This window comes from Myotis daubentonii, chromosome 6 (assembly GCF_963259705.1).
Source record: "Myotis daubentonii chromosome 6, mMyoDau2.1, whole genome shotgun sequence".
Lineage (NCBI taxonomy): Eukaryota > Metazoa > Chordata > Mammalia > Chiroptera > Vespertilionidae > Myotis > Myotis daubentonii.
Window position 1 is genome coordinate 26,335,650 of NC_081845.1, and position 287,414 is coordinate 26,623,063.

Here is a 287,414-nt window from a genome sequence, read left to right on the forward strand (position 1 = left end):
AGTATTAATATATATTTAAAACAGCAATAGATGAACTAACCAATGGAAAATCCCAGAAACAGTATTATATCTACACACACACATGCGGGCATGCACACACACACACACACAAGAATTTTATATATGAAAAAATTGATATTTTAAATCAGTTCGAAGAGAATGAATTATTAAATAATTGGTGATGAGATAACTGACTAAATATTTTTTAAAGTTAGGTCCTTATCTCATAATTTGTAGTTAAATAGATTCCAGGTGAATAAAAAAGAAATAAAAATATTGGAAGAAAATGAAAAATGTGTGTCAATATAATTGTGGGGTTAGAGAAAGATTTTCTCTGCATTACACCAAAGATAGAAATCATAAGGTTTTAATACATGTGATTGATGTAGTGCATACCTCGATATGTGGTCCCCACCGAAAGGGAGCCTACTTAATTCATGAGCCAACAACCCTGCCCCTGCCCCATCCATAAAACTGCATTCTCAGCAGCTATGTTGGAACCACATGATCTTGCCCCACTGGCTCAAATAGGCCAGATCAGCATGAGACACCTGACCCAAGCTTAAGCGATCGCATTTACTTTTCAGGGAATTTGGACTTGGTTACTTCCCACCCGCCCCATAATTGTAAAATAAAGAAAGCTAGACTGCCAGGAGCTGGGAATGAAGCGAACATACAGAGAAAAGCAGATCAGGAGACAGTACTTAATGGGAGTTTGAGTTCTTTTTTTTTTTTTTTTTTAATTTTGCAATATTGGGGGACCAGGCGGCAAGTCCCGAAGGACTTCCCCCATGCTCAGGCCGCTCCAATCTTTTATTGATCTGGAGTAGCCCTTAGGGTAAGGAGGTTTCAATGACACACAGATCAGCAGACAATTTCCAGGAATAGACAAAGTATCTGATTAGCTCATCAATAGATTTCAGGGAGTAGGCAGAATTATTAACAATAATCAACAAGGATCTACATAAGTATCTAAGGGATTAAGTGAACTAAGGTGGGGATGCTTCAACTATTATTACCTAAATTAACTGGGTGGTACCTAGATTAACTGGGTGGTGCGCAGCCCTGACCTTTGCTAGGACTTTCAAGCCCTGACCTTTACTAGGACTTTCAAGGGCTACTAGCTTTTGGGGGGTCTCTGTCTAAACTCAGCTAGTGAAGACAATGAATGGACTCCAGCATCTCCCCCTTATTTTTTCTTTAAAAAATAATCAAGTCCCAATTGGGAGTTTGAGTTCTTGACTCCAGATACTTTTGGTACCGGCTGCACTGTTACCCTTGAGTCTCATGAGCTATCCCAATATACGCACTGGAAGCCTTTTGCGTACATCTCCTGTCCTCACCTCTCACTGTGATTCCACATAGGCCCCGACCCTTTTTCTCTGACCAGCATCTCACTCAAGAGTGGGCCGCACACACCTGCTTCCTGCTCAGGGCTTCTCTGGTGCTGTGGTGAAGGGCAACGTAACACCACACTCCTCATTTCGTCCCTTTGACAGAAGTTTGCAGGTCTCAGAAGTAACAAGCACTAGTCTCCTAATAAGGCAAGAGTTAAATGCTTTTTAATGCGGCATCTCAATAAAACAGCATCAGAAGATCAATAGATGTGCTGTCTGCCTAAATTAAAGTAGGCACCCAAAAATGTCCCCTCAGATCAACAGCAAAAAATGATCAAAATTGAATTTTCCCCCATTTTTAATAGAATCACCCATGGAAAAGTCAAAACATTTGATGATTAAATGATATCTATTTTATATTTTACTAGAAGCCCGGTGCACAAAAATTTGTGCACTGGCGGGGGGGTGGGGAGGGGGAGTCCCTCAGCCTGACCTGTGCCCTCTCACAGTCTGGGACCCCTCGGGAGATAACCACCTGCTGGCTTAGGCCCGCTCCCCCGGTGGCAGATGGCAGGCCCAATCCTGCGGTGCCTGCCCCGGCACCCCGTGCTGCACCCCGGATGGTGGCGGGGCGGGTGGCGGCTCGCACTGTCCCGCCCCACCGCCATCCGCCCCACCTGCAGCATGCAAATTTAACGGCCATCTTTGTTGGGTTAATTTGCATACTCTTCTGATCGGCTGATGGGCATAGCGAAGGTATGGTCAATTAGCATCCGTGTCTTTTATTAGTGTAGATTATACAAAATAACATTTAAAATTATATATATATTTTATTAACCCTCACCCAAGGATATTTTTTTCCATTTATTTTTAGAGAGAGTAGAAGGCAGGGAGGGAGGGAGGGAGAGAGAGAGAGAGAGAGAAACATCATTGAGAGAGACACATATTGATTGGTTGCCACCTGCACCTGCCCTGACCAGGCCTGGGGATCGAACCTGCAACCCAGGTACATGCCCTTGACCGAAAATTGAACCTGTGATCCTTCAGTTGGAGGGCTGACACTCCACCCACTGAGTCACACTGGCCAGGGCAACACAGAAATGTGTTTAAGTAGAAGGGGCTCCTTTTCCCCCAACAACGTGGCTACTTGATTTAAATAATAATGCTGCAGATCAGGTCCTCATAGCTGCATCGCGTGTACTCCTTCATTTCACTCTCACTGCTGTATAATATAAAAGTTACAATGTGCGGCACAGCAAGGGGATTACTGCTTATTTTGCAATATCCAGGTACTTTTGAAATACGCTGTTCCAAAAAAAAATCACTGTAATATTTTCAATACAGTAGTTCACCTCCCGATTATTAATTTCAGATTTTATTGTTTAAGTATGTATAATATTTATGGTAAAAAAAAGAAAAAAAGAAATTCTAACTGTACCAAAGGTCAAGAGCGAGCAGCCAGTTTCCCTACATCCTACCGTCAAGCCACACCAGCAGAGGTTCACCTCCCCGAGGACCACGGCTCTGTCCCCAGGCCCTTGCAGAGCACCCAGACGGCAGCACTTCATAGACACGCTCTGGACCGTGCTTTGTCTCTCTCCTCCCAGCTTTTAGAAATTGCTGGTGCCACTGTTCAGACACACTTTGTTTTGGATTCAGAAAGTGTGAGAAACCTAAGAGAGTTTTGGTTTTTTAATTGGCTTCTTTTAGCTTCAGATTCATGGGGAATGAGTGTGGTTAGAAAAGTTTAATTTAAAAAGAAATGGAATAATATCATATATATGTGTGGCAGATGGAAGAGGAAACCAAACCACCACCACCATCACCAACAAATCAGAAGAAAACTAGTGACCCAAGATGTAGCCAATGATGGTGGGAAAGACACCTGGCACTGGAGGGAAAACCCTTGAGAGGAAAAATGCAAGAGGCAGCCGACCTAGTAGTGAAGAAGAGTCTGCTGGTTGGCTTGGGTTTGAATCAGCACACCACAATTTACTGATCCGGAATGAGTTATCTTCTTTGTGACTCACTTTCCTCATCTACGAAATGGGGCTAAATAGCTTAAGAAGATGTAAGATGACTGTTAGGTAACAAAATATATGTGAAGTTTAAGGTGGTACCGGGTATAATTGCGAGTGCTTGATGTTTGCCCGTGGACTAGAGCAGTGGTCTTCACAGTGGGCTCTGGCCTAACGGGCTCTAGGTACCTGCCACCCCTCCCACAGCCCCCACCCCAACCCCACCCCCACCCCCACCAATGCTGTTTCTAAATAGTCAGGAGTCCTGCATCAAGGCGTTAGTTCCCCCTTAGGCATCCCCCTGCCCCCCATGCCTCCGATGCTCCGCCCCAGATGTCTGCATGGCTCACTCACTCATGGGCTTGCACAGGGGTTCTTCATGACCACCCAAGAGCTCCCCACTTCCCCCACTCATTCTCTGCTTTTTCTCCATAACAGATCTCACCTTCTCTTACAGGTCATATTTTCCTGTGTGTGTGTGTGTGTGTGTTTCCTTCTCTTCTCCTCACCCCACATTCCCTCTTAGTAAAATGTAAGCTCTGTGAAAGCAGGTATTTTTGTTGTTTACTGTTGTATCTCTGATACCCAGAATAGCACTGCCACTGCAGGTACTCAGTAAATTTTTATTGAATCTGTGCGTTAAGCACATCTTTAATTTACTATATATGTTGCCAATCAACTCTCCCAAGTGGTACTTATGCATCTTCCCACCTGCACTGCACGCGACTCCTGTTTCACATTCTTGACACTACTCGATATTGCCAGACTTTTAGTTTTCTGCCAATCTGAATAGAAAATGCTATTTTACTTTAGTTTTAATTTATATCCACATAATTTTAGGGAATTTGAACTTTTCATGTGTTTATTGGTCATTTTAATTTTCTCCTCAGTGAATTACATATTCTTTTCTTTGGCCCACACTTTAAATTATATTCTGAGTACCAGTCTTTTGTCAATTATATGTGTCGCATCTAACGTTTCCAGTCTGTAGTGTCTTTTAACTTTTCCAAAATGATCTTTGATGCACAGAAGTTGGCACTCCATTTCTTAAAAGCAAATTATCCTATATTAATAACTTCTTAAAAGTACTTAGAATTTCCATCTGGCTGACATGGCTCAGTGGTTTGAGTGTCAACCCATGAACCAGTGGGTCACGGTTTGATTGCCTGGGTTTTGGGCTGGATCCTCAGCGGAGGGTGCACACGAGGCAACCAATCAATGACTCTCTCTCATCATTGATGTTTCTATCTCTGTCTCTCTCTTCCTTCCTCTCTCTGAAATAAATAAAAACACATTAAAAATTTTTTAAGTACTTAGAATTTTTCTTATATATGTAGATTTAAAATTACATTTTTGAAAAAAGTTTTCCACTGCCATCTATTTTCCATAAGATCTATTACTGTCTTATAAATCCCAAGTGTTTCATGGTACAGTTTTGGGGAGATGCTCCTCTAAGTAGAGAGGGACAGGAGGCTCTTGAGCAAGATAGAAGCATGATGGGAACAGAGCACAGGAGCAGAGAACAAGACCAACTGTCCCCTTATTGTTGGGTGGGAAGGCCTGCCTCTGCCCTCTTAAGCTCACAGAGTTATTCAAAAAGCCTCGAGTGACTTATACAATGGCTAAATTTATCATTCCACCAAAAGGCCTTGTCTCATCAAGACATTTAGCCAAGCTGACATCATCCTGCAAGCCTCTCTGCCCAGGAGCTAGCAGAGGCCTGGGAACCTTCTTTCCTGAACACAGCACTGGGAATGCTGTATGCCTACCTTCACAGATGCAATATTCTGGCTGTTTAAAGGTTTGAACATTCCAGAATGGAAGCGAGGGGATTCAGTCCGGTGTGTTCATTGTAGTGTACCTAAATGACTAAGGATTATCAATTGATCACTAAATGCCTAAACTCTAGCATGGCAGAGGAGGCTTTGAGCCCAAACTTCCTTTCCTCAGATAGTCAAGGAAACATTTCAGAGTCCTTGTCAAGTTTCATCCTTTACAGATAGAAACAGGAAGAGGCTCCTTCGTGTAACTCAATTCTGATCCTCTTTCCTTCTGTCAATTACAGTCTCAGGTGGCCGACGTTGATCATTTAAGTGATTTTTACTTGTCTCATTGTTTTCCACCTACTGTTCTTTTGACTTCTATTCATCTTAACACAATTCTAAATTCTAGATTAATGGAGTTAATAGTAAGGTTTTCTAGGCATTGTCAGCTCAATGATAAATATAACATTCATAGCAATAAAAAAGTTACTAAAGCATAAACTAATTTAATTTAGAGATTATCTTTTCACATATCATAATTATTAAAAATGTTTCAATGAAAGGAATTATTGAATAATTAAACCAAATATCAAACAATTAAGAGAAAAATACTAAGTAATCAGACCAACACAATTAATAAGACAAATTACTAAGGACATGAGATAAAACCAAGGCATAATTTTAAAGCTTCAAAGTAAATGCCTATAGCTTCACATGTACATAAAGAAAAAAATAATTCAAAAATAAATTAACTAATAAATAAGAGCAGTGATTTGGCTTGTTTCACTATAACATACTTATTTTAATATTTTATCACCACCTTGTAAGCCCCTTTTTCTTTTCTTTTCTTTTATTATTATTACTAGAGGCCCGGTGCGTGAAATTTGTGCACTCAATGGGGATGCGGTCTCTCAGCCCGGCCTACACCCTCTTACAGTCTGGGGGCTCAGGGGATGTCCGACTGATGGCTTAGGCCCGCTCCCTGGGGCCGGCAGTCAGACATCCCTCTTGCAGTCTGGGCCTAAGCTGGCAGTCGGACATCCTTAGCGCTGCCGTGGAGGCAGCTCACCAGCTGTGAGCCTGGCTCAGGTTTTCTGGCTGAGTGGCGCTCCCCTTATGCTCCCCTTGTGGGAGCACACTGACCACCAGGGGGCAGCCGCTGCCCCCTGGTGGTCAGTGTGCGTCATAGCGACCAGTCATTCCGCCATTCGGACGATCTACATATTAGCCTTTTATTATATAGGATTATTATTAGTAATCCTCAGCTGAGGATATTTTTCCATTGACTTTTATTTTTTTTTTTTTTTTTTTTTGGAGAATATGCAGCATTTATTACAAAGCCAGGAGATGAAAATGTCCCAGGGTAGGAGGAGGGTACAGTCATAGCACCTCAGACAACGGACCAGGTGCAAACACAGACAAACCCACTGGGGGGACCCAACCCAGACACCTAGGTTGTGACAGAGTCTTGCCTCCTCCCCGATCTGACCTATGTACATTGGAAGAAAACAGGTAGGCAGGGAGCTCCCGGGGCCTGCCCCTCAGGGGTGGTCCACTGACCTCTCAGGATGGAGCTGAGGACAGAGCTTACACGTGTCTGTCTTGTGCTTTCAGATGCCCCCGAGGCTCTTTCCTGACTGGGCCTCAACTGGGGGTGGGGAGAGGACTGGAGGGCTGTTCGCCTTTAGCGAAATCTGGGGTCTGTGCTTGTCTGAGGTTCACCCCACTCCACCTCTCCACTCCAGGTCCCCAAGTGAGATTCTACCACCAGGCTGGCTGGTGTGGGTGCCTGGGTGGGGGTGGGGGACCCGGGGCTGAAGTGGTTCACAATGCTAGAGCCACAGTGGGATTTCAAGGGCGGAGGCCTCCCATGGCCCGAATTTTCTCTTCCACAAGGAAAACGGTGCAAAGGCCACACGCACACACACAGGGAAAAAAACAAAAAAGGGCAGAACTAGCTACGCTTTGCACAAAGTTTCCACCGCATGAGGAGGAGGTAAGGGAGATACCATCTCCACCACCCACTCGTTCCCCAAAACCAGGGGATAAACTGCATTTGTAAAAGGCACTGTCTTAGCAAGTCTCTGGACATTCAACATGAGGGGGTGGGGGGCCGGTTGGGTCGGGTCACGACAGCAGCCAAGATGGAGAGAGAAAGAGAGGGTGGACCCACACACAGCCCGTTAAGAGTTGTGCCTAAAGCTATGGGGGCTGGTGGGCCCTGCAACTCCCCATCTGCCTTGGGAAACAGGAGGATGGGGCAAAGCTTTACTGAGCTTCAAGTGGCCCCTCCAGTCCACTTTCAGGTACCCCCCAAAATAGAGTAGAGCAAATTACACAAGACCCCTTCAAAATGAACACCCATCCCCTACACATACACACACACATAAAGTTTGTTTCCTGTGGCATTTAAATTAATCTGGTTGGTCCATAGAAAATAAGTATGTATATTTGGTTTTTCCTATGTACATATATATAGAGAGAGAGATTTATTTATAAAACCCACCCCCCACCCCTAAGGTGGGAGGAGCTGGGGAAAGTAGAAGAGGTGGAAACAGGAGCCCAGAAAAAGTGGAGGGGTGGAGAGGCCTGGCTGGAAAAGGAGGGAAAGGTCCCTTTCCTCAAGTTAAGGGGGGCACAGGAGCTCCATTGACAGTCATCTTGCGCCCCCTGCTGGTGGAGGATGGTGTCTGCAGGCAGTTCGAGGCGCCCCCGTTGGTAGCTGTGCTGACCCCACTGGCTGCTGAAGGGGGAGTGGGGGAGGTAGGATGGGTGGCTGGGGGCCCATGGGAGCTGGGAGAGCCATGGGAGGGGGTGGCTGGGCTAGGCAGGGAGGAGGAGGTGGCCGGCAGGGTGGCAGGGCTGGGAGCCTTGTCGCTGACTGACTCACACTCTGATGCCCCACTGGTGTTGGTGCCCTCGGAGGGGGTGGGAGCTGTAGGCAAGGTGAGCCGCTTGCAGGCTGGCTGGACCCGGTACTTGAGGGGGAGAGGGCCGTTCCGCCGCCAGGGGTAGATGTAGGCGATGTCCATGAGGGTGTAGTATTCCTTCAGAGGCTCGTCCTCGTAAAGAACCTCCACCTTGTACTTGCTGGGCACATCCATCTTGTTGCGGAGAAACTTGGCGAGATGCATGACGGTCATGGCTGCTGGACATCGCAGGAAGCGCACCCCTGTCTTCTCCTTGTCCCCATCTCCATTCTCCAAGGGGCCCTTCTTCTCCTCCCGGTCCCTGACGGTTTCGTAGAACTCGATAGAGAGGCTGACAATCTCATCATCACTCAGAGCCCCCTTCTCCTGCTCCAGCACCTCACCACGGTCCTCATTGGAGCCGTTGGGGACTTCCGTCAGGGGGTACGCTGCATAGAAATCTCGCCGCCGTTTCATCTCATCTTTAAAAAGCCCAGGGACCAATTTGTAGACTATGTCTTGGAGGGTCTTGTCAGCTCTGATGCTCAGCAGCGGCCGGGTTTTATGCACCTGCACGTCACACATGGGGCAGTACTTGTTGGTCTCCAGGTAGCGCACGATGCAGGTTTTGCAGAAGGAATGCAAGCACTCCACGATGGTAGTGGCATCGATGAAGTACCCCCCACAGAGGGCGCACATGAGGTGAGGGTTCAGCTCCGTGATTTTGATCCGTGTGGTCCGATGCATGATGCCGGGGAGGGGGCTGGGGGGCTGGGGAGCGTCACCCTGGGTGCGGGGTCTGTGGGTCTCGGGGAGGGGGGATGGGAGGGAGGGAAGGGAGGGGAGGGGGACCCCAGCCGTGCCGCTCGCTCCGGCGGCGGGAGGGGAGAACTCCATTGACTTTTAGAGAGAGTGGAAGAGAGTGAAAGAGAAATACCGATGTGAGAGAAACACATCACTTGGTTGCCTCCTACACCAACCCTGACCAGGACTTGGGCCAGGGAGAAGCCTGCAACCGAGGTACATGCCCTTGACTGCAATCGAACCTGGGACCTTTTGGTCCACAGGTCGACACTCTATCCACTGAGCCAAACTGACTAGGGCTTTCTTTTATTTTCTAAAACATATGTTTCATTTATTTGAGAGAGAAAGGAATAGAGATGGATAGAGAGACAGAAACATCGATGAGAGAAAAACATAGTTTGCCTCCTGCACACCCACCACCAGGGACCTATCCACAACCCCAGTATGTACCCTGACTAGAATCAAACTCAACCACTGAGACATGCCAGCCAGGTTCTTTTATTCTTCATTTTTGCACAATCCCTCCTCTTCTCCCAACACCCTCCCCACCAAAAAACACACACAATAACACTGTCTACCTGATCTCTGAAAGGTTCGGAATGGGCCAGGGTCGCACACCTATGACTTGAGGCCACAATGTATCAAAAGACTTTTATTCCAGGCACCTGGGTGCAGGTGGGTTGAGTCAGAAAAAGGATATTTTTCCATTGATTTTTTTTTTGAAAGTAAGAGGAGGGAGGAGGGAAGGGAGAGAGAGAAACATCAATGTGAGAGACACGTCAATTGGTTGCCTCCTGTTCGAACCCTGACCAGGGCCCAGGGTCCAGCTTGCAACCCAGGTACATGCTCTTGTCCGGGAATTGAACCTGTGGCCCAAGGATCCTCCAGTCTTTGGGCTGACGCTCTGATCACTGAGAAAACCAGCTAGGCTACATTTCTAAAATTAACTCTAAAAAAGGAAGCTATATGTATACAAGGGGATATAGCCATTGTTTGTCGGTATTTTTAATATTCTCCTTTTCTATTTTTTCTGTCTCAATTTTCTAATTTTGCTGGTTCCTTGTCTTTCTCTAGGGCTTTTTTTTTTTTTTAAATATATTTTATTGATTTTTTACAGAGAGGAAGGGAGAGGGATAGAGAGTTAGAAACATCGATGAGAGAGAAACATCGATCAGCTGCCTCCTGCACATCTCCCACTGGGGATATGCCCGCAACCCAGGTACATGTAGGGCTCAGTTCTTAACAGTGTTTTCTCTGCATTCTCTTGGTGACCTCATCATGCCTCATGGATTTAAATATCAACTATGTGTTGAACAAATGTATATGTCCAGGCTAGAGCAGAGCTCCAGACTTCAACATATAACTGTTTACTCAATATCGCCACTCGGACATCTAAACGTCATCTCAAGCATAACATCCCAAAGTGAACTTCCGGCAACCCCCCTCCAACACACAAGTCCTCCCATCTTAGTCTATGGAAAAGCCTTCCTTGCAGTTGCTCGGGCTCAAAACGTGGGAGTCATTCTTGACTCATCGTCTCACATCCCACATCTCAGGAAACCTTGCTGGTTTTACCTTCAAAATGGATCTAGGTTTTCACTACTTCTCATCACCTTCACAGCTGCCACCTGGTCTGGCACCACCGTGTCTCGCCCAGATCACCCAATGGTCTCCAAACTGGTCTCCTCTCCTCTGCTTTACCGCCTATGGTCTACTCCCAACAGCAGCCTGAGGCAGTGCTCCATCACACTGCAGGCCCAATCATGCCACATTTCCACTCAAAACTCTTCAGATGCTTCCATTTCTCAAAGGGAAAAAGCTTAGACCCTTCAAGTAGCCTACAAAGCCCTAAAAAATTCATCCATCCCTTCCTCCCCTCCCACAGTCTTACCGCTTCCTGCTCTTTCTCACACTGGTCCCTCTCAAGCCAGCCTGGCCTCCTTCTTGGGCTCTACCCTCCAGGCATGCTCCCACCTTAAGCCATTGTGCTGGTCCTTCCTCTGCTCTGACCCCAGACAGTCTCACAATTCATCTCCTCCCTCCCTTAAACTCTTAGCTTAAAACTTACCTGCTCAAGTAGATCTCCTACTGTCCTATCTAAAATTGCAACTGCTCACCCGTAATCCAATTCTTCTTTCCCAACACTATTTTTTTCCCTATAATACTTATCCCTGTCTATTCTGTAGAAATGTTTTGATTATTGTAGTTATTTTTTTTAATATATCTTTATTGATTTCAAAGAGGAATGAAGAGGGAGAGAGAGATGAAAACATCCATGATGAGAGAGAATCACTGATGGGCCATCTCCTGTATGCCCCTGACTGGGGATTGAGCCCGAAACCCAGGCACCTGCCCAGACTGGGAATGGAACTGTGGCCTCCTGGTTCATAGGTGGATGCTCAACCACTGAGCCGCGCTCAACCACTGGGCATTGTAGTTATTTTTTAAAATAATCTGCCATGCTCACATTAGAATACAATCTATTCTAATCTGCCATGAGAACGGATTTTTTTCTGCATTGTTCAGTTCCAAAACATGTGGCATATAGCAGATGCTCAATAAATATATGTTAAATGAATAAGCTTGTATTATCATGTAATAAAGAATAATTTTGAAATGAAAGTCACTATATGAATGAATGCTACAGTATCTATTTATTTGTAAATTGAAGGTTTTTTGGAACATTTACCCATGGTATGTTTTGCTTTAAAAAACCTTCTATTTTTGTTTCCTTAGGAAAAAATATTTCTGAGCTTTACTTAGTTTCTCCTCCCTATTTATCAGGACTGGAGTAGCAAAGGCTTTTTAAAATTTTCATTCTGGAAAAAAGTGTACACCATTTCATTCAGAGACTGCATTTTCTCCTGTAGGCAGCAATGCAGAGGGAAGATCAACCGCGCTAGGGCTAAACGATCGGGGCGCCTATGTCCACCACGATATTAGCCCTTACGTGCTTTCAAACAAGTACCTTCACCCCCTGAGCCTCATTTCCCACACCCATAAAATGGGAATGTACCTCACAGGGTTGTGAAGATTAAGTGGAATCACAGTTAATATTTGCCAGGTGCTGACATCACGAGGTGGATAATATCATCTCTGTTTTCACAGCTTAGGAAACAGGGGCCAAAGGTTAGAGAACTAATTAGGTAGCAGGGTCAGGACTCTGCTCCCCAAACATTAAGTCCAGAATTCTTTTCCCTCCACCCTCACTACCTCTTCTCTCTGTGGGAGAAGATAAAGGGTGGACAGAGTGTCTAAAGACAACTAACTGGGGATTGGGATTTGACGCCTCCTTTGGCACGAGAGAGACGATCTCCTTGAGCCGGGCCTTTGGGAAGTCCGCTATTGCCACCACTGGGTGGTACCTGAACCACCTTGGGTTCTCGAGAATCTGAGCAAGTTAAATAGGAGTAATAATATCCCTCCCTCTTCTCCTTTCCTATTCATGTAGATAATTATGGAAAGCCAAACTGTCCGCTCTTTGATTTTTCTTCTTAGGTATCGGCTCAGTTATTCCCACTCCAGAAATCTCTTTCTCATACCCCACTGCCATCTCTTTAATCCATTGCCATCTTTCATTAATTCTTATCCAGTTACATCTGGATAAATCTTTCTCCCTCTTTCTGAAATCCTTTGTTCCACTTACAAACTCCAAAATAGTTCCATTCTGATCAGGAAGCACAAAAGTAGTATTCATAATACAGCTAAATTAAGGGAAAGACCAACCATCCACTTTGAACTCTTCTAGGTTCAGTGTACTACCGTGGACAGTGAGCAGCTGTCCCTTCAGAATCTTCTCAGACCGTTCACTTCCCTCTTTATTCTAAACGAGGGTGACTGTGGGATACAGTGGTTAATGCAGCTGTGGGCTGGCTCAGAGCCCAGCTCTCCCACTTAGAAGCTGTATGACTATGGGCAGCCATTTGACTTTTGTCCCAGTTTTCTCATCTGTCAGGTGGGATCATAACAGAATCTACCTCCCAGGGTTATAATGAGGATTAAAAGGGTTAATTCACTTAAAGTGCTGAGAATGGTTTCTGGCACAGACAGAGCAAGAGCAAAATACACACGGGTATTGATATGTCTTCAAACCTGAATATTCAATATTCAAAATTTTTTACTCTTTAAAATACTACTATTAAAATAACCTTTAAAAAAATAACCATTTTTGACTACAAATAAAGTGGTTCAGTCATATGATCATTTAAATACACTCTCACCAGGAAACCTGAAGATCCGATTACCATTCATAATATTGTTTCTATGAAAAGCTTATTTTGAATTCAGAAATATTTACAGCCCGGCCGGTGGTTCAGTGGCTGTGTGTAGACCTATGAACCAGGAGGGCATAGCTGGTTCCTGGTCAGGGCACATGACTGGGTTTCAGGTGGGGGTTGTGCAGGAGGGGGCATGCAGGAGGCAGCCGGTAAGTGATTCTCTCTCATCATTGATGTTTCTATTTCTCTTTCCCTCTCCCTTCTTCTCTGACATCAATAAAAATATATATTAAAAATATTTACAAAGGAAATTTTGAAGTGCATTTTATTTGAAAGATAGGGAATGCTTCTATTAAAATGCAAATATATGTCACATAAAACTGTGACATATGATTTACCAGAAAATTCTTTTTGAAATAGGACTTACATCATAAGCAATTTGTCTATTTCCATTGGCATAGCTGGTATGGATCAGGTCCCTCTGAGAAGTGTAAATCAGAGGTGAAGGGTCTGGGATCTCCTTCCTTATTCACAGAGCGGGGCTTTCGCAAGCAGATTACAAGTGCTATAAAACAGTGCTTGCATGGAGGGGCTGCGTTAGGCTGCAACAATGGCACTGGCCAGGGTGGTCAGTTTCCTGCAGATGAATGACTTCACTAAGGAGCTCTACGCTGCAGGGGGAAAGTACCGAGAGTGTCAAAGTCAGACTCAGGAGGAAGAAGCTGACCCCACCAGCTGTTTCCCTTTTCTCTCTCCCGGCTTGGTAAAGTTCTGTTTATTTTGGAATTAGCAACACCAAAGTATTTGTCAGTAAGATTGCCAGATTTAGGTTAAAAAACAAACAGATACTAGTTAAATTTGCTTTTTCAGATACACAAGAAATACTTTTTTGGTATAAGTCTGTCCCAAATATTATATGAGACATATAAATAAAGTATCTTTTGTGTGTCTGAAATTCTAATTTAACTGACCATCTTGTATTTACTCTAGTCATCCTAAATGTTGGGAGATGGTTTACTTTTAGACGTTTTACTTCTTTCTTTTGCTCTCTCTCTCACACGTTTTCATACCCTGAAAAAGTACATGTGTTTTGTAAACAAAGTACACCAATTTGTATTTACCTTTAAGCTTGGAAATTACTAGAATAAGAGAACTACCAGTAGCTTTCATTTGTGTTTAGGTTGGGGAGGAAATCCATAATATCATGTAATTATATTTTATTTCTTAGTTGGCTCTGCACAATTACAGAAATAAGCTACAGAATTGTTTTTAATTCATACTTGTTCTCAAAAGTTAAATGGAATCTGGTCTTGAACCAATTTAACATGAGATAATACTGCCACCTAAAGATCAGAGGCAGGCATGACTAAGAATCCACCTAATTTCTAACTCCTGAATAAAACATCTGAGTTATGGTGACATTTGATCTAATTAATAATGCCATTCTGCCACTTGCCATCATATAGGTCTAATTGTCCCTCACTTATTCATTCATTTAATGAACATCTTCTACATTTCTACTGTGTTCCAGACACTATGCTAGACTTTGAAAAATTAAAGATGTTTAAAACCTAGTTCCCTTAAGTAGCTAAAAACTACTGGGAAATACAAGCAGATTATCAGATGTCATCCCAGGTACCCTAGTCCAGTGGTCGGCAAACTCCAGCTCGCGAGCCACATGCGGCTCTTTGGCCCCTTGAGTGTGGCTCTTCCACAAAATACCGACTTCTGCGCATGGGCCACGAAGTTTCAACCGCACTGTACGTGCGCGCCTGTACAGTGGTATTTTGTGGAAGAGCCACACTTGAGGGGCGAAAGAGCCGCATGTGGCTTGCCAGCCGCAGTTTGCCAACCACACTGCCCTAGTCCTTTAAGAGTAAGTGAAATTAAATATAATCCCAATATCCATATGGTAGAAAGCTCATCTCTCTTGCTCTTTTTAAGATTGTACTCTAGCCTGCCATTTGTAAGCTCCACATTTACCTTGGTCTGTAAGCTCTGACTTCATCCGACATAGTGCCTTTGATGGATACTTCATTGTTATACACATATTGCCCTTGTTTGCCACTCAGTCTCCTACACATGTAGAATTTGATATTTTCCCCTTGGTTTCCATGATTAATTCACACAAAACTTTGAGTTTGGGGGAATTTATCTTGATGTTTGGAAGCATGGAGGCTGTGTGTGTGTGTGTGTGTGTGTAGAGCAACATTAATGATTATAAGTTGAATAATAGACTTCATTGCTCTTTTCAAAGACCTTCCCACCATTTGACTCTCCTTTCTCCTTTGCTCCCTTTCTTGCTCTTTTCCCCCAACCCCCACACTCTACCAGTGACATTCTTCCCACTTCGTTATATACACTGAGTGGCCAGATTATTATGACCACCTGATGTTTGTAGGCAAATTAGCCGTACACTGCATCATATGGGATATGGAAGCTGAGGGCCTGTTCGAACACCTTTGCTGTCTGCAGTTACCAAGGTAAAACATCTCCAATTCACACAGGAACACAAGAATTGGATAGTCGAGCATTGGAAAACAGTCATGTGGTCCGATGAATCACGTTTCCAGTTGCATCATGCAGATGGCAGAGTGAGAATTTGGCGGAAACAGCATGAAAGCATGCACCCCCACATGCATGAGTACAACCCTTCAAGCTGGTGGGGGCAGTGTTATGGTTTGGGGCATGTTTTCCTGGCATGATTTGGGCCCTTTAATTCGTGTGGAACAATGTCTGAATAGCACAACATACCTAAGTATCGTTGCTGATCAGATTCATCCTATCATGTTGATGGCATATCCCAATGGAGATGGCTTCTTCCAACAAGACAATGCGCTATGCCATGGTGCTCGTATTGTGCAGGAGTGGTTTCAAGAACATGAGGGAGACTTTACCTTGCTTAGATGGCCCCACAATCACCAGATCTCAATCCAATTGAGCATTTGTGGGACGAAGTTAAAAGAGCCATCAGGCAGCTGGTTCCACAACCATCAAATCTCAAAGAACTGGACAGTGCTATTCATCAGGCATGGTGTCAGATACCTCGCATCGCCTTTCAACATCTCGTGGAGTCAATTCCAAGAATTGCCGCAATATTGAAGGCAAAAGGTGGCCCACGAAGTACTGATGGGGTGGTCATAATAATCTGGCCACTCAGTGTAAAACAATTCAAGATTCTCAATCTCACGTTCCCAAACTCAGGCTCCTGCCTATGTGTGCACAGACAACTCTCACTGTTGTATTATGGCACACAATTGGCCATCTACCTGGGCCCGAGTCTCATCCCTTTTCCTGCCCCTATATAAAGATTTATGTCTTCACTGACAGGAATTATGGCAACCCCTTAAGAGACAGAGTGATAACACTTTAAGTTTTTAATGACGTTTTAAAATTTCCTCTTTAAATAGAGATATAAACAAAGCCTCATGGGAGTCCTTCTTACTCCTCCATCCCTTTCTTCCTTCTATTTTCTCTGCCATATTATTAGAGCTATTCGTATGGGTATTTCTTAGCAGTCTGTAACAGTCCATGGTAATACTGCTGAACTTGAACTAAAATTCAAGAAAAGGAGAGAAAACTGATGGAAGGGTTGTATAGCTAATTTGCCGGTCCATGGTACACATTCTTTTCTGGTTAAACTTATAACACAAGGCTTCTTTCAAAAGCTGGATATGACAAGAGCTTGGAGAAAGGATATTAGTAAGATGAATCATCCTCACGTCTTGCTGATCATCATTCTCTAATCCTGTTAACTACTCTTGGCCTTAAAAAGGAAGTGTAATGTGAAATTGGACTAAAATGTTAATTTTGTAGTCATAAATTGAAACTATCCCAATATTAAGTTTAACAAGAATAACTCAATTACAGTTGGCATTCAATATTATTATTATTATTATTATTTTTAGTTTCAGGTGTACAGCGTAGTGGTTAGATAATCATAAACTTTACAAAGTGATCCCACGATATTTCAAGTATCCACCTGACACCATAGGGTTATTACAATATTACCTACTATGTTCCTTATGTTATAACTTACATCCCTGTGACTGTTTTGTAACTACCAATTTATACTGCTTAATCCAGCGGTTCTCAACCTGTGGGTCGCGACCCCTTTGGGGGTCGAACAACCCTTTCACAGGGGTCGCCTAAGACCATCGGAAAACACATATATAATTATATATTGTTTTTGTGATTAATCACTATGCTTTAATTATGTTCAATTTGTAACAATGAAAATGCATCCTGCATATCAGATATTTACATTACGATTCATAACAGTAGCAAAATTACAGTTATGAAGTAGCAACGAAAATAATTTTATGGTTGGGGGTCACCACAACATGAGAACTGTATTAAAGGGTCACGGCATTAAGAAAATAATTTTATGGTTGGGGGTCACCACAACATGAGGAACTGTATTAAAGGGTCGCAGCATTAAACCAGTGGCTTAATCCCTTCATCTTTTCCACCGAGCCTCCCAAGAACCCACCTCTCTGTTAATCAATAGTCCATTCTCTGTGTCTATGAGTCTGTTTCTAATTAAAAAAATTTTAAAAGAATCACTCAGTCAACAATTTTCCTAAACTTTTGGATTAATTCTCCATTAGAGCCCTTTGGTATGTTTGGTATGAAGGCTGATGTACCAAAACATAAAGCAGCATTTGCCTGGGCATTAGTGATGCCATCTGACTGGCAATGTGACTGGGCCTATATCATTGGACTCTGGGATATAAAGAGGGATTGCATGAATCACTTCACTATCAGAAATAAAACCAGAGGACTCTGATATACTCTTTCTCTCCTACTTTTTGGGAGGCACCCTAATTTTTGGAGGCCTTGTTGCAACAAGTTGAAAAAATAAATTAATAAAGCCTGTGGATCTGTTATGTTTGCATCACCATCACTACCAATTCACACCAACACTCCTCCTTGTCTACCTATGCTATAGAGTGTATTAGTGTTGGGGTGGGGGTCTTGTTGATCCTCTAAATATCATCCTTGGGAAGAAAGTGTCTGATTAGAGCTATGCATTTAACAATCAATCCAAAGGAGGGATTTTGCAGTTAAAGGAAAATCTAGTAAATCTCAAAGAATAAAATTTCTTTCAGGAAGAACTCTAGATATCAAGAAATCACACTCAAAAGTGTGCCTCTGTGACTCATGTCACTGTGACCCTAAATCAGTACAACCCAGCAACACCAAGCCCGTGCTTCCTCAAACATGCCAAGCTCATTTGTGCCTAAAGACCTATGGTTTAATGAACAACATAAACTGATGAACAAAAATAGAGCCAGAGTCATAGAAGCACCGAACAGACCATCCAACCTATGAGGGAAGGCGGAAACTGGGGGGGTGGGGGGGTGGGAAGGGTAAGAGATCAACCAAAGGACTTGTATGCATGCATAATTAGCATAACCAATGGACACAGACAGTAGGGGGGTGAGGGCATGTGCTGGGTGGGGGCGGGGGTGGGATGGGAGCAGCTGGGGAGAAGTCAATGGGGAGAAAAGGAGACTTATGTAATACTTTAAACAATAAAGAATTTAAATTTTAAAAAAGACCTACTGTTTAGCCATACGTTTTGCCCAAGAATGTTCTTCCCCCAGACCATTCTATGGCTGGCTCCTGTCTTTCATTGATATCTCAATCCCCAAAGTTGCCTTCTCAGTAAGGCCTTCCCTGACACTCCCTCTTCAGTACTCGACCCCTAAAAACAACTCCCTACGACCTTAAGCTATTATTTCACATAGGCACTTATCACTAAATGAAACTGTTTTGTTTACTAATTTATTGTTCATCTCCTTATCAGGAATGTAAGATTTCTAACTTTAAGGTTCTTATCCATCTTGTTCACGGATGTCCCCTGACATCCTATGAGAGAGAGAGAGTGTCTGGCCAAAAGAGGGACTCAATACAGAACTTTAAATACCCGAAATATGTAAATTTTGAAGGTCACCTCCTTGTGTCCCTATTTTATATTGAGGGTTGCAGATTCAAATACCACAGGACTCAGATGGGCACTAAAGGCGGAGGGACTGAGAGAGAAACTAGAGCTCACTTGAGCTGACCCAAAGGAGGCAGCTGCTCATCAGCTTGAACTGTTGTTTCTGGGCTGCAGTGCAGATGTAGTGTGGTCAGAACTTCCCATGATTATTGGGATGCCAAACGGATGGGATGACATCATTTTTTTAGTCTTCCAATTTTAATTGTTAGCAACCAATGTGAAAAAAATAAAATAGCATGTAGATCACCAGTTTGCCAGCTCTGCTCATGCAGATAAGACAATTCAGAAATTAGTTAAGAGCCAAGATTAGTTTTGAGGAAAGATACTGAGAAGATTGTACCCTCCTGCACTGTTTGTAATGGTGAAAAATGGGAAACAACCTAAATATTTTTTTTGATGTTTTTTTTTTTTATTGCTTAAAGTATTACAAAGGGTATTACATATGTATCCATTTTATCCCCCCGCCCTAGACAGTCCCCTAGCCTCCCCTATCACCCAGTGTCTTATGTCCATTGGTTATGCTTATATGCATGCATACAAGTCCTTTAGTTGATCTCTTACCCCCCTACCTCCTGCCCCCCAACCCTCCCCGGCCTTCCCGCTGCAGTTTGACAATCTGTTTGAGGCAGCTCTGCCTCTGTATCTATTATTGTTCAAAAGTTTATAATGGTCTCTATTGTCCATGAATGAGTGAGATCATGTGGTATTTTTCCTTTATTGACTGGCTTATTTCACTTAGCATAATGCTCTCCAGTTCCATCCATGACGTTGCAAATGGTAAGAGTTCCTTCCTTTTTACAGCAGCATAGTATTCCATCGTGTAGATGTACCACAGTTTTCTAATCCATTCATCTACTGATGGGCACTTAGGCTGTTTCCAGATCTTAGCTATGGTGAATTGTGCTGCTATGAACATAGGGGTGCATATATCCTTTCTGATTGGTGTTTCTGGTTTCTTGGGATATATTCCTAGAAGTGGGATCACAGGGTCAAATGGGAGTTCCATTTTCAGTTTTTTAAGGAAACTCCATACTGTCTTCCATAGTGGCTGCACCAGTCTGCATTCCCACCAGCAGTGCACAAGTGTTCCTTTTTCTCCACATCCTCTCCAGCACTTGTCGTTTGAACAACCTAAATATTGATCACTATGGAAATTCACAAGTAATTCGTGGCAAAGTTATTTAATTGAATACTATCTAGTTAAAAATTTGAAGTCTAGCCATATGTATCAATGTGGGTAGTTCGCCAAGACACAGAATCGGGTGAAAAGGTTAAGTTTTAGATCAATATACAAAATATAACAGCATTCCTATAAAACTTCAAAAGCCCCAAGTCATTCTATTGTTTACAAATACATAGTAATAGTGAAAGTATACAAAACCTAGATTAGCAAGATGCATATCAAATTTAAGATCGCGGTTGCCTTTCGAAAGGGAAGTAGAATGGCACCGGGAATAGGTGGCTCCTGCTTTACCGGGCATGTTCCACTTATTTCATTAAAAAACTTAAGACAACAAAACGTAACATCCATTCATTCTGGAGAGAGGGCACATGAATGTTTACTCTGTTTTTCTTTGTAAAACACTTCAGAATTTGTAAATATGGGCAATCAGGGCCGTCCGTGCTCTGCTTCCCTGGCACTGATACACCCTCTAGGCTCGGTTTCCCATTTCCTCACCAGCAGATGCGGGGGAAATGTGTGGTGCTCTCCTGCGTCTCTTCAATCAAACGGTCCGAGTCTAAAACCTCCCCACCCCCATCCCCGCGCGGGAAGGATGTGAATGAGCCATGATGCTGCCCTTCAGTTAGACTAGTGCCATCCCTTTCAATCCGCAATTCGTTCTCCAGAGGCACGATGTGTAGTGGATTTATCAATCCTTCTGAGCGTTAGAGCCCTCTTTTCTGAAAAGAGTTAGCGAAGTTTAGAGAAAACGTCTGTCTGGTGCCTGAACAGAGTAGCTATTAACAGTAATAGAGTCGCATTTAGGTTCTAATGGGGCTCAGCATCACGGTTTTTCACGTTGCCTTTCAAATTCAAGTTGATCTACCTTGCCAAATTCGGGCAATGTATCGGAAACAAGCCAGGAGTGGTTGCTAAGGCGACACTCTGGCTCCGCCCCGGGTTTACCAAATAGCATGCTGGGAAATGTAGTGCGTAAAAGAGGACACTCGCAGAGGGGCGGGGCAACTTCCGGAAAGGGTGCCTCCACCGCCACCCTACCTTTCTCTGCTTTTGGGCCACAAAACCCTCAATGAACACCAAGATATGGGTTCTCCTTTACACGCCCGCAGAAGGCATGGCTGGAGGCAGGCCAAGTGAAGGAACACGATTCCCAAGAGCGGAGACCCGCGCGGGACCGGTGCCGCCGGAAGAGGCGAGGCTCCGGCTGGGGCACGGAGGCTCCACCCCCTGACGTCACTTCCATCAACAAAGGGCGCAGTGGCGGCGCGGGGTCTGGGATGTGACCCCTGCCGAAGGTGCTGCAGCTGCGGCGGTGGCTTCCGAGGCTTGGGGTGTGTGCAGGTTGAGGACGAGGACAGATCCCCGCTTTCCTCAGGTATGAAGTGTAAGCACAGGCACCCCCGCAATGGCCCCTTTAGGCCCCTCCCACCACCCACTCAGGCCACTGCTGGTCCGCGCGGTGAAGGGTCGGCTGGTGGGGAGGCGAATGGGGCGAAGTCGGGAGGGACGCCTAGTGGTCCCGCTTGGAGGCTGTGGGTTCCTGATCTCAAACCAGTGAGTAAACCACGAGCTGTTTATAAAGGCCTTTTCTGAATGGTCCCTCGCTTCTTGGTACACAGGAAGGATTTCAGTGCTCTTGCGACAGAGGTCTTACCTTCCTTAACGGGTACTTTTCGAGCCCCTCGGAACATCTTGGTTTAGACTTCTATTGGTCTATTTGCATGCTTTGATTCCTAAGTTTTTCTTCATTTTCGAGTATCACCAAATGTGTATTAGCATTAAATTCAAAGGCCAGTGTGTTTATATGTATTATAATTTTATACAGATCTTGCCACTTTGGAGAACTTATATCCCATTGTCTCTATTCAGTTGTGTGTGTGTGTGTATGTATTGATTTCAGAGAGAGGAAGGGAGAGGGGGAGAGAGAAAAGAGAAACATCAGTGATGAGAGAGAATCATTCATGGGCTGCCTCCTGCACGCCCCCTACTGGGGATCGAGCCTGCAGCCCGGGCGTGTGTCCTGATGGAAATGTGAGCTCCTGCTCATGGATCAGTGCTCAACCCCTGAGCACACCAGCCGAGCACCATTCAGTTTTTTTGTTTGTTTTTTTAGAGTTCCATTCCATTTCATTTCATTTGTGCTGCATGCTGAAACAACGCCAAAATGGCTGTTCTGTTACTAAAAATGCTTCCTTCAAAGGAAAATTGTTAGCCACGATTTCAGGGGATTTTCACTGAGTATCTGGGATTAGAGACTGGGCATTGGAGCCTTTCCTTTAAAACCTCCCCTTTGGATGTGTTATAGCTCCAGTTATGATTGATTAGAGTCAGCCTAAGCCAACTGAGCTCATGGGTTTAAATTCCAGTGCTAGGCGCACCAATTTCAGACAGTGGCAAAACATCTGTTTTTATTATAATGCTGAATTAATTATTTAAGTGACATCAGTGGATCTGAATCTTTCTGAACATCATAGCATGATTAAATCCAGCTCAACATACAAAAAAAGGCCTAATGCTCCTAAGGCACTTTAGGATCTGGTGAGGTAAATAACCATATACATTTCTCATGACACATGAAGCAATATAATTAAGAGTAACTTAATATTATGCATAAATAAAAAGGAAATGTAGGGGATATTTTTAGATGGATGACTTAGGAAAATAAAGCTGGTTAATATGTAAAGTAAGGGGAAAGTATTGAATAAACACAAGACCTTACATTTATACTCTATGGAAGGGCCAGCTGTGACTTCATAGTGTAACCTTTTTGATATTAGCAAAACTAAACATATATAGTAAAGTTCCATGTTTCTGTGGCAGTAGCTAGAGAAAGTATATTAAAAATAGTTACGGAATAAATTTAATTTTACATAACTTCACTCTTGGTCAAGGAACTGTAATCAGTATTATCCTTAGGCAGACACTGAGTTTTTGCTTGGTGGTTGAAATAAGGTTTCTAGTTACTAGTTAAAATGCAGATACCCCTGTCAAGTATACATCTGTTTGAATCTAGTTGGTTCTTCTAAGAATACATATATACATATTAATTATATTTTTATTAATTTCAGAGAGGAAGGGAGAGGGAGAGAGAGATAGAAACATCAGTGATGAGAGAGAATCATTGATTGGCTGCCTCCTGCTCGCCCTGTACTGGGGATCAAGCCCGCAACCCAAGCATGTGCCCTTGACCAGAATCGAACTTGAGACCCTTCAGTCTGCAGGCTGGTGCTCTGTCCACTGAGCCAAACCAGCTAGGGCTAAGAATATATTTTTGAAGGGAGACCTAAAGGCCACTTGAAGCTTGAGTCAGGCTGGGAATATGAAGTGGCTGTTTTGTTTATTTTTTTATGTATTGTTCCCCTTCAATAATGTAGGTTTTGGAGGGCAGGGACTTTGCCATCTCCCCAATGCTCAGAATAGTGCCAGGAAACTGGAAGAGAGTTAATATTTATGGGATGAGTGAATAAAGTGGTGAAAAAAAATTTGTCACTTTGGCTTAGGGCTTCTGTGTAAAAATACGGTAGATTAAATGTAAGGCACCCTGTTCTAACTTTCTTTAACAATCTCTGAATTTCTTGATCATCTTTAGTCTATGAAGTGGGTATCGAACTTTTTTCATTTTGGCATATTACAGCATACATGTGTATAATTTTGCCCTATTTCCTTAGGTCATAAGAAGCTGGCCTTGGTGCAATAAGGAACTTACTGCAATGGAGGAGCGGAAAGTGAAGAGGAGAAGTCCTAAGTCTTTTAGTGCCCACTCTACTCAGGTTGTTAATGCCAAAAAAAATGCCATTCCAGTTAGTAAAAGCACAGGGTTTTCAAATCCTGCATCACAGTCAACTTCACAGCGACCAAAGTTAAAAAGGTGAATGTTTTTTCTTTCATATTATCACAGCAAAATGCTATGGAAGTAAATACTAAATCCTTTATTTCTTATAATATTTTTTCTCTTGACTTTTAAACCGTTGAGGCACATATAATATGTGTTTTAGGAACACATTATGAAGTTTAAAGGGCATGTATAGAGATTAGACAGTGCAAAATGAATGATGGGTTTGAAGGTTCTTACTTTGTCTCAGATTAAAATAAACAGAGCACGAAAACTTGTAGAAAAAGTTGGTGAGCTAGCCAGAAATGAGATAAAGGACATACGGGATTTTTTTGTTTGTTTGTTTTTTAACTAAGATGAGTGTTTGTGCTTTGGTAGTTTTTATGTTTTAGAAAGTGTGGTTTCATTGTTTTTGTAGAAATGGTTTGTATGGATTGTAAAAATTCAAACACAGGAAGAATTCAAAGCAGAAATTTAAAGCACTAAAATTTCATCACCTAGAAGTAATCATTACTGTTTGGTGAACACCCTTCGTCTTCAGGCTCTAAAGGAAACAGGAATGGTGTTTAAATGTGTTACGTATTACTGTTGTAAATGTGTGAATATTTTGTAGTATTAAATATTTGGAAAGCAAGATAACATTTCTTGAGAGAAAAAAGCATTTCATAATCTCAGTTGTTTCTCTAGTTAGGATTAAAGAAACTTACTTCCAATTGCAAGCACCTGGCGGAGAGTCGGTTGAGGAAGTAATGCGTGTAGTACTCTGTGGCCATTGGGTTTCCATGAAGAAAAGGTTCTTGCCTTGATGATGGTCTCTCACTCTGAGGAAACAAAAGGAACATTCCAATAGGAATTAAATGATAAACAACAAGAGTTATGAGGGTTTCATAAATTATCACATTGGAAAGGGGTTTTCCTTCTGGAGGAGTTTGACTTAGAGTCAAATTTTGAATATGGTTATGGTTGGTGGAAAAAGAAAACTAGGAGACTTTAAAGGCAATCACTCCTCTTCCTAAATTCTTACAGCAGTTTGTTTATATCTCATGGTCAGTTTCTACCTTGTACTTTTATTTCCTACCTTCCCGAGGACAGGGAAATTTTGATAATCCTTATGTGTCAGACAGTACTTACAATGTGGCTTTGCACCTAGTATGATCTCAATGAGTGATTTTTTTTTATTGAATTATTTTAATATAAAATGAGACAGTGTAACAGATCAAAAACATTGAAGTGGAAATAAAACAAAGCTACTGAAGGGTTTGAATTAAGTAAATTTATATGATCTGATTTTACTTTTTTAAAAATAAATTTTCAATATGAAAGAAAAGATAAGCATTTGATATACTAAAACCTTATAGTCAAAAGTAGTTTATCTCAGATTTAAAAAAAATATATTTTTTTATTGAATTTAGAGAGGAAGGGAGAGGAAGAGAGTGATAGAATCATCAATGATGAGAGAGATTGGCTGCCTCCTGCACGCCCCCCATTGGGGATCAAACCCGCAACCCAGGTATGCGCCCCTGACTGGAATCAAACCTGGGACCCTTCAGTCCGCAGTCCGACACTCCATCCACTGAGCCAAACCAGCTAAGGCTATCTCAGATTTTAGTGTGAAAATGGATCTCTTGGGAATTTTTTTACAATGCAGATTCCAAATCAATTAGTTTGGGGTAGGGCCCCAGATAAGCATTTCTAATAAGCTCACAGGTGAAGTTGATGCCAAGGTCCTAAATAACGATATTAAACCTAATATGTATATAAGACACAGGTCTTGCTTTGTGACGAGCTGTTGCTAACCTGCTGTCTGCAGCTTATTTGTTCTAAGTTGATTTCTTGTAAAGAGTATTAGTTTCTTTCTTGCTACCCCCTCTGCCTCACCCACCATCTTCATTTTATCCTTATTGTGGTGAGTGCAGTTGTGGAAAAGATGTCTTCATGCAACATTACAAAGAAACTAATTGAGTACTGAATATGTGTGCATGTTAGGATTATAGTATGTAGTGGGGTTCACAGATAATATACAACCCTTCTTCCTTTTTTGCCTGGTGAACTCCTACTTATTCTTTTTTTTTTTTTTAAAATATATTTTATTGATTTTTCACAGAGAGGAAGAGAGAGGAATAGAGAGCTAGAAACATCGATGAGAGAGAAACATCGACCAGCCGCCTCCTGCACACCTCCCACTGGGGATGTGCCCGCAACCAAGGCACATGCCCCTGGCCGGAATCGAACCCGGGACCCTTCAGTCCGCAGGCCGACGCTCTATCCACTGAGCCAAACCGGCTAGGGCTCCTACTTATTCTTTACGGCTTCACTCACATGTCACCCTTAGGAAGTTTTCCCTGGCTGTCCCTTGGTTGAGTGAACTGCTCTGTCTCTGTCCCCGTATCACGGTGTGCATAGCACCATCACTCAAGTGTTGGAGAGCCCGGTATACGCTAGATACATGTAGTAAGAACTAATCTAGTCTAGGAGTTCTAAAACGGCCTTCCTGAGGAAGTTGCATTTGAACTGAGATAAAGATGGCAGTGAGGAGAAGGATGCTACTGCAGACAGAGGGTTAGCATGTAGTTAGATAAGAGAATAGAATTATAGGAAGCAAACGGTATTCAGAATGTCCAGAGCAGCGGTTCTCAACCTATGGGTTGCGACCCCTTTGGGGGTCGAACGACCCTTTCACAGGGGTTGCCTAAGACCATCGGAAAACACATATATAATTATATATTGTTTTTGTGATTAATCACTATGCTTTAATTATGTTCAATTTGTAACAATGAAAATACATCCTACATATCAGATATTTACATTACGATTCATAACAGTAGCAAAATTACAGTTATGAAGTAGCAATGAAAATAATTTTATGGTTGGAGGGGTCACCACAACATGAGGAACTGTATCAAAGGGTCGCTGCATTCGGAAGGTTGAGAAACACTGGTCTAGAGCATACATAGACAGGAAAGGATAGGGCTTCTTAAGGATATTGGGCTTTATTCAGCAGACGGTGCAAAGCTACTGAAGGGTTTGAATTAAGTAAATTTATATGATCTGATTTTACTTTTTAAAAAATTGACCTGGCTGCTCTGTAGGGAGGCTTCATAAGGGGCTCAGAGACAACACATAGAGACAGGAAGACCAGTTGGGAAGTGTTAGAGGGTTCAGTCAAGAGATAGGGTAGTGGCAGTGGAGAGAGAGAACTAGAAAGATTAGAGAGATAACTATGATTATAATCAATAGGACTTCATGACTGCATGTTGGGGCCTTAGAAGTTGGAGGAGTCAAGGTTAATAACAGGCTTTTAGCACTCCATCATATGGTGATTTGTAATTTATCTGACTTCCTTTCTCCGTAGACTGGGCACTCTTCCGTGCAATGATTGATGTCGTGTGCATCTTTATATATCCAGTATCCGGCATAGTGTCAGCTATAGAGTAGGGACTCCATAACCCCTCGTTGAACGACTGATAGATAGTTCAAGAAACAAATAGGGTAAAGTTTAAAAGGGAAAGGTGTATGTTTTACTGAGAAATAAAATATGAAACATGGCCTTGGCTGGTGTGGCTCAGTTGATTGGAGCGTTCTGCACACCAAAAAGTTGCAGGTTTGATCCATGGTCGGGATGAGTAGGGGAGGTAACCGATCTATGTGTCTCTCTCATACTGATGTTTCTGTCTCTCCCTCCCTCTCTAAAAAACAAATCTATTAAAAATATATGAAACATAGGATAGTAAAAATACTAATTTTCTTTTCAGTTTTTTGTAGTCCAAAGAATGAGCACAATATATAAATGTATTAACGAAACTTTTTATCTACCTTAGTAGTTATGTTTTATACATTTGTTTGAGATTTTTCACAACTTGTTCTTTTAGCTTCTAGCTTGGTTTTATTTAATACTGAATGTGTTCTGATTTCTTGTTTTTAAGGGAAAATTTAATTCAGAAATTTTGCTTAACCGAGAACAGTCTGAAACTAACCATCTCTTTTTAAAGACAGGTATATGCAACCAGCTTTTAATTGTACCTTGTTTGCAGAGTGGTGAAGGACAAGACAAAGCCTCAGGGAGGGGAGGGGAGGGGGGCCCAGCCAACCCCGACCCAGCACTCCTTTCTCACTGATGTCTCGGACGTTCAGGAGATGGAGAAGGGGCTTCTCAGCCTTTTGAATGATTTCCACTCCGGGAAGCTTCAAGCCTTTGGTGAGCAATAGATGTGTGTATCGGCCACTTTTCCTTTCAGCATGTTTACAGCCTAGAAAATGTATGTATTTTGTTATTCCTGTTGACGGTGTCATTTTCTTTTGTTTTTTTTTTTTTTTTTTAAAAAGAGTCCAGAGGCATAAAATGCAGTCCTCTTAGATTTCATTTATCAGTTAAGTTGTACTACTGTGTGTACAATTGAAAGTATTGCATGGTGTGCTTCATAACGTTCTACATGCTTCATGAATATTTTCATATATTTTTCTTAAAGGAGGAATACCTAATTGGTGGACAAAGGATTTGTAGTTGAAGTATTAATATGACTCTTAATTTCATCCAGATTATTATAAAATGTTGGATCACTTGATTCAAATGAGAGTTGTCAAATTGGAGATAATTATACCTGAGGGATAGTTTGTTGTTTTTTTTAATCTTTCCTATCTGATTTGTTTAGTGCTTAGTGCTCATGGTCATTTCTTAGGTTGTCATGGTTTATCCAGTCAGAAATTTGACTTACTATGTCCAGAAAATACTCAATCACTAACAAAACAATTTATAAAAGAAAATGATAATCAGTTTTTTTTGCAGCACCCAGAGTTTAAGAGTGTTTCCTCCATCTTAATCTTCATTAATGTTTTGGAACGTTCCCCCAGGAAATGAATGTTCCATTGAACAGATGGAACATGTTCGGGGAATGCAGGAGAAATTAGCTCGCTTGAATCTGGAGCTGTATGGGGAGTTAGAGGAACTTCCTGAGGATAAGAGGAAGACAGCTAGTGACTCTAATCTCGATAGGCTTCTTTCTGACGTGAGTATCGTTCTCTTTATTCTTTTTTTTTTTTTTTTTTAAAGATTTTTATTGATTTCAGAGAGGAAGGGAGAGGAAAAGAGAGATAGAAACATCAATGAAGAGAGAGAATCATTGATCAGCTGCCTCCTGCACACCCCACACTGGGAATCAAGCCCACAACCCAGGCATGTGCCCTGACTGGGAATCAAACCGTGACCTCCGGGTTCATCCTCTGAGCCACGCCAGCTGGGCTCTCTTTGTTCTTAATAAATATTTTTGTTGAGATAAAATTTACTATTTTAACTATTTTAAAGTATAAAATGCAGTGATTTTTAGTATATTCACAATGTTGTGCAGACATCACCACCAATTTCAGAACATCTTCATCACTCCAAAAAGAAACCCTATAACTCTCTGTTCTCCCCTTCCCCACCCCCTAGCAACCATGAATCTACTTTCTGTCTCTATGAATTTGCCTATTCTGGACATCTTTCTGTAATAATAAAAGCGTAACATGCTAATTAGATTGGACATCCTTCCGGATGACCATCCGGACAAAGTCGGGCTGCGAGGGAAGCCCGGGTCTTGGGTGCCAGAGGGAAGCCGGTAACGGCAGCCAGGGGAAGGAAGGCCTACTCTTGCATGAATTTTGTGCCTCAGGCCTCTAGTATATATGTAACAGCCTATACTGTTATGACAAAATGACCAGAATGACTGGTTGACCAGTTGCTATGATGCATACTGAACACCAGGGGGCAGACACTCAATGCAGGAGCTTCCCCCTGATGATCAGTGCGCTCCCACAGCCAACCTCCCAAGGCCAGCCAACCTGCCCGGTCCTCCCCCCGCCCCCCTCCCGTCCGGCAGGCCCCAGGCCGGTGGCCGGTAGGCCCCCAAGTTCCGGCCCGCAGCTGGCATACCCCGGCTGGCCCAGCCCCGATTGGGACTGGGCGAGATGGCCCCGATAGGCCCTGATCACTGGCCAGGCCTATGGACTCCACCCGTGCACGAATTTCATGCATCGGGCCTTTAATTTCATATAAGTAGAATCATACAACATGTGGTTTTTTGTTGGGATTCTTTCACTTAGTTCAGTGATGGTGAACCTATGACATGCGTGTCAGAGGTGACACGCGAACTCATTTTTTTGGTTGATTTTTCTTTGTTAAATGGCATTTAAATATATAAAATAAATATCAAAAATATAAGTCTTTGTTTTATTATGGTTGCAAATATCAAAAAATTTCTATATGTGACACGGCACCAGAGTTAAGTTAGGGTTTTTCAAAATGCTGACACGCCGAGCTCAAAAGGTTGGCCATCACTGACTTAGTGTAATGTTTTCAGGTTTCATCCATGCTGTACTTTACTCTTTTTTTTTTTTAAAGAAACATAATCCAAAGAAACTATGCATATATTCTGAGAATGTTGGCTAACCTTCAAGGAAAATATTACCTTCTGTGCATATATGATAATATCTTAAGATATAGAAGGGGTAGTATGTCAAAAAATCCCAACATGATTAATATATATTGCCTTATTTATTCAGGGTAGTTACTTATTTTTAAATATAGAACTACGTTTGGTAATTATAGTAGCTTAACACATTTCCATGTGTACTAGCTTGCTAGAGTTGCCATAACGAAGTGCTGGGTGGCTTAAACCACAGAAATATATTTTCTCGTAGTTCCGGAGGCTAAGAATTGAAGATAAGGTTTTGGCAGGGTGGTTTCCTCAGAGGCCTCTTTCCTTGGCTTGTAGATGGCCACCTTCAAGTTCCCCTTCTCTGCATGGTGCCTGTGTGCACATTTCCTCCTCTGGTCACTTTGGATTAGGGCCCAACCTAACAACCTCACTTTAACTTAATTACCTCTTTAAAGATCCTATCTCCAAATACCGTCACATTCTGAGGTTTTTGAGTATAGGACTCAAAAATGGATTTTGGGAGGACATAAGTCAGCCCCGTAACACCAACTATGATTCTTACACTGAGAAGTGTGAACTAAATTTGCCTCTTTAAATCTTTTTTTGAACAAAAATAAATAAAAATTGAATTCGATGTACTTTAGTTTCAGAATAGTTTCCTAGTCACCAATGACATTTTATTGCTTTTCTCTATTTTTTGAATAAGTAAAAGTGAGGAAAATTATATACCCATACTTTAAAAATTTCATGCTTATACTTTTTATTTCAAGCCTACTATCTTCAGTGTTGCAACTATTTCCTTTTACAAATATAAGCTTAACGTATAATACATTTAGGAGAGTGACTGTGGTATGCTGAAAACAACATTGATTTAAAACCAGAAAGCCTTTGTTTAGTCCAGGGTCTGCATTTGTAACTCTGAGCAATTTAACATTTCTGTAACTCAGATTTTTCCTTGTAGGGATGATTAATTAATTCTACCTCATACTGAAAACTGAATGTCATGTGCAATCTTTTTGTAGTCCATAAAGGTTTTAAAGATTTTGATTATTAAAATGGCAACTTTTGTCTTTTAAAAATTATTGTTAGAGAAGACTATAATTATGCATGATTTTAAGCATAGTTAGGAAACTCCAATTGTATCATCTGATTTAATTCCCTCCACATATTCTTATTTAACAAATGCTAAAGCTACTTTATAAGTGAATTTCCCAGCCTGGAAATTTTAGTATTTTGCTTTTTCATTTAAAGAAAGCTTACATGAAAAAGAATTTATTTAAAAATGCATGGTTGTGATATTTATTATGTTTATATTATAAAAATTAAAATTAAATGTGTTTCTTTATGTTACAGTTAGAAGAATTGAATTCTTCCATGTATCCTTTGTCTAATGTCAACAGTGAAAAGTCTACAAATTATAATTTCTGGTGAATAATCCCAATCGTGTTTTAGAAAGATGTGATTTCTAGATGTATTGAACAAAGATACCTATTATTTACTAGGGCCATCTCTCTTCCCCTTTGTTTTCCAAATGGAATTTTCTAGTTGTTTTGTTTGTTTTTGGTTTGTTCTGCTTTACTGTATATTGTTTTGTATTTTTAAAACAAATTAAAAATACTTTTTCATCAAGAGAATTGAGGATTAGGCTAGTTGTCATATAAATTATTTTGACTCTTATATTCTGAGGCTAAATGGCAGTTGGATATCCCGATATACTGTGCTTAATTTAATATTATTACATATAATATTGTAAATGCATAAAATTGAGAATCGGACATTTAAGGGATACTTCCATAGCTTGTGAAGTGACATTTTCATAATTAAGTGTACAACGTGTATTATAAGATTGCTTAAAGGAAAGCACCAAGGTACATGTAAAATATTCAGGTTTTGACATTTTAATTCAGAGCAGCTATTTCAGGAACTTAAAAAAATTTTTTAAACATAGTGATAGGCGCAATGTGAGGTACATAAGAACACTAAGAAATGATTCTACCTACAAAATAATTTCATTTGAGAGGTAAGACATCCCCTTTGAACCAAAAATGAGATATTAGAAAGGTTATTATAGAGTCAAGAGATTTAATTTTTGAAATTTGGTTCCACATTTTGGTAATGTAACCTTGGTCAAATTGTTTAACATCTCAGTGTCCTCTGTAATATGTGGTGATTGCTACACATAATAATGTGTATGTGAAATTTTCCAAACCACATTATATATATGTAAAATGTATAAATATATATATTTATATATGTATGTAAATTACTCTTATTACTGTAACACATACTGTTATTAATTGCTGAATTTTAGTCTTGAGTCTGATTTTTTCTTGAAAGTCTTCAAATTCTAGGTATAGTTATAATTACTTCACTACATTTAAAAATTGTCTTACCACTTCTAAGCTTCTCAAAAGCACATAGGCACTTTCCCTTTAGACATATTTCTTTTTTTTAATTCCCCTGTCTCTTAGCTCCCGAATGTAATTTTCAGAAATTTAAAATAATTACTTATTGTAGAATGAAAATCTTAACTCATGAATTCAGACAAAAACTGCATTTGACAGATGCACAAGACGTTCCAAATACTTCTACCAGCTAAAATGAAATGCAGTTGCTTTCTTGTGGTTTGAAGAAAAGCAGCATTATTTACTTTTCCAGCTGAATCCAGCAGCAGAATCATCTCCCACAATAAGGAATTAAAGTAATTAAAGCGCAACTGTAATGATTTTCTCATAACTGCTTGTGGTAAACTTGACTTGCTGTAATTCACCATAACTGGAGGTTAGGCCTTGTGGAAGGCTTAATCAGGAAACATGGTACACAGGCTGTGCTGCTATGCTTATTATTGTTGCCTTCTGGGTTATACTTGAAATGCATTGTGCTAAATGTTGTGGATAGGGCCGAGGGATTATCCTTCCTGAGCTCACCAAACTTACTCCACTGTTGATCTAAGTTGATGATGCCCAGGCTTTTTGTGGCAGCCCAGCTTCAGTTTACGTCAGACAATCATACACACACTGGTGTGTTTGCCAATGGCCAGTGGTAACAAAATGTGAAATGAGTATTTGTGAAATTTGCTATTTTTAATAAAGTGATTGTTTTAAATTTGTCTCTGTTGTCTGTTTGGAAGAAACCTGTAGTCTTCAATCTGGGAATATAAGGTTCAATTCTCAAAAGTAAACTGTTCTTATAAAATTTGAGGTTCTGTAATTTCCTTGCAAATTTTGCACCTTGTGCCCATTTACATGTGGATGTAATGAAAAGAGTATGGGCTTTAAAGTCAGACCTTGATTTGAATCCCCATTCTGCTCCTTGTCTGTGGTGAAGGCAACTGAGCTATATGAATCGATAAACAAAATGTGACATATCTGTATTATGGAATATGATTTGGCTGTGAAAGGAGATGAAGTACTGATACATGCTACCACATGAATGAACTCTAAAATCATTACACTAAGAGAATCCAGTCACAAAAAAACAGGTATTGTATGACTCCATTTGTAGAGGATGTCCTGAACAGGCAAATTCATAGAGACAGAAAGTAGATTACATGTTTCATGAACATGTATTCAGTTTATCTGAGTTTAATGTTTGTTTTTATCGAGAAAAAGAGGTTAATAACCATCTCCCAGAGGTGTTAGGAGGAAGTAAAAGTGTGCACTAAGATGCTGAGCACAGTGGCCGACGCCAGTAACGTCAGCCAGCAGCCTCAGGACCCTTTTTAAAACAATTTGATTGAAATAACCCACACATATATACCGTAAAATTTACCATTTTGGGGTGTATAATTCAGTGGTTTTTAGTACATTCAGAGAGTTGTGCACCCACCACTATAATCTAATTCATCACCCCAAAAAGCCCATTAGCAGTCACCCCCCAGCCTCCAACCCCCCAGCACTTGGTAACCAGTAATCTACTTTCTGTCTCTATGAATTTGCCTGTTCAGGACATCATCCTCTACAAATGGAGTCATACAATACCTGTTTTTTTGTGACTGGATTCTCTTAGTGTAATGTTTTTAGAGTTCATTCATGTATCAGTACTTCATCTCCTTTCACAGCCAAATCATATTCCATAATACAGATATGTCACATTTTGTTTATCGATTCATATAGCTCAGTTGCCTTCACCATAGACAAGAGACCTCCATGATTCTGCCTCCTTATTTTCAGGCCACAGAAACAAGCACCTAATTAGGGGTGGGGAGAGTGGAACCCATTCAATGACCATTTTTATAAGTGATGGTTTTAGCAATTTGGGGGATTCTGAGTTAAAAGAATTTTGATCAATTTATCAGTCTCTTGAATATCCCTTTTAAAAATGAGGAAATCACTAGAACATCAACTACAATCCAGGAAATGTTTCTGTTGGGTGGAAAGAATAGGGATTTGGGGGGAGAACTAGCACTCTAGGGTCTGACAATAAAAGGAAGCTGGCATGAGACATGTTTTTCCTGGATGGGTGCTGCCACGGGAGAGCTGAAGCTGCTTCCTGTGGGTCAGTGACAGAGCAGCGTTTGGCCTTGTTTACCCATTTGTCCTTCCATCAAGGGACCCCACGTCCCAGCTAACAACATTTTAGCTTATCTAATAATTTGTATCTGTTTACACAACTTTTACATGTTAAAGGCAACCGGGAAAATAATGAGGTGCCTGGCTTAGAATAAAATGTATAGATGTTGCATATTCCTTGTGTATAAATTTTAATTAAAGTGGCTTTTAAAAAATTCTACCAGAGCACACCAACTTCCAGACATCTTATAAATATTCATTTATAAATATTTGAGAGCTTGTTTGGAGGTTCTAGCAGGGGAGCGCAGCTACTCGTATACCCTTGACCGAAGACCGGTCCTCTGGGGGGGGCGGGGGAGGGGGAAGGTCGTCCTCTTCGACCGAGCGCGCAGCTTCGGGAGGGACGCACATGGATCGGTGAGGGAGGAGGGGGACACCCGCCTAGCCAGCCAGATCAGCCGAATCAACCCTGGCGATCAATGGGGTGACAGATGTCGCAGCCAGATCGCCCTCACATCCGTCATTTATAAATATTTAATCATACTATTTATATGGTTTTCTAACCTGCTTCTCATATTATGGATCTCTTTCCATGGTTACAACTATTCATCTCCATAGAAAAGAAAAAAACTTGCAGGCTTCACAATAACTATTTAAAGACATTTTGACCAGAATCATTAGAAATCGATTAGGAAGGGTGCGTTTTGGTTTTGGTACCTTATGTATCATTCTAAAATTGACAATAATAAGTATTAGAATATTCTGAGGATTTACTGAAGATAAGAAACTCCGCCTTTCCCACGCGTGGCCTTAAAATTGCTAGCTTTCTTTGGGACCAAGCAAACGCCGGCTTGGGCATCCAGGTCTCCTCCCGGAGCTCGGCCTCCGGGCGGCTCACCCCTGCTCCTGGGCACTCAGGCCGGGCGTGCCCAGCCAGCGGTTATGCGGGTCTCGCTGCAGCCCTGGCCCTGGTGCTGGCGCTGGGGAACTGCGACCTTCCCTCCGGGTGGGAAGGGGGCGGAGCAGGTCGCTCCCCTGCTGTCAGGTCTCTATGGAGACAGCAGAGACAGCGTGGGGCCATCTTTTCCACCCTCCGCCCAGGCTGCAGCGGAGGTCTTGCTCCAGATTTTCACTACAAGATCCCAAAGGAGGCAGCCGCTGGGCGCCGTCTCTCGGCCACCTTCCCGAGGTAAAGCCCTTGGCTGTGGCCGCGTCTTCTGCTTGGGGACATCATGGGCACTGCGCCCGGGCTGGGTTAGTTCCCCCTGCAGCCTAGGACGATCCCACGCAGCGCTGAGATAACCTTGGAGAACCTTGGAACTCTCCAAGATTGAGGTGGCGCTGGGGAGAAGCTACCCGGTCTCTGAGCAGGGGCGGGTCTGAGTTGCGCTGTGGCAAGTAAGCGCTAACCTCCCCCGCAGCACTCACTGGGGATGGAAATAAAGTCAAGTTATGGGGCCCCATGGAAAACAGATTTTCTTAGGACTCCAAAGTGGTTACACCGTCAAACTCCCTCCATCTGCCAGTTCTCACTCTCTTTCCTACCATGGAGTCCAAAATGTGGGGGGTGGGGCGGCAGGGAGGGGATCCCCGCCCCCCATCCCAAATGAGTACCCTGGGGGAGGTGAGCGTTCACTTGTCACAGCCCAGTCCTAACCTGGTCCAGTGCAGAGATTGTTTTGTTTCTCCTGGAGCCACTTCAGTCTTTTGGAAAATGATGAAGCTGCTCAGGTTCTCCGAGGTCATGGGTGGGGAGCCCAGTGCCCTGCCTGGGAGGGTAGTGAAGGAGAAATAGACTCTACAGCGAATACGGTGAGTGGGTATAATTGTATAGCTCTGAGTTCATATGCTAAGGTTTGAGGAATAGGACACATAATTAAACCGTGGTAGAAATATTTATCTTTTTAAAGCACTTACCCCGTGCTTATTAACAAATCTCGCCGTAAGCATCAGAACAGAATCTCCAGACCTCATCTGTATTAGAGTTAGCAAGACCCATCTTGGTTTCAGGCCCATCCCGATATTTGTGCACCCCAGGAACCTCAAAAATCACACTCTAAAAACTATTTCAGTGAGAGAGAGTAGGGTTAGAAATTTGAAAGTTTTAGAGCAACATAATTGGTTACTCTTCCTGAATGAATCTAGATAGGACAGTTGCTTCTCGTTATAGCTTTAATTTTACAGCTTTAAATTGAGCAAATCAACATTTGATTATGTCCAGTTTGAGCTTACAGGCACGCCATTTCCTATCTCCTCCTGTGCTACCCAAAAACAAAAATTTCCTCAAAACGTGCTATTGCTTTCATTACGTGTGTGCATTTAATAAAAATGATATACTGGTTTATGCTCAAAATAAGCCATGCCTTGAATAGGACATTTTACTTAACTGGAATAGTCTTTAATTTCTGTTTTTTACTAATCACATGCACTTTTCTTTCACTCTGTTTTTCCCCCCCTGCGATCTTTAGAACCAGATTACTTCTTGGGGAGCATATTTAAGGGATTAATTTTTTCTCCACCCCTAGTAGTTTATTTCTTCTTCATGCTTCAGGAGGAAGACTTGCTAATAGATTTTTCTCCAATGCATAGAATCTAAAAGTTTCTTAAGGAAGAAATGCCAGGTACATATTTCTAAAGGTATTAGAAGATATTGACTACTACCATGTAGTAAGCATAATTCAGTCAGTGTTCTTGCCCCAGAGTGAATTCTTATCTCAAGTACCCTCAAATACTTCCCTTTCTTCCAATTCACTAAAGTCATGAAAGAATAATCTGTCAGACCTACCTAATACTTCAATTCTAACCTGATTTTACCATATAACTCATTTAACATAATGATGAAAATTTTACTAATAAGAAGATCACATAAGTTGATAAATTGCCACCGTGGCGACATAGTTGTCAAATCCTAATAATCAGTGAAGGAATTTTTCTTAGCCAGTAACTTGCTTTTCAGTCCTGGAATTTGGAAAATTGATAAAATGTGAATAATTATTCAATTACTCATCAGATACTCATCAAATGCCTACTCATGGGCAGGTGTTATGTGGGAGGCAGCTTCTAAATGACTCCCAGTGGCCTTAGCTGGTTTTGCTCAGTGGATAGAGGATTGGCCTGTGGACTGAAGGGTCCTGGGTTTGATTCCAGTCAAGGGCACATGCCTGAGTTGCGGGCTTGATCCTCAGTATGGGACGTGCAGGAGGCAGCCGATCAATGATTCTCTCTCATCGTTGATGTTTCTAACTATCCCTCTCCCTTCCTCTCTAAAATCAATAAAAACATTAATCCTATATAATAAAAGGTTAATATGCAAATCTACCAAACGGTGGAACGACCAGTCGCTATGATGCATACAGAGAGCAGACGCTCAATGCTCAGTCAGAACCCCTGAGCCAGGCTCACGACTGGGGAGGGCAGCAGCCATGGTGGGAGTCTTTCCCGCCTTCACAGCAGCACTAAGAATGTCCGACTGCTGTGGGGAGCGGACCTAAGGCATCATTCGGACATCCCCCGAGGGCATGAATTTTGTGCACCAGGCCTCTAGTATAAAATAAAGTAAAATGACTCCCAATGATCCCAAATTCCTGGTGTCCATGCCCTTGTGAGTCCTTCCCTTGTGGGTCGGACCTGCTTCTAGTGCAGGAGAGCCAAAGTTTTCTGTAAAGGGCCAGGTAGCATATATTTTTGGCTTTGTGGGCCATATGGTCTCTCTTCCAATCACTCAACTATGCTGGTGTAGTTATATTAGCTGTGTTCCAATAAAACTTTATTTACAAAAATGAGTGGCAGGCAATTATGGCCTGCTGACCACATTTGCTGATCTCTGTTCTGACTAATCAAAAGTGATGTAATCACTTCTGAGACTATGCTACACAAAGACTCTGGCTTCCATCTTGCCTACCCTCTCTTGCTCTTTCACTTGCTCACTTGGCCAGATACCATTTGTGAGCTACCCTATGGAGAAGCCTCCATGGGAGGGGAGCCTCCAGCCAATAGCCAGCAAGGAACTGAGGTCCTTGTTCCAAAAACCACTTTCATGAGCCTGGAAGTAGATCATCCTCCCATCTGGCTTTGGGATGACTTCAGCCCCAGCTGACACTTGGAGCATGAGAGATCCTGGCCAGGGGATCCAGTTAAGCCATGCCTGACTCCTGACAAAACTGAGATAATAATGTGTGTTTTTTGAAGCCACTAAGTATTGGAACAATTTGTTACACAGCATTAGATTTGTTACACACAAGATAACCAATGCCATTTTCTCCTCTTGGAAATATTAAATATTAAAGTTTCCAAAATATCCTACAAAATGAGACATGTTTAATTTTGTTCAATCAAGTCTTTCTCAAGCATATTGAACCATGGATCCTGTTTTTCCTGGGAAACACCTATTAATATTTTATGGAGCTGTTTGGAGAAATAGAAAATGCTTGAATATGAAAAGAAATCATTCCATTTAAAGAAGTAGTGATTGTCAGCATTCCATTTCTCCATGGGTTAAGAGTCAGCAAAGTTGATATCTTAGAGAATAAACATAATCCTGTGGGAATTTATCTCTGTCCATATCTACATTAATAATATCTATATCTATATCTATATCTATATCTATATCTATATCTATATCTATATCTATCTATATCTATCTATCTATATATATATGATGTAGTGTACACCAGCAATGTTTGGCTCAGTAAGCCGTTAACATGAGGATAATAACTCTGAGAACTGCCTACATAAAATTCCCTTGTTTGGGCTCTTGGAGGGATTTCACAGAACAACAGCTGGGCATCTGATGAAGCTGTTTGTTTTGATTTAATGTTGATTCAGAAGTAGGTATTCCCACATTGCCATGAGGTTTTCCTCTGAACCTCACATTATTACACTATAGTTCAACAAAACACATCACTGCCTTGATTTACACATGAGGAAACGGAGGCTCAGAGACTAAATTACTTGTAAAGCTTCAACTGGGGGAGGAGTTAGAGCAGGGACACAAATTTGGTGCTGTCATACTGCTCTTATAATATTTCTAAAATTGTTCCTAATACGGTATATGCATTTCCAATATATTCATTTTCAAAATGTGCTTCTATCTTATAGAAACGTAGTAAGAGTAGAGGCACTGCAAATGTTTGTCTTATGCTTGAAATCTTCTGGCTCTCCAATAAAATGTTCTCAGCTACTCCAGGCCCCATTGTTCTCTGCTTCTTGGAATTTATAGCAACAGATGGTTGCTTAGAAACATAGACATTTCTGATGCTCGAATCCCAGCTAGAATTTCACTGACAAGTGGTCAGTGAATTTGTGTTTTAATATCTTCAGTAATGGACATAACCTCCTGAGACAGCTAAAGCTGCTGAAGTGGTTGTTTTCCCACTTAGATTGATCCAAAATCTGTTTCTCTGACATCATCCATTGTTTCTAATTTTGTCTTCTGGGGATTTACAAACCATATGAAATTGATTATATATATAAAAAAGCCTTCAGATAATTGGTGTGTGTGTGTGTGTGTGTGTGTGTGTGAGAGAGAGAGAGAGAGAGAGAGAGAGAGAGAGAGAGAGAGAGAGAGAGAGAGAAAGGGGTCCTTTTAAAAAAAAAAAACACAAAAAAACCCAGATACTCTGTTTTCTATAAATGTAAGAATCCATCTCTTCCTCTTTGATTTATCATCTTACCAGTGTCTGTCTCCGTACTAATACCATGTCATCCTATCTAGCTTTACATTGAGTCTTGATATCTGGAAACACATCTCCCTCCCTTGTTCTTCCAGACTGTCTTGATTATTTTTGGCCCTTTAAACTTCATAAATATTTTAGAATCAGCTTTTCACTCACACCCCCCCCCCCACAATATTTCTTGGGATTTTAAAAATCAAGGTTGCATTGAATCTGTAGATCATTTTGAAGAGAATTAAACTCTTCATTCTCCCGAGTCTCTAATTCATGAATAAAATATCCCTCTCCAGTTATTTAGGTCTTTGAAAATGTTTTTCAATAAAGTGTTATAATTTTCTTCGTAAAGTTTGTGCTTTTATTTTTTTAGTTACTTCATAATGTTTAATGGTATCATTTCTAAAACACCTTGGTTGAAAGAGAAGACATAGAAAAATATGCAACTCATAAGTGTAGAACTCAATGAAGGCCAAATGACTGACATGGGCTCCCCACCACCAGATTGGTACCAGCACCTCAGAATCTCCTTTCGCGTCCCTCCCTGTCTTTACCCTCTTTTTCCTCCCCAAAGGTAACCGCCATCCTGACTTCTAACACTATAGTGTAGAACTCTGTATAAATTAAACCATAGAAAATGTGCTATTTTGTTTTCAGCTTGTTTTGTTTAATGTCTTCCGTATGTCAGCCCTACATATTTTTGTGTGTAGCAGCATCCTGTTACATGAATATATGACAACATGGTTATCCATTCAACTGTAGCTGGGTGCCTGGGCTTTTTCCAGCTTGGAGCTCTCTGACACAGCTGGGAATATTGTGGATATAACTGGTCCACATGTTCATGTTTTTCTGTTGGGTCAAATGTATGCACATGTTCAACTTTAGGAAACAATGCCAAGCAGTTTTTCAAAGTGCTGATATCACACTAGCTGTATGTGAGAGTCCTGGCTGCACACCAGCACATGGCTTCGTCAGTCTGTGCTGGATAACAAACCACCCTGACATTTAGTAGCTTGAAACAGGAACCTAAGAAGAGGTAATGAAAGTTAAATGAGGTTGTAAGGTGGGACCTTAATCCAACAGGACTTTTAAAGAGAAGAAGAGACAATAGGTCTCTGTCTCTGTCTGTCTGTCTGTCTCTCCCATCCCCTTCCCTGTGTGTGCACAGAAGAAAGGCCTTATGAGACTACAGTGAGGAGATGGCCATTTGCAAGCCAGGAAGAGAGGTCTCACCAGAAACCAGCCCTGATAGCACCTTGATCTTGGACGTCTAGCTTTCAGAACGGAAAAAAAATAAAGCCACGCAGTCTATGGTATTTGTTATGGCAGCCCTAGTAGACTAAGACAGTATTCCACTAAGCTGTGCCTAGACTCCTGACCCATAGAAACATTGAGTTTTAGGTAATTTGTTATATAACAATGGAAAACTAATACGTTAGCCTATTTTCCCCTCTACATTCTGTTTGACTTGTGTCCTCAAAAGATAGGCAAGTGGAGTGCTGTCTTTGTGGCCTTCTTGCTTTCCAGGGTGGGGGTAGGGTGTGTGTGTGATGGGGGAGTCAAATCCACATCCCTCTCTGATACAGAATCACTCCAATTTCGGAGTCATTTCCCAGCAAAGGGGAAAACAACTGGCTTAGATTCACATTTGGGTGAAATCAGAGGAGGACAGAATAAATTACAATCACTTGGAGTACATGAACTTCCTGTGTATATTTGTATGGATTCTCTTCCATGGATATATATGTCCATGCATTGCTGTAATTATGTAATTCCTATAAGGACAATATTAATATACTGGATGTTTCTAGGTGATCTTAATGAAACATCTTTTGAAAGGAACCTATAGTTTCTAGGACTGGAAGAAAAGAATTTTCTGGAATGTCAGCTGGGGATTCTTCCAGGAAAACCCTGGAAATGGAGAGCTTCCACACGCGATTCAGTGCCTGGACACCATGTAGCAACAAGGCATTGAACAGACAGGTGAGTTACACACTCTAGAATAGAACAAGTTTAATTTGTAAGGCTCATTTTCTATGACGTTTTGGGTCTCATGTTGCCATATATTTTCTAAAAATACCCCTAAAGGATTTAGTTTTTGAGTCACTTTGAATAAAAATCAACCTACATTTGTCTCACCCTAGTCCCCAACTCCTACCTTATGGAAGGCTCCAGATCTGTTTCCCTTTGCTCTGTACCTCCAGGGACAAAACAGAAACCTCCAGAACACACACTGTTTACAGTGACAGGAAAGAGAAAAGCGAGGTGCTTTTGGTGTGGAGTGTTAACATTCCAGGGTGGGCAAAAGTTTACAGCCCTGGTCAGGTGGCTCAGTTGGTTGGAGCATCTTCCCGTGCACCAGAAAGGCTGTGGGTCCAGTTCCCGTCAGGGCACATACTTAGGTTGCAGGTTGGATTCCCAGTTGGGGTATGTATGGGAGGCAACTGATTGATGTTTCTCTCTTACGTGGGTGTTTCTCTTTCTCAAATCAATAGAAACATATCCTTGGGTGAGGATTTAAAAAAAAGTGGGTTTACAATTGTGAGTATGTTAAACAGAGTTTATTCTTGTATTATTTATTTGTATTATTAATATTAGTTATTTCATATCCTTATTTATGATTTATCTTTTAGGTAATAATGACTGGCAATTTAAGCCGCCCTTGGATATTTCTCTGTGTATTTCTTTAATCTGCTCTTCCCTCCTGTGCCAGCTGTGTGGTCCGATGGCCTGGGGATGTCCCCTCTGACAGGTAGCGCAGGAAGTAGTCCTTGACCGGCTCTGTCAGACCTTGATGCGGAAGGCTGGCTGGGCCTTTAGAGCTCGTGCGTGGTTCAGGCCCGCTCACAAGGGAGGGAGACCACACGAGCTGGGACCAAGGCCTGACTGAGTAATACATCAGCGAGTGTGTCTATGCCATCTGAGCAAAGCTGGGCTGACACCCAGGTTTGGGGGGATGCTGGTTCTTGGTGAATGTCCTCCTGGAGACACGTCTAACAATGGCTACTTAGCAATATTTATTAACTTTCATTTTGGTGGGTGCCATGAAGCTATAGGACTGTGGGTTAGTAAAAATCATACCTACTTCAAATGGCCTCGTTTTCACAGTTCAACAAGGGTAGGTAGCCTGCTTGTGCTTTCAAGATGAAATATTTGGAATCTGTTTCCCCAGGCTATATCAGCCAAGATAGAAACAAGAGCCAGGATTCCTTACCTCTCTGTGTTGAAAGAGGCCTCCGTGGGCCCCTCTGTAATTATATCTCCCACCAGCGCACCCAGCAAGCCTGGGCTTGTCTATGCCCGGGATACAAGCAGGTGAAGCTGGAGGGAGAGACCTCCACTACGCATGTGCTCTGTGAACTGTAAACTGCTGTGCAAATATGAGCTGTGAGGTGGTTAACTTGCTTAGCAACTAAGAATATATTAAACTACACAGAAAAATGTCATTCCCCCTCCCCTTACAGCTCTTTCAGGAAAGAGTTGCTCTTATAAGTCATTGGTTTGACCTCTGGACTACCAAGCAACGTCAAGAATTCTTATTCACGATACTTTTACGCTGCACTAAATCACAACTAAGGTAAATGTAGCTGATTGATGTAGTTATTATTGGTTCTTAATGAAAACAAAATGTTTATATAACTTTTAAGGGTATTTTCCCCTAGAAAAAAAAAAACAAAGCCATTGGTATTTTGACGTTTGAAGGTTTATAAACACGCTTCTGCTGCTGATTCCTTGAGAGCGACACGGAACCTCTGGGGCTTTAACATCTTCATATCACGGGGGGATGTTTAGTTTTTGCAAAAACTTGTCAATAGCCTCAGCCGGTGAACGTTTAACAACCCCGTCGTGTATTAAGTCCCCTTGGGAACTATTAGATGATGAGATACATCAAGTAGATACCTGGTACATAGGTAGACACTCCATAAATATTTGTTACCTGAATGGTTGTATCTGAAACACAGCTGAGCAGTAACCATGGCAGCAACACATAGGAACATGGGCAAGACTTGCACAGCAGTGGTCACTGATGACCTGTGTGTCCTTGTTCTCGTTTGTACCCTTCTCTCCTACTATGTCTACTATCTCCTTTGAAATCCTGCAGCAAAGACGGTGTGCTATTTGAAGGTGTTAGTTGAAATACCAGGGGTTGCTCATTTTCTGATCAGAAATTAATACTCTGGAGGTAGTTAGCTAACTTTGTACTGGAAGGGTCACCATCTCAGTCATTACCACATGTCTTACTAATTAACGTAGCAAATATCTGGCATTAGTTATTATCAGAGCAACTAGCAGCTGGTTAACTTGCCAGATGAGTGTTAGGAATGGAGTGTCTCTGGTGAAATTGAAGATGTGGGACAGACCGGAATATTCTAGAGAGCCCTGCAGTGTGCTTGGACATGGTTGAAGAATCCAGCCCCGCTGGTAGCTGGTAGAGAAAGGATGGTTTCTCGGGTTTCATCCCCAAACGAATAGCCTTATCAGTCTGGGAGTCTGAGGTCAACCACGAGGGTGATGACAGACTTGTTTCTGGAATGTGAACTGCTTCTCGTCCTTTCTCATTTGAGTGAACCTTTCACCCAAAGGACAGAGCGCTGGGACTTCAGCCTACAGAAGAGGCCGGCTGGGGCTTATTCACCCAGGTTTGCTTCGTAAACCTCTAAGTATGGCATCACTCCGTGTGAGTGGCTTTCCCTACAACCTGGTGGGAAGGTTGGGGGGACTTTGAACCCCTTAGGTAGCCACTGAAAAGTACTGGAGACTTGTGCAAGACCAAATTGGCTTTTCCAGTTTGCAATACCCGCCTCCCACTTTTTCTCGCACTTTTTCCTGCCCATCTATTATGCTCAGCCATTTCCTCTCTCCTACCCACTCGCTCACCTTCTCCGTTGCCAGCTTTCTCCTGCATCCTGGGCACATAGTGGATTGTTAATCGACTGTCCCTTATGAAGCCACTGAGTCACTGGAGGGAGACAGACACCTTCTTGGTTGTGTTTAAAGAAGCTGCAAAAACAAGCCACAGAGAAACAGCTCTCCAGTCAGTGCTGAAAAGTCAGGGAAGGGAACTTTTTATGGCAGTCATTGGCCAGGTTTGCTTCTACTCCAGCTTGACAGCTTTCAAGATAAGAGAATTATAGGCCAAACCCCATATCCATATTGCTTTGTGGTGTAGTCTCATGTATCATAGACCAAGCAATTTTACTTGTAACCACTAGAGGTCACTAGAGACCTTCTGGTATATTTTGAGGCTTATTAACATTCGGGCTGACATTTTGTCACTGGAAATTGCATCCTTTGTCTAGTACCTGAATTCTTTCTATGGGACAAAGGTATGGGACTAATCTATTCAGGAAGATTACTTTTCTTTGTTTCCTAACAGCTGTGTTTCTGCAGGGTGCTGTTTGTATTTCATCATTCCACAAATCTGTTATTACATCCTCTGGGCTGCTGATTTTAGGGGAAGCTGTATGTCAATTTCTGGTCTCTATATTTGGCATCCTGAATCCATCTTTAATTGGTAGTGGTGGTCTTTCTTGTTTAACATCAATCAGTTCACTCCCCAAAGTCTGGATTCAGTCTTTCTCGTACCACTTCCTCCCCATTTCTTTCAGCTAGCCATTCCTTCTCTCCTACCAGCATCTGCAGATCCCATGGGTTCATAGTGTTATCCAATCTGAGTGGTGCTAAATTTTAATTAAATCTTAAAAGCCCAACTCATTTTATTTTTTAGATTAAAGGAAGAGCAATCACCTTTCTTTGAAACATCTTTATTGAGAGATAATTCACATACAACAAAATGTATCTACTTAAAGAGTATAGGCCAACGGTTTTAGTAAGTTCGGAGTTGTGCAACCATTACCACAACTGAAGTTTAGAACGTTTCCATCACCCCAAAAAGAAACCCCATACCCATTAGCAGTCACTCCTTATCCCTACCTCCCAGCACTGGGAAACCACTAATCTACTTTCTGTTTCTATAAATTTGTCTTTTCTGGGCTTTTCATATAAATGGGATCATACACTTTGTGACTGCTACTTTCAAGTATTACAATATTCTTACCATTCACCCATCTTGTAGCATATATCAGCACTTCTTTCCTTTTTATTGCCAAATAATATTCCATTGTATTGATATGCTATATTTTATTTACCCACTCATCAGCTGATGGACATTTGGGTTGTTTATGCATTTTGGCTACTGTGAATAATGCTGCTATAAACATTAGTGTACAAGTTTTTCTATATGGATGTGTTTATTTCTTTGAGGTATATACCTAGGAATGGAATTGCTGGGTCAAATGGTGGCAGGACAATTGACTTTTAACTATTAAACATTTCTTTTGAATCACATTTATTCCTATAGTCCTTGTTCCTTGGTAACTGTGAATAAGCCTGTGAATAAACAGGAGAATTTAGCATTTTTTATAAATAAGCCAAGCTATAGTTATTCAAATTACCTTGTTATCAAGGCAGAGAAGCCAAGCGTTAGGTGTTTTGCAATTCCTGAATAAGATTTTTTAATTATTGACAGTATTACAGATGTTCCCCATTTCCCTCCCGCCTTTTGCCTCCCTTCACTCAGCCCCACCCCATCCCAGACCTTCCCCACACTATTGTCTGTGTCCGTAGGCTATGCATAATATTGTTTTTAATTCAGGCAGTTACAGCTATAACGCTTAAACAAGATATGCAGTATTGGTCAGAAACATGCTATCACCTTTAAAAGTTTCCTTTAAAAGCTTCTTCTTAATCTCTATGAGATGTAGTCAAACATCTAATATTTTTTTTCCTAATAAATATTCCGTATTGTTATGATTTAAGAAGATTTCTTAAATGGAGTTTTATGATAGTTAAGACATTTTTCAAAGGTTCAGCTTCTGAAATTACCCCCTTGGCAGAGATTCTCCCTCTCACCTTGACTTAAATGTCACCTCTCCCGGGAAGCCTTCCCTGCTCGTTTTTCACCACCAGCAATTTTTACAAACCTCTACCACGGCATTTCCCCAATACATGATGCTTATATGGCCACGTGTCTAATGGTTTCCAGTGGTGTCGTCTCCCTGCCGCTTGGCTGGGCTGACCCCTCCTGCCACTCCTTAAAGGAAACGGGGCTGCTATGGCTGTCACACTCGGAGAAACCTAGGAGAAGTTTGCTTCGGTCTCCTAGCCACACTGGTGAGACCGGTTCCAAATTGCCTCTGCTCAGTACTAGGGAACGCCCCACGCGAAGGCCTCTCTGGAGCTGCTCAAACTTGTCGCTTTCCCTGGTGGGTGCGGCCACATGCATGCAAATTCATTCCCCAGAGATGGATGGAATTTCTGTGGGTGTGTGTGTCTCAGGGGAGAGAGGGATAATGATCAGTGACGGGCTCTAATTATTGGTCTCCCTCGGAGCCACTGGAAATGGGGTTGCAGGGCAGAACACCCACCAACCAACATACAGATGAGAGAGCACCCCCCCCCCCGCATCACCTCTCACTTCAGTACACCTGCCCCTCTTCCAAGCACCCCTGGGAGGGCTCAATGCAGGATGCATAACTCAGTTGTGAGGGAGTCTTGTATATAAATTTTTCAGAGACAATATACTTCTAGGTTAATTTTGAATACAGAACAGCTACATCACTGTGAGTTACTGCACACCCGTTAGAATATTTCTGTGAGGAGGCAGTGGAGAGGAGAGGAGAGTATTAAGAGACACAATGGGTTTCTGACTATCTAACACAGAAATTAGAGTCATCTTGACTCTTCCCTCCCCTCAGCTCGTAGTCTGGACATGTTCCTGTTCTTTCATATAGACCAGATGGTCATAGGCAATTGTATGAAATACTGTATGTCAAGCATGTCAAACTCACGGCCTGTGGGCCGCATGCCTCGTTTATTTGGCCCATGTTAGCCTTTGAGTTTGACATGCTTGCTGTATGGATTAACATTCATTGTTGGGGTGGTTTTTAGGGGTGGGTGAAGTTAAGAAAGAAAACCCCTGAGTTTAAAAGAAAAAAAGGAGAAACCCAATTAAAAACCCTAAGCTGTTTAATTGGGTGGGAATGGGGACAGAAGGAGAGCAGATGGCAAACCTGTGCATTGACGTTCTCACTTCCTATTGGGTAAATGATGTCTCTACTTATTAATGTTTCACTTATCTTTGTAGACTAAGCACCACCTGGCATTATGCTATATACAGTGCTTGTTGGTTTATTTCCTGTCTACATGTCCATGGAATGTAAGGACTTCTTCTGGTGACTCTTTCTGTCCCTAGCACTTAGAGCAATACCAGCTACAGAGCAGCCACTCAATAAATGCTTATCGAATGAATGAAGATGTTTAAAACACTCCCATTACAACAACAATCAAAAGGTGATCAGAAAAAAAATATTTTTCATTTGATAATTTGTAGGAGGAAAACATTTTTTAAGATATGCCAAGTTTTTGAATAGAGGCGATTACTAATACTTTGCTTCATTCAAAACTTTTCATTATTTAATTAATTCCAGACCTCCATAGAGCAATCCAAAGGAATTGTGCACAACAATACGACCTAAGGGGCTCCTGCCACACAACTCCACGGGCTGCTACTCCACACTGTCATCTGTGTGAATGGCACCTCTCGAAGTTCATTGCACAGCTTTCCAAACGCAGCAGCCCAGATAGTACGACCAGCCATTTATGAAGTACATGATATTAGCTTTCAGCTCCACCAAGTGTCCTCTTAACCTCTGTGCAAGAGGAGTCAAATTCACAGATAATCAGGGGAAATGGAAACAAGGTTTTAAGAGACTATTTGTGCTCTGTATTTAAGAATCTCTTTAAGAAATGTCCAGGAGGGTCGCAGCAGAATCAGGTTAGAAGTGGCCTAGCAAGTCTCAGAAGCAGAAGTAGCCTGCCATGGCGCACAGTGAACGTTCAGTGACATATGCCATCACTCCTCCTACTCTCTCCATTATTCTTTTAAAAATATATATTTCATTGATTTTTTACAGAGAGGAAGGGAGAGGGACAGAGAGTTAGAAACATCAATGAGAGAGAAACATTGATCAGCTGCCTCCTGCACACTCCCTACTGGGGATGTGCCCACAACCAAGGTACATGCCCTTGACCGGAATCAAACCTGGGACCCTTGAGTCCACAGGCTGATGCTTTATCCACTGAGCCAAAATGGCCAGGGCTCTATTCTTTTATTTCATGGTCAGAATGCTTCAAGTGCAAACAGCAGAAATGGATTCAAACCAGCTTAAAAATAAATGTGAATTTATTGACTTAAGATTGGTCTAGCTGCCTGGCCCAGTGGTTGAGTATTGACCCATGAACCAGGAGGTTTGATTTCCGGTCAGGGCACAGGCCCAGGTTTCAGGCTCGATCCCCAGTAGGGGGTGTGCAGGAGGCAGCTGATCGATGATTCTCTCTCATTATTGATGTTTCTATCACTCTCTCCCTCTCCTTCCTCTCTCTGAAATCAATTTAAGAAAAAAAAAGGTTGGTCTAGCTTTGGGCTGGGCTAGATCCTTGGAATCAAATGATGTTACTAGATCTCTTTCTCTCTGTGCGACTGATTTTCCTTCCGCCCCCCCCTTCCTCTCCTCCTTCTTTCTCTCCCTTCTCCCTGCTCTGCTTCCCTATCTGTGTTGTATACAACTAAAAAGATAAGTGCAAGACCATTAATCAGGAAATTATAAATTAGTAGTAAAGGGTAATAAGAAATAATCCTGGATACTATGTTTAAAGATGCCAATTTTCTCTAAGTTAATCTTCAAGTTTAATTAAATCTCAGTAAAAAATCCCCCAATAGAATTTCCTTATGAACCTTGAGAAACTTATTCTAAAACTGATCCAGAAAAGAAATGGACAATAGTTAAGAAAAATTTGAATATAAAAAAATGAGCAAGAATTGTACTGCCAGATAATAAAAGCACTTTTATCCATTTAATAAATACTCCTTACAACCCAGCAATTTCACTTCTGGGTATTTATCTGAATAAAAACAAAAACACTGGTTTGAAAAGATATACACACCCCTATATTCAATGCAGAATTATTTAAAATTCTCTAATTTTTTTAAAAATAAGATATGGATGCAACCTATTTGTCCATCAATAGATGAATAGATAAATAAAGCAGTGGTACATATATACAATGGAGTATTACTCAGCAATATAAAGGAATGAAATACTGCCATTTGCAACAACATGGATGAACCTAGAGAGTATTAAGCTAATTGAAATAAGTCAGACAGAGAAAGACAAATACTATATGATTTCATTTATATGTGGAATCTAAAACAAATAAAACCAACAAACAGAAACAGACTAAGATACAAAGAACAAACTTATGGTTGCTCTCTTAATCACTGAAGACTTTAGCACTTGGTTCTTCATTTCCTTTGTACCCCAATCCCAGTCATTATTCTATGTATCACTGGAATGCACACGGAAACCCATCTCATACACACCCTTACCATGCCATAGAGCAGTGATGGCGAACCTTTTGAGCTCGGCGTGTCAGCATTTTGAAAAACCCTAACTTAACTCTGGTGCCGTGTCACATATAGAAATTTTTTGGTATTTGCAACCATAGTAAAACAAAGATTTATATTTTTGATATTTATTTTATATATTTAAATGCCATTTAACAAAGAAAAGTCAACAAAAAAAATGAGTTCGCGTGTCACCTCTGACACACGTGCCATAGGTTCGCCATCACTGCCATAGAGTGTTTGTAAAGCCACCAGACAAGACTCAAGACGTGCTACCTTGGCAACTAGGAAACGGATACCTCTACCAAACCCACTTGCCCCTCTCTAGGCCACCTCCCCAAGCTCTTCCCCAGTCACTTTCATCACAATTTTGACAGCTTCTTTCCACTTCCTATCAGAAACTTAAGAGCAGAGAATTCAATTCAAGTCCCATATTACTAAGCCTTGTTATTTTTGCAAAGTACACATTGTACATTCAGTAGCACACTGCAAAACATTAGCATGAATTATTTAAAAGAAGCTTTCCTTGTCACAATAAATGAGCAAAGCACATTTTGTTCATTGTCTCCTTACGTGTTGTTATTTCTCTTCACAGATTTATTCCTTTGCAACACTAACTAAAATGCAACCAGCCACGGTGTCATTACTGCAAACTCGCCCGTTCTGCTGCTCATGCACTGATTTCTTAAATGTGACTGAAGCATTTTCTTTCCTTCTTGCTTAGGATTCATTCATTCATTATGCTTTAATGTGTCCTTGTTGGCACATCTATAAAACATGTATAATTGGGGTTTTTCTTTAAAAAGTAATTCAATTCTTCCCTTTTGCTCTGCTGGTATGAATCAGTAGAAGCTGTGTGGTGCGAAGGGGATGGGAATAAAAACTCCAGAGATACTGAATCCCCTCTTTGAAAAGGAGGCTGAAGACATTCCTGCTTTGCACCTTATTTTATTGATGTGTTTTGTAATTCCAAATGAGAGCAAATTGTCTGTCAAAAGCCAGTGAAATGACTGAGAAGCCTGCCTCAGACAGTGATGAGTTAGATCAGTGATCCATTGGGGTTAACTGTTCTTGGTGCCAGTGAAATGACTGAGAAGCCTGCCTCAGACAGTGATGAGTTAGATCAGTGATCCATTGGGGTTAACTGTTCTTGGTGTTGGCATAGTCTCATTCAACTTGAATGTTAATCTCTATCAATACTGAGAAGAGCCCTAACCGGTTTGGCTCAGTGGATAGAACGTAGGCCTGCGGACTCAAGGGTCCCAGGTTTGATTCCGGCCAAGGGCATGTAACTTGGTTGCGGGCACATATCCAGTAGGGAGTGTGCAGGAGGCAGCTGATGTTTTTCTCTCTCATCAATGTTTCTAACTCTCTATCCCTCTCCCTTCCTCTCTGTAAATAATCAATAAAATATATTTTTAAAAATACTGAGAAGATTCCCCAAGGGACATTTCTGTCTGCAGACACTATATGCTGCAGGACATGCACCACTCCATTCTTTGCCCTCCTGCTTACATCATGCGTACATGCATACACGAGCACACAGGCACACATGTGCGCGCGTACACACACACACACACACACACACCCGTGCTTTCCCCAGACTGATATACCAGCAGGTTCATTTTAAAGCCACTTTGTTTTGTCTGAGGTTGTGACAAAGCTGCATGGGCAGGAATCAAGAGAGCTGGGCCTTAAGATAGAGCCAGGGGAGTAGAAACACACACAATAATAGGCAATCATTACACCTTGGAACTAAAACAGGCAGCCTCTTTTCTTTTTTTTAAAAAGTCCTTTTTGTTTTGCAATAACTTTAAACTTACAGAAAAGTTGCAAAAACGGTATAAATAATTTATTTACACTGTCCATCTGGATTCCTCAATTGTTAACATTTTTTGCCAAATCATTTGAGAGTAGATTGTAAACATGTTGCCCCACTAACCCTATGCCTTTCAGTAAGTCCTAAAAAAACAAGGACAGTCGGCTGAAAAACCAAGTACATCCTCTAATACCAGGACATCAGCATTTATTGAGCACTACGATCCAACTCACAGACTCCGTTCAATATTCCTGATTTTTCCAACAATGTCCCTTATAAATCATCCTTTCCTTCTCATTCCAGAATCCAATCCACAGTCACCGATTGTATTTAATTTTTATGTCTCTATAGCCACTTTCAATTGCTCAGTGTTTCCTTGTTTTCTCTTGACACTTGAAGAGCACAGATGTGCTACTTTGTTGAATGACCTTCAGTCTGTGGTTGGCTGACATTTCCTCAAGATCACATCCAGGTATTACATTCTGGGCAGGAAGAACACAGAAGCGATGCTGTGTTCTCAGTGGATCACAGCGGGGGCCAGCCGTGTCCATGTGTCCCATTGATCGTGATGTTGACTTTACTGCTTGGTTAAGATGACTAAATATTGCCCTGACCGTTTTGGCTCAGTGGATAGAGCATCAGCCTGCGGACTCAAGGGTCCCAGGTTCGGTTCTGGTCAAGGGCATGTATCGTGGTTGCGGGCACATCCCCAGTAGGGAGTGTGCAGGAGGCAGCTGATTGATGTTTCTCTCTCATCAATGTTTCTAGCTCCCTATCCCACTCTCTTCCTCTCTGTAAAAAAATCAAAATATATTAAAAAAAGATGACTAATTATGAAGTATTTTGTACTAATTCATTAATAACTAAAAAGTATTGGAGTGATTACTTTGAAATGAATTAAAAATATTTGAATTCATGCAAATATCCTGTTTCTCATCAAACTTGTTTGCTGCATCCATTGGTGATTCTTATCTGAAGCATTTATTACTATGATAGCTACCAAGTGGTGATTTTTCTAATCTAATTCCTCTACATGTGTGAGCTGGTGTTCTGTTGCAAGGTAGAATTTGCCCTCCTCTCACGACTTGTAGATGAGGCTCTAGCTAAGCCAGCAGTTTGGGTAAATTCCTGGTCAAGACTCTCTCTGACTCTAGTGGATGTTCAGCAACTTGTTCATGAATGTAGCTAAGGTCTTTTTGTCCCTAACTGGAGGTGCCATTTTCATTTCACTTGGAAACTTTCTGAGGCTTGACCCACTCTATGGGAATGTAGGTCAAAGAAGACCCATGGGAGAATGAGATCTGTTCAGAATCATGACTTTTCTTGCAGTGAATTCATCTGTCCTTTAGGATCCAGTAACAGGGCAGCAGTAGCCCCTTAGAAGAGAGAAAAAGTTCTAGTCTCAATGGCTTGAGGTAAATGATTTCTGGTAGATTCTTATTGTCAAAGTTTCCAATCATCTGTGAGACTGGTCACAAATGCCTGTAATTCCATGAAGTTTGGAGGAGATGAGAAGTTCCAGAGAAGAGTTTGATTTACTGGTACCTGGATTGCTCCCAAACTTTCTTATTCTAGAGATTCTTATTCAAGATGACTATCCTCTATTAGCTTGGGACTGTGGCAGATGTTTATGCTAATATCCAAAAAGGACAGTCATTTTTGTTATTGTTTGTTTTTATACAGTTGGTGGCTGCAGGGCCAGCAATGCATCTTTCATGGGCTGTTGAATGTCTCTTTGGCCTCTATAGCCCCAAGATGATCACTTTAATAGGGCCTTAGCTTTTGTCTTTATTCAAGAGCTGTGCTGAGGCAGCTTGAAATGCAGTGTAAGAAGTTTTCTTGATGGATGTCATATAAAAAAGTTTTCTTTATAGATGTCACATTAAGAAATTATTGAATTTCTTTAGGTATGATGATAGTATTAGATAATATATTTTTTAATGTTCTCATTGTTTAGTATGCACACTGAAATGTTTACAGATAAAATATGATGTCTTGGAGTTATTTTAAAATAACATGGAAGTGGGGAAATGAGGAGGAGGAGGAGGAGGAGGAGGAGGAGGAGGAGGAGGAGGAGGAGGAGGAGGAGGAGGAGGAGGAGGAGGAGGAAGAAGAAGAAGAATTTTAAAAACCTGTGTATCTGTCTCATTGTGAATACCTTAGAGTAGGGGAGCGCCATAACTGACACAGCTCTATTTGAGAGGTGTCTGTTGCCCACATTAGGATTAATTACACAATTGGATCATGATCATATGTAGTCTCTTAAAGTGCCCTAGAAATTTTCAGTGGTTTACATGAAGTGGCCCTGGGTGTTTGGACTATATCAAAGTTGTACATATTTCCAAACATTTTTAAATGAAAAGGCTCTCGTGTTCTCCTCACTCCGTGCACTTTGCAGTTGATGTGAGAAGACATTTAAAGATGTTTCTGGCATTTTCTTTTTTTTTTAATCTGTAAGATGGTGTTAACTATTTGGTTATTGGCTAGAAGTTCTGAGTTATCTATATCTATAGTTTGTAAAAAGAACAAAACAACCGAGACGAGCTCTTGGTGCTTTTTGCTTGGCGTCGAGGCTGTGGGCAAGGTGCCGTGAAGAGTGGACCAGGGACACTGCAGTGGGCATCCATTTAGCTTCAGGTTGTCCTGTTTTTGTTCATAGTGACACAACACTCTGCTATTCTTAGCTCTGGAAAAGGGGGGTCAGCTGGCGTGAGAAGAGTTTGGGTCTTTTTTGGTTAAGTGTGGTAGTTTTAAACTGTTTGTTCTTAAACTGTATAATTCTTTATTTTCAGCAAAGTGAAGACTCACTGCATCAATGAAAGTTCAAGAACCTTCTGTACTAAACACAATTTGGAATTTTTTTTTTTAACTTTTATATACTTAGAATACCGAAATATTTTTTGAAGTTAAATGAACAGTATTACATTAAAAAAATATTAGAAAAAATAGCAAATTTTACCCAAAGCAAGTAAAAGGAAAACAATAATGAATAGTAAAAATAAATAAAATAGGAAATGAACAATTTAAAAAATCTATGAAAACAAAAGCTGTTTTTTTAAAAAAATTAACAAAGTTTACAAACTGAGTAACAAAGAAATAAAGAGAGAAAACATAAATTATCCAATGTCAGGACTAAAAAAGGGGGTATTGCTATAAATCCTACAAACATTAAAAGGGTATTATAAGAAAAGTTTCAATAATTTTATACTTATAAGTTCAACAATTTAAATAGATGCTTTGTTTTGTACAGTTCATGGATATTAGTGTTCTGAACTAAATTTCTGTGTCTTTCTTCTTAGGTTTGTCCATGACCAGTTTTCAGAAAGGATGGAAGTGTCCAACGTGGATTTCTCCACAGTGTTACCACGCTTCATTTCTCTCTACATCTTTTCCTTTCTGAGTCCAAAAGATTTGTGTGCAGCTGCACAAGTCAGCTGGCCCTGGAAGTTTTTAACTGAACAGGTTTACTACTTGTTACTTCCTACCTCGGGTTCAAATACAATAGTCATCTGTAATGAGGCTACTGGGGTAACTTTCTTCCCAGAGATAAACAGGGGTATCTGAACCATACCTAACTTATCCTTAAGGAAAAAAATAGGGATAAGTACATTACTTTATTTTGTAAGTAACAGATATACATTATTCTAATAATTCATGTAATTATAATATTTTTAAGTACTCAATTATTTAGAAAATATTTTACCTTGGCTAAAAATGTCCATTCTTTCCTAAAAATTATTTAAGCTTTGGTTTTTATATAATACTAGAGGCCTGATGCACAGAATTTGTGCAGGGAGGGGGGCTCCCTCAGCCAGGCCTGAACACTTTTCATTCCAGGACCCCTCAGGGAGTGTCCGATGGCCAGTTTGGGCCAGATCCCACAGAGATCGGGCCTAAACCAGCTGTATGACATCCCTCTCACAATCTGGGACCACTGGCTCCAAACTGCTCACCTGCCTGTCTGCCTGGTTGCCCCTAACTGCCCTCCTCTGCTGGCCTGGTCACCCCTAACTGCCCTCTCTTGCCGGCCTGGTCGCCCCTAACTGCCTCTGCCTCGGCCCTCGCCACCGTGGCTTTGTCCGGAAGGATGTCTGGGAGGCTGTCCGGTCTAATTAGCAAATTAACCTTTTATTAGTATAGACTAGAGGCCTGATGCATGAAATTCGTGCATGGGGGGTGGTGCTCCCTTAGCCCAGCCTGCGCCCTCTCGCAGTCCGGGAGCCTCATGATTGATCTCCCTGCAAAGGGAGGCCCCACCCACCCGCCTCAGTGCCACCCACCAGGTAGCCTGGGCCTCCCTCTTTGGGGTGATCGATTGTGGGGTTCCACAGTGGGCCCCCAAAGAGGGAGGTCCTGCCCACCTGGCAGGGGCTCCGCAATGGATCACACCCCGCAGAGGGAGGCCCCACCCACCTGCCACAGCCCGCTGGTTGGTGGCCTGGGCCTCCCTCTTTGGGGCAATTGCGGAGCCCCTCGATTGATCGCCCTGCCAGCCGGTGGTCTGGGCCTCCCTCTACAGCAGTAGTTCTCAACCTTCTGGCCCTTTAAATACAGTTCCTCATGTTGTGACCCAACCATAAAATTATTTTCGTTGCTACTTCATAACTGTAATGTTGCTACTGTTATGAATTGTAATGTAAATATCTGATATGCAGGATGGTCTTAGGTGCCCCCTGTAAAAGGGTCATTCGACTGCCAAAGGGGTCGCGACCCACAGGTTGAGAACCACTGCTCTACGGGGTGATCATGGGGTGATGGCAGGGCCCCCCAACCAATTGCATCATACCCGCCTTGGCTGGCCTGGCGTCAGTGGGTATCATAGCGTGGTCAGTCCAGGCGGTCGTTCTGCTATTTGGCCGTTCGGTCAATTTGCATATTACAGTATTATTATTATAGACTAGAGGCCTGGTGCACGAATTCATGCACCAGTGGGGTCCCTCGGCCTGACCTGCAGGATTGGGCTTAAACCGGCTCTCCAACATCCCCTGAGGGGTCCCGGATTGCAAGAGGGTGCAGGCCAGGCCAAGGGACCCCTCTGGTGCACGTTCGGGGCTGGCAAGAGATGCGAGAGGTTGGCCAGCCAGGGAGAGACAGTAGGAGGGCTCCAGGGCATATCTGGCCCATCTCACTCAGTCCTGATCGGCTGGACCCCAGCAGCAAGCTAACCTACCAGTTGGAGCATCTGCCCCCTGGTGGTCAGTGCACATCATAGTGAGCGGTTGAGTGGCCTTAGCATATCATTAGCATGGTATGCTTTGATTGGTTGAGTGGCTGACCGAACAACCGGACACTTAGCATATTAGACTTTTATTATATAGGATTATTTTATCCATGGTAATTCACAATTTCAACTGAGCTCTCTTTGACTAATATCTGTAAAGAAGATAAGCCTGCCTCTGACATATTTGTCCCTTCATTTCTTTTTAAAAGGCTTAATAAAATGTGATGGGGACATACTTTAAAAACAAGTCAATAACTTACTTCTAGAACCTGTACACACTTACCAGGGTGGCTTATGGTAGCTTCTGATCCCAGAGGACACCTCACTGACTGTGATGGGGCCACATGCAAGAGCCAACTATGGACTTTTTTATTGCTACAAAAAAGTCCAGGCTTAGTGTTTGCATGGTGTATTGTTCTCTTTCTATTTTCAACCTTTCTATGTCCTTATGTTTAAAAAATATGTCATATAAACAGAATATGGTGGTGGTGGTTGTTTTTTAACATTTAGCAGTCTTTGACTTTTATCTGGGGTAATTTGGTCTGTTTACATTTATGTTAATACTGATATATTTGGGCCCAACTCTACCATTTTACTATTTATTTTTTGTTTGTTCCATGTGTTTTGTATTTCATTTTTCTCCTTGTCTTCTTTTGGAGTACTTAAATATTTATTTATTTTTATTGTTAATTATGAATTCTTCAGAAGTTCTTTCATGGCTACCCTAGCGATTACAGTGTGCATGCTAGGATTATTATTTCACTTATGAGATAAGGCAAAGAGCTTAGAATCCTTTAACTCCATCCCTCTCGTCCCCCTTGATTTCTATGCTTTGTTGTCAGATATTCTAATGCCATCTATAATCTACAGTATAAAAGACAAAGATGTTAATTGACCATACCTTCGCTATGCCCTAAGCCACGCCCACAAGCTAATCAGAGCAACTATATGCAAATTAACCCAGCCAAGATGGTGGTTTGCAGCTACAGAGCTGGAGCAAGCAGGAGGCTTGGTTGCTCAGGCGATGGAGGAAGCCAAGCTTCCCGCCTGCCATGAGCCAGCTGTGGCCTCCACTCATGGCAACAAAGTTTCAATTATAGAAGATAAATAAACCCCAGATACCTGCTTCCAGCCAGCCTCCACTGGGAGCTTGTGTGGCTGGGGGCTGTGGCCAGCCTGCAAACAGCCATCAACCCCTCACCCAGAATGGCCACACCCTCATGGGGTGAGGGTCCCCACTGGGGGGCTTAGCCAGCCTGAAAACAGCCCTCAGCCCCTCACCCAGACTGGCCAGGCACCCCAGGGGAGACCCCCACCCTGAAGTGGCTGTGGCCAGCCTGCAAACAGCCATCAGCCAAACAGCCAACATATGTAAAAGACAAACACTTAAATATAAATGTTAACCTCACATGACTTTATTACAATTATTTTTTAATTATTATTTTTCAATTACAGTTACATTCAATATTATTCAGTATCAGTTACAGGTGTATAGCATAGTGGTTAGATAATCATGCACTTTACAGAGTGGCCCCCCTGTAATTCTAGTATCCACCTGGCACCATGCAAAGTTATTATTGACTATATTCCTTATGCTGTAATTTACATCTCTGTGTCTATTCTGTAACTACCAATTTGTACTTCTTAATCTCTTAACCTTTTTCACCAACCCCTAACCCCCTTAGTAGTATTATTTTATACAGTCAATATATATTTTTTATATAGTCAATATTTATAAGTAACAACATATTTACTTTTTTTGTGGTTGCTCTTCATACCTTCCTACATCTGAGTTTCCATTTGGGATCATTTTCCTTCTGAATTCTCTTTAATATTGCGTTTCATGCAACATGCTGATGACAAATTCTTTTAGTTTTTATTTTTAAAATGTCTTTTTTCACCTTCATAACTAAAGGCTAGTGTCACTGGAAATTTGAACTCTAGGTTGGCAGTTAATTGTTTATAGTATTTGATATTTTTCCATTGTTCTCTGGCGTCTACAACTATTTTTTGAGGAGTAGGAAGTTTTATAGTTGTTCCTTTAAAGGTAATATTTCTATTTTCTCTAGTTGCTATATGTTTTTTCTCTCTTTTGTTTTGTGTAATTTTATCATAATGTACCTAGAGTTTGTATATGTGTGCATGTGTGTGTGTTTGTACATTTATCCTGTTTTGTGTTTTGCAGTGATTTTTGAATCTGAGATTTAATGTCCTTTATCTATTTTGCAAAGTTCTCAGATGCTATCTCTTTAGATATTGCTTCTGCCCCATTTTCTCTCTTTTCCTTGTGGGATTCCAATACTTATCTTAGACTGACTCACCATATCCCATAAGTTTCACATTTTTTCATATGTCTTTTCCTTCCATTTGGCTGTCATTGTTTCAGTCTGGACTTTTCTTCTGGCCTGTCATTTAGTTGACTAATTACCTCTTGAACTGGATTCTAATTTGCTCTTAAACTGGTCCATTGAGTTCTAAATTTTAGTTATATTTTTCAGTTCTAGAATGTTGATTTGATTATCTTGCCAAAATTTTCCACCTAGCCATTTCATTTCTTAGACATATTAAGTATAGGTGTTTTTTTTTAAAGTTTATATCTAATAATTACAACATCTGGATCTCCTGAGGGTCTCTTTCTATTTACTCAAAGACAAAAGAAGAAATGAATAATTGTCTTTTTGGCGGCCTGCTATTTTTGATTGAATACCACATACTGAGTATAAGTAGTTAATGTGATCATTTGAGTCTCTGGATGATGTTATCTTCCTCCAGAAAGAATTTGCTTTTGGCTCTGGCATTTGGTTTGGTTAGGAATAGATCCCTGAAATCCAATCAGAGAATGAGCCTTTTCAAACTAGCTTCAGTCCTGGTGATAGTGTTCCCAATTCCTCATCGTCCTTGCTGAAAAGGATCTCAACTGAAAGCCTGGTGTGGTTATCAGGGTTCCTCCCCTTAATGAGCCCTAAATTTAAATTTGTTTCCTCTCCTCCCTGTGAAAATGCCTAGAAGTCTTCACAGCTTCTAAGTCTTCACTTGTGGCTTTCTGCTCAGCTTGTCAGCCTGAACTTCACTTTGGAGCTGTCCGACTCCCTGCTGTGAGAGTGATGCCCAGGATCAGGCTTCTCTGGATTCCCTGCTCCCTGGGTCCGGGCTGCACAGTCCTTATTGCCCTGGTAGCTCTACAATGACTTCAAATAATCGTTGTATAATATTTTGTCAAGATATTTAATTAGATTCAACCACATGAAATCCACTGTTTTTACATATCAAAACTGGTTGCATATTGGCAATATCATATGGTTCAATCAAAGTTGTTCTCTCTGGGAGGATTGGTCTGAAACAAACAACTACATCATTGTAGAAGCAGAAGTCCCAGAATCTAGGCTTAAAGTAACCAAATGCTATGGGGCACTGGATGTATAGACCGAAATGACTAATACATATATTCATACATAATCAAAGGGTAGTTTTGCTATGGAGAAATGAATGTTATTTCTCGGCATCAAGATTAGATGGCAAATCAACTGCACTAGAAATCTGAAAGCATTAAAAAATATTATTTGTGTACCTAAAAGCATTATAACTAGGAAACTGACCTTTAAAAAACTCACAACTCATCTTTCTCCGAAGGACTGCATATGGATGCCCAAATGCATCAAGCTGGGATGGTTTCTGCCCTATACGCCAACGGATCATGAGTACGGTGCTTGGAAGCACCATTACATCGCGTGTGTGTGCAACTTAGACTGGCTGACACCCAGGGAAGCCGCTGCTGTTTATGGGACCCTGAATGAACCCAAAACAGACGGCGAGGAGCTGCAGGAGAGACACAGAGAAAAGTGCCTACGGAAACTAATTTGGGGGGAAATTGCACTGCGTAAGAGTGAGTGGCATTTAAAAACTTCACATCCTAACCAAGTGCTGTAGAAACCAATGGGTTTACATACAACTTCCCAGAGGAACAGCATGTGGATGGCATCCTCTGAAGTATGTTCAGAACAAGCTCTTTTTTTCTTCACTGTCTATTTCAACATAATGGATAAGCAAAAGGGATTTCAGGTGAATTATATAAGGTCAATTGTCAGTACCTCCATTGCTGTCCTAGTTTTTCTTTTACTTACAAGACCAAAGATAAGGAGGAGAGAGAAGTACAAACACGGGCAAAAGCAAATAAATAGGTTCAGAACAGTGCAGAAGAATTGGGATTGGTGAAAAGGGAGGAGAAATGAAAGGGAATGAAAATAGGAAGAATGGCTTCTTCTTTTTTTTTTTTTTTTAAGTGGAAAGGGAGCTGGGACAAGACACATGTTCAGCTAAGCCTTCTGATTTGTGTGTAAAGTGAATTGACAAGGCTGACTTGAGTTCTCCCATTTTGTTTTTGTCTTTTTACTGAATCGCCCTCTGTGAGATTGTAACAAACGGGAAATTACTTGAAGCCCAGAAGAAGGACAGAAATGGATGGGAAGCCTATAAATTAACTGGCTTCCACAAGAAAAGAGTTGCTTGTTCTCTGAGCTTTGTTTCTTGACCTCAAATGACTGGGAACTTGCAGCCACAGTGCTGACAGGATAAGAAATCCAAACAGAGTCCACGAAAGTGGCTATAATGATTGCCGCTTGGAGTACTGCCCTGGGACAGCTTTATTTTTGATGCCTTTGTCTATGGAGCCTTGGCTGGGAGAAGCGTGCAGTCAACAGCCAAGCCGGCTGCTGTTTGTTTTTCAGAGGAGTTATTCCGAGCCCGACCCCCCTGGGTGAGCGGAACACACTGCTCTAGATTGTTCAAATCCCGATGCCAACCACGTCTCCCCCAGACTGTGAGGGACCGAGTGGGATTACATGAAGCTTTGAAGAAACAGCTTGTTTTGGCTTCCTTAGAAGCTCTGCCCAAGCGGTAAGCAAACCTCCATCTACTGAAGGCTCAGGACCACCCCCTGATACCAGTTCTAGAATAATCAGCTAACATGCAGGATCTCTCGCCATTATACGGCTCTTAACCTTTGATACAGCAAGAACAGTTGTCTTTTTTGTTGTTGTTAATCCTCACCTCAGGATATTTTCCTATTGATTTTTAGAGAGAGTGGAAGGGAGGGGGAGAGAGACACAGAGAGAAACATTGATACTAGAGAAACACATCAATTGATAGCCTCCAGCACACGCCCTGATGGGGGCCGGGGATGGAACCTGCAACTCAGGTACATGCCTTTGACTGGATTTGAACCCAGGACCATTCAGTCCCAGGGCCGACACTCTATTCACTGAGCCAAATCGGCTGGGACAGTGGTCGGCAAACCACGGCTCGCGAGCCACATGTGGCTCTTTGGCCCCTTGAGTGTGGCTCTTCCACAAAATACCACGTGCGGGCATGCACGTACAGTGTGATTGAAACTTCGTGGCCCATGCGCAGAAGTCGGTTTTCGGCCTGGGAGAGTCTATTTTGAAGAAGTGGCGTTAGAAGAAGTGGGGGGTGTCGGTCGGGCCACGGGATATGCAGCGCGGGGGAGGCATGCGCGATTCATGCACAAGTTGAGTGAGCCAGACAGTCAGCAGTCTCATGTGCAGTGGTTAGTGCCAGTCGTGTCCGCAAATCACGCATTTGTGACAAAAGTACATACTCAAAGCATAAAGTTACCTGTATTTTTCCAACCAGCTGCAAATCCTGCAGGTATTTGGCTCTCAAAAGAAATTTCAATCGTTGTACTGTTGATATTTGGCTCTGTTGACTAATGAGTTTTCTGACCATTGGGCTGGGGCTGTGGTTGGCAAACCGCGGCTCGCAAGCCACATGCGGCTCTTTGGCCCCTTGAGTGTGGCTCTTCCACAAAATACCACGCGCGGGTGCACACGTACAGTGCAATTGAAACTTCGTGGCCCATGCGCAGAAGTCGGTATTTTGTGGAAGAGCCACACTCAAGGGGCCAAAGAGCCTCATGTGGCTCGTGAGCTGCGGTTTGCCAAGCCGCAGTTTGCCGACCACTGGGCTAGGGTAACAGTGGTCTTTAGCATGCTTTCTGAAGAGAGTAATATATAACAATGGTCTTTAGCAAGCTTTCTATGAAGAGGCTGTATGGTGGATATAGTATATTTTCCATATAAAGTTATTGAGCAAAAATATCCTTTTTTTGCAGAAATTTGTTGTAGGGCTTAAGCATATCCCAGTGGTAATGTGGGGGTGGGAGTGAGTGGAGAGAATGGAGATGTCACTCGGAAAACCATGAGGCCTGGATGACCGAGGAAATATAAAATCTCCCTGCTGTCCCTTTTCAAAATGTCGTCTTGAACCCCTAAGTAAGCCACTACCTTCATGTTCAGAGCCCCACGAAAGCTAAGCTGCAAGAGAACTTTCTGGCATCCCACAGATGGAGGGAGGGAGGCCTAGAGAGCAGCTTTGGCCCCAACCTGCCCAGGAGACCCATTTGCTTCTGTCCCCAAACTACAGGGAGAAACGGAAGTGCTGAGGCCACTTGCCTTGTGTACAATATCACTGATGACCACAGAGGACATATTATCAAAATCAAATGAAGAGAACATGAGCCCGGCCAGGGTGGCTCAGTTGGTTGGAGCGTCATTCCCACACCAAGGGATGGCTGGTCTGATTCCCTGGCGGGGCACATACCTAGGCTTGCGGACTCAACCCCGGACAGGCGCATGCGATGTTTCTCTCTTTCCCTTCCTCTCTCTAGAAATCAATAAACATTTTTTAAAAATATTTTTAAAAAGTGAGAGAAAATGAGAACCTCACTTATTTCCCCTTCCCCCCTACAGAAGTCATGTTTTTGGAAGACATTCCTACCCTTCATTATCAAAGAAAAGTTGGCGTGGAGTTTTAAAAAATGATGACAGCCCTTCACATGCTTTCCAGACACACTTCATATTAATATCATCTCGGATTCCTGCGCATGAGGTATAGGGCTAGAAGGCCAAGCCTTTCCGGAATCAAGTTTTTTCACTGACATTAGAAATTGTACGGCAATCTTTTGGCCACCGTGTGTGTGAAAATGGTTCATCTAAAAGAAAATTGGTCTGATCTAAGTGGAAATTTACAGACCCAAAACAGTTTTAAAAATGAGAAGCAGTAAAGATAACCATAAATTAAAATTATTTTTTTAAAGGCCTAACCTGCCTTGTATTAGTAGGTATCCAATAAAGTCTTACTGAATTGAATTTGTTGCACTTAAACCACAAAAGAGCAAGGTTATTACAGATTATTTTAAAACTTCTTTGGAATACCAAGGAATTTAATAATATGTACCCACCATCTCTCAAAAAAATAATGTCAGAAATCCTATTTTGCGATCTATTTAATGAGGGTGTCATTAAATTAAATATGCTCTTTCTATAATGAAGTTATATATTTTGATTTTAATATGAATAAGACAAATAAAGGAAGTATACATATACATTAATACACACACAGGATATATGTAAGCGATAACATTTAGTAGGTTATATCCATTGGCCTACTTAAAGTTTTTCAATAAAATTTCTATTTACAACAAAATGTTTATTTTCAAGATATGAAATCACATCTATCTCTGGGCATCTAGGAGTTGACCTTGGTCATTCACAGTGGCTCGCTTAGCATGTCCACATGGAAGCAAGGTCAGAGTTTTGATCTCCACATGGGCCACAGATAGTTTCCCTAATTGTTTAGAAGTGCGTCATGCTGCGTGTGCAGAGGATAATTGGTGACAGGGTATGGGTGAATAAGCAGGTATGAAGTAAGTCCATCCTCCTATTTGTCTTCTTTATAAAAGACTGTCATAATTACTTATTTGATTATCAATATAAAGGGGGTTAGGTAAAAAATAGAGTGTAACCATGTGGTAATTCTCTATTCTGTTGAACTGTGACCTCCAGAAAGTGGCATGAGGTTTGAGAAAGAAAAATCAATGACTTCAATGACTTTTTGACCTGTCTGCTCCTAATAAAACTTAATCACAATGAAAAGTTTATTCGTTAGTTGAATTCAAGGAACAGTGTTTTAAATTTTTGTTTAAATAGAAAATATTTATAATTCAAAAATTCAGCCTGGCCAGTGTGGCCCAGTGGTTGAATGTTGACCTAGGAACAAAGAGGTCACATGCCCAGGTTACTTGCTTGATCCCCAGTAGGGGGCATGCAGGAGCAGTTGATCAATAATTCTTACTCATTGATGTTTCTATCTCTCTATCTCTCTCCCTTCCTCTCTATTTAAAAAAAAATTCACAACTTAGAAGAAAACAAAACCTAAGAGGTCTGTTGCAAAATTGAACGATCTCAATTTTATTATTTTTTAAAAGTTGTTGTATATATGTCTCTGTGTCTGAGTGGGAGAAAATAACTTTTAATAGAATTTATCTCTGAGTGCTGGAGCTACAAATGTATATAATTTTCTCCTCTTATAATTAGAAAAGAAATATTTTTTTAAAATTCCAGTGAAGAAGAAAGCTTATCGTTCTCTTTCCATAATTTCTGAAAAAAAGTCTTTACAAATCACAGATTACAAATTCATTAAATTCCTTTCATTAGTGATAGTCTAAAGTAATGGGCTTTGGTTTCTACAGCTTCGGTTTTATTTTCTAGATGGTGGTGGACAGTGTTAAGGCAGGCGTCATTTCTGTGGTGTACGAACACAGTGGCATGACCTTGGAGAGCCTGCTGTATCTCACAGATAGAGCCCTGGGTGGGCAAAAGGCACAGAGCATGGGAATATTCAGCGATGGAAATAGCAGGGAAATCAACTTACTCCAAGGTAATGTGGGGTTGGAAAGAACAACCCACTTTACACGGGTGTGGTATTTGTCCCAGTCAGTGTATGACCTTTAGAGTACCATTGAAATTCCAGTTTGTTAAGAAGGTTGATAACCCAGCTCAGAGAAATCAGGCAGGAGTTCTATTCAGGCCTTCCACTGATTTAATGAGGCCCACCCACACTAGGGAATCTGTTTTACTCGGTCTATCTATTCAGATGTTAATGTCACCCCAAATCACCCTCACAAACACACCCAGATTAATGCTGGACCAAATTTCTGGGGAAAGTGACAGGTTAAATTAACCATTACACCATTAAACAACAACTCCCTTTCCCCCCTCCCCTGAGCCTCTAGGCATTACTCTCCAACTTCCTGTTCCTGTGTGACTATTTTAGACATCTCATATAACTAGAATCATACAGTTACTTTTTGTGACTGGCTATTTCATTTAACATAATGTCTTCAAGGTTCACCCCTATTATAGCATGTAACACAAGTTTCTTCCTTTTTATTTTGTAAGGCTGAATAATATTCTACTGTACCCATAACCACATGTGGTTTATTCATTCATTGATGAACGCTTGGGTTGCTTCCCCCTCTTGGCTATAGTGAATAGTGCTGTTAAGAATATAAATACGGCCCTAACCAGTTTGGCTCAGTGCATAGAGCGTCGGCCTGCAGACTGAAGGGTCCCAGGTTCGATTCTGGTCAAGGGCATGTACCTTGGTTGCAGGCACATCCCCAGTGGGGAGTGTGCAGGAGGCAGCCTGTCGATGTTTCTAATTCTCTATCCCTCTCCCTTCCTCCCTGTAGAAAATCAATAAAATATATTAAAAAAAAAAAAAAAAGCCCTGACCGGTCTGGCTCACTGGATAGAGCGTCGGCCTGCGGACTCAAAGGTCCCAGGTTTGATTCCAGTCAAGGGCATGTACCTTGGTTGCGGGCACATCCCCAGTAGGGGGTGTGCAGAAGGCAGCTGATCGATGTTTCTCTCTCATCGATGTTTCTAACTCTCTATCCCTCTCCCTTCCTCTCTGTAAAAAAATCAATAAAATATATTTTTAAAAAAGAATATAAGTACACAAATATATCTTAGAGATCCTGTTTTTAATTCCTTTATATATACCCAGAAGTGAAATTGGTGGATATATGGTAGTTCAATTTTTAATTTTTTGAAAAAACATTATGCTGTTTTTCATAGTGCCTACACCACTTTACAATCCCATCAACAGTGCACAAGGGTTTGAATTTCTTTACATCCTTACCAACACTTGTTATTTTCTGTGTTTGTTTGTTTTTTTTCATAGTAGCCATCCTAATGGGTATGAGATAATATCTATTGTGGCTTTGATTTGCATTTCTCTGATGATGTTGAGCATCTTTTCATATGCTTGTTGGTCATTTGTATAAGTTCTTTAGAGAAATGTCTATTTAAGCCTTTGCCCATTTTTTAATTTGGTTCTTTGATTTTTTGTTATTGAGTTGTAGGCATTCTTAAATAGTCTGAATATTAACCCCTTATCAGATATATAACTTGCAAATATTTTCTTCCATTTTTTAAGGTACCTTTTACTCTGTTGATTATATCACTTGAACAAAATTTTTCAGTTTGATGAAAGTTAAGCAATTTTAATAATAGCAAATAACCAAGACCTATACATTGGTGTGCACTCACAGCATTCATTATACTTCCAATGGCTATGCCACAAAGGAAGGGATTGGCTGATAGCATTAACTTGTTATGAGCCATCTTTTAAAAACTTTAATAGTTACCTTTTTTTGGGGGGGAAGGAGATGATAAATGTTTTAGAAATAAACTTTTAGTTTCTATTCTTTCTCATACTATAACTCGCATCTTTCCTTGCTTATACCTAAAATAGAATTGTTTTAAGTTTTGCTAACTTGGAATCTTCCATCTCTGTGGGATGAGGGAAGGAGATGGCCAAGGATCCAGCTGGCAGGGATCTCACTAGATGGCAGAGTGAGTCCCTGAATCACCCATCAAACTGCCATCTCTGCGCTGGAACTCAACAACTTGGAATAGTTTCACTGAATTGTATTATTAGCAAAAACTAACTGCTTTTGGATCAGTTTCACCTTATTTTTGGCTTTTCTTATTTAGTTTACCTGTGCCTGAAGCAAGTTGTGTTCCACATTAAACTTTTATGCCCCCAACAGTAGAGCACAGATGCTATTTGGCGTTTAAATTTATGATTAATTACATGGTGGCTTCTCTCTAAATCAGGGGTGGGCAAACTTTTTGACTCGAGGGCCACAATGGGTTCTTAAACTGGACCGGAGGACCGGAACCAAAGCATGGATGGAGTGTTTGTGTGAACTAATATAAATTCAAAGTAAACATCATTACATAAAAGGGTACAGTCTTTTTTTTTTTTTAGTTTTATTCATTTCAAACGGGCCGGACCTGGCCCGCGGGCTGTAGTTTGCCCACGGCTGCTCTAAATGGTGGAGAAGCAGCAAGTGCAAGTTTACACTGTGGTAGTTGGTTCACCTCCTAGGGAGCATAAGAGCCTGGTGGGGTTTCCTGATCTCAGCTTTGTTTGTTCTCCAGGTGAGAAAAGTTTCCAAACTCTGCTTTTCTTTGTTTTCTCTTATTAAAGGAATAGTAACAATAACAAAAATACCTCAGAAAACTAAAGTTTCCTTTTATATAATTGTGATGTTTTCTCAAAAGCTTTTGCCTTAAAAACAATAGAATGACATCTCTTAGTCCAGTCACCTGAAGAGGACCTTTCCTTACGTATTTAGACGTCAGGATTCCCGTGACTGACTTGATTTGCATTATGTTTCCGGGGTTCGGGAATGCAGAGTCTCCAGAACTGGTTCAGAAATGGGTCCAGACACACTCAGTTTAGCTGAGTCATCACACAGATTCCTAGGGAGGGGGCTCCATCTCCTGGAGCATTACTTCTGCTTGGAACAATTTTTTTTTTAAATTATCTTTTTAAATCCTCACCTGAGGATATTTTTCCATTGATTTTTAGAAAGAGTGGAAAAGAGAGGGAAAGACAGAGAGAAATATAGATGTGAGAGAAACACATAGATTGGTTGCCTCCTGCAGGCGTCCCAACCAGAGTCTGGGCCAGGGAGGAGCCTGCAACCAAAGTACGTGCCCTAGACTGAAATTGAACTCAGGACCCTTCGGTCTGCAGGCCAATGCTCTATTCTTTGAGCCAAACTGGGTAGGGCTGAACAATTTATTTTTTGATTGACAACTGTGGGAAACATTTCTACTTTGGAACTTGGTTGTAAAATCCCAGGACTTGACTGGCCATCCATTCTCAACCCTGTTGTGAGCCTGGTAACTCACACCGCTACACAGTGGAGGCAGAAACAACATCCTAAACACAGTGCACAGTGTCCAATAAATCCAGAATGTGAAGGAGACCGAGGCCACGCTGAAGTCCAGCGGTACCTTTGGGGGCCTTAGCATGGCATGGCGTTGAAGCAGAGGTGCCATACGGATCTTGGTCTTAGGAGCAGAGGTTGGCTTTTTCAATTGTGGTTCCGTTTTCACAAACTGCTGAGAGTTTCTTTCTGTTCACGATAGTGTTACAAATTGATGTGACTTTTCGATTTTTTCCTCAGGCTATAAAATTGGTATTAAAAATGTATTGAGGCCTGATGTGAGAGACTTCTGGGAGAAATTAGGAAGCTTCGTGGCCCCTAAAGAAGGAGGGGGTCACGTGGACCTCTTTGTACCACTGGGAGCATCCGGTCAGTTTTGAAAGGTCGTGGTCATGCCTACTTTATGATGATATTTGTTCAAATGATTCTGTCACACTTACTCTTTATTTCTTTTTTGCTTTATACATCATATACTTGGGGACTTAGGGGAAATGGGCATTGGGGTGAGCAGTCAGAGTAACCTGTTCCTGTAGAAATAAAGCCACTAGTGACAAGAGCCAGCCAGGAACATTATTTCTATTTCTTCTGGAAAACACAGTAAAATCAGCCTGCACAACACAGAGGAAAGGGCCTGACCAGCACGGAAATCTGAGAGAGCTTTCCCTGCTGTTTCTGAACCCGGGATGCGTAAGCCTGAACTTGGTGAGAAGGACCTGGACTGGAACCCCACTCAGCCCACTTCAGCTGTGTGGCCTTAGGCAAGTTTGTGAACCTCCATTTCCTCCTATGAGTGTTAGGGTAGTAGCACCTTACCTTATAGGACTTGTGAATACCCAAATAACAGAAACTTCAATTACACAAATACATAATAATATAAATACCTAATATTAGAATACTAGAAACAGTGAAGTGCTTTGTGAAGGTGAGCATGGTTGCTGATATAAGTTTAAGTGCGTACTTATCTAGTATCAAAGTGGATTTCAGTACTTGAAGGGAAATTTTGAAACATTAAATTAAATTCACTTTTGGGTTATCTGTTAAATAAAAGCTCTGCATTCATGGGCACTGGGTTTGTTTGTTTGTTTACTAAGCAGAACAGGGGAGAGGGAGTGTGAAATTAAATTTTCTCATACTGTTTCTTATTACCCATTCTTTAGAGAATTGTGTGTTTTTAAAGTTCTTAATTTTCAAGTTTCACTGTCAAGCTTCAACCAGGGGAAAGGATAAAAACCAAAGGAGGTGAAGGGGTTTAAAAGAAAATGAAATACAAGTTATTGTACAAAATTTTTTTACAGTTATTACAATTATATAATCTCAACTATGCATAGAAAAATCTATGCAGAAATATAGCAAAATATTAACAGAATCTATACATTTTCTTTTATCTTATTTGCCTCTATTTTCTGTAATAAACTAGTATTACCTTCTTTTATAATGAGAACAAAGCCAATTTTCTCGTTGGAGTAGAAGGAGAAAAAAAGGATGCAGGAAAGTATAATATTGAAAGGCAGACAACAAAGGCAAAAGAGGAAAAGAACAATAGTTTTGTGACATAAAAACTGTCTCAAGTGAAATTTAATGGCACTCAAACACTAGATTTTCCACCACTATTCTGGGCCCTAAAGCCATCCCTAAATTTCTTGTCAAATGTAATTTCCACTTGGATGAACCCTTAAGACCAATGGTTCTCAACCTTGGCTGCACATTAGAATCACCTGGGAATCTTTTATAAATTCTGATTTCTGGGCCTCATCCTCCGGAAATTCTGTTTCTTTGGTATGGGGTGGGGCCACAACATTAGTAACAAAGAAACAGAATTTCCGGAGGATGAGGCCCAGAAATCAGGATTTTAAAAAGATCCCCAGGTGATTCTAATGTGCAGCCAAGGTTGAAAACCACTGCTTAAGACCCTGGTTCAGTCAGAAGACCCTGGCTTCTCTTTGAGAACCATTGTTCTGTGCTGACTGCCTCTACCTTCCTCACCTGTCATTCGCTCCTCAAGCTCCTACAAGTCGTCTATCCCTGGCTTCTCAGCCCAAAAAACCTCTTTCCCTCACCTCAGGCATCATTCTTGAGCTTGTCATCCCTGGTAGCGGTGTCACCTGTAATATCTTGGATTTCAAGCATATGTCTCTCTGAGTCCCACTTCCAAATCATGTACCAAGTATTCCCATTCTTTATCGATTTTTTGCCTGAAGACCTCCAATCCATACTCCCACATTTTCAGTCTCCATCATTATGCTTCTGTGCTTGGTTTCTTCCTTGTTAAACTTGGATTTAATGGCTTATTATTACAGTACTATCTTGCAAAGACTCTGAACCTCTTTGTCTTTTTCCTGGCAAAATCCCCACCATTTGGCTAAATCCCAGTGCTGGTTAAAACACAGCCATCTGCAAAATCTATGCCTGCCTGCACGGAGACAGCTGAAGACTGCTGGAAAAAGGAACACACCTGTTTGTATAGATCTAACTTTATTTAATGGCATAAATATCACAATCCTACCACATTTCCTGGTAAATTCATTCTTCTACTCTTTGAAATGACTATTTATTACATCCCTTCTCCTCCCTAGTCAAGCTTTCCAACAACACTCTCTCAGCTGTTGACCTCACCTTCGACTTCCCTAAGAAAGCGCCCTAATTTCCCTCCCAACTCCAAATCCACCACCTACTTGCCTCTTACCTTCATTCTCTGTCTTCCCTTCTGTTGACGACGGAAGAAGCACCCCTGTTCATATCAAAGTTTGACTACTCCACTTAGACACTGTATCCCACCGCCTTTCACCTTCTGACTTCACTTCCATGCTTCAGTCTTCTTGTGTAGCCTCAATCCTCTGTCTTTATTGGATCATTCATATTAAATCAGGAACACCTGTAGTAACTCTGTCCTAAAAAAAGGGAGGAGAGATCATAAACTTTTCCTCACCACATTTTGAATCGACTATACCAGTGGTTCTCACACTTTAGTGTGTTTTTTAACCATTTAAAGGTCTTGTTAAAATACACATTGCTGGGCCCCACCCTAGCGTGTCTGATTCAGTAAGTCTGGGATGGGGCCTGAGAATTTTCATTTCTAACACGTTCCCAGGTGCTGCTGCTGCTGCTGATCTAAGGGCCACACTTTGAGAACCATTGTTCTATGCTGACTGCCTCTACCTTCCTCACCTGTCATTCGCTCCTCAAGCTCCTACAAGTCGTCTATCTCTACTGAAATTGCTTTCGAAAGAAAATAACTTCCATGTGCCCAAATCCAGTGGTCCCTTCTCTATCCTCTTTGCTTTGACTTCTCAGCAGCACTTGATGCAGATGGACACTCCTGAAACTCTCCTTCTTCTCTCGATTTCCCTAATACCACGCTCTCCTTGTTGTCCCCCTGCCTCAGCCGCAGCTCCTTCTCATTCTCCTCTGTTGGCTTCTCCTCCTCAGCAAGACCTTTAAATGTGCCCAGGGCTAGATCTGGGCTCTCCTTCTCCATGACTACACCTGTTTCCTAGGCAGTCTCATCTATTCCTAAGACTCTAAATTCAGTATATATGCTGGACACTCCCAAATTTATGCTTCCAGCTCTGATATCTCTGAGCTGCAGACTCATATCTAGCTCCCACTTGCTATCTTCATAGTGTGCATTTCTGCTAGCTCCTAAAGTTAACACAAACTCCTGGTTGCCTCTTCAGCACCAGACCTCCTCCTCCCCAGGATTCCTCATTTAAGATGTTGTCACTCTCCCAGTTACTTCATAAGCCAAACACCTAAAATTCATCTTTTGGGAGCATTGTTAAAATTTTAAAACAGCTTTATTAAGGTATAATTGACTTACAATATTTATATGTACAATTAGATAAATTTTGACATGTGTAATATACCCTGTAAAACCATAAAGCAATAAAGATAATGAGCATACTTCCATCTACACAGGTTACTGAAGGAGTGAAATTAATGCCATGCTAAACTTTGACCATTGTATCCATTCTGTGTTTAACAGGTTTAAATCTGCCCCTTTACAATGAGACTTCTCCCTGGTGTCACGCTATTTTAGAAAATACATGCAGGCTTTCTGTCTGTGGCCTGAGTATTCCAGCTTGAAAATAAGCCCCAGGTCAGACCTCATGCCCTCTTTTCCACCCTGTTGTGCAGTCCTCATAAATGAAGTGTTTGGACTTCCGCTCTCAGGGGTGAACTGTAACATGCTGATAAACTATTCCACGAGGGATCTGAATTGAGAACAAGAACTGCTATGGCTTTTCCTGGCCAGCTCATTAGTGCTCTTCAGTAACACTTAACTGTTCCCTGGCAAAACCTGTGAGTAAACTAATGAAAGTGTTTTTGTGCAGAGGCAGGAATAGAAGTTCTTTCCCAGCTGTCTCAACTAACCGGCACGCTCTTTACTGCCCCCGCTGGGATTGCAACTGGCTCTTACCAACACAGTAAGTGTCTATGGGGCTGACCATCGTGCCCACGCACTAACTCGGGGATCACCAAAGATGAAGCGCCGCTGAAGGATACTGGTTCTGGCTGATGCCAACAACTGTCTTGCATTCCTTCTCTGAAACTGTCATTTCCCAGCACTCAGTCATTTGCTTAGAAGGGGATTATTTTTTGCAAATATTTGCTTCAAGCCATCATTTGTAAAACTCAGTTGAAAACATCATCTTTAACAGTTAAACAAACATGTTTAGTTGCTGATCTAGAGACATAATAAGTACAAAGAATAGTTTTTTAGTAAATATAATTAATATGGTTTCATTTGGAAAAATGAACAAAGAGATGATTAAGAAGAGGCTTGCTCAGGTTCCATTGGTGTAACATTATCTGAGAGGAAAAACAGTCAATGATATTATACACACAAAAATGTGTGTGTAATATCCCGTTAGATATGAAAGCTGAAGATATTGGATCAAAACGTAACATTGGCTGACCAACAGGAGAACCAAATTTCTTTGTTTGCTCATCATTCTCCCCTTTAAAACTCCCAGCCTCTTATCAAAGAAGGTTTGGGGTGATGCAGAAACTATATAAAGCATTTGTTCTCTGGTCTCAAATGCCAGGGGCCTTTGAAGACGGGAAAGCTGCCATGATTGGGGAACTTGTACGGGAAATGATGTAACAGAGAGCACATTGACTTAATAGAGTTTTATAACAGAAGTCACTTGTTAGCTGTAGTTTATATTATGATAACATATTTGGCCCCGTGGAGAGAGGAATCCCCCTAGCAGAGCAGAGCAGGGTGCAGACACTGTCGTTTACAGAACAAGTTTTCTTCTTTTCTGCTCCTCTGTCTCCTTTTCCTCCTGTTCATCCTCTTTCCCCTACTCTTCCTATTCCCATCTAGAAGAACTGTTATATAGATTTTTCACATGTTTAGCAATAAACATAATGGGAGGAGAGCCAAACAAGTCTATTCAGGAAAGAAAATCAAATTTAACACGGCACTGTGTCTTTCAGTAACTGGTTTTCAAGGAGAGAAACTTGCATAAGCACCCACTAGAGTCGTGGAGAGATATATAGAGAGATAGCAGCTTGTAAGAAAGATACAGGGTTGGCTATGACACGGAGGACTTTGGATGGCATGATGGGGAAGCCAGGCAGAGTGGATTTCCCTGTATTTTCATTTTGAGGATATAAATATAAAACAGTATGTTCTTATTCAGATGCCTACTTCACTTCTCGATGCACAAATCCAGCAGCTATTTAATTTTTAATGTCAAACATAATGACAACCTTATCTATCAATGAATAGATAGGCATTTGCTATTATTCATTGTAGTCTTTTTGAGTTTCTAATTTTATCTCTGAAAGCAGACTATCTTAGTTTTGTAATGAGAAAGGATAATAAGCTTGATATAAATACAGTTATAAACAAGAAGTAGAATTGTTTCACCCAAGCTTATGTCTGCAATAATAAAAGGAGAAAATAATGTCAGTTCTTAGTGACTGGCTGGGACAACAGCAGGAAAGGGCGCCCCCCTCCATCTACTTCAGTGAATCAAAGCTGCAAACGTGGTCCAGCCTCATGGACTTCCTGGAAGACACCTTGATATCAGTGCGGAAACAGTTCAGACCTCTCTTCAAGGAGCTGCAGAAGAACGCCAGTGGCAGGATAATAGGTGAGGGCTCTTGCTACTCCTGTTGCAGATGTCTAGTTGACTCCTAAACATCTTCAGTACTACTTTATTCTGTTTGTTTTTCATATCTTCCTTCAAATATAACAAATATACACTAAGAATAAATATTAAATATTATTTAGTAAGTATTAAATAGTATTAAATAAACATTAAGTATTATTTAACAAACATTAAATATTCTCTAATAAACATTAAACTTTACTTAATAAATATTAAATATAAAGATGAATAGTTACAGTCATCTTCAAAACACTGAAGCTAGTTCCTGGTTTCAGATTTTACCATCTTATTAATCCTGTGTCAGTCAATTATTTACCTAGACAAAATTCACTATTTGCTCAGCCATTGAACTCTGTCCTTTTCTCATTGCAATTTGCTCTCAAAGCTAAGCAACTCTTAAATCACAGCACCCATTGCTTAAATTGTTCTGCAATTGTGTTCTATTTATTTTTTTACTTAAAACGTATAACTGGGTGATGGATTCCACGGCCTTCTGTGGAACCTGTTGGGCATTATTAAAGCTCTCATTTATGTCCCATATCCATGATCAAATTATCACAATAGAGGCTTTGGAAACAATGTCCTATGTCAACTGCATCTTCACCTAAATCAGAGGTTCTCAACCTGTGGGTCGCGACCCCTTTGGCGGTTGAACGACCCTTTCACAGGGGTCGCCTAAGACCATCCTGTATATCAGATATTTACATTATGATTCATAACAGTAGCAACATTACAGTTATGAAATAGCAACGAAAATAATTTTATGGTTGGGTCACAACATGAGGAACTGTATTTAAAGGCCAGAAGGTTGAGAACCACTGACCTAAAGCAATCCATTCTTTAAATAACTTAAAAAATTTTTTTCTTATTGATTTCAGGGAGGAAGGGAGAGGGAGAGAGAGAAACATCAATGATGAGAATCATGTATCGGCTGCTGCCTGCACACCCTCTAACTAGGGGATCGAGCCCACAACCTGGGCATGTGCCCTGACCAGGAATTGAACCGTGATCTCCTGGTTCATAGGTCGATGCTCAACCACTGAGAACACTGGCCAGGCAAAATCAGTCCATTGTCTAAAGTACTTTTTTATCATATGGGTAAATGAATTTTCCCTCCATCTTTACCTGTTTGGCTTTCCCCTAACTCTTCCCATCTAACTAAATAAACCACCCTATAAATCAAGTCTTTAGATATCTATATCCTTATTTTTTTCCTTACCTTCCCCAGCACTCCTTCTTATTTAACATCTATTTATACAGTCACTGTCTATGCAAGAGCAGGAAACACAAGTAAGTATGCAGATATTTTCTGTCAATATATAACATATTGTCAGTATATATCTTTACATAAATGCCTCTAAAACAGGGATTTGTCTTCTTGGTTTTAACTCTACCACATTTAGTAGATGTTCAACCAGTATTTTCAAATAGTTATTAGATAATAAATAGGGAGAAATTATTTTTCCTGGTATTTCCTTGATATAAAAACTATACATAAAAGTAGAAAGATGATCTCTTTAAAGATAGAAGTATTTTTTGATGATATATGTAAGCATAAGAAGTAGAATAGAAGATAATTCTTTTCATATAAATTCAAGTTGTCTAAAACATTTTTAAATGTAAAAGATATCTGTGTATGTATGTTACTATATTATTTTCTGTGTGCTTGAAATCTTATGTATTTGAGTGCACAGATAAAGGGGAGTGTGGAGGAATCTTTGGTGGGATTGCGATTCTACAATTTAAACTTATTCCTGGCTGGTGTGGCTCAGTGGTTGAGTGTTGACTTATGAATCAGGAGGACACAGTTCAATTTCAGGTCAGGGCACATGCCTGGGTTGCAGGCTTGTTCCCCGGTGGGGTGCCCGTGGAAGGCAGGCAATCAATGATTGCCTCTCTCTCACATTGATATTTCTATCTCTCTCTTCCTCTTCCTTTCTCTCTGAAATCAATAAAAAAATTTTTTAAACTTAAAAGTTTCATTTTCATGTGTTCTCTCCTTACTGTTCAATTTATAGATTTTATTCAAGACCAGCTCTGTCAGGGTGGGTACTTTTTATGTGCTGCACATTTAGTTGCTATTACTTGTTTTATATTTTATCATGGAAGATAATCCTCATGGCATAATAGAATTTTAATTTTTATTCTTTGCATTTTTATCCACTAAAAAGCAACTGTGAGGACTGAGCTGTGTTCTTCTTGACCACATCTCTTACATAAATTAATTACAGCGCATATGGCTTTATATTTACAGGACAGTTTATGTCTGACACCATGAGTGTGACTAACATTCTGAATAACCAAGAAATTGCACAAGCTCTGGCAGATGGATTGGCGGCGCTTTCAAAAGAAAATCCTGTAAGTATTTTTTAAAAAGAAAGCACACTACAAAAACCCTAACACTTAAATAAATTTGTAGTTTGTGTTTATTTATTGTTTAATTTGTATATCCATCCAGGGGCGCAATTCCTTAGAGAAATTACATCCGTTTGTAAAAACAGCTACTGAGAGATTCTGGGCCCAAGATCTATTAGGTACACAAAATAGGCAAATAGTAAAATCTAGGTTATTTAAAAGTTGACTCCGTGGTGCACTGTTTTCTGTCTTGTGATTAATTTCAGTCAGAAGTGACTTATTTAAACACATGAGTGGCTTTATATTTCACGTAAACATTATTCAATAGTTAAAACAATTAAGCGTATGAAAGGGTAAAAAGGCTAGATGAGAAGAAGGAAAGCGAACACAAAAGAACAGATCTTCCGAGCAACTGGAAGTGCAGTAAGCAGCCTGGCGGGGGAAGTGGAGAACAGGACGGGGACTAGGATTGACATTAACACGCCGGATGCTCTTTCAATGTGTAACATATTGTCAGGTCTTTTCAAAGGAGAGATTCTCAAATCCTTCTCTTCCACTGAGGTGATTCAACTTTGTGGGTAGACTTAACGTTGTCTTTGCATATGTTTTCCTTATCTCTCATGTGTGTTTTGGTTTCACCTTGGCTTCCTGGGTGGCCACCAGGTGTCCCCAGGGTTAGCTGTCCAGTGTGGAGTCGGAGAGGCTGCAGGTGGCCATGATTTGCCTCTGCAGTCTCAGCTCCCAACACTAGCCAACCCAGGGGCAGCCCAGTGCTGAAGGCCCTGGTGAGCTTTGCCAGTAAAATGATCAGGGAAATTCACAGGGATAACCCCGAGGCTGTGAGAGATCCTGCACTGTCTCCCGAAATATCAACGATTTACTAAATGCTTTTGGTGTAGGTTCAGTGTACTTACTGCCACCTCATCATTTAAAAGTAACCTGGTATGATATACTTTCGATGGTGCTCAAACGATAGCCTGAGAGGGAACCAAATTTGAGTGTTTTTCCCAGTAATTCAGCTGCTATAGCCTCTCTCAAGCCTTCTTTCTCCTGAAAGACAAGATCCCTCCTGTCCCCTTCCTCATCTGGCCAAGAGGCCGATAGGGCCACTTTGGTTCTGACGATATTGAGACCCATACCATGAGGCCTTGGCGACCTAACTGAATGGTGACAATCGGTTGAGAACCAACAGTATACATGGTAATTGGAATATGTGATGAAGTCAGAAGTCCCATTTACTGACTACGTGAACAGTCGTTACTTTGTTTTCTGGACTTATACATAAAAAAAACTGAAAACTCTACCAGAAAAAAATCTGTCCTCTTTTCTACTGCACTTTTGTTGACCTATATTTCCAATGAATGCTTTAAATATTAATTTTTGGGGTTGGGGGTGTGGATTTTTCAGGACAAACCTCTGGAATTTTTGTCATATTTTCTGTTGAAGAAATGTAGTGAAAAGAGCAAAGATTTGGAAGAAAATGTTATTCTGACAAAATCTGACCCAAAGGCAACATTCAATTTATACATGAAGGTAAAGTTACTGCTGCATTTTTATGCCATTGCTTCGCTGTAGAGTTAGACACATGTGCTTGAGAAATTCATAGACAATAATGATAATTATTGTCTTCCAACTGGTCACTTCCTCTAAGAACTTTATTTTCTTGAAAAGGTATTTGTAGGATCATGAGTGACATTAAAGCCACTTACAGGCATCAGCTGCACCACATTGACTAGAACAGTGGTCGGCAAACTGCGGCTCACGAGCCACATGTGGTTCTTTGGCCCCTTGAGTGTGGCTCTTCCACAAAATACCACGTGCGGGCTCGCATGTACAGTGCAATTGAAACTTTGTGGCCCATGCGCAGAAGTTGGTATTTTGTGGAAGAGCCACACTCAAGAGGCCCAAGAGCCGCCTGTGGCTCGCGAGCCGCAGTTTGCTGACCACTGGACTAGAATATACTCTGGGTCATGGAGGAAAAGTTGGACATTTGCATTTTGCTCTTTTTCAGTTGAGTCCCGAGATAACATAAAGTTTTTTGTTTGTTTTTTTGTTTTTTTTTCATTTGCAGCCCAGGACAGTTTGTGTGTGTGTGTGTGCATGTGTGTGTGTGTGTGTGTGTGTGTGTGTGTGTGTGTGAAACTAAGAATTATTTTTCTTTTCTTAGTTGAGATTCAATTTCATAACAGAAAAGTGGGTTTGAAGCTAGTACTTCAGGCAAAAAGTAATATTCTGCCAGTACTGTATTCAGGACCCATACTTTCTTAAGTGAAATCATCAGGATTCAGAAAACACGGGAAATTGCATTGTCAGAGAGCCGATTTCTATAAAAATGTCATTTTAGAACCATTTTATGTCCATAGAAAGTCATCTACCTGTCTTGCATGATCACAGGCTTGGGTACCAGCCCCAACACAACCCCCCTACCCCCCCCCCCCCCCCCCATGGAGCCTGGTAATGGGTGTAGACTTCTGGAATCTTAATAAAAGTCAGGTACCCTGTGTGCCTCTGACAGACAGGAGCAGAGCTGAGGCAGAGGCCTACCTGGACCATGTGGGACCCCCTGCCTGTGAGGAGCTTCTGAGCAGCAGACTCACTCCCCCAGCTCCCGGGGAAAAGGGAGCTGCCCGGAATTTACTTTCTCAAGCGTAATGCAATGCAAAGGAAGCTAAAGGGTTTTTTATTTTTCACATAACATTTGTTTTAAAAGAGGCATCGATTTTGTCCAGCGCTGATTCACTGACTCAGAACACCGTAGTTAGGGCTGAAGGCAGGGCCACAGAGCCTCCTGTGGGCACAGCACCAACTCCGTGTAATCAAGTCTGCATTGAATCCTCAGGAAAGAAATGTTCTGGAAGACAATCCTCAGGACACAAAACCAAGTCTTGGCAAAGATGATCCAAATGCTGAGGTGCTGGTTCAGCTGGTAAGCCAATTATTACGTAATAAAAATTTTCCGCTTGTTTTTCTCCTGAGGCCCACTCCCCTCTGCCCCCCCCCCCCAAATCCAAACAAACCCCTACAACAACAACACCCAACCACTTTCGCCTTTATTCTGGTTCTTTTTTTTCTTGAAAGTTTCAAGAACAAAGTAAAAATATTTAAAGGGAGGAAAAACTCCCAAATGTAATTGGGGGAATCCAGTCAGTAGCTTTTTCTTTTCTTTTATTTGTTTGTTAGTGAGAGAGAAACATTGATGTGAGAGATACACATTGATTGGTTGCCTCCCACACAGGACTGGGGATCGAGTCTGCAACTGAGGTATGTGCCCTTACCCGGAATCGAACCTGGGACCCTTCAGACCCAGGGCCAATGCTCTATCCATTGAGCCAAACCAGTTAGGGCAGTAGCTTTTTCTTTTGAATATTTCCTGGTCTGAAAGGAAGTTGAGTTGAGGACATGGAGGTATCACATCCTGGGAGCAAAAGCCACCTCTGCTACTCCATGCTTTTCTAGCTAACATGGCACGAGCACGGCAGGCACAAGGGAACGGTGCAGGCACAAAGTTTTACAGTCTATCCGATCCACCAATTCACGGTCTGACTTCAAACGCTGAGTAAAACCAGTAAAACCAGTATAGCGTTTAGGGCTCCGTCTCTCAGGCCAGAACGGTAGGGCTCAGTACAGCAGAGCCTTGGTCCGTCCTGCCCCAGTGCACAGCTGTGCGTGCTGTTTTGCTTTTCTTCAACACATATCCACATTTATCATCATATTTCATTCTCGAGATCCTCTAACATAGATATTAGTAACCACATTTTTGTAGATGAGGAACTAAAGTTAGAAGACTTAAATGACTCCTCTAAGGTTAAATAATTGGCAGACATTTGCCAACCATATCCAAGGACAGAGGAGCAGAATAAACCTCATTTTGGTACATGAGCATAAAGCTGCTGAATATTCTATTAAGATCCTCCCCTAAATACCCAGCCTTTAAAACCTCCCAAAACAAAGGTCCCTGGGCATGCTCTCCCTCCCAGGATCACACCCTCATCCCCCACTTGCTCGCAAACTTCTTTTCCCACAGGCAAGGATCTCCTAAACTCTCAGGGACCCCTGAGGCTTGCAACCAAGACAGCAAAGGGAAGCAGCATTTCATCCTGGGAAACCCCCTGAGCCTGTCCTTAAGGGCCCTCTCCCTCTGACTCCTTCGTGGCCAAAGCAGCCCAGCTGAGGCACCTTTCCCCGGCCCTTTCTGGTTTCACTGTCCCCAGCTTTAACAAACGTCCTCTAAAATTAAACAACAACAGCTGGCAGGAAGAAACTTGAATCCCATGGCCCTGACCTCAGCCCCGAGGCTGTTTTTCAGCCGACAACACCTGGGTGGGTACACCTACTGCAGTGCAGACCAGCCCTCACTGGCTGGGTGTCAGAGAGTATGATTGGGAAATAAATACCTGACAACAGTCTTAAGACTACAAAAAGTTTGACAACTGAAACCTTAAGTCAAAATCATTATAAATGTTGGATGGCCCCAATGAATTAAAAATATGCAAATACACATAAAAATATAATATGGGTTGCAAGCCAATCCTCAAGTTGGAAGCAGTTGTATTTTTTAACTCATTAGATATATCTAAATAGGCATTATATGCAGACCATGTGTTTGAAAGATAAAATTAACATAGAACTGCATGTTTATAGTATTACAAACAGAGAGTTTTCTAATTTTTCTCTTAAGTTACTTTTCCATTTTAATTTTAGTTCATAAACTTCTGGTTGACTTGTTTTGAGTGAACATCGTATGGCACTAGGCTTTACTCCTGTCATTTTATTTGGGGCTTGGGGTATACTAAGGACTGGAGGGGAAAGAGGAAATTGTGTTCTAAGAATATTAATAGTTCTAGGCTCAAATACAAGCCCACTAAATTTTTAAAATTTAAATATTATAATTGTTTTCTTTTGTAAAGGCACTGCTCATTTTACAACTTTTGAAAAGTACAGATAAAAGGAAAAGAATTACCTATTCCCAGGAATAAAAACTAATTTCTCCAAATATACACATAGCACACATAATAATAGGGTGTGGAATTTCTTTACACCAGTGTATGACTTTTCCCTCTGCATTAAGAAAAGAAAACAAGACTTTGAAATATAGGAAACAGGACATTTGGCAACCTAGCTACCCAGGGAAGATGGGTTCACAGTTCCCAAGTTAGGTGCTTTTCCCTAAATACTGAAAGAAGAGCATGAGTTTCCATATTTCATAACGTGCCCGTGGGAAGCAAATTACTTGATAATGAGAGGGCTAGCTCATTTCAGTCTCCTGACTGCGGGATAATCAATAAAACACTACTAGGGGAAAGCACACATAAATAAGAGTGGGCAACCCAAAGGCCTCCTCACCAAGCACGAAGGCAGGACGCTGTCTTCTCATCACTTTTACAGCCAGCAGCTAGCACAGGACACAGCATGTATTCAAAGGACAGATTGATTTGAAAACCTTTTTGAAGAAATAATGACAGAAAACTTCCCCTACCTGGTGAAAGAAATGGACTTACAAGTCCAGGAAGCGCAGAGAACCACAAACAAAAGGAATCCAAAGAGGACCACACCAAGACACATCATAATTAAAATGCCAAGAGCAAAAGATAAAGAGAGAATCTTAAAAGCAGCAAGAGAAAGACAGTTACCTACAAGGGAGTACCCATACGACTGTCAGCTGATTTCTCAACAGAAACCATGCAGGCCAGAAGAGAGTGGCAAGAAATATTCAAAGTGATGAATAGCAAGAATCTGCAACCAAGATTACTTTATCCAGCAAAGCTATCATTCAGAATAGAAGGTCAGATAAAGAGCTTCACAGATAAGAAAAAGCTAAAGGAGTTCATCACCACCAAACTAGCATTATATGAAATGCTGAAAGGTATTCTTTAAGAAGAGGAAGAAGAAAAAGGAACTCTTACCATTTGCCACAGCATGGATGGAACTGGAGAGCGGATAAATACCACAGGATCTCACTCATTTGTGGAATATAATGAACAACATAAATGGATGAACAAGGACTGATCCAGAGACGGAGAGGCATTGATTGGACTGTCGGGCCTTGGAGGGAAGGTAGGGGAGGGTAGGGGTAAGGGGGAAAGATCAACCAAAGGACTTATATGCAAGCATATAGGCCTAACCAATGGACACGGACAACGGGGGGGTGAGGAGATGAGGGGGGGGAGGGGGTAGAGGGTAACGTGGGGACAAGGACACATATGTAATATCTTAATCAATAAAAAATATATTAAAAAAAAACAAAAAAAACACAAAGGACAGATTGAGAAAAGTAAAGTCTCAATCTGCCCTCTCAGGATCCAAGAGTAAAGTCCCATCTCTACCACAGCATCACACTGGCCCGGTGGGAGGGGCTATTTGGGACACTAGGGACAAGTGAGGTTCAGCGAGGTCCTCCATATCCCCTATAAAGATTCCCTTCAGTCCTGCATGTCACAGACCAGCCAGGGCCATCTCAGAGTGACTGCCCGACTGCTAGTGCTTCCATTGCTCTGTCTCCCTCCACTTTCAGGCTTTTGGGGGGCTGTAAGCCTGGAAAGAATCACTATGCTTTCTGAGTTCTTAATGCTTTTCTACAGGAGAGAAAGCTCCAGATGGACTGGGCTGCAAAACGAACTAGAGTTGCCGGGGAACTCTTACAGAGTGAGAGAAAATACGTGCAGATGCTGGAAATTGTGAGGGATGTTTATGTTGCACCACTAAGAGCAGCACTGTCCTCAAACAGAGCAATTCTGAGTGCTGCAAACCTCCAGATCATTTTCTCTGATATCCTGCAGGTTTTAAGTCTCAACAGGTAATTCCTGAATACGTATTTTCTGAAATACTATGTGGTGGGAGGAACCCACACTTACCTGGACCGAGGCTCAGGCAGTCTCTGCCTCTCCTGATTATTGCACAGAAAAGAGAGAATTTTTGCCACTGGGCTGCAACCAGTAGTGATGATTCTCAGGGGCTGATCCCTGCCTCAGTTCAAACCCCTGGTACTAGGAGTGGAGGTCAGTGCCAGGTGGTTTTGTATTCAACCTATTGTTCATGCAAAAGACAAGACAGTATGTTTAGTTGAGCAATGAGAAAGAAACTGAAGGATTTGAAGGGACTAAGTTACTAGGATATTTTGCTTGGAGAACCCATGGTCAGCTTAATAACAGTAGATGTTTTGAGAATGTCATAGGACACAGAGGAAGTGATCATTTGATATGTGGTAAAGACAAACTAAGCTTGTGGTTCTCTGCCAGTAACCTTCCAGAAGAAGCATGTCAAACTCAAAGGCTAACACGGGCCAAATAAACAAGGTTTAAGTCTATGTGGGTCGAAAAAAAACAAAAGCTTGAATTTTCATAGAAATGTAGGTTTATTTCGACAGAGACATGCTGAATACAAAGGGCTGAAATAAATGAGTAAGTGTTAACATAAAATAATAGAACATTTTAATAAAAATTAATATTTTTTCTTAAACATTAACTTACCAGAACTGAATAACTGCACAAATTAATAAGCGTAACGCAAATAAGCCTATTTTTCTTGTTCTCCAAAAGCAAAGTATTTCCTGTTGCGCACACCAAACAAGTCGGTCCAAGACTAATGACTTGGCCATCGGCTGCTAACATGTTTGCTGCTAGTATTAGTGGAGAGAAATGGTGTGCCTGTGCGTGAGGCGCGTAAGGGAAATGAATGCAACACGATTATAGTAATCAGTCATTAGTGAATGTTGTAGTTTGTTATTAATAATTATGTGTAACAGGATGTTGTAAAAATTAAGCTAGGAAATTTTTATTAAGCCATTTCTTACATACTGTTATATTGGCTGGGCTGCGAGTTTGACATGCTTGTTCCAGATGACTGGGAACAAGTTCCTTCCCTTCCCTGGGCACAACTCCTACAAAATAAAGAGGTTGAACGAGGCCTGTTCTGTTTTCAAGGCCTGTGATGGCTGAATGAAGGACAACCTTAGATTTACAGGGAAATGGCCTGAGGGAAGATTATGGCCATATAAAATGAATTGAGCACTGTGCTCTGGGGACTGTAAGAAACCTTCTTTGCCTGCCTGGCCGTGTGGGAATGGGAGAGTCAGGGGCAGCCTATGGAGGCCAGCGTGGGGTTCAGCCTCAAGGGATTAAGGTGAGGAGGTGGGATTCCCCCACAGTCAGCCTAGTTCCTCCCTTCCCAGCTCCTCCTGTCCTGTCGAATCTGTACGGCTCTGTCTTAGCACAACAGTATGCGACAAAAGCCCAACCATAAAATGACTCGGCTGAAGCAAGCAGCAAACTGATTCATTTGTTAAGTTTATAGGTTATCACTGGCCAATATTTCATGGTCATGCCTTTCCCGTCTTGCAGGCAGTTTCTAGATAACCTGAGAGACAGACTACAGGAATGGGGCCCAGCTCACTGTGTGGGAGAAATATTCTTAAAGTTTGGAAGCCAGCTGAACACATATACCAATTTCTTCAACAATTACCCTGTTGTTCTGAAAACCATTGAGAAGGTAAATGATTGAGTTACCATCCAGGCATTTACGAGACCTGAACTTGAAAGGAAGTGCTGTGTGCAATCCAAAGAACTAAGACTAATAGGGCTTGGCTTCCAGACCCACGCCTCCAGTTTACTGTGTACGCTGAGGACGGGGACCCGACATTTAATTTTGTATCACGAGTGGCAAGCACAGTGCTTGACAAAGCAGGGCCCAGAAACTGGTCGTTGGACTGAACTAATCCTCATGCAAATTGCCAGACTTCCATTAGCTGCAGGTACCCTGTGGGTCACTTACAGGGAAATGTTTAGCTGTTAGATACAGTGGCGCCCGTGAGCTCTGATCCCACTCTGCCCCCACAGACCTGTGTGACCTTGACAAAGGTGGCTGTCTTATAAAGAAAAGAAATTAATTGTCCATGTTTCTTGGGGTAAGGCTGAAATTTCACTATGCATAAGGAATTTCTTTGTCGTACATTTCTCAGAAAGTCCATTGTGACGTGTGCCATCTGTAGTTGAGCAGGAATATTCGCTTCCCTCTGCATCCCTTGCTGTTCTGGTTGGGATCTCTTCTAACGGCAGTAAGAGCCCTTTCTCCCCTCCTCAATTTGTATCAGAAGTGCAGCCGAAGAGCTACCTTGCGACTTGGGGCACACTTCTGCCAGTGGCTACACTGAGCCCCCCGGGGCCGTTTCCTGGCCTTGGGCACCTCCCTTTATGGTACACCTTCACCCTGCCCAGAGAGTTTAACACTGCTAGACATACTAATTATGTATTGGGTGAAAATTGCACAAATAAGGCAATTTCATAGAACTGACCATGAGGACAAGAATTGGAGTAAAGTGTGACATATTATCAGAAACAGATTTGTGCCAAATTTTTTATAGTTGTGGATAATAATGATATCTGGCTCACTAAAATAGGGTGTGCATTTAAGTACTCAATAACTGTTAGCTATTACTCTTATTGAAATCAGTCAGTATTTATTTGATTTCTAGAAATTAGCATTACTGGCATCTTTTAGGCATGTCCCTACTGAGAAAAATGGGTACTTCCTGGGCACTTTACTGGTGATGAATGAATACACTTTAAAGCAGATGTTAAATACAATGGAACACCTTTATAATGATTAGCAGCAGGTATTATAGGTGAATACCATCAATTGTCTTTTACTACAAGGAAATAACACTTACTGTGCAACAGGCATGTTGTGGACAGGATTTATTTTTCCTTCACAAGTGTTAGGTATGATATCCATGAGGAAACTGAGGCTCAGGGAGTTAGGTAACTTAACAAGTTCACAAAAAATGAGGTAGAATTAGATTAGAATTCTAATTCTAACCCAGGCCTCCCTGGTTGCAAAGTCTGTTTTCATTTGTCAACACTGATTAAGTTCAATGTATGAATAAATCAGGGTTATCTCCATGGTATGAATAAATCACTATACTTAGTACATTATATTAGTAAGTCCTAATACTACTTTGACTAGAAGTAGATGTTGCCCTCTTGCTTTGAGAGCTTCATACATCATGTCTGCCCGGTGTAACAGAATGCTTTACAACTGTCGCACAGAGCGAAGTTTTGACAGTATTATGCTCACCTTTAGTGCAGAGAGATGGTACCAGCCTTCCGAGCTTTCCTGAAGAGGCATGATAAAACCATTGTCACCAAAATGCTGAGGTAAGTTCTGAGGGAGAGCACAGCTGAGGCGCCCCAAGGGCAGGGCCTTCTTTGACCTTCGGAGAGACCAGGTTCCCTTCCCTATGCCCCACACAGCCTGCCGGAGCTGCTGCTGTACCCGTCCCGGAGATTTGCTGAGTACGTTCATCTTCTCTATGCCCTGAGGCTTCATACTCCTGCAGAACATGCTGACCGTGGGGACTTGACCACTGCAATTGACCAAATGAAAACATATAAAGGCTATATAGATCAGGTTGGTTGCTGACAAGAGTCTGTGTCCTTTAAAAACGCCACAATGCTTTTTTGGTAGTCTCACTCACATTCTTCAGCCTCTGCATGTGAAATCGTTGTGTTCAGAGACTTGGAGCACTACAGGCATCTATTTTAAGCCAAGCAACATGAGACAGAATGTTTTCAGATAACTATACAAGTACAAGAAAAGCTTTATCAATATGAAAGTGTGAAGAATGGGGTATTTGGATTGATTTTTCTAGAGGACTAAAATAAAAAAGTAAAATCCTTTTTTGCTGAAAGAACTTAATGTCTGAGATTTCCTGAACTAAGTCAGCACCTGAGTGTGGTACTATCGTTCTGAACAATTTTTGTGATGAGCACTCTGCACGGGTCCAGGCTGAGTGTAAACAGATGACATATTCTGCCCAGAAGATGCTTTTTGAATACAGTCTTGTCATTTGCCTCTTTGTTTTAAAACACTGGGTCTATGAAATTAGATTCTTATTATAATGTATGGAAATAGCAAGCCCTGTATCAAGTGCCATTTATGTTTACACATTTCACAATTTTATTTCCCTTAAAATCACTTTGTTTTCTAGATGAAGCAAAACATCAATATGAAAGATCAGCTGTCAGACATACAGAGAATCATCTGGGGGTGCCCTGTACGTATTCTGATGTACTTGCTACATCTCATGCTCATGGATAAAACCTCATATCATTGGCAACAGGAGACATTCAGATATCCAATCAGCTAACCTCTGTTGAATGCCTGCTGTGTGCCTGGTGCTGCCAAGCCCTCATATTTCACATCCTTCTATCGGCAAGGATGCTACGTGGGCTTGACCCCATCCCTTAGCTCCTTTCGTGGTACTACTGTGATCATGACCCCCTCTGAGGAAAGGGCCATGTATTCTATTGCTTCATATTTCTCTATGCAGAGTTCCTGGTTAGGATCTTGCACACTGAGGATACCTGAAAAAATCTTAGAAGCCCTCTGTTGGCTGTTACCTACAGAATATCACCTGGTCCCACTCTATCTTTTTGTTTACTGCCTTGCCTACCACTTTATGAGCCAACCATACAGATCTACTCATGATTCTCCAGTAATGTTAGCCTCTCCTCACACAGTTGTGCTTTGCCCATACTCTTTCTTGAAAATAACCTTCTTTCCTACCCTGCTGGATAAACTCCTATTCATCCTTTACAAATCCAGTTCAATCACCATCTTCCTGTAGTTGCTCCCACCATCTCCTGCTGGGAATTGCCCCTTTCTGGGTCTCCTGCAGGACCTTGAACATCTGTCACATTTTATTACAATCCTTTATTCACCAGACTGGGAACTCTATCCGGTGTGAGCTACGTTTTACTTGTCTTCTAGTGCTTGGCATATAACAGGAGCTCGATACATGAATTATATTGAATTAAATTATTAATTGATTGGAGATGTTATTTTTATTTGGTCAAATTGGGGAAGCAAGATGGAGTTATTTTGTTGTAACTTAGATCTGCATATTTTGGTAGGGAAAATGAAGTGGAGTTGATTGAAATACAAAAAGTTCAAAATCTTGGAACTCACAGAGCCCATGGAACTTCATCTCTAGATGACTGTTCACACCAAGTGATCATCTCCATGGCTACCGTACATCAGGGCAAAGGCCTGACTTCTTAATTTGTAACAATTCATTCCCTTCCTTTTCTTGATAGTTTACTTCTTTTTCACCCCACTTCCACTTTATTTTTGATGCTAAGAAAATGTTTATAAATAAAACAATTTCAGTAGCTTAAGAAATTAGACAACACCCTAAAATAAAGTTTTCATTGTTAACTCTGTGGTCTTTATCTAAAGAATGCCTATTTTATAAACAAAATCATTGGCTTTTTTATAATTGAACTGAGTTCTACTCAACACTTGCATATTCTGGGATACAAAATGGTTCTGCAGTAGTGGGGCCTTTTATTTTCTAAAAATGTATGTATGTTTCTAATTTTTTTTTTATTTCATAGATTCTATCAGAAGTAAACAGATATCTGATTAGAGTCCAAGATGTAGCCCAACTTCACTGCTGTGATGAGGAAATAAGTTTCTATTTAAGGTAAACATCTAACTGTCTTGCAGCTGTCACTGTGTCTTACTCACACCCTGTATCCTGTACAATGTCTGACATAGTATAAGTTTATGATAATCTGTGTGTTGAACTGAAAAGTTACCCCCCCGAGATGCTTTATCACCTTACATGAATTCCAAGCAGCTACTGGGAAAATGGGAGAAAATAAATCGTTTCTGCCAGGACCATGAACTACACAGAAACAGAAATTCTAAAGTTAGTCACTTCCCTACTGAGAGATGATCCAAGTGTTGTGGGATAGCGCATGTATGATCTGCTCAACTATAAGAAAGAGAACACCAGTTTATCCTCATATTTACTGTGGTCAGTATTTAAAAGGTCTCACCATAAGATCACCATGATATTGCGGTCTCACCATATCTAGTTTGCACACTGCTCAGAGTAATGTAAGAACAAAAGATGGGAGGGTGTCAATTTCCATAAACTAGCATCCAATATCCAATTTTCTCCTGTGGAAAAAAGATGGGCAATTTCTGTAAAGGGTCAGCTAGTAAACATTTAAGTCTTGCTGGCCAAATAATCTCTATGGCAACTACCCAATTTAGTCATTGAGGCACAAAGGCAGTTATATAACCAATACAACACACAACAAACACCATCTTTATAAACAATATAATACATAAATGAATGTGGCTGGGTTCCAATAGAACTTCATTTACAAAAACAAGTGGTGGGGGTGCCTGGCTGGCGTGGCTCAGTGGTTGAGCCTCAAACCAGGAACAAGGAGGTCACAGTTCAATTCTTGGTCAGGGCACATGCCTGGATTTTGGGCTCAGTCCCCAGTAGGGAGCGTGCAGGAGGCAGCCTATCAATGATTCTTTCTCATCATTGGTGTTTCTGTCTCTCTCTCCCTCTCCCTTCCTCTCTGAAATATATATATATATATTTAACACACACACACACACACACACACACACACACACACACACACACAAGTGGTGGGGCCAATCTCAAACAAGTGGTGGGGCAAGAATATGGATGGAGTTCTTTTGCCTATTTGAAGTGGCCTTTCACTGCATATCACCCATCACACATACTTGAAATGCACCCTCTTTCTTGCTTCCTTTCTTTTATACTTAGTTCTATTTGATCCATTATTGTTAATTATCTAGATTAACTTGATCTAGAACATTATTTTTTGTAAGGTATCAGTGTATGTACAGCAACCCACTCCTTCCAGCTAGAGTCATAACCAGAGATGGGAAGGAAATATATGAGAGTTGGCTCTAGGGATTGGATGACCATGTCTACCTATTCATGCAACTAACACGACCTGAACTCCTAACACTCGTCCAATAGCTGAACCTGAGGTATAGTGCTCTTTAGAAATGTTGAGCTCCCTGATCCAGTCCTCTGCCCAGATTACAGGATGGTTGTAACTGGTAAGTGCCTCACTACTCAGTATGGCCTGCTTACCAACATAACCAGGGCGCTTTAGAAATAGTCTCAGGCTACTCTTGCTCTGTTAAATCAGAATTTGCATTTTTAACAAAATCTTTAAGTAATTCAAATGCACATTAAAATTTGTACTATGTACAAGTCAGAGACATTTGTCACATGAAGTAGACTCTAAATATGAAATTTAGCAGCTTCTATGGAGAACAATCTGGAAGTCTTTGATTAAAATGAATACACCCTTTTGCCAATCAATCCTACCCTTGGTAATCCTATGATAGAATAGCACATATAAGAAATTTGTTTCTATGTAAGAAACAAAGCAAATGTCCATCAAAAAGGGACGAGTTGAATAAATAATGGTCCATCTACACCAGTGGTTCTCAACCTTCGTAATGCCATGACCCTTTAGTACAGTTCCTCATGTTGTGGTGACCCCCAACCATAAAATTATTTTCGTTGCTACTTCATAACTGTAATTTTGCTATTGTTATGAATCATAATGTAAGTATCTGATATGCAGGATGTATTTTCATTGTTACAAATTGAACATAAAGCATAGTGATTAATCACAAAAACAATATGCAATTATATATGTGTTTTCCGATGGTCTTAGGCGACCCCTGTGAAATGGTCGTTTGATCCTCAAAGGGGTCTTGACCCATAGGTTGAGAACCATTGCCATAGTGAGTCACGGAATCTCTCCAGTCTGCTTTTCCAAAGCTGGAGAAGGCTTCTCAACTGATGAACTCAGTAGTACACCAAGGTTAAAGTCCCTTAGAGCAACTCCCAAACAATAAGGGATGTGAGTCAGTGGATGAATGCCGAATCTTTTCTATCCTCAAGCACGACAACTCTGTGGTGCATTCTATATGAATCTTTAGAGAGTTCTTAGCAAAACTAAATCCCGATTGTTTATAGCTGTAATGAGCTCATTAATACTTCTTGATTGTCTTTCTTTCCTAACTTGCCTCACTGTTCCCATCCCCTCACTTTTGTTTTCTGAAATTGTCTCTCAACAAACTAACTGTACTCAAGTCCTTATCTTAGGTCACCTTTGAGAGAAAAACTAAAATATATGATAAAATAAATTTGGGAAATCTTCATTTAACTGTAGTTAAACATGTTTTCTTTGCTACAGAAATTTAAGTTTTAATATGCTAATGTTGATCATGGCTCTCTAAGAGGGGATAAAGAAATTCGGGCTTCCCAAACTTGAACTGTAAACTTTTATCCCAAGGCAACTTGCAGAACTAGCACTCCCTGAAATTCATGTTAGGGATGCTCTCATGTTAGGGATGCTTGATCTAAAGTTTTTGCAACTTCTCTTATTTAAAAAACACACATGATATTTTATTGATTTTTAGCATGAAAGGGGGGGGGAGAGAGGGAGAAAGAAAGAGAGAGAGAGAGAGAGAGAGAGAGAGAGAGAGAGAGAGAGAGAGAGAGATATGTGGGAGTGAAACATCAATCAACTGCCTCCTGCACACCCCCAACCAGGGATTGAACCCACAACAGGGGCATGTGCCCTGACAGTGAATTGAACCATCAACCTTTAGGTACATGGGATGATTCCCAACCAACTGAGCCACACTAGCCAGGGCCAACTTCTCTTATATTTAATAAAAATATATATTTAAAATACTAAAGGTGCTTAAGAGTAGATAGGGGAGTGAAAAGGATTTAAAAATTTATCAAAATACAAGTACCTCATTTTGTACCACCATCAAGAAAAAAATGGCTACTGTGCTGGTACTTAACCCCAAGAAGGTGTCCAGTGGCAGGTCCGAAGAGGGGAAATTAAATGGCTAGACAGTCCATGGAAAACTTCCTGCAACTTCCATTGGAAGATGGAGCAATGTGCTCCTTAGTTGAAAAGAGCAAACTCCTCTCACCGCACCACCCACCTCTCCCCTCTAATTACTGTGCTGGATGGTGAAATTAAACCCAGCAGGTAGGCAGCTCCTATACAGATTTATGGAGCTATCTCATGCTCTGGTTAATTGTGTCAGCCTGCAGAGGCTGATTAGCATAATTAATCTTATCTTGTGATTACCCTGAGGAGGAAGTTCTGAATGCCCAGGTGGGATGTGGTGAATGAGTGACTGTGTCTATCTCCAAGTGACAAAGAAGCACAGGATGGAGAAGTTTGAGAACCAGAGCTAGAGTCATTTGGGGGAGCTTGGAACTAGGCTTCCTGGGATAGGAGAAAAGAGCAGAGGAGGGGCAATTTGCACAGGTCAAGGCTCATGGGCCAGGATATGCCCACACATCTGTATACATCTGTGGAGTTCCATATCTCCTCTCTTTGCTAGGAGCGCCCTGAGAACCAGGTCTTTGTCTTCTATATTTCTCTCATCACTTAGTTCAGTGATGGACCTCCTGTTAGTTTTGGGCAGAGTAAGATATCTATAATAATAAAAGGGTAATATGCTAATTAGACCAGACAGCCGAACGACCTTCTAGATGTCCTTCCAGATAACTTTCCGGATGAAGCCGGGCTGTGAGGGCTGAGGCAAGCCACCACAGCTTTGAGAGCCATGGCTGCGAGGGTTGAGCCCCTTGCACGAATTTAGTGCATTGAGCCTCTAGTTTAAGATAAGATGGGAAAAGCAAATAGAAGAGAAGAATAGGATGAATCAGATGGAGAAAAGAAAGTATTATATTAGAAAAGATGGAGAAAGATAGATGGTTAGGGAGACAGATGGTTAAGTAGATGGAAAGATGGACTGGTGTGTGGCACCAACCATGTGCCAGGCTCTGTGCTATAAAACGGCTCCCAAATCCTTTATATAGAGCATCTTGTTCAATCATCACAACCCACGACACCCATTGGCTCTCAACTTAAAGGTGCATAAGAATCACTAATAATACTTGTTAAAATGAAAATTGCATGTAAAGAGATTTTAGTTTTACAATCTTCTCATAGGAGCTAGGAAGCTACATCATTAATAAGTAGCCAGGTAGTTTCCATGCAGTTGGTCCTAGGACCTCACCTTGAGAAATGCCATTTACTGAATAAATGAATGAATGGATGGTTGTATGAATAAATAAACATTCCCTTTGAGGCAGTTATTCTAGGAATCATTTGGAAAGGTAGAGACTGAGGGGCAGAGCAAGTGAGTACTTCTTCATCCCTCACTGTTAGTAATTGAGGGCATTTGTATCTGCCCTCCCTACTGTAAGAGACATTTAGAGAAGGTTATATAAGAGACTGTCCATGCTCTTCAAAGCATTTTCTTAGAGTAGAAAAGGGCAGAGGCTCAAGGTGGATGTATCCAATTTGAAGAATTTCTACCCTTATTCATTCAACCAATATTTTAAGCACACACTCCATACCAGGCATGGAGGTTGTACTAATGAACAAAAACAACAACAAAAGGACAGCCGTTTTGGAGTTTAAAGTCTAGAACAGATAGACATTAATAACCTCACAAATACAACCTTATAAACTGCTCCAAAAATTTTTTTATAAATGCCCTGTTTATGGTGTTAACAGAAGCTAAGAGTCAAAGAAGGGTTCTTATTTGCATAACAACGTCTTAAGTATGAGTCTGAGTTAACCAAATGAGCAGAGTAAGAAGAATACTCCTGGCAGTGGAAAAGCATATGCAGAACTCTGGGGGTTGAGGGAGCAAAGGACTTGAGAAACTGAAAGGCTATGAATCAGGCTGGAGTATCCATAGAGCTGCATTTGGGGGAACCAGAACATGGACAAGGCACATCTTCAGCTAAGAAGGATGGAGCTCCAACCATGGTTTGGGGATGGAGAAAGGCAAAACTATTTGGAGGCAGTGTTATATGCAGGAGAAATGAAATCAGAGACGGAGACTCTCAGAGGTGAGAAGCCGTCCTGGAACATGAGGAGGCCTAAGGAGGAAGATTTGAAGATTAGCTTGTAAATGAAGTGAGGGTATTAGAGACCTGCTTTCTTTGATGCCAGCTACAAAATCCAGGAGCTTAATAGGGTCCTGTGGGACCCTGTGGGATTAAACAAGCCTTTTGAAAGGCCCATCATAAAGGAGAGTGGACAAATTCCTGCCAGTCCCATTGTCCTTTATAATGAAAGCACCTGCTTTTCCTCCTCCACCCCAGAGCCTGAAGGCCACATTGGCTAGTTGGTCAACACATGACTACTTCTATGGCGATGAAGAGAATGACTAGCTCTGTTCCCCTTTTCATGAAGTTTATGGAGAAGTGGGAGAGACTCTCAAATAATCACAAATGTGATCAGTGTGATGAATAAATGGTACAGGTAGCTATATTTCTGATAGTCTGAGAAGTCAGTGGTTGATGGTGGTTGCCTTGGGGACATTTAAAATAAGACCTAAAGAATGAGAGAGGATTAGGTGGGTGAACAGTGGCTGGTAGGGTGGGCTAGGACGATTGAATGTGGGAAATACATAAATGCACAGACCCTGTGATGGGAGGTCCTGTAAATAGTACAAGGAATGGACAGAGTGTGTGTGTGGCTACAGAGAAGAGGCCCATTGAGAGAATAAACCAACCACTGAGAAATCACCAAGGTTTGGACTATGGGGTTTTCAGCCATGGTCCAGTGAGGAACACTCTCCTAAGGGAAACAGGTGAATATAGAGAGATTTACACCAGACAATAGCAACAGCTGAACATGTTAATTCTCTAAGGTGCTATATCTCAGAGGAGCATAGGACAGGAATTCTTGTTCCAACCAGAGTCTGGGTCTCACTTCAAGGGAAAGTACCCAATAGCTATGAGAAGAAAGAAAGTACACAGGTGACACACTAACTTAGCTATGTGACTCTGAGCAAGTCATGTCCCCCTTCTGAACCCCACCTCCTCCTCTAGCCACCAAGAATTTGGGCCCAACACTTTGTAAGAATTTGTTGAATCTTTGGAGATAAATAGACTCACTTTCCAGCCATGAGCTTTGTCTAGAGGGGAGCTATTATTTTTCCCCTTTAAAAGGTGTCTTGAAATACAACATCATTTAAAAGTGAGATCTTGCTGTAGATGGGTATGTTCCAGTATTAGATGAAAAGGGGAATAAAACCACATCCATTTAAAATCTGACAGAGGACCAGGGAGAATAAAACCCTCTTGGTCTAATGACAGGACTAAATTGGGCTCTGTTTCAAGGTGCCATTAAATTTCTGAGTTCTTTAGAAGGAAGATAAAACCACCTCAAAAAGAATGATGTATATAACGGATTAATTTCCAGCGCATTCACAGATGCCATTTATGTTGCAAGTCTTCTTCCTGAATTGTTTTCAATTTTCAATTGAGGGATTATTTTAAAGCAAATAGATGAACCTGGTGAAAGGGAGAAAGGGAAAAAGAGAGTGAGGAGGGAGTGTGGGAAAGAGAGGCTTTGTAATGACTTCCATGTGAGGACAGCCTGGAACCCCTTTCTCCAACCTCATCTCCTTCCATCCTTTCTTTCACTTTATGGTTGCAACACATCATAATTCCCCAACTTATACACTATTTCAAGCCGCTGGGGTCTTACTTAGACTGCTCTATGTCCAAGTAGAGTTCTTTTCCCCTCCTTTTGGTATGGATTGAAAACCCTCTGCCTTTCCACTTTCCTTCTACTAGGGAAAAAGCAGAGAGGAGAATAGCCGTGACTGGTTTGGCTCAGTGGATTGAGCGTTGGCCTATGGACTGAAGGGTCTGAGGTTCGGGGAGAGAGAGAGAGAGAGAGAGAGAGAGAGAGAGAGAGAGAGAGAGAGATGAATATTACCATTTTTGTAAAATAATGGCAAACTACCTAGATGTGTATATATGTTCATCTGTGTGATTACCTGAACAGATAAAAAATAGGAAATATATGTACTAGCTTGGTATCTAGGGTGATCTAAGTGGAGGGATGTGATTGATATCACTTTACATTTATTGAAACTGTATGTGGATGTAAATTGACAAATTAAAAGTTAAACAGGCCAAAGCCGGTTTGGCTCAGTGGATGGAGCGTCGGCTTGCGGACTGAGGGGTCCCGGGTTCGATTCCGGTCAAGGGCATGTACCTGGGTTGCGGGCACCTCCCCAGTGGGAGATGTGCGGGAGGCAGCTGATCGATGTTTCTCTCTCATCGATGTTTCTGACTCTCTATCTCTATCCCTTCCTCTCTGTAAAAAATCAATAAAATATATATTAAAAAAAAAAAAAAGTTAAACAGAAAGTGGTGAAAGTAAAAAAAAAAAAAAGAGGTTTCCTCTGAACAAGCCAGTAAATTGACTCCCTTCCTCAGAGTAACCAAGGTTGCTTGATACTTTTAAGAGAAAATATTTTTTTGGTAACCCTCCATCAAAACATTGACCTTGCTTTACTTAGCTACGCATGGGGGGTGGGCCTACCCCAAGCTCCTCCCTGGCATGTCACTTGATACTCAGTTGAGTACTTATACCAACCATTTAGTACACAGTGACACCTACCTGACCTGGCTCCAACAACAGAACAGCAAAGAGGATAATAAAGAGATGGAGGCTGTGGACACATTTTGCCCGTTGATACATATGTCTACATTTGACCCTGGTGGCAACCTCAGTGAAAATCAAGAGCTACTTAATTCTAACCTATCATACTCATGAGGTTACACATCCATTTCTCTCCCTCCAATCAAAATTAGAAATTAGTATTTCCTACCAGCAGTTCAATGCTTTCTACTTAAGACACCTTGCGCCTCCCTAATTCTTCACCCCAACCTGTTACCCTTAAAAAATGAACCCAAACAATTTATTTTCCCCAGGTTGCCCAAATATATCATACACAAAATATCAAACTTGACAAAAGTTTAAAAACACACCTTTAGCATGATGAATGTTATAAAGGAGGGAAAGCTGAATGTTCACTTTCCCCACATTGCATATGGAACGCTTCTGAAAGTGCGCCTTCTGCATTTCAACACAGGCTCTATGAACACACCCGAGACCTCAGTCTTTTCCTCTTCAATGATGCACTGCTTGTTGCTAGTCGGAGCACTTCTCACACCCCATTTGAAAGGACTTCAAAATCAACCTACCAGTTCATTGCATCAGTAGCTCTTCATAGGTTACTCGTAGAAGATATTCCAGATTCCAAATGTATGTATTCTTTTCCTACCAAGACTTTAATACCTTTTGAAAGCTTTATTATGTAGTAAAGCTCATTAACTATTACAATAGAAAAGTGGAAAAAAGACTGGAATTATACTTTGCAGTTTGCAAATAATTCCCCAAATATTTTTAGGATTTCATTCATGTAAATTTTCATCTACTTAAAAGAGCAAAAGAAGGGAATGCAGACATGCACTCTAGACATTAAGACGTTTCAAAATTCACAAAGGGGCATGACTCGACATCATCCCAAGGGATTCTTTGAAGTAGTCTGAGAAGAGTGGGAGCCCCTAACCACTACCCCATACCCTATACTGCCTGTGGATGTTACAATTGTAGACTTTTATCTATTACTTTTCCATTCTGCTAGAACTAAGTGATTATTACATATTTGACTGTACCTTTTCTTAAATTCATATTTAAATTGCAAGAAGGAATAAAAGAAATCAACAGATTTGCAAAGGATGTTTAGTAACAAACATTTCATTCATAATAACCTCAATAGAAATAGCCTCTATAATAATAAAAAAGCATAATATGCTAATTAGACCAGACATCCTTCTGGATGACCATCCAGATGAAGCTGGGGCTGCAAGGGAAGCCTGGGTCCCGAGTGCCGGAGGGAAGCTGGTGCCAGTAGCCGGAGGAAGGAAGGCCTACTCTTGCACAAATTTTGTGCATCAGGCCTCTAGTTTGTTATAAAAACAATTTTGACTTAAACCTAAACCAACTGTGCCTATTTTTAGTTTTCCTACCCTCTACTTCCCACACCTGAAAGGACCTATGTCTCTTTCTTTTATTTGTTGGGCCAGACAACCTGAAGGGAGCACTCTCATTCCAGTATTTTTCATGCATGTAAAGGCAGGACTCAAGGTTAAAGTGGAACCAAGATCTCAGAGAAAAAAAATCTAAAAAGAATTGCTTCTCATTAGCTTCAGTCTCATTTTAAATATGAGCCCAAGAAAAAAAGAAAACCAAGTGTGGGAATAAGTATTTCCACCTAGAAGACACACTCAGATTAAATGGGTTACCTATAACCACTGGGTATGTTTAAAAGTGTATGACTCCCTTTAATTAGCTATGCCCTATGTTAAAATATCATCATGTACCCTAAGAGATAGTGGCCATTCATCTAAGTATTAGATGAATGCCTTAATTCTGTCATCAGTCCTCCTAACAAAGTTGTCTAGGTCTAGCTCTCCACATCTCCATCTATTAACTCTCAGTGAAGACCTTTACAAGTTCCAGTTCTTTCTGGAGTGGCTAAGGCAAGGATTTAAATAACATTACTTATCTATCACTTAGTCTTTAAATATAATTGCTAATTAAAATCAGTTATAATATAAAGACAATATTATTTTAGATGTCATATATTTGAGTTATTCTAAACTTAAGTTATATCCTAAACTGTATTTGTTTGAATTCCTTTTAATATTCAAAATATTCTTATAAATAGAAGACACTGGTCAATTCTTGAATTTTAAACAATTTCTCCTTTTGATTGTTACCTGCGAAGATTAATTAGTGAACCTCAAATATTTTTACAGATATCAAGAATGTCTTTATTCTTCAAGATCCAAAACATGAATGGATTTGTGCCACAGAAGCTGAAGATGACAAGTTCCTATGGTTGTCAGTTCTCCTAAATGCAATAAAAAGTACCATGGAGAAGTGAGACTGGACTTTAAGAAAACATCAGGGCTGCCAATTCTCCTGGCAAAGATAGACATGTATTTTTTGTCCCATGCGAGGACGGTCCATAAGTTTCCTCCTAACTTTTAAACTTTATCATCTGTGTTCAAGTATGTGAAATGCACAATAAGTTGAGTCCAAGATTTTGAACCACCTCTTTTGGTAGTTATTTTTCATGGACACTATTAGATAGAGTTACCTAACTGACAAAACCTAAGACAGAACAAGCATATTGTATATTTAAAGTTTTCTTTTATGATCTAGTAAAAAAATAAAATCAAAATAAAGTTTCTTAAATCATCAGTCTAGGCCGTGGTCGGCAAACTGCGGCTCGCGAGCCACATGCGACTCATTGGTCCCTTGAGTGTGGCTATTCCTAAGCCTTAGGAGTACCCTAATTAAGTTAATAACAATGTACCTACCTATATAGTTTAAGTTAAAAAAATTTGGCTCTCAAAAGAAATTTCAATCGTTGTACTGTAGATATTTGGCTCTGTTGACGAATGAGTTTGCCAATCACTGGTCTAGAGAAATATTTCAATTTGTTGGTGATTTATCAATCATCTTTAACATTTTCATGAATTATTAATTTAAAAATATGTATAGGAAATATAAATGGCAATTCACTCAGTAACTTGTCACATATATCCTTAATATGAATGTAATCTTCCAGAGAGCATTAAAAATATACCACTACAAAGTACTAAAAAGTTTTCTGTAATTTTTAAGTGTTCTTTGATTGCTAAATAAAATTCTTAGATCTTCCAAATAAAAAGCTTTAACATTTGGTGACATTATTACATTGAAAAGCTGCTGGAAAAAAAACAACACTGGATGGAAAAATAAATGGAAGCCTACCAAAACTTACCTGTAATGGAATTTAGTTGAATAAAATAAGGAAATGAAGACAAGTCTATTTCAAAACAGAGAAACAGCAAAGTAGGTGTTGAGCAGTTTTCTGGGCCGTTCTTTAAAGTCTTCATTTATGTATTTAAAAAACTGAAGCCATAACCTTTCAGGTACTTGGAAACTTTAGCTGATATATGTAGTAAAAATATTTTTATTTAGTTAATGGTAGATAAAAGGTGTATTAATCTAGGAAGCTTTTGGTTGTCAGCTTCCTTTTAGTTTCATATTCTCCTGTAAGGTAATACAATCTATTAGTACACTATAGGATTGTGAACTAGGCTATTTGAAACATTTTCTTTTTTTCAACAATGAAAATATAAATTTATTCTAATTATTAAAAATTTAAATTCTTGTTAAAAATTGTATAAAACTTTGAAAGTTTCATTAGTGTAAAACCACACTTTTGATTCAGTTATGATATATCCATGCAGCTTACTATGTATTATCTCACAGACAGAATAAACCATTAAAGGGAACATCTGCCATTGTAAGAATATAAACTTACAAATTTGACCAAATGTATATATACCATGTGGTCTGAAACAAATTCTAAGACAGTATATCATCCTAAATAGGGCACACTTCAGAAACTCCGTTAATAGGAAAAACCTGTCTACATGGCAAAAGAGTGAGTGACAAGTCAGCTGAAGATAAACTAGAAATCCTAAGACATTTCTATTTATTTTGTGAATAATGTCCTCAGAAGTTTTAAAACATATTACTTGAAAATAATCTCTGTAGAGACTGATGAGTATAAGCTTTTAATTGAGAGTTAAGTGTATAAGTCATGCAAAAAGCAGTGATGTTTGCAAGTGGATGGTATATAGGTTGTTTGTGAAAGTTCAACACTTTCTCTTCAACTTTTAGGGTATCTACTTACATAAAAACCCTGGGTGTAACATCACGGCCAGATGCGCGACCAACTGGAAGGAAGTCAGTCCTGCAGGGGTTGTCTTGGAAACGGCTGGGCACTCCCCCAGCTGTTTCCTGGAGGGTGAGGTTTCAGGCAGGAACCTGCCCACGGAGCAGAGCATGGAAGTGAAATGATTTGTAATGGATCTATTATTGAGGCTACCTTTGGAAATACTGTATCTATAGATCAGTGGTTCTCAACCTTGGCTGCACATTAGAATCACTGGGGAATCTTTTTAAAATCCTGATTTCTGAGCGTTATCCTCCAGAAATTCTGTTTCTTTGTTACTAATGTTGTGGCCCCACCCCATACCAAAGAAACAGAATTTCCAGAGGATGAGGCCCAGGAATCAGGATTTTAAAGATTCCCAGGTGATTCTAAGGTGCAGCCAAGGTTGAGAACCACTGCTATAGATAATACTAAAATATATCTAAACGTGCAATTCTTTGTCCAAAAAATGAGTATGTTCAAAAATTAAATGAAGTAAATTTGGATATACTCGGAGATTTTCACACATATTTGAGTGATGATTCCATTGATTCCACAGATGATGCTGAAAAGGAAAATTTTTCCCATCAAATTTCTTAATAGTATTACTCCTTCGGGAATGCTGTGTCATAAATTAAAATTGAAAGTGGGTGCAATCATCATGGTATTGAGAAATCTCAATAGTAAATGGGGTCTTTGTAATGGTACCAGATTTATTATCAAAAGATTACGACCTAACATTATCGAAGCTGAAGTATTAACAGGATCTGCAGAGGGAGAAACTGTTCTGATTACAAGAATTAATTTGTCCCCATCTGACCTGGCCTCCCATTTAAATTGATTCGACGACGGTTTCCCTTGATGCCAGCATTTGTGATGACTATTAATAAATCACAAGGACAAACTCTAGACAGAGTAGGCATATTCCTACCTGAATCCGTTTTCGCACATGGTCAGTTATATGTTGCTTTCTCTCAAGTTTGAAGAGCATGTGACATTACAGTTAAAGTTCTAAATACTTCATCACAAGGGAAATTAGTCAAGCACTCTGAAAGTGTTTTCACTCTCAATGTGGTGTACAGGGAGATATTAGAATAAGTTTAATCACTTTATCAGTCATTGTTTGCATCACTGTTGTTTTTATATCATGTTTTTGTTGTTTTCATATCATGTTTTTGTTTTCATATCATGTTTTTGTCATTTTCATATCATGCCTCTGTTGTTGTTATATCCTTTTGTTACTGTTTATTAATAAATTTATATATTATTTTCATATACATTTTACTAATTTCCTTTCATCTCTCACACTTCTATTATAAAGGGCAAATAGCAATATTAAGATATCTCTGCTAATTAATTCCCTTTTTAAAAAAATATATTTTATTGATTTTTTACAGAGAGGAAGGGAAAGGGATAGAGAGTTAGAAACATTGATGAGAGAGAAACATCGATCAGCTGCCTCCTGCACACTCCCCACTGGGGATGTGCCCGCAACCAAGGTACATGCCCTTGACCGGAATTGAACCTGGGACCCTTGAGTTAGCAGGCTGATGCTCTAGCCACTGAGCCAAACTGGTTAGGGCAATTAATTCCCTTTTAATGTGCACGAATGTCATGCACCGGGCTACTATTAATTAAGAAAGTTCCATATTCATAGCTATTTCATATGTTTGAATGCTGCTGAATTAAAATCTCACACAAAACAATTTTAAGTTACTGGTGAAACTGATAAAATTTTCATAAAGAAAATATAGAACCTGAACTCCAAGTTGACATGGAGAACGCTGAAAATACCAAGGACTCCAGAGAATGTTGATTACTGTAGAGCTTATGGTTAAAGAAGGCCTTATCCAACACAGTTCTTTCAAATAAAAAATTTAAATAGAAAACTAATTTTAAAGAATTTTACAAAACAAATATAGATACTTTATGTGAAACATTTAACTTAAGAGAAGACAAATTGAATTTACTTAATTTTGTCTCCTTTTGCAAATATTCTTGAGATGTAAAAAGAAGCCCATTTTGTAAATCAAATCAGTGTGAAGTTTTGGCCACATAAGTCTAATGGACCAATGTTATGTACTACTGATCTTTGGAATAACAAGGGTGGGCTGTGCCAACAAACACAATATACCCTGGAGAAAAAGTCGTCCTTACCCTTTTATTGTTGAAATTAAAAAATAAAAGATACTTAAATACAATGGTGAACATATAGGGCAAAACATAATCATAAAATTTAATGTTGAGTTAAGCAGTGAGCTGAATGTTTGGGCCTCCAAATTGGCTTGAACTCAAAACTGCTTAAAAATGGGTATGTTCACAGTTAACGGCAATTGGCTTATAGGTGAGAGAATGGTCGAAGTTGTTCCAGTTGAACTTCCAGGGAAATTCTCTCCTCAAGAACATCCTGAAAAAGATGCAAAGCCAAGTTATGTTTCAACATTTATAAAAATTAAGACACATCTAACAACAGCTCTGCATCAAAAAAACAATTTAAATTTGTTAAGAAAACAAAGGGACAGCTATTCATTTTTTTAAAAGACACTTTAGAAATGTTTCTTTATGTATGTAATATTAAAAGACACTATTAAAATATTTTATTATATAAATCAGGGTAATAAAACGTTTTTTGTTGTTTAATTATTAGAAAAGCCAATATTTGCAAATGATGGTGAAAAGGAAAATGGGAGGCTTACAACCTCGTTCAGTATCTGGTTAAAACTGTAGTCTTACTTCCCCACTCTGACTTGAGCAGAGCTGCAGAGACTAACCCAGAGCCCTGCCACAGCTGATGAGGGCGGAGCTGCGGAGCACGCCCCCAAGGCCCCCCGCCAAGACTGACTTGGGCAGAGCTGCCGGGCGCTCAGGGGCCAGCCACGGGAGGAGTTATATAGGTCAGAGCCTCCCCACAAGTTCAGTTTAGGCTTTGGATCCAGAATTCTCCTGAACAATCAGATCTGCAAAATAAAGGTTAAACTTTCCTCCCTCAGAGTGCTGGCTGATCGTTCTCCGTGCATTCTGCCACAACAATGGCTATTATGCGTGAATCATATCCCTTGCAGTAACTGTAGATAAGTTAACTAACATAAATTCTTTCCCCCGGTGATTACATCTGGTTATAGCAATGCCTGAACCTCATTTTGAGTTTCAGTTTCACAAAGAATAAACTTATTTTGCAATAGAATTTCTAATCACTGTTGAATTTGAGCAGTCTTTGCAGATAGCCAGCAAATTCTAATTTATCTACTCCCCTACCACCCCATAATACTGACAATATCATATTTCAACCAGAACTACCTTTCCCTATTTGGTACCATATTTCGTATTTTCTATTCTCAGAAATAATGAGAAGGGTGATTCTTAAAATGGCTTCTATATATATGTTTCTATGGTTTTCTTTAGTTCTTCAGAAAAAGACCCATGAACAAAATTTTCATCTTCAGTTTGGTACTGGCAAGCTTGTCCTTAGTTTTATATTATTCCTTTACAACAAACCAAATTTATAATCATAGACCAACTATGTCTTCTTTGATCAAAGAATTTTGTAAGAATATCATTCATTCAACAGACATTTATCAAATGCCTATGTGATATTATGATTTATAAGAAATAATACATTTGTTATTCAGATGCCCAAACACTGTATATCTCATACATATTTGGTCTTCATCCACAGTTCCTGGCTCACAGCTCCCAAAAGCCCTAGGAATTTCCCAAGCATTTGGGTTGGGGGAAAAAGGTATCTTGTTATACTAATGAAAATGACTTTTGGAAAGCACCTAAGGCTGGTTGCCAGGAGAACCAACCAAGCAATTAGAAAGCTGGAACTTTCAGTCTCATCCCTGGCTGAAGGTTGAATCAACAGAACCCGCCAATGACTTAATCAATCATGCCTAAGTAATGAAGCTTCTGTAAAAACCCTCAGGACAGTATTTGGAGAGCTTCTGGATTGGTGAGCACATGGAGATGTGGGTAGAGTGCCGCCTGGAGAAGGCATGGAAGCATTTTGCCCCCTTCCCATATACCTTGCCCTATACATCTCTTTCATCTGGCTATTCCTGAGTTGGAATCTTTTAAAACCGGTGTTCTTAATAAGGGACACATTTCTCTGAGTTCTAGCAAATTAATGGAACCCCAGGAGAGGGCTATGTGAACCTCTAATTTACAGCCAGTTGGTCAGAAGTACCAGTAATAACCTGGACTTGTGATTAGCATTCTTAGTTGGAGGTGGGGAGTGGTGGTATTGGAACTTCCATCTGTAGCCAGTTGGTCAGAAGCTCTTAACCTCTGGAATCTAGTATTACCTCCAGGTAGACAATGTCAGAATTAAGCTGAACTCTCAGAGACCCTGCTAGTGTCAGAACTGTTTGTTGGCATGGGGGACCACCTCCTAATACTGGAATTGGGTCTGGGAACCCTAACGACCTAACATGTGCTAGGTTTAGGGGATGGAGACAAGATAGTTACAAGTTTATCTAGGACAGTTCCAGTTTACCTCCATCCTTCTTCTTCTTTAGACTTGTTTAGTCCCTTTAAGAGAATCTGAGTTATCTTTGATAAAAGGGTAGGTTGACAATACTCAAATGAGAATTAAATGAGAGTGTAGAGAGAGCCATGTATGTGATCTTAGAGGTCACCAAATTTCTTCTCTGGTGTTTCATTATGAAAAGTAAAGGAACACTATAAGAATAGCGATGCCTTTATAAGGTAAAGGCATATCAGCATTTAGTATAAAATATTCTTTTTAAAATTAAAAGACTCAAAGGCATATAAAACATTTTAGATACATATTTCTCTTGTTACATAGCAGGTTTCATAGTAGTATAAGCATTGCTGGATCACCTCTAAGTTCCAGTTCAACCCTGAGATGCTCTGTGCCCATGGAACTTCCCAAACATTCAGAAACCACATTACCTTTAATTGTTGCTGCAATTCACTATTCAATCTGGCCAAAACTGTGTTGGTTTCCTTATTGCGTCTAATTGATGCCTGAATAGCTTTTTTATCTTTCCCAACAGACCTGAGAGATAAAGAGGGCAAAATAAGTAAATAACCTTGTCATTTCTTATCTTTAAATTTTCTCCGTTCTTCCATGATTTACCTGTAAACCAGAAAATAGGAGCATTTTTTGCCTTATCAGTCTAGCGTAACCTCATTTACTCAGTTTCAACGGCAACCAAAAGTATCTAAGCTTCAGAAGCTTAATTTTTGTTATTGTTTTAATTCTTCTTCTGTAAAGTTAGTCTAGAGCAGGCATCAGCAAACTTTTTCTATAAATGGCCAGACAGTAAGTATTTTAGGTTTTGAAGGCCTTATTTTTGTTCTCTCTCTCTCTTTTTTTTTTTTTTTTACAAAAATGTAAAAGCCATAGCTCATGGCACTTACAAACACAGGCCATGTGCTGACTTTGGCCCATGAGACCTAGCCTGCCACGTCATGGTCTAAAAGAACTAGAGTTAAAATATCAGTGTTACTCTACACTATTAATTTTTAAAAGTGTGCAATAGGGTATTAAAATGAAATTGGAAAAGAACTTAATAATAGAAGGGAAAAGTGGAAAGAATATTCTACCTACTCATAAATGAGAAAACTCTCAAAGAGCAACAATTAAGAAGCTTTCTTCAACTACAGAACTAGTCTGACCATAATTTCTTTCCGTTTGATATTTTTAATTGCTGTACTTTTTGTTCCTAGTAATTAACTGTACTTAGGATAGCTGTGATTACCTAGGAATAGAAGGCTGTGATGCAAGAACACCAGCTAAGACACCTGTCTTTTGTGTATGTTCATCAACTTCAGGCCTTAACTCATCTTCTGATTTTAATCTTCTTCGAACAGGTTTGGGTGGTGGAGCAAGAGGTGTTGTACCTTTGCCCTGGAAGACAAGAATTCCATTAATAATGAAGCATTTCCTGAAGACATTCATGGTTAGTCAGAATTTTGTCAACATCATTTGCTTTCCGTAAAAGCCACTTATTCTCCAAAAATTAAATCACTTTTCCTACTTTAAAACAATTTACAATTTGTTGTAACACCTGACTTAAGTTACAATAGGAGATGTTCCTACTTGACATCACAATTGTGAATGTACTGACTAGACAATTTTTAAAGGGTAATATCAGACCTGAATCTGACTCAAGTCTGTAATAGTCCCAGATTTAACATGATTATGACACATGCTGCCATATATCTGTTCAATAAATATAAATATAAAAAAAGTGTCCAGGAATGTACACCCATTATCACCATAGAACTTCCTACTCAAAAATATAAAAATACATCATCTTAATGAATAAAGCCATTTATAAAGAAGTGGTAAGTTAGGCACTGTTAAAAAAACCCTTCACTAAGGTGCATAATAATTATAATTAATGAAAATGAGTAGACATTTTGTTGGAAACTGTGAATCTGCCTTCAACAGAATTAAATATGGTATTTTAGTATTTACCATAGTCTGACTTGACTTGTTAATAAATGAAAAGACTCAACTGTCATCTCTTTGGTTAAGTGCTATTTTTAATTTGTTAACAAGAGCTGACAAAAATTAACTATTAAAAAACACCACAGAATTACTAATGTAGTAAACAATAAAGCATTCATAAAGTAGAATTTAAACACTTTCAGAAACAAATGCTACTTTAATAACTATCAGAAATGACTGGATGAAAATAGAGAAAAAAATTAGCAAAATTTTTCTTTCAAGGGGAAAGTATGCAAATAGCAGTTAAGGATTGACATAGGTCAGTAATTTTCAACCAGTGTGCCACAAAAAATTTTAAACCACGCAATTCTTGAATTCAGTTAGGGGCAGTGACCTCTTTTTTCTTACACTGTCAAACAGAAAAATGACAACAGCCAACACAATAGGCATCTGGTGTGAATGAATCAAAAGTATGTCTATTTTTTTGCAAAATATATATTTTTTGGTGTGCCACAGATTTTTAGTAATTAGTTTATATGTGCCATAAGATAAAAAAGGTTAAAAATCGCTGATATAGATACAAGAATAGAAAGATATGTGATAAAGCAAGTATGGTAAAATAATAATTGATATACAATGTAAAATTCTTTCAATTTTCTGTATGCTTAAAAATTTTCATAAAATGCTGGAGAAAAAAATTATCCCTAAAACAGTTGAAGAAAAGAGCACAGACTGTAACATTAACCTTAGAGGGTCAATATAATTTTCCCTATTATACTTAAAAAAACCCCACACCTCAATATGATCAATAAGGAAGTTCTACTTTATGTACTTAGAAGACTGTAACACCACATAACTTTCAAGAACTGTGGCATTTAGTTATATGGATGATAGACTGTCATCTAGAATATTTAACAGGCAGATCATATTCTGAGACAGACTAAAGATGCTACAGTGAAAGGAATGGGTTAGATGTTCTCTAACTTTATTTCTAAGATTTTTGTCATCTTTAAAATCTTAAAAAGTATAAATGATCTCCTCTTTTTTATGTACAAAATAATCAACATTATAAAAGACTTATTGCATACCACATTGGCGGGAGCACTAGCAGCTGTCTTTTCTTCAATTTTACTATCTGTTTTGGCAACTCGAAGAGAACTTGCAGGATCAGAAGCTTTTTCAACCTAGAAATGAATATATTATTACTAATTAAATATAAGTAATATATAATTATGCATAAATACATACATAAAGCACCAGAGTAAAATGTTAAGAAAATATTCGTTATGACAATAAGGAATCTGAGATGAAGATGAGAAGGAATTTGAGAAAACCCTGTAAAATGACCATTCTCTACGACTGAAGAGCAGAGAGGAGGGAAGGTAACAGATGTGAGGGCTAGGGGGAGGGCTGAGGATGCAGCCATAGGGAATTTAGGAAGTTCTTTAGGTTGGGAGGGATGCATCCATCCAGGGGCATGAGGACCAGCACCCTGTGCACACTCGTACTTCCCCTCAGTTGCCCCCCTGCCTTCCTGGAGGTGCAGGCCATACCCTGTGACCCCACTGTGAGACAGGTTACAGGCTTGAAGAAGTGGCTAGTAGAAATTTATTACGGATCAGATCTATAAGAAACCTTTGGCTGAATGATGCCAGTCAAATGAACATGGATTTTGGGATCTGTCAGAGAGGCTCCATCTAGGTTGAGACAATCAGAATCAAGGTTTTAGAATTCCTTTGGTCCCTCCAATTCCACATTTATAGTTAGTGGGTCAGGGACCCCTAGAGAAGGTTTTGCAACTAGAAGTAAACAGTCTCCAGGAGCATTGTACCCAGAGATTACGGTACATTTTGGCATCCTGTAGTCTGTAAGTCTAACTAAATTGACTTGCAAACGGAGTGTAGCTATGGCAATCACAGCCTATTGCTACAGGGATATCTTCACCAAATCACACAGTCAGAAGCTTAGCATTAAGATGCAACCCCAGTCCTAGCTGGTTTCGCTCAGTGGATAGAGCGTCAGCCTGGGACTGAAGGGTCCCAGGTTCGTTTCTGGTCAAGGACATGTACCTCAGTTGCAGGATACTCCCTGGCCCAGGCCTGGGCCCTAGTTGGGCATGTGCAGGAGGCAACCAATCGATGTGTTTCTCTCACATCAATGTTTCTTTGTCTTTCCCTCTCTAAATATCCATGGAAAAATATCCCCGAGTGAGGATTTAAAAAAAAAAAAAAGCAAACCCCAGAGCAGTGTTTTTTCACACTACAGCTACTCCCACCCAGATTCTTTTTTTTTTTTTTTTTTTTTTTTTTTTTTTTTTTTTTTTTTTTTTTGGCTGGACTAAGCAGTTTATTTATTCAACAAACAATGTTTTAAGTGGTGAGAGCATCAGGCACAGGGGAGTGCAGACTGGCGACAAGAACCAGGATCACCACCTGCAGCGCAGAGGTCACAGGTGATGAAGTGCATTGCGAGGGGTGTCGGGAGCAGGGGGAGGGGGACAGGGAAGGGGGGGAAGGGCAGACGCTGGAACAATACAAAAATGAGCCTAATAAGCATCTTAAAATGCAAAATTCTGGAAGAATGATTCATGTTTTTCCACATTCTATTTCAATCACATTAGGAACAATGATAACTTTTTTTTTTTTTTTTTTTTTTTTTTTTTAAATTTTATTTTATTTTATTTTTTTTTTTATTGCTTAAAGTATTACAAAGGGTATTACATATGTATCCATTTTATTCTCCCGCCCTAGACAGTCCCCTAGCCTCCCCTATCACCCAGTGTCTTATGTCCATTGGTTATGCTTATATGCATGCATACAAGTCCTTTAGTTGCTCTCTTACCCCCCTACCTCCTGCCCCCCAACCCTCCCCGGCCTTCCCACTGCAGTTTGACAATCTGTTTGAGGCAGCTCTGCCTCTGTATCTATTATTGTTCAAAAGTTTATAATGGTCTCTATTGTCCATGAATGAGTGAGATCATGTGGTATTTTTCCTTTATTGACTGGCTTATTTCACTTAGCATAATGCTCTCCAGTTCCATCCATGACGTTGCAAATGGTAAGAGTTCCTTCCTTTTTACAGCAGCATAGTATTCCATCGTATAGATGTACCACAGTTTTCTAATCCATTCATCTACTGATGGGCACTTAGGCTGTTTCCAGATCTTAGCTATGGTGAATTGTGCTGCTATGAACATAGGGGTGCATATATCCTTTCTGATTGGTGTTTCTGGTTTCTTGGGATATATTCCTAGAAGTGGGATCACAGGGTCAAATGGGAGTTCCATTTTCAGTTTTTTAAGGAAACTCCATACTGTCTTCCATAGTGGCTGCACCAGTCTGCATTCCCACCAGCAGTGCACAAGTGTTCCTTTTTCTCCACATCCTCTCCAGCACTTGTCGTTTGTTGATTTGTTGATGATAGCCAGTCTGACAGGTGTGAGATGGTACCTCATTGCTGTTTTGATTTGCATCTCTCGGATGATTAGTGACTTTGAGCATGTTTTCATATGTCTCTTGGCTTTCTGAATGTCCTCTTTTGAAAGGTGTCTATTTAGGTCCTTTGCCCATTTTTTGATTGGATTGTTTATCTTCCTTTTGTTAAGTTGTATGAGTTCCCTATAAATTTTGGAGATTAGGCCCTTATCAGATATGTCATTGGCAAATATGTTTTCCCACACAGTGGGTTTTCTCGTTGTTTTGTTGATGGTTTCTTTTGCTGTGCAGAAGCTTTTTATTTTGATGTAGTCCCATTTGTTCATTTTTTCTTTAGTTTCAAGTGCCCTAGGAGCTGTATCAGTGAAGAAATTGCTTCGGCATATGTCTGAGATTTTCTTGCCTTTGGATTCTTCTAGAATTTTTATGGTATCCTGTCGTACATTTAAGTCCTTTATCCATTTTGAGTTTATTTTTGTGTATGGTGTAAGTTGGTGGTCTAGTTTCATTTTCTTGCATATATCTGTCCAATTTTCCCAGCACCATTTATTGAAGAGACTATCTTGGCTCCATTGTATGTTCTTGCCTCCTTTGTCAAATATTAATTGAGCATATTGGTTCGGGCCGATTTCTGGGTTCTCTATTCTATTCCATTGATCTATATGCCTATTCTTGTGCCAGTACCAGGCAGTTTTGAGAACAGTGGCTTTGTAATACAACTTGATATCTGGTATTGAGATCCCACCTACTTTGTTCTTTTTCAGGATTGCTGCAGCTATTCGGGGTCTTTTTTTATTCCAGATGAATTTTTGGAAAGTTCGTTCTAGATCTCTGAAGTATGCTGTTGGTACTTTAATGGGAAGTGCGTTGAATTTATAGATTGTTTTGGGTAGTATGGACATTTTGATGATGTTGATTCTACCAATCCATGAACACGGTATGTTCTTCCATCTGTTTATGTCTTCCTCTATGTCTTTTTTCAACGTCCTGTAGTTTTCTGAGTAGAGGTCTTTTACCTCTTTAGTTAAGTTTATTCCTAGGTAGCTTAGTTTTTTCGGTGCAATGGTAAACGGGATTGTTTTTATAATCTCTCTTTCTGAAAGTTCACTATTGGTGTATAGAAATGCCTCAGATTTCTTGGGGTTAATTTTGTATCCTGCTACATTGCCAAATTCATGTATTAAGTCTAGTAGCTTTTTGATGGAATCTCTAGGGTTTTGTATGTATAATATCATGTCGTCTGCAAATAAGGACAGTTTTACTTCCTCTTTTCCAATTTGGATGCCTTTTATTTCTTCTTCTTGCCGAATTGCAATGGCTAACACTTCCAGTACTATGTTGAACAGGAGTGGTGAGAGGGGGCATCCCTGTCTTGTTCCTGTTCTTAGGGGAAATGGTGTTAGTTTTTGTCCGTTGAGTATGATGTTGGCTGTGGGCCTATCATATATGGCTTTTATTATGTTGAGGTATGATCCTTCTACTCCCACCTTGCTGAGAGTTTTTATCAAAAATGGGTGTTGAATTTTGTCAAATGCTTTTTCTGCATCAATTGATATGACCATGTGGTTTTTTTCTTTCAATTTGTTTATGTGATGTATCACGTTTATTGATTTGCGGATATTGTACCATCCTTGCATCCCTGGGATAAATCCTACTTGGTCATGGTGTATGATCTTTCTGATGTACTGCTGGATCCGATTTGCTAAGATTTTGTTGAGGATTTTGGCATCTATGTTCATGAGGGATATTGGCCTGTAATTCTCTTTCATTGTGTTGTCTTTACCTGGTTTTGGTATTAGGGTGATGCTGGCTTCATAGAATGAGCTTGGAAGTGTTCCTTCCTCTTGAATTTTTTGTAGTAGTCTGAGGAGGATAGGTTTTAGTTCTTCCTTGAATGTTTGGTAAAACTCCCCTGTGAAGACGTCTGGTCCTGGGCTTTTGTTTGATGGAAGCTTTTTGATGACTGCTTCAATTTCTTCCATAGTTATTGGCCTGTTGAGATTTTTAGATTCTTCCTGATTGAGTTTTGGAATGCTGTATTTTTCTAGGAATTTGTCCATTTCCTCCAGGTTGTCTAGTTTGTTGGAGTAAAGCTGTCCATAGTATTTTTTAACAATCATTTGTATTTCTGTGGGGTCTGTTGTTATTTCGCCTCTATCGTTTCTGATTTTATTTATTTGGGTCCTCTCTCTCTGCTTCTTGGTGAGTCTGGCTAGAGGTTTATCAATCTTGTTTATCCTTTCAAAGAACCAGCTCTTGGTTTCATTGATTTTCTGTATTGTTTTTTTGGTCTCTATGTCATTTATTTCTGCTCTAATCTTTATTATCTCCTTCCTTCTGCTCACTCTGGGGTTTTCTTGTTGCTCTCTTTCTAATTCTTTGAGTTGTAGAGTTAGATGATTTACTACCATTTTTTCTTGTTTTTTGAGATAGGCCTGTAGAGCTATAAACTTCCCTCTCAGGACTGCTTTCAATGTGTCCCATAGGTTTTGGATTGTTGTGTTTTCATTGTCATTAGTTTCCAGGATGTTTTTAATTTCTTCTTTGATCTCATTGGTAACCCAATCAATATTTAATAGCATGCTATTCAGCTTCCAGGTGTTTGAGTATTTTGGGTTGTTTTTATTGTAGTTTATTTCTAATATTATGCCATCGTGGTCTGCGAAGACGCTTTTTATGATTTCAATCTTCTTGAATTTGGGGATACTTTGCTTGTGACCCAATATGTGGTCTATTTTTGAATATGTCCCATGAGCACCTGAGAAGAACGTATATTCTCTGGCTTTGGGGTGAAGTGTTCTGAAGATGTCTATTAAGTCCATCTGATCTAGTGAGTCATTTAGGATTGCTGTATCTTTGCTGATTGTTTGTCTATAGGACTTATCCAGTGCTGTCAATGGTGTATTAAAGTCCCCTACTATGATTGTATTGTTGTCGATCTCTCCTTTGATATTTTCCAGGAGTTTTTTTATGAATTTGGGTGCTCCTACATTGGGTGCGTATATGTTTACCAGGGTTATATCTTCTTGTTGTATTGATCCCTTTAGTATTATGAAGTGGCCTTCCTTATCTCTTGTTAAGGCCTTCACTTTGAGGTCTATTTTGTCCGATATAAGTATTGCTACCCCAGCTTTCTTTTCCTTTCCATTTGCCTGAAAGATATTTTTCCATCCTTTCACTTTCAGTCTGTGTGAGTCCCTTCTAATGAGGTGGGTTTCTTGTAGACAGCAGATGTATGGGTCATGTTTTTTTATCCATTCAGCCACTCGATGTCTTTTGGTTGGAGCATTTAGTCCATTTACGTTTAAAGTTATTATTGAAAGGTACTTGTTTGTAGCCATTTCTTTTTTTGTGTGGCTGTTTTCTTTCTGAGCTTTTTATTTCTTATTTTTATACCAGTCCCTTTAGCATTCCTTGCATTGCTGGCTTGGTGGTGACAAACTCCCTTAGTCTTTTTTTGTCTGTGAAGCTTCTTATTTCCCCTTCAAGTTTGAATGATAGCCTTGCTGGATAGAGTATTCTTGGATTCAGTCCTTTGCTTTGCATCACTTTGTAAATTTCAGTCCATTCTTTTCTGGCCTGATGTGTTTCTGTTGAGAAGTCATTTGACAATCTAATGGGAGATCCCTTGTATGTAACTTTCCGTCTCTCTCTTGCAGCCTGTAAGATTCTCTCTTTGTCCTGAACATTTGCCAAGGTGATTATGATGTGTCTTGGTGTGGGTCTTTTCGGGTTCACCTTGTTTGGGACTCTCTGGGCTTGTGTGATTTTTTTCTTCCCCACCTCAGGAAAGTTTTCTGATATTATTTCTTCGAGTAGGTTTTCTAATCCTTGTTCATCCTTCTGTTGTTCTGGTACTCCTATTATTCGTATGTTGTTTCGTTTCATGTTGTCCCAAAGCTCCCTTAGGCTCTCCTCCTGTCTTTTAATTTTTTTCTCCAATTGCAGTACATTTTGGGTGTGTTTTGCTTCCTTGTCTTCTAATTCACTTATTCGGTCCTCCGCTTCTCCTAATCTACTGTTGATACTTTCAATGGAGTTTTTCATTGCAGCTATATCACTCTTCATTTCTTCTTGGGTCTTACTTAGGTTGTTGATTTTTTCATCTGTTTCTTCTAGCTTCTTCCATATGTTATCGATTTTTTCATCTGTTTCTTCTAGCTTCTTCCATATGTTATCGATTTTTTCATCTGTTTCTTCTTGCTTCTTGAAGAGGTTGTCGATTTTTTCCTCCATCCGGTTTATGCACTCTAGGATCCTTATTCTGAATTCTTTATCTGTCATGTTGCATGCCTCTGTATTACTTAGCTGCTTTTCTGGAGAGTCCTCCTTCTCTTTCCTTTGGGGGTTTCTTTGTCTACCCATGTTTGATCTCACTGACATATCTAGACGTTGAGTTGTTCAGTGGTTGCTCCCTTGGTGGCAGTGACTCCTTGGTCTGTGGTTGCTCTTTGGGCGGTTGTGGTAGCAGCTGCTCTTCAGTTGGCAGCAGCTCCTCTGGTGGGTGCTGTTCACAGCTGTGGTGGCTCTTCCGGCTGGTGGGGCGAGGTTTCACGTACAGCTGCTGTTCCTCAGCAGAGGATGATGTGCTCAGGAAGTTGCTGTTGCTTGGATCTGCTGCGTTGATTTAAAGGCACAAAATACAACACAACAAGGCACCACGTACCAGGCACTATACACAAATATATTCACGATATTAATAACCCCAATTAAAGGTGACCACCTGAATTAAGAGAATTAGGGGATAAGGAAGAAGGAAGAGAAAAAGATAAAAGAGAAAAAGGAAAAGAAAAGTAGGGACCAAAAAAAGGGAGTGCCAAAATGAAATTGGGAAAAAGGAAGGGGGAAAATAAAAGCGATAAAAGAAAAAAAAAAAAAAGAGTGAAAAGAGAGAATGAAGTGGAAGAGGGAAGAGACTTTTTATATGAGGAGAATACTCCTATAGAACAGCCATTAATCCCAACAAATTCCAGCAACAGATCCCTGGATATGAATGCAAACTAGAAACAACCAATAATATAACGATGAAAATAGAATGGTGAACACTAATCCCAAAATAAAATAAAGAAAAAAAAATAAAATGGCACTTTAAAAAATGGTAAAATGGTAGCAGTAATAATACTGGTTAAAAATAAGAAGGTAGTAATTAAAAGGGTAAAATCAGGTGATGGAAAAAGAAGAAAAGAAAGAAAAAAAAAAGAACAGAAAAAAAAAGAATGAAAAAAAAAATTGGTTTCTTAGTTAAAAAGTGAAAAAAGAAAAAAAAAATTGCAGTAGTGAAGGTCCTTCGTTTCTTCTATTCTTCAGTGTGGCTCGCCTTAGACCTTCCAGGTATTCAGGAGAGTGTTGAGTTTCCCTGCGATATACTGTTCCTCTGTATTGTAAACCACAGTCCTTATTTTAAAGCATGCCGCATTTATTTCCCAGACTGCCTTATTTTGTGTTTAGCAAAGAGTCAGTTTGTGGGTCAGCCTCTGGGTGGCAGTGTTCTGGGGTTGGCCTCTGAGGCTATAGGGCCTCTCTGTCCAGTGGAAGTTCACTGCCCAGGGCTGACTGCATAATAGTTAGTTACCAGCGCTATGTTGTTGCTGGGATTGAAAATCCCCCTATAGGCCAGACCCTGTTAACTCCCAGGGACTGATCAGGTTATCTTAATCCTTGATCTCCTACAGGGTGGAATCTGGGTGTGGCTGTGCTCCTTGCCTGGGGGCTGGGGGGAGGAGACTCCCTCTCAGGAGCGGGTGGCTGCCCAAGTCCCGGGCTCTGGGGTGTCTCAGCACTCAATTCACTACCACCTCTCCCGGCTCCCCCTCTTTCCCCAGTCTCTCCCCAGATTCCACTCCTCAGCACACTCTCCCTCTCTTCAGCACAGGTGAGTGTCTGTATCCGAGATGTCCCATGAACAGGATTCAGTGAAAACAAACAAACAAATGCCGGCCGCGGAAACGGGGAAGGCTTGGTTTCTGTAAGCTTCTTCTCTTACCGGGACTGCATGGTCAGGTCAGCTCTTCAGGCTGCCCCCTTTAGGCTCAGTCCTCCGCGGTCACAGAACCCAGCTCTCAATTTCCCTGGCGGCGCCAGGAATCCCGCGGTTCTCCTTTCCCCCGTCAGGGGCTGTGCCTGTCCCAAGGGACGCGGCTGTCTGCCACGCGGTCTCCCTCTGACTCTCTGGGCTCAGAGGTCTGGCAAACTTTCCTGCCCAAATCCCTGGTTTTTTTTTTACCTTACCAGGGGAGTTCTGCTCTTCCCGGCTGTAAACCCTCTCACCAGCTGAGCAATTTCGCCAATTCGGTGTGAGTGTTACTAGCTACAGCTGCTCGCTCCATTTGCTCCGGGACACGACCTGGGACACGTCTGCCTATATCGCCGCCATCTTGGTTCTCCCCCACCCAGATTCTGATTCTTATTAAAGTAATACACTGCAATTAGCAGGAGTTTAAGGACAATGAAAAAATTGAGAAGTACTGGCCTAGGGAATATAAATCCTCGTAAAGCAGCAGCAACAAATATTTTGCTCACTGATGTCTGCTCTAATATTTGATATCTGCTCTTTTAGAAGCTCCTCTGTTTACAGACCAGCTCTGAGCAGAGATATGGAAAGAGTCCCAGTGGAAAATTAGATAAGCCCTTAAAAACTGACCGGCAAGACTTCTGGATGTTTCTCAGCTTCATCATCTTGTTCTTCATTTACATTTGATGCAGCAAATACTTCAAATTGGCTGAAATCTGCAAAATTTGGTTGTTCTGGTATCTGCTGAGGTGAGGTACTAGTGTGAGTTATCATGCCATCGGCATCCACTGGGCGATGCACCGTGGGACCAGGAGCCTGCACGATGGTTCAGAATAGAGGAACAAACAGTTCATTGGTGTACCAGTCACCAAGTGGCCTCTTTTCCTTCTAAAATATTATTAAAACGATGTTCTGTTTTATTATCTGTAAACTCAGGGAGGTGAGCTACAGAAACATTTAGCTCTAAAAAACCCAGAAGAGAAATGCTAAGACACTAAAAAAAAAAATTTAAGATACAAAACCCCAATAAGACAAATACCTTTACAAAATTCTTACTGTAACGAAAGTGCATAAGGAGAGGGGAAAGTTAGGTTCTACTCTGTGATTCTCACTTGCATCTATTTTTTTCTTACTTGGGCTATTGTGCAATTGTTTGTTCTTCAAACAAGTTATTTTTTTTAATGTTTCATTATGTTTATAAAAAGGTTATTTTTTTAAAGTGTAGAAATCAGTGTGCTAATTATTCTTCTAACACTTCAGTGTGCTTCTCTTCAATTTATCCTCTACTCCATTGCCAGGCCAATCCTTCTACAATCTTCAATCAAAAATATTTTTTTGAGAATCTACTTTTGGCCAAGCATTATGGTGATAACAATGAACAAAACAAATAAGGTCCATGCCCAATAAAGCTGACAGTCTGCTGCAGGATGAGACATAGGTTAACAAGGAATTAAAATAGAGTGTGAAAGTTTTATGATAAAGGAAGTATAGGATGTTATAGGAATAAATCAGAAATCTTTTCCTTGCTTACCCTTTAAAAAGTTTCCATCTCCTCTGAGAAAAATTGTATCCTTCTTATAATGATATAGGAGATGCTCTGCCCCTTTCGGACCTCTTCAGTTTCCTTTCCCATCATTCCAGCTGTTCTAAACTAACTCATTTTTCCTTGAAGACTTACCCCACACTTGTATGACTTTGTGGATGCCATTCTGTCTGGTTGGAAAGCCTTCTCCCAAACCAATACAACTTTATCTTTCAAGTCTCTACTTAAGTGTTACTTCCTTTACTTTACTTATACCTTTTCACTGATCCCTGACTTTATTAACTAGTAAAGATGTAGCAAAACATTTCATAAACATATCTACTGTTGCCTTTACAATTCTTTATAGTTGTCTTCTCCACCAGTCCGGTTCTTGAGTCAACAGACCAACTCACTGGGTTTCACAGCTTAACCCCAGTAAGAATATTTTTGCTGGCACTTTAGATAAAATAAATACTGGAATATTCAAATTTCAGCATCTTTTATGATTAAGCAACCATCTTTTTAACTGTAAATACTCAACTTCATTTTAAGACTCTAACTCAAAAAAATCAACCAAATTCATTCATGTAAAAGGTAGTCTGTCAGTGACATAAAACTAACAGCTATAATCCAGAATCTACCCTGGAACATAATAGTTTTGTGCATATCAAAACAATTTCAACCTGGCAGGGATGCAGAGGTCATCTGACACTTCCTTTACTGATGCAGTAACACATCCAGACCGACGCAGTGAGGTCGCTCTGAGTCACTGCTAGATCCAAGACACAGATGGCCATCTCTATCTCCTGTCTCCCAATCCAGTTCTTCTAACTAAACTCTCCTTTGTCAAGACACTATCATTTGGTTCACTAGCAGCTTCTTTAAAAAAATAACTGAAATTATTATTGGAATTCTCTTTCAAAAGAAGACTTATCTTCCCTGAATTAAATGCTCAGTAAGAATGAAAATTCAGTAATTCTGGATCTTCAAAATAATTCTAGAATAGAATCAAACACCTAATAGATAAGTTAATCATGAGGAGTGTAATAACTGATGTTTAGTAATGAATATGTTGCAGAATACCTGTGAAGGCTGTGGTCTTGGAGGCACGGCAGGAGGATGGGCAACAACTCCAGCCTGTTGTTGTCCTGTGTGAATATACAAGTCTTCTTTTTAGTAAGTATATAATTACTTTGCTAGTAGAACAGGTTGAATGAATATGATCAAATGATAAAGATTTCTAAAAGATTGCTTTGTTAAGTATAGGAAGGCATAGATGTGATCTAATGGCCAAATCTCATGGTCTTTTCTCAGAATCCATTTCTCTTGTTCAATTGTACAGGGCACTCTTGACATGTTCCTCCTTGTTTCCATAATACTATACATTCTTGGTTTTCTTTCCACATTCTGACTAATTTTTAGCTATCAAATATGAGGACTTCCAATTTTCTCTTTTAATTAATACTTCACTCTATTATTTCTATGAAAATGATTCTCAAATAATGGATTAATCTTTCTTAGCCCACAAATCCAGTGGCCTGTTGATTATTTCTTTTTCCTCATAATTCTAAACTCACAATATCCAAATAGGACATCATTACCCAGTGTCCTAATTTTTTATTTTGATCAACATAATTATATAATTATATGACCAATTATATTAAAATTAAAATTGGAGTAAGCTGTGGGTCCTCGCTCTCTTTTGTTGCTAATTTAAGACCTATTAGCTTTTCCTCCTTGATATCATCATATCATACTTTTACAATCTCTGCGGCATCTCTCAGGTTCCCATCTTTATCACTTGAATTCATAGACAGTAAGAAAAAAATTCCCTCTCTGATACTTTTTAAATCCCAATTTTTTCTTTGGATAAATATAAAAACAGACATGTTGCGGAAATAAGGTGTTGTGTGTCCTTAATGACTTTAAATCAAATGATAATTTGATTCACAGCTCTCTAACCCCTACCTGTGGTGACTGTAAAGGTCCGATTCATGTCTAAAGATGACGATCTAGAATGCGAGGGCTGTGGCCTTGGAGGGGGAGGTGGTGGTGCAGTGTTATCAGGGGATGTTCCTGAATGAGACCTGCAAAAAGTCACCACATTACAGTTGGTCATGCTACTGAGACAGGAGCTTTTTCTTTTTAAGCATTCAAACTTGGCTAAGCAGCAAAAGATATTTTCTCAAGTAGGTATACACATATTACAATGAGTAAAGTCAGTATTATTTATGATGTGCATTCCACAAGTGGTTATTTAATATGGCAAATAATCTTTTTTATAAAGTATAATTTTATATTTAACAATATTTCAAAAAAATTGAAAAGAAAGTTATTAACAAGAATTTAAGGTAGACTGCAAAACTAGTGTAATTTTTTCCCATTCAATTATAGGCATTTGTTTAAAATATTTACTTTAAAAAAAACCCCAAAACTCTAGCCTTGACCAGTGTGGTTCAGGGTTCTGTGAATGCCATCCCATGCACAGAAAGGTAGCTGGTTAGATTCCCAGTCAGGGCATATACCTGGGTTGTGGGCTCGATCCCTGATAAGGGGCATGCAGGAGGCAGCCAATCAATATTTCCCTCTTACGATGTTTCTCTTTCTCTCCCTCCCCTTCCTCTCTCACTAAAAATCAATAAAAAAATCTTAAACAAACAAACTACTTTCAGACATGGACAGTGTTCAACTTAAAGTCTGGAGTTTGGCAAGTTGAGGTAGAATCTGGCTCACTATCTGCAGTTCCCATTCCTGTGTTACCACAGGCCATCCCATTTTAGAGGTGGCTGTACTCACGCTCAACTCACCTGGAGATGCACTTCTTTGCCACCAACTTTTTCTATATTCTGAAAAGAGTCTCATGGACTCTGGAAATCTAATCCTCACTTATAGGGATAAAAAGCAGAATAAAATCCAAGATGACTGAGAATTTTAAGAAACACAGGAAGAACTATGAAGAAGCAGCCTCTGACTCTGAGCTCATTGGTGATTCTATATTACTAGCCTCTCTCTACATCCTCTAGGCATGTGGCAAAAGGATACTTACCACACATAAGAAGTGAGAGGAGAAAGATACTTCTGTCCTGCACACAGTGTTCTGTGGACAGTAAAGCCTTGAAGACAAACCCTTTCCACCCTCACCTTTTTAGTTTATGCCTGAAAAGTTGTATGTAACACAGATCTTCAGGGTAAATAGGTAGCCCAACACTGGGCTGAGATTTTGGATAGCATTTTAAAACATGGAATTCTTTTGGTACTTGCCATAAGGCTATAAAAGAAAATCTGCACATTTATCACTTAAAGAGACTCAGTTTATCTAAAGAAAGAACTGCATTAAATTGCTACTATCAAGAAGTTACCAGTCCTTCTTAACACTAGATTGCCCAAGGAAGTCATTTTGACTGCTTTTTAATTTCAATTAGAAAAACAATTATGTATATAAGGACACAATGTCTTAGAATTTTGTGACTTTTTGTACAACATATAAATGCGTTTATTAATAATTGTAGTTACCTCCCCCCTCCTTCATTTCCGGTATATATATATGTGTTATACCTATATTGCCCAAAAGCAGTCATTTTGACTGCTTGGGGAAATTTTAAATAATCAAATGACTCTTATTATTGAATTGAGTAAATTTCTTATATGACCAGTTCGGCTCTGTATTGAAATAACAGTTTTCATTTTTTTTCGATTACCGTCACATGATAACATACAAGTACATGATAAATTGTCGATACTTGATAAGTTGCAGTTGCTCAATAAGCTAAACTAGTACTTGTTATTCGAATCTTTATGCAGTGATACTTGTTCTAATAAGTTGTTTATTTCTTTTGCACCCTAAATTCATGAAAGAAATGTCGAATAGAAGTGAGTTATTGGAAAAGCTAAGGAACATAAGTTAAGAGTGCTCCGATATTATTCTTTCACAACGCAGTCATTTTGACTGCTTTTGGGCAATATAGGTATATACTTAAGTTTCAGTCTTTCTAGTGTTAAACCTTCCACAGAATGCCATGCGATAATAAGGGTTTCATCTGTTTTCTTTTAAAGTTGGAAAAAAAATAAAAATTACTTCCCTTTTACATAAATCAATAGATAACCTAACAGCCTTCAGAGAAGTGAACTAAAGAATAGACAAAAATATGTAATTTATACTTGGTCCTACATAATTTTAAGTATTAAAATGTAACAAGATATTTTAATATGCTTTTTATTGACAGAAATACTGACCTTTGACGAGTTACATTGTTCCCGATCTGTTCTGGGTCTGAAGTAAAAGAGTCTGAACTACTGTAACCATCTGCTGATAAATGGAATATAACCTACTTAATAATAATCATTTTTTTCACTTTAACTCTATGTGCCCCAACAAATATAACTGCATTATTGTTTCAAATTAGAGATATTCAGACTGGCTAACAGTTCATACCAGTTTTATTATAAAAAATTAAATGTATTTTGTATATTGTAAAAAAATTAAATATAAATCAAATAATTGCTTATTTATACAACAAAATACTATGCATTTAGTGTAAGTTATAATCTAGAAAAGTTAACACTTAATACCATAAATATTCAAAATAAGTCACATAGAAAGGATCGCAAAACAGTACACACATTACAGTACATATTTTATATAAAAATATGGCATATGCACAGAATGGGAATTAAGCTTGACAATGAATGCTAACCATGGTCATTTGTGAAACAGTGAGATTATAAACATTTTTATTTTTATTATACTTCTACAGTAAGTGTGAATTACTTTTGTAATAAAAATCTTTTTAAAGAACAAATTAGAAGTATTTTAAATAAAACATTTAAAAACTGTTAATGTGAAAAATTAAAAGTTTCACAAGAAAATAAAATGTGCTTAGGCAATAATAAAATTTATGAAATTAACTAGAGGTTCCTAATTTTTCACCTGAGGAAATATCATTTTCAACTTCTTCAAAGTCCTATGAAGGAGCAGAGAATCCAGAAGCAGATTGACAGTTGTGACATAATACAGGAATTTTAAAATAGGAACTCGAGGAACAATATAAAGGAAAACTACCTATTCATTTTCAAGAATTATAACTTAAAGGGATTGGTTGTTTGGACATATTTCAAAATGTATCCCTTTTCTTGTCAAATCACTGAATTATTTAATTGGCAAAGAAAAAGGCTAACATATTTCTATTTGGATGTTCTAATGGGTATTGCAAACTTAAGATGTCTAAAACTGAATCCTATTCTTCCCCCACAGACCTACTCCTACCAGAGTCATCCTCAATTCCCAGTTGCCCTGGCCAAAAATCCCATGAGCCACCCCGAGTCCTCTCTCACATATCCTATGTCACATAGATAAGCAAATCCTGTGGTCTTTCCCTACAAAATACAGCCAGAACTTGGACCATTTCTCAGCATTTCTACTGCCACCACCATCGACCAAGCCATCATCTTCACTTATCTGCATTATTACTAGTAACTGCCCCCCAAATAGTCTTTCCTGTTTTGGCTCTTGCCTTTTGGCTCGTTACCAGTATAGCAGCCAGAGTGATTCTGTTAAAGAAGGAAGGTCAGACCATGTCACTTCTCCATTCAAAACCCTCTAACAGCTTTTCATCTCACTTTCCATCTTAACCTGCTCTCAGGTTACTATTCTACATTTGCTACCTCTACTTGCTCAATTTGCTAGGTAGTTCTATTCTAGGTATTTGCTTGCTGTTCCCAGCAGAAGCATGGCATGTTTCCTAAATCAGGGCCTCACATTTGCTACTTCTGTGCCTTAAATGCCTTTGCTTCAGAAATTCACCCAGCCAAATCCCTCTACTCCTTTAAGATTTAACTCAAATGTCATCTTTTGGTAAGGCCTTCTTTAACCAGCTAATTGAAAGTCACTTCCTTTCCCCTTTCCCAACTTAATTTTTATCCAGGGTGTTAATCACCTCCTAGGACATGAGCTATTTCCCCCCGCTTTTCATCTTATCTCCCCTACAAAATGTAAGCTCCATAAAGGCAAAGGTTTTTGTTTGTTTATTTTACTGCTGAATCCTCAGTGTCTAGAACAGAGCCTGGCACATAGTATTCAATCAACACTGGCTGAAGGACTGAATATATACACAACTTCTTGTGAGAGAAAGAAAGGATCTAGTGGGAAAGAGCCAATGGACTAAATCTGGCTAATTGAGAGGAATGGCAAACAGGAGGCCTGCCCTGAAGAGGTTCAGGTGGCAATGGGAACACATTTACTCATACAGCGGGTAGGGTGTTTAAAAGGGTTGACTATTCTCTACTTTATTTAGTGAAGATAATATTAAATGGCTATACATTTGTATATTTCAGGCTCTAAATCCAGACTTAATAAACTTCTAGTGGAAGATGTCGTGGTATCTTTCACTTACCTACAGTATTTCCAGAAGCAAATTTCACTGATGAATTTATCTTATTTTCCTCTGAAAGGTCAGATGTTTTCACAAGTAATGGGCTAGTGGGATTAGTATGATCTAGTAGAAAAGAAAATTAGTAAGTAAAAATGTAAGATAAAGGCATTTGTATTAATAAATTTATAAAGCTCAGAGTATATGAGACCTAATTTAGATATTCCAAAGAAGTAACCAATAAATCCATGGAAAATAATACAAAATAATATTTTTAATAAAAACAAAAACAAATATAGCCTTGACCAGTTTGGTTCAGTGGATAGAGCGTCGGCCTGGGGACTGAAGGGTCCCAGGTTCGATTCCAGTCAGGGGCATGTACCTTGGTTGTGGGCACATTCCCAGTCGGGGGTGTGCAGGAGGCAGCTGATCAATGTTTCTCTCTCATCGATGTCTCTAACTCTCTGTCCCTCTCCCTTCCTCTCTGTAAAAAATCAATAAAATGTATATTTTTCAAAAAAAAATTAAAAAAACAAAAAACACACAAATATAAATCTATTTATATAGAATTTATTTTCTGCCATATAGAAGATATTTTACAATAAAAAGTCAATTTGCATGTTCATATTTTGTTAATTTTATCCCTTTAGATAAGTAATTATTTAAACAAAACATCACACAAATGGTTATAAATAATTTATGATGTTGACTAATATAGGAAATAAATTTATCTTTGAGAATCCCTAATTATAAAACATTTAATCTAAAATGAGGAGAAAATTGCCCTGACTGGGTGGCTCAGTTGGTTGGAGTGTCCTTCCATACACCAAAAGGTTGTGGATTTGATTCCTGGTCAGGACACATAGCCAAGTTGTGGGTTCAATCCCCAGTTGAAGCTCATATGAGAAGCAACTGATTGATTTTCTCTCTCAAAAAAAATAAAAAAAATCAATAAATATACTCTTGGGTGAGGATAAAAAAACTAAAATGAGAAGAAAATTCAAGAATTTAAGCAAAAGAATTTCAAAGCCAAAACTCACTTTAACATATGCTTCTTCAGTTACAATTTTAACATACTTTAAATGTAAATTCACAAAAATGATCATAAAACACCGTATCAGAAAATTCATATTTTCAATGTCCTTATTTAAGTTTTATAATTTAAATTCAATAATTTCCTTTTAAAAACTGTAAAATAAGTTAAAATATACATATAAGCACACACATATATGTATAACTGTAGAAAGTACTATGTTAAAAAATAAGCAATTATGAAAAAAATCTGAAGCCTGATAGAATAATTACTTCTGCATTTATGTAGTTGAAGCTAATCTAAAATCCTACCTGCTAACCTAATATAGACCAGCCACAGATTGCTTACCACTGCCAGTTCTTTTAAGTTCCATTTCCTGCATGTGGATTTTGCTTGGAGTCATACGAATGGGAACTGGATGAACAATAGCAGTATCCTAGGAACAAATGAGAGGAAATACAGAATTTGTATTAAAAATGCCAAATTGATACCAAGAAATAATAAAAATTAACAATATTTTAAAAACTGGTGGATAGACTCTCTCATTCACACTAAAGCAAGCATGAAAATGAATTTTTAAATTAAAATTATAGAATTATACGTAAAAAAATCAAGTACATGTCTAATAATCTGATTTTTTTTTATTAAAAATACATTTTAACTTGTGAGTGATTAAAGATTTGAATAAAAACAATAACCTTATAAAAATACAGTTTAAGATAGTATTCAAAGTGTGAAATGATCTGATGAAATCATACAAATTTGAACCTCTCAGGTTAAAGTGAAACAAACTACTTCATTAGAATCCAAAATTAAGTAGTAGACCAAACTCATTTTCAAGAAACTGCTCAAGAAAATTTGAAACTTTTCTTTTTCATCTATAAAACAGAGTTAAAGAGATACCTGCTATATTGTAACAGTAGGCACAATGCATACTTTCACAGATTAGTTTATAGAACTTTAAAATTTAGCCTAACATTTCCACCAAGGGATCCAGTTTTTAAGAGGGATAAGTAAGACTCCTACTCTAAGATTCTAATATTTTCTTAAGCCATTCAAGATTATAATCCATCTGATATTCCTAAACTTCATTAGTGGCAAGTCTAGTTAGAAGGGTAAAGAAACTGATGGAAGAGACTTTTCAGAGTGAGAGAGTAAGGCCAGGAAGAGAAGATGAAGACAGGTGGTAGCCTCTCTGGAAGGAAAGGAAGAGAAAGGTACACCTGGGTGCACAGGTAAGCCTGGCGCGGGGAGCTGCCATACCAGTGCCAGAACCAGAATAGGATCAAGCATTTGGCTTAACAGCTACAGGCCAGAGGAAAAACACTGGGAAGGAGGCTCAGCTCCTGGTATGAGGAGTCAGTTCGAATTTTGTGTGTGCTGCTGCTAAGGACTGAATATTAGATCCTTAAATTTTGAATATCTAGTTGAGTTAAGTTTATAATTTAGTGTAAAGGATAATGATCTTTCAGTTTAAATCCAACACTATTTTGGTGACAGTACTAACACCAAGCCTCTGCTAGAGAAAGTTCCAATATACCATTTCTTGTTTGCAGCTCTCCTTGGGTTATTCTTATAATCTCTAAATTCGAACAATTTATAACAAACAAATTAATTCTTTATTGCAATTATACTGATAAATCCTTTCATAGCATTTTCCTGCCTCTATATCAGTGAAATACTGGACAGGGTTCATGTATTATCCAATTGAAATGAACTAACATTTCCCCTACAACTCTACAATTACAGTTATAAAGGTGGACATTAGAAGTGGATAGAAGGTTAGATTTCTCACATAATAATGAATCACTCACAGGGAAATATTTATAACAATACACTTAAAATGTTGTTATTGTTATGAAAACATGGCCTTAGGAATAAATACTATTTTCTTAACTTCCAATTTTAATAGTAGAAATAGCTGTCATGAAAATCGGAATTTAATATAAGGCAAGATTAAAGGAGAAAGAAATGATAGTTTGTGACACAATAAGTTCTTATTACAAACCCCCCAAAACTAGAAAAAAACAAGCAAGGATAATTTATTAGATGCTTTAAACTCGTAGTATTTATCTAACATATATTCTCTGTGTATGTTTATAAAATCAAATTTATAAAGCTTATAACAGTTGGAAATATTAATTAGTCTTTTCATATATTTTCAGTACAATAATGAAAATACATTAATGACTGCAAAAAAATAATCATGAATGTTCTATTCACTATCCAAATAATTTCCTTAAGTTTCTGTACCAAAAAAGCTTTTTGTATAGCATACTTCAGCCATACACTGACTGGTTGCTAAGAGCCTAAAATAGCTTTAGTCCAGCGGGTCTTAGCTACTTAGCAGGACAAGGTAATTCCTTGAAAACCAGAGACCGTATATCAGAGGCTTCATTTATGACTGCGATGTTACAAATGAGTCAAAGCATGATAGAGGGCTCTGACTTTAAGCATTTGAACATCCCAGATGAAGAACCATGAATGCCTACTAGCCTCTGAGTCCTGAGTTACAAGATGTCAAAGTAACACTTTCTCTGCTCCAAACTAGCATCCCTAAATGTAAACATAGAGATCACCTATTCAAATCATCCAAAGCCTTTAGGAAACCCATTCGTAATTTCTCATGGCACATTTGTGTCATCTATTTGGGTATTTGATTTCATACAATTTAGTATTTTATTGAATATTATATTAAAGCTCACATAATCTATATTTTCTACTTGATTTAAATCCCATTATCCTGTCTATCTGAATCCAGCCCTGCCTACTTTCCATTTCTTAGTTCAGGTGCTCATCATCTCTCTCTTGATCCCATCAATCCTTCTTATTATAGCTCTCCCTTGACCCCATTTTATCATGGTACTTTTTAAAATAAATATATTTTTATTGATTTCAGAGAGGAAGGGAGAGAGAGAGAGAGATAGAAACATCAATGATGAGACAGAATCATTGATTGGCTGCCTCCTGCACGCCCCTTACTGGGGATTGAGCCCGAAACCCAGGCATGTGCCCTTGACCAGATCGAACCCACGACCCGTCAGTCCCCAGGCTGATGCTCCATCCACTGAATCAAACCAGCTAGGGCTCATGGTACTTCTTATTAGCCAACAGTGTCAATGAGATTTAGTTCAGATCCTTGGTCTAATATACAAAGATCTTCCCAGTCCCATCATTCCCCCATACACATGTCTAGCCTATACTCTCACCACACTGAATTAATCCTGTTCATGATACTCGCTCTGCTTGGAATGCTCTTGTCCAAATCTGGCAATTCATAGTTCCATTCAAAACTCAGCATAAAAGCTCCTTTATGGAAACCTTTTGGGGTAAGCTGGCCCATGATTCTCTGCCTAGAGTTTTGTTCATAGCCATGGATGGTAATTATCACAATCAGATGAATTACAATCATCAAGCTTATAATGAACTGTGGTGTGGTCTACTTAAGACTGGAATTTTGTTCCTGACATTTTTGTATTCTTAGAAAATATCACAGGCACCTAGAAAGGAGCTACATCAAACCAGGTGAGTTGGCTGGGCATAATCAGTGATCAAACTCACTTCCCTCTGTACTCTAAAGTACTCAGAAGCTCTATAGCACTCAAGATCAGGGATATCATGGAGAAGACTAGTGCATGACACTTCTCATCAGTCTAGAATTTCCTACCAGAAGCAGATTCTTCCTGAGTCTATTAACTGATAAGAAGTTCAACAAAAGTAATCAAGTTTCTGGAAATGAAATGTCAGAAACTCAATTTCATCATTATTCCGGGAGCCTAATCATTAACCATTGCAGTTTGCATGTGAGGTCACTGCACTGTCTCTAAGCGCTACAGAGCAGTTTGGAGCTCTTCATGGACTTTCACTTTATTGAGCAAATGGATAATTATTAAATTTTAGCTTTTAAAAAATATTACATTAAATATTTCCAACACTGTAATGTATGTTAAATTCACATTAGAACTGTGGTGTGTGTTTTTTTCCTAAATGATTGTTCTAATCTGAATGGACCTTATTTACTTACAATCCTTTACATAAACCTTGCAAAGGACCATTTGGAATTGTAGCTACTATCAGTGTATGTATAGGAACTATGTCAATAAGTATTAAATGAGGGTTAAGAAATTCAGATCTTCAGTGAGAACAGTATATTCTCCTAATTCAAAATTTAAAGAGAAATTACTAGTTGGGGAGCAAAGTTTAGATTTGTTTGCCACCATAAAAGAAAAAGGATGTTTCTAGGTACCATATTATAAATACTTAAGACTGGCAACTCTATCAAATTCAGAAGTCTAAATTGGAGTTTAAAATATCAATTAATAATTTTTAATTTTTCTAGAGCCTCCAGCCACACTAGAGATAACAAAAGAAAGTACTGAGCCATATTAAACCCTAGAGCAAGAATTCACAAATTTGGATATTATTTCCAATAGGTTACAAGAACATCACTGTTATTAAGCCAAATATTTTCCTGCATTTCTTGTAAGTTATGAATTAATTTATTTTGCCCCCAAATTCTATGTTTTTATATGTAATGTTCTTTCCTGGCCTGACAAATAATCATAATACTATGAATAATTATTTTCATGGCCTCTTAAGGGTTACAGACTAGAGAGTTTCTTTATTGCTACAGCAAACCTTTGCTTCCCAAGAGGTACTTTTATGAAGCACCTTAAATAAACTAACTTAACTGTGTAAGTAGAAGATAAGAATATGGAAAAATTTTCTTTTAGCTTATAGCACCTGTCACTTCCCAAGAGACCTTAATAAGAAGCAGCAAAAATTGTGTTTCCTTTTTATTTCTCCTTCACTTTTCAGAAACTAAAATAAAAAATTAATAAATGCTCTCAAAGTAGCAAGAGAAGCCCTGACTGGTTTGGCTCAGCGGATAGAGCGTCGGCCTGCGGACTCAAGGGTCTCAGGTTCGATTCCGGTCAAGGGCATGTACCTCGGTTGCGGGCACATCCCCAGTGGGGAGTGTGCAGGAGGCAGCTGATCGATGTTTCTCTCTCATCGATGATTCTAACTCTCTATCCCTCTCCCTTCCTCTCTGTAAACAATCAATAAAATATATTTTAAAAAAAAGTAGCAAGAGAAGCAAAAGGCACAGATGATTTACATATTAACTGACTCTTAAATTATTAATTATAAAACACTTCCATACATTATCTACTTGAATTCAATTTAACATCCTCTGTATTTCAAATAGATATAAAGTCTTTAAAATTATAAAACACACCAAAGATTCATTAAACTGTTGATGTACTATTATCTTTAAATACCACTTCTCCCAAATCCACATTAAATAAGAAGACCATTTTTACATTTAATTCATGAATGCTGGCTGTCTTTGATCAAACATCTAAAAAGAATGCCTTCTCCGTATCTTTCCACTGAACTCATTTTCTAATCCTACCTTTACACTCTTCTTCCCTTCCTACTTATTTCCTCTTTTCTTTTTGAAAAGTGGTTATTAGCATGTCCTTCTTTTTAAAAGAAAAAAGAAAAAGCAGGAGTGAACAGTGAGAAGAACGATTAGCAACTAAGGTTTTGAAATGTTCAAATAACTTGAGGGACAGGTGGGTCATATATTAAATTAAATCTAAGGGAATATAATTTATTTTTTAAATCATGATGTGAACTTTGTAGCATTTTTCAGAGCAACACAGTAAACCACAGGAAGACAAGACAGGCTCCTTTGCACAATGGGAATCTTTGACTAACAACTCTGTTGTTTTGCTGAACTTGATTCTCTTGTAACAGAACTAAACATACTATTTAAGTCAAAGCCATACCATCTGGACTATTAAAATAAAAGATGACATTGCATATTTACATATGTAGTACATATTACATGATATGTAAGCATACAAATAAAACAGTATTTACTAAGTGTAACTACACTAAAATAAATAGTATGTTTAATAGAACATACACTCAATTAGCAAATGAAAACAAGTCAACTAAATCAATTGTCACAAAATGCTTCTTTAGACACAGGTACCAGCTTTTTAAAACATACAGTTTCACCAAAATAACTAGAAAATACAAACAATGGTAAAAAAAAAAAAAAGTTCTTTCCACCATTAGGCACACAAAAATTGAAAAGCTTGCTACCATTTCTCTCTAAGCACTCCACTGAATCATGCATATCTGCTAAAAACCATAATGAATGGAAATTTGGGTTAATAAAATTAATTTCAAACAAGCAAGCTAAGTGATTGACTTACAGGATCAGCTGGTGCAATGTTAGAATCAAATTGGGTCAGAGTTTGTGAGCTTGAAGAGCGTTCACTAAATGTCTCCCACTGCTGAACAGACAGAGGAGAGACAAGTCAGCATGATGAGAAAGATGGAGTAAAAAGATCACTGGAGAAGATTTAGCAAAGTCATTCAGAGGTTGCACTGCAAGTTGTGTTTCATAGGCCTGACAAAATTCTGTAATTTCTATTTTTGAAATAAACATTTTATACTCATCTATGCTGGGTCATCTTGTAAGGTAAGGTGAACACCTTCACAATCAAATGTATAGTAACAATTTATTGCAATCTCTATGAAGAGATTCAAAGCCTTACAGAGTTCAACCTCAAAAGAGACATAGGAACAAATAGAGTCTAAGTGGTATAAATAGCAACAAGGTAAAAATGTAAAGGGGTTTGTCTTGACTAGAGAAAGAATAACTTCAAATCCTCCTTTTAAAATTTAAATGCTAATGTACTGATTTGGTGATGTTGGTGAATCTTGACTACCAAACTTTTGGTCAAAACAAAGCAAGTCATTGTGACTTGCCAGTGCCACCCCTGAAAGATGATTTTGTTATGTATGTGCACATATTTTGTACATATGTATACTTAATAAAATATAATTGTGATAAAGTGCAAAGAACTCTGGAATTATAATATATGTTCGAGCTTTTGTGAATCTGTAGCAAGTCAACCCCTGAAATCAGCACTATGAACAGGACCATGCCAGATCGAAAGACAGAGCTGCCAATCAGGCACCGCCCCCCGCTTCCCCCATGCTAGAAAAATCAGAGTGCGGCCACAATGAGAGCAAATCAAGCATCTGGGTATGTGTTATATATAGAGGATGTATTTTGATATGAAATACTACTCTCCTAAAAGAGGCACACAAATATCATACCTCTTAAAATTGGTGGAGTGATAAGCCAATAATAATTATAGCAAATTCCATTTGTTTTAAAGATCTTGGTAATAAAATAGTATAGAATTTTTATATCAAAACTGCATTAAAATTTGATTCTTGAGAATTTTACTCTGAGGAGGGAAAAACATCTACACATATACAATATATACAAACGAATGTTTACACACAGACAAACCTATCCCATTAACCAAAATCCTCTTTTTGTAATTCAGCATGGAAAAGTATACATTTTTATGCTTCAAAGTTCGACTTATTTAAAATAGTGATATTCCATTTGAGAAGACTTGTAGAAATAAAATATTAGCAAATTAATACATTGATGAAAATTATCTACAAAAATGGCTAATACAATCATTCAACAACTCTGCCTACAAATTTTAAAATCATGAAAATTAAGACATTGATGTATTCAAAGTGATTCCTGAATAACAAAACTTCATTCTTATCATGGGACATCACTTCAAAGAAGTGATTTACCAATATTTGTTGTTAATAATTATTGTTTCTTCAATAATTATTGTTGCATGTGCACAGAGGAATTTTTAAAACCCTAATGATCTAAACTTTTACATGTAGATTTTTGCCAAAAAGAAGGGATTTATTTACCTATTTGGTTGTATGAAGTTTTACTTGGTTTCACAAGACTGTATGCAAGCTACCTAGAGAGCAGAGAGACACTTTTATCTTCATAACTTTAGTATAATGGTTAGGAGCACAGCTCTGGATCCAGACTACTGGAATCCTAGTTATACTGTACAACCTTAGGCAAGTTATTTAACCTCTCTGTAATTCAGTTTCACCATCTGTAAAGTGAGATTAATAATACTATAAGATTGTTATGAGGAAGTAGAGTTCATATATGTAAAGAGCTTTTAACAGAACTGGCACATCCCAAGTGCTCAACACATATTAAGGCTTATTATTAGTGCTGTTGTTATTAGTAGTTTTATTCCTTGCAATGTCTCATCCATGTTTAGATGCCGAATAATTATCTGTTGAAAGGATCATTAGAGCTTTGTGTAGAGATTTATTAAGATGTCTCAAAATCAATGTTAGTTTTATTAGCATTTTGATTTTCCACAGAGTTAAAAGAAAAATAACACGACATTCATAGCCAAATTATTACTGAATACTACAAACTGAAACTTGCTCTGACTATCTAAAAAGAAAAAGTGCAACTGCTTAAATCAGAATATGGAAGGGACTTCTATTCCTGGTCTTTAATGATCACACACAATTTTATTTAGAATGAATATGGGCTTTAGAATAGAGATGCTTTAGAAAGAGCTGCTTTTATTTATGAGCTGGTATCAATGGAATAACTACTCTTAATCTGATATTACTTTTTAAAAATGAACAAGTAGTTTCAAGAGTAATGACCCTACTCTTTATAAAGCCTCTTTACTAGTGAATTATTTCAAGGCTTAATTCCTCCCTCTAGAAAAACTTATATATATGACTTTACATCCAACAGTATGACAAGTGCTATGTGTTAGGTACAGTATCTGTGATTATGTCATAAAGCAGCAGCAAGTACTTTAAACCTGCCAGTTACTTCTGTTTTTCAACTCTCCAAAATTAATGAATGTCTCTTTAATTCAGTACTTTATTACTGGTTTTAAAAGATATGAAAAGTCCAGACGTTTAGAATTTTTTCCTGAAAGTCAACAAACTTTGAAATTTTTAAGCACTGCCTAAAAGTGATTTAAGGCAAAAAAAGTTACTTATTCACAAAGAAAACTGCTCTAACAGGCTAGAACAGCTATTTTTTAGCTGAAGTTCTATAGAGCACTAAGGTTTAACATAGAGGCCTCCGGCCTACTTCTCTGATTCTAATGAGAGTGGCCCCACTTTTAAAGTTTTATATAATGGAGTTCCCAAGTAATGAGGAGGAGAGGGAGTGCATTTGTCTCAAATTCTGTTTTGCATGTTATCCTTGGTCTTATATATAATATCCTTAAACCACTGCACTTATTAGGGTTTAATTCCATGTTGTATTAAATAAAACTAAATTATTATCAATAGCCTGGGCTGAAGAAAATACTTTTTTCATGTGGAAGACAGGATTAGTGACTTCTCATATCACTTCCAATACTAAGATTCCAAAATTATTATCACATACAGGAATGAGAAGCAGTGTGACATGGTGGGTGTGGTAACTGACTACAGGTCAAAGGACTTGTGTTCAAATCTAAGCACTTGTTCTTCAGTGGTTATGAGTTATCTTGGCCAAGACATTCACCCTTTTGACTATAACCTGCATGTTACTGCCCCATCTAACTCACAGGGTTTTAGCAGGAATGAGTGGTGAAAACCAAATGACAGTATATATATATATATATGAAAAAGTACTTTGAAAACCTCAGAGTCACATAATTACAAACACTTATCATAGCCCTACTTTATATGCTCTCTTAGCTATGCATACCTGCTGAAAGAGCTCTATGCTGAAATTACTGTTTGGAACGTCTTACCTTAACAAAGTTAATGTTAATGAAAGGAAAGGGAAGCTTTGCTAACCTCACTGCTCTGATTCATCTCTGGCCAAGTCTGGTTTAGTGACGGCATTGATGGTGACTTGCTTGGAGGTGCTTCTGCAGGTGAGCTGGAATAACCTACCTCACCTGTCTGATCCCCAACATCTGCAATTGAAAAACAGAAATTCTCCATAAATAATATAATTTAGTTTAGGAATATTACTTATAAAAAAACCCTGAAGATTTGACAAGTAGTAATTGATAATCTGAATTTCCTGTCCTCATGTTCCTAAAATAAACATTTTTATATTAAATGTCAACTGTAATCGAAAAATAAACATTTTAACAGTCAGACAATTAGGCGGTACTTATTCCTGCTACTTGTTGTCTACCCAAAACCAAAGCTTTCCATGAAAATAAATTCTAGTTAGAAATAGAAAAAGAGTGTTAGGCATAATAATACATCTAGCACAGACGTTTTTAATCATTTTCTGATAATAGGGCTGAATTTGTAGCAGATCCCAAAGTGTATTTTATGGAATATTAATGTGAGGTACTTTAAAAAATTAGGTTTAATAAATTTTTTCTCTTCAAATTTTGGAATACTGTAACTCCCTGTTGGAGCAACTCCATGAACATTTGTATATGAAAGACTTGTAATGTCTCAGAGCAAATTAACTATTTAAATCCTTTTCCCCAAACACAAACCTTTTTTTATCAAATAAAATCCCTCAATATTCTCTTGGAATATACTTTGGGAAATGCTAATTTACACTAAGTCACTCACATTTTCTCTACAAGGCTCCTGTGTTACCAAAAAGCAGCATATATTTGCAGGGCAGAGAGTAAAAGGAGAGGAAGAGTCCCAGGCATGTGTGAAAAGCAGTCAATGAGCCCACACCAAAGAAAGTTTTATCATTAAGCCCCTGGCACTTAACCTTCACTGAGAAAGCTACAAATCCATGACACCATTGCAAAGCAGTTTTTAAAGTATTATGTGGTATCACATTCTGCTTGTGAGTAGGTAAGCCCTAATTTAAAATATCACTTGAATTTCAATTTGAGAACAGAAGGAATTTCAATGGTAACTTAATTCTCATTCCAATCTTCCCAAGCTTTACATATCTTTGAATATAATCCCAGTCTGAAAATGAAATAATTGCCAAATTTATGGGGAGTACCTAATCTATTTAGAACCTGTATCAAAACACTGTTCTAGCATCTGTCACTATCTCACTGCTTGACCATGGGCAAGCTGAATAAAACAGCACCTGAGTTTCTCCATCAGAAAGAAAGACATTTGCCATTAAACGTTAGCACTGTAGTTCAAATTCCTAAATAAACAGTCATACAATAACTTAGCAATGTATAGGTTTTAACCTTTCAATCTATTCAAAAGTAAATCCTTCACATTTTAGTGCCTAACACAGAACCTAATACATACTATGTACACAAATCTTTACTGAATGAGTTGCTTTTTGTGTTCTTCTTCATTAAATTCATTCTCCTTTGCTGTTATTTTCCCAGAACCAAAGCTAACTACCAGTATTTTGAAAAAGTACTCAATTTCTCTTTGCCCTTTGTTACATGACTACTATCTCAAAATACTTCCCCTTTTTTGTAGTCATATCAAGTTCTAATTTGCAGTCCAGCAGCAGATTTTGATAAATTTTTGTTTTGTAAGATTGGAAATTGTTGCTATTTCTTTCTTAATTCTATCCCTTTCTTGATAAAAATGTTGTAGTATAGAAACAATAAGAGGCAGAAAGGCTTCCAGTAATGTTCTATGAAGAACTCTTAAATCAAAGCTCTTAGAGAAAAAGCTAATGAAATAATATTTATAATGAATAGTAGCAGCAAATTCCTCATGGGAATAGCTTGTGGCTTTAGTGTGAACAAAAATTATGGATTTTTTCCCTATGATAACAAAGAGAAAGAAAGTTAAGGAAAGGATATAATGGCTATAAATCTGAATTTAATGAAACTGAAACTCTGTTAGGAGGATGGTGAATGGAAAAGTATCTTTAAGAGATCCAGCAAAGCAGTTGTTGAAGAAAAATAAATAGAATTAAAACAGTATTAACTATAAGGTGACTAATCTTCAAAAGAACTTATCTACAGTCAGACTATATTACTTTAGTTTCACATATCATCTTAGGGTAAGCTGGGGCCCTGGCCTGGCTTTCTCATGTCAGTCTTCTACTAGCAAATTTAGGTCCAGACGGTACCCTACCCCCACATCAGGGCAGTTATAATTTGGGATAGATTCTGGGAAGCTCTGTGATTCACTGGTACAAAGTTGTAGTGGATGTAGCTTCTTGAAGTATACTATTCACTCAAATAATTATACTTCATAAGTATTCCAACAGAGTCATTTTCCTAGAGTAGCAGTTCTCAAACTGTGGATCATGGACTCCAGGGAATCCCCATGACTCTTTTAGGGCATCTGAAAAGTCAAAAAGATTTTGTAATCATCATATTATTATTTTTCTCTCCTGTGCTGGCATTTGAACTGATGATGCAAAAGCAATGGTGGGTAAAACTTCTGGCTTATCAACAAGAAACAAGGCAGTGGCACCAAAATAATACAGGGGTGGGCAAAATAGGTTTACAGTTGTGAGGACACGAAACAGAGTTTATCCTTGTATTTTTATTTATTAATTATTGCATTTTTTCCCATAGGAACAACTGTAAACCAGCTTTTGCCCCATCCTGTACTAGTCATTGTACTCTTCATCCCCACATATTCCAGTTTAAATAAATAGGCATGGCAATGTCATTGAAGAACGTTCACAATTAAGCGGTAAAAATTATTTTATTAAATCTCAGCCCTGAATACACATCTTTTAAATAGTCTTTGTAGGAAAAAGGGGAAATATATGTTTGCAATTTTATATAATGGAGTCCCAAAGTAATGGGGAGGTGCAATATATATTGCACTTTTGCTCTTTATCAGAGCACAGTGATGATCATCTCCAGGAAGTGGTCTTGAGTGATTTGGCTGTGAGCTGAACAGGCCACTTTTTTCATGGAACATGACTTTTCTTTAAACAACAGCTGACAAACAAATTATTTAGACTTTTACGCATTTTCTCAAAAATGAGTTAAGTGAGCCTGTCACTTCAGGAAAACAACTGTCTTCAGTATTGTTACTAATGACAAACTTTGCGCTTTTAAGAGAAAATTAGAATTTTGGAAAATGTGTATCCATATCTGTATAACTCAATGAACCAATATTTTACAAATAATTATGTTATAAAATCATGCATGGGCAAAAGATTAATCCAAAATATATTCAAACTGCAAAACAGATCTATGGAATTTAACATAACAGTACAAATAATTCATTAATATGGTTTCAGCTTTCACATTGCAATTAACCTTTAAGAAATTACCATTTGTTGACATTTGGTGTGGTAGCAAAGAATATCCATAATTACAAATCTGAATTTCATGTGTCATGAAATATTCTCTTTATTCTCCAACGATTAAAAAGAAAAATAAATAACCACCACTTTTTTGTTGTGGGCTATAGAAAAACAGTCGGCTGACCAGATTTGGCACTCAGTGCTTAGACTGCAGACACCTGATACCTCAAACAAAATAATATCTAACCGCCTGAATGCAGAAGCAAATATGAAAATCTAGCTGTCTTCTACTAAAATAGATATTAAAGAGATTTACAAAATGTAAAAACAATGCTATCCTTTTCATAATTTTTTCTTTTATTTTGAGGAATATAGTTATTTTTCTAAAATATGTATGCTAATATTTAGGGAGATTATAATTGTAATTTTTAAAAAGCTGTAAAATTTTTTAAAATTTGTGTCATTTTTAATTTCTAATAGGGCAACTATTGATAGATCTAAGTCACATAAACAGAAGTTCTTTAGGATCCACAATAATCTTTAAGAATGTAAAGGGGTTCTAAGACTAAAATATTTAAAAAAAAATTTAGTCTGTCTTTGAAAACCCCAAAATTATTTCTGGATGAATTAGCAGAATTACACATTGTTTCTTTCCTATTTCATATATAGAACAAAAAATGGCAGTAGAAAAAGAGCAAATTACCTATGTTCTAGAAAATAACAGTCATGAGCATTAAGTCTGTAAATAAGCTATATCTCCTTCTACCAACCTGGCTCCCTTTGAATATTCCAACAAAGAGCTTCAGGCCCGCCCACAAATGTTGGTCTACAGTCCGTATCCTCACGGAGGCAGGGGTATAGTTTTACTCTTACCTGATGCAGTGTTCCAACCTAGCCTCCTGCTGGAACACTGTGTCAACCCTGCCTCCCTCCTGAGGGTTCTGCTCTGCCCCTGACATCATCAGAGCATCAGGGCTGAAAAAGAAGAGCATGAGCCTAAATTATTTGTTAAAGTCAACCCCAAAAGGGCTTTATGCAAAAAGTATTTCCATGTATAAAAGTGAGCCTGGAAGACACAACACTGTGTGATCATATTGACTGACATACTGTCAGGCTACATTTAAAAGTTAGCAACAAGTGCAAATTAAATGAGTGCAAACCATATTTTCTGTATTGCACTAGAAAATAAAAATGCTCTCAGTAGTCTCATCCTTCTAGCCTCCAAAGACTCTGAAAAGTCTGCAGATTCAATTCAGTGCAGTGTACCTGCCAAACCACCTTTCTCAAAGACCTTCAGGTTTTTTTAAAAATATATTTTATTGATTTTTTACAGAGAGGAAGGGAGAGGGATAGAGAGTCAGAAACATTGACGAGATAGAAACATCAACCAGCTGCCTCCTGCACACCCCCCCCACTGGGGATGTGCCTGCAACCAAGATACATGCCCTTGACTGGAATTGAACCTGGGACCTTTCAGTCCGCAGGCCGACGCTCTATCCACTGAGCCAAACCGGTTACGGCAAGACCTTCAGTTTTTACCTCGGCTTATCACCTACCCACCCTGGACTTCTGTTATTTTCTTAGTATTACATTCAACACACTAAAAAATTGTTTCAAAAATGACTTGTCAGCTATTATTAATCTTATAGAAATATATACTAGTACATACATTCCTGAAAGTCTTATGGTTTTAAACTTATTTTGTTTTCAAGTAGCAATAACTTGTTGGAAAAATTCTTCAATCATAAAGATTCAAGGTTCCAATTTCGTTTAATAGCTTCCTCAAAGAAAAAGTAAACTATAGCTTTTATTTATTTGAAATAGCAATAATATTCTTATGAGAAAAAATATTTAAAAGATACACAGGTTTTGATAAATTTTAAGTCTTCAATAAAAACTAGAAATGGGACCTTTTTCATTCATTCTTAAAAGACAGGAAAAGAAATTAAAGACAATTTCAGATACACTTTGTTTTGAATATTATATACATCAAAAACTATATTCTATTTCCAAAATTCATTCTATTTCTCTCAACATGCCATAAAATGGAACTTATTCAGTAGGCTGACCTTAAGAATGTCTATATAGAAGTCTACAGGTTTTAAATTAAAATGAAAGATTAAAAAAAAGGAAGTAAAATGGGTCCAACAAAGTTTGAAATGAAACAAAGCAATTACCCAAAATATGAATTAAATTGTACTGAATGCCTTTTTTGGCAGTACTGAACATTTTAGAGAAACTACTATTTGATTCAGCTATTCTACTTCAAAGAATATTACCTATAGATATATAGGAGTTTCCCATTACCCAGGACAACTAAAAATGGGAAAAGCCCTTTTAGATATAGGGGAGAAACCAAGATGGCGGCATAGGTAAGCGCCGGAGTTTGCTGCCTCGAACAACCACTTCAGAAATACAACTGAGGGACGGAACGGACATCATCCAGAACCACAGGAAGGCTGGCTGAGTGGAAGTTCTACAACTGGGAGGAAGGAGAAAAGCATGCCGAGACTCAGAGGAGGCGCAGTGCTGAAGTAAAATACTAGGGTGCGGAGTGCATGCAGAGCGGGCTGGTGGCTGAGGGCGTGGTTGTCGTTTTCAATTGGGAGGGAGTCTCAGGCTCTGAGCTCCAGTTCCGGGCGGGTCTCTGGGGACCCAGACTCATGCGGGAGAAGCGGGACTGTCTGGCATCGGTCGGAGCCTGAGGGCAGCTTTCTCTCCATGGGGCTTGGAGCGATTACTGGGACACTGAGAAGCACAGCCTCTGAGGGCAAGACTGAGAGCAGCCATAATTGCTAACCCCGCCCTGTAAATCCCATGGGACCCGCCCCGCCCAAGCCCTGCAGGGAGACTTTTGCTGGATAGCTTCAGGCAAAGGCTAGATTAGCACCTCCCTAGAGATCCAGGAGCCAGGAAGCCCAGAGGTCAGAGTGGGACCATCCAGTTTGCAACTCCATGGAACCATAAAAGACACACTCAGGGGGCAGACTCAGTGAGCACCAAAGCCCCATCGAAGCAAGTCTACCCCCAGAGGTGTGTCTCCAGCACAGAAGCTCTCCCACTGCAGACACAGCTGATTCTCACAGCCAATTGGCCTGGAGGTCAATTCCTCACAGTGATAACTACAACAATCAAGGCTTAATTACAACAAGACTGTGCACAAAGCCCACAAGGGGGTGCACCAAGAGTGTCTACCTCAGGTAATTGGGACACTTAGCACAGAAAGGCACTCTATTGACACAGCAAAGCATAAAAAATGCCGAGACAAAGAAACAGGACACAAACGACAGAATTGGAGGAAAGCAAACTGCTGGATATAGAGTTCAAAACCACACTTTTAAGGTCTTTAAAGAACTGTCTAGAAGCCGCCGATAAATTTAATAAGGCCCTCGAAAAGACTGGTGAGACCGCAGATAAATGTAGTGAGATCCTCAAGAAGATTGGTGAAACCCTCAATGTTGTGATAAAGAACCAACTAGAAATTAAGCATACACTGACTGAAATAAAGAATATTATACAGACTCCCAACAGCAGACCAGAGGATCGCAAGAATCAAGTCAAAGATTTGAAATACGAAGAAGCAAAAAACACCCAACCGGAAAAGCAAAATGAAAAAAGAATCCAAAAATACGAAGATAGTGTAAAGAGCCTCTGGGACAGCTTCAAGCGTACCAACATCTGAATTATAGGGGTGCCAGAAGATGAGAGAGAGCAAGATATTGAAAACCTATTTGAAGAAATAATGACAGAAAACTTCCCCCACCTGTTGAAAGAAATAGACTTCCAAGTCCAGGAAGCACAGAGACCCCCAAACAAAAGGAATCCAAAGAGGACCACACCAAGACACATCATAATTAAAATGCCAAGAGCAAAAGACAAGGAGAGAATCCTAAAAGCAGCAAGAGAAAGAAAATCAGTTACCTACAAGGGAGTACCCATACGACTGTCAGCTGATTTCTCAACAGAAACTTTGCAGGCCAGAAGGGAGTGGCAAGAAACATTCAACGTGATGAATAGCAAGAACCTACAACCAAGATTACTTTACCCAGCAAAGCTATCATTCAGAATTGAAGGTCAGATAAAGAGCTTCACAGATAAGGAAAAGCTAAAGGAGTTCATCACCACCAAACCAGTATTATATGAAATGCTGAAAAGGTATCCTTTAAGAAGAGGAAGAAGAAAAAAAAGGTAAAGATACAAATTTTGAACAACAAATACACATCTATCAACAAGTGAATTTAAAAATCAAGTGAATAAATAATCTGATGAACAGTATGAACTGGTGATTGTAATAGAATCAGGGACATAGAAAGGGAATGGACTGACTATTCTTGGGAGGGGGGAAAGGGGTGTGGGGTTGAGGGAAGAGATTGAACAATAACTGTGCACCTATGGATGAGGACAGTGGGTGGGGAGTGAGGGCGGAGGGTAGGGTGGGAACTGGGTGGAGGGGAGTTATGGTGGGAAAAAAAGAGTAATTAAAGTAATAATCTGAACAATAAAGATTTAATTTAAAAAAAAAAGAAAAAGAAAGAAGAAAAAGCCCTTTTTAAGTTAGTCAACTTACAATAAGGACTTTAATTTCATAAAGTGAAAAAGAAATTTGATTGGCATTTTGTCTTCAAAATGTACACAGAAAATTATAAAAATGTGCACAGAAAACAAAGAATGAAAGATGTTAAATTTTGTGGGTGCAATTTGGTGGCAAAATAAAGGCATGAATTCAGTCGGTAAATTTACTGAGGACCTACATAAATACAGTAAATAAAAATATGTATTGAGCAAAAAGACAAGACTCCCATTTCCATGGAGTTTTCTTTTTAGCAGAAGACAGATACCCTTTACTTCACTTTTGATTTTTACAACACAATAGTAAAGAAAAAGGCAATTTCTGAGGAAAAAAAAAAAATTAAAGGTACAATTAATTATTCCAAGGACTTTTACTAATCCACTGATATTTAAACTATCATCTTTTAAAGCCCCTAGTGTGTCATCTTGTAAAGGTTTGCTCAAGTATTATCTATCCAACCTTGCTTGTCAATGTCTTTGCCAGAAAATCAAGCAGTTCTAATTATTATGGCCAATTTCATTAAATGGTGCATCTTTGCCAATATCTGTAATTGTATTGATTTCTGAGCTATAATACCCAACTATCTTGAGATAAATAATTCTAGTGTTAAAAGTGTATTTGTGTGTGTGTGTCGGGGGGAGAGGCTTGAGAAGTAATTCCTTAATTTGAAAGTTAATGATCAATATTAATGCATATTTTCATTATTTTTTTCCTTTGCAACTAAGGGCACTTGGAGAGTGAATTTTCAAAAACAAAAAATACTGGGTTCTTTCCATAAAAATATATGCAGAAGCATATCCACTGCAGCACTGTTTTAAAGGTAAAGCCAAGAAACGACCTCAAAAGCCATCAATAAGAGACTGGTTAAATTAAGGTACCAGGTCTGTAGATGACAAAGTGCAAAGATGTCCAATATTATAAGAAAAAACAATCAAGGATGTACAGTGTGAATGCACTTGTGTTAAAACAGATATCTGCATGTGCTACTTGTGTAAGCTTTTATGTTAAAATTTTCTGGATGAATACAGAAAAACTCTTAACAGTGATTAACTCACATCAGTCTAGTTTCAACTATAAATCTGCATAATAAACATCATTAAAAACATTCATTTTAGAAGTACTTTTGATTTTGAGGATTTACGGCAATAGTATTAATAATAATGAAAATTTGCTCAAATTTACTGTATAAAGCAGTGGTTATGAAAGAGACAGAATGGGGAGCACATTCCTTTCCCTCTTTGAGTGTTGAGTCAGATATTGAGTTGTTGACATGAGCATTGTGCGTGAAAACAGAAAACAGTTTAAAAAAACTAGTTCAGCCATTTAGTCATTTAAAAAACATCTACTTATGTACTCAATTTGCATCCTCTAGGTCAGTGGTCGGCAAACTGCGGCTCACGAGCCACATGCGGCTCTTTGGCCCCTTGAATGTGGCTCTTCCACAAAATACCGACTTCTGCGCATGGGCCACAAAGTTTCAATAGCACTGTACGTGCGCGCCTGCACGTGGTATTTTGTGGAAGAGCCACACTCAAGGGGCCAAAGAGCCGCAGTTTGGCGACCACTGCTTTAGGTGCTGAGATAAAATGAACAAGACCAATCTAGTTACCCACCCAAAAGTCTCGAGTGTAGCTTAAGAGAGAAATATCCTATCTAATAATAGACAAACATGGTAATTAACTGTACCTCCGATATGCTTCCCATTGGCTAATCAGGGTGATATACAAATTAACTGCCAACCAAGATGGCGGCCTGCAGCCAGGCAGCTGAAGCGAACAGGGGGCTTGCTTGTCCAGTGATGGAGGAAGACAAGGTTCCCTGCCTGCCGCTGCTGGCCTCTGAGCTGCAGTCTAAGAAACAATGTTGCAATTATAGAAGCTAAACAAAGCCCAGAAACCAGCTTTCGGCCAACGAGGCCTCAGAGCTGGAGTTGCAACAGTGTTTCAATTATAGAAGCCAAACAAACTGAGGTCTCAGAGCTGGAGCTGAGCCCCAGAGCTAAAGCCGGCTCTCAGCTCCAGTGACAGCCGTAGAAGGTAAATAAATCCCAGAACAAAAAAAAAAAGAAAAAAAAGGAGAGGTTGGAAGTTTCAGTCACCTGCCAGCCTGAAAACGGCCCTCAGCCCCTCACCCAGACTGGCCAGGCACCCCAGTGGGGACCCCCACCCTGAAGGGGGTGTGACCAGCTGCAAACAGCCATCATCCCCTCATCCAATCTGGCCAGGCACCCAAGCGGGACCCCCGCCCTGAGCCGGGCCACCCTTCAGGGCAAACCAGCCAGCCCCCACCCGTGCACCAGGCCTCTATCCTATATAGTAAAAGGGTAATATACAAACTGACCCTAACAGCAGATGTCCACCTCTTCCTTGCCCCGCCTGGCTTCTCAGATCACCGATCACCAGTGATTGGAGAACACCCAGATGCGGGGCCAGAGGCCGGGCTGCGTCATTGCCTGGGGAACACGATCTGTCCCTGGGGGGTGATGCAGCCAGGTCCAAGAAGGAGACCCAGGGGCCAGGGCTGCATCGCCACTGGGGCACGCGATCCATGCGGCAGCGCAGCCCCGGCCCCAGAAGGAGACCCAGGGGCCTCCCAAGAGGAGAGTCTCCGTGGTCAGAGGGCGCGGTGTCAGGACAGGAATAAAGACGGAGGTGACTCAGATGCCTGGCTGAGGCGTTAGACCAGCCAGCAGGGCCTTTCAGCCGGGACTGGGGTGGGGGTGGGGTGAGGGAGGCGAGCCGGAAATAGAGAACTACAACTCCCAGGAGGCTTAGTGGCCGGGGCCTGGGTGCCTGGCCATGAAATCGGATGGAGCGTGTTGTTTTGCAAGTCACTTTAACCTAGAGGCTTGCAAGATTGGAAGTTCTGCTCCTGGAGCCAGGGAGAAATGGAGCTGGAGCAGAGAGAGGGGTCCATGGCAGCCGTGAGCTTTGAGGAGTCCTCAGCACCTCCCGGCTCAGAGCTGGCGCTGCCTCTGCTGTTCGGTGGTCACATCCTGGAGAGTGAGCTTGAGACCAAAGTGGAGTTCGTGTCTGGGGGTCTGGGCAGCTCCAGCCTCCAGGAGCCAGACGAAGAGGAGGAGGCAGCCTGAGGCTGGTGGCGGCGGTGCCAATGGGAACTCAATTGCAGGAAGTACCAGGCGCTGGATCAGCACTGCAGGGAGATCGAGCAGGTGAAGGAGCGGGTCCTGAACAGGCTCCATCAGATATAGAGAATAACACGGAGACTCCAGCAGGAGCGGAGGTTCCTCATGAAGGTGCTGGACTCCTACGGCGATGACTACCAGGCCAGCCAGTTCACCATCTTACTGGAGGATGAGGGCAGCCAGGGCACAGACGCCCCCACCCCAGGCAACGCTGAGAAGGAGCCTCCGGAGAAAGAGGGGCTGTCCCCGCCCAGGAGGACGCCAGCGCCCGCAAAAGCCAGCAGTCCGGCCACTGGCGAGGGGCCCAGCGGTAGGAAGAGGCGGCGAGCGCCATGGGAAGGGCGCCAGGCGGGAGTCCCGCTGACTCCAGAACTGGCCCCCATGCAGATAAAGGTGAAGGAAGACTTTGGCTTCAAAGCGGTCGAGGCTCTGGACTCAAGTTGGGTTTCTCGGGGGCCAGACAAGCTGCTGCCCTACCCCACCCTAGCCAGCTCCCCCTTTGACTGACCCCCCCAATAAACGAATCCAATGCTCTCCTCGGCAAAAACAAAAAAAGCTTATAGAGGCATGCTTATAGGATCAAATAGTATAAATATAGATGTAACAGGACAATAAAAAGAGAACCTGGCTATGATGATAACCTGAACGCTGCCTCTGTGCCATTCCTTCTTCGCCAACTCCGTCCACACCTTTGGGAACCCCTGGACCTGCTGGGGCAGGACCCCAACATTCCTCTTCTTAAAAGGACTTCAGTGAGATGGGCTAAGGGTCCCACTGGAACTGCCACAATTTAATGTAATCCCCTCTTTAAAGATCGTATCTCCATATACAGGTACATTCTGAGGTTCTGGGGATTAGGATTTTAACATACATTTTGTTGATTACCCAAATCAGCCCTTAACAACCAGCATGTTTCAGAAAGTAGATTCCTACAGGGTTATTTACCAAACATTCAGAAGTATTTTTAAAAGAGTTAAGCCCCTCGCCCACCGTGCGGGCCCCTCCCGGCGAAGAGCGAAGGCCTGGGTTCTGGGCGCCGGAGGAAAACTGGTGCCAGCAGCCAGGGGAAGGGGCCCCCAGGGGGCCCCAGATTGCGAGAGGGCACAGGCCGGGCTGAGGGACACCCCCCCCCCCCGAGTGTACAAATTTTTGTGCACCGGGCCTCTAGTTTCTATATAAAAGGCTAAGCGACCGTCTGACCGGTAGCTATGACGTGCAATGACCACCAGGGGGCAGACGCTCAATGCAGGAGCTGCTGAGCTGCACTGACTTGGCAGCGGTGGTTCTTGGGTGACGCACCCCAGAACCAGAGAGGAGGAAGCCTGATTCTGGGGTGGGTCACCTGAGAACCGCCCTCTCACAATCCGGGACTCCTCTGGGGATGTCAGGGAGCCAGTTTCAGCCCAATCCCCGCAAGCCAGGCCAAGGGACCCTACCTACTTGAGGGACCCTGCTCCCTCCGCAGATGCCCTTCGAGCCACAGTGCTGCCCCAGGTGTGGCTGGCTGGGGAGGGACCGTGGGAGGTTGGCTCCAGGGCATGTCTGGCCTGTCTCGCCCAGTCCCACCCCGCTGGCTACCTTTCAATTAAATTCCTTTCAATGTGCATAATCTGTGCACCGGGGCACTAGTCTATCAAATTTATATATATAAAAGCCTAAACAACCATTCTACCATTTGACTGTTAGCTATGACATGCACTGACCACCAGGGGGCAGATGCTCAATACCCAGGCATGGAAACATGGAACAGACTAAATTAACTCAGAAGGATTCATGCATTGGTGGGGTCCCTCGGCCTGGCCTGAGGGGATCAGGCCGAAACTGGCAGTCCAACATCCCCCAAGGGGTCCTGGACTGCGACAGGGCACAGGCCAGGCCGAGGGATCCCATGGGTGTATGAATGCGTGCACTGGGCCTCTAGTAATCACATAAAATACAGTGTATGTAAAACTGCAACTGTGCTACAACAAAGAGTCTTTGGAGACTGAGATTAAGATGCAAAGTATCTTAACATGCTTTTTTTCCCTTTATGATACACTGTTGTGGTAGGCTAGCAGGTCACCTTAATCCTTTTTTATTTTAAAGAAGATAACCATTCTTGGAAGATAAACATTCTTTCTTGAATTCAGGTTCAGAAAACTGTTTCCACAGATGAACTTTTATATGCTTTCTTTTGTAAGACAACAAAAATCAAGTTTCCCTTTTTATTTACTTTAGTTGCCATATTTAGTGCTGATGTTAAATATAAGTATTTTAATTCAGGTCTGTGTACGTACTTATACCTATGAACCTTAGCAATTTTATTTTATCTATTTAATACCATAAACTTGTTCAAATAATTTTGGAAAAAATATGTATCTATCCCACCCATGTTTGTATGTTTTTAGAAAGCCTAGCTCGTTTCTCCAAACTGTAACTCAAGTAATCACTTTCACCATCTATTTTTTATGAGTTATTAAATTGTAAATATAAAATACTTATAGAGTGAATATTTTAGTATGTCCCAACATTACAAACATATAACAAAAGACTATATTTTCAAAGACAGAAATATGTTAAGAAAAATATCCTACTTTAAAAATGGCACACATTTAGCATTAATTCACTCAGCAGTTATTTACTGAGCAACTGAGCACATGCCTACAAAGTGCTAGAGCCTGGGGATACTACAGTGAATATGACACATTTTCCTTTTTTCTTGTTTTTTAAATTAACTCAGAATGTAGTGATGGAAAGAGAAAGAAAAAAAAGAACAGTGTGATAGGTGCCACAATAAACAGCACATAGGAGATACTATGAGAGATCAGAGAAGATAGTAACTACTTTTGTCTGAAAGTCAGAAAAGCTCCATAGAGGAAATATTTATGATCAATTTTTAGGTCAGCCAAAAGGAACCGCTTGGGTGGTTTCCCCTTCAACTGTGAACTTCTAAAAACACAGCTACTTAAAAGGATTTTTACAGATCTTGATTGATCCACAGTGTCACATGACAATTTCTATATTCAAAGGACTTGTGGCATATAAATCTCCGGCTTATGATAGCTGGGAGAAAAAAAAAGGTTAATCATTCCCCCAACCCTAAATTAACAAAATTCCAAATTTATCACTTAGTGGTTAGGCAAAGAAGATTTGAAGTTAATATTGTGTGGTCAAATGTTTACAATAAATTTCATCAGAAAATTACATAGATTATGTGCAAATGGTAAAAAAAACACACAACTATGAGCCTTTGATACCTTTAAAATTATAATTAGAACAATAGTATAGAGATATATGCAAGGGGAAAAATAAGAGTGACTCTGTGCTAAACAGATCTAACAGGAGTAAAAAGAAAAATGCCCAGAAAAGAACCTCTACTTAAATCATTAGCCTTAAAATTCTGGCAGTAGATCAAGTTTACAAAGAATCCCAGATTTTATTTAAATTAAATAAAAGAGAGGAAAAAAAGACTACATGCAAAAGCCAGATTCACCCATCTATATGCAACAGATAACAGAATCAGACAAGTCTCAAGAAAATGACATACAACAGAATAAGCTTGATTTAAATTATACTATGCTGTCAGTTTTTAAAGGATTAAAGTCATAGAAAAACTCTAGACACAAAGCCTAATTTTAAAATCAATGGCACAGTAAATATGTGGCTACCACAATTTCTTCCCTTTTGGCTACTATGAAATAAACCAAATGAAGTTCTTTTAGAGGTTAACTGATACCTAATAACTGCCTAAAATGATCAGGAAAACTCTAGGATTCTCACAGGATAATGGTTCTATAAAAAACTAAAACCAACCCTAAAATTTTAAATAGACTTATTGGTTGGTAAAAAGTCAGTGTGTTCAGGCCCTGAAATGTGAATAGCATCAAATACACATTTCAGGTAGAAAAACAAAAAGAACTTGCCCAAAATCACAGGAATAATTAGCAAAACTAGAAGCACACAGATTCTTGAATCTAAGGAGATAGTCCTCTTTTTGGCAATAATAATATGCATATGATTCCTACTGAATAATTTACACAATAAAGTCAGATCATATGCAATTCTGGGTTAAACAGAAGCTGCCCAATAGATGAATACCCTTTTGAGAGCCAAATTCTGTTTTTAACTTCTCTTTTAAAAAGTATAAAATTCCTTCCATCATAATATCTAAAAAGGAATTTAGATAGAAAAACCAAAGACAGTAATTTAGTTTTAATTAGACTCATTTATTTAACATTAGATTTCCTTTTATTCATTCAGAATTTTAAAGAAAGTACTCATTTTTTACCCCCTATATTCTATTTCTTTTAAAATAAAACTATCTGTAAATATGAGCATTTATAAAAGCATTCTTGTAAACATGACAACAATGTAGTATTATCTACATCAAACACAAAATTTCCAGATTTCTTTAGCATCTGAAGAAATTGGCTTTTTAAAAGGAAAATGCTTGAAGACTGCAAAGGTCTAATGATAAACCAGGTATTTCCCTTCAACAAATTAAGATGCATTAAATGGAAAAGTGTTGATAATGAAGACAGGCTACTTTCCCCACTTCAGATAATATAAAATGTAATTAAAGGATGACAAAATAGCAAGACACTGTGAAATGCTCTTCAAATCTCAGCAGGTCACAAGTGTAAAATAAAATAGTGGCATATATTCTTTATCTTTGTTTACAGTTGACTAAACAGACAAAATATTGATCCAGTTCAGGCTGTACATCTTATTCTAATGGCAAATGTACATGCCCTTGATGAAAGGCTTATGCTTTTAAGCTAAGTTTTAACATCTAGATTGTGCTTTGAGAACCAAGTGTTATTTGTCAAGGCACGCAATCAGGTCTCTTCAAGCTCCTGGACCTTACCTGCTGAGTCTTCCAAATCAATCAGCTTGGGCATTAAGCTTTCAGGGAGTTTTTCTGGTAAGTCATAGCCATTCTTCCTAGCAACTACCAGATGAAAAGCAGCACAAAACTCATCCAGTGTTAATGCTCCATCTTTATCAAAGTCTGAGAGTTCCCTAGAAGAAAAACATCAGAAATGGATCCTATTCTACTTTGGATCCCTTTATGTCTCAGAAAAAGAGAAAAAGAGAAATCCTTTTTCAGAAAAAGTGCAAGCAATCAATAATTTTAAAAATTCCATAGATGGGAAGATGTGTAACAAAGTGAATATAGCAAACGGTTATCTGCAGATTACAGGCAATGGCCATGTGGGTGGTTTAAGGCACAATTCTTTCAACTTTTCTAAGAGCTTGAAATTTTCATAATAAAATGCTGAAAAAAGAGCCCCCCAAAAATAAGGTCACCAAAGAAATGGCCTTTAACCATATGTATCTTTAGGTGCAGGACTTAGTTGAAATCAAGCTTTTTAATAAGTCACTAAAAATTCTTAAAACTTTGTTTTTATTGTTATTAAAAGTCTATATGTATTTTAAAGAATCCAATACAATTACAAGGCTTGATACAAAAAGACAGCAGCCCCACCCTGCTATCCTTCCATTTCCTAGATGCAGGAACAACCATTTTTTAAATTTATCACCTTAAACTATAAATAGCATGTATATATTGCTAGTTCTTAACATTTTGGTTTTAGGCATTATCTACCTATCTCCTACTATAGCATTCTATGCTACTAAAAACCCTATTAATAAAATTTAGAATATAGAGAAATATGTAGATATAAAGTGGAAACAACACGTTTATCTGACAATTGTTTTTTAAAAGTAATTTGTGATTGTAATTTAATGACTGATTCCAACCACACAGCAACCATCCTGAGTCTTCAGTTGGTATTTAAATGGGTGCTAAGCACTGTTCTTTTTTTTTTTAAATTTTGTTTTATTGCTTAAAGTATTACAAAGAGTATTACATATGTCTCCTTTTTCCCCCCGCCCTTGACAATCCCCTGGCCTCCCCTACCCCTCAGTGTCTTGTGTCCACTGGTTATGCTGATATGCATGTAAGCACTGTTCTTAAGCTCATGGCTGGTATAGGACTTACTAAATTTTTTTAAAACCAAATGGAATAAATACAACCATGTATGAGCAAACTAGCTTTTATTCCATGCATTATACCAGCAATAAGAAACAGCTACTATAGCTTAAAGACTTTTAGCACTTTTTAAAGAACTACTCTACTGGTATCACTTTATTTCTTCTCTAGAGAGTGAGAGAGAAGCTGACTATTTTATGACAATACGGAGTTATAAGAACATTCTTTAAAAGGTTATTCTAATAGTTTATTTTTAAGGTTAAAAAAATGTACCTGCTGGAAACTCCTTTGAAATAACCCACATTACCCAACTAATATACACCACACTTACCAAATATGAGAAAGTTCAAGAATAGGAAGCTTTGATTTTGTAAAAAACTCTTTAGCTGCAGATCCTGAAATATTAAAACAGTGTTGTTTAGCATTATTTTGAACCTACAGACCCAAGAATCAAATGTGGTCTTAAGACCTTTCTCATGGAAAAAAAAGGTAACCTTAACATGTGTATATGTCATGTTTTTGGTCTCTAGTAATTATAAATTCTTTTTAGACAATCTGAGAATTAATTATCTTATATAATAAAAGCCTAATATGCTAAGTGTCTGGTCATCCAGTGACAAGTCGACTGTTCAACCAATCAAAGCGTAATATGCTAATGATATGCTAAGGCTGCTCAACTGCTTGCTATCATGTGCACTGACCACCAGGGGCCAGACACTCCGACCAGTAGATTAGCTTGCTGCTGGGGTCTAGCCAATTGGGACTGAGCAAGACGGGCCGGACATGCCCTGGAGGCCTCCCGCGGTCCCTCCCCTTCTGGCCAACCTCCTGTGTCCCTCCTCAGCTGGCTGGCCCTTACTGGCCCCGATCAGCCCCAATCGGGACTGGGCAAGAGAGGGCCAGACATGCCCTGGAGCCCTCCAGCGGTCCCTTTGCAGCCCCTCCCTGGCCCTGATCATGCACTGGTGGGGTCCCTTGGCCTGGCCTATGCCCTTTCACAATCCGGGACCCCTCAGGGGATGTTGAAGAGCCAGTTTCAGCATGATCCCGCAGGCCACTCCCCTTGGGAGGGCACCAGAGGCAGGGCTCACGGTCGGGACTGATTGGGCATGAGCCCGCAGCAGGTACAGTGGGGCCAGGATGAACGGGAGCAGGTACGAGCTGCAGGTGGTGTTGGATTGCGGGTTTGGCCCGATCCCCACAGGACACCCCAAGGGACCCCACCTGGGCACGAATTCGTGCACCGGGCCTCTAGTCTTTTATAATCTCTGACCAATAAAACCATGTCTTTGAGATTATGAAACTGAGACTTTGAACTGTCCCATCTAGAAAAATTTGTTTCTTAACAACTCACCTGGAATAAATCCGTTTAGATCAGGCTGAATGGTTTTAAACTGATTTACATAATACTGTCTTTGTTCATCTGTTATTTTCCAGGGATCATCATAGCTACTGGATTGCCTACGAATTTCATTGGCAGTTGTAGCTGAAGCTACAGTTCGTACTGTTGTCTGGTCCTGTAATGAAACATTTTTTCCTCAGTACAGTATCTATCTATATGATTACATGGACCAAGATTGCTAGGTTATTTATCTTTGAAAGTAAAACTTACTTTTTGTGGATGTTTAAAATATAAGAAGTCTTCACAAACCACATACTTATAATTAGGTTACTGAATGTTTTTGGACAATGATTATATAAATGTATAGAATGACAGCAATGTGTAAGCAACAGAAAGTTATGAAAATGTGCCAAGAAAGCCAAGCAAATATATTTCTAGATGCTGAAATCTTTCAAAAGTTCCCTAAGAAATTAGAAAGAAAATCAGTCAAAACTTTTAGTGAAACATTTCAATGATAACAGACTTAAAGAAAAGGCATAGAGTAGAGTTCTGGTTTTTGTTTGTTTTGTGGTTTTTAAATAAAAGTGAATTTGCATTCATAAAATTCGCAACAGCAAAATATAAAATAATGACTGCAGCAGTATTTTGAATGAAGCAAATAAAAATGCAATACCAATAAAATGTCACACCTGGACAGAAGCAGGATGCATGGTTAAAAGAGTACTGGTTGGTGGAGTATCTGCAAAACTGACCCAGTTTTCTTGAGGTGGAGGTGGAGAATGCCCTGACCACATTGCATCACCAGCAGCAGAACCTACAAGCAGAACGGGCAAACATGCTGACTCACTTTTAAAGAATTTAAAGTTATCAGGTTTTTTATTGTAACAATTCACCATACACATATTATATAAGTTTTCTTTCGAGTTCTAACTTTGTAGAAATGTTAATTTCCAAAATGAAATATTTTCTGTCAATTTAAAATTATCTCATTTAAATCTTTTAAATTGTTACTGAAACTAATCTAATATATATATAATATTCTAGGAAATAATCACTTATTCATTTTACCTTCAGAGAATCTGGTATCTATAAACTTTTATCTAAGCATCATAGATATAAATAAATGCAATTACCAATGTTCAAAGTGATACATCTACTTATAAATTTTCACAGCATTTGCTTTCATTTAAGGCACTTAACTTATAATTAAAAATTTTCTTGGAGGCAACTCTTAAAGGAGTGTTATCAAGTTTCCTTCAATTTACACCTTTAATAAATGACTGTTACATTTAGAACTTCTAAATACCTGATTGTGCGTCACCAAAGGGAGACCAAAATGGCCCAGGTCCTGCAAGAGGCCTCTCACCATTTCCTCCACTGGGGTGACGGTTGTGTTTCCTCCATGTGTGTGGAGACGTTGGTGGGGACTGCTGTGGTGAAACTACTGGAGATGCAGGTTCCTAGAAAGAATATCATTATTTTTAAATTTTAATTTTAAGATAGCATTTTCACTGTTAAGGCATTCAGTAAAAGTTTTAGTGAAAACATCTACACAGGATGTCAACTGATAATACTGACATGCACGTGACTACCTGTTGATCTGTAGATGTACGAGACTGGACAGTATCATGGCTTACAGACCCCTTTTTCACTTGCCCCCTTCCAGGTGGTGGAGGAATAACACCAGAATAAGACCCTTGATTTTCAGAATCTGAAGAATATGAGGCTGCATGGCGAGATTCTTGTTCATTCTTTGAAGCAACAAATCTTGGCAGAGGAAGGTCCTTTACTATTAACGGCAAAAAGAATTATTACTTTAAAATAAAAACAGATGCACACATTAAAACCTGAAGTAAGAGGTGAATTAGATATTAGAAAGAATTTTTGCAAAACTGATACAGAAACAACAGAAACAAAATGTCTATCACTACGAAATTTAATTCATCCTCTTCCTTAAATTGTTTAGTGAGACCCTAACCTAGAAAGAAATAGTAATACCAAATTGTCCTTCCAAGGGGTTATAAAAATAGCTGCATTAAATGTCCATTGCATGTCTGGTCCTATGTTTGCACTCATAACCATATCAACCCTGCAAAGTCCCTATTTTACAGGTAAGCAAACTGAAGCTCATTGACAGTAAGTGACAAAATCTAAACCCAGATCAGTCTGACCCCAAAGCCTATGCTGTTTCTACTCACACTAATTCTCTAAAGTAAGATGTTCGAGTTCTAAGTAAAACACAGAATATGTCACTAAGTTTGAGACTAGATTAATCCAAACATTTTCATGGCAGAAATTCCTGAAAATATCTTACTGTTCACCTACCAAAGACACAGTACAAGCAGCTCAATCTACCAACTTTAGCCTGGCTTACTTCACTACTACAGGCAGATACTCTACATCAGGGGTCCTCAAACTTTTTAAACGGGGCCAGTTCACTGTCCCTCAGACGGTTGGAGGGCCAGACTATAGTTTAAAAAAAAACGAAGAACAAATTCCTATGCACACAGCGGCGGCAAAAACACCCGGCAGGCCGGATAAATGTTTTCGGCGGGCCGCATGTGGCCCGCGGGCTGTAGTTTGAGGACCCCTGCTCTACATTCTGTTTTAAATAAAGAAGAAAAATAAAACACTAAGAATTCCGTAGGTCAGTCTAGACCAGAATAACATAGCAGAATCATTTTCAGAAGAAAATGTACTTCCTTCCACTATAATTCCCTGACTCTCCCCTAGAATTTCCACACTAAGGAGGAAATGAAGTTTATTCAGTGTTTATGCAAAGTACTCAAAACTACCTGAAAAGAATGTAAACTCTCAACACGAGAAGGATGTGGTCACACCAGGGGTCCACAATGAAAACCTCCAACCAAGCTGGCATTAAACACTGAGCACTTAAAACTCAGCTGGTGCTAATACTGCTGTATAAAAATCCTAACGTTACAGAAAATGCAGTTCTCTCTTTCCTCTTTTCCCTAGGAAAAATCACAAAACTCTCTGCATTTAAGTGCCTACCTTATAAAATTTCCATCTACTTCATTATCAACACACCTCCAAATAATAGAAAAATAAATTTTCCTAGGTGATACACATAAGGCAGTCAGATGCCTATAACTAGGTTCTAATCTGCCAGTATTTTAATAGTATCTCTATCAACCAGAAAGTTTTGGTTAACTAATGCTTTCTAATTTTATATGGAGCATTCAGTTTTCACAAACAAGAAAAGAAAGTATAATGTTGCTTTATACTTAGAAAAATATATAAAGAAAGCATATATCAGGGTCACTGCAATGCACCCTTTACTTTGATAAGATTACTTACCTAAATTCTAAACAAGTCTTGGTAAATTTATGCTATAACAATCACCATTTTAACAGATTTATATAATCAAATATGCAGGAAGTACATATATGCCATAACACTTAAAATAGATATAAATGTGTTCTAATATTTACAAATTTTAAATAGCAAGGTGGTGAGAATAAAGTCATGACATTTTTCTCAAGGTCACAAATGCCACTGTAATATCAGAAAGACTCAACTTCATTTGTGACTTGAAGTCTATTTTCATTTCAATTACTAATGTGTCGCATATTTACCTGTATTAATACTTTCCACTCTTAATGGGAAACCGGACTGGGCAACAGCTACAAGTTTCAAAGCAATATAGAACTGACTTCTTCCAAAATAACCAAGTCTTGTTGCACCACAAAGCTCCATAATCTATAAAAGAACACAATGTAACATAAGATTCATGACAATAATTCTTTGAATAAGCAACTAACTTCTGTTGATAACGTCTCCAAAATACACAGCTGACATATTACTCTCTCTCACCTGACGACCAACTTCCTCAAGTTTCAGGTTCATATGTTTGAAAACAAAAAGGCACTGACCTTAAATAAGAAGGTTATCATTTGCCTACTTATTAAAACCCATGTGCTAAACAATTTCATTTTATTAGAATAACTATTTTTTCTTAAGAGTCATATATGTATTTTTAGAAACACTCTTCTATATTAACATTGTGCATACAACAGGGTCATGCAACTAACAGATTAGTACGCAGCCATTTTAAATAATAGTCATAAAATGACATATTCAGTGGGGAAAAAGCAGAACACATTTAAACCACATAAACACAAATTTGAAAACAACCAAATATATAAAAATTCTATGAGCAATTTTGTTAAGTGAGATTAAGAGTAGGACTTTTGCCAAAACCGGTTTGGCTCAGTGGATAGAGCGTCGGCCTGCGGACTGAAGGGTCCTGGGTTCCATTCCGGTAAAGGGCATGTACCTGGGTTGAGGGCACATCCACAGTGGGGGATGTGCAGGAGGCAGCTGATCGATGTTTCTCTCTCATCGATGTTTCTAACTATCTCTCTCTCTTCCTCTCTGTAAAAAAATCAATAAAAATATATTAAAAAAAAAAAAAGAGTAGGACTTTTGCCTCTTATTTTCCAGATTGTATTTAATGTGGTTATACTCTTTCCTTTACAACAACAATTTGTTTGCTTGTTTTGTTTTTTTAAAGCAGTTAGGCTTTCACTGACATTCTAGTCATTCAATAAGCATTTCTAGATTGGCTATAGCAATTACATATCAGACTACAAAAGTGAATTTTATGTTACAAGATTAAATTATAACTCCAAAAGCTGGAGTAGATGTCTATTAAACAGACATTATAATCTTAAAGTAAAATAAGCACTAAGTATCCTTATCTCAATTTCTCAAAATATATAAATTCCTGTAGAAAGGAAGCGTATTTAGTCTGTTTCCTCTTCCCTAAAACATTAAAAGGAAGATTAAGGTACCTTGGAAGTGATAATAAATCAGAAGTAAAGTTCATATTTACTAGAATTCAGAAAAGCACCTATCAGTGGTTCAGTAACGTATAAGAATGATAATCTGTTTACATGCACAAGAAAATACAGTAATTTTGGCTGTGATTGATCAGCACTGGAAGAAGTTCCTTTTTCTTCCTTTAACAGCCGTGGGCAAACTATGGCCTGCGGGCCGGATCTGGCCCGTTTGAAATGAATAAAACTATTAAAAAAAACCACCTTACCCTTTTATGTAATGATGTTTACTTTGAATTTATATTAGTTCACACAAACACTCCATCCATGCTTTTGTTCCGGCCCTCCAGTTCAGTTTAAGAACCCATTGTGGCCCTGGAGTCAAAAAGTTTGCCCACCCCTGCACTAAGGGGTATCATTCGTGTGTAAATTTAAGAGTAAAGAAGATAAAAAAGCAGGTTTACATTAAGGGAACTACGAGGAAAAGGACGGCTGGAGAGTTAAGGAAGGAAGGCACACAGGCTTGCAGGCTGCACAGGATTTCATTAGGATTATTGCCCTTATCTACTACCCTTTTCTGCACACTTGACACCCCTTAAGGGAAACATGTAGTTTATTTATCCTTGTTACATCTGTTGCAGGTACCTGTGGGAGACTCAGGGGCCGTGAAAGGAAAATCAGGAGAACACCACAACCTAAAGGGCAGGTGTGAAAAGAAACCTAAGAAAGAGGCAGGGGAAAAGTACAAAAAAGAGAAGCAAACTAAAATTACCACAAAAACAAAAACCGATAAAATGAACTGTGGAAAAACCATATAATAAGAAAACTACACAGCCTTTAAAATTCACTGCTTACAATATTAATGTTATTAAAACAAAAAACAGGATACAAAGCAGTGTACAAATATAATCCCAACTTTATTAGATATCTATAATAAAAGCATAATATGCTCATTAGACTGGACATCCTTCCAGACGTCCTTCTGGATGACCTTCTGGACGAAGCCGGGCCGTGAGGGAAGCCCGGGTCTCGGGTGCTTGCTGGCGGCTGGAGGGAAGCCCGGGTCCCGGGTGCCAGAAGGAAGCTGGTGCCAGCAGCTGGGGGAAGGAAGGACTACTCTTGCACGAATTTCATGCATTGGGCCTCTAGTGTACATATAAATGGCAGTGAATATGCCAGTGTTTTTTTCTGGGTGCTGAAATTAAGGAATACTTCTATGTTTTCATTACATGAGTCTGTATTCACTACCAATTTACTCAGAAAATTAATAAATAATTTTTAAAAAGGGAGAAACAGCAGGGCCAAATAAAAAAGGAGGAAAATGTACTCTGTATTTTGAAGTTAGGAGGTGTTTGCTGCTTGAGTAGAGATGTGGCAGGGTAAAATCTAGTTTGCAATGGGTTAAGGAATGAACTGGAAGAACTGAAGTAGAAAGACAGGTACTAAACAGGTTAAGATGCTTGGCTCTGAAACAAAGTTTATAAGGGTAATTTTGCTTCTCCCCAAATCTCAGAGCTTGTCAGTGGAAGAACTGGCCCTAGAAACCAGGTTTTTTTTTATTCCAAACCTAAAGGATACTATCTTTTTACTGTATTAGACATAACAAAATTTTAAGTTTGCATGCCAAAAATTCCACCCCAGGAAGCATGAAAAGAAGTTTGAAAAGGGGGAGAAAAATGGCTCAAAGGCAACATTTGCAGTTATTTCTCTACAACTGATCTTGGTTGTGCCACCTAAAAAACTCACTTTATCACTAATTATCTCTTCAAGCTATACCAATTTTAGGGGCCACAAGCTCTTGAAAGCAGGAGAAAGGAGGGAAGGGGCTGTGACATACAATTTACAAAAATGATTCCTAATGAAACAGTATCGAGAAGTCTGATTTATCATCACAATTTGTGAATTAGACAAAATGTGTCATTAAAGAAATATTTGGTACCAATTCCTAAAGGCAAAACTGCTAGACCAAAGTATTCTTATATTTGAAATGTAACAGCTATCGAATTGCCTTTCAAAAAAGTTACTAAAATTTATTCTCCCACTGTCAATATGAGAGTGCTTGTTTCTCTTTTCTCCAGTAACATGAAAAACCACTCACACTTACAAGTATTACCAGAGGTCCCTCGGCCTGGCCTGCACCCTCTTGCAATCCAAGACCCCTTGGGGGATGTTGGAGAGCCGGTTTTGGCTTGATCCCTGCAGGCCAGGCCGAGGGACCCCACCGGTGCACCAGGCCTCTAGTATGCATATAAAATCTTTGGTTAATATCTTCCCACCCTCCCCCCTTCCCCCTTCCCTCTTCGATTCATCAGTCTGTTCCATGTTTCCATGCCTGTGCGTTGAGTGTCTGCCCTCTGGTGGTCATTGCACATCATAGCTACTGGCCGGTCGGCTGGTTGCTTAGGCTTTTATTTATATACAATAGAGGCCTGGTGCATGAAAATTCATGCACTGAAGGGGGGTCCCTCAGCCCGGACTGCCCCCTCTCACAGTCCAGGAGCCCTCAGGGGCAGGAGTTGAGCCGGCGATCATGGTAAGGCGACGCCCCATCACACCTCTGCTGTTGCCACTGCCGGCAGCACAAGCCTTGGCCGGCCCTGGTTACCTGAGCCTCAGGCAGCCCTGGGAGGCTGGGCAGCCACCATCCGAGGCTTGCCTGCACCTCAGGCTGGCCCTGGGCGGCTGGGGGGCTGAGGGGACTGGGGGACTCTGGCCTTGCCACATGCCTGCTGCCCCGGTGGGGCTTAGAGGACTGGGCGCCACCATCTTTGAGGACATGGCAGTCAATTAGCATATTCCCTCCTTATTGGCTGTGGGTAATGCCATCTTTGTGATGGTGTGAGGGTCAATTAGCATATTCCCTCTTCATTAGATAGGATTTCTGGCTCCCTATGTTACACAGTTTTGTATAGTGAACCCTAGACCTCTTTTTTAATTACTTTAGATTTATAATATTTAAATTCCAATAAGGTTAGTGCAGCCCTCAATTTTTTTTCCTTATTTAAAAATTTTTGGACTATTCTCATATTATTCTTCTAAATAAATCTTTAGAACCATTTCTGGGCTATTCTCATATTATTCTTCCAAATAAATCTTTAGAACCATTTATCAAAATAAATTGAGATTTTAATTGGGATGGCATTTATTAATAGTCATACTCCTAACTTTAACAGGACAACATCTAGTGTTTTATCATTAAGGATGATACTGGCTAACACCCTACAATATATTTGTTATATTAAGAAACTATTCAGCTAGTTCCACTCCTCTAGGAGTTTTGTCTTTGAGTTTCATAGTTTCAAAAATCACAAGTAGGTGTTATTTTATTTTGTGCATGTCCGGGCAAAAAACTAAGAGATCCTAATTTTTCTCTTTGGTCTATTAAGATTAATAATTCTAGTAACAGAGTTCTTAAACATCAAACCATCCTTTGATCCCTGTAATGAATTCTATTTAGTAATGGTGTATTACTTTAAAAACATAATACTTATAAAATTTTAACCACAGTCTTAAAATGATTAAGCTTTAAAAAAACCCCTATAGCCCTGGCGAGTTTGGCTCAGTGGATAGAGCGTCGGCATGGGGACTGGGGGGGTGCCGGGTTCGATTCCAGTCAGGGCCATGTGTCTTGGTTGTGGGCGCATACCCAGTGGGGGGTGTGCAGGAAGCGGCTGATCAATGTTTCTCTCTCATCGATGTTTCTAGCTTTCTATCTCTCTCCCTCCCTCCCTGTAAAAAGTCAATAAAATATATTTTAAAAAACAAACAAACAAACAAAAAACCTAAATGTGAAAGGTTTGGCTTTACTTTTTTCCTCTCTGGTCTACAATTCTTTCAATAGATTAGGAATAATGTAATCCTTAAAAATTTAGAAGAATTCACTTATGACACAAGGTGGACTTGTATACCTTTGACATGTGTCTCCATATTATTCCTTATTATTTGGTATAAACTAGGTTTTCTATCTGTAAAATATATAATTTCCTAGAAAATCATTTATTGCTTCCAAAATTTGATATTAATTTAGCATATTATTCAAAGTAGTGTCATTAGAGGAGAACCAAGATGGCGGCATAAGGTACAAACCTGTACGTGCTGCTATCCTCTCACCAGATTACTCTCTAACCTATTTCTGCCTATTTAAATTACACTCTTCATTCACAACCCACCATAAGAGCCTCCCCCTTCCTGTAACATTTTCTATACTTCTTACCCACAACCAAATGACTTTTTCTTTCTCTGTACTAGTACTCCAGGTTCTACCATTTGAGTTATTTGTTATCTGTGTCTTAATGTTAACTACACCACACACTCCCTATACCCCCGTCCCTCCAGCAAGCTTCTTGGGGGCAGAGACTATGACTTAGTCATACTGGAATTCCCCTGCAAAACCTGGCTCTGTACTTTGCACAGGAAGGCACTTAGTACTGAAGAGAATCGCTCCCTGATGGTGCTCACACCCCTCTGATTTACCAAATTCATTCTGTTAGACAGTCTTCACTTGAATTGCACCTTTTTTATTTGGAAAGATCATTTTTAACATTTCTTTAAAACTTAAATATTTTCTAATACTAAACATTGTTTGCTTTGTCCAGATAGTTTCTATTATACATGATCCACAAATATCATGTTCACCACTGCAATAAATTATGACAAGGAGAAAAGATCAAGAAAAAAAAATCAATAGCAGAGAAGATAGGGGCATACATCAAAGCCCACTCATTCCAACATGACAATTTTCTTTCAAACACTGCTGTCAACACAAGCCATGTGGACACATTAATCTCTAAAACTTTCCTTTGTTACAAAAATAATTTAAATACTGAGCACAGTCCAACAAACAAGTAGGTAACTAATATCCATTACTGTATTAATGAAGCATGTTTGCAGATGACTAGCTATCATCACCAACTTCACTGCCAAATTTCTTTACTAAACTCAGGTCTAAAGTGAAATGCAATCTTACCAACCCTTTTGAGATCTTTAATTGTACTAGAGCAAATATCTCAACTCACTTTCACTATAATACGTTCTTATCCAAAATCTTTAATGTTTATTTCTTGGCTTACACAACTCAAAGGATCTTTTATTTCAAGCCTGCTGCTCAAGATCACATTGCTTCTTTGCTTTCTCCTGCTATGATTTTATCTTAATTCTTTGGGTTTTTTTCTTCTTTCCACTCATACCTTCATGTATAACCTCCTTTTCACATATCAACCACTGTCCTATCTCAGTTAAGGATGAGTTCTCCTTGTCTTTCCCCAACAGTATCCTTAGGTAAAAATAAGAAACTGTATACATTATTGACAAATGACATACATTAGTTTACAAACCACCTCAAAAAAAAGAAACATATAAAATCTGTCATAAGTACTATAGCAAAATAGACATATCAGACTTTTCTTGAGCCCTTACTAACTATATCAGGCACTGAAATATTAGGTAAGTATCGGGTAAGTATTAATCCCCCTTCTATATAAGCAAGCATTTGTAAGAAGTAAATTTTTCCATACAATAACTTTTCAGCAGAAAAATTTCAAATATATTACATATATTCTTACCCCCCTGGTAATATTACCATAGAAATTTATCATATGAACATACTATAACAATATAGATTACTGATATAATACCTGGAAACTTAATAATATTTGAAAGGCAGATTTTATTCTACCTGCTAAAGAAAGGAGCCATAAGAAATGTGGTAAGTAATCAACATTCAAGAGAATCGAAGTAGATTTTTAGTTTATGAAGTCAGCCCTAGCTGGTTTGGCTCAGTGGATAGAGCGTCAGCCTGCGGAAAAAAGGGTCCCTGGTTAGATTCTGGTCAAGGGCATGTATCGTGGTTGCAGGCTCCTCCCTGGCCTGGGCCCTGATCAGGGTGCGTGCAGGAAGCAACCAATCCATGTGTTTCTCTCACATCAATGTTTCTCTCTGTCTTTCCCTCTCTCTCCCATTCTCTCTAAAAGATCAATGGAAAAATATCCTCGGGTAAAGATTATTAACAACAACAAAAGTTTATAAAGTTATTGAGTTGAATTTCTTGATAGTATAGATAATTAAAGAGATTCCTCTTAGCAATATCTGACTGAATTCTTTTTTAAAATTTTTATCTATTGACTTTAGGGGGGGAGAGAGAAACACTGATTTGTTATTCCCCTTATTCATGCATTCAATGGTTGGTTCTTGTACTAGTATGTGCCCTGACCAAGGTTGAACCCGCAACCTTGGCATATGGTGACGACACTCTAAACAACTGAGCCACCCAGCTAGGGCTGACTCAATTCTTTATATTGCTTTAGGCAATATAAACTGTCATTGACAGTCTACTATGATAAGGCTAGTACATATAGACCAATAAATATTTTACTGCTTATAATCAGTATGTCATTAGTTATCTAAAATAAATTACTTCTGATAGCCTCAAAATGTAAGGACTCTGATATGAAAAACAATATGACTGCCTATAATGTTTATTGGTAGTTGAATTCAAATCTCAAATTCCCAATTACAGCAATTTTTCACATTATCTACTTTAACAACAACAAAAAACTTAAAAAAAGACTGAAATACAGACTAAAGGTAAAAACAACAAAAATGCAAAAGTGATTTCAAGAATACCACAAAACATCTAAAACTTAAGGTTAAAATAGTAGAATTTGTCTTTAGAAAATATTGGAGCATGGGGATAGTTTAGTAAAGTAAATCTGGCCAATAAACTATACTTAGGGTGACCATAAAATTTACATCTAACTTGAGACATATGCAAGAATGAAAGGAAGCACTATTTATAGTAATGACTGGACAAAAGGCGTAAGTTGGTACTGTCTCAAGCACAACCAGACTTACAAATGTCCTTCTAAAATACCTTTCAAGATAAATGGTCACATTAAACCAGTAAGATATATAACATAACATGAAAAGCCAACATCCACAACCTGTTTCCTTATAATATGCCATCTTATATAATAAAAGTATAGTATACAAATTGTCCCCTCAACCGGGAATTCTTCAGGGAGTTTGACCAGGGGGCGGGGTTGGCCAGGGAAAGGGAGGGAGGCCCTGGCCTGGGGCGGCGGGGAATATGGCAGGTGTCGGCAATGGGCGCTGGCAGCAGTCGAGGTGCTGCGAGCCTCAATGGGCTCCGATGACAGTGGGACTGCAGCAGGATGGTGGAGCAGGTAAGCCAGTGGCACCAGGCCAAGGCGGGGTGCCAGGCAGGGCTGTGGGGCTGCGAGGCTGGGGACATGAGCTAGGGCCCAATCTCTGCAGGCCACCCTGAGGGACCCCACCCGTGCATGAATTTTGTGCACCAGGCCTCTAGTATTAAATTATAATTTTTGATTAAGGAATACTATTTTTCAGGTACCCAGTTACAAGTAATCAAACTTCTCTGTTTTATTTCGTTTTTTAAAAATATTTTTATTAATTTTTAGAGACAGAGGGAGAGGGAGAGGGAGAGAGAGAAACAATGACGTAAGAGCAAACCATTAGCTTCCCCTGCACACCCTCTATCCTTGCATGCCCCTTACTGGGGATGGCGCCCACAACCCAGGCACATGTTGTGGGAATCCAATCAGCAACCTTTCGGTGCATGGGATGACACCCAACCCAGCCACACTGGTCAGGTCAAACCCCCTGGTTTTCTTACTTGGAGGCTTAACTGACTATTCTAGAGTCTCAGCAACGCCTACTTAATAAAAAAAATTAAAAAATATAATAGAAGTTAAATATTTAAACACCGTGGACCAGACATCATTTTAAGCACTTATAAATTAGCTCATTCAGTCTTCATAACAGGAATTTTTCTCCCTGAAAGACAGGGACCTTTATCCCACCATCACAGATGAGAAAACTAAAGCACAGAGAAGTTAATAGCCCACCCATGGTCAAAGTAAGTGGGGGAGCTGAGGATTCCAAAATGTATTTTTACCTACTGTACTATGTCACCACTATTGCTCCTGTAGTGGGAGGAATTGGGAGCCCATGATTTTTCATACACACATAGAACAAGTGGAGCGCTGAAGTGTGTGTAGTCAGTGAGTAGAATCAGACTGAACAAATTTAAGTAACTGTGATATAATTTCTGGTACATATTTTTTACCAGTGGTCAGGCAGCAGCAAACCTTGGCCTGGGAAATTTCTATTATTTGTGATAAAGAGACACCTATTTATTCCACTGTTACTATGATACTGCTTTAATCTGTGCTATGGGCTATTGCAGGCTATTACAGGGTGAGGATGATGACAATGATGATTATGATAAAAGCTAATATAAGTGGTGTATATATGTGTCAGGTACTGTCCAAGCTCAGTAACATATTAACTAATATAATCATTCTAACAACCCTAAGAGGTACTGTTTCACACTAGTAAGCTTGCTCAAGGATACACAGCAAGTAACAGAACATGGATTGAAACCCATGCCCTGAACAACTAATTTATTTTATAAGGGATCCTATTTGCCCAGAGGTAGGTTCATATAAGTTGTATTATAAAATAGTTCTGTTATATTGTAAAACAAGAATTGTTAGTTTTTGGTGGATAGGCCACAGAATCAAGTTTCGATAACTGCTTGCTATGTAAATATAGGTAACTCAGCTATCTCAAGTTTCCTAAATAATATGAAAAGATTGGATTCTATCTCGAAGATCTTTTCTAGTGCAAATATTATTTATCTGAGTGTAAATTTTATATTGTCTATTACATATCATACATGTAATTATAACACAAACTACCCTCTGAAAACTATTTCTGCCAAAGTGCCAATCATACATTATTATGTTTCCTTTAAAAAATGACACAAATGTATACTTAAATATGAATTACTAGAGGCCCGATGCATGAAATTCATGCATGGGTAGGGTCCCTAGGCCTGGCTGGCGATCAGGGTCAATCTGTGGGGTGACCAGTAGGGCGATTGGGGGGCACCTGCTGGCACCCATCTTGGCTGGCCTGGGGCCTGCAGGCTGGGGTCAGCTTCTGCGTTGAGCATCTGCCCCCTGGTGGTCAGTTTACATCATAGCAACCAGTTGTTCCACTGGTAGTTCCGCTGTTCTGTCGATTTGCATATTAGGCTTTTATTATATAAGATGATAAACAAAAATATAAGGAGTGAAGTTAACTGTGTTAGGGATTTAAGTGGGAATAATAAAGCCACTGCTAAATCCTATAAATCTAGCTCCAAAGGAATAAGATCTGGTGTAAAATTCAAGTATCAGCACAGTGTTTTATTCTGTATTTTATCATGATTTTGTATTAAATATTTGATAATGAAAAACTTTATGTACTTCATCTAGTCTGTTATTGTCTCAGGGTCAATTTTCCCCTTTGTAGGAAAGTACCAATTTAATAATTAAAAAATAGAGAAATAATTTGGCTTATCATGTTTGTTTTATAACCAACATTTTAGAAACATAACTAACAACAATAATAGCTCATAGCTTTATAGTACTACTGCAAGTACCAGGGATTATTCCAGGTATTTTATCAATTAATTTAGTCCTCAAAACAATCCTATGAGGCTGGTGCTATATTATTCTCAATATGCAGATGAAAAAAATAATGCCCAGGGAAACTAAGGCCCAGAACAGTTAAGTACTAATGTGAGAGTAAGAAATCCTAAGAATTAAACTGTATCTTTAAAATTATATGAAATATTTTTTTGTTGACTAAATGAGGAAACAAACAAAGTAACAAAATTGATGATGATGATGAAAAATTTACCATTTATAGAGTGGTATGCTAGTACTTATTTAAGATAATCCTCTGCCGGGAGCCGGTCCATGCTTGCTGTTTCAAGGGACCTGGCATATATGGCATACTTTTCTTAATATGTTTGCTCACCTTCTTGGCGCTGTGTTTTAACCAAGGTCACCTCTGAGAAAGGTTGTTTCCCCAGGTAGGGATTTTCCCCTGAAGTTAGGGAGGGAATAAAACCCCTTAACTAAGTGCCAGGCGGGTAATTAATCACTTTAACTATGAACAATCATGCTTAAGCTACATAATCTTTACTCCCTGGAATGGAGATAAGAAACGCCCTAACCTTTGGAATAGAGATTGATGGGATTGAATCAACTGGTATAAATACAGTTGTAACAAGACAGAACTTAGAACACAGAACTCAGAAGACAGAACCTACACGGAGCCTGGAGACAGAAGAACTTCGCTGGAGAGAACATGGCAAAAGATCCTGGACAGAAACTGGCCTCAGAACCTAGAGACAGAACCTAGCGAGGGAACATGGCTACAGAACCTGGCTGGAGATCCTAAGCAGAACCTCTCTGGAGATCGAGACCAGAACTTGGCTGGAGATCCTGGCTAGGCTGCTGATCAACTGAACACTGTCTCCGTGTCATTCCTTCTTCGCCGACTCCGTCTACACCTTTGGGAACCACTGGACCTGCTGGGGCTGGACCCCGGCAATCCTCAAATCCTAAAAAGCAAGCATTGTTACATTCATTTTACAAATTAAAATAGTGAGGCAAAGAGAAAAGTTCTTGCCCAAGATCATAGAAGAGATATCAACATGGACAAAATATGAGCCTAGCTTTGTGAAACCCCAAAGCCTGGCTTTTTCCATCATGCCAGTGTTTCCCAAACTTCAGACACTGGCATATCACCTTCACAAATTCTGCCATGTTCATGGGCCACTTGTGCTACTATGTTCTTAATATTTCTTCTTTAGATCAAAACTTTTCAAAAAGTTAATAAATTAATTTTAAAAGGAAGTTATATCACAATATAAATGGAAAATAAATATCACTTGAAATAAATAGAAGATAACAAAAACAGTAATAAATTCAATAAAAACAAAACTGTTATTTAAGTTCTGCCAAATACCATTGTCTGCAAAACATGCTTGTGTCTACATCAAGGCCTATCTATTCTTTATTAAAAGACTAACACAAGTACCAAACTTAAAAACTTATAGATACTAAAGACATAATAATTTAGCATCATGGTGAACAAAAATAAGATGAGATAATTTCCATTAAGAAGTAATTCAGTGTTAATTGCAAGGGAGGTGGTAACAGAATAAGACCTAAGAAATGGTTACTGGATTTGCTGACTAGGATAAAAGTGAACTTTGAGAGCATCTTTTTTTTTTTTTTTTAAGGTGGTGGGATTAAGGGGAATAAAACCGTTAGAATACTAGTGTTTAGGGAGGGTACAGGCAGCAGAGAAGAAATCTGGGTCATCTGCTGTTTGGCAATAAAAAGAAGAAGAAAAATAGGAAGACAGCAAATGGGTCTGCAGGGTCAAATGAATAACACAGGAAGCAAAAGGGAACACTAAGCAGAAAATAACCATGATACAATGCAATTAGTAACTATGACAATTCTATTTTTGCCATTTGTTAGGTGCAAGTGGAAAACACCATGTTTGCATTCGCTCCAGAATCAAGTCTTGGGGGAATCAGCAGAAATGTGATTAGGGAAGTAAACGATTTCTGTCTCTAGGGGTTCAAAACTGTAGGTAGTAATAGAAATTCTAACCATAAACTCTCTTCCTCTGGTTATTAAATCCTTAGCTTTTTTGAAGGCAGGCACAGAATACAGTAGACTCTCAGATTTTAAAGGTTTAACAACTGCAGTTTTCACTATTCCTGTGAGATTTATATGGACCATGACAAGTAGCATAATCTGTAATTTTGACGTGGCACAGTATCAGTGGCCTGTGCTAGGGAATGTGCTATCCCTATGTGGTACCACTGTGAGCGTGACCAGCATGCTCATCTCTACATGGATTTGTGGTCTTCCACATTCAGCCAGGTGCACTGGGAGTCAACTCAAGTTGTGCTTTATTACGTTTTACAAAAGAATATAGAATGTGCCAAGATATCCAGATTCTGCCACAATTTATTTCTTTAGTTGCCAATAAATTCCTAGTTTTATTTTTTAAAACTTACAATTACTATGCTATAAAATAAAATATAGGGGGGAAAAGGTTTTTAAAGGGAAGGAGGGGAACTGACAATATTGGTCAGCAAAGCAGCGAAGTCAGAGCTCAGAATGCTATTTGTTCCTGTTCTTTCAGCCTCCTTGTTTCTCTTCAACCCCAGAATGTTGACTGGGCTGGGAAGAGAGTAACCAAGCCTTTTTACTTCAGAGGGTGAGAAGTCTAGATTTGCTTTAATTCATCATCCCAATCACATTTATGAATGCAGAGCAACAGCAAGGTTAAGCAAGTGGCTTGTCCTAAAAAGTGAGCTGTTTCCTAAACATCTACTATACACTTTTGCTGCCACAGAGCTCATGAGGTCACGAAAGAAAACAGACCTGAGTTTTATTCAGTTTGCTTACAGTACTGTTGGGATGTAAATATACTAGAAAGGCAGCTAAGCAATGACAAACAAAAAGCTATACACAGTGCAAAATTCCTACAAAAGGATGGGCAAATGAAAGCCTCAGAGTGAGGGTGAGGTTGTTCAAATTAAATTTCCAAAGTCTACAAAAACTAAGTCACATTTTGAAAAATGGGGAGGATGGAAGCATGGAAGTTGAGAGGGGAGGGTACAGCACATGGAAAAAGTAGCATGATGAAAAGAAACCGATAAAGAGCAAGTAACTGTGAGAAACACAAAACGGATTTGCTGGGTTGGAACCCAAATTCCATGTTAGGAGAATAATAGGAAACAAGATTGTGAGATGTGAGGGTGAGAGTTGGCAGATAATTTTTAAGGCTGGTTAGGCATGACCACTCAGATTTGATATGCTTTCACTATTGTCATGCATTTTATGAGAGTGCTATACTTTCCCTCCGAAAGAGTCAACTAAGTTAAATGAGAAACTACTGACTTTTCCTTATTTAAATTAGTTGTCTACCACTACCTGTTCATTGTCAAGTTCAAGAACTGGAAATTATACTTCAAGATAGGCAAAAAAAACTCATGTGAGTTTACTACTAACGTGAACCTGACATCTCAAAAAAATTAAGAGGAGAATAGCATTAAGGTACAGTACCTTAAAGAAAAGTTTTTAATATGCATGCTCACTATATTTGACTAGAGTTACCTGACTGAACAACTTCAAAAGTTTTCATTAACATACAGTCTAACTGAAAGATCTATACAATCTGGTCTCAGAGGTTCCATATTGTTTAAAAAGGTTCATAATTGGTGTTTGGAATTTTTAAAGTATTATGACAAAGTGAGAGGTGAGGCTAGCACTCACCAATGTACTGATGAGAAATGAAGCCCTGAAGTGCTAAATTAACCAGTCCAATGTGTTTTGGGTGCCTATCATGAACAGAATGATATGAGCGAAACAAACAAGGATAAACTAACACTTCAAGTTGCTTGCCACATTTTAAGAAAAACATAGACACCTGAACAGGAGGCTAAAAGTATAAGATGTATATAAGTGAAAACATATAGAACAATGTGGGAAGGTTACAGGAGGGTTATCTGATTGAGAAGATCAGGGAAAAGTTCAAATAAATAGGATATCAAATGAAAACAAAACAAAACATGAATGGTATTTTATAGTTTTTAAATTATTATTTCAAGTACCTTTCTAATTCCATAAAAGACAACACAATCTTTTTTAAAAATATTTTTATTAATTTTAGTGAGAGAAAGGAGAGGAAGAGAAACATAGATCAGCTGCCTCCTGCACGCTCCCTACTGGGGATCAAGCCCATAACCCTGGTGTGTGCCCTGACCTGGACTGGAACCTGGGACCTCTTGGTCCATGGGACAATGCTCAACCAACTAAACCAGCGGTCATCAACCTTTCAAATGTCACGGACCACCAGTGGTCCGTGGACCACAGGTTGGCAACCGCTGAACTAAGCCGCATGGGCCAGGGCAGATAATATAAGCTTATAAAGATGTTTCTTGATGACTTAGATTAGATAAATATTATACCTGGGATAAAAATTATGAAGACAAAAAAAAACACTATAAAAAATAGATTGCAAATATCTCAATATAGAAAAGAAACTCATCATGAGAGCAAACACAATATGTACTCCTTTGTGTCTAGCTTTTGCCACTTACGTGTTTGCATTTACCTTTGTTGTAGCATTTATCAGTGATTTGTTCCTTTTTACTACAGAACAGAATTTCATTGCATGGATATATCATATTGTTTATCCATTCATCATATGATGGACATTTTTATTGCTTTTCAATTTCTGACTATTGTGAATAATGCTGTTAAACAGACATTTACACTTTTTTTGTGTGCACGTTTTCATTTCTCTTGGGTAGATTCCTAAGAATGGAATTGCTGGTTCATATAATATGTTTAACTTTTTAAAAAACAGCCAAATCATTTTCCAAGAGCAGTGTATAAAGATTCCAGTTCCTCCACAATACCAATACTATGTCATGTTATTCTTTTTAATTATAGCTACTCGAGTGTGTAAGAGCATATCACTGTAGTTTAATTTGCATTTCCCTAATGATGAATACTGAGTATCTTTTCATATGTGGTTTGGCCATTCATATTATCTTCTTTGGTGAAATATCTATTAAAGTCTTTTCCCCATTTTTAATACAATTTTTCTTTATAATTGAGTTGCAAGATTTCTTTATGTATTCGAGATTAAAGAACTTTATCATGTTTTTAACATGCTAATATTTTCTGCTATTCTGTGGCTTAACTTTTTATATTAAGTATCCTTTAAACTGTAAAAGTTTAAAAAATGCTAACGAAGTCCAACTTACCAGTTTTTCTTTTATGATTCATGCTTTTGGTGTCACATCTAAGAATTCTGCCTAACACAGGTTACAAAGATTTTCTTCTATGTTATCTAGAATTTTTATAGTTTTAGGTTTTACAATTAAGTATGTGATATATTTTGAGATAATTTTTGTGTGCTGTCTTAAGTATATAGCACAAAAATATGCCTAACGCCATTTTTTAAACATACAGATATCCAATTCTCCCAGCACCATTTGTTTAAAGACTATTCTTTCCCAAATGAACTGTCCTGGCACTTTTTTCAAAAACCAAATGATCATAAATGTAAGAATTATTTCCGGATTCTCAATCCTGTTCCACTAATCTACATGCTCATCCTTTTGCCAATCACACATTCTTGATTATTGAGATTAGTTAAATTTTAAAATTAGCTAGGGTAAGTCTCTTATTTTGTTCGTTTTCAAAACTGTTTTGGATATTCTAGGTCCTTTGCATCTCCTTATAAATTTTAGAATCAGCTTGACAATTTCTTCAAAAGTCTTCTGGGATTTTGATAAGAATTTTGCTGACTCTGTAGATCAATTTGGGGAGAACCATCACTTTAACAACATTCAATCTTCCAAACTATGAACACAGACTGTCTCTCCATTTATTTAAATCTTCTTTAATTCCTTTCAGCAATGTCTCTGTAGTAAAAACATCTTGGTGCTTTTGTTAAATTTCTTCCTAAATATTTTATTTATTTTGATGACACGGTGAATAGTTTTCTTACTTTCATATTCAGATAATTTCTCACTACAGAATTGTTAAACTCACCTCAGTTTGTAGAAAAAGTAAAAGCCATTAGGCTAGAATATTCTAATTTCCCTCCATTAAATCTATATACCTACTTCTCTCTGTATTTATGTTTTTACTTCTTTCCTTTTAAAATTGAGGATGATCCATTTCCTATCAAAGAACTGACCCTCTATGCCAGCAGTTCTCAACCTGTGGGTCGTGACCCCTTTGTGGGTTGAAAGACCCTTTCACAGGGGTCGCCTAAGACCATCGGAAAACAGATATATAATTACATATTGTTTATAGTAGCAAAATTACAGTTATGAAGTAGCAACGAAAATAATTTTATGGTTGGGGGTCACCACAACATGAGGAACTGTATTAAAGTGTCGCAGCATTAGGAAGGTTGAAAACCACTGCTCTATGCAGTCAGGATCCTGAACTTTGTTTTCTCAAGGACTTCTCTCATCTTCCTTCCTTCTTTTATTAATCCTAACAACTAAAATCATGCTGCAGTATTTCTTACACTCAACAAAGACTTCCCTTATATCCTCATACACCTCTATCTTCTACCCCGTATCTGTTTCCTTTCATAGGCAAACTTCTTTATAAAGCTATCTATACACCAAATTTCTAGGCCTGAGGTATCATGTAACCCCTCAAGTCACTTAAATCTGGCTTCCATCTCTACAAAGCCATGAAACTGGCTCATCTCAGTTACTGATGACCTCTAGGTTGTCAAAGCCAATGGCCCACATCTTCTCAACCTCCAAGTCAAACTCAATACAGTTAACTATCCTTTCCTTGAAAACTTGCATTACTTGGCATCCATGACATGATCCAATATACATTCCAATTTCCCTACAATCACTCTGGCTGTCCTTCTTACGCCTCCTTCCTAGTGACCTTCCAGTTTACACAACCTTAAAATGTACAGAGATCCTCAGCATTCTATTTCTAGCCAAACCTATACTCCCACAGTCTCTTCCTCAGAGATTTCACCTATTCTCATGGCTTTAAATATCACTAATACACTGATAATCTTCAAATTGATATCTCCAAGCCAAATATCTGAGTTCCTTAAGATAACTGGTTCTCTCTGATAGAGGCCTACTTGACAATCTCAGAGGCTTCTGAGAACTCAAGACTGACTAAAGGAAACTCCTAAATTCACATTATCCCTCCTCCAAAATAAAACAAGCAAAAAACTAAAACAACAAAAAAAATTCTTTCCCCAGCAATCCAATAATGACAACATCCAGCAATACCCCTGAGTTCTTCCCTCTTCCTTAAGTTTCACATCCAATCCATTATCATGACCTCCTATTTCTACCATGTAAAAATATCTCAAATCCAATTCATTATCATGACCTCCTATTTCTACCACCTAAAAATATCTCAAATATGTCCACTCCTCTCCATTCCACTAATGTAAGTCATTGTCCCCTACCTAAATTACTGCATATCCACTAGTCAATCTATTTCTGCTTGTCCCAGTATTTTCTTCTCTATACAGGAGGGTAATTTTTTAAAAATGTAATTCATATGATGCTACCTGCTGAAAATCTTTTAATATTTTTTAAAAATCTTTATTGTTCAAAGTATTACATATGTTCCCTTTTTCTCCTCTTGACTCTTTTCTAGCCCATCCCTATCCCCCATCCCAGGCCTTCACCACCCTATTGTCTGTGTCCATGGGTTATGCATATATGCATACAAGTTCCTTTATCTCTTCCCAACCACCCTTCCACCCACACTCCCCCCACCACCTTCCCTCTGAGATTCAACAGTCTGTTCCATGCTTCTATGTCTTTGGATTTATTTTGTTCATTAGATTCCACATATGAGTGAGATCATGTTATACTTGTCTTTCTCTGGCTGGCTTTGTTTGCTTAGCATAATACTCTCTAGGTCCTTCCATGCTGTCTCAAAAGGTAAGAAAGCCTTTTTACTGTTGCATAGTATTCCGTGGTATAAATGGAATACTAGGTCAAATGGCAGTTTCATATCTAATTTTTTGAGGAAACTTCATACTGTTTTCCATAATGGCTGCATCAGTCTGCATTCCTACCAGCAGTGTACTAGGGTTCCCTTTTCTCCACATTCTCACCAGCACTTGTGTCATTTGTAGATGGTGGCCATTCTATCAGGTGTAATACCTCCTTGTCGTTTTAATTTGCATCTCTCTGATGATCAGTGACTTTGAGCATTTTTTCATATGTCTCTTGGCCGTCTGTATGTCCACTTTGGAGAAGTGTTTATTTAGGTCCTTTGCCCATTTTTTAATTGGACTGTTTGTCTTCCTTTTGTTAAGTTGTATGAGTTCCTTATATATTTTGCACATTAACCCTTTATCAGATGTATCATTGCCAAACATGTTCTCCCATACAGTGGGCTCCCTTTTTGTTTTGTTGATGGTTTCTTTTGTTGTGCAGCTTTTTATTTTGATGTAGTCCCATTTGTTTACTTTCTCCTGTTTTCTTTGCCCTAGGAGATGTATCGTAAACATATTGCTACGAGAGACGTCTGAGACTTTGTTTTTCTTTCTTTTTTATTTTATTGTTTAAAGTATTACATATGTCTCCTTTTTCCCCGACTGACCACCGCCCCCCCCCCCCCAAGATGTCTGAGATTTTGCTGCCTATGGTTTCTTCTAGGATTTTTATGGTTTCCCGTCTTGCATTTAAGTCTTTTATCCATTTTGAGTTTATTCTTGTGTATGGTATAAGTTCGTGGTCTAGTTTAATTTTTTTGCATGTATCTGTCCAATTTTCCCAACACCATTTATTGAAGAGACTTTTGGACTCCATTGTGTGTTCTTGCCTCCTTTGTCAAATATTAATTGAACATAATGGCTTGGGTCAATTTCTGGGTTCTCTGTTTTGTTCCATTGGTCTATATGTCTGTTCTTATGCAAGTACCAGGCAGTTTTGATTACAGTGACTTTGTAGTAAAACTTGACGTCTGGTATTGTGATTCCTCCAACTTTGTTCTTCTTTCTCAATATTGCTGAGGCTATTCAGGGTCTTTGTTTCCATATAAATGTTTGGAGTATTTGTTCTAGATCTGTGAAATATGCCATTGGTATTTTAATAGGGATTGCATTGAATCTGTAGATTGCTTTGGGTAGTATGGACATTTTAATGATGTTAATTCTACCAATCCATACACATGGTATATTCTTCCACTTGTTTATATCTTCCTCTAGCTCTTTTTTCAATGTCCTATAGTTTTCCGAGTACTGCCGGGGTCCAGCCCCAGCAGGTCCAGGGGTCCCCAAAGGTGTAGACGGAGTCGGTGAAGAAGGAAGGACACGGAGACAGTGTTCAGTTGATCAGCAGCCTAGCCAGGATCTCCAGCCAAGTTCTGGTCTGGATCTCCAGAGAGGTTCTGCTTAGGATCTCCAGCCAGGTTCTGTGTCCATGTTCTCTTGCTAGGTTCTCCAGCCATGTTCAGTCACCAGGTTCTAGTCAGGTTCTCTTGCCAATTTCTGTAGTCAGGTTCAGTCCACGATCTTTTGCCATGTTCTCTCGCTAGGTTCTGTCTCTAGGTTCTGAGGCCAGTTTCTGTCCAAGATCTTTTGCCATGTTCTCTCCAGCGAAGTTCTTCTGTCTCTAGAGAACGTTCTGTGTAGGTTCTGTGCCTAGGTTCTGAGTGTAGGTTCTGTGTTCTGAGTTCTGTGTTCTAAGTTCTGTGTCTTTCTGTCTTGTTACATCTGTATTTATACCAGTTGATTCAATCCTATCAATCTCTATTACAAAGGTTAGGGCGTTTCTTATCTCCATTCCAGGGAGTAAAGATTATGTAGCTTAAGCATGATTGTTCATAGTTAAAGTGATTAATTACCCGCCTGGCACTTAGTTGAGGGGTTTTATTCCCTCTCTAACTTCAGGGGAAAATCCCTACCTGGGGATTCAACCTTTCTCGGAGAGGTGACCTTGGTTAAAACACAGCGCCAAGAAGGTGAGCAAACATATTAAGAACCGTATGCCATATATGCCAGGTCCCTTGAAACAGCAAGGATGGACCGGCTCCCGGCAGAGTACAAGTCTTTTACCTCCTTGGTTAAGTTTATTCCTAAGTATCTTAATTTTTTTGTTGCAGTGATAAATGGGATTGTTTGTTTAGTTTCACTTTCTAAGAATTCATTCTTGTGTACAAAAATGCTATCGACTTCTGGGTGTTAATTTTGTGTCCTGCTACATTGCTGAATTCATTTATTAAATATAGTAGTTTTTTGGTGGCGCCTTTAGGATTTTCTATGTACAATATCCCATCATCTGCGAATAATGAGAGTTTTACATCCTCCTTTCCAATTTGGATGCTTTTATGTTTTCTTCTTGTCTGATCACTGTGGCTAGGAATTCTAGTACTATGTTGAATAACAGTGGTGAAAGTGGACATCCCTGTCTTGTTCCTGTTCTTAGGGAAAATGATTTTAGTTTTTGCCCATTGAGTATGATGTTGGCTATAGCTTTGTCATATATGGCCTTTATTATGTCGAGGTGTGCTCCCTCTATTCCCACTTCGCTGAGTTTTTATCAAAAATGGGTGTTAGGTTTTGTCAAATGCTTTTCCTGCATCTATTGATATATCATGTGATTTCTGTCTTTCAATTTGTTTGTGACATATCACATTTATTGATTTATGAATACTGTACCAGCCTTGCATCCCTGGAATAAATCCCAATTGGTCATGGTGTATGATCTTTTTAATATATTGCTGGATTCAATTTGCTAATATTTTGTTAAGGATTTTAGCATCTATGTTCATCAGGGATATTGGCTCCTTTAGTATTTTGTAATCCAAACTCCTTATCACTGTGTACAAGACCTGTAGCCATTCTCCGCTCTTGTTCATATTACTCCAACTTTTCATTTTCTCAAACACATTAAGCCCTTCACAGCATCAGGCCCTTTGCATGCTGTTCCCTCTATGTGAAACATCTCATTCTCTCTCCTTTACTTTATGTCTGTGTCTCTTCAGTGAGGCCTTCCCTTACACCTAAGTAGATCCCCCCAGTCTCCCATGATACTCTATTAACTGTACACAGTTCTTTTCCATTTTTACTTTAGCACAAGTATAATCCAAGAAGGCAGGGGAAGATTTCTGGTTTTTCACTACTGCATATACACCCCAAATATAAACAGTAACCATGAAGAAGTATTTATTAAAAATATACAAAACTTTAAGAAAGACATGTTCATTCAGCATTTCACAGATCCGTCTGCTCTTCCTTAAAACTTTCTTACTGTAGTAGTCCATGGGATGAACTTGACTAGGTTGGGGAGGTTGACAACAAAATTATACACAAAATTTTGTTTAACTATGTTGTCTAAACAGATGTCCAGTGTGTATGCCAGAATCTCAAAGGAATCCAAAACCTAAGAGGTTAGAAGGAGATAAATGATAAATTCCAGTTTCATCATTTAACAAGATAAACTCAAATTCAACATACAATTCTTGAAACAAAATGAAGAAGAGATGTAATTTTTTTAAAATCTAAGTCCTATAATTTATCAAATCCCAATGAAATCTGGTGTATGGTATGAACTTTAAAAAAGATCTCTGAGTCAAACTTATTATATCCTGATTTTTTAGGTCATGCCTATACGTATGCAATCCATCAGACATAAATTCCTTACACAGAGGTAAAGCAGGGAAAAGAAAAATGAAAATGCATCTATCACAGAAAAGACTATGGAAAAATGAAACATCTATGAGGAAAAACACTGGAAATGCAAAGTCTGTCACCAAGCACGATGGACCTCAAATCTCCCAAAGAATATAAAAAGAAATCAATTCCAGTGTCAAAATCATGAAAGAACTAATTTCAAGTCTTTGTGCTACTTTCTTAAGGTTGTGGTGAGAGTCTGAAAATCCAATCCAATCACTTCAGGTAGTGAGAATACCCAGATAGTAAGTGATGTGTTCAAGGTCACAAAGCCAGCAAGAGACAGGACTGGAACTTGCCTCCCATATTTAGTGCTCCTTACACAGATCTCTCATGCTCTTTACTGTTCCATCAAAATACTTAGCATGAATTCCCAAAATACTAAGATTCAAACCATGGGACTTGGTTAAGGAAAAAAATAGACCAAAACTAGCACAATGTAATATAAAAAAAGAGACATTTTAAAGTAAATATTACACTACATAAAGTCATTAAGTGTGACATTTTTCACAGTGTATGGTTTTTCAACTGTGTATAAGAAAGTGTCTAATTAAGGAAAGATTATTTTTATAGTTTCTTATAATTCTTTAGGGATTCAGGAATTATAAATGAAAATAATCCCTACTCCAGAATAACAAACCTGACATTTATTTGTATTAAGTTTATAATTTTCAGTGCATAATGAGGCTCTGTTTCCTATTTTATCCTATCACTAATGAGTAGTTCTTATAATTGAACAAATTTTAAGAGAAAGACAAAATGGTTTATGTTTAATTCTTGTCACTTTCCCCCCATTAACATAATGTGTTATTCAAATAGTCTAACAAGACATTGCTCAACACAAATGATCTAAAAGATTTTTTCAGCCTCATTAATAGGGTACATTGTTTATAACCTTCAACAAAGGAACAGTTAGTACTAGACATTTTTATCAAATTATTACACATTCAAAGTTTGTAAGAAGCTTTAAAACATTTCCCAGCAAAGAGGTTTTAAGCAAAAGCTAAGATACATACTTATTAGCGTGGTAAATAGCATACCTTCCCTAATCTTTAAAAAATAAAATATTTCTGGAAAAAAATATTTTTAAACCTCTGAATATTTTCTTGTGCAGCAGACAGCAGAATTTCTTACAATTAAATCCTATAAAGACAGATTTTTCTCCCCCTGAGTTCTGCTCCTTTCTGGTGTGGAGCATAATTCTATAAAGTGTTAGCTATTCATATTCACTTTGTGTATTGCCATACTGTCTCCATAAACAAACCCTTAAAGTCAGAACATACCTTAAGATGTTTGACAGTTGTAGTAATGTAAAATTGTGTGTCTGTGTGCCCATGATACCAACTTCAAGAATCTTCCTATTTCTCTTAAGTGGCTGTGTCTCAAGACATTATTATACATAAAACTATTTACTATGTGAAGGAGAAAATCCATATATAACTCAAAACAAATAATTTAGAATATCCAGTCTTCATAAGAACTTTGGGAAAAACAATCACATGAACTGTGAAAGTACGAAAGAGCTGAGCCCAGCCGGTGTGTTTCAGTGGTTGAGCATCGACCTATGAACCAGGAGGTCACGGTTCGATTCCAGGTCAGGGCACATGCCTGGGTTGCTCTTTCACTGATCCTCAGTGTGGGGATTGCAGGAGGCAGTCAATCAATGATTTTCTCTCATCACTGATGTTTCCGTCTCTCTCTCTCCCTCTCCCTTCCTCTCTGAAATCAATAAAATATATTTTTAAAAAAAGAAAAAAGAAAGAATTGAGAGGTGCCAAGGAATAATGATAAGGAAGAGAGACTCTGTTCACTAAAAGTTATTTAATTTCTCTGCTTATCAAGTTCCTAGTTAAAAAACAAAAATAATATCCACTTCAGAGTTGTTGCAAGGATCAAATGAATTCCTCCATGAAAATTACTTGCCTGGTAAAAGAAACATAAGCACTCAATAAATGCCAGCTCCTTCCGCCTTCAGTTTTGGGCCCTCTGTTCTTTGTTCCTAGACTCATTCCCCTAGATGACTCAGCCTTCTCACGACTTTTATTAACAAAATGCTGAAAATGATTTCATCAATCAAAGCCCTGATGTATAGATGCATGCCCACAGTATGAGGAGCTATCTGTCCCCTGCCCCCAAGCAAGGCACTTAGGTGATGAAAAAGAGACCCCAGACGCCTGAACTTCACTGTAAGAACCAGCACTTAGGTGGACAAATCTCTACCTGTTTCCAACCATCTCCTGGAGATTTCCATTGCTATCTCAAAATGCCAACATCAAACTCATTATCTCTTTTAAAAATTGGGCCCTCTTCCAGCCCCTTTTCTAATTGTGAGTGGGGTCCAACAGAGACTAATCCTTGTCCTAGTCTTCTTTCATCTTAATATCATCTAAATATCACCAAGCCTACCTTCATAATCTCTACTCTATCTCTAGCTTCATTTTCTGTCCTTCTGCCACCACAGGTCCAATCTCAGCACGAGTGATATTTTGGGCCAGATAATTATTTGCTGGGGGGTTGTCCTGTGCATTGTATGAAGTTTAGAAGAATCTCTCCCTTTTACCCACCAGATGCCAGTAGAACTGCTCCCTCTCCCCAGTTGTGGCAACTGCCCGCCCCCGCCCCCCCCCCCGGATAAAATAATTGTCCTCACCAATGCCTCCCCTCCTCCTATATTGGAGTACCATGGTCTAGATCACCACTTCGTACAAGCACTTAGAATCAGTCCCCAAATTCATCTCCAGTTTCTTCCCTCTATCTCCTGTTCTACTGATCTCCTAAAGACTTCCCAAAGCACTGTTTTTATGTGTCATTTCTCTTATATCTACAACCACCTGCTGCCTTCACAGTTCAAAGCTCTCCACCCAGCCTTGATAATCTGGCCTCAATTAAACATTATCCCACAAAGCATCTCACACAGTGACTATTCAGAAGCCCTTCAATAACAGACCTGTTTGTTCATCCAGCCACTCCTTTTCTATTCCTCTGTTGTCCCCCTCGTTTGGATGCCCATTACCTAGCATCCATTTCAGACCACTGCACCAGCCTCCAAGCCCAGCCTCTACTCTCTTCCTCACTCAAAGTAAAAAACTACCAGTGAGCTCCACTGCCTACGGAAACATGAAATCTTCCATCTGTTCTTATAATCTTTCCTAATATGGTCTAATTCTATGTTCCATTACCCGGAAAACATACCCTACCTTGGGTACAAGCTATCTGCTACTCCCTGGAAAGGCTCCTACACTTTCCACCTTTGGTCATGTTTTTTCTCTGCCTGGAAGTTCTCTTAATCCCACCGCCCTTCCTCCACACTAAACTCCATCAGAACTAAGAAGCCTCTCCTGATCATCCTTCCTTTGTACCTCTCCTATGGTATTCATATTTTGCTTTATGATACACATGTATATTCCTGTAATTTACAAGGTCCCTGAGAGCTTCTTACCCTACTGATACTCTGCGATGCCCAACCAGTGTTAGGTAGGTAACTCAACAGTGTGAGTTTCCCCAAATGCTTCCCATTTAGAAAGCAATGGAGGGCTATGTTTTCAATCTCAAACTCCCTTAAGCCAATTAAGTTCACATTCCCTCGCTTTTGTCTCACATTTTATGTCTTAAGCCAATTTTTAGATAAACTGCCTTCAAGATACCCAGAATGCCACTGCAATATATGTTACTGCAAGAATTCCACTGTAGGGATTTCTTATAGCTTCCAACTTATAATTAAATCCTGAATACTTATGCTATTTAAGCTCTCTCTTTATACAAAAAGGCAATAGATATTTTTCAATGTTAATAAAATTAAGCAAAACATGAAAATAAGTGGATTGAATTAAACATATTTTAAGCAAAGGTTAATGAACAAATTTGTCTATCTGAAATAATACATTTAAAATCCTAAATAAATGAGTCAGTTTATTTCCGCTCCCCCCCCCCGCCCCCCCCCCCCCAAAGACATAACTATGGGTGGGGAATAGCCGGCCCTTGGGGCACGTAAGGCCGGAGAAATCATTTGGTCTGGCCCTGCCAAGGCAACCGTAGGTGGGATTCAAAATCCAATAAACCTAGGAGCTTTTTTCAGAGCAACGTAAGTTTATATTAAGTTAATTATATTAAGCGAATGATGTTATCAATATCCAAATGGCCCTTAGCAGAAAAAAGGTTCCCCACCCAGGACATAAACCAAAATATAACATGGGAAGTTTCTCCTGAATTTTAGCTCCTAAGGGAGTTGAAAGTATGTTTTATTTCTACAAAAAGACCATGTTCTGACCAGACCAAAGCCATATGAAGAGAGTATATACCCCACACTGCAACTAACAGTCTTTAGAAAGGTCAGCAACCTGTAGGCCCTGTTTTGTGTGCCCCTGAGGTAAGGCTGGTTTTTCCATTTTTTAAAGGCTTGTAAAAAACAAAGAAGAATATGCGACAGAGACCGTGGCAGCCAAAGCCTAAAACTCCCTGTTCAGCAACATGAATTTGAGACTCCTCGCTATGTAAGACACCCAACTTTTCCTCCCAAGATTTTAAAAAAGCAATTTAAAACATACATGATTATGCAAAAAAGATAGAATTCATTCATCTTAGCCACAGTTACTGCACAGGTACCTTCTGAAAGAGAGGCCTGTGTGAATTTTTATACTTCCCAGAATTTTTGTTTGGAAGAACTTGACTCTCGTGGTATATGCTGGAAGAGTGAAGGTGCCTGGCCCCAGGTCACAGCGTCGGTTAACAACAGAACGGTGTCCAAGACCCAGAATGGTGCCTCAAGCCTCCTGAGCCAGTGCGCTCTGCACCGTAACTACGCATCGGGCTTTAAGTTTTGGAGATTCTGACAACTAGTTTCAACCATCATAAAGATGAAAGCTAAAAACCTGTTCCTGATTTGCTATTCAGACAGGCTCTTACTAGCAGTGATGAATCATTAAACAGTTAACATCCATGCCCACCACGTCCATTAGATAAGACCTTCTAGGAAGCCTTTTATTTTAAAAACGGATGTGATAGAGAAAGCTTCAAACTCGCTCGGCTTGCTCCTCTAGGACTACGGGGGAGGCGAATAAACACCTGCGACCCCCAGCTGCTCAAAGCTCACCTCCCACCCCAAATGCACAAGGTCCACCAGAGGCCGACCGGAGACCTGCCCCGTTCACACCAGCCGCACGTTCTCTTGTTAACTGCAAGTTCTTCTTGTGAACTACTCACTAGGAGCTCCCATTTGTTAATCTCCCTAAGAATTTCACTTCTTTGTGGGGGAAAAAAACACCCCTGCTTCTTCGATTCCCAGATCTACAAGATCCACTTCACCGTGTCTGCTCGGTTAATTCAAGAATGAAAAAAAAACACGAAAACATTTTGCCTCTACGGATGACAGGACTACTCTGCACGATCCGAAGAGCTGTGTATCCACAACAAGACTTGGGACTCAGACATGGCAACCGCCCGACAGTCTTCACCTGAAGTTGCTCCTCCAGGCTGGACATGACAGGTTCCGAGGGGCGGCCGCGAGAGATGATGAACAGACCCCCGCCCCACCGCCTCTTTGCCTGACTCTTCTCCCCCGAGAGCGACCCCCGGCCCCTCGACCGCGGCCGGCGGAGCGCGGGGCCCGGGCACCTGCGGCCCCCGCCGGGGACGGTGCAGCCGGGGCGGAGGAGGGGTGAGGTGTGTGTTCAGGGGGGAGGTGGGGGGACCTGCCCACCGCCGTCCGCCCAGGAAACGGCACCCACTCCCACCGCGGAGGCAAGGGCGGGAGGCCCGAGCGGCCGCGAAGACCCCGCGGAGGCCGGCAGGCCCCGGGCGCAGCGGAGCCGGCGCGGCGACCTCACCTGGAGGACCACGTCGCTGGGCAGCTGCGCGGCCCGGAACAGCTCCAGCACCCGCCCGTTGGCCGCCACCTTCTTGGTGCTCTCGATGTCGCAGTAGGAGAAGAGATCCGAGTAGTATTTCTGCTCCGCGTCGCTCAGCGTCAAGCCTTCCATCTTCGCCGCCGGCTCACGGCCCCCGGCCCGCAGGCCACACGCGGGGCCCGGCTTCCTCCGCGGCCCGCAGCGCCCGGGAGCCCGGCCTCGCGCGCGCGGGGGGCGCCCGAGCCGCAGGGCCCGGAGGTCGCCCGGCCGGGCTCGGCCGCCGCCGCCGCCGCCGGCGAGGCCCGCGCAGTCCCGGGCTCGGCTCGCGCGCGCGGCTCCGCTCGGGGGCCGCGGGGAGGAGGCGGGGGCGCGGCGGCGCGAGGCTCGGGCGGACTCCGCACGCCTTCGCCGCGGGTTCGAGTCTCCCCGGCTCCGCGCCGCTTCCCCCTGGACTTTCCGCCTCGGCTTCCCCTTCCGTCCACGCCCCCGGAGCGGCCGCACTTCCCAGAAAGTTGTGGGGCTCCGAGCCTAAAGTTTGGGGGTCTCCGGGCTGAGCGCGGCCGCCGCCCCGCCTCCCCGCGCCGCCATTGACTGCGCCCGGCCCGGCCCCCGACGCGCCGCACCGACACTGACAGCGGCCGCGCTCCAGACCCGGATGTGAGGCCGCGAGGAGAGAGCGCGAGAGGCAGAGAGGAACACCCACCGGGCGGCCGGCCGCTCCGGGAGAGCGGGGCGCAGCGCCCCCTGGTGGCCGGAGCCCGCGGCGGGGCCCGAGCCGCCCTCCCTCGGCGGGATGAGCCGGACCCGGGGGAGGCGGGATCGGGCGGGAGCAGCGTGCGGCCCCCAAGGCTCCTAAAGAGCCGGAGAACCAGAGATCAGGCCTGCAGTGCGCATTGTTTCGGAGCTTCTGGCGCTCAGCGTCCGACCAGTATTTGATCGCAAGGGAACGTTGTTCAGGTTATGGTAGCCCTTCGTGCCTTTGTGATGTCAGAAGTTTCTGAGAACGAATTCAGCGGCTGTGCGTGCTCTGAAGGGCTGTGAACACCCAATGCCTCTGGAAACTCTCCTCATCCAGACACGAGCACTGGGACGCCCCCCCGCCCCCCCCCCACTCTGGTTTTAAGCCATGTTTACCTGAGAACACCTGCTGACTGGAGGGAAAACGGACGAGTTTCCTTTGCACAAAGTCGTCCTGGCACCAGGAACGTGGTGCTATCAGTTTACACCATCAGCTCCATAAGCCCCTCGTTTCTCCCTCGGGAAGCCGCTTGCACGGCTCTGTGGGTCCCCGAAGGGGGGAATTCTGAAGGTATCTCAAGTAGAAAATCTTAACAAGAGTTTATACCTAACAAATACGAAGTATCTCAAAAGCAGCAGCTAAGGCAGAAGGATCCGGATTTTCCAGTTTGGGTTTTTATTTTTCTTCTACATGTTGCTCCCCAGAGGGCTGATCCTGCAAATTATTATTCTGGAATTCCAAAATAAAAAAGCAATGTAAAGCCAAGCTGCTTTTTTTTTTTTTTTTTTTTTTGTAACTCTCTGGCAGCAAAACCTGATGTGCCTCATTTGGAGGCAAAAATCCTAACTCACATGAGACTATTTGCAGTCTTTATATATGCCCCTTAGTGTCAATATTTATTCATTTTACTATAGGCTTTAATTTTATATATATATATATGTATGTATATGTATATATGTGTGTGTGTGTGTGTGTGTGCACACACACTGTTATAGGCATTTTGTTACCATTCTTTGTTTAAAAAAGATGAGGGACTGTGGAGCTGTGAACATTTTCTAACTGAATAGTAGCATTTTATATAGGCACAAATATCACATGCCATTAAGCACATATTTCCCCATCTCTAAAATTTTCAGTTTGCCACAGAGATACCTACCTGCACACCCCAATAGGGCACCTGCCACAGGTGGTCAGAGCCCCACAGGTGGCCTGTCTTCCACAGGTACAAATGGGAGGAACGCCGTGGAGTAGGGGCTGGTTCACAGTTGTCTTCAGCGCCGTTTCCTCCACCTCCTTTCCCAGGCACTGAGGTCTCCCTTCCTGCCACTAAACTACTCCTGCCACGAACCTTTGCGTGGCTTGTTCTCTGACACCACTCAGGTCCCTGTTCACATATCACCTCCTCAAAGAGACCTCCCCTCGACACCTAATCTAAGATAACCCACTACTGCATGCTAGCCCCTATCTGAATTATTTTCCTGTAGAGCACTTTTTACTACTGTACTGGGCTGCATATCTGGCGCTTTGGCCAGACGGGTCATGCTGTGCTGTCTGTTCCTAAAACACATAAATAGGAAGGTACTGACATCAGGCCAGGCCTTGAGATATGGTCTCATGGCCCCTTCCCAGCACACAGGCATTCTTTCTCAGAAGGCCCGGAAGTCTCATTCCAAATTTGGGAGACAAAAGACTGGAAAAAGTATAAATAAAGAGAGTTTCTCCCATATTGGGGGCCCAGAATTTAAAAGACACATTTTTCTCTGGGCCTCCACAAAAGTTAATAATAAAATGTAACTCTTGCAGTCAGCACTGCAGTTCAGCCTCTGCTTCGGCAGGGTGCTGTAAATGTAGTCGCTGGCCATGGAAGTCGGCGCTGTAGTTCAGCCTCTGCTTTGGCAGGGTGCTGTAACTGTAGTCAGCTGGCCAGCTTAATAAAGGCTCTTAAATTTAAATTCTGAGTTGGTGGTCTATCTCGCTGAATGAACCCATAACACTACCTGATATTAAAGTATGTATCCATTTATATTTTTAATAGCTAATAATTATGGAGTACTTACTGTGTTTTAGGCACTGTTCTAAAACTTTACACTAATTACTGCATTAATCACAACAACTCTAGGAAGTAAACCCTATTAGTATTTTTATTTGACAGATGAGGAAACTGAGGCACAAATGGGATAAGTAACTTAAAAGTCACATTGTTATTAAGTGTCTGGATCTGGGATTCAAGATCCAGACAGTCTCAACTCCAAAATCACTATAGTGCCGTTCTTACTTGTTTAATTAAGTCTTTCCAGCTACCATCCCTGCATTTACCAGAAAATATTTGTTCATTGCCTGCCATCACTCCAAGGCCTGGTATGTGGCATGTAGTACTCATCAAGAGTTTGTTGAATGCATAAATGAACAAATGGTGTGACGAGCCAGTCAAGACCATCATCTCCTAGTGTGGTTCCCTTAACTCTGCAAGCTCCAGCTCCATCCTCTGTGGCAACCTGAAATAATTATAGGATTGCTTCACTTCCAAGTTCTGGGATTCTGACATTCCCTTCTCAGTCCATATGTGCTACCCTTTTACTCTCGCCTCCCATTCCTCAAATAAACCTGCTCATTATAACCTTCAGGTTCTCCTCTCTATCCAACACATAATTCATGTATTGAAAAATACCCTTGGAGCACCTTGTGCCAGTGTGAAAGGAACCGCAAGATCTTCTCCTCAGGGAGCACTCACTCCAGAGGCCTCCCAGTCAGCCATGCCAAGCACCCTCTGCAGCACCCCGAATCCTCCTTGTACTGTCCTTCCTCCCCGCTCCCAATTCCTTGCCAAAGGCTAACACTGAATTGGCCACATGCGTTACAGGATGTTGAGTGGTTCTCTTCCTGTGGTCCTATTGCTCTGTGAGGCTTTCCTAGGACAGAGTAGGAGTTTTCCTGTTGATGACCAAGACCAACTTGAGGACAAAAGGTACCACATGTTCTAAAGAAAAACAATCAAATCAGACCCCCATCCCCCTCCCGGTAAGGGCTTATTAGAAGCAACCGGATGGGCCCTACAGCTAGCAGCCACAGCCTCAGCCCCACTGACCCACTCCCCAGGTGGGGAAGAACCTGGATCTGTGTCAGCTCAACACCAGACTGAGTTTCTGAGAGCCCTTCTAGATAAACACATCCTCCGTGGAGGCAGGAGCTCAAAAAATCAGGGAGGCCTGGATGAAGGGGAGACCTTCTGGGCCCCTGGCTGGATACTGGGTGGGCTTGGTGCTGGAGGGTTTGACAGTTTCACAAGTGAAAGAGATTTTTCTCTACATCTGTCACTTAAATTGATATTTCCAGGTTTGAAGGGAAAGAAATGATTTAACACATGGGCTCTTTGAGGTCAAGTCTATTTTCTTTCCTTTACATTTCTAGACATGTCAATTTTAAAAAGTGACATCATGAGAAAGCTATTTTAAAACACATGTTCTATATTATATAGCTACACATTTAAAGATGTTGGTTTTCAGGTAAGATCAAACAGTTGGTTACTGCCTGCAAATATCAACTGTTTTTTAATTGGAAATCTTTAAGTTTTAAAAATAAACTACATACAGTAAAATGTGTTGTTTCTGATACACACTTCTACGAGTTTTGACAAACGTATATAGTCATGTAACCACCACCAAAAGCAAGATGGGGAACCATTCTGTGTCCCCCAAATTCCTTTCTGCTGCCCCTTTGTACTAACTCTGCCCTCTACTCTCAGCCCCTAGCAACCACTTTTTTCTTTTTCAATACCTTTTGCCTTTTCCAAAATGTACTTGTAAGTGAATTACCCATTTTTTACTTAAAAACTTTTTTTGCTGTTGAGATGTAATTGACTTTAACATTATGCTAGTTTCAGGTGTACAACATAATGATTTGATATTTGTATATATTGCAAAATGATCACCACACTAAGTCTAGTTAATATCTATCACTACACATAGTTATAATTTTTTTCTTGTGATGAGAACTTTTTAAGATTTACTCTGTTAGCAATTTTCAACTATGCAACTTAATATGAATCATTTATTTTCCTCTTTTGGAGTCACCCTAAAGGACATAATCAATTAACTTTTAAAAATATTGTGTAGCCTCCAAAAACTGTATGCGGCAATCTTTATACTACACTACCAATGGTATCTATTTTCATTACCTAAATCAGAGAGAATCATAAAATTATCATTTTTGTGGACGTTGCAGTTGTAAATTGGTGGTTTAATAATGAGATAGAAAATGCCAGGTAAACTTAAGATCCCATAAGATCCCATGAGGTTCATCAGGAGCAAAGGCATAGAAATCTTAACAAAATTGTTGGCACAGTAAAAGTAAATCAACTCTTTATATAAGTAGAATTCTCAGGAGAGATGAACCAAAATGAAAAGCACTTTTCTCTAAATAAAAATCAAACCAACAGATATTTATTACTTACACTAGGTAAGACAGTTTTCCCTCTACGTTTCCTTTGTAAACACTTTTAATTTAGTGTGCTTCCACTATTCTGAATTTTTAACATGGAAAAAGTCAAATGGTGTCCCTATTCTTCATTATACTAAAGCATGCAGAGGTGGTTGTAGAAAACGCTGAAGCACGCTGCTTGCCATCAGCACTGTTTTCTAAAGCAAAACTTTGCACGTGGGCAGAGTCATCTCCAAACACTTCAACTTCTTAAACTATTAATTTAACAAAAATAAAACAAAGTAATCTGTCCTTTATTCTACTTCTATAACCTATATTAGTATTTGTTATCCACCCATCACCTGGCCATGAAAATATTTTAGTGTCTTGGATTCTATAAGCTTCCATGGTGCTTAAGAGCTAGAAGTTTTCTGCTTTGTGAAGTATTTTTCTATTTTAATCCTAAATCATACTTTGCTGTTGTCAATATTTCACTTTCCAAGGACACATGGAGGTAATCTCTGTACAATCTTAAAAACTAAAAATGTGTAAACATGAATATAAACCAATCTTAATGGCTACAGCAATAAGAAGGTATCCAATTGCAATGGAAACAGAATAGTTCCAGTTTCCATTACAAAAATTGCTAACAGAGTAAATTTTAAAAAGTTCTCATCACAAGAAAAAAATTGTAACTATGTGTGGTGATAGATATTAACAAGACTTAGTGTGGTGATCATTTTGCAATATATACAAACTAGGGGCCCGGTGCACGAAATTCGTGCACTGGGTGTGTGTGTGGGGGGGAGTGTCCCTCAGCCCAGCCTGCCCCCTCTCACATACTGGGAGCCCTCAGGCATTGATCCCCATCACCCTCCAATCGCCTGATTGGCCCCTTGCCCAGGCCTGATGCCTCCGCCAGAGGTGTCAGGCTTGGACAGGGGACCCCCATGTCCCCCCGATCACTGGCTCTGACCCCCGCCCAGGCCTGAGGCCTCTGGCCCAGGAATCATGCCTGGGCAGGGGACCCCCATCTCCCTCTGATCGCTTGCTCCACCCCCTGCCCAAGCCTGACGCCTCTGACCCAGGCTTCAGGCCTGGGCAAGGAGACCATCATATCCCCCCAATCGCCGGCTCAGCCCCCCGCCCAGGCCTGATGCCTCGGCCAGAGGAGTTGACCCTCATCACCCTCCGATCACCAATCACCGGATCGGCCCCTTGACCAGGCCTGAGGCCTCCGGCAGAGGTGTCAGGCCTGGGCAGGGGACCCCCAGCTCCCCGCGTTGCAGGCTCCACCCCTGCCCAGGCCTAATGCCTCTGGCCTAGGCGTCCGGCCCGGGCAGCGGGGACCCGCAGTGGCAGCGGCCCCGCGATCGTGGGCTCCGCTTTAGGCCCAGGCAAGGGACACCTAGCTCCCGGGACTGCCAGCTTCAACCGTGCCCAGCTTCCATCGCTGGCTCCACCCCTACTTCCTGCTATCACTGGCCAGGGCGGAAAAGGCACCTGATTCTCCGATCATGGCTGGGGGGCAGGGCAAAGGCGGCCCCAGGGCCGCCTTTGCCCTGCCCCCCAGCTCTTAGCTCCCCCCTGGGTTTCCTATCACTGTCAGTGGCAGGGGGCTTCTTCCTGCTTTCCCTTTCGCCTCCCTGCATTGTGCCTACATAGGCAAATTAACTGCCATCTTGTTGGCAGTTAACTGCCAATCTTAGTTGGCAGTTAACTGCCAATCTTAGTTGGCAGTTAATTTGCATATAGCCCTGATTAGCCAATGAAAAGGGTAGCTCGCACGCCAATTACCATTTTTCTCTTTTATTAGATAGGATATCAAATCATTATGTTGTACACCTGAAAATAGAATTCACTTGGATTGAAGCCTGATTTTGGCAATTATTAGTCAAGTAATCTAGGGCTAGTTTAAACTCCCAAGCTCAGTGCCTTCTTCTGTAAAATGGGATACTTTATTTGGCCAGTGCAAGAACCAGAGAAAATGAATAATGAATGAAAAAGATTGCTATTTAATTGGTGCTTTACCAATGGCAGCTATTATCAATGACAAACATGATCAGTTAACATCTAGATTGTTTATATTTGTTCTTGCTCTTTGTTCAAATAATTCAAACAATCAGGGAGGATATTCTTTAAGATATAAATAATTATTTTAAACATATCATTATTAGTTATCACATCCATTTCCCCTTAGGCTTTAAGCTGTTGCCATACTGTAAAACTATGGACAAAGAAAGCCTGGCCTGTGGCTAGTGATTTTGGGTACATATAGCAAGTGTAATAACCAATACCAATTTAGTGCTTAAATCAACTTATTACTTTAAAAAATAATAAAAATATAGGTATATGATTTTATTGATTTCAGAGAGGAAGGGAGAGGAAGACAGAGAAACATCAATGATGAGAGAGAATCATTGATTGGCTGCCTCCTGCATGTCCCCTACCAGGGATCAAGCCAGAAACCTGAGCATGTGCCCTGACCGGGAATTGAACCATGACCTCCTGAGCCACACTGGCCAAGCAACTTATCTCTCTTTTTTTTTTTAAAAAAATAATTATTTCAATACAGGTATGTAAGTAGTTGGATCAAACATTCTAAACACTATAAGTGGCTTTTTAATTTTCTCTAATGAATATAATCTTCCTCAGTAGCAGCATGGGTTGAATTTAATTTTGTCAATTATCTTAGGATCTTTCTGGTAAAGTGTAATCATTTAAGTAATTTAGTCTCCCACTTAAATGCTCAGCCTTTCATATTGCATACTCTTTCCCCTGGCCTTCTCCCAGATGTCATGGAGGGGTTTATGGGGGGGCGGGGGGAGATAGAGACAGCTTGCATAATTTCTTGACTGTGAGAGAGAAGGGGCCTCAAATCTACAGGATTCCTTGTACTGTCCTCTGGTTTCACTGTAAGGGGGCTGGTGTAGTGTAAGTCTATGATGAGGCATCCTTAGAGTTAGCTGATCCAGTTTGCCCTTTAAGGACATCAGGCTGGTATCACAAAAATCACTTGTAGCCTTTAACCTCTAATCATTAAGTCTGCATTTGATGGACTGTCATTCACCAGTCTTTCCATTAGTAGTTCCATGGTCCATATAGGAACTTGCAGGGGTGAGCACGGGGGTTGCTTCTTAGAATTGAGATTTTGGTCTAGGCAGGTGGTTTGGTTATCTATTGTTGCATAACATATCTCAAAATGAGTGGCACAAAACATGATTTTGTGGGTCAGGGATTTGGGAAGGGCTTGACCAGGCCCTTATCTTTTATGTGCAGTTATCTGAAGGCTTGACTGGGCTGCATGTCCAAGGTGACTCCCTCACATGGGGAGCCATTACTGCTGACAGTCATCTAGGAGCTCATCTGGGGTATCTCCTGCAGCATCTCATGGCATTTCCATTTGCTCAGGCTTCTTACAGGATGGTAGTTGCATTTTTAAAGGAAGCATCTGAAAAGCAAGCATTCCAAGCAATCAAGGCAGAAATTATGCATTATCATTTCAATGCATTCTATTGAATATAGGTGTTATGAAGGCCAGACTAGATTTAATGGGAGGAGAATTATTTATATTCCACCTCCTAATGGAAGTGTCCATTGTTTTTCATTATAATGAATAAATTATATAAAATGACTTGTCTTTTTAAACCATATATACTATAACTGACAAAAATGAGTACAACTAACTAGAGATATATTTTAGGTTGGGTTTCTTTTTGTCACTCAATCAATCTCACATCTTGCTGTTGTTGGCATTTTACTATTGCCAAGGTTATATTTAAGTCTCCAAATTAACCTTTTCTATTTATCATGGGAATGATTCATCTATAAAACTATTTGGGCTGTGGGTTTTGTGGTTTGTTTGTGTTCTTTTTTGTGTGTGTCAACTTTATCAGTTTCTTCCTAGATTATTGGTGTAGTCAGATTTTTTTCTTGTTGACTGAATTTTTTTCCCCTCATAAATTTATCCATTGCATTGATATTTTAAAATTGACATCAATCTTCTTTAATGTGCCTTATGTAACTATTTTAAAGACAGACCATAATTAAGTTTCAAGATATGAGACAAGTTTAATTACCTTCTTGGATTATTTAAAATAGATTTATACTGCCTTTAATTTAAAAAAAAATCTCATTGTGAAAATGTTCTGCTTGAACAGTAGCAAAGCTGGTTTTACCAAGGTAAGTTATTTCAGCTAAGAGCTATAAAATTTACTGTATGCTACTTCCTGTGGCATATAATAAAGAAACTCATAAAGGTCAGTTCAACAAGAAGTCAATAAGCACACTCAGATTCAGTCTCAATGGGCCCAGGATCCACGCTACCCATGTGTCCTGGAACAATATTTTGATTTAAAGACACAAAGTTATTTTACCAAAGTAACTCAATAAACCAGGTAAGTCACTCAAAGAGAATAATTTTCAAAGGATTATTTATGAGAAAGGTAGTCATTAAAATAAGTATTATATGTACAAAGTGAAATAACAAAAGAAAGAGAAATGTAGCTAAGGAGTCAAAACTACAAGTTTCCCTGAAATTGCCTAAAAACAAAAATGAAGTTGGTTGTTTGGTTAGTTTGACTTAGTATTTGTTGTTGGTGGTTTTATTTATAGAATTTGGAATCCTTAAAAAACAAGTAGTTGAGAAAAAACCAAGATGGCGGCATAGGTAAACACTGGAGATTGCTGCCTTGCACAACCACTTCAAAAATACAACTAAAAGATGGAATGGACATCATCCAGAACCACAGGAAGGCTGGCTGAGTGGAAATTCTACAAATAGAAGGAAAGAGAAAAGCATACCGAGACTAGAGGAGGTGCAGTGCAGAAGTAAAATACAGAGGTACAGAGGCGCATGCGGAGAGGGCTGGTGTCTGAGGCCATGGTTGTCTTTTTCAATCAGGAGGTAGTCTCAAGCTCTGAGCTCCAGTTCCGGGTGAGTCTCTGGGGACCCAGACTCATATGGGAGAAACTGGACTGTCTGGCATCAGTCGGAACTCGAGGGCAGCGTTCTCTCGGTGGTGCTTGCAGCGATTGCTGGGACACTGAGAAGCAGGGCCTCTGAGGGCAGGACTGAGAGCAGCCATAACTGCTCACTATGCCCTGTTGATCCCCTGGGACCCCGCCCCACCCAAGCCATGCACAGAGGCTTTTGCATATGAAAGGCCTGGCCCTTTGCAATCTGATAATTACCTAACAAACTGCAGCTGGCCCAAGGCCCCAGGGCAACCTGCATTGCGTCACAGCTGGCTTCTGTTGGATAGCCTCAGGCAGAGGCTAGATTAGCACCTCCTTTGAGATCCAGGAGCCAGTGTGCCCGGTGGTCAGAGTGGGACCATCCAGATTGCAGCTCCTCGGATCCATAAAGGACACACTCAGGGGGCAGACTCAGTGAGCACCAGAGCCCCATTGAAGCAAGTCTTGCCCCAGAGGGGTGTCTCCAGCACAGAAGTTCTCCCACTGCAGACACAGCTGATTCTCACAGCCAATTGGCCTGGAGGTCAATCCCTCCCAGTGTTACCTACAACAATCAAGGCTTAACTACAACAAGACTGTGCACAAAGCCCACAATGGGTGCACCAAGAATGTCTACCTCAGGTAATTGGGGAGGCTGAACCACTGGGCCCTATAGGACACCTAGCACAGAAAGCCACTGTATCAACACAGGGAAGCATAAAAAAATGCGGAGACAAAGAAACAGATCACAAATGACAGAAATGGAGGAAAGCAAACTACTGGATATAGAGTTCAAAACCACACTTTTAAGGTTTTTCAAGAATTTTCTAGAAACCACTGATAAACTTAATAAGACCCTCAAGAAATCTAGTGAGACCCTCGAGGTTGTGATAAAGGACCAACTAGAAATTAAGCATACACTGACTGAAATAAAGAATATTATACAGACTCCCAACTGCAGACTAGAGGATCGCAAGAATCAAGTCAAAGATTTGAAATACGAAGAAGCAAAAAACACCCAACCAGAAAAGCAAAATGAAAAAAGAGTCCACAAATACAAAGATAGTGTAAGGAGCCTCTGGGACAACTTCAAGCGTACCAACATCCGAATTATAGGGGTGCCAGAAGAAGAGGGAGAGCAAGATATTGAAAACCTATTTGAGGAAATAATGACAGAAAACTTCCCCTACCTGTTGAAAGAAATAGACTTCCAAGTCCAGGAAGCGCAGAGAACCCTAAAACAAAAGGAATCCAAAGAGGACCACACCAAGACACATCATAATTAAAATGCCAAGAGGAAAAGACAAAGAGAGAATCTTAAAAGCAGCAAGAGAAAGAAAGTCAGTTACCTACAAGGGAGTACCCATACCACTCTCAGCTGATTTCTCAACAGAAACTTTGCAGGCCAGAAGGGAGTGGCAAGAAACATTCAAAGTGATGAATAGCAAGAACCTACAACCAAGATTACTTTATCCAGCAAAGCTGTCATTCAGAATTAAAGGTCAGATAAAGAGCTTCACAGATAAGAAAAAGCTAAAGGAGTTCATCACCATCAAACCAGTATTATATGAAATGCTGAAAGGTATCCTTTAAGAAGAGGAAGAAGAAGAAAAAGGTAAAGATACAAGTTATGAACAACAAATACACATCTATCAACAAGTGAATCTAAAAACCAAGTGAATAAATAATCTGATGAACAGAATAAACTGGTGATTATAATAGAATCAGGGGCATAGAAAGGGAGTGGACTGATTATTCTTGGGGGGGGGGGGTACGGGTGTTCGGGATGCGGGAAGAGACTAAATAAAAATTGTGCACCTATGGATGAGGACAATGAGGGGGGAAGGGGAGGGCGGAGGGTGGGGTGAGAACTGGGTGGAGGGGAGCTATGGGGGGAAAAAGAGGAAGAACTGTAATAATCTGAACAATAAAGATTTAATTTAAAAAACAAAACAAAACAAGTAGTTGCTTTAATTTTTACTTTAATCTGCAGACTGGCACATATGTTGCATGTGAGGTTAACTTAAGACGTGCTCCCTCATGAGCCAGGTCATTTCAAGTGAGCAGACTGAGGAGTAGTTACAGTGATTTTGTTGTAAGAGTGCCTATGAATAATTGGCTTCCACAAATTTAGTATCATATTTTCTTTTATGAGTACAATTCACTAACTTCTTTCATCCTCTTTCCTTTTTTGTTTTGTTCCCTTCTGATGTCTCCCTTCCTTCCTTTCATTTGTCAATTACTAAATCGTTACTATATGTCAGGCTCTATGCTCAGTCTGAGGATTTGAAGAAAAGATGTCTTGCCTTTAAAGAGGTAAAAAGCTAGTGAGGCTGACATTCACTACGAATGCAATACAGTGTGGTACATGGTTTAAGAGAGAAACAGAATACTCCCAGAATATATAGAAAAGTTGCCCTACACAGACCTGCAGTGGTAAGAAATAAGGTCAGTTTAATCTTTGGCTCTTGACTACTCCTTCAGGAGGGAACGCTATAATGATTATCAATACTTTGGCTGGTAGAACAGGACCTGTGATAGTTAATGAGATTAACGTGATGGCATTTCACATTAAGTCATTGAAGATGGGGAAATGGAGAATGGAACTAGAAGTGATGCTGACGGCAAAAGTAAATGAAAGAAAGTGAGGAAAAGTAGGAAAAGGTGAAAGGAAAGTTACCAAAGATGAATAAGTTCCAGTGATCTGCCATACAGCATACATAATAATGCTATATTATGCATCTAAATTTTTTAAATGGTAGAAACTCATGTTCAGAGTCCTTACCATAATAAATTAGAAATAACAGCAGCAACAATATTCCCACGATACAAATCCTTGTGCTGGCCAGGCTGAGCCTTGGCAGAGGGTGATGCCTGGATCTCCATGCAGCCAGACCCCAGATTCAACTTGCCATGTTCCCCTTTGTCATCCCTTCTCCACCGCTTTAATCATTTTGAGAAGTTTTTTTGAAGCTAAGATTGTAACTCGATGTTTCTAAATCTGCTCTAAAAATATCAACTAGCATTAACGGGATTGTTTAATGTGATTAGCTTTGGAATAGGAGAGTCACTGTTTATTTTTTTAGAACCAGGTACTTTTCCACCTATTTTCTTTCTATTTGTCTTCCTCTCAGTCTAGGACATTCACTGATATGCATTTATTTGATGCTTCAATATATCTCTAAACCTTTAAAGCAGTGATTTTCAACCTTTTTCATCTCATGACACAAATATTAATTACTAAAATTCTGTGGCACAACCAAAGTTGAATAGCATGATATACATATATATATAGCCTATCTGACAAAAAATAAGTATAATTTTTTATTCATTCATGCCAGACAGCTATTGTTGTGTTGGCTGTTGTCATTATTTTATTTGACAATGTAAGGGAAAAGAGGTCAGTGTCCCTGACTAAACAGCCGAGTATTGTATATTTTAAACATTCTTGTGGCACACCAGTTGAAAATCGCTGTTCTAAAGGTTCAAGAGTTATCTGAGATGCGTAGGGCTTTTAAGACATCCTGGGGGCACTGTACATAACTATAGTCCTGTCATGAAAACAGTTTGGAAAGTTTAGTTCATTTCAAGTAAACATTTATTGATCACCTATTATGAATTAATAACTGTACTGTATGCTGAGAACAGAAAGTTGAATAGCATGATCACCATCATTGAGGAATTTATAGTTTCTTAGAGGAGACAAATATACAGGGTATCCCACAAAAATGTATATACACTTTAACAGCTGATCGTTCAATCTTGAAAATGAAATGTATTTTAATAAACACTGCCTTTATATTTATTCAAAGTGTGGTGTACATTTGTGGGGGACACCCTACATACTGCATAATTTTTTTCCCTTCCCGTGTTGTACTTTATAACTATGGACCTCTCCTGCCCCCACCCTCCACCTCTGACTGCCAGCTTGGTTTTGTTCCTGGTGTGAGGATGTCTGGTTCTCCTCTAATGGCCTTTGATCCCCTTTTATGTGAACATTTTGCAGTAGCTTGTGAGTTTTCAGACTGCTTACTATGCAAGTTTTGTTTTCCCTTGCTTGGCTGCACAAAAAGATGGCATGCAAACATTTCGCCTCACTTCCAGGGAGGATTTGGAATTAAGCTCTGCTTGCTCTTAAGGAGAACTACATTTTCAGTTTTTAATTAACAAGTTAATTTCTAAATGATGAAAGGCTATTGTGAAAATGGCACAAGAGAAGAAGGCAACATGAAGGGGGACAGGGCTTCAGAGGGATTTTCTCATGAGAGGAGCTTCCCACAGGGCCCCTGGGAGTCTGGGAGTTGATCCTTAGAGAAGCAGCCTGGGAGGCTTTGGACCATTGCTCCAGAAAAGCAGGGTGAGTAGACCTCAGAAAGGGCAACCAAGAGGGTCACTGTTTGAGGTCCCAATAGTCACAAGTCTCAGGACCCCTGACTTCACCAGAGAAGCATCTTGCCTAGACACAGGGACCAAAGCAGCCATTTCCCTATCTATACCCAGTACTGCCCAGCACAGCGAAGCCCACTCAAGTTTACTCCCCATGTGATCACCCAAGCAGAACCCCCTCCAGTCTTTCAATGAACCAGAATATTTATACATTCAAGAGAAAAGGGCAAGGGCTCTACTCATAGTTGGGGGGAGGGGTGGGGTAGTTCTTCTGTACTTAAAGAGCTGAACCAAAGAAGTTGAAAATCAGCCTGGGCTGAAATAATAACTGACTTCCCTATTACCTGTTTGCTTTCCCCAGGCTCTTTAAGCTCTGCTCATCCGCATGCCCATTTGCCACCAATGCCTTGTCAGTCTCCATAGCAGTCCCCATTAGATGTAAACTATAAATGTCAACTGATATTCTAAAACCTTTTCAGAAACACCAGTCATTCCTTTCTTTTATGCACCTCTTTACCACATTTTAAAAAATTGTTATTTGTTGAAAGAGAAACATTGACCTGTTCCACTTATTTATGCATTCATTGGTTGATACTTGTACCTGCCCTGATTGGGGATCAAACTTGAAACCTTGGTGAATCAAGACAATGCTCTATCCAACAGAGCTACCTGGCCAGGGCCCATCTGCCATATTTGATTTTGCCTTTCTTATATTATTTGCCTTTTCTCTGAACTGGATCTTTATACGAGACCCACAGCTTTGGTGCTTCCCTTACTTCTGACCTTTGGAATTTGGCTATCCTGTGTGATTTTGACTTTTCCTACTTTTACAGCCTTGGTATCCCCTGCCCTACATAGAGCCCAGTCCACCACCTACCCCTTGGCCCATGTTCTAATCAGGCTGTGTTCTCCTTTCCCCTCACCAAATGGAAGGGTGAGATTCTGACCCTGTTCCTGAGCCCCAGGACAAAGTCCAGGTTATGACCACACTGTCCTGTTTCCAATTAAACCTACCTGAAAGGGATACCAGTCAAGTTCCTTAGTTACCATGCAAATTAGTTTCCTAACTCATCCCAGCTTTCTGGCAATTTCAGAGGAAAAACTTTTTGTATTCTGCCCTAAAGATAGAAAACCAGGCCCTGGGTGAGCTGATGTGCCAGGTAACTGTGAAAGCTCAGACTTGTGGCTTTCATACACACCTTTACTTGTTCTCTTAAACACTTGATATGGTTTGAAAGGAACTCATTTGCAAGTCCTGAAATGTCACGTCCAGCTGATGGGAAGGAGGCTCAGAGGGATCCTATGCACTCACACAAGGTTAAATTACAGATTAACTTTAATGTTACCATGCAGCAAATTTGGGGTGTTTTCAGGAGTACATGTCATTTGGCAATGGTATTAAAAAATTATGGGCCCGAATTAAAACTGATGCAAACATATGATATATGCTAAATTAACAATGATGTATTCAACTAAAAGTCATTTCTAATTACTCATAAACATACTTAACAATACATTTATGATCATTAAAAGCCATATAACAGCAAAGATAAGAATCATCACAGGATAATACTGATGCTTAATTGATAGTAAAGTGGTTTACTTGATATGGACCAATTCCAAATCTTTGTCTATGGAAGTGCAAGTAGATGTTTTGAAACATAGCCTGGCAACCATTATTCTTAGTAGTAGATCTTTTTAATCTCAAATTTTCTACACTAATGGCTGCCTTATCCATGTTTACTAAGGCCTCTCTACCTTTAATTGGTTTGAAAATAAGCCTGGATTTAGCGAGCTATCAGAGGCTCTCTACTGAGGCGGGACAGAACAATAGTTTAACAACTACAAACAGAAGATCATTGTAAGGTACCAAACCGGGAGAGTTTAATAAAAGACACACAATCTGTTGATGCATCATCTTAGATTCCCCATCAGAGTAAATTATCCTTCCATGGCCTGAATATCAGATCAAAAGCCCCCATTAAAGGAGTCACCTATCAAGTTCATAGTAGGTACTCAATAAATATTTGTTTAATAAATGTTTTTAATGGTTATAATCATCAATGACCAATATAACTGTTTGAACTGACAAAATATTAGTATCAAACTCTTATATTACTACTAGAGGCCCGGTGCACAAAAATTTGTGCACTCGCGGGAGGGTGATCCCTCAGCCTGGCCTGTGCCCTCTCGCAGTCTGGGACCCCTCGGGGGATGACCACCTGCTGGCTTAGGCCTGCTCCCTGGGGGATTGGGCCTAAGCTGGCAATCAGACATCCTTCTGGCAGCTCGGGAGCCCTCAGGGGATGTCCACTTGCCAGTGGGGAGCAGACCTAAGCTGCAGTCAGACATCCTTAGCGCTGCTGAGGAGGCAGGAGAGGCTCCCACCACCACTGCTGCACTGGCAGCCATCAGCCTGGCTTGTGGCTGAGCAGAGCTCCCCCTGTGGGAGTGCACTGACCACCAGAGGGCAGCTCCTGCATTGAGCGTCTGCCCCCTGGTGGTCAGTGTGTGTCATAGTGATCAGTCATTCCCAGTCTTTCTGCTGTTAGGTCAGTTTGCATATTACCCTTTTACTATATAGGATAGAGGCCTGGTGTACGGGTGGGGGCCGGCTGGTTTGCCCTGAAGGGTGTCCTGGATCAGGGTGGGGGTCCCCCTTGGGTACCTGGCCAGCCTGGGTGAGGGGCTGATGGCTGTTTGCAGCTGGTGACACCCCCTTCAGGGTGGGGGTCCCCACTGGGGTGCCTGGCCAGCCTGGATGAGGGGCTGATGGCTGGTTTCAGGCTGGCCACACCCCCTTTAGGGTGGGAGTCCCCACTGGGGTACCTGGCCAATCTGGGTGAGGGGCTGAGGGCTGTTTTCAGGCTGGCCGGCGACTGAAGCTCCCAGCCTCTCCTTTTTTCTTTTCTTTTTTTTATTCTGGGATTTATTTACCTTCTATAATTGAAACTTTGTTGCCATCACTGGAGCTGAGAGCCACTCCTGCTCACTCCAGCTCTGAGGCCACGGCCTGCTGAAAGCAGGTATCTGGGGTTTGTTTAGCTTCTATAATTGAAACTTTGTTGCTTTCGGAGCTCAGAGCCAGGCCACGGCACGTGGGAAACCTTGGCTTCCTCCATCACTGGAGCAAGCAAGCCTCCTGCTCACTTCAGCTGCGTGGCTGCCGGCCGCCATCTTGGTTGGCAGTTAATTTGCATATCGCCCTGATTAGCCAATGGGAAGTGTAGCAAAGGTACAGTTAATTACCATGTTTGTCTATTATTAGATAGGATAGCATATCTAGCCATCTTACTTTTCTCTCATAAGTTTTGAATTTCTATTAATATGAAAGTATTAGATAACTTCTAGAATAATCCAAGTAGTTTTGTCTTTAATTCTGTGATTATGAAAACCACTTTGTAGAAACCAATCTGATTTTGCAAGTACAGTAAATTATGGATGCCCCTCAGTAGATAAAAGGAATCTAACTTTTTATATAGTTACTGTTCTTACAATAATATTGATATTTCAAAGAAAATAACCTATATAAATGGTTAATACAGCAAGTTTTTCTGATGTCATACCTGGATGAGCATCCTGAAACCACCTAACTACTCAGAAAAGAAACCCATCTAGAAACTGGATGTTTGAACTTTTAAACTGAAATCTAAATGTTTGAATAAGTATTCAGTTATTTTAGTAAGAAGTGTGTGGCAATAAAAACCATGTTCTGAGTTCTTAAGAAATCAATGAATACATTGCAACTAAAAACTCTATTCATCAAACACTTTAATCGGCACTGCCAAGACCAAGAAGTAAGAAAATGTGGTATACATGCCTTCCCCACATATTTTTGTTGTTCCCCCCTTAGCTAAATGTATAGAACAACTGCCACAAAGACTTGAAAGGTTTACTCTTGTAGATAGATCTTTTAAATTTATGTTGACAAAACATCAAACCATGTTTCTGCTATCTTTCTCTGAAATTTCTTTAAGGAAGAGTTAAATGTGTTTGATGTTTGAATATTTATGAATCACTGACAGCTAAAAGGCAGTTGTTATGAAGAACTTCACATGCATTTAATAATATTTAAGATTCACATCATGTTAAGGGGGGGTGGAGGTGGAAGAGGGCATAGAGGGGATAAATGGTGATGGAAAAAAAATAAAACCTAAGAATTCTTTAAAAAATAAAATAAGAGAAATGTTAAATATAAAAATAAAATAAAATTCACATCATATTGTAAATTATAATATCAATGAAACTTTCATTGTTGTGATTACTTGGCACTTTATCCCATTAAATTTGTATCCAACTAATTTTACTTATTTTAGTGGCTTATTTTAATTGAATATGATCCAAAGGTATTGATACTGAGGGCAGAGCTGCTAAACATTAATCTCATAATAAAAAGACTCTGGAAATGGAATATAAATGTTGCTAATATGTACTCAATACATACTATTCTCTTATATTAACTCTTCCCCAGAAACTTGTTTAAATTTGGGTGAAATTGAAAAAGATATTCAGTCTACAATGGCTAAGATAGCTGGCTTACACGTCTAATCGTTCATTTTAAATAGCCCTGGGAAGAGCCAAGAAGTTAGAGAGTCAACCCTCAAGTGCACTCAACCAGTTCATTGCCGAGCACCCACTCCCTGCCATACTTGGTGCCAAGCTTTGCAAAGGATACAAAATGAGTAAGGCACTGTCCATCCTCAAGAACTTTATAGTCTACTAAGGGGAAATGACTATGGTACAAGTTCCAAAGCAAATTTAACTAAATGTCCTATTTAAAACAATAGACTATAGCAAATTTTGTCTTATTAAGAGGGTTGTCATAATTCACATGAAAAGAATTTGCTTTAGGCTTACTTTCACTGATACAAAATAATGATGGAGAGCTCCCCCACCAAAAAAAAAAGAAAAAGAAAAAGAGAATAGAAAAGCAAAGAAAATGAAAGAAAGAAAAGAAAAAATAAGGTAAAATTAAAAGCTCTTCTAGGTTTCCAAGATGCTCAGGGGTCAGTGAAGAAGTTTTTTTTAGCAGAGCACAGTAATGAGACGGTTTTTAACTAGAAAGCTAAACTGCTCTGCATAATAAAGGGCGTAATTGGAGGCTCTGGAGCCTGAGCCGCAGGACTTTGGAGAACAGATGGGGAGATGTGAGGGCAGTGCCCCACAGCAGATGGGAGGCTGGACTGCCCGGAGAGGGGTCAGTGAGCAATTCCAGAGGCAGGACAGTGAAGGGACTTTAAGAAGGGTATCTCGTAGTCCATTAAAATGGCTTGCCTTGCTTGCATTAAATGGCCTTCATCCTTAAGCCTTTGCTGAAGCCTGCCATCCAGCACATATGCCAAATGTTAGTGTTTTGAGGGGCAAAGTAAAGAAGCAGTTGGTGTGTGGCGGTGAATTAATGAAATGAAGCTCTTCATGTCTATTTTGGGTGGAAATGGTGAACTGTGATACGTAAATAGGATTAGAGAGCTCAGAGCCAGCAGAAAGCAGGAGAACATGCATCTTGAGAATTTGCTAAAATGTAAGGAAGAGCACTAGACTTCCTACAGGATGCATTTGAATTGATTTTTTTTTTAATTTCAAAGATGATGGTGATATTTGCATTTCATAAGGTGTCATGAGATAACTGTCCTTAAAGATGTCCAAAGTGCTAGAGGACTCTCAAAGAGACACCATTTCATTCAATTGTTACAACAACCCTGCAAGTAGGTTTTAGTATCACTAATTTTTAAGTTAGAAAACTGAGGCTGGTCAAAGACACATAGTCAGGCCTGGAGCCAGCTAGGGTGCCTGGGTCATCTCTGCCTTAAAGATACGTAACACATGGAGCTCTGTGCAAGAGCTGGCATTCGGATTTGCCCTTGGATTTCAGGAGGCAAAGATACGATATGTTGGAGGGGAGGACTCATCAGGGCAAAGGCAAGAAAATGGGCATTTGGTGGTTTCAGGCCTGGGCGAGGAGGAGGAACAGGTTGTATGCCGAGCACACAGAAAGTACTAGCTACACGTTTACAGAACAAAACTAATTTCCACCTCATCTACACACTGCACTATGGGCCAGATGCAGGAACAGGATATGGTTCAATTTTACTGACTCATGGTTTTCACAGATGGTTTTGGGTGGTCAGGAATCTGGAAGGTAGTAGGGGCCAAGCGGTGGAAGATTTTTAAAGGCGTGGTAAAACATGTACAGTACTTGATTTAGTAGACCATTTTGGAGGCACTGAGGATTTTGAGCAGGGGTATAACTTATTAAAGCTGTACTTCCAGAAAATTACCCTGGCAGTAGGTGAAGGATGTCCTAGAGCAGGACATCTCAGGCTTGAATGCAATGCTGACTCCGCAGTTCTGCATTTCTAACAAGCTCTCTGCCTTAGAGACTGACCCAGGGAGGTGGGTGGGCTTGAGAATCTGAGAACCCCATAGAGAGAAAGGAAGAAATGGCAATAGGGGGTGCCTCAAGAGAGCTCTTTGTCCATCTCCTGGTACAGGAAGGGATCTGACCTCATGCACTGTTCTGTCCCTTCCCAGGCTTTCTGTGTATACATGGGAGCATTTTCCGGTCGGTCGTCACTCTTCCCCCTTAGTTGATTAAAGGAAATGGAGGCTGTCTGACTCCAGCTTTTCTGAGAGTCCCTTGCGAAGGGGAGGCTGCCCACCAGTGTGCAGTGGTTATTCACCAACCTCCTACTGAGAGCTTTTGGGGAACTGACCTATGATTTCCTCTGCTTGGGCCCTGGCTTGGAGCTCTTTTTCTCCCCTCCATCCCCAGCCTGGACCCAGTGGCAAGATCTCTGCTTCTGTTCCTGCATCTGGTCCAGGGAATAGTGAGGGGATGGGTGGAGATCAGTTCTGTTCTGTAAATGTTTATTTAGTGGTTTTTTTTCTGTGTGCTAGGCATACAACCTTTTACCTTTTCTCCCAAGTCTCAAACTTCCAGATCAGAACCTCAACTATGAACTGTTTCAGCGGTGCATCTTTTGAACTCAGCCTTAGAATTTCACTTCCTCCCAAGGGACTGTGCTTGCCCCTGTTTCCTGCATTCCCCTGCCTCCTGCTCTCTCCCTCATCTCAAAAGGTCCCACTTCTTCCTGATCTCTAGCAGCCTAGAGCCACTTACTCTTCCTTACTGGGTAATGGGCATTAGCCAGGGGAGTGGACACAATGCCAAGTGTTACAGAGAGCTACAGGACAATCAGAACTGGAAACAGGCCATTGTGTTTGCCAATCAGGAGTCATTAGTGACCTTAGACTAGAGAAAGTAGCTTTAATAAAAAGGTGAAGGCAGAAACCAGATTACAAATAGTGCAATATATGGTGGATGGTGAGGGTTAGAAGCAGCTAGTATAAAGTGTTTGAAGACGTTTGTTGATAAAATAGAAGCTCAAATTAGAGGCAAGCCGAGGGAAGGAATTGTGAATACTGTATACTAGAGGATTTAGCAGGATTGTAGAAAGAGGAAAATGCTCCAAATGGAGACAAGAGAGAAAGGAAACCATCTATTGCTACTGACAGGGACATTCGCATTTTGAGAAGGGACATTTCCAGCTTGTGGGTTAAGTTTTGTTTTGCCTGGACAATCTTTTAAAAGTATTTCAATTGCCTCATTTTTAAAAAAACGAGAACTGTATATATTTTTAAAATCCAGATTTCTATTTTTTCTTGCAAAAATGGTAAGAGCTAGCAACTTTGGGTGCACATTCCTGCAGCTGTCATTTATATTATTTGGCTATCTCTAAGGGCATTTGAATTTGCAATGTCTGTGTTAAAGCAATCTACATTGATTGAAATTCCAGGCATAAATTATGGTGGTAGGTGAGAAATAAAACCTTTCTGATCACCCCTCACATCTTATAATGACTCCCTACTTTGCCTAGGTATCAGACTGTCCTTTGCTCACCCTTAAAAGTTCTCCGCCCAGAGATACTATGAGTGAGGGAGCCTGGGCAGAGACCAGAACAGACCCTTTACATTCTGTGGAATGGACTAAAAAGACATTAATGAACAATTACAGCTGAAAAGCAGCAGAAATCCCTTAGATTTCCTTGGAGCAACTGCTGCCTAAGCTTGCCCTGGCTGCTGAATTCACAGGTTATCTAGATCAGTGCTCCTCAACCTCAGCTGAAAATTAGAAATACTTTGGGACCTTAAAATACAGATGGCCCAGAGATTATGATTGAATTAATTTTAGTAAGTTCGGGGCCCTGCTTCTTAGAATTTGGCAGGTGGTTTAGCCAAATTACCTACCATTGTCATGCTTAGTGGCATTAATCCCTTCTACTCCAGGCCTTCTGTAACCCCCAGACAACACCCTGGACATCTGAACTAGTCATTGTATTTCTTAGTCCACCTTGACACCTGACTCCACTGTCATCACACAGCTACCAGTTTAGCTGCTCTTTGCACTCAGCATTTACCCTCTCATGACTAAGTTCAATGATCTAGAAATTTTAACTCTCAGCTGGCAACGCTGACCATTTGGCCCAGGTTCAATAAAGGATAATGTAGCCTCTCTCTTACTGGAGCTACAAAAAAGACTCAGGAAAAAGAAAGTGGAAGAATTGAAAACCAAAGAAACAAATCTACAAAAGAGAAGGGTGAAATATGGGTCGGGTGACCAACTGTCCTAAATTGACTGGGACCGTCCCAGATTTTACCTTTCTGAGTAATCATTTTGAGGTAATAATTTAGATTTCTTGTCAGAAAAGTAGAAAACCTGGAACAAAGGTAAGTTATAATTATTTTGGTTGGTGGGTTAGGAGTGGGAGAAGAATTGCAAAAACTGAATAGTGTTTATCAAATTATTAAGCTTTTTAACAATTTTCCAAATGTTGTTGGTTTTATTTTTAGTTTTTACCATCCATAACAGCTTTAGTCAATAGAACTTTCAGGGAAAATATAAAAAACAGTAGCAATTGAGTAGTACTTGAAATGAGGCTACTGTGACTGAGGATCTGAATTTTTAGAATTATTCCATTTCAATTAATTTAAATGCAAATGAAAATGTCCACATGGGTCTAGTACAGTGATGGCGAACCTCTGGTTGATTTTTCTTTGTTAAATGGCATTTAAATATATAAAATAAACATCAAAAATATAAATCTTTGTTTTACTATGGTTGCAAATATCAAAAAATTTCTATATGTAACACGGCACCAGAGTTAAGTTAGGGTTTTTCAAAATGCTGACACGCCGAGCTCAAAAGGTTCGCCATCACTGGTCTAGGAGCTACTTAGTGTACAAGGCAGATCTATGGAGATGCTGCTGTCTGTGGTAAACATATTTTGGTGTGATTCATCTCTCATACCTTCACAGAGAAATTGTCTCATTTACAGTTTTTGGAAAGAACAGCCCTATGTATTGGACATCAAAGTTTTAACTTGGCCTATCTGAACTGGGTCAATCCAAACTGAGTCCATCAGTTTCTCTCTTTTATGACTCTGGAATTGAGATACTGAAAAGCTGCATCCATTTGCTACTAATGAGCTGAACAAGTAGGGTTGGCACTGGAGACTGTGCCATGGAAAACCAAAGCCTTATGCAACCTGAAGTTATGTTAGGGTGCAGACTAGAAACTATGTAGTGAAAACAAGGGAGTTGGGGATGATCAGAGAGGAGGAGGGAAAGAGAGAGAAGAAATCATGTGTGAGTGGTACACATAATACCCGAGCTTTGTTAAAAATATTGTTTCTAATTTGGGGGTTAGAGAAGAGAAAATATATTTAAGAATATATAGAGGCAAGAAGAAAAAATAAAAATAAGAAAACATCTTAGTGTATATTCTAGAAATAATGGTGTTTATAAAATTATGTATATCATCTAATAAGCCAGCTTAGAAGAGTCCCATTCTTCAGGTGAGAAAGAAAATTTCTCTTTCACATGGGAAAGTTGTTCTCTTTGACCACTCTCTAAGAGACACACAGGCTTGGCTCATAATGGTTTGCAATAAATATTTGTTGAAGGAATGAAGAAAAGAAGGAGGGAGCAGTGGGGGAATACAGCAAATAGAGCATCTTCCTAAGGTAGTCAGATTAATCCTTTTGTTCAACAGTTTTTGTTCGTTTGTTTTTCAGCCATAGCATTTCTATTTGTTCTCTGGTTTGGTTCTTAATTGTTAATTGTCTATTAGTCTTAACGTTTTGTTACCAATGAGATGACAAGACCTCAGTTCTTGTCTTCTTGAAAGATTTCAATCAAGAGACAAAGTGTAGCAAACTAAGAAAGAATTTATTGGACATAGCAAAAATATACTTAGGACAGTGAAACAAGGAAGGGCATGGGAAAAGTAACAGGAGAGCCTAGGCTGGGCTGCTGCAGCTCACTGAGAGTCAGAGAAAAGGGGGCCTTGGAGACAGGTTCAGGGGGTTAGCCCAGGATGAGTTACTGCTGCCCACTGTTCCCCTAGTTGCAAGTCTCCTCAGGTCCCTTAGAGGGAAGAAGAGGAAAGGGAGAGGCTCTGGGGTGCTCCCCTGGGGAAGAGCACGAACTGAGTCCTCCATCCTGAGCTTATTTATCTCTCTTGCAGGTGGAACATCTTAGAGGAGGTCTCAGGGGAGGGTCTCAATAGAATACTCATCAGCTTTCCGGGTGTGCTCTTTCAGGGTTGCGGTCTCCACTGATTGGTCAGCTCCAGAACAGGGGTGAGTCAATGCAGCTGGTCCTGAGGCAGCCCCTCACTTGTCTGGTTTTGTTGCTTTTCTGGGCCTGGAGCTAAAATACAACCGAGGCCTAGATGTTATCTTTAGGGAGGAAAAGGCCAGGGGGTTCTAAACCACATGACCAGCAGTATGCTAGGGGGGGAAAGGTTACCCTGGGGGCTGGGGAGTTCTTGTTTTTCCCCTTGCTAGGCATGTGGGGCTTTTTGCCCTGGTGAGTTTCTGTACCTGGCTCATTGTCCTTGCTCTGCTCATGTCTGTCTAATTGCCTATAACATTTTCATTGTTTCTTATTCAAAAACATGTAAATTGACATATAATTCATATACCATAAACCTCATCATTTTAAGTGTATAATTCAGTGTCTTTTAGAGTATTAGAAGATTGTGCACACTTCACCACAAATTCCTGAAATGTAAGTATAAAACACAATAGATTTTGATGGCTCAGTATAAAAGTAAGAATGTATAATGTGTCAGTAATAATTTTTAAATAGCCATTACAGGTTGTAATCATAGTATTTTGGATATGCTGGATTAAAACAAACATATTAAATCAATTTCACATGTGTGTGTGTTTTTCAATGTGCCTACCAGAACATTTTACAGATGTGGATCACAATTATATTTCTATCGGACAATGATTATCTACACTATGCAATTAAATAAATGGGTAAAGATTGTTTTAATATTTTATATGTACACTAGAGGCCCAGTGCATGAAAATTCATGCACTTGAGGGGGTCTCTCAGCCCAGCCTGCACGCTCTCACAATCCAGGACCTCTCAGGTAGGGTCCAGTCCCATTGCAGCATGGCTCTGGTTCCCCGGAGCCTGCAGGTGGGGGGAAGGGACCCAGAGGCCAGTCCAATGGCAGCATGGCTCTGTTCCCACAGCTCCCTAGCGCAGCGGCCAGGACCCAGACTGACTCCCGCTGTGCTGACCAGGACCCTAACCTGGTGTTCAGTCATCCATTTGGTCGTTTAGGTTGTGACAGACCCTGGCTTATTATATATTAGGACTAGGGGCCCGGTGCACGAAATTCGTGCACTGGGTGTGTGTGTGGGAGGGAGTGTCCCTCAGCCCAGCCTGCCCCCTCTCACATACTGGGAGCCCTCAGGCGTTGACCCCCATCACCCTCCAATCGCAGGATTTGCCCCTTGCCCAGGCCTGACGCCTCGGGCCTAGGCGTCCGGCCCGGGCAGCGGGGGGCGCCGCGATCGCACGGGCTCCGCCCCTGCCCCTGCAGGATGCCTCTGGCTGAGGCATCCGGACCGGGCAGCGGGGACCCACAGCTGCAGCGGCCCCGCGATCATGGGCTTCGCTTTAGGCCCAGGCAAGGGGCCCCTAGCTCCTGGGACTGCCAGCTTCGACCGTGTCCAGCTCCCATCGCTGGCTCCACCCCTACTTCCTGCTATCACTGGCCAGGGCAGAAAAGGCACCTGATTCTCCGATCATGGCTGGGGGGCAGGGCAAAGGCGGCCCCAGGGCTGCCTTTGCCCTGTCCCCCAGCTCTTAGCTCCCCCCTGGGTTTCCGATCACTGTCAGTGGCAGGGGGCTTCTTCCTGCTTTCCCTTTCGCCTCCCTGCATTGTGCCTACATATGCAAATTAACCGCCATCTTGTTGGCAGTTAACTGCCAATCATAGTTGGCAGTTAATTTGCATATAGCCCTGATTAGCCAATGAAAAGGGTATCACCGTACGCCAATTACCATTTTTCTCTTTTATTAGTGTTGATTAGGATTACCAAAAGTTCTTTTTGACAAAGATGACGCTGTAAGCTACTTTGTATCCTCTAGGACTAGCACATGCTTGATAGTTAGTGAATACTTCTCAGCTGTTTGATAAACTTTATTTCTTTGCTTTTTAGATTAAAATTCCACATTTTTTAGCTACCTGGTGAAAATATTCCTAAAATATCAAGAAAAGATGGCAAACATGGAAACTGAAAGTAGGAATTAGGTATGAAAATATTAATTGGCAAAATCTATAACATTTCTTTTATAAAAAACAACTTTCCTGAATTATAATTCCTTATAAATTAACATGAAATTTATGTTATGTTTAGTGTAGCATATGTATAAACAAAGTATTTTTAAAGAGTTATATATTAACAGAGACTTCTACTTGTTTAGGTAATCTATTTCTTTTTTTGCTTGCTGGCAGAATACTGTGAAACACTAATTACTTAGTCATAACAGAAGTGTCACACTACAGATTAATTATTCATTTCATTGGATGAATGAAGAATTGTGATCATGGACACTGGCCAAAATAGCCAGGTCCTGCTTGGAGAATTGCTAAATACAATCTTTTTAAAAAATTATCAATTTTGTATTATGTAGATTTTTAAAGATATAAAGTATAACTTCTCAGATTTCTTTTAATGAGAAAAAAATAGGCCTCAAAGGATCCTGGTGTCACCTTAAGCGTCACATGACATGAGAAACCTAGACGCATCAGACCTAGGCTGAAGAGGAATCTTTGGCCCCAGGGAACAGAGGCTCATTCAGAGTCACACCCAGGCGGATAGATGTTCACTGTGAAGGGGTCAGTAGAACACAGTTTGGGAAGGGGATGGCTCCAGTGCCCCTCCAGGGACTGGCTACTCATAGGTCCCTGGGGAGCAGGTATTTGTTCATCTTATTCCATCACTGGGTCTCAGCTTCTCTTAGAGTCCGTGTCTACCACTCCCGCCCCACCTGCCCCTACTTCATCCTCAGGTGTCTGCTCATTCAAATAATTTGCTTTCTGGAGGCCCATTTTCACTCCCCCTGTCTCAAGCCCTCTTTCAGCTTCAGCCTTCCTATCAGATGGCTCACTGTCAGTATTCTCCCCTTTCAATTTCCAAGGGAGAATCTGAATGGCTTACAGAATTACCAGAGTCACTATTCGGGAGAACTGCTTGTTCCAGGTGACCCCGGAAGATGAGGGCCAGTTTACGGACCGTGTTCTTGGACCACAGGATCACTCCTTGGAGAAGGGGGTGCTTTCTGGGTGGGTGGTTGTGCAACCTCTGCCCTAGGAGTGGTTTGGGTCACCTCAGCAGAGCCTCGGTTTCCTTTCCAAAGGGACTCCAGCAAGCATCTCTCTCTCTCTCTCTCTCTCTCTCTCTCTCTCTCTCTCTCTCTCTCTCACACACACACACACACACACACACACACACACACACACACACACACACACGAAAACAACAGTGACTGAAATGTATGAATAAGTGGGTTGCATTCAGCAGTTAAATGTAGGAAGTAATGAATGAAGAAGGGAAGACACCTCTATCGACCCAGAATCCATGTAAAATTTCTTTGCAGAACAAATTGGTTTTCAAGATGAGTTTTGTTTGCACATCACACCATCCTGCTGTCCTGCTGATTTCTGGAGACCCCTGCTCCTGGCCGAGAGAACCGAAGTCCCGTTTCTCCTGGGAGACCTCAGCATTCAGCACGTTGGGGCGCTTTATTTCTTCTGCTAGAAGCGGGACCTTGGCAGGAGATCAGGCGTCAGATGCAGGGGGCTGGGGACTACTGTCTCCGGGTAGCGCGCAGGAAAGGTGGCGGCAATCGAAAAGGTGGAGGTCTGGGTCCCTTTCCCACTTGCCTGGACTCTGTCCCCTTATCGGGCGTCTCCACTCTCCGTTTCTTCCTCATAGGCTTGTCCCTGGGAGTGTGGGCGGCCCACTTCCTGAGCGCAGAAACTCTTACCACCCCCTTCCCTCCTCTTCCTCCTCCCCTCCCCGCACACCAGCCCTTCTCGGTGCCTCATCACTCTACCTCAGCCTCTTCCTCCTCGGAGCGGTTCATCAGACAACCCGCCCCCGCGGACTGCACCGGGTTTTCTACGGACCAGCCTGGGAGGCGGAGAGGTGAGCGAGGCCCCTGGGAAGAGGTGGCCAGGTGTCCGGGGCGGACCCGGCATCCGGCGGAGGCCCAGCGGCGGGGGATCGTGGGCTGCGGGTGGAGAGCCAGGACCCGGGGGCGGCTGAGGCGCGTGGATGTTGCTCCTGGAATTGGGCTGAGTGGGAGCTGGGGGCGGGATGGACGCGCCGCACGCCCCCACCTCTCCGCCGACTTCCGCCTTCGGCTCCGCGGTGCTCAGCGGGCCGGGGGCGCACCGGGAGACCGGCTGCGGTGCGGCGCGTCGGGAGCCCGATCTGCAGAGCAGGGAGGGGGAGGGAAGGGGTGCGGGGCGAGACGCCCAGGAGCAATTTGATGGCCTCCTGGCAGCGGGTTCTGCGAGCGGGCGGAGGTGCGGCTCTGTGCTCTCCTGCTTGTACGTGGGGTGGGGGTAGTGCGGGACACTAGGGGTTTGTGGGGCGGAGCAGGTCCGTTTTCCTTGCCGGGTCTGGGCGCGCTGGGGCGCTCGGGGCTCGGGGAGCGCGGAGACAAAGGCTTCCGGGACGCGGCCCTTCCCGGGGAGGCTGCCCCCGGGCCCGCGGTGCTGGCCCGGAGCAGGGGGTCAGATCCCGCGTTCCCCAGCTCTGCACCAGTGCGGTGGTGAGCGTGTGATGGCCTTTGGGGACAGGGTCTGGGGACACCTTCGGGGCCAGCCCCCAAACTTGGAGCCGAGATGACCAAATAAGGAGTGTGCGCGCCCGGGAGCAGGCGGGAAGGAACCCAGCCACCCTCTGACCCGCACCAGCTGCTAGTCTGCGATTGTCTGGGAAGGCTGGAAAAGTGGCCCGCCCTAGCACATGGAGTTGGCTCCTGATTCCCAGGAGGCTGCAGTCCTCCAACGTAAGAAAATGTCCATGTGTTGCCTCCAAACTTAAAAAAAAAAAAAGATTTATCAAGGCCTCTACATAGATGTGTATTAACGATAGAGCATTTTACCATATGCGGAGTCCTCTGACATCCCGCTTTCTTTGTGATTCCCACGCACGCTGCCCAATTACATTCTGTCACAATTAGAGGGCCGCCCAGCATCTGCCACCGCCTTGCCTTAATCACTCGCCCCCACCCCCTCCCTCCTCCTTTTCTCTCCCTTCTCCCGCCTATTGGCCCATTGAGGAGCTCTTTCTTCCCTCCGGGCTTGCCTGCTTCAGGCCTCTCATTGTTTTTGATCTTGCTGCTTACTCCAGTCCCAAGCCTCATAAAATGCCATGGGCCTTCCAAGGATTGTGTAACAATGGATATTTCTACCCCATTGTCCCCGCTAAATAATAAAATAAATAAATCATGCCGAACCGTGTATGCTAGCAATAGTTCCTATGCCTGTTATTTTCCTACTTGGAGGGGTCTGGGCAGGGAGCCCTTCTTTCTCTGCAAGTGTTCTGCCTCAGTAAATACTCAGTTTGTAATATTTCATACAAATGCAACTCTATTGCATTTACTGCACTTTGCATAATAACTAGCAAAGAAAAAGAGGAACAAAAGGAGGGGGAGATGGAAGAGGATGAGGATGTGGTAGCAACAGCATTTAATTGTGCTAGCATCCCCTCACTCTCCCCCTCCCCCACCCACACTCCCCGGGACAACAGCCAGTTTCATCATTCGTAAAATGGGGATAAATAATAAATACTCAGCAAGGCTCTTAGGATTACATGAATTAACAGATAAGGAGCCTCATATGTAATTAATTATAAAGAAATGCTGGTTGCCTTCCCTTCTTAAAATTGGATGAGCATACATCTGTTTAACATGGTGCAGGTATTCACACTATACATAATAGAGGGATTTCCATTTTGAGTCTCATTATAAAAAGAGAGCTTTGTCTGAAGTGTGTGGCTAGTGGTAGGTGGAAGGAGTGGAGAATGGTGTTAGAGAAATTTTCAGAATGGGAGGAAATCATAGAATCTGAGAATTAGGACCATAATCCCCTTGGACATCTCACTCTCCCTTCTAACCAATGTGGGCTAATTTGCTCAACAACCCTCACAGATCCACACTACTTCTGCATTAATGCTTTTGAGAACAGGGTGTCACCTTTATTCATTGTTAGGCAATTTTGATTGTTAGAGAAATTTTTCTTATATGGCTCCCATATCTGCCTTTCTATTACATCTATCCATCTTATCCAATAGAGCAACATAAAACTCTTCACATAGGTACATAAAGGGAGCTTTAATTAAAATAAAAATAGTGGTAGGTCTTCTCCAGGCTAACTTTTAGAATGCAGGTGACAGAAACTCATTCAAAAACACAAAATCAGGAACGTTGATTGGTTTATGTGACGGGAAAGTCCAGGGCCCTGTATTGGCTCAATCATTTTTATGTGGTTGGACTTTTCTTTGTTCCAGCTTTATTCCTGTAAGATTCCTCTCAATGGTAGCTGTTTACATCAGGGGCTGTAAACTTACATCTTAGAACCCAGTGGGACAGTACCTCATTGTTCGGGATGAAATCATTTACCTATGCCTCCCAATCAATTATTCTGGCTCTGAACCATTACTGGAGTTTAGGGCAAGGCTCTATCCAAGGTACATGAGTTTAGAGGTAGGAAGACTTGATTCAAACAAAAATTAGACTAATGGTGCCAACCTGGGGAATGGGTGCTGGGTAGGTAAAAACAGCAGCTGTCTCCCATGCTGACATTTACAGGGATGTGTTTTTTCTACCATAATTCTCATGGTATGCCTTTCAGTGATGTCCTGAGGCCTGGTGACTCCTTCCTAGGTTTCTACCAAAAATGCTTTGGGTGTATTTTAGCTTATGAGTATCTCTCTTAAACTATATCTTGAATTGAGTATATAATGTTATAGATAAAATTCACCAACACAAAGTTCCTAATATTTGGATGCTATAATTTTTATAGTTTTATGTGCATTTCATTGCAATACAAGCTTCTTAAATTGTAATATTCTTACATGTAATATAGCAGATGGCAGTTGTGCTTTTAATTATTAGCTGATGGAAAATCTGAGGTCCCACTCAGTATAGTCTAAACCTAGAAGTCACTCTTGTTTTTAAAAGCTACCAGGAATTAGTTACAATCTGTCTGGATAATGTTTTTTTTTTGTTTGTTTGTTTTCTAAATTGTCACCCCAGAGTAAACCATTCACACACTTTTTTAGTCTCTTATCTGATTTGGAGAATTTAGGATTGGAAAACAGACTGATGATTGATGCATACTTTCTGACCCTCCTGTTGTCCCTTTCATTGTAGATTACTGCCTTCTTATGGAAACTCTTCTTCTTTTACTTCTTTGACCCAACTCGGTCAGGGTTCTCTCCTCCACCTCAATCTGCTTTCCCCTCTTCTTGCTGGTATTTCTCTCCTCTCACTCTAGCTGTTTGCCAGGCCCCTCTACTTTCCCTTTTCTGTCTCTGTGCTCTTCCTCTGAGAGCTCCTCTCTGTTCTCCACTTAAATCAGCAGCTTTCTGGTGACAATCCCATAGTTGTAGTTCCATCCTCTCTCAAGCCTTTGCTATTTCAGTCCATAGAAACAATATTTATTGAACCTGTGCTCTTGGTGCCAGACAACACAGCAGACAGCATTACAATCAGATCCCCGCTTAGAGGAGCTTTACCTTGCGGTGAAAGCTAAGAAATCCGTTATTCCAATCAAATGAAATGATGAGGGTGGACAATGCTTTGGGGACACTCCGTGGGGGAACTCTCCTACTGCAGGCTTCATGGAAGGCTTCGGAGGAAGTTATATCTAAGCTGGGACTGAATGTGTGGGAGTTAGCCCAAGAAAGAGGAATAGTCATAGTCTGGGTTGAAGGAACAGCATATGGGAAGGTTGGATGTGAGAGATTGAGGGACATTTGAAGGACAAAATGAAGCCCCATGTAGCTGTAGCTAGAGTTCAAGTGGAGTGAGTAGAGGAAGCTGGAATGGTGGGCAGAACCCAGCCTGTGGAGGACCTAATAGGCCAAAATAAGTTTAATAGCTCCCGTTATCTGAAGATGAACGGTCTTCACCACTACTTTATTGTCGTCAGGTACACTGTGTATTGTCCAGGTAACGACATGTCCCTGTGTGTGACGCAGGAGTCATTGTTGCACTGACCTGACATTATTAAAATTGCCTTGTATCAATCTTCCTTCCCCACTAGACTGCAGGCTCCCAGAGGGGAGGCGGTGTGTACGTTTATGTTGGTATCTCCAGCTCCTAACTTAGGGCCTGCCTTTTTCCCTTTGCTTCTGTGCTTTTGTACATGCTCTTTCCCATGCATCGAACACTCTTTCCTAACTATCTACCTGGCCTACACCTCCCCAGTGACCTCAATGAAGCCTGTGGCTTCCTTCTTTGTGCTCCCATAAAGGAGTACAGTCACACTGCTATGCATTCCAGGCCTTTCTTCCTTTCTGGAGGGTTAGTTACCCTCAGGGCAAGTCCTTGTGTCACTCACCTTTGTATTATTTTTAAAATCTTTATTGTCGACAGTATTACATATATACCCCTTTTCCCCCATTGACCTCCACCGCTCAGGCCTTCACCACCCTATTGTCTGTGTCCATGGAAGAGATCAACCAATGAACTCACCTTTGTATTTTTGATGGCCTGCAGCCGCACTATGAAGAGGATGGACTTAGAATTAAGAGTGGGCGCAAGGAAAATGGCTGCATTCTTCCCAATAGAATGTGTAGACTAAGAGTGGGATCGGCCCAGAGGGAAGTTATGCAGATGGAGGGAAAATGGAAGTACTCTAGTGCCATGCACATCACACAAGTCATTTTAGGAAGAGGAGCATCGTAAATTAATTCTGACAATTGCTACATAAAAGAAAGGACCCTTGGATTTGGCAAGAAGTGCTTAATGGAATGTAGAAATGGCAATAATACAGACTTTTTGTTTTCTCCCTCAGGCAGCAATGAATGTGGAACACGAGGTTAACCTCTTAGTGGAGGAAATTCACCGTTTGGGTTCAAAAAGTAAGTATTATAACACAGATACAGTATTTCTATTGAGTTTGCTTCAGAGCAGGTAGGACCAGCATTTTTGGTAGAAACCTAGGAAGGAGTCGCCAGGCCTCAGGACACAACTATGACAGCCCTTCCCTCAGTCACAGATGACAAGTGCCCTCAGCCATGAATTAATATGTGGAGACACAAAGCTTGTGGGGTATTGGGGTCCTGATGCAAAGAATGGTTAAGATATTTCATTATCCCTTGAATGGAATGAAAATTGCTGTGCCTCTTTAATCTGGCTGCATTGAAATCTGGTAATTGAATCATATTCAATTTTTTTTGTCACACTACTAAAATTTATTTTCTGCTTTATCCTGCCAGCATTTTTTAAACTTCCAAGTGTCTAGGGACTAAGATTGAAATTATATTAAATTTCCTTTATTTTCTCCAAATTCTTGAGTTTTATATAATCAGGTATTTATGTACAGATAACTAAACCAACCTTTAGGCAATTTTTTTTTAAAGTCAGCTTTTTCTTCAGCAGCATCTAAGAAGCTACCATTAAATTATGGATATGTAAAATTGGTAGTATTAGTGTTCCTTTCCCAAAGTGAAATGAAAGTAACTATTGTACTTGTACCTTTGGGTATTTGTACATCTCAGGTAAGACATGGAAGATTTGGGGAATGTTTTGAAAATGTAAGAGCACTAGACATATTCAGCAATAACTAGGATAATGGAACTCAAAGTTATAAAATTATATCATATTAGTGAAAAACGGTTTTAAATTACCTCATAAGAGTTGTTTTATCGTTATAGCTTAATTCTTCTTACTTACGGCTCTATCTGCTTATGAATTACAAATCATTTGAAATAACAAGACATACTTTGAAAATTCTATTAAGCCATTCATATCAAACGTCCCTGTATTAGTTTTCTATTGTTGCCATAGCATTACTACAAACTTAGTGATGTGAAACAATGCTTTTAATATCCGAAGAGTAAAGTAGTTTAGGAGTCTATCTTAGTTCATTGGTGCTGCTATTACAAAATACTACAGACCAGCTTATAAAGAGCAGAACTGTATTGCTCATATTTTTGGAGGCTAGAAGTCCAAGATCAGGGTACCAGAATGGTAGGTTAAGTCCTCTTCCAGGCCACAGATTTCTTTTTTTATCCTCACATGGTGGATGGGCTTGGATCTCTTTGCAGCCTCTTTTATAAGGCATTAATCTTTATGATTCATGACTTTAAATCCTTACACCCTCATAACTTTAGCATCTTCCAAAGGCACCATCTGCTAGTATCGGACCTTTAGCAATTTAGAACTTAAGAGTTTGGAGGGAGGAGGGGAACACAAACATTTAAACCATAGCAGTGTGATAAGGGTCTCCCTGGATTAAAATCAAGTTGTTGGCAGGGTGCATTCCTTTCTGAAGGTCCTAGAGAATCTGAATCTGTTTTCTAGTCTTTTTCTAGCTTCTAGAAGCAACCTGCATTCTTGGCTCATGGCCCTGTTTCTCCATCTTCAAAGCTGGCATTCTGAGTTCATCTTCTGCCTCTCTTTTCAATTAAAAAAATAAAAATCCTCACCCAAAGATATGTCTTTTTAATTGATTTTAGAGAGAAGAAGGGGGAGAAAGAGAGAGAGAGAAAAATCATCCCTGTGAGAGAGAAACATTGATAGGTTACCTCCTGTGCGTGCCCTGACTGAACCGAACCGAAAACCTGGGTATGTGCCCTGACTGAGAATCAAACCAGCAACCTTTTGGTGTACAGGATGATGCTCTAACCAACGGAGCCACACCATCCAGCGCTCCCTCTTCCACTTTTAAAGGATACTTGTGATTGATTACATTGGGCTCACCCAGATAGTCCCAGATAATCTCCCCACTTCAGGGTCCTTAATCACATCTACAAAATTTTCTTTACCATGTAAGGTAATATATTCATGGGTTCTGGGGATTAGGACATGGATGTGTTTGGGGGCCATTGTTCTTTCTGGTCTTCTCTAGTCTTTTTATTTCTTCATTAAACCTAGGTCATCATCACTGAAATATACCAAGAAAAAAATAAACTAGGCATATAAAAGTTAGTGTGGGCTCAACAACCGAATTTAATCATATGGTCAGTTACTATTTGTTGGAAATCTGTGTATGCAAGCATTGTGTTAGGTACCAGTGACATAAAGTGTGTTCCTGTCCCTCAAAGATCTTACTACTTAGGTGAGAAAAATAGGTTAAAAACACATGAGCTAATTATCAGGAAAAATGGTATGCTAAGCTGTGAAGTGCTGTCATCCAATTTAGTATGGTCTCAGAGAAAAAGATTCTTGAAAACTGTAGTAGTTGGGGGCACTTAATGAATCCTTGGCTATTAGGTAAGACTCTGGAGTGTAGGACAGGTGAGTTCCGGAGGAAATCATGAGCTGCATTTGGAGTGTTTGTGGAGAACAGGAGGAGACAGCGGAGGTTGTCATTTATTTAGTTCCTCAATCAAACCAATGAATAATCTTTCCTAACCCCATTTTTTTCCCACCCACTTCATCATACCCACTTGGTGGAAGTTTGGTGAGTCTTCTTTTCAACAATGATCCATCTACGTGGATCCTCCTTTTTTTAAAATTTATTTTTACTGATTTCAGAGAAGAAAGGGGAGGGAGAGAGAGATGGAAACATCAATGATGAGAGAGAATCATGGATCGGCTGCCTCCTGCATGCCCCACACTGGGGATCGAGCCCACAACCCGGGCATGTGTCGTGACCAGGAATCAAACGGTGACCTCTTGGTTCATAGGTCGACACTCAACCACTGAGCCATGCCGGCTGGGCTGGTCCTTTTTTCTACATTCCCAATTTCTGCGGAGCTCTGTGAGGTCATGTTACTCTAGGCCCTAGAGTCTAGGAAATAGAGTAGTACTATTGTTTGGTTGGTTAAAGGTATTAAAGATGTATTTCCAAAGATTCATAGCATTCTTTTTTCTCTTAGATCTTTCTGTGTGTCAGCTGAGTGTTAATTGGTCAGATTCATTGCTTTTAAAAGTCTAGCCCTAGCCAGTTTGGCTCACAGGGTCTTGGGTTTAATTCTGGTTAACCTTGGTTGCAGGCTTGATCCCCGGTCCTGGTCAGCGTTTGTATGAGAGGCAAACAATTGATGTGTCTCTCTCATATCAATGTTTCTCTCTCTCTCTGTCTCTCCTCCTCCCTTCCACTCTCTCTAAAAATCAATAGAAAAATATCCTCAGGTGAGGATTAACCAAAAAAAGATAATAAAAAAATAGGTTAAAAGCCTAACCTCTATCGCTTCTCAGCCTTTTGGCTAAGATGGAGTGTAAAGGTCCAGCCTCTATATCCCTAGCACAGTGTTACTGTTCTGCAAGGGTAAACTGAGCCCACACTTCAAAATTAGCAGCTTTACAACCTAGAAGACAACGAAGTAATTGTCATAACTTCTATAAGGATGAAAATATTTTGAAGATTGCCGTTTCACCAGGCCTTCTTTACTTACCTGTTTCTGGTAATGGATGACTTATGAATTGGAAAGTATCTATGGAGATGTGTTATCTACTGACATGCTATGGTAAATTATTTAAGTTGTGGAATAATTTGATGGATCTAAATTATGATATAGATTAATCATATTTAGACTAATCTCAATATGATATATTAGCTGAAGCTGGAAATTGATTTAGTTTTATCTGTTTCTTTAAAAATAAAATTCTGCTCTCATTTTCCACCCAGTAGAAAAAAATTAAGTGGATAAAGATTATCTGGAGATTTAAATTCTTTCATTCAACAAATATTTCTTGAGTGCTGCTTTTGTGCTTAAGTGCTGGAGATGTGAAAATAAACAAAATTCCATCTCAGCCCTTGTGGGTCTCTTAGGCAGCAGGAAGAAAGACAGGCAAACGGAAAGCATGTATTGGGAAGCCTGGCCTGTTCATCTCTCCCCACCCCAGCTCATGAAAACCACTGATCATTTTACTTAGTTTTGTCTTTTTTTCATAGCTTTTCCTTTTCCAGAGTGTTCTGTAGTTGGAATCATTCAGCATGTAGCCTTTTCACATTACCTTCTTTCACTTTGTAATATGTATTTAAGGTTCCTCCATGTCTTTTTATGGCTTAGTAACTCATATTTTCTTTTAGTATATACCTTAATTAAAATAAATAAATATTTAAATAAATAAATATATATGGATTTCAGAGAGGAAGGGAGAAGGAGAGAGAGATAGAAACATCAATGATGAGAGAGACTCATTGATTGGCTGCCTCCTGCATGCCCCCTGGGGGGATCGAGCCTGCAACCCAGGCATGTGTCCTTGATCTGAATCAAACCTACGGCTCTTTAGTCCACAGGCCAGCACTCCATCCACTGAGCCAAACCAGCCAGGGCTATACCTTAATTTTTAACATCTGTATTAAGAACTGGTCGCCAATCTAGATAATCTAGGGATCTCAGTAAATACAGATTTTTTTCATTTTTAAGGTCCTCACTCTCTCCCTGGGGGTTCTGAGTACATATATAACACATTGAGAGAAGCATTGCTCCTGACTCTTTGTTATTTTTATTGATTCAACAACTAACACAATTAAAAACATCAAAATTTAGAGAGAGAAATTGGTCCATAATAGTAGCACTAACACATTCACCTTTTGCAAATGTTGCTTGGTTTTCTTCCCAGTCTTTTTTCAGAGGATACTGAGGCTAAGAGGTGTGCAACATGTTTTATTTATTTCATCACTTTTTGGACCTGGCAAGAGGTTACACTGAAATAATGACTGTTCAGTGTTAAATTGTAATTTTGGTTAACCTATGGTTAGATGTGTATTAAAGATTATATAATTCTTCTATACATGGGGACAAGAAACAGACTTTGCATCAACTAACATTGTATTTTTTCAAATTAGATGCTGATGGGAAGTTAAGTGTGAAATTTGGGGTCCTCTTCCGAGATGACAAATGTGCCAACCTCTTTGAAGCATTGGTAGGAACACTCAAAGCTGCAAAACGAAGGAAGATTGTTACATACCCAGGGGAGCTACTTTTGCAAGGTGTTCATGATGATGTTGACATTATATTGTTGCAAGATTAATGTGGTTTGCATATCATTGTTCATTGTTATTTTCTGGTAAACTGGAATATTTTCAAGTCAGAGGAAAAACATGAGCATAGTTAATGTATTTTTATAGAACTTTGTAAACAAAAGGAGACTCATTTTAGAAGTCCATCCTTTTCATATCTTGAAAGAAAATTTATGTATTACACTGTAAAATAAACAAAACTGATTATTTTTCTCAGGAATCCGGTTGAAAAATGTAGGCATTGAGGTTTTTGTGGTGGGCGTGTGAGAGTTTCATAAATCATTCTTAGACAATTTCCATAGATAATTGATATTCTGTGAAAGCAAGAAGCAAACTAAAGACCAGCTCCCACAAGGAATATTTTAATGTTTATGTAATAAAAACATGTTACTATCTTAAAAGTGCCTTATTGTTTTATTTTGTCATTGAAGATTTATGTGCCTCTCAGAATCGAGTTTTTGCATCAAGAGTAGGTAACTTACTCTTGCAGTGAAAGTTATCTTAATTTGAAGAAAAATTCTCTTAAAACTACAGAATAGTTTAAAAATTAAAAAGTAGGCCGTAGCCGGTTTTGCTCAGTGGATAGAACATCGGCCTGTGGACTGAAAGGTCCCAGGTTCGATTCCGGTCAAGGGTGTGTACCTTGGTTGTGGGCACATCCCCAGTGGGGGGTGCACAAGAGGCAGCTGATCAATGTTTCTCTCTCATCGATGTTTCTGGCTCTCTATCCCTCTCCCTTCCTCTCTGTAAAATATCAATAAAATATATTTTTTTAAAAATTAAAAAGTTGGGGTGGTTCATGTTATGGTGGGCTTTATGAAAAACATACTGATTTTGATGCCTGTTGTATGCTTATCATTGAGTTAGGGGACACGCCAAAACATGGAACCTAAAAACTTCACTTTCTAATTGGATTAGTTAGACCCACCTGACACAATACAGGATTGTCTATAATTGCATGTTGCAGCCTGTAGTACAGGATTGAAAGTGATATAGAATCTCAAGGAGGATGAAATCAGAGGAAGCATGACAGTTGGCAAAGGTATCATAGAGGAGGCAGAATTCACATGATCAGAGTTGATTATCCAGAGGGGGAAAATGAGACTGTGGGAGGGTAATGACTAAAGACAGAGAGACACAAATGAGCAAGGCATGATCTTGTGGAAGGTCAGAGAACATCAGGTTGACGGGAATATGAGGGAGAGGGGTGATTCAGATTGGGTAATTGAGGTGGAACCTGGGAATCAGGGAGAAGAGTCTGAACAGAAATTGGAGCAGGGAAGTTCCACAATAACAGTGATGTTCAGTGAAGTTCACTCTGTCACTGGTAACTAGGGTGGATTGTAGAGAGTAAAGATGCAGTCAGACAAGCCAGCTAAAACCTTGCCCAAGAATATCATGGGGGTGGTGATAATGCAAATATTTCCCTTTAGATTCGAGAGCCCTTTGTAATGGCTTCATATATGGGTAGTAGTTTCTCTTATTTGGATCCTGGCCTTAAAAATTCAGAATCATCAATTTGATTTCTTTTCGAGCCAGATTCACAGTGCAACTAATCCTTTTGGCCATAAACTGCATTCCAGTTAATCATCTCAGTAATGAGTGCCATTGGCTATAGGTGGGTGGGAGTTAAAAATGTAAATAGTGTACACAAACGTTGTCATTCATGAAATGAAATTTTATAGCATCTACTTTGGGCAAGTCACTGTGGTAGGCAATATGGATTATTAAAGCAAAGCAAAATAAGAATACAATTTGATTCCAATTTTCAAAGAAAAACCATTTGCGCAATATGTATTAAATATAGAAGCTTTGTGTAAATGACATAGGGATACAGATGCACAAATCATGAATTATTCCGGGGGGAGCTGAGATGAAGTGAAGTTAGTCTTAAAGCAGCACAATGATTGGGAAGGACTCTACTGATGGTCGTTACTGCCTACAAAGGGAGAGAAAGGCAAAGAAGGAAGGGAGGAAAGAGGAATATTGAGAGCTGTGGTTGGAAAAGTTGGTTGAGACATTATATTGTACTCCTGAGATAGAAAAAATAATTTTAAGTGTATGTCTTAATAATGATGCATTATAAAGAACTATGAAAAATGTGAAATAATTTGGTAAGTACCACTGTTTATGACATAACTTTAATTGTAGGTTTCCACAACAGTGCTATTTTGTATACTGATATTATGTAAGACAATCTATAAGTATAGCTCATCATCTTATAGTGAATGACTGCTAATTGAAAAATTGATGTTACCACTTTTGCACTCAAGTTTACTCAAGTTCCCATCACAGAAAATCCAAGCACCCTTTTGTGGCCTGGAGGCACATTTAAAAATAAGTTATGGAAAAGTTGACTTGAGGAATTTGTCTTAATTAAACACTAACATCTCGGATTTTTCTGGTGTCTAAGCTGTTTCCTATGGTTCCAGACAATAAGGAAAAAAAGGCCTATGGACTGATAGACAAAATACAAACATATGTGATGGCCAAGGGACAAGCCTTTCCTCTGTGGCATGCGGTATTGGCCTCATTCATATATAGCCTCGTATATCTAGGAAAAGTCAAGAGAAAGGCATGTGCTATTAAGTTATTTACGATCAAATAATCTTGGAGTTTCCTCTTCCTTAGCAAAAGATATAAATAACTCTTCAAAGAAAACTCAGTACTCAAAAGCTTTTTATGTATGATGAGAAATCAGAAATGATCATATTTTTCTGGAAGAGGAGTCTATATGAAGACCCATATCTTGTAGTTTTTCTTTAGCTGCCTCAACAAAAGGTCTCATTAAAAAAATTTTTTTGTGTGTAGTTCTCCTTCTAGTGAAGACACTTTGGGTTGGAAGGAATGGAGACTCACTTAGCTAGGTATCCGGGATTAACAATTAGATCTATATGTGCCAGTTAGGAAGATAAGGTAACTAGCTCACTGTAATTCAAGTTGGGGAAATGTGCCATGGTGGAGTTTCAGGAGATATGGAACAACTAACCCGAGAGCATCAGGATAGCTTTGGCGATGCAAAAATTTCTCAACATCTACGTGCTGGGGAGTAGAACTGGTGGGGCCCAAGCATTTCCCTGAGAAAGCATCTCCTGGGCTGACTCCCCCAGGCTCTTTAGGATGCACAGCTCTGGGAAGGAAGCACCCCGCAGGGCATAGAGCTTCCCTGTTAATAACACCTCTCTACTATTTTCATGGATCCAATTCTACTGACTGGCGTCTCCTTTTGCTTCTGATAAGATTCCTCATCCCTTAAATTCATAGCTTCTATTTAAACTTTAGTTTGCCCCCTTATTACTTTATTAGTGTCCCTTGCTTCTAGCTGTCTCATATGCTGTGTGTCTGAATTAAAATGCTTAACATAAAGAGCCTGAGTAGCTTGGTTTGTGCGTAGTTGACAGAACTTTCTGTGCCAAGCCACTCCATTGGTCATTGGCCAGGTTAAGGATTGACTGGGTCAGCTGCCGTCCCCTCATCCAATCAGTTACGGCTGAAAACAGGGGAGGGCAAGGCATGCAGCCTACAGCCACTGCACAGGGCCTGTGAGCTAACTGCCTTAGACGTGCCCGTGGGCCTGGCAGGCAGTATGATTGCAGTCTACCAGGACTTTCCTGAGAGAGCTCTGTGATTTATGGTAGACCATAAAGACAGCAACTTCCAGTTTGGAGAATACGCATTTAAAAATTCCCCTTTTAAGCATAAAAGATATTCCCTCCACAAGTGTACTTTTAGTGTCCATGATTAAGAGAATACATAATACAAAATACATACTAAAAAAATAGAAAATATGAAAAGCTACTATGACTTCAGCAAAGATTTTAAATATTTGCATTTTATTAACCATAAGATCAGTATGTCTACTTTAAAGATAATAGTACATTTATTTATGTATATGCCGGGGTCCAACCCCAGCAGGTCCAGGGGTCCCCAAAGGTGTGGATGGAGTAGACGAAGAAGGAACAACACAGAGGCAGCGTTCAGTTGATCAGCAGCCTAGCCAGGATCTCTAGCCAGGATCTCCAGCCAAGTTCTGTGTCCATGTTCTCTTGCTAGGTTCTCCAGGTTCTCCAGCCAGGTTCTGTAGCCATGTTCCCTCGCTAGGTTCTCCAGCCAGGTTCTCCAGCCAGGTTCCGTAGCCATGTTCCCTCGCTAGGTTCTCCAGCCAGGTTCTCCAGCCAGGTTCAGTCACCAGGTTCTAGTCAGGTTCTCTTGCCAATTTCTGTAGTCAGGTTCAGTCCAGGAACTTTTGCCATGTTCTCTCACTAGGTTCTGTCTCTAGGTTCTGAGGCCAGTTTCTGCCGGGGTCCAAACCCAGCAGGTCCAGGGGTCCCCAAAGGTGTGGACGGAGTCGGCGAAGAAGGAAGGACACGGAGACAGTGTTCAGTTGATCAGCAGCCTAGCCAAGATCTCCAGCCAGGATCTCCAGCCAAGTTCTGGTCTGGATCTCCAGAAAGGTTCTGCTTCGGGTCTCCAGCCAGGTTCTGGATCTCCAGGTTCTAGTCAGGTTCTCTTGCCAATTTCTGTAGTCAGGTTCAGTCCAGGATCGTTTGCCATGTTCTCTCCAGCAAAGTTCTTCTGTCTGTAGGTTCTGTGTAGGTTCTGTCTGTAGGTTCTCTCTTCTAAGTCCTGTCTCCTTAGTTCTGTCTTCTGAATTCTGTCTGTTGTTGTCTTGTTGCATCTGTATTTATACCAGTTGATTCCAATCCTATCAATCTCTATTCCAAAGGTTAGGGCATTTCTTATCTCCATTCCAGGGAGTAAAGATTATGTAGCTTAAGCATGATTGTTCGTGGTTAAAGTGATTAATTACCCGCCTGGCACTTAGTTGAGGGGTTTTATTCCCTCCCTAACTTCAGGGGAAAATCCCTACCTGGGGATTCAACCTTTCTCGGAGAGGTGACCTTGGTTAAAACACAGCGCCAAGAAGGTGGGCAAACATATTAAGAACCGTATGCCATATATGCCAGGTCCCTTGAAACAGCAAGGATGGACCGGCTCCCGGCAAATTCCCCCTTTTTTATTTTTTAAAAGCAAGCATTAAAAAGAAAAACCTCAAATGCTCTCTTATATCCATTTTAAGATTAGGATTGGCGCTTTCCGCTATTACCTGAGTCCTGATCTATCATCCCAGGGAGAGCTTGCCAATCCTGCACTTTCCCAGGGTAGAAAGGCTGCAGTGGGGTTAAGGATAAGGCTCCTTGGGCCTACCTTCTTCCATGCCATTACATTTACCTTTCCTTCCTCAGAAAAGCATGGACATACTTCTTGTATAAAACGTTCTGTCTGACTGGGAGTAACCTTAATTCCTCTGCTAGCAAGCATATATGTTAAAAGATCAATACAGAGTCTTTTTTCTTTAGACTCAGTATGGCACATCTTCTTAATCTAAAGATCAATACAGAGTCTTTTTTCTTTAGACTCAGTATGGCACATCTTCTTAATCTAAAGATCAATACAGAGTCTTCTTTCTTTGGACTCAGTATGGCACATCTTCTCAATCTAAGGATCAATACAGAGTCTTCTTTCTTTGGACTCAGTATGGCACATCTTCTCAATCTAAGTTCTGTACTATCCACTTTCTTACCCTACTTATCCTCTATAGGGGGGGTCTGTAGCACCCTGGTGGAGTCCTATCCGTCCTGAGTGTGGGGGTTCTCAATGGGGGGGGCTTACCTAGGGGAATCCTGTTCCAGGGGTTCCCAAAGGTGTGGATGGAGTCGGCGAAGACTATCCACCCTTTTCCTATGGTGGAGTCCTATCCGTCCCGAGTGTGGGGCGCTTACCTGGGAGAATGGGGGGCTTACCTAAGGGTCCCTGTTCGGGCGCCAGATGCCGGGGTCCAACCCCAGCGGGTCCAGGGGTCCCCAAAGGTGTGGACGGAGTCGGCGAAGAAGGAAGGACACGAGACAGTGTTCAGTTGATCAGCAGCCTAGCCAGGATCTCCAGCCAAGTTCTGGTCTGGATCTCCAGAAAGGTTCTGCTTCGGGTCTCCAGCCAGGTTCTGGATCTCCAGGTTCTAGTCAGGTTCTCTTGCCAATTTCTGTAGTCAGGTTCAGTCCAGGATCTTTTGCATGTTCTCTCCAGCAAAGTTCTTCTGTCTGTAGGTTCTGTGTAGGTTCTGTCTGTAGGTTCTCTCTTCTAAGTCCTGTCTCCTTAGTTCTGTCTTCTGAATTCTGTCTGTTGTTGTCTTGTTGCATCTGTATTTATACCAGTTGATTCCAATCCTATCAATCTCTATTCCAAAGGTTAGGGCATTTCTTATCTCCATTCCAGGGAGTAAAGATTATGTAGCTTAAGCATGATTGTTCGTGGTTAAAGTGATTAATTACCCGCCTGGCACTTAGTTGAGGGGTTTTATTCCCTCCCTAACTTCAGGGGAAAATCCCTACCTGGGGATTCAACCTTTCTCGGAGAGGTGACCTTGGTTAAAACACAGCGCCAAGAAGGTGAGCAAACATATTAAGAACCGTATGCCATATATGCCAGGTCCCTTGAAACAGCAAGGATGGACCGGCTCCCGGCAAGTTTCTGTCCAGGATCTTTTGCCATGTTCTCTCCAGCGAAGTTCTTCTGTCTCTAGAGAACGTTCTTTGTAGGTTCTGTCTCCTAAGTTCTGTGTATAGGTTCTGTGTTCTAAGTTCTGTCTTCTAAGTTCTGTCTCTCGGATCTTCATCTAAGTTCTGTCTGTTGCTGTCTTGTTACATCTGTATTTATACCAGTTGATTCAATCCTATCAATCTCTATTACAAAGGTTAGGGCGTTTCTTATCTCCATTCCAGGGAGTAAAGATTATGTAGCTTAAGCATGATTGTTCGTAGTTAAAGTGATTAATTACCCGCCTGGCACTTAGTTAAGAGGTTTTATTCCCTCCCTAACTTCAGGGGAAAATCCCTACCTGGGGAAACAACCTTTCTCAGAGACCTTGGTTAAAACACATAGTGCCAAGAAGGTGAGCAAACTTATTAAGAACAGTATGCTATATATGCCAGGTCCCTTGGAACAGCAAGCATGGACTGGCTCCCGGCATGTATATAAGGCACAGCATTTACCCACAGAAAATGCTAGGTGCACATATGGTTTCCTGGATTCCTTGAAATAACTCTGTGGCTCCTTTAGGGTACAAGGTGCACAGGTTAGGCATGGTCTGTGGTACAATAATCACAGATCCTATATCAGGAAAGCCTGCATTTGTGCCTCAGGGCTTACCACTCACTAACTTCATTTCTCAGAGTCTGTGGTAGTTCTGCAGTTCCTCCTCTCCAATCTGGGTAGGCTTGTGACTGCTTTAGCCCATGGAATGCAGTGGAAGTGATGCTAGTGATTTCAGAGGGTAGGTCCTAGAGATCTTTGTCTCTCTATGAATGTTTCATAGTAACTAAAAAAGCTGCTAGGAGGCTCTGGATTGGTGGGCAGTATTTGCCCACTCGTACTAGTGAGCTTTGCTATTTGGTAATCAGATGGCTAGCACGTTTTTCATTGTGAAAATCCCAAACATCAGCATTGTGTTTGGTTTTGTGTTGTTGTTTTTTCCTCTGAAGCCATTCTTTTTCTCTTGAGGAGAATCCAGCTGTTTCCGGCCTGGGTGTGTCTCCTGGTGCTGGCATTCTGGAAACAGAGTGGAGGAAGAGGCTGGTCCTACTCTTCAGCCAGCTTCCCTGTTTTCAGCTCTTCCCATCACCCTTGCTCTGCACCATATTTGGGTTCTCTGGTGTAAAACTACTTGCTCTCCATTTTCCAGAGACCTTAGTCTCTGTGTAGTGGGGAGGAGGGGTCGTTGTCGGGATTCATTGGAAGGGAGATGGGACCTGGGGAAGTTCCATCAGCTCAGTGTGCAGATGATCAACCAACCCCCCTGACTTCAGTCACACATCTCCTTTCTGCCTTTAGGGTCCCCTGGAAGTGCCATGTTCTGAGCCTTTCTAGGGCTCTGTGGGGTGGGAGGGCTTAGTTCCTACTGGTATCCCTATCCATAGGTGTTTAGGTGACAGCTTTCTCAAGTCTATTGTTATTCTTCCAATTGCTTTGTAACCTCCAAAGATTATTGATATTGCATATCAGCTATTGTCTCCTCTCACATTCTCATTGTCCTTGTGAAATTTTGACTTCCTTCATTTGTTCGCTACAGTTAAGAACAGGTTCAGAGCTAAAAGAATATAAAAAAGCTGACCAATTTACCAAATTTAGTTGGGAAAATCTCTTACTTTTTCTTAGACTTAACTGTTTGCTCTACTCTTTTTTCTCTAAGATTCCTGGGAATCTTTAATGCAGGAAATCCAGAGTTCATTTTTAGTTCTGCTTCATCATCACCTGGGTTGGAGGTCACTGCCATGCCAGTTCCCCAATGTATGCTATAACTGTAACCCTCTCAAGACCCACTTCGCCTGATTCTTGCTGTCTCTTCAGCTTCCAAGTTATCCAGACAGAGATGAGGATGAGGATGAGGAAAGTAGATGTGGGTGCCAGGAGAAGCCCAGAAATATCTCATCCCTGGAGCATGTGGGACTTAAGTCATTAGCTAACACAATCTAGGATCATCATATGTTACTTCACGTGCATGTGTTCTGCAGAAACTAAAGAGGAAGTGGAAAAAGAATTAGCATACCACATCAGGAAATAGTATATATTGCAAAATAGGAGCAGAAAACATAATTATTTGGGAGCAGAATTTATTGGGACAACTTTATCTAATTCCCATACAGTTCAATAACAGGTATGTATCTCATTAAATAGGTGCCAAATTAATTTTGTGGAATGCACTACTTGATTAAAATAGTAAATAGTCTAAACATATATTCAGTATTTATTGTGTGTTGATGTTGTGATCAACAGAGAAGGAGCTTGCTGACATCTGACTGCAGAGAGGGGTATTAGTGACAAAAGCCCATAATACAGGCGAGGTATTTTTGGAGCTGGAGTTAACCACAGAGTTCAGTACTTTACCATTATAGCCAGGGAGCACTCAGCAAATCAAAGAAGCAAATCCTTGAATTAGAGTAGTGGACAAATCTAATAACCTCTAAGCCTTGATTTCTCATCTGTAGTATGGGGAAATAATAATAATAATAATAATAATAATAATAATAAAAATAATAATAAAACTTTTAGGATTATTGTGAGGATTAACTGAAACACAGTAATTGCTCAATAATTATTAGTTGTTACTATTATTTGTCGTGGCAGGGACACTGTTGTTGGGGTTGTAATTGTTATCATTATGTGTTTCATGCAGTACTGAAAGGAACCTGAGCACCAGGGGTGATTTATGGCAAGCAGGGGACGTGGTCACAGTCAAGGTTTCACTCTATCATACTTCCAGGGGAGGAAAGAAGGCTCACTGCAAGTCACAGGATTAAATTCAGAGACAAACTTACAAATGATAGTTTTCTTTTGGTGGATTTTTGTTTGAAGGTTAACTCTCCTCTTCCCATCACGCAACATACCATTGTCCACTCTACGGAGACTTTGTCTTTTTGTTCACTGGTGAACTCTACTCCCTAGAACAGTAATGGCACTTAATAGATGCTTAATAAATCAATGTTGAATGAGTGGATGAATGAAAGGGTGGATGGATGAATTAGTTTAGAAGAAGAGCTTGGTTGCTGTTCTGAGCATCAGAAGTACGCTCATGTATCATGGTCACTTACAACTTAAAATAACAAGAAAGAATATGGATTGGCAGTTAAAGTTCTTTGATTTGGCAGTGTGCTGTAGTTTTTTAAAATCTCTTTTGGCAGTTTTTATTACAAAGTGTTTGGATGATAAATGAGTACTTTCTTACAGAAAGGTAACACATGGCTCCTGTATTTTATGAAATAACAAACCCCTCGTTTCATTGCCAGGTTTTTAGAATATGTTTCATAATTAGAGAAATAAAAATGAGCCTTTGCAAGGCTGTGCCAAAATTGAAAAGTTTTGGGATGAATCCAGAACAATCTAGTCTTAGGTAGTACATATTTAGGAACTAGAGCCCCACATACACAGGAGCTTGTGATGCAGGAGGAGATAGGATGGCAGCTGCCTTCTCAGAGAGCTGTGGCCAGAGAAGTGTCCACAATGATAGGTCTGGCTGATGAGGCTCTTGTTGAGTAGGACATTACAAGGTCATTAAAGAACAAGAGTAGGGGATGCTAGAGTTGGATAAAGGTTTGGAGAACTTTTATTTTATGACAATCAGTTTGGAAATTTGGGGAGGCTTCAAACTGGGTTGAGAGAGAGGAAATGACAAAGATAAGACTAGACTATAGAATTAAGAAAAGGGAGAGTAGTTAGTGGGTCTGGGGCAAAGATACCAGTGGAGGAAGTACAGGGCAGCAAATGGCCTAAAGCAGTGGTTCTCAACCTTCTGGCCCTTTAAATACAGTTCCTCATGTTGTGACCCAACCATAAAATTATTTTCGTTGGTACTTCATAACGGTCATGTTGCTACTCTTATGAATCGTAATGTAAATATCTGATATGCAGGGTGGTCTTAGGCGACCCCTGTGAAAGGGTTCGCAGCCAAAGGGGTCGCGACCCACAGGTTGAGAACCGCTGGCCTAAAGGAAAGGTTGTTTGCATATTCTTCCTTAGTACCATGGTTTGCAAAATGGGGTTCATTGTAAGGTCTTCATGAGGAGTCCACAATTGATCTAAACATGCTAGGTATTTCTTGGGTGCTTAGGGGAAAGTTATTTTCATTTTACATAGGGCCAAGAGATGCTAACCAATAACCTACAAAGGAAGCTAAGGGTTGATAAACTTAGTTGTTTGTAAGCTGAAATTAAGGTAACTATCAGAGTTGACAAAGCATCTGATTCAGTAGCCTATTGAAAAAGCTGGTTGGACTAGCATCGCAATGTTATAGAGCTCTTATTGCATGCATACGTCATGACGGTTGGAATTCCCACACTTTCTTTGAATGAGTGTTTTGTTTATGGTGTGTCATCAGTGTTTTATTGACTTGATCCTGATTTCCAATTGCTACCATTCTGGTTACTTAATGACTAACTGTGGATTTACTTTCATTCTTTCAAATTTGCTGGTTGTTCAATTAGAACATTGCAAGTGATGACACATATTTGAGGCAATGGTATTTTGGGCCTATAATTTCCCCTAAAACTAGACTTTGAGATAAGAATAACCCATACTATTCTATTGCTAGAGTAGATGTAAATATAAAACCCACAATAAGTGCTTATGGAGCGATAGTTTATTTTTATTACTCAATTTTTTCTCCTATAAGAAAATGAAACTTTTTGGTGGCGCGTGGGTCATTTTCCTTACTTAAATGTGCTGTGGTCCAAAAAGTTTGAGATACAATGTTCAAATAAATAGTTTGATAAAACCTTTAACAATGGGCAGCTACTTTTTATATGTTGGTGACATTAAAAAAATGTCCTGAAAAGCTGAAATTCCCATGAAAGAACCTTCACTTGTATTATCAAGTTCTTGGAAGTCTAGGTGTTACAATTTAGCAATACTTGAATGCAAAACATGTTGATAGACCAGCGTCAGGCAGAAGGGAAGAGGAGCGAGCCAGGAGCTGGTCAACCCAGGAGCAAGGGAGAAAATACATCTGTAGCAATGGGTTTCTAAGAAGTGGTCATGGTATCTGGGTATGAGGGAAACTCCACATTGACTGGATGATGTTGAAGGCATCAATCCCTATAATTCAGAGATGTTGACATTGGTGGCTGCTTGAATGCAGAATTCTAGTCCAGAATCCTAGATTTTCAACTAGGCAAAAACATAGATGCTTCTGGATTATTTGCATCTCAGGCCTAACTACTCCCTGTTGTGTTAGAGTGATTACAAGACTCAACCCAAATCTCAATGGGACAACATGAGAAGGGAGGGACAGGAAGGCTGAGAATAAAGGTCTGGGCCCAGGATGATTTTCTGAATGGGTTCAGGTATTTTCAGTGGTTTTGTATACAGTGACTCCTGTTATGAAAGAAGGGAAAGAAAAGGCAAGAATAGATTAAGGTTCCCCATGGCAACTTACTAGCCTCTCTTTTAGAATCTGCCAAAATCCAAGATGACTCCATTTTGGGCTAGGTTCAGGTTTCTTTTAAGTACAATAAGGCAAAAACTGAAGAACACCAAGAGAGAACTATGAGAGGGTTTCTTCTTCATCAAATCAAATGCTAAATGTTCAAGTATAATCTGCTTTGTTTTCAGTCCTCTGCCAAAAATAGAGTGCTTTGAGAGTTTGAACCAGGGCAGTTGTGGCTCATTCATAGAGTGGACATTTACGGGGTGGACACATTATAGTTTTACCCACCTGGGTAAGTGTTCCAGCTGTGAGGGGAGGATTATGACCTCTGCTATCACCTCCCCTGGAGCAGAAATCATGGACCCATGTGACATCCTTTCGTAATTTTCCTTTATTTGATATGCAAATGAAGATGTTTCTTTCCAATTTATTTATAGAGGCACACATATCAAAAGAACAAGAAGGATTTCTTAGAACAGAGTTTTTAAGCAGGAGATTTGCAGGTGCTAAGTTTTCCCTTTCATTGGTGCAAGCTGTCTCCAGGGAAGGTGTGAAAAGATCTTGGCATACCTCTTTTACTAACAGTGGTCTCAGCCCATCTGGGAGGAAAAATCAGTACAACTGTGGTGCCAGATATCCCTGGATTCAATGAGGAGATTTCATTTTTCTGTTTCCTGAGATCTGTCTTAACATTCTCATCTGCTACACCTTCGCACTAGAACAGAAACCCGAAACAAGCAAGGATTTTTTGGGGGGTCTGTTTTGTTCAGAGTTGTGTCCTTAGTGCTTAGAACAATACCTGGCACATAGGTGCTCAATAAACATATTTTGAAGAAATGAACAAATGTCCTTCGCCTCAGTCACCATGGAAGGTCATAGTAATAGTCAACATTTATTAAGCTTTTGCTATGTATTTAACAATGTACTGAGTACTTTACACATATTATTTAATCTTTGTAACACTCATCGAATAGGCTAAGGGAATCTAGTAACTTTCCAAAGTTACTCAGCTAAGAAGTAGCATAACTGGGAGTCTGAGCTCTCCACCACTATTCTACACTGTCCTCAAGAAGTTTACAATTTAGTTGGGAAGATAAATAGATGCATGTGAAATGATTAGTGTCATTGTTGTCTCTCTCAGTGCTTCTACTTTCCACTCAAGCCATCAGAATCACCTGGAAATCTTATTAAAATATAGGTTGTGTTTCAGTAGGTCTTCAGTGAGGCACAAGATACTCCGTGTCGGATAAGCTTCCAGGGGCTGGCCCCAGACCACGCTTCAAGAAACTGGGATTCATTTCTCTTCCCTTCCCCAGGCATTGCTGTTTAGAAGTGGCTGTGGGCAGTGTTTTTCAAGTGTCTTTTAGAAAGTAACTCCTGCCTTCTTAATTCTTGCAATATCTAGGAAACATAGGAATCGCTCTTAATTTAGAATTCTTGATTAAATAAATTCACTTTTAAAAATAAAAATATTTATTTTAAATTTTAGTGATTTTTCTAGAATGAATGATACAGTACATGTCCTATGGGTGTAGGTCCATGGATTTTTACACACACACACACACACACACACACACACACACACACACACGATTCCCATTCATATGTAGACATAAAACATTTCCAGCCCTAGAAGGCTTCATGCCCCTTCCCAGTGAATATCACTCCCTCAAGTAAACACACTTCTGACATCAGTCACCATAGATCAGTTTTGCCTGATGTTGATCTTCATAAAAATGGTATTGTACAGCATGCATTCTTTTGTGCTTCCAATACGTGATCATCACAATGTCTGAGAGATTCACCTATGTTGCTGTTTGTAGTAATAGTTTGTTGCTTTTGTATTAGTGTGTAGCATTCTATTATATGGATATTCCAGAATTTATATATTCATTTTGCTGTTGATGGAAATGTAGGTTTGTTTCTAGTTTGACTATTTTTTTCTTTATTGATTAAGGTATTACATATGTGTCCTTATCCCCCATTACCCCCTTAACCTCCTCGCTCGTGCCCTCACCCCCTAGGGTCTGTATCCACTGGTTATGATTATATGCATGCATGCAAATCCTTTGGTTGATCTCTCCCCCTTTTCCCCACCCTCCTCTGCCTTCCCTCTGAGGTTTGACGGTGCTTCTCTGTCTCTGTTTTTGTTCATTGTTTTCTGTTGTTCATTATATTCCACAAATGAGTGAGATCATGTGATATTTATCTTTCTCTGACTTATTTCGCTTAGCATGACTATTAAGAATGAAACTTGTACTTATACTTGTCTATTGGTGGATATCTACATAGGAATAGAAGTACCGGGTCATAGGGTAGACACAGGTCTAGCTTTCGAACTAAACCTATTTATAAAAAGGAACTTCTATTATGGACTTGATGTGTTACTTTTTCCTAATACACCTTAAAATAAAAGCATGTACCACCCAAAATGATTTCACATTTGCTACTTTGGAAAACATTGTATAGCAGAAAGAAGGCATGGGCTTTGGAGTGAGGCATTACTAGGTTGGACTCTTGGCTCTGCGGCTTATTATGGCTGTGTGAACTTGGTCACATAATTTATATGATTTAAATGGTGGTTTGCAATCTCTGAGTCTCATACTAACATATTAACTTTATGTTAACATGGATGAATCTTACTAAAGTAAATGTTGAGGAAAAGAAGCTTGACCAAAAGAAGTACACATTGTATGATTCCATTTATCTAGAGTACAAAAGAAGCACCATAATCCTTGCTGCTGAAAGTTAGGATAGTGGTTACCTTTGAGAGGAAGTAGAGATTGGAAGAGGAACTGCCTGGATGCTGGAATTGTTTTATATCTTTTTTAAAAAAATATATTTTATTGATTTTTTACAGAGAGGAAGGGAGAGGGATAGTTAGGAACATTGATGAGAAAGAAACATCGATCAGCTGCCTCTTGCATACCCCCTACTGGGGATGTGCCTGCAACCAAGGTACATGCCCTTGACAGGAATCGAACCTGGGACCCTTCAGTCCGAAGGCCGACGCTCTATCCACTGAGCCAAACCGGTCAGGGCTTGTTTTATATCTTGATCTGAATAGTGTTTACACCCAAACACACGTGTGTATACAGTTACATACATGCATAGTTATATACACATATATACAACATAGTGCTTGGGGGTGCTGGATAGGTTCTGTTTCTCAGTCTAGGTGCTGGCTACACACGTGTGCTCAGAATGTAAAAACTCATCAAGCTGAACATATTTGATATGTGCTCCGGAGATGCTTTCCTTCTCTGTAAAAGTGGGAATAATAATGAAAATAAGGCCTACTTAAGACATCTGTTTATGAAGTATAAAAAGTATCTGCTCCATAAATATTAGGTTTTTTTGCTCTTATTTTTCCATTGACTAAAGAGATGCAGCCAAAGGTAGAATTAGAACTTGTGATGCAACATGAGAACAGCCCATCATAAAGTAGTAACTTTATCACATTCACACTTTATCAGTTAAAAGCCTTACACTAAAGAAAGAATGCTTCAGGGTAGAACTGGTGAACAGGTGAGAGAGACTATCTGACTCTAGACTCATAGGTGGGCATCCTATCAGGCAGCGTGCTCCAGAGAAAGGGAACCAATAGGATATAAATGCATGTATATACAGTCATGTGCTGCATAGTGACATTTCAGTCAACATCGGGCCACATATATGGTGGCGGTCCCATCACATTATAACGGAGCTGGAAAATTCCTATTGCCTAGTTATGTCTGTAAACAAAAAAGGAAAGCTGTAATAAGACTGAAAGTAACCTCATAAGGTGATCGGATCATAAATTCCTAACTGGGCAGGTCTTGGTGAGTAGTCAAGCCTCAGGCCTATAACTTTCCTAGTAAAAGGTTTATCTTTGCAGTAAGCAAGCGCTGGCCAGTGTGTGTGTGTGTGTGTGTGTGTGTGTGTGTGTGTGTGTGTGTGTGTATGCTCGAGCTCGCAACTAGGCTAACACCTTTGAAATGCCTCTTTTTAAGTGGCACTACCTTCTCTAGAGAGTACATAATCTTTTTAACTACCCTGCTATCCAATCCCTGCCTTGCTTTTCCCGCATTTTCATGTAATCTTCTTTACTGCGCCTCCTTAATTCCAAATGCATTAAAAACAACCCCTACAAAACTGTCATTGCTCAGAACATTTGAGATCTTGCTTCCCAGCCATTGCCATTAGTTTGGATCAAATAAACTTCTTATAAAAATTCTTCACAGATTTGGACTTTTCTTACATCAATATAATTTGTAGAGCATTACTCACGTGTTTGTGGTGATGCTGGTATAAACAAACCTACTGCGCTGCCAGTCATATAAAAGTATAGTGCATAATATTATGTACAGTACATAATACTTGACAATGATAATAAATGACTATGTTATTGATTTATGTATTTACTATACTACACTTTTAATAATTATTTTAGAGTGTATTCTCTCTACTTATAAAAAAAAGGTTTGTGGTAAAACATGCCATGTTACACCAGCAGCAGCCTCATGCATCTTGTGTTTACCACTTCTTTTAATTGTATCATTTTTCTCTTGCAATTAATTTAATCTCATGCTGTTTTGTGCAGTAACAAGCCATACAGTTTTGTAACCTCGGAGCAAAAGCCTATACCATATAGCCTACCATCTAGGTTTCTGTAAATGCCCTCTATGATGTTCAACCAACTGTGAAATCACATTAAGGATGCATTTTTCACATTAAGGAACACATTGCCATTGTTAAGCAGCATATTACTATATTGAGAGATTTATTGGAATAAACTGGCTTTTGTGATTATAGGGGCTTGTGGGAAGAGCTCAGGAGATTTATCTCAGTGCAGTGGCAGATGCAATGGCGTGAGCACACTCCACCTGTACAAGCTTCCTCGGCACACCGGGAAGTGGCAGCGCCCACCTGAGCAAGCCTTCTAGAGCCCCTACATAGTTCCCTGATCTTTCCTACTATTGGCTGCCCTAAGGATGGTGTAAACTTCTGATTGGTTCAAAATGTTATATATACTGCTGCACTTACACAATAAACTTAGATCTGTGTCACTGAACCTGGTCTCCGGAGTCGGGCATGCTTCGTTAGGATTCCGTCGGCCTCACCCCCACGGGACCCCCTGCTTCAGGGGCTGTTAAATCTGACATCTGTAGGGCAAGTGGACAGCCTGCCTGGTGGGAAACACAGGCAGGATTTCTATGTTATAGTCTCAAGGCAGAATTTCTTCTTCTCAGTGTAATATCAGTCTTTACTCTTCAGGCCTTCAACTGATTAGATGAGGCCCACCCACATTCCGAAGAATAATTTCCTTTGCTTAAAGCCAACCAATTATAAATGTTTACCACATCTAAAAAATGCCTTCAGAGTAATATCTAAGCCAATGTTTGGGCTCCACTGGCTGGCCAAGATGACACATAAAATTAACCATCACAGCATCTATAAATCCTGTTTAAAGTTAAGACAGACAGTTATGTACCCTGCTTAAATGGCCCTGCCTATACATTTAGTCAGAGCACATTAATCTTCTGGTATATATTTACATTTTGTTCCAAGTGCTATTATGATCTTATGGTTTAATGTTGCATGGGCCACAGGCAATGATACTATTCTTGCCTAAGGTATCTTTGCTGTAAAGGAAATTAGATGTCCATGTTATCTCAAAAACATCAGCTAGCTTGTGAAATCTTCAGGAATTCTCCAAAATATTGCCAGATCATATTTCATAGAAAACTCTCCCATTTGCTGAACACCAGGGCATCCTTCAATGAATGAAAGGGTTGAGTTCCAAAAGTTTATTTATTTTTGTTGTTGTTGGAACTTGAAACATGATTTCCCCCAAAATCAGGTTATAAAACATTCTGTGACACCTTGTTGGGGCCTCTGTCACACATCCAGGCTCCCAGCAAAACCTAGATAGATAGTATCTCCATTTGTGTTGTCAATGTAAAAAGTGTCCAAACCTGCAGAGAATTTTTATGAGGTTATTTGAGCCAAAACTGATGACATGGCTGGGAAGCAAGATTGTACATGCTCTGAAGATGACAGTTTCGTAGTTTCTTTTATACATTTGGAATTAAGGAGGGAACATAAGGAAGATTACATGAAGGTGAAAGAAAGCAAGGCGTGGATTGGATTATTAGATAGTTAGCAAGATGATGTGGTCTCTTGAGGGTGGTGGCATTTTCTAGGGGTCTGGAAAAGAGGATTACTTCTGACATTTCAAAGGTGCGTTACCCTAAATGCACAAAAACACTGGACTGGGCTTGCTTAAATCTTTTACTAAAGAAGTTATAAGCCTTGGGTGTGACTACCCACCAGGACCTGCCCAGTTGGGAATTTATGATCAGATCATTGTGTGAGGGTATTTTCAGTTAGATTTACTGCAGAGCTCCTTTTTGGGTCCAGTGTAATTTTAACAATTTCTTTAGATAATTAGTTGCACAATTAATTTCCAGATTGCCTATTTCCCTTTTTCTGACTTTCTGAAAATATCAGAAATGACTGATCAGGTGTTTTTATCACAAAGTTATATGGAGAACTTCACTGAACAGAAAAATGTGTAATTGACAAATGGCCCTATGGATTATATCTCGTTCACAGAAGTTCTTCATTTTGATCCATATGTTAAAAAACAATTAAAATTCATTATTGACATTTAAAAGTCAGGAGATCTTTCAAACCAAATCGAACTAGATTCTCTGGATTCTCTTGGGAAACACACACACACACACACACACACACACACACACCGGGAGATCTGGTTATACGAGGCCAGGACCAGCTCACAGTAAATACTGGCATGAGCAAAGTAATGGAAGTCCTTGGTTTGTGAGCCTTAGATCACCAACCTATGGCTGGCTTCACTGCTATGTTACTAGCGGTCCGTGTAGGCATTTGAGTTGTGACCTCTGTCATGCGGACACTCTGTGACACCTTGTTAGGGGCTCTGTCACACATCCACCATCTGCCAGTGCACTCAGTACAGATGAAAAGCAGGGAGTGGTGCTTGGTGGGGAGAATGAGAAGTGTCAAAGGGGACACAATGAGCTCTGGCGATGTTTGGAAGGAAGAAGAGTAAAGGGACATTGTGTGTAACCCTGAAAGGGAGAGCCCTTTCTGAAGCAAGCTCACACTGTGTGTGCTGAAGGGTAAATGAAGGTGCCTTTACTTTGTATATTTTGCACCACATCCCGGGAGCACTGTGCCCTGTCACTTTTTGCAGGTGTGTTTCAAGCGAGTATATTATATGATAATTAAAAATAAATCCCTAAACAAAGCTAAGGAAATACTATTTTAAGTCCAATCTTCTTTCTCTATGTGCATTTCATGCCAGATTTCCAGCATTGCAGGAAGGACCTTTAAAATAGCAACTAATCATTGTGTATTCTAAGGAACAAAGACTGGCCAGATGTTTGAAACTCATTGTTTATTTTAATACAGTCAAACTGAAATCTCAGTATCATTGTCTCTTCTCAACTCTGAGTATACACTCAACACATAAGGCATGATGGTGTCTGTATTATGATGATTAAATGTACAATTCATGTTGTTAGTATTCAATTATCCCCAAATGTTTATTAAATGCTCACATATTGATGGAACTGCGAGTAGACTCTATATAAGCCAGATAGGTAACCACCCAGGTATCATTAATTATTCCAAATAAACAACAATGCCAATAAGATACAAAATAATAACACCAGTCTGATAGACATGGGCTGATTCCATTTTACCTTTAGCTTCTGTGAAAATATTAACTTCATAAAAGTTACGAAATCCATAAACAATTACATCAGCTAAAGCAGAGTTAATTAGGGTATAGTTTGAGTTATAATTCATATACATGAATTTTTACATGTATAATATTCATATTTAATTAAAAGCAATTTTTATACACATAGAGATTGTAGTGTTTTAAATTTCCATTTCTCGGGACATAATAAACTTATTATTAAATCAATTCGTATTAATCCCTTAATTATCTTTCTCTATGTGTTTCAGCAAAGGAGGGTTGGGATCAGGAAAGCCTTCAAGAGAAATATAAGTTGAGTGTTAAAAGAAGAGTAGATGTCTATCATGATGATGTGAAGGATGAAGGTTATTTTAATGGACACAGAGAAAGAAAAGGTCTGAAAACAAGAGACAACTTCAGTGTAGCTCAGTTTGGAATGAGGAGTGGGAGAAGCATGGTCAGAAGTTAATTTAGCAAGGCAAACAGGATTAAGTTCATAATCTGGGACCTAGTTTTCATTTGAAGAAGTTGCCACTTCATTCTACAGCCAGCAGAGGCCATTTAAAGCTTTGGTGGCAAGCTGAGGCTCTAAGGAAACAACCATCAGAGAAATGGACAAACACAAAGGCTCAAACTAAGGCCATGGTTGTAGGACAGACAAAATGTGCATGATGGTGGTGAGGTTAGGGAGATAAAATAATCAGGGCACGTATACCAACCAGGTGGATGGGGAGAGTGAGGCAAAGGAGTCTTGGAGAATGATATATATTCATATACTAGGGGCCTGGTGCACGAAATTCGTGCACTGGGTGTGTGTGTGGGGGGAGTGTCCCTCAGCCCAGCCTGCCCCCTCTCATATACTGGGAGCCCTCAGGCGTTGACCCCAGCCCAGGCCTGACACCTCTGACAGAGGCATCAGGCCTGGGCTGGGGGCAGAACCAGTGATGGGGGGAAATGAGGGTCCCCTGCTGGGCGGGAGAGCGGGTTGGGGGCGAGTCGCCCTGCCGGCCCGCGTGATCGGGTCCCGGGCGACCACCGGCACTCACGCCCCCAACCCGCTCTCCCGGGTTGAGGGCGTGAGTGCAGGCAGACGCCGCAGCTGCCCCGCCGGCTCGCGTCCCGGTTTGCCGGCCGGATCGGGTCCTGGGCGACCACTGGCACTCATGCCGCCAACCCACTCTTGCGGGTTGGCGGCTTGAGTGCAGCCAGATGCGGAAGCCGCCCCGCCGGCTCGCATCCAAGTCTGCCAGCCGGATCGGGTCCCGGGTGACCGCTGCAGCCGCCCCGCAGGCCCGCGTGATCGGGTCCCGGGCGACCACCGGCACTCACGCGCTCAACCCGGCCTGCGTCTGGGTCTACCGGCGGGATCAGGTCTCAGGCGACTGCTGGCACTCACACCCCCAACCCGCTCTCTGATGGCGCTGTACCATCCTGCCTGCAATATGCAAATTAGCCGCCATCTTTTTTGGCGGTTAACTGCCATCTTAGTTGGCAGTTAATTTGCATATCTCACTGATTAGCCAATGAAAAAGGTATCGGTAGTACGCCAATTACCATTTTTCTCTTTTATTAGTACAGGATTTACTTGAACCGAAGTCACAGTTTTTCTGAAGAAAGTAATTAGAATGTGACTGGCCTTGCCAGTTAGATTAGATGGTGAACATTTTCACAACCTCAGTGAGCTAAATCTCTTGTTCATCAGGGTTTTGAAAAAACATATTTAAAATATGTGGTAAAATAAAATAATTTTTTGACAAATAAAATTTTATTAAAAATTATGACAATGCAAAAAATATAAAAATAATGTTTTCAACCCCTTTTGAATATATCTTATTTCAGAAAGTACCTTAAAGTCAAAACTACAATCTATAATTAACAGTAATTTCATAAGTCTTGACAAAAGCTTTTTTGGCAAAAGACCTAATAACTAGATAAAAATTTGATTGCAAGCCAGGTAGTTTCCAAATCTTTTCTTCCAGCAAAACTCAAGGCAAGCCTAATCAAGTTGTCATCTCATAGAACATGAAAATAATTTCAAGGCAAATCAGCTGATTTTTGACACAAGAACTGAGTGACTTCGTTTCAGCAAAACCTTTTCTATCCCCATATAGAGGGGCAGGCAAAAGTAGGTTTACAGTTGTTCATATAGAAAAACACATGCAGCTTATGATTATTACAATAGCTTCATTAACTCTGTTCTGCATATTCACAACTGTAAGCCTCCTTTGCCTATCCACGTACTTATTTATCTTAGCAAGATTTCTTGGACTTTACATTTATAAAAATAAAAAATAAGGGGGGGGGAAGATACCAAATCATTCTCATATTAGTAAATAATATTCATGGTTCAATAGCTGAACTAATTTTTTAAATGCAGCCTCACTCATCTCATTAAGAGATGCATTTCCAACAAAAATTTCTTTTATGCTTAATAATTATCTATCAAAAGTGTCAGCATATTGATGTTATTTTGATCAACTGTGTACTAGTAATTTTAATGATAGAAAATTTTAACATTTAAAGCATAATGGGTGCATAAAGTAAAATTTTTTCAATTTACATATTGAAAATATATATTACATGTTGAAAATATATACATGTTTTGTTGCAGATAATTTAAAATGGTTCTCTATAAAAGGCTTTCAAGCATAGAATGATATTACATTTGGATACATTTATGTGGAGAACATCGAATGGATTTAGTGTTGGGGAAATTTCCCGGGGGCTGAGCGACCATAGGAAGATGCTGATAACTTTATTACATTAAAATTTTATTAAGGGAATTTACATACCAGACACCATGGATATCCACCCCTATTTCGCTCTCTCTCAATCCCAATACATGTTTTCCCCACACAATAATACTCACCTATACCATGTACAATGCACACTGATATTTTATTTTTTGGTATACTCTGTTATATTTTGTTTATTTATTTTTGGCTAATATTGGGCTATGAATATATTGATTTCATTAGGATATCATGCTCCCTTTAATAAATCTGCAGTATGGAAAGCACTGAACTAGATATTCCTAACGGAAAGAGAACACATAATACATTAGCAAAATACCTAGAGTGCTTAATAATCAACACAAGAAAAAAAAAAGCCACCAGAGTCACATGCATTATATTGGCATCCTTATTACATTAATGAAAATTGCCCAAAGGAGTTAAAAGTGTTAATATGCTTCCAGTCATGGGTTAATATTTCTGTTCCATGACTCAATGGCTCTACACAGAACACAAACAGGAATTCTATTCAACGTAGAGACACCTGGAATTATACTAATAGAAACATGTATAACTGTAAATCTTCAAGTTTTAGTGAGAGGGGCTGATTTTCATACACTTATTAGAAAAGTGACTTTACGAGAAGGTAATAAATATCTCTGAACTGTACTTTTCTCCTCTGAGAATGAATGATGATAATACTGTCTACCTCACATCATATATAGTGTCAAGCATAGGGAAAGCGATCAGTATATGTGAGTTGTCCTTTATTTACCATTTATTCTAATGGGTTCAGAGAAGGGGTCAATGGAAAGATAATGAGGACACCAGAATCTGAAAAAAGAGGAGGAGATGGAAATGAAGATGCACTGGGGACCACCACAGATACCACAGAAATGGAAGGTCCCAGGGGTTGCAATGGTAACGACTGGTAGTTATCATATGGCGTTCTAATTTTAATTTCTAGGTTGGCCAGATTTTGCCACCAGTTCAGCTAAGCCATTACCTTTTGTATTTGTTTCTAGATTCGTACAGTTAACCACAAATGTTAGAGTACAAGATGAGCTTTTGGAACAAAGCAACCCCAACATATAGTGGCTTGAATAGGACAATGGTATATAATTCTGTCATGTAACAGTCCAGAATTAATTCTGTCAAGGCCAGGGGGAGGCTCTACCATCCCTAATAAGTGTCTCCTCTTTGCTAAAGTTCCTCATTTTCCACCCAGCGGAGAGGGGGAAAGGGCAGGAGAACACAGTGCTCTCCTTTTGAGGGGTACCACTTTGAGGAGACACAAATCACTTCTATCCATGTCCCATGGGCCAACATTTAGTCATAAGATGACACCACATTGGAAGTGTTGCTGAGAGATATCTTTTACACCTTGGCAGTCCTATGCCCCCTAGAACTTGGGAGTTCTATCATTAAAGGGAAAAGGGGATTTGGTAGACACTGAGTCCCTGCTGCAGTTCTCCTCTTGCCTTTCAAATATGCATGCTCTACTTCCCACACACTGAACACATTCACTCCTTCACCAAAGCAGACAATTCAAACGTCCTTCCAGTCACTACAATCAGTTCAAAGCAAAGAGCTCTGGGTGATGAGCAGTCCTTTCCAGCTGGGTTGGAAGTGCATCATTTGGTTTGTTGGCCCATAAATGAATAGGAAGGTGTAGTTCCCTCCACCCAGTGCCCAAAATGCAATGGAAAAGTAGAAACAGGGTAACTGTCATTTGGAAAAGAGGAGAGAAAGCACATGGTCATTGGTCAATGAGAATTATGAGTATCTGGTAGGTCGGAGATGTGACAACTTGGGCCCTGGGAATGAAGTGAGGTCCTTGGTTAGACTCACCTCTCTCCCTTTCTCTCCACAGTCCCTGGCTTTGTTCTCCTGGTCCATTAGCTTCACTGGCTGCATCTGGAGAGTGTGCTCTTCCCAGGGCCGACACCTTTCACAGTAGATCTGTTGGTTTAGGATTGAAGACCTGCATTGCTTTCAGGGTCCAAGAATCATGTGGCTCCGACACTCAGGGGATGCACTCCCCCTGAGACTGTCACTAGAACCGTGAGTTCAAGCATCCAGCTTTGCTGCTGTGTTCCAGTGGCCAGGAAGCTGGAATCAAGGCATCATCATTGCTGCTCCAACTGCTCTCGCACTCAGAAAGCTAAGAATAGCACCTGGAACACTGCTGCAGAACAAAACAACCAAAACATGGCAGGAAAATGGGCTTCATTTCTACCTTCTACCTCTCACATGATTGCACGCACCAGACAGAACACAACTCATGTCCAGAACCCTATCTGTAAGGGAGTTTTGGAAATATCATTTTCAGATTCCCAATCTTTCCAACAAGAAGGAGCAGGGTTGAACATTGAGCTAGCTAACCCACAGCATCCATCACAAGGGTTATAAAAGAATGTATTTATTTTCATTAGGAAGTTCACTGTGAGTCTCAATGGTGTTAATTTAGGAGATCTTGGTGCATGGTTAGAAGGCCTTAAGTCCTATAGCTTGGGAGGTGTGTGTTTGGAAATTTCCAGAGCCCCATTGTTTACTCAGAAGGAATTTTTGTGAATGTCAGTGTGCAGCAGTTGGTGCTCCCAACACCTCTGACAGGGCAGGCAATACAGACTGTGCAAACAGTTATCCTGGGCTAGCACTGGCTCAGCAAGATGGGAGAGGGCCTAAAGTGGTCCTAAAACTTTACTATCAGTCTAGGGATAAATCAGGGCTTCCTGGACCTATTCTGGGACTGAACATCAGTCATTTGCTTCTTTCCAGATAAATGGCAGAATGACGAGATGGATGTGTCATGTTCTGGCTTTGTAGCCTTAATAAACACCATCTCCATGAAATAAAGATAGTATCAAGATTGCTGTTGCTGTTGCTGCCACTACAATGACTCACTGCCAACACTGTTATTAACATTACAACCCTCTTTACAATGAAATCTGTGTAAAGTGTTTGCCTCTTTGTCACTCTGAAGTGGCACTACACCAAATGGTAATTTTTTAGGTGGAAAGAAAAACAAAAAAAAAGAATTCAACTTGCTGGGCACCTTACCATGAACACATGATTTGGACTTAAAGGATTATCCTGTTTATTTGCTATTTGTTTCTCATGAACCACATTGAAAAATCAAAACAAATATGTTAATACTATGTCTTAATAAATTTTCTTGTAACCTTGTAAAACTATATAAATGATAGGCTATTTAGAACAAAAATAGCATATTTTAAGCTGGCAATGTCACAAAAAGCCAAAGCAACACAGTAGAAAACCATGCATACTTTTCATATGTTGAAGAGTGTCCATAGATTTGAATCTGAGTACATCTGTGGTCTGAAAAATACAGACCATGAATTAAGGAAGATTTGAGGAGGTTACTTTATGAGAGAACAAAAGACAAGTCCTCTTTAGTGATCTGAAAAAAAAAGTGTCCCTTCTATTATCATACTAGAGGCCCAGTGCATAAATTTGTGCATGGGTGGGGTCCGGCCAGCCCGCCTGATGGGGGTTGATCAGGGCCAGGGTTGGCCAGAGGGAGGGAGGGGCCATGGGCAGTTGGCTGGCCTGCCCCACCCCTAATTGGGGTGGGAGGGACTGATTGATGGTGTGGCCATCAGGGGGGAGGAGCCATGGGCGGTTGGCCATGAGCCCCTCACCTGAAGTGGGGGGCAATAGGGAGTGGGGCAGGCTGGAGGGAGGGGCTGCGGGAGGTTGAGGGGGGTGATGGGGCCCTGATTGGGCTGGTTGGCTGCCCCAGTGAGCGTCATAGCAACTAGTTGTTCCAGTTCTGGTCATTCTGTCATTCCCCTCTCTTGACTTTTATATATATAGATGAATGGAATGTTCTGAGTCTTAGCAATAGTGGCATTGTTTACAGTGGAGTTCCACACAAGGGAATCTGATTGGGGTAGGAGGGTACTGAGATGCAGAGGACTTCTTACTCCACATTTCTCTCCCTCTCTCTCTCTCTTTTCTCTCTCTCTCTCTCTCTCTCTCTCTCTCTCTCTCTCTCTCTCTCTCACACACACACACACACACACACACACACACTTTTTATCTCTACCTAGTTTGGGGAGGTAATGTCACTTAATAGTTAAGATTTGGACTTTGGAATCAAGCTCCACTGTGGCCCAGTTCTGGGATTCTGCTAAAGTTATGTAACCCCTCTGAGCTTCATCTTGCTCATTGGAAATTATTATTATCATTCCAGCCTCTTAGAGTTGTTGAGGAAGTAAATGAAATAATGTCTATAAGGTGTTCAGTGCAGAGCATGGCATGTAGTAAATTCTTATTAAGTACATGCTATTTCTTTCATCCTTAGAGAATGATTACAAACAACCTTGTGAAATTTTAATGGACTAGAATTGTGTTTAAAATTTAAAGGGTACATTTTTGGAGGAAATAGCATTAAGAACAATAATATACCAATGTTATCAGAGCACTTGTAAAAGTCTCATGATAAAATAACAACAAAAAGATGTTTACTCTTAGCTCCAAAGTTCAAGTCTATATTTTGTAAGTTAACTTAGATGCTTAAAGAGCAGCATCAGTTCTTTGAATACACTGCAATTATAGAAAATATATTAAAAGATCATTAAATTGTTTATAAAGTTGTTGCAATAAAAATGTGTAAGCCATATGCAAGGGGGCAGAGCATGCAGAAGTACAAGAAATATTTATGTATTAAAAAGGGCTTTCTGCAGCAATAGCAGTTGGAAGGCTGGTTGCAAGGTCTGCATATTAAGTAACGTTCTCTTTGTCCCTTGTCCTGAAGCTGTGGAAGAAGAGGGAACTTTTCAAAGGGGATCCAGGAAGCAACTACAGAGAAAGGAGTCACCTATTTATAAGGAACTTAAGCCTTGTCACCAAAAACCACAGGAAAGGGAGAAACAGCTCTTCCCAGGAAGGTGTGAGCAGGGATCCAAGATTCTAGGAGATAAGAGGAACGTTGAGAGTTGGTAAGTCCAGAGAGCCATAGCCAAATGCAGAGAAAGATCAGCCCTGAGATTGATGATAAAAGTGAACCAGCAGGTTAAAGAAGTCCATAAAGACCTTGTGATCTGGGAGCCAAGATGCATTCCCTTGGGAGAGTGTCTTTGAGGCCTGGTGAGCGGAAAGAAATCACAGTTTTGAGAAGGAAGGAAAACCAATCACAGATAAAACCAGAAGTCCTACCTTTGGGATCACAGAGAGGGCAGGGCACTAAGTGCTGGGTTTGTATTGTGTACCAATGGAGATGACTGCCAACAGTGAGTGATAGGAGGTACAAGATAAAAGCGCCGAAGTAACTGTGGTTGCCCGAGGAAAGGCAAAAAGCCTAAGAAAATTGGGGAGAATCTTGCAAATCCGTGACTACTACAAAAGACCGAGCAATCCAGCCAGGTCAGGCCCGGAACCCAGGAGAGTACAAGGCTGAGGACCATGACAAGGTGTGAGGCCGTGCCCCACTCACCTGTGGCTGAAAAGGCTCACCAGTCCTTTAATGGGAAAGCATGTGGTGACTGCAGGAAAGCCAGTCCCGTGTTTTCCTCCTTATTGACAGCAGGACACAAATATATGGCCAAGTTAAAAGCTTGGCAAATCTATAGTGTAGCCTGGATTCCTCTCAACTCATCTCTTTAAATTTTCAATGCCCATCATACAGAACCCTATCTGGATGTTTCAATAACATCTGATCTTTTAATAACTTTAGTTTGGTTTTTCCAGAGGAAACTGAATGAAAGTAAACAACTAAACCTCAATGGGTCCAGGTAACCATCTGCTTGAAAAAGTAGTAAGGTGCAATGGCAATCATAATGAGGGCATATTTTGGAGTTAGCCGATCCAGGTCTGAGACCTGTCTCTAGCACTAGTTAGAGCTGTGGGCACATTTTAAACCTGTATGTGCAACATGGGGACAATGATGGCAACCTTGTTGGGTTGCTTGTTTGTTTTTTAAAATTAAATGACCTTACACACGAAAAGTATTTGGAATGGAGTAGGAGCCCAGTAAATATTAATCCCATTTGACATTGCCAAGAAATAGACCCAGGCAGGCATTCTGACAGCACCCAGGGCTGTTTTGAGTGCTCAATGAAATAATTCGAATCAGGTACTGGGTCAAGTATTGCAGAGTTGTGCAGGCTTCTAAAGTGCCGGGGTCCAACCCCATCAGGTCCAGGGGTCCCCAAAGGTGTGGACGGAGTCAGCGAAGAAGGAATGACACGGAGACAGCGTTCAGTTGATCAGCAGCCTAGCCAGGATCTCCAGCCAAGTTCTGGTCTCGATCTCCAGAGAGGTTCTGCAGGTTCTCCAGCCAGGTCCAGTCACCAGGTTCTAGTCAGGTTCTCTTGCCATGTTCTATAGTCAGGTTCAGTCCAGGATCTTTTGCCATGTTCTCTCCAGCGAAGTTCTTCTGTCTCCAGGCTCCGTGTAGGTTCTGTCTTCTGAATTCTGTGTTCTAAGTTCTGTCTCTTTCTGTCTTGTTACAACTGTATTTATACCAGTTGATTCAATCCTATCAATCTCTATTACAAAGGTTAGGGCGTTTCTTATCTCCATTCCAGGGAGAAAAGATTATGTAGTTTAAGCATGATTGTTTGTAGTTAAAGTGATTAATTACCCGCCTGGCACTTAGTTGAGGGGTTTTATTCCCTCCCTAACTTCAGGGGAAAATCCCTACCTGGGGATTCAACCTTTCTCGGAGAGGTGACCTTGGTTAAAACACAGCGCCAAGAAGGTGAGCAAACATATTAAGAACCGTATGCCATATATGCCAGGTCCCTTGAAACAGCAAGGATGGACCGGCTCCCAGCACTAAAGGAGCTGCTAAGGTGTCTGGTCAGATTGCCTGAGCCCAGAGCCACTCAGTAGTGTTATGACCTAGGAGGAGTTACTTATCCTCTCTGTGACTTGCACTTCTTATCTATCAATGAAGACAGGAGCACCCACCTTACAGGGCTGTTTTGAGTGCTCAATGAAATAATTCGAATCAGGTACCTGTAATGATCTGAGAAGTGAAGAACTGAGGTGAAGTCCATGGTGACAGAGGTCCCAGAATGTCAAGATCTGGGTAGCAGTCTCTGGAATTGCCTAGTTTGGCCTTGGTCAAAGGCAGCCCAGGAGGCTAGTGTGGCCCTTACTAGTCTCTGTGGATGATTCCCCCCCGCCCCCATCTGCTTTATTTATTTATTTATTTATTTATTTATTTATTTATTTTAAGTTCACAGAGCAGTTTGTTTGTTTGTTTGCTTATTTATTTATTTATTTATTTATTTATTTATTGCTTAAAGTATTACAAATAGTGGACTGTGGATGTTTTTTAATAGGCCCTAGTTAACATCATTGTCCCTAGGTTGCACAATGCCCTCCAGAGAGACATTGTGGCATAGGTACAGAACCTGGGGATGGCCTTTACTACTCAAATATAATGCCATCCCATCTGGGAGAGCCACCCTCTGTGGAACTCCAATTCCCCAGGGCCAACTTTGGGTGGGTATTTTTGACTTAAAATTCTACTCTGTTTATTTTCTTACTTATTTCTTTTCTCCCCACTAAAATGTAAGTCTCTGAGAACAGGGACATTGAATTATGTACTTCTGTGTATCCAGTGCCTAGAACAGAACCTGGCACAGAGTAGATGGGTAGATAGATGCTCCATAATACCTGCTAAATGAATGTACAAAATTTCCTCTGCGATTCTGATACTTGTAACTGTGCTGCTACCATTAGTCACATCTCTTTTGGTGAAAGTGACAGGAAGCTAAAACTAAATAGCTTAAGTAACAAAAGGAAATTTATTGGTTCATAGAACCAAGAGATCCATGGCCTCAAATAAGGTAATCTGGATCCTAAAATATCGCTTCCCTCTGTTTTGGTTTCATAAGTTTGAGATAAAGATTGGTTTGCATGAAGTGTGTTGGGAGTGTTCTTGATATCAACATATGTGAAGAGAGTGAGGAAAGTAGGACTGGGCAGAGGGACACAGCTGATTCTGGGAGTAGTTCTGGAGTTGGCAATCCCTTTAAGGTTGTATTGCTTGGAGAAAAGGGGTCTGGGCATTTGTAAGACCTCACCTCCACATTATTCAGTCACTGAGCCAGGTGGCTATCTTTGGCTGAGAGTCATCAGCAACCAATATTCCAAGTAACTGGGAATATAGGTGCTCCAGTTCTGAAGGAATGTGCCACACATACAGTTGGTTGACTTTATTCTCAGGCACTGCCTTTTCACATGCCACTAAAGACAGGCTTATGTGATCCTTAGCATCTGTAATCTTGCTTTGTAGTTACAGTAAAAGTCCCAATGAGGACTTTGGTTGGCTTGATTTGAGTCATGTGCTCATCCTAAACCATCATAATGTCAGGGAGGTGTATTTTTTGGATTGTTAAAGTCTGGATAATATACCTACCCCTGGAAGTAGTGGTGATTCATAAAAAAGATTACTGATAAGAGAATTTCAGTTCAAGAGGAAAGTGCAATGGATGCTGACCAGGCACAACTAGCAGTTGTTTACACAACCTTGTTATGGCCCGAATTGTGTCCCTCCACATTCAGATGTTGTAGTTCTAACCTTCAGTCCCTCAGAATGTGACCTTATTTTGAGATAAGGTTTTTACAGAGATAATCAAGTTCAAATGAGGTCACTGGAATGAGACCTTATTTAACATGGCCAGTGTCCTTACAAAGAGGTGAAATTTTTGGACACTGACAGCCATACAAACATGCCATGTAAACATGAAGATGGCCATCTACAAGCCAACAAAGCTTAGAACAGTTCTCTCCCTCACAGCCCTGAGGAGAAAGGACCCTGATTTCCAGACTTCTAAGCCTCCACAACTGTGAGACAACACATTTCTGTTGTTTATGCCTCTCAGTTTGTGGCACTTTGTTATGGAAACTCTACCAAACTGATACAAACCTGGGCCACTAAGATTTTTTTAGGTTACAAGATTTCCTGAGGTCATAACCCAGATGATAAAAATATATTGTCTTGTAAGTTTTGCTGTCCAATACTTTGTATATTAAAACATCAAATTGCTCAAAGAAAGTGGCCCATTTTGCTTGGTATAAATTTAGCTATTCTCCTCAGGCCCTTCTCAACTAAAATTTCACAAGAGAATTAGCTTTAAAGCGTTCAATGTATGTAATGACTTAACTTTGCTCCTCTGTGTTTGTAATGGCACTTGTAATGTATCATCGAGGGATAATTGAGAAAATAGTCATTCCAATCATTTTCTGCAGGGTTTCATTTTGTCAAAGGACTCCAATTGAGAAAGACCACTGGACCATAATAGTCTAGGTGTTCTATTTTGTGCTATAGAACTCATCTAAGTCATACATCTGCTCTGTGATTGACACCCGTTCTCATATATGCAACATGGAAGTTGTCTTGACTTCATAAGCCAACGTCATTAAGAAGCGGCACTGAGAAGGGTTGCTACTCCCTCTGTCTTCTTATGGCGACTATGACACTCATCTCATGTTGGGAACCTCCATTCTGATAGTACAGAGCTGCATCCAGCCAGAAAAAGCCAGGATCCAGCCCAGACAAAAGTAAACAAAACATTCAAAGCCTTGATATCCTTCTATTCCTTGAATAGGTCATTTTGGTAAAGTTAAACCAAGTGTAGAAAATGCACAAGTTAAAATTATGACAATCTTGGATGGAGGTATTATCAGATTCAGTATTGGCTTAGGAACTTGAATTTTAATATCTACATACCCGTAAGGCCAATAATATTCTTGGCTATCTGTTTTGTACCTGGATCTGTCACTTTGTAAGAGATAATTTCTCACCCATTTCTTCCTCTAGATAATAAAATAAAATAAAATAAAATAAAATAAAATAAAATAAAATAAAATCCCCAATAATTGCTGATATGCTTTATTATCCTGAGGGTCTCTTCACCTAGAATTTTGATGCACTTTCTGGCATCATGAAATATTTTTTTACATCTTTGAGTTTATATAATTTCATATCTAGTTTTTCTTAGCCTAAGAATATTTTCTTTCATTATTAACAACTCTGTGTAAACATCATTTTTAATGGCTTAATAGCATAGTTTCTAGGAATATGTCAAGTTCTTTAAAATAATTTCTCTATAATTGGATATCTAAGTTATTTTCCATTTTTTATGCTTATAAATAAATTATGCTTTATTAACGTTTTGTGCATAAGTCTGTTCACATTTCAAATTATTTCTTAGGATAGATTCCTACCAGTAAAATAACTGGATCATAGAATATGGACATTTTAATCCTCATTATTTATAACAAATGCAAATGTAATAATTGCTTATTATAAAGTATTTATGAAATACATGATACTTAGCTTATACTTTTCTATTAAGAAGTAATTAATATACATAACTCCCACCCAAACAAATTCTTACTGCAATCATCTGGACTTTTATTTCCCAAGGATCATTATTTTGTTTTTATATCTTAGAAATTTTTTCGTTGTAATTACATCATCATCACTCATTCCAACTTAACTCTAAGTTTTACAGATTTCTTTGCACTCAGCTTTACTTCTTTTTGTTTTTCTGGAGGTGTCTATTCTCTTCTTGCCCAATCTTCAAAGTCACAGAGGGAGCAGCCATGTTCTATACATGACTTTGCCATTCAAGTTACAGTTGATTATATCAGGGGTGAACTTCTGACCCAAATTAGGGTACGAGCTCCTTTCCATGAGAACCTTATCATTGAACTCAGAGATTTTACCTCAGTTTGGCTTCTCTCTTGAGCTAATGGCTTAAGAATTCATTTCTCATCTGAATAGATGCAGATAAAATTTTTAATGCTTTCTTGTGTTCATAAGGAAGAATTTGAAATTCCTGAATCCCAGAGACTGAGAGTAGTAAAAGCACAAGCCCCAGATTGAGGTATTATCAGATTCACTATCAGCTTAATAACTTAAATTTTAATGTCTGCATAATGACCAGGGACATCTTAACTATCTCTTTTGTACATTGATCTCTCATGATCTGTTTATTCTTTTGCCAAGCCAAGTATAATTAAATATATTTTAATAGCTAGAAATTATAGTTTCTTCATATTGCCATTTATTTTCATTTTTAAAAGTTTATGTCATTCATTTCTTTTCCCAGCTAATTTTAAGATCCTACTCTAAATTCCATTACAATAGAGACTGTGATTGTAATAAATCTATAAATTAATTTGAAATCACTGACTCCTATATATTTATATGATATGTTCCTCCTAGTTATTTATTTGTTTCATTTTTTTTTTAACTTAGGTTCAGAGAGTTGAGTGAAACATACTCCTCCTCATGTTTGGTTTGTTCAAGGCTATTCTCTGGTGTATTTTTAATTTCCCTTCATTTCTGAAAAAGTCCATCTGAAGTCTTAGAGAATAAAGCTGACTTACAGAGAAAAGCAAAAAGAGAAATGAAAATAAGGGCAGCTGTGCTCTTCCTGGGTCCCAATCACTGTTTTTAGTTTATTCCAGAGATCCAACCACACCCCTTTTCCTGGACTCCACCAGAAAATCTCTAGAAGTGCATCTCAGAACTTTTCAACTCCACTTATCTCGAGTCTCTGGCCAATTGTTGTTCTGAGCAGAGAAATAAATCTCTGTTCTGTAGCTTTAGGTAGGTTTCAACTTCACATAGGTAGAGCTGGTTGGGATTGCTGCAGGCCTACATTGCTTACCCTCACCTCCCTCTTCTCACCCCACTTCTTGGAGCTTCCCTTTTGATACTAAAGGGTAAGAAATTTCAGAATCTGTGTGCTCAATTTTGATGGTGCAACCTAGAAGTTAGCAAGTACTTCTTGAGGCAAAAAATTGTCCTCCAATGGAGTCAGGAGCTGTTGGACAGACTGACCTGACATTCAACCATTCATACAGCTTCCTGGAAAATATACTCCCGTTAGATCTCTCATAGGATGCCAAGTACGACCAGATTGCTAACATACTCTTCTTGTATTGGTTCCCTTCTTTCCCTTTGGCTTCCTTTCCCTCACTCTTCCTTAGGCTTGCATGCTCCAGTTTAATAATAGCACATAAGCTATTGCTTCCGGCTTCGTTTTCTAGGGGACTGAATCTAAGACGGATTTTGTAAAATAGCTTTGCATCTTTATAATTTGCCCTTTTGCCCAAGCTAGTTCACATAGATTCCTGTTACTTGCAAATAAAATAAATTTAAGTAATTAAAATTTTTTTTCTATTATTTATTTTAAATTTTCTCTGGAGGAAAATCTTTAAGACTATTTTTCAAAAAGTGTATTTGGCAGGCAAGCTTTTTAGAAAAAATGTATATGTATCATTTTTTTCCTTTGCACTATGTAGTTTGAATATAGAACTATGGTTTCTGTTATCCTTAAACGTTTGTGAAAATTTGCTCATAATTTCAACACTCTGTTTAGCAGCTAAGTCTGACACCAATATGATTCTCATTATTTTGTTTTATATGTTTTTAGAATTAAAAAATAAAAAAATAAAAAATTCCATGGTTATATGTATAGCTGCGCCAGTTATGACCTCTGGGAGAAATAGACCTGAGAAGGTGTTTGAATATGAGATTTATTTCGGGTAATGCTTGTGAAAAGTAAAATGAAAAGAAAGAAGGATTTGTCAGGGAGAACATTTGGATCCTGATACAGAGCTGATACTTATGAAACTAAAGGGCTGAGGTTGTTATCTGACAGATCTAACCAAATCTTGGGCAACCCAACAAGGAGCTCTGCAACAAAGTTGCCCTTTAGAGGAATCCCTCCTTGGACAGAAATGGCCAGTACTAGTACCTGCCATCGGCTGGACACTCTCTGAAAAGAGCAAGGCCTCTACTTAAAGGTGAGCTAGATCCCGAAGGCACCACTAGCTGGAGGCTGTCAGCTAACTGCATTCTACACAGCTGAACAGAAAACCCCTTCTATAAGTAAGGCTGGAGCAGCTGGCACCTCCTGAGTCTTTTTTCATTCATCCTGCTTGAACTTAGCCAGCCCTTTTGACATGATGACTGAATATTTTAGTTCTAGGAAATCACTCTATATTATTTATTTTATTGCACATGTCTTCCTAAACTTGATGTTTATTACTTCTGAAATACCTCTTCTCTACTGAACATATTATCCATGTTGCTTAACTTTTCTATCATTTTCATTAATCTTTTAAATCTATATTTAAAAAAAAATGTCCCCAATCTTATTTTCTTTTCCCTGTTATCTCTGGTTATTCTGGAATAAGCGTTTGTTTGTTCATTTTGACCTATCCTTTGCATGCCTCAAATGTCTGGTGATCTTAGAAAAACTGTCCTATCTAATAAAAGAGAAAAATGGTAATTGGCATACGAGGATACCCTTTTCATTGGCTAATCAGGGCTATATGCAAATTAACTGCCAACTATGATTGGCAGTTAACTGCCAACTATGATTGGCAGTTAACTGCCAACTAAGATTGGCAGTTAACTGCCAACTAAGATTGGCAGTTAACTGCCAACAAGATGGCGGTTAATTTGCATATGTAGGCACAATGCAGGGAGGCGAAAGGGAAAGCAGGAAGAAGCCCCCTGCCACTGACAGTGATAGGAAACCCAGGGGGGAGCTAAGAGCTGGGGGGCAGGACAAAGACGGCCCTGGGGCCGCCTTTGCCCTGCCCCCCAGCCATGATTGGAGAATCAGGCGCCTTTGCAGCCATGGCCAGTGATAGCAGGAAGTAGGGGTGGAGCCAGCAATGGGAGCTGGGCACGGTCGAAGCTGGCAGTCCCGGGAGCTAGGTGTCCCTTGCCTGGGCCTAAAGCGGAGCCCACGATCGCGGGGCCGCTGCAGCTGCGGGTCCCTGCTGCCCGGGCCGGACATCTGCAACCGCGGGGAGCTGGGGGTCCCCTGCCCAGGCCTGACACCTCTGCCGGAGGCCTCAGGCCTGGTCAAGGGGCCGATCCGGTGATTGGTGATTGGAGGGTGATGAGGGTCAACTCCTCTGGCCGAGGCATCAGGCCTGGGTGGGGGGCAGAGCTGGGGATTGGGGGGATATGATGGTCCCCTTGCCCAGGCCTGAAGCCTGGGTCAGAGGCGTCAGGCTTGGGCGGGGGGTGGAGCAAGCGATCAGAGGGAGATGGGAGTCCCCTGCCCAGGCATGATTCCTGGGCCAGAGGCCTCAGGCCTGGGCGGGAGCCAGAGCCAGTGATTGGGGGGAGATGGGGGTCCCCTGTCCAAGCCTGACACCTCTGGCAGAGGCATCAGGCCTGGGCAAGGGGCCGATCAGGAGATCAGAGGGTGATGGGGGGCTACGCCTCTGGCTGAGGCATCAGGCCTGGGCAAGGGGCAGAGCCAGCAATCAGAGGGGTCTGGGGGTCCCCTGCCCAGGCCTGATGCCTGGGCCAGAGGCATCAGGCCTGGGCTGGGGGCAGAACCAGTGATGGGGGGAAATGAGGATCCCCTGCCCAGGCCTGACACCTCTGTCAGAGGAGTCAGGCCTGGGCAAGGGGCCGATCCTGCGATTGGAGGGTGATGGGGGTCAATGCCTGAGGGCGCCCAGTATGTGAGAGGGGGCAGGCTGGGCTGAGGGACACTCCCCCCCCCCCACACCCAGTGCACGAATTTCGTGCACCGGGCCCCTAGTTTATAAATAAGGGACATGGCTCATCGCTTGGAGTATCTGCTTGGGTTTGCTCAGCAATTGTAAATGCCCGTTTCTATAACAGACTGTCCCCTGAATAGATGGACCGATTGCAGGGCTCTATGCACATTATACCGGCACTTGTCTTCTCTTCACGAATCATAAAGAGCCTTTGGTGCGGCAGGAGGGAGCAGACAGTTGGACTTAGCACAACATCAACTGTCAAACGAAGCGGATTTAATTTAGAGGCCAAGATAGGGTGGGAAGTGTTCAGTGAATTTCTCTCCTGAGTGTAAAAATCTTCCATGTGAGTTGTATGGGTTAAAAGCAGACTTGTTCTATGTTTCTCTTTGGTTAGTAAGACAAAATCATACGTAACTTAGAGAGTTGTAATTCAAGGGGAAAATATCCTAGGGAAGAAGATTATGAAAGGAAGAGAGATACATGTAGAGGAGCCTGGCTTAGATATTTCAAATTGTTAATTACCATGATGGTAGTCTCATGATTTATTTGGGCTCACTATCTTTTCTTACTCCAAGATTAGAGACAATTAGTTTCCATTAGGTTCTTAAGTAGCATACATGATTGCACTCTGTGTGGATCCAGAGCTACTTAAAAAAAAATAATTCTTTTCCTCACATCGAATTGGTAAGACTTTCCTTATCCTATGTTAAAATCTTTTGTCTACTATAATCCGTGTCTTTGCTCACTCTCTGTATGATACATACACCTCCTAATGTAGACATTAACATAAAAATCTGTCTGAAGTCAGAGCAGAGACAAACACAAAACTTCCTTGGAGGAATGGGATGATCCACACAGGATAAAACCCGTTAAAACAAGTTCAAGATATATATAAAGTCACAAAATAAACCGGGAAAAATCTACCATGGGCAAGGTCAGCAGATACAACAAACGAGAAGATTCGTGGCCCCAGGAATTAGAAATGCAAGATGAAAAGTGGATAAAATGATAAAATAAGTCTGAAAAACAAATAATAATGTCTATTTTTTTGTGGAGTTAAAAACAAGGTAAAACTAAATACTAGAGTATGGTTACATGTGAGATGAAAGAATTTTTTTTAGAGTACTAGTATTCCAAGTCCTTGTACTGTCAAATATGAGGTCCAAGTTATTAATTTAGATTTTGTTAAGCATCCAGGCAAAGTAGTTCTATAGAAGGTTGACTCTAGGTCTTGGTGAAAATGAGCACTTTGACAAATAAATTGTGTACCAGTCACACTTTTCTGTGAGGAGCTCTAAGCCTAACAGAGAACATCAGGAAGATATTCAATGAGCATGGCTACTTGCATCTCCCAAAGGCCTCATGGACATGCCTGAATTGGGCAATCATGTTCTGTCTGTTTAAGGTAAAGCAGTGCTTACTAAGCGTCTTGTACTCCAGTTCTCAAATTTCAAAATAATGTCGCTTTCATGTTTTCAAAAGCTGCCTTTATATAGATAGGTCCTTGAACATCTGGTTCTGGGTATAGAAGTTGTGTAATAATATCTAAGCAATCAATTGTCGCCTGGGTTTCAAAGTTGAAGAGCATTTAGATATAGCAAGCTTGACCAGAACCTACCATAACATGTTAAATTTTAAGAAAAAGTAAAGTAAATACAAATATAGAGTAAGACTTCCAAATTAGTTGAAGAATAAAAGGAAATGTAAAAAGCTAAATTCATTCAAAAGAAGGCAGGAAATAAGTTAGACAGCCAAACAGACAGACACACACACACACACACACACACACACACACACACACACACACAGAGAGAGAGAGAGAGAGAGAGAGAGAGAGAGAGAGAGAGAGAGAGAATCAGTAGTTTTAAATAAAACTGCCTATAAACAAAACTAAACATATTAAGGCCAAAGTGGATTTATAAGCAATTTCAACTGAATCTTCAAGCAACAAAACAGGTAATTTCCATCTCATACATAATAATCCAGATAACAGTTAAGTAAGGACAGCTCCTAATTCATGTTATGAGAATAATGTAACCTTGATTCTAAGGACTGAACCAGATGGGAAAAGTAATCGGCTAATTTTACATGGAGACACAGGTGTAAATGCAGCTAGAGTGGTTTAAATACATCATTGACTCTTCCAGCAGGGGGAGCCCACTGACAGAGTCCGTCCTATGGAAGCTTCCTTACAATGGTTGAGTAGTCGGGTCTGCTGGATCAGGCCCTCCTCTTAGAACCTCACTGAGGTTCTTCAGTCTCTCATAGTATGGAAAGTCATGTTGGTATCAGCTGTGCATAGAATTGTGTTCCCCTCCCCCACGAATATGTTCAAGTCCTAACTCCCCATATTTGTAAATATGACCTTATTTGGAGATGCGGTCTTTGTAGATGATCAAGTTAAGATGAAGTTATTAGTGAGGGCCCTAACCCAAGATGACTGGTATTTTAATTACATGGGTGCAATTCGGACACAGTCACAGTCATACAGGGAGAACGCCATGTGAAGAGAGAGGATGGGAGGGATGCATCTCCTCTGAGGCAGGGAGGAGGTCTGGCTGGCACCCAAGCCTTCCCTCCTTACTCCTATGTAACCCAGAGCAGCCAGAGCAGCGATTCTCAACCGCGAGTGTGAAGACGGGATACTCTCTTATCCTCTTATTTCTTGCTTTTAGTAATGATTTTCCACTTTTTAGCTTTTTAGTTTTAAATAATTACAGACCCAAAGGAAGTTGCTTTTCCATTTATTTTGAACATGTCAGTAGACTTGGAGGAGTGTGCATTAGTTTGCTAGGGCTGCCAATACAAAGTACCACAAACTGGGTGGCTTAAACAGTAGGAACTCATTGTCTTGCATTTCTAGAGGTTAGAAGTCTAAGATCAAGGTATCAGCAGGGTTGGTTCCTTTGGAGGGAGAACCTGTTCCATACCTCTCACCTAGCTCCTAATGGTTTGCTGGCGATCTTTGGCATTTCTGGACTTGCAGATGCATCACTTTTTATAAGAACACAGTCTTACTAGATTAGGGCCTGTCCTAATGACTTCATTTTAACTTGATCATCTGCAAAGGCCCTATCCTATATAATAAAAGGGTAATATGCAAATTGACTGGTCACTATGAAGGAGCTCAATGCAGGACCTGCTCCCTGGTGGTCAATGTGCTCCCACAGGGGGAGCGCTGCTCAGCCACAAGCTGGGCTGATAACTGGCAAGCACAGCAGTGGTGGCAGGAGCCTCTTCCGCCTCCGTGGCAGCACTAAGGAAGTCTGACTGCAGCTACCCCCCACCTCTCCACCCCCACCCCCCACCCCACCAGTGGGCCTAAGCTGCAGTTGGACATCCCTCAAGGGCTCCCTGACTGCTAAAGGGTGCAGGCCAGGCTGAGGGGACCTCCTTCCCCAGTGCATGAATGTCGTGCACCAGACCTCTAGTTTCCAAATAAAGTCAAATTCATAAATACTGGGGATTAGGATATATATTTTGGGAGGACACAATTTAACTCATAAAAGAGTATGTGAGCTTAGGTTTATCAACAGTAGATATGGGTTTAAAAGGTAAAAAACGTCAAAGCTAAAGGGTGGAGCTACCACCGTTGACTTTTAATAGTAGGATCCCCTGAGTTGCTTCCTAACTTGCTGACATGCATCATAGGCTTTCAGCCCTCGCAATGGAACTTTTATTCCCCACTCACCCCCAAAAGTCAGCAAATCAGAGGATTCATATGTCTTACTGGGGAAGCCTCTACACTGTCGGTGTGTTTGGGCTCCCTACACAAGCAGTACTCAAGAGTAATTCCCCACATAGTATTCTTGAAAAACTAAGCTTATAGCTACAGTGTTTAAAAAAAATATTAGATTTATTAAAAAACCTGAATTATCTAGCCTCCCTCCCTCCCCAACCCACATACAACACAGGCACACACACAGGAGCATGTGTGCATATACACAGAGCAAGGCTGGGTCTGCTGTGGAAGACTTTCCCCAAAGGAGACAGTAAGGCACAGGCTGGTCTGGGTCCCGCAGAGGTGTTCTTGGCTAGCCTGAACGCCTGGCGCTGGGCAGCAGAGAGGATCCAGGCCGAATAGAAAAGCAGCTTCATACACCCTAACATGACCTACTTCCTCTCCACCCTCATCTACAGAATTCTTCTCTCTTGAATTCCTTCTCTTGACTGTGTGCAGGGTTGGTTTGCTCTTGTTAGTCCCTCAGGTAACCTGCTGTTTATTACCTTTACAGCATTTACTTTTCAATTTTTAATTATAATTTTTAATTTGTTTACTTGTTTAGTGGTAAAATTTCCCCAGCTAAACTGTGAGATAGTGGCTAGCCTGCCTGTTCAGCATCTGGTACATAGTGCAGCCTCAGTGTTTGCTGATGAATGAATGGGAGAATGAATAAATTTGATTGAGGTATAGTGGCATCAAAGACACATTGTGACTGTTTCAATATTTTAAGGTCAAATATTACACTATTCCTACAGATCCTATTAATGAATTCAGCATATCTGATGCCGTATTACCACCTAAAGATGATAAGGGTTGTTTAATTCTGTTGTGCCTTGCTACTGTGGATGATGGCTACTGGTAAAATTGTATTTGATGCTAGGGCTACAGTTGCTAATCTTTTTAAAAAAATATTTTTATTGATTTCAGAGAGGAAGAAAGAGGGAGAAAAGAAACATCAATGATGAGAGAGAATGACTGATTGGCTGCCTCCTGCATGCCCCATACTGGGGATTAGGCCTACAACCTGGGCATGTGCCCTGACTAGGAATTGAACCAGTGACCTCTTGATTCCTGGGTCGATGCTCAACCACTGAACCACACCGCTGGACCAGTTACTAATCTTTAATTGATGATTGTACAGTCCCTAAGAAAGATATTACAGGGAGGTCATGTTTGATTTTCAAGCAAGTCTCATTAAAATTCCACTCTCGATTAATTAGCCAGTGAATAGTTTCTTTTTATGTCTCACAAACTATGCATATTTGACTCAACTCCCTCTAGGAAACAAAAGTGACATTTAAAAAAGGATGAGAAGTATTTTACAAATTTTAAAAAGGAACTAGGTATAAGGTATTATTAGATTGTAAAATTCAGTGGAAATGTTTTATTAACATATAACTTTTTTCCATGGTAATGGGACCGTCATAATCATAGGACCATTAAGAGCTATCCACTGTATTTCTGGATATTGGAAAATTTTATAAGATCTCAAAATTGTCTTTTATTGATGGGGTCAGGGTAACATTTGGCCTGTGAAAATAAGGAGTGGAAGTTGCTAATAAAAGTATTTGAATAACTTCCATTCATTGTGCTGCAAGAAAGATTATATGTGCTGGGAAGGGAGAATGAAGAGAATGATTCTTGGGTCGTAATATTTCTAAATCTTGGAGAGCAGAGTCAGGATTAAATGGACACAATAGTAAATACAAAACTTAATCTGAGTATTTAAGGGCTTTCCATTAAGATTATTTTAATTCAATTACAATGAAATGTAATTACTATTTATTGTGTACCTAGAGGAAACAAAGTTTTGTTCATGGGTTTTTGGTATTCTTTAATTGTACTCAGTTAAAAGCTTTGTTCCAGCTCTGAACATAATTTACTCTTACTCTTCCAAGTCCCTGACCTAATCTTGGCTCCTCTCTTCTTATAATAAAGTTATACTCTGTTCTCTTTCAAAAAAGCTTCATCTCCTTTAAAAGCCTTCCCAGACTCAAACCAGTGGGTGACAGTTATGGTATTTATCCCCACAATCTCCTTAACACAAGCAGAAATATAGATTCTCAAGAACAGAAAGTTATTGAACTGTCTTCTGACCACTTTCCATTCTCCCAACTCCCCACAGACACCTCCGATACACCTCAAATCAGTGGCTCTCAGTCCTGACTGCACCTTAGAATCACCTGGGGAACTTTAAAAAAGTAAAGTTTAAGAAAAACTTTTCATTTAGGAGCTCTCTGCCTGGCTAGTTAAATCATACTCTCTGAGGGTGAGGCACTCACAGTTTTGTTTTGTTTTTTAAATTTCCAGGTCATTTTAATATTTGTTAAAGGGTGCAGTTCCCTGTCTTGTACATGTCTATATTTAAGTGTATATTTTTCCCCCTGGATTTTATGTGTAATTTCACAGAATCATGAGTTTTAAAAATGTCTTAGAGGTCATCTTGTCCAACTTATTTTTGGAAACTCCTGCCCATACAGGGAGAACCATTTGAAAAATTTCAAGATTTATTAGGTTGAAGATGTTTGGAAGATAACTATCTAGAAATCTAATGCAAGGGTCTTTTTTATTTGGAATAGTAAGAAACTTCTTTCACTGACCTCAGTAAATAAAGAGAAATAACTATTTTGCATTTGAATTGGTGTTTCTTAATTCGAATTAAGTTCTAATGATTTTAAAATATCTCAAAGATTCCCAGCATATTCTGGCTTAATTTCACCATTTGGATTTAAAATAAAATGTATCTGGCATGCTCCCTGGGGTTCATTCTCTTCTATTCTTTGAATCATGTGAAGGAAATATAAGCACCATTGTTGTTCAAAAGGAATTTGGCATACTAGGAACCTATGAGAGAACTAACCTATAATGTTTAAAATATATTCTTTTCCAAATTTGTTTAGAGTAAGAAAAAAAAAAGAATTACTTGAAGTGAACAAATCTCTTTTATGAACTTACTAGAGGCCTGGTGCACGAAATTTGTGCACGGGTAGGGTCCTTAGGACTGGCCGGTGATCAGGGCCGATTGGGGCCTTCCAGTTGCTGGCCAGGGCCTTCCTTCATTTCGCGCCGCCCTCTGGTGGTCAGTGCACGTCATAAAGAGTGATAGAACTCCCAGTCTCCTGGTTGAACTCCCAAGGGGACGCTTTGCATATTAGCCTTTTATATATATAGATGGCTACAAAAACCCGAAGCAGATAGAGGACAGACATGGTGATGTATTCATTACAGATGAGGAAGGAGAGTTAAAAATGCTGTAACAATGTGAGCCTTAGGCCCTGGGAAGACTAATGGAGTAATGCAGTGACCATGTGTGAGTGTGTGTGTGTGTGTGTGTGTGCGCGCGCACGCGTGTGTCTACATGTTCCTAATAGTCTTCTTTCAGTTTAAGCCTGGAGCAAAGCAAATATCAAAGCACTCTTCTATTCTGCCCAGAAGGAGAAGTACCAGATCAGCCTATCAGAGAAAGAAAAACAAGGGAAGATAAGATCTTAACTAGAGTAAGGAGGGCAAACACTTGCTTTTAACCTCAGAATCAGGGGAAGTGGCAGAGTTTCAGAATGTTGTTTGCAAAGTCTGAAGTTCTGTGGGAGGCTGGAGCAATGCAAAATGTTTCCCAAGGCCTCTGATTATAAATGACAATTTCAACATCAAGTTTATTGGGTTAAAAATAAAACAAAGAAATACTATCCTTTAATATTTTCAGGGAAAATTTCTTGGAAATATTATTTCCCCATGTGTCCTGCTCCCAAAGCCTTTAACATGTTCTATTTTAGGCTGTGGAGATTACCAAAATTATAACATAAGAAAGTGAATGGTGACAGTTGAATCTAGTTAGAAAAAGCATCACATTGTACTTAGGGTTACATACCTTTGAGTCTTGACTGTATATGATAACTTTTTAATTGTATCTTGAATATAAGTTAGAATAATGAGTTATATTATTTACTGGATCCAAAAAGCATTGTTGGATATAAAAGTATCTTGTATACTTTTAGTGCTATATCTTGTTTCACCTTCTCTTAATTCCCTACCTTTTTGACCTAGGATGTGTTATTTTAAATATTTTTTTGTTTGTTTCATTAAAGTACAGTTTACATATTACATAAATTTCAAGTGTACAACATAGTGACTACATTTATATACTTTACAGTGTGATCACCACGACGAGTCTAGTAACCACCTGTTCGCATATAAACTTACTGTGATATTATTGACTATATTCCATATGTGGTTTATTATATTTCTGTCTTATTTATTTTATAATTGGAAGTTTGTATCTCTTAATCCCCTTCATCTTTTTTGCCCATCCTCCCAACTCCCCTCTCCTCTGGCAACCATTAGTTTGTTCTTTGTGTCTGTATCTGTTTTGTTGTTTGTTTTAGATTCCACCACATAAGTGAAATCATACAGTATTTGTCTTTCTCTGACTTACTTCACTTAGCATAATACCCTCTAGGTCTATCTATGCTGCTGAAAGTGGCAAGATTTTATTCTTTTTTTATGGCTGACTAATAATCCTATCTAATAAAAGAGAAACATGGTAATTAGCGTACAACTGCTACCCTTCCCATTGGCTAATCAGGACAATATGCAAATTAACTGCCAGCCAAGATGGCGGCCGGCAGCCAGGCAGCTTAAAGCGAACATGAGGCTTGCTTGCTTCAGTGACAGAGGACTCCAACATTCCCCGCCTGCCGCTGCCGGCCTCTGAGCTGCAACTCTAAGCAACTATGTTACAAATATAGAAGCTAAACAAAACCCCAGAAACCTGCTTTAGTCCGTGGGGCTTCAGCCAGCAGGATTACAACATTGTTTCAAATACAGTAGGTAAACAAAGGCCAGAAACCTGCTTTCAGCAGTGGAGGCCTAAGAGCTGGAGCCAAGCCTCAAAGCTAAAGCTGGCCCAGAATAAAAAAAAAAACAAAAAAAGGAGCAATTGGGAGCTTCAGTCACCCGCCAGCCTGAAAACAGCCCTCAGCCCCTCACCCAGACTGGCCAGGCAACCCAGTGGGGACCCCCACCATGAAGGGTGTGTGACCAGCTGCAAACAGTCATCATCCCCTCATCCAGACTGGCCAGGCACCCCAGTGGGGACCCCCACCCTGATCCAGGACACCCTTCAGGGCAAACCAGCCGGCCCCACCCGTGCACCAGGCCTCTATCCTATATAGTAAAAGGGTAATATGCCTCCCAGCACCGGGATCAGCGGAGCCGCGAGGCCTTCCGGCACTGGGATCAGTGTGACAGGGGGCAGGGCCCAAACCCCCTGATTGCCCTGCAGCTCTGTGTGTGACAGGGGGCGGGGCCACAACCTCCCTATCCGCCCTGCTCTGTTCGTGACAGGGGAAGGCGCCCCAACCCCCTGATCAGCCCTGCTCTGTGCCTGATAGGGGGAGCTCCCCAACCCCTTGATTGCCCTGCGGCTCTGTGTGTGACAGGGTGCGGCGCCCCAACCCCCTGATCGGCCCTGCTCTGTGTGTGACGGGGTAGAGCCATAACCTCCCCATCAGCCCTGCCCTGAATGTGAGAGTGGTGGTGCCCCAACCCCCTGATTGGCCCTGCTCTGTGGGTGATAGAGGGCGGTGCCGCAACCCCCACCCCACAGGCCCTGCTCTGTGTGTGATGGGGTAGAGCCATAACCTCCCCATTGGCCCTGCCCTGAGTGTGACAGTGGCGGCGCCCCAACCCCCTGATCGGCCCTGCTCTGTCGGTGATAGAGGGCGGCGCCCAAACCCCCTGATCTGCCCTGCTCTGTGCGTGACAGGGTACAGAGCCCCAACCCCCCTGATGGGCCCTGCTCTGTGCATGACAGGGGGCAGCGCCCCAACCCCCTGATTGGCCCTGCTCTGTGCGTGACACGGTACGGAGCCCCAACCCCCCTGATGGGCCCTACTCTGTGCATGTCAGGGGGTGGCGCTGCAACCTCCCCATCGACCCTGCCTTGAGTGTGACAGGGGGCGGTGCCCCAACCCCCCAATCGGCCCTATCCTGGGCGTGACTGAGGGTGGCATCGCAACCTCCCGATCCGCCCTGCTCTGTGCATGACAGGGGGCGGTGCCCCAACTCCCCAATCGGCCCTGCTCTGAGCCCGACCAGGGGCTGCACCTAGGGATTGGGCCTGCCCTCTGCCACCCAGGAGCAGGCCTAAGCCAGCAGGTCGTTATCTCCTGAGGGGTCCCAGACTGCGAGAGGGCACAGGCCGGGCTGAGGGACCCCCCCCCTTCCCCCCGAGTGCACAAATTTTTGTGTACCAGGCCTCTAGTCCTATATAATAAAAGTCTAATATGCAAATTGACCAAACTGTGGAATGACTGGTCGCTATGACGTGCACTGACCACCAGGAGGTAGACACTCAATGCAGGAGCTGCCCCCTGGTGGTCAGTGCATCCTACAGGGGGAGTCCTGCTCAGCCAGAAGCCTCTCCCATCTCCACAGCAGCGCTAAGGACATCCCCCAAGGGCTCCTGGACTGCAAGAGGGTGCAGGTTGGGCTGAGGGATACATGCCCCCCCCCACCCCAGTGCACGAATTTTGTGCACTGGGCTTCTAGTCCATTATATAGATCTACCACATCTTCCTTATCCATTCATCTATCAATGGATACCTAGTTGTTTTTGTATCTTGGCTATTGTAGATAATGCTGCAGTGAACATAGGGGTATATATATCTTTTCAAATTAGTGTTTTTGTTTTCTTTGAATAAATGCCCAGAAGTGGAATTGCTGGGTCATAAGTTAGTTCTATTTTTCATTTTCTGAGAGACCTCCATACGGTTTCCATAGTGGCCACACCAATTTACAATCCCACCAATAGTGCATGAGGGTGCCCTTTTCTCTACTAGTATATCCTTGCCAACATGTTTTATTTGTTGTCTTTTTTATAACAGCTATTCTGACAGGTGGGAGTTGATATCCTTTTGTGGTTTTGAGTTGCATTTCCCTGGTGATTAGTGATGTTGAGCATCTTTTGGTTGGACACCTATATGACTGCCTTAGAAAAATGTCTATTCAGGGCCTCTGCCCATTTTTTTTTACAGGACATTTTATTATTTTTAAAAAATTTCTTTATTGATTAAGGTATTATATATGTATCCTTATCCCACCATTACTCCCCCACCTCCCCCACCCATGCACTCACCCCCCTGTTGTTCGTGTCCATTGGCTAGGCTTATATGCATGCATACAAGTCCGTTGGTTGATCTCTCCCCTTTACCCCCACCCTCCCTACCTTCCCTCTGAGGTTTGATGGTCTGATCAATGCTTCTCTGTCTCTGGATCTGTTTTTGTTCATCATTTTATGTTGTTCATTATATTCCATAAATGAGTGAGATCATGTGATATTTATCTTTCTCTGACTGGCTTATTTCACTTAGCATGATGCTCTCCAGTTCCATCCATGCTGTTGCAAATGGTAAGAGTTCCTTCTTTGTTACCGCAGTGTAGTATTCCATTGTGTAGATGTACCACAGTTTTTTAATCCACTCATCTGCTGATGGGCACTTAGGCTGTTTCCAAATCTTAGCTATGGTGAATTGTGCTATGAACATAGAGGTGCATATATCCTTTCTGATTGGTGTTTCTAGTTTCTTGGGATATATTCCTAGAAGTGGGATCACTGGGTCAAATTGTTTGCTTTTTTGATGTTAAGTTTATGAGCTCTTTATATATAATTTACATATTAACTCTTTATTAAATATATCATTTCAACACATGATCCTATCAGTTACTATATGCCCATTCAGTAGGTTGCCTTTTTGTTTTGTTGATGGTTTCCTTTGCTGTGCAAGAGCTTTTTAATTTGATGTAGTCCATTTATTATTTTTTCTTTTGCTGCCCTTGCTTAAGGATATATTATATTAAAGTAATATTGCTAAGACTGATGTCAAAGAGTTTATTGCCTAATTTTCTTCTAGGAATTTCATGGTTTCAGGTCTTATATTTAAGTCTAATCCATTTTGAGAGTTTATTTATTTATATTTTGGTGTGTGGTGTAATCAACTGGTCTATCTTCATTTTGTTTGCAACTGGTCTATCTTCATTCTGTCCAGTTTTCCCAACATCATTTATTGAATAGACTGTCATTTTCCCATTGTATATTCCTGCCTCCTTTGTTATAAATTAATTGATAACATAAGTGTAGTTTATTTCTGGGCTCTTTATTCTGTTCCAGTCATCTGTGTGTATGTTTTTGTGCCCATACCATACTGTTTTGATTATTATAGCCTTGTAGTATAGTTTGAATTCAGGGAGCATGATACCCCCAACTTTGTTCTTCTTTTTCAAGATTGCTTTGATTATTTGTGGTCTTTTGTGGTTCCATATAAATATTTGGTTTATTTGTTCTAATTCTGTGAAAAATGCCAATCATACTTTTTTAAAAATATATTTTATTGATTTTTTACAGAGAGGAAGGGAAAGGGATAGAGAGCTAGAAACATCGATGAGCGAGAAACATCGATCAGCTGCCTCCTGCACACTCCCTACTGGGGATGTGCCTGCAACCAAGGTACATGCCCTTGACTGGAATTGAACCCGGGACCCTTCAGTCCGCAAGCCGACGCTCTATCCACTGAGCCAAACCAGTCATATTTTGATAGAAATTGCATTGGATATGTTGATCACTTTGGTTAGTATAGACATTTTAACAATATTAATTTTTCCAATCCATGAGCATGGTATATCCTTCCATTTATTTGTGTCATCTTCAATTTCTTTCTTGAATGTCTTATAGTTTTCAGAGTACAAGTCTTTCACCTCAGTTAAATTTATTCCTAGGTATTTATTCTTTCTGATGCAACTAGAAATGGAATTGTTTTTTTAATTTCTCTTTCTGATAGTTTGTTATTAGTGTATAGAAACACAACAGATAAACTGCATATTATTTTGGTATCCTGCAACTTTACTGAATTCATTGATCAGTTGTTTCCCCTTGTTCTCCCATAACACTTGATGCATATTTCTATCACTGTATTTACCACAGTACAATGAAATTTTCTGCTTAAGTGAACCTCTGTAAAATTGCTTCCACTGAACTTGACTTTGATGATAAGCCATCAGCCCATACTGAGATGTGTTGTAAGAAATAGCCCCACTCCATTTGCTATAAGGATATTACTGAGAATGTTTATCAGTATATCACATGGTATTGCATTTTCAGGATCCTTGTGGGTTTGTTTGTTTGGCCTTATATCCGGACTAGTTATATCCTGAGCAACTGGTCTGCTTTTGTCTGCTTTCATCTGATGGAACCTGTGGATTGTATAATTGATCACGTTTTTCCTTGTACAGAGATTGATTAAAGGCTTAGAGTCAAATTCCTGGTGGGTCCTTAGGAAATACATGTAGGCCTCCATTGTATTTATTTTGTGCATTAGCCTACCTCTATTGTATTACCCACTCATTGCTTTCCCTTTGCCTTATCTTTCTCACATGCTTCTAATAAACTTTATTTTATGATTATTATTATTTTAAAATATATTTTTATTGATGTCAGAGAGGAAGGGAGAGGGAGAGAGAGAGAGAGAGATAGAAACATCAATGATGAGAGAGAACCATTGATTGGCTGCCTCCTGCATGCTCCCTGCTGGGGATTGAGCCCTGTAAACCAGGCATGTGCCCTCGACCAGAATCAAACCCGGAACCCTTAAGTCCACAGGCCTATGCTCTATCCACTGAGCAAAACCAGCTAGGGCTATCATATCCTTTTTTAAAAGTCTAGTAACTTGCAATAATTTCTTATATCCACACAAATCAACTTAGTACTCTTGGGCAAAGCACTGCTTCTCATTATCTCCCCATCCTGGCTTCCCACCATGTACACCAGAGTGCGCTCTGTTGCAATCTTAGCATCCCCTGTGGGCGCCTGGTTGTGACTGTCTCTTTAAGGTACCTGTATTTGCATGCAACAGGAAGTAGGGTGTGGTTTGTTCCTGGAGGAGAAGAAAGTTGAGTGCAGAAAACAGTTTACCCTTGACCTAGAACTAGCGTTACTTTTAGAAAAAAAAATATTGTTTACAGTTAAAAGGAGGAAAGTTAAATAGCAATAGTGACTATAGACTTTAAATACTTCTAATAACGATAATAGCTACTATTTATTGAGAGCTAACTATGGAGTAAGCACGACACAAACATCACCTATCTTAATTCTGAAAGAGTCACCATTCCTATCCTTATTTCACAAATATGTTGCACAAAAAAAAGGTCACACAGCTAGCAAGCCAAGACGGAAACCCAGGAAGTTTGGCTTCATGCAGACTCCTAACCACAAAACTATAATAACCAAACCTAAATCCAGTGTCCACCCTGAAACTTGAGAAACAGCTGATCTAGGAAATAAGAACGTTTTTGGCTTATGTGCTAGAAGAAATTCCCTCTATCTTCAAGAAAAACATTTTTTTCTGAAGCATGCTCTTTCATGAGCCCAAACCTGGCACAGGTAGACTGTCCCCTCATCACCCCTGCTTTCACTTTTGCTTAGCTCCTTCAGTTACTGTTCAGATGTTTCATTTCACAAATAAAACCCACAGTTTAGTGAGGGCAATGTTCTATCCCCAATCAGAATGTTTGCCTCAGTACTAAAATGTGAGAGGGTTGTGGGTGTTATGGGATTACTTAAGCGTGGAGTCCAGGCTGTGATCCACTGTGGGAGCCTTTTAACTAAACCCAATTTGACAATTTTAATGGTGCAAAAAATAACACAAGACATAAAGGCAGTAGAATTAACATCTTGCCAATTTAAAAGAGAAGCTTGCAATAGCAATGTGACCACAATATACAAGTAGAGAACCTTACTAGGTGGTCAGATGAAGATAGGGAACACCCATGCCCAGAATTCAGATATTAAAAAAAAATTGTGTACAAGGGATATGGCCTCAGTTGGCTATTGCAGTGTAACCAAGTCCTATAGGCTCATGGAGCCAAACTGTGCATGCCCCTTTCCAGCCTTGAGTCCAGTGGCTTATGTGGGAGCCTACAATTGACCATGGTAGGGGTAGTTATACCATGGGCAAGTGTAAACACCACAAATCAGGGCTCCCTCCCTTGCCCCGTGGCTTAACAAGAGCATGCCATTGAAACTACCCCAACAGATGCTTAAAACAGCAGCTATGCATTATTTCTCACAATTCTGTGCATTGACTGGGCTCATTTGGACAATCTGCTCCATATGGTGACATTGTGGTAACTCATCTGGCTGCATTCAGCTAGGATAGGATTTTTCAACCTTGACACTACATTTGCTTCTGGATAATATAAAGGATATCCCCTAAAATGTATACCCACACTTTGAGTCATTAGAAAGGCAGTGTTTATTAAAATACATTTCATTTTCAAAATTGAGCTATTACCTGTTAAAGTGTGTATACATTTTTGGGGACACCCTGTATTGTTGGGGAAGCTGTCCTGTGCATTGTATGATTTTAGCAACATCCCTGACCTCAACTTGCTAGTACTGGCAACCAAAAATGTCCCCAGGGGGCAAAACTGCCCAGGCTGAGAAACACGGAGCTAGGAGGTTAGCTGAGACCAGAACATCAGAGATGGCTTCTCATCTTCCAGGTGTTTGAAGTCCTTTGTTAAAAATATTTTATTCTGTAAATAAAACTGTACATACTTATGATGTACAAATGCAAATGTCTTGATACATGTATACATTGTGAAATGACACTTCTTAAAGACAGTAAGACAGATTTTATTTAGGAAACTAGTATAAAGAGGTTCGTAATAGTGGAGAAAGATCAGGCTCAACTCTAAATACAACAAGGAAAAGTGGGAATTTATAGCCAGGGAGCAGGGTAGGGGTCATTGGATGGAAATTTACTAAGAGGAATCATCAGGAGTAGAGAGATTTTGGTTAAACTGACTTGACAGGATTCTTGCTGAAAGCAGAGCAGGGTGGGAAGGTATCAAGAACGATCTGATGCCAAGAGTGTGTATTTTCGATAAACTGACTTAGAATTCTTGCTAAAATTGGATTAAGCAGGCCAAGGACCGAGCCCAAGGTGAGGACCACATCAAAAAGAGGACTCAGCCTGGCCAGCATGGCTCAGTGGTTGAGTGTTGACCTGTGAACCAGGAGGTCACCGTTTGATTCCCTGTCAGGGCACAGGCCTGGGTTGCGGGCTCAATTCCCAGTGTGGGCATGCAGGAGGCAGCCGATCAATGATTCTCTCTCATCACTGATGTTTCTATCTCTCTCTCCCTCTCCTTTCCTTCCTGAAATCAATAAAATATATTTTTAAAAAAGAGGACTCGGAAGAGCCTCACTCACGTTTGATCAAGGAGAGAGTCTCTGTCACCTTCTCCATATGGCCTCTAATCGTTCAATAGTCTAATTCATAGTCCTTCAAGCATGGTGGCTGGCTTTAAGAGAGTAAGAGCAAAAGCTAGGATGGCAACTGAAGCAATGTCCCTTTTGCTGCACTTCCGATTGATCAAAGTAAATCACAAAGCCAGGTCAGATTCAAGGAGAGGGGAAAACCACATGTCTTAAAGACAGCAGTAGCAAGTTTGTGGCCATCTTTAATCTATGCAGTACCATATTTGCATACAAGGACTCAAGATCAATACTTTGCAGAAGAAAAGAAAATCTTGAGAGAGAATTCTGTTCACAATGAATCAAAATTATCTCCAGAAACTGACATAACAGTCCTTATTATCGGACTTAAAGGTGAAACTGATATTTATGTGATGTAAAGAAAAGAACCCCATCATGTTGAAAGGGTACAAGGCAATATATTTCTAGATTCTATAGTATTTATTATAACAAAGGTTCTAAAGAACAGATGGAAGTTGCTTCTAGTTATAATATTGGTAAAGTGTCTTCACATTTAAAAAAAGTAGTCTTCAATAGGTTGTTGACACTAATTTTTGTTCTTCAACGGAACAATGATAGCATAATTGATGTTTCCACAATTGGAAGCAGTGTTGTGACTGTTCAACTGTTTTACATTATTTAGAATTAGTATTTAATGTATTTATATCATTATAACAATTGGAGTTTATAGAGTTTTAAAGATATTTCCCAATGCATTTGCTTTCTTCCTTTTTAATATATATATTTTATCAGTTTCAAAGAGGAAGGGAGAGAAACATCAGTGATGAGAGAGAATCATTGATCAGTTGCCTCCTGCGTGGGCCCCCCCCCCCCCCCCCGGGGATTGAGCCCACAACCAGGGTGTGTGCCCTGACAGGGAATCTAACTGCGATCTCCAGGTTCATAGGTTGATAGTCAACCACTGAATCACACTGGGCAGGCCCCAAAGCATTTTCTAAAGAACTGGCTGTTTACAAGAGGAGTCCACTGTCTGCCTTTCACTTGAGTTTTCACCATTGCATCAACTCACTTGAATGTTAATGTTAAAAGGAGGTATTTTTTTTTTTTTTTGGCATTAAGGCACTATCTCCACCCCCTCCCCAATATTTAGCAGAACTCTAGTTTCAAAGATGTTAATTGATTTACATGTAAAGGAATTCACAGGTTGTATATACTTGGGAAATTCTAAGTTGGGAGTAAGCAGGTTTCTTTATTGCTGAACTTCTTAGGATCTTTACTATATTAATGTAAATTATGACTCATAAAAAATATAGTGTTTTCTAGACTAATTTAACCACAGAAATAGAGGCATGTCTTATATAACAAGTGTTCCTCAGGATACTCTTGGTAGAAATTGTTCTAAGTGGAAATAAAGGCGGAGGAGGAATCTTGAGAGAGAATTCTATTCAAGATCAATCAAAATTAACTCCAGAAATGTGGAGAGTGGCTACAGCGTTTGGACAGGTTCAAGCCTCGGACTGATGAGAGGGCACAGTTTTCTTGTGGCAAAGCCATATACAAGTCCCATCTTGGAGGGCAAAGCCCATCCAGAACAATTATAGCCAAAGGCTATGGGTGTAAGCTTGACTTTATAGTCCGACCCTGCAGTCCTAGGTAGCGGAGGGATGTGGGCTGCAGGAGGTGCAGCAAGAACTGCCAAAACAAAGCTTGATAGAGTTCTCAGGTGCACATAATTAAGTAGATTCAAAACTCTCAAAAACATTGTAAACATCTTAACCACTCCCTTGTTTTGCTTTGTGTGATCTGACTATAAAATAAAGACTTGGCTTACAGGCTGTGTTACTGTTTCCTCATCCAGGCACAGTGATCCACCTGGTCCCCACTATATTCTCCTGTCTGTTTTCTTTTTCTTTTCTTTTTTTTTAATTAAATCTTTATTGTTCAGATTATTACATTTGTTCCTCTTTTTTCCCCCCATAACTCCCCTCCTCCCAGTTCCTGCCCCACCCTCCGCCCTCACTCCCCACCCACTGTCCTCATCCATAGGTGCACGATTTTTGTCCAGTCTCTTCCCGCATCTCCCACAGCCCTTCCCCCCGCAAGAATAGTCAGTCCATTCCCTTTCTATGTCCCTGATTCTACTATGATCACCAGATTATTTATTCACTTGATTCTTAGATTCACTTGTTGATAGATGCATGTTTGTTGTTCATAATTTGTATCTTTACCTTTTACTTCTTCTTCCTCTTCTTAAAGGATACCTTTCAGCATTTCATATAATACTGGTTTGGTGGTGATGAACTCCTTTAGCTTTTCCTTATCTGTGAAGCTCTTTATCTGACCTTCAGTTCTGAATGATAGCTTTGCTGGATAAAGTAATCTTGGTTGTAGGTTCTTGGTATTCATCACTTTGAATATTTCTTGCCATTCCCTTCTGGCCTGCAAAGTTTCTGTTGAGAAATCAGCTGACAGTCATATGGGTATTCCCTTGTAGGTAACTGACTTTTTTTTCTCTTGCTGCTTTTAAGATTCTCTCTTTGTCTTTTGCTCTTGGCATTTTAATTATGATGTGTCTTGGTGTGGTCCTCTTTGGATTCCTTTTGTTTGGGGTTCTCTGCACTTCCTGGACCTGTAAGTCTATTTCTTTCACCAGGTGGGGGAAGTTTTCTGTCATTATTTCTTCAAATAGGTTTTCAATATCTTGCTCTCTCTCATCTTCTGGCACCCCTATAATTCAGATCTTGGTACGCTTGAAGCTGTCCCAGAGGCTTCTTACACTATCTTCGTATTTTCGGATTCTTTTTTCATTTTGCTTTTCTGGTTGGGTGTTTTTTGCTTCTTCGCATTTCAAATATTTGCCTCTGGTCTGCTGTTGGGAGTCTGTATAGTATTTGTTATTTCAGTCAGTGTATGCTTAATTTCTAGTTGGTTCTTTATCATAACATCGAGGGTCTCATTAGATTTCTTGAGGATCTCACTACATTTATCAGCGGCTTCTAGACAGTTCTTAAGAGACCTTAAAAGTGTGGTTCTGAACTCAATATCCTCCATTGACAGTTTTGTCCTGTTTCTTTGTCTCCGCATTTTTTATGCTTTCTTGGTGCACCCCCTAGTGGTCTTTGTGCGCAGTCTTGTTGTAGTTAAGCCTTGATTGTTGTCGGCAATACGGGGGTGCTTTGACCTCCAGGCTAACTGGCTATGAGAGTCCGCTGTGTCTGCAGTGGGAGAGCTTCTGTGCTGGATCTCTAGGGCGGTGCTAATCTAGCGTTTGCCTGAGGCTATCCGGAAAATGGCTCTGCGCAGGGCTTGGGCGGGGCGGGTCCCCAGGGATCTATAGGGCGGGCTGGAGGGAGCAGTTATGGCTGCGCTCAGTTCCGTCCCTAGGGGCTCTGCCTCACAGAGTCCCAGCAACTGCTGCAAACCTCGGAGAGAAAGCTGCCTTCGAGTTCCGACAGAAGCCAGACAGTCCCGCTTCTCCCGTTTGAGTCTGGGACTCAAGAGACTCGCCCGGATCTGGAGCTCAGAGTCTGAAACTCCCTCCCGATTGAAAACAACAACCGCGCCCTCCGCTGCCAGCCTGCTCCTTGCGCACTCTGCACCTGAGTATTTTACTTCAGCACTGCACCTCCTCTGAGTCTGGGTATGATATTCTCTTTCCTCCTAGTTGTAGAATTTCCACTCAGCCAGCCTTCCTGTGGTTCTGGATGATGTCTGTTCCGTCGTTTAGTTGTTTTTTGAAGTGGTTGTTCGAGGCAGCAATCTCCGGTGTTAACCTATGCCGCCTTCTTGGTTTCTCGAATGTCCTGTCTGTTTTCTTTAAACCTTCACCACTCTGCCTCAAGTTCACCACTGGCCGTGATGGACACGGTTCACTGAAACAGGCATAGCAGTACTCTTAGCACTTAAAAAAAGGTGTCCTTGAAGCAGGTCCTTGGATCCAATTATATTTTATACTGTTGTGTTGGATCTAAATGCCAATAGTTGTTGTTGTTTTTTTTTTAAATATTGAGGACTGAAACAATTTAAATACAAATAATTTTGCTAAAATTATTTTAAATTCATGTAATTTAATCACCCAACATCACCAAAAATTTAGTTAAAACAATGTAGAAAACATTGCTGTAGGCAGGTGGTGAGCATGTGCAACATGAAGTAAAATCGAGAGTACTGAGTGGAATGAATGCAGGGAAGTCTTTCTTGAAAAAGATTATACTTGATCTGATTCTTAAAAGAAACATCCTGTTAGATTATTGGGGTCCACAGCAGTGTTGTTGGGGAATGAGACAACAGTGTGAGCAAAGAAGACACCGAGGTTGGAGAAAGCAGCAAGTTCAGGGGTCACTGAAGACAGAATTCAGATTTTTTAAATGACTACTTTTGTAGATTATGGAAATAATGTAAAAGTCAAACTAAAGGCCTGAAAAAAAAAGTTCCTAAGGGAAGATATTTGAGAAAAATATTAATATTGATTATTGGGAATAGTCAAATGGCAGAGCAGATCTGTGGCATTTAATAAACCATATTATTTTTGCATAAGTATTCCACTGTTGTCAAAGTTATTTATAATCACAATGATCACTATTTTTCAAAGTAAACTTGTGGGCACAGGAGAGGCTATTTCCAGAAAAAAAAAACCTGTACATAGAGATAACATACATTCCTCAAGCTATATTTACCTGAAGTGACTTTGGCAGATCAGGCTAACTGTGGCTCAAATGACTAGTTGACCCCCCAAGAGTTTAGAGACAGGCACACATGTCAAGCAAAAAAAAAATAATGAACAGAACAAGAATACTGGAACAATGGCCACTTATTCTGACCCATCCCTGAGGATTAGCTTGTCTCCTTTCTCAAGGGTATAAATTATTTAACTTTGATGACCTACTTGTAGCTGTGTTTTATTTAATTTTGCAAAGACCCGTCTTATGGAGTGGGTGACGAAGTCTGGGGGAAGGAAACCTTGGGTAGAGGTACAATTATTTTGAAGTTCATTTCAGAGCACACCAGTTGACCAGGGAAATCACAGAAAGAGAAGCCAAGTGTGGATACATAGACTATAGTGATGCCCTTGGATTCCTACAGCTCATCGCATTTTCCTCTGGAAGCATCTGAGGGGAGGGCTTTCTGTCATTTTCCAACTTTCTCTTTAGGTAGGTTCTCTCTCTCTCTCTCTCTCTCTCTCTCTCTCTCTCTCTCTTTCTCTCTCCTTTAGAAATGGGGGAGGGGCAGAAAGGAGGAAGGTAAAAGGGTTAAACAGCAGGCTTCCTATGAAATTCCACATGGTGTATGAAAGTAGGAAGTGGAATCCTTTAACACCACCTAAATCTTGTTTTTAACATCTTGATTTTAGTACTTTTTTTTTTTTTGTAACAATAAATCGGAACTTTTGACTAAGGCTAAAAATAGAATACACGGTTGAGTATGGAAGATGTGACCCAGCTTCTCCTTCTCCTTTTCATTTTCTTTCAGTTTGAATGAGAAGGGGATGGCTCACACAAGGAACAAGAACAGCAACTGGCTGTCTGTCTGTGAGCTTTGAGCCAATTATGATATTTTTGTGGGAAAGTTTCCAATTTGTAAGTCTCAGTTATGTAGAGGTGGGAGGCAGCTGGTGTGAATGTCTGTCTACAGGGTACATGCACAATTACTTGGATCCAATATGGCATGAACAGCAATGTGCTTATTCAAGAAAATGATTACCTCAATTTTCTTTTTTAAAAAAATATTTTATTGATTTTTTTACAGAGAGGAAGGGAGAGGGATAGAGAGCTAGAAACATTGATGAGAGAGAAACATCCATCAGCTGCCTCCTGCACACCCCCCACTGGGGATGTGCCCTCAAACAAGGTATATGCCCTTGACCGGAATTGAACCTGGGACCCTTCAGTCCGCAGGCCGACACTCTATCCACTGAGCCAAACCGGTTAAGGCTATCTCAATTTTCTTAACCTAAGCTTCTTCATCCTCACCACTTAAAAAAAGACAAGTAAAACAAAAGAAGAAAGGCTAAAGCCAAAGTCATCAAAAGATTTTAAGATCTCTCAGCTATCTCTAGTGAGGGATAGAAGTAATGAAAGTAAGCTAAGTCTGAACTCATTATCTTTTTCCACAGTTCCTACTCATACTGCCTTCCCCCCGCCAAGTCTCCATTTAATGAACAACCATCATCATTTCCTCCAGTTTTTAGAATTTCTTGACTTCACTCTCTCCTTCATCTTTCATATTCAGTGGCTACCAAATTCTGCTGCATCTACCTTCAAAGCATTGTCCATTTATTTATTGATGTATTTGTTGTCATTTATTAAATACCTACTGTGTACCATGTGTGCTGTGCTAGGTACTAAGGATACAAGGGCAACTGAGACAGACAGTTTCTGCCATCACCAAACTTATAGTCTAGTGCAGCGGTTTTCAACCTGTGGGTCGCGACCCCTTTGGTGGTTGAACGACCTTTACACAGGGGTCGCCTAAGACCATCCTGCATATCAGATATGTACATTACAGTTATGAAGTAGCAACGAAAATAATTTTATGGTTGGGGGTCACAACATGAGGAACTGTTTTAAAGGGTTGAGAACCACTGGTTTCGTGGGAGCCCAGACAAGAGACAAGTAAATAGACAATTTCAATACCATGTATGCAAGCTGGTGGGGAAGGTACAGGGTGCACAGAGGGACAAATCTAGCTTTGGGATTTCAGAGAAGACTTCCTAGACAATCAATGATTCAGCGGAGACTCTAAGGTTTATAAAAATGCAGGCAGAAGAATGCTTCAAGCATTCTCCATTAAACAAAATTTCATTGGACACTTACTGTGGGTCAGGCTTTACTCTAGGCTCCACAGTTAGTTAGAAAGATAGATACCATCCTGGCTCTCCTAGTGCTTACAGTGGTTCTCAACCTGTGGGTCGCGACCCCTTTGGCGGTCGAATGACCCTTTCACAGGGGTCGCCTAAGACCATCCTGCATATCAGATATTTACATTACGATTCATAACAGTAGCAACATTACAGTTATGAAGTAGCAACAAAAATAATGTTGTAGTTGGGTCACAACATGAGGAACTGTATTTAAAGGGCCAGAAGGTTGAGAACCACTGGCTTAGAGGATGTCAGGTGGGGAAAAATAGACTTGAAAATATAGGCACAGAATATCCAACCAGCAACTGCTCCTGAGCATCCATCCAGCACTCCTCCCTGCAGCTCCAGGCTCTGCTATGGACTCTGCAATGAATGCCTAGAGTTCCCTATTAGAATCCCTGCTTAGGTGAGCATGGGTACTCTTCCCTGTACTTCCCTGCCTGTCTCTATATGCTTTGGAACACAGTCACAGAGCCTTTACTGAAGAGCTGGGTTAATTAAAGATCGCACTATAGGAGGGGAAAACTGTAAACTGTCAGCTAACAAAAAACCTAATGTATACATTCAACAAATATATGCTAGCTGTTCCATGAGGTGCTCAAGACGGAAAAAATCGCCTACACTATGGAGCTTTCATTTGAGTGAGAAGGAGATAGAAAATAAGTAAACATATAAAATGACATAATAATTAGAGATGGATGAAGGAAATAAAGAAGGTGATACTTCTGATAGCTCTTCTCAGAAGGCTCCTCAGTCATATCACTCTGAAGGAAGTG

General features: G+C 40.4%; 5 protein-coding genes and 2 long non-coding RNA genes across 25 annotated transcripts; 3 read left to right on the plus strand and 4 right to left on the minus strand.

Moving 5' to 3' along the window:
* Positions 1-1,229: 1,229 nt before the first annotated feature.
* Positions 1,230-73,143, minus strand: LOC132236938 (uncharacterized). Its single transcript, XR_009453418.1, has 3 exons — positions 72,949-73,143; positions 24,778-24,891; positions 1,230-1,536 (listed from the first exon to the last, which is right to left on the minus strand). It is a non-coding gene; the product is annotated as an uncharacterized LOC132236938 (long non-coding RNA).
* LOC132236935 (polycomb group RING finger protein 2) lies at positions 6,406-8,897 on the minus strand. Of its 3 annotated transcripts, none has more exons than XM_059700473.1 (2): positions 8,009-8,897; positions 6,406-7,858 (listed from the first exon to the last, which is right to left on the minus strand). In XM_059700473.1, the coding sequence occupies exons 1-2, from the start codon at positions 8,772-8,774 to the stop codon at positions 7,740-7,742; spliced, it is 885 nt and encodes a 294-aa protein (XP_059556456.1). In that variant the 5' UTR covers positions 8,775-8,897; the 3' UTR covers positions 6,406-7,739. The 3 variants fall into 3 exon arrangements, with proteins under 3 accessions (XP_059556456.1, XP_059556455.1, XP_059556454.1); XM_059700472.1 differs by having other exon boundaries at positions 6,406-7,861; XM_059700471.1 differs by having other exon boundaries at positions 6,406-8,894.
* CCDC28A (coiled-coil domain containing 28A) lies at positions 21,293-33,589 on the plus strand. The gene is given in 6 exon segments (XM_059700476.1): positions 21,293-21,613; positions 23,907-24,106; positions 28,102-28,265; positions 28,919-29,073; positions 31,834-31,856; positions 33,025-33,589. Coding segments are annotated over 6 exon segments (903 nt in total). The 5' UTR covers positions 21,293-21,307; the 3' UTR covers positions 33,080-33,589.
* Positions 42,575-101,395, plus strand: ECT2L (epithelial cell transforming 2 like). Its single transcript, XM_059700475.1, has 20 exons — positions 42,575-42,640; positions 44,122-44,234; positions 56,241-56,403; positions 61,793-62,045; positions 62,887-63,055; positions 64,927-65,065; positions 66,727-66,895; positions 70,506-70,634; positions 74,597-74,689; positions 76,187-76,369; positions 78,642-78,745; positions 81,582-81,668; positions 85,321-85,535; positions 87,079-87,226; positions 88,817-88,890; positions 88,987-89,143; positions 89,724-89,789; positions 91,132-91,220; positions 99,536-99,708; positions 101,268-101,395. The coding sequence occupies exons 1-20, from the start codon at positions 42,575-42,577 to the stop codon at positions 101,393-101,395; spliced, it is 2,718 nt and encodes a 905-aa protein (XP_059556458.1).
* Positions 101,396-105,369: 3,974 nt separating this feature from the next.
* On the minus strand, positions 105,370-188,316 carry REPS1 (RALBP1 associated Eps domain containing 1). 15 transcript variants are annotated; one of them, XM_059700491.1, is made up of 20 exons: positions 187,774-188,316; positions 159,647-159,770; positions 157,643-157,839; positions 157,357-157,510; positions 156,740-156,864; positions 156,063-156,225; positions 155,040-155,103; positions 153,581-153,735; positions 137,695-137,816; positions 134,238-134,318; positions 128,356-128,443; positions 126,999-127,100; positions 124,843-124,915; positions 122,578-122,696; positions 121,693-121,757; positions 119,718-119,903; positions 110,732-110,827; positions 108,949-109,097; positions 108,137-108,242; positions 105,370-105,629 (listed from the first exon to the last, which is right to left on the minus strand). In XM_059700491.1, the coding sequence occupies exons 1-20, from the start codon at positions 187,924-187,926 to the stop codon at positions 105,561-105,563; spliced, it is 2,391 nt and encodes a 796-aa protein (XP_059556474.1). In that variant the 5' UTR covers positions 187,927-188,316; the 3' UTR covers positions 105,370-105,560. The 15 variants fall into 15 exon arrangements, with proteins under 15 accessions (XP_059556474.1, XP_059556472.1, XP_059556471.1 ...); XM_059700489.1 differs by having other exon boundaries at positions 119,718-119,906; positions 121,693-121,775; XM_059700488.1 differs by having other exon boundaries at positions 119,718-119,906; positions 121,693-121,775; positions 156,803-156,864; positions 157,417-157,510; positions 187,774-188,071.
* Positions 173,915-187,767, minus strand: LOC132236941 (uncharacterized). Its single transcript, XR_009453419.1, has 4 exons — positions 187,402-187,767; positions 180,306-181,661; positions 177,649-179,501; positions 173,915-177,597 (listed from the first exon to the last, which is right to left on the minus strand). It is a non-coding gene; the product is annotated as an uncharacterized LOC132236941 (long non-coding RNA).
* Positions 188,317-216,434: 28,118 nt separating the features above from the next.
* ABRACL (ABRA C-terminal like) lies at positions 216,435-227,218 on the plus strand. Of its 3 annotated transcripts, none has more exons than XM_059700494.1 (3): positions 216,629-216,807; positions 221,694-221,760; positions 226,644-227,218. In XM_059700494.1, the coding sequence occupies exons 2-3, from the start codon at positions 221,700-221,702 to the stop codon at positions 226,826-226,828; spliced, it is 246 nt and encodes an 81-aa protein (XP_059556477.1). In that variant the 5' UTR covers positions 216,629-216,807; positions 221,694-221,699; the 3' UTR covers positions 226,829-227,218. The 3 variants fall into 3 exon arrangements, with proteins under 3 accessions (XP_059556476.1, XP_059556477.1, XP_059556478.1); XM_059700495.1 differs by lacking the exon at positions 216,629-216,807 and adding an exon at positions 221,359-221,580; XM_059700493.1 differs by lacking the exon at positions 221,694-221,760 and having other exon boundaries at positions 216,435-216,807.
* Positions 227,219-287,414: the final 60,196 nt, after the last annotated feature.

Bases quoted from the DNA above. Each gene is read 5' to 3' on its own strand.
- ECT2L (XM_059700475.1), top strand. From the start codon at position 42,575: ATGGAGAGCTTCCACACGCGATTCAGTGCCTGGACACCATGTAGCAAC. The intron at 70,635-74,596 runs GTCAGTTTTGAA...GTTTTTGTGCAG, and splicing joins TGTACCACTGGGAGCATCCG to AGGCAGGAATAGAAGTTCTT. The intron at 89,790-91,131 runs GTACGTATTCTG...TTTATTTCATAG, and splicing joins GAATCATCTGGGGGTGCCCT to ATTCTATCAGAAGTAAACAG.
- ABRACL (XM_059700493.1), top strand. From the start codon at position 216,450: ATGCAGGGGGCTGGGGACTACTGTCTCCGGGTAGCGCGCAGGAAAGGT. The intron at 216,808-226,643 runs GTGAGCGAGGCC...TTTTCAAATTAG, and splicing joins CCAGCCTGGGAGGCGGAGAG to ATGCTGATGGGAAGTTAAGT.
- REPS1 (XM_059700489.1), bottom strand. From the start codon at position 187,926: ATGGAAGGCTTGACGCTGAGCGACGCGGAGCAGAAATACTACTCGGAT. The intron at 124,916-126,998 runs GTAAGTGAAAGA...TCCATTTATCAG, and splicing joins TGCTTCTGGAAATACTGTAG to CAGATGGTTACAGTAGTTCA. The intron at 121,776-122,577 runs GTAGGGGTTAGA...ACTAAAAAGAAG, and splicing joins GACCTTTACAGTCACCACAG to ACTTGTATATTCACACAGGA.
- LOC132236935 (XM_059700471.1), bottom strand. From the start codon at position 8,774: ATGCATCGGACCACACGGATCAAAATCACGGAGCTGAACCCTCACCTC.